This window comes from Chlorocebus sabaeus, chromosome 20, assembly GCF_047675955.1.
Source record: "Chlorocebus sabaeus isolate Y175 chromosome 20, mChlSab1.0.hap1, whole genome shotgun sequence".
NCBI lineage: Eukaryota > Metazoa > Chordata > Mammalia > Primates > Cercopithecidae > Chlorocebus > Chlorocebus sabaeus.
This window is the reverse complement of record NC_132923.1, coordinates 7750711-8039068: the sequence shown is the minus strand read 5'-3', so window position 1 is coordinate 8039068 and position 288358 is coordinate 7750711. Positions and strand designations below refer to the sequence as shown.

Sequence of the window (288358 nt, the reverse complement as noted above, 5' to 3'; positions counted from 1 at the left end):
ATCCATCCCTCCCCTCCTTTTCAGATAAGGAGACAGGAGGAGTAGGAGGAGGCAGGGCCTCTCCATGCCAGCCTCTGTGGTCCTTTCCCAAACCCATCAGCGCAATCCTTGAACCTTCTCCCAGGTAGGGGCAGGAGGAGCCACATGAGAGAGGGAGAAGGACTGTGTTTACCTTTAGAGTTTTGTTTTGTTTTTTTCCTTCTGAGTTTGCTGTTGGTGCAGGAGTAAGGGAAAGGCCCAAGGTATCCAAGCCTGGGGAAGGGCAGGCCAGCCAGCACCTCTGCCTTCTCAGGGACAAGAGTAGTCCTTTACCACACTCACTCACTCTGTCTGTCCCCTCTGCTACTCTACAGCATTAGAGACTGTGGGGCCAGGACCCCAAGTCTCCTTTCCTTCTGGGTGGGGAGTTCTGGGGTTGTTGGTGTGTGGGAGAAGTTTTATAATTGCTTCCAAACAGCTGGGTTTAAATATAAAATAGACACACTCATTTTTGGCTCTTGGTTTGTGTGTGGGAACAAAGTGAGTGGGAAGGAATTTCTGGGTGCAGAAGGAAGCAGCCGGGGATTTGACCAAGCAAGGTATCAGGTGGGCATGAGAGGAGCCAGGACAGTGGTCTACAAGCCCAGCACAGAGGTTGTGAAGACAGTGACAAAATCAGCTGCCCAGCCCTCCCTTCTCCCCAGCATCCATCCCACCCAGTTTTCTCCAAAGCGTGGACTATCATGTCACTGTTAGTCACGATGAAAGGGTAGCCTGCCCTGGCACGAGATGCCCAGATTATCATGAGGGCCACATATGAGAATGGGAGACTGTGGACAAGATTTCCCTGTCTCCCTTCTCCCCGATCCCAAGGGATGAGATGTCTGGGGTTATGGAATTAACCAGCCAAACTGGGATTAAAGGCTCAAGGCATCTTAGGGCCTGCTGAGTGGATTGGATGCAGGGAATGTACAGTTGGTGCTGTCGGGTGGCCAGTGCATAATTGGACACAGACTTTCAGGACCTGTGTGAAATGGAGATGGGGAAGGGGCAACCTCGAATGGGGCTAGATGGCAGATATAGTCTCAGATAGGCCTCAGGTAGGGAGGTTCAGGAATAGAGAAGAGAGGACTTAAAGGTGAGGCTTTGGAGGGGTGTGGGCTGGAGGACGTAGACTGGGGAGGAAGGGATGGGATACAGGGGTAGGCTGGGCCAGAGGAGGGAGGGGCGTCTCAGGATATGCTCAGCACCCGCATGATGTTGGTGTACCCGGAGCCAGGTCGCCAGCCTGTCACCACAATCACCAGGTCTCCAACACGGAGGAAGCCACGGAGCTTTCCTTGGGGAGGGAAAGAAAACAAGACATCGGACAGGCGTGGTGGCTCACACCTGTAATCCTGCACTTTGGGAAGCCAAGGTGGGCAGATAACCTGAGGTCAGGAGTTCGAGACAGCTTGGCCAACATGGTGAAACCTTGTCTCTACTAAAAATATAAAAATTAGCTGGGTGTGGTGGCGTGTGCCTGTAATCCCAGTTACCCAGGAGGCTGAGGCAGGAGAATCACTTGAACCCAGCACCCAGGAGGTAGAGGTTGCAGTGAGCCGAGCCGAGATCGCGCCACTGCACTCCAGCCTGGGCGACAGAGCAAGACTCCATCTCAAAAAAAAAAAAAAAAAAAAAAAAAAGGAAGAAGAAGAGAAGAAAGAAAGAAAATCAGTCATTGAAAATTAGTCATTGAGGCCGGGCGCGGTGGCTCAAGCCTGTAATCCCAGCACTTTGGGAGGCCGAGGCGGGCGGATCACAAGGTCAGGAGATCGAGACCATCCTGGCTAACACAGTGAAACCCCGTCTCTACTAAAAAAAAAATACAAAAAACTAGCCGGGCGTGGTGGCGGGCGCCTGTAGTCCCAGCTACTCGGGAGGCTGAGGCAGGAGAATGGCGTGAACCCGGGGGGCAGAGCTTGCAGTGAGCCGATATCGCGCCACTGCACTCCAGCCTGGGGCACAGAGCAACACTCCGTCTCAAAAAAAAAAAAAAAAAAAAAAAGAAAATTAGTCATTGAGGGACCAGGCCAGTCCTGTAACGAGAACCAGCCACCACCATCCACCATGTCAAGGCCACCCTGTAGGGAATGAGGCAGTGAAGTATGTCCCATAGGTGGCACGCAGGGAATATCACCACTGCAGTATATTAAAGGCACAAGATAGGCCGGCACGGTGGCTGACGCCTGTGATCCCAGCACTTTGGGAGGCCGAGGCAGGCAGATCATGAGGTCAGGGGATCGAGACCATCCTGGCCAACATGGTGAAACCCCGTCTCTACTAAAAATACAAAAATTAGCCGGACGTGGTGGCACGTGCCTGTAGTGCCAGCTACTCAGGAGGCTGAGGCAGGAGAATCACTTGAACCTGGGAGGCGGAGGTTGCAGTGAGCCGAGATCGTGCCACTGTACTCCAGCCTGGCGACAGAGCGAGACTCCATCTCAAAAAAACAAAGAACAAACAAAACTCCTAGCAGGAGTATCCGTGCTAGGACAGAGTGTGTTGCTAAGTAGTACAGCTGTCTGCCTGTGTGGCTATGCTGATGGAAGAGGTGTTTGTGATATGCCAGACTGATATCTCAGTCTTAGTGACTCTCACAGGGAAAACCTGGAACCACAGGAGAGACGCAAGGCCCTTTGAGTGGATATGGGAAGCTGGGTTGGAGGACTCCTGATATGAATGGTAGGAGTCGGCGGGGAAGGTCTAGGTAGCTCACCACTTTCAATGCCAAATTGCACCCGGCGATCTACGTCATCTGCCCAGATGGCTTCTGGAGGTTCACGGTAAAGCAAGGGGAAGACTCCTCGGCATAAGTGGACCTGGCGGGCAGCTTGGGCAGAGCGGGTGACAGCAATGACTGCTGCCCGAGGTCGGTACTGAGACAGAAGCTGGGCTGAGCTGGAGAAGGCAGAGAAGGTCAGCCCAGAACAGCGAGGGTGTGGTGAACCAGGAAAGGAGAGTCTGGGTTCTGGTTCCAGGTGTCACTAACAAGCTGTGTGACCCTGAGTAAGTCATCATACTTCTCTGGGCCTTGGTGTTCTCACCTGTAAAATGAGTGTAAGAATGCCTGCCTCCCAGGCTGGGCACAGTGGCTCATGCCTGTAATCCCAGCACTTTGGGAGGCCAAGGTGGGAGAATTGTTTGAGCCCAGGAGTTGAAGACCAGCCTAGGCAACATAGTGAGACCCTATCTCTGTTTAAAAAAAAAAAAAAAAAAAGAATGCCTGCCCTCCCTACCACACAAGAAAGATATGAGATAATATGGATGTATCGAATGAGATAATAAGGAGAAATCTCTTCAAAAAATATAAAAACTGGCCAGGCACAGTGGCTCATGCCTATGATCCCGGCAGTTTGGGAGGCCAAGGAGGGTGGATCACCTGAGGTCAAGAGTTTGAGACCAGCCTGGCCAATATGGCAAAACCCTGTCTCTACTAAAAACACAAAAAATTAGCCGGGCATGGTGGCAGGCGCCTGTAATTCCAGCTACTCGGGAGGCTGAGGCAGGAGAGTCACTTGAACCTGGGAGGTGGAGGTTGTGGTGAGCCGAGATTGCACCATTGTATTCCAGCCTGAGCAACAGAGCGAGACGCTGTTCTCAAAAGAAAAAACAACAACAACAACAAAGTATAAAACCCTTTTGAGAATGTGCATTATGTGCTTAATTTACTGTATAGATATTAGGTACTATGTAGTACTTAATACCTCCTGTTAATCCTCGCAACCCCACGAAGAACAAATCATTACCTTGTCCTGTTCGTGAGGAAAGACAGCAGGCTAATAGAGCTACATTTCAGAGTAAAGACTTACACTCAGACCTACTGGGCCCTTCTGCAATACCTCAGCATTTGTAGGCTCTGTGGGCCGAATGGACTTGCCTCTGAGCCCCAGGAGCCCAAATGGCCTTGAAGCCAATGTGCCCAGTGATGCTGCTATCCCCTTCCAGCCCTAGAAGCTCACTGGCGTTCTGTGTCTCCTGGCCTCCAGCTGTCATTGCTGCCTCTCCTCTTGTCTCAGGTGGACACTCTTCACTCCTGGTGACCAGACTAAACCCAGGCCTGGGGCCCATCCCAGCCTACCCCTGACCCAAATCTCCATCTGGGCATCCCCCTCACCGGCCAGTTGTGGTCAGTACGATGATGGCAGCAGCACAGCACTTGAAGGCAGCCTCCACGGCGCCAATGGCGATGACCTCAGTGGGATCACGGCTCAGTGGCGCTGCCCGACGTAGCTCCTCAAACAGCTGCCGGTGGTACACTGCAGCCTCTGCCTCCCGGGCAATCTGCAGGTGCCAGAATGTCAGGCTGGGAAGGGGCACTGGGGTATGGAAGGGATTTGGTTCCCTGGCCCATTTGCTTTTCATTCTGAGCTCCTACCGCATGCTGCATCTTCACGGCTTCCACAGGGAAGTTGCCTTTGGCAGTCTCCCCTGACAGCATGATGCAGTCGGCCCCATCTAGCACAGCATTGGCCACATCGCTTGTCTCTGCCCTCGTTGGCCGGGGCTTGGTAATCATGCTCTCCAGCATCTGAGGGACAGCATGGACATCAAAGATGTAGGAGTCACACCGTGACTTGAGGCCCTGCCCAAGCTACTCTCTGACACCCACGTTCTCAGAGGGTCCTGAAATCCAGGGTCACAGTCACAACCCCTGAAAATAGGGGTCAAAGTATATCTAACTTTATCATTTGAGGATCAAACACTTGTCAGCAAAATGTGCTATAAACCTACAGTGTGGGCTGGGCACGGTGGCTCACGCCTGTAATCCCAGCACTTTGGGAGGCCGAGGTGGGTAGATCACCTGAGGTGAGGAGTTCGAGACTAGTCTGGACAACATGGTGAAACCCTGCCTCTACTAAAAATACAAAAAGTAGCCTGGTGTGGTGGTGGTAACTGTAATCCCAGCTACTTGGGAGGCTGAGGCAGGAGAATTGCTTGAACCCAGGAGGTGGAGGTTGCAGTGAGGGAAGATTGTGCCACTGCACTCCAGCCTGGATGACAGAGACAAAACAAAACAAAACAAACCCTTACAGTATGGGTATTCATCCACAGTTGTCCCTAAAACCCACAAAGTGCCAAACCTCAAGGGCTCACTCCAGACCTGTGTGGCACAGACAACAGGCTTGCCCGCCAAGTTGCAGCGCCCAATCATCATCTTCTGAGCCAGGAAAACCTTCTCTGCTGGAATCTCGATGCCTAGGTCCCCCCGTGCCACCATAATGCCGTCGCTCACCTCCAGGATTTCATCAAACCTGAGAAGTTGGGAGAATCAGGGCCGAGGCAGAAAGCCAGGAGATGCCAGGCAGAGGCAGGCGGAAGAAGAAAGGTGATGGGGAATAGCGACAGGGCCGAAGGGGAACAGAGCCCGAGCCTCACCTCTTCACGCCTTCGTGGTTCTCAATTTTGCTGATGATCTTGATGTCCTGTCCTTCTGGCCCCAGAGCAGCCCTGACAGCAGCCACATCGCTGGCTTTCCGCACAAAGGAGGCAAACACGATGTCCACTCCATGCTCCACCCCGAAGCGCAGGTCCCGGACGTCCTGCTCGGACAGCCCGGGCAAGTCCACCTGGGCCCCCGGCAAGTTCACGCCCTTACGGCTGCCCAGGACGCCACCGTTCTCCACTTGCGTCACCAGTCCCTCTGGGCCTGAGGACATGGAGAGAGCCAGCTGCGGTCAGGGGTGAGGACCGGGCACAGTTACAGCAGAGAGGACACTGGGCTTGGACCCCCAAGAGGTCAGGAACCACGCCCTCCTCGTCTCTCCGCCCTTATTCTGGGCTCTGCCCAGAAGAGGCACAGATGGACATCCGTGGAAGAAACGACCCACCCGTAGTCCAGCCCAAACCCAGGGTGAGCGCGGAGTCTGCATGCTGGGGACTCCTGGGACAGGCTGGCAAAGACGCGTGGCCAGGGGAAGGTGTGGTCGGTCTGAGGGCTGATGGGGGAGCCAAGGAGAAGGGAATGTGCCCAGCGCACGGATGTGGTCAGGGCGGGAGGCGCGTCCGCACCGATTTTCTGGACCACTAGGGAGATGAGCCCGTCGTCAATGTAGATGCGGCCCCCCACCGGCACGACCCCGACAATATTGGGGTAGTCCACCCACACGGTGTTCGCGTTCCCCCGCGTCCGAAACGCGGGGTCCACAGTCACCAGCACCTGGGAGCCCTTCACCAGCTCCACTTCCGACTCCGGACCCTAGGGGCGGAGCCAGAGGAGACGTGAGTTCTGCGCCCCGGAGTCCGGGACCCGCCCCTGCCCACGCCTGGACCCAGTCCAACTGGCGTCGCCTTTCCCGCCCCGGCCCGGCGAGTCCCAGCCCCACTGCTCACCCCCTGCAGGATCCCAGTGCGGATCTCCGGTCCCTTGGTGTCCAGGGCGATGGCCACGGGCCGGTAGCTGAGCGGGGAAGCTGCAAAGCTCTCCACCGCCTCCCGGACGTTGGCGATGGACTCAGCGTGGTACTGGGGGAGGGAGCGGAGCGAGGGTTTCAGGGGAAGGTGGCCAGGACCTCGAGGCATCCTCCTGCCCCACCCACCGCCCGGCGGCCCGTCCTGCACCTCGTGGGAGCCGTGGGAGAAATTGAGTCGCGCAATGTTCATCCCGGCCTTGATCATCTCCTTGAGGCGCTCCACGGAGCGAGATGCCGGCCCTAGAACCAGAAATTCGCGTTCAGACGACATTCCCCCAGAACATGAGAGGCAACCAAACCCAACCCATTACCACTCTCAGAAGGCCCCGCGCCACAAGAGTCCTGCTACCTGACCTTTATTCCCTGATGCAACCCCTGCTCACAGATCACAGACTCCGCTTCCCTCTCCAGCAAACATCTGTCCCCTTGGGGAGACGGCACTGTGGAAGTAGGAGGGGAGTGCCCTCCGCCAGGCCTGAGGTCACTGTGTGGGCATGTGATGTATGTAAGTGCTGCTTGCCCGGCTACCCTAGGGTATGGGGTGTAGGGCAGGGGCTGGGAGCCAGGTGAGGGCGTTTGGGTGCGGGGTTTTAGAGCTAGGAGGCCTCATGGACTGAGGAGAGCTGAGTTGAATCCCACGCCAGCACTGCTATGGGGCAGCTGCTAGCTGAGAGCAGGTTGGCTCATTCTTCGGTCCCTATCTGTCTTCCCACTTGTGCACTAGATCTCCTCCTTCTCACCTGCTCAAGGACATAGATTCAGCCATTCTGTGGTCCTCTGTGACATCCATGTTTTCCTTTCTTTTTCTTTTCTTTTTTTTTCTTTTTTTTTTTTTTTTCTTTTTGAGACAGAGGGAGTTTTGCTCTTGTCACCCGGGCTGGAGTGCAGTGGCAGCATCTCTGCTCAATACAACCTCTGCCTCCCCGGTTCAAGCAATTAGCCTGCCTCAGCCTCCTGAGTAGCTGGGATTACAGGTGTGCACCACCACACCCGGCTAATTCTTTTGTATTTTCAGTAGAGAAGAGGTTTCACCCTGTTGGCCAGGCTGGTCTTGAACTCCTGACCTCAGGTGATCCACCCACCTTGGCCTCCCGAAGTGCTGGGATTACAGGTGTGAGCCACCTCGCCCAGCCATGTTTTCCTTTTTTACTGGATCATCCCCATCAGCATGTAAACCTACTGTTATTTCTTTCATCATTTAAAAAAAATTCTAGGCCGGCACAGTGGCTCAAGCCTGTAATCCCAGCACTTTGGGAGGCTGAGATGGGCGGATCAGGAGGTCAGGAGATCGAGACCATCCTGGCTAACACTGTGAAACCCCATCTCTACTAAAAATTACTACTCGGGAGGCTGAGGCAGGAGAATGGTGTGAACCCAGGAGGCGGAGCTTGCAGTGAGCTGAGATCCAGCCACTGCACTCCAGGCTGAGCACATAGCGAGACTCTGTGTCAAAAAAAAATGATCTTAATCCCCTGGTTTCCCCTCAGTCCCAGTTTTTGCTCTCTCTTGCAGCAAAACTCATTGCAAGAGTTATCTGTACTTGCTGCCTCCAGTTCCCCTCCCCCATTCTCCCTTGACTCCACCCCACTCAGGCACTGGCCTCCATCTCTCCACTGCATCTGTTCTTGTCAAGGTCACCAAGAACCTCTGTGTTGTTGCTCAGTGTAATGCTCAATGCTCAGTCCTCCTCTATTGGCCCATCAGCAGCCTGGACACACATCCCTCTTTGACACACTGTCTTCACCTGACCTCCAGGACCACACCCTCTCTTGGTTGACTCCTACCTCACTAGCTACTCCTTCCCAGTCTCCTTTCCTTGTTCCTCCCCTTAACGTTAGATACCCTGTTCTCTTCTCTGTCATTTCACCTACACTCCTTTGGTGATCTCAACTAGTCTCATGGCTTGAGATACCATCTATATGTAGCCAACTCCCACGTGTCTCTCCAATCCAGACCTTTCTCCCAAACCCAGAGTTGTGTACCTGACTGCCCCCTCTCTATCACACTTGGATGGCTAATATGCATCTCAGACTCAACATGTCCCAAGTGAACTTCTGCTCTCTCCCGAACCCCTTCCACCACAGTCTTTCCTGCTCAGTGGATAATGCATTGTTGCAGTTCCTCATGGCAAAAACCTCAGAGTCACCTGTCACCTTTGACTCCTTTCTTTCTTGCCCTTACTCCCTACCCCATATCCAATCAATCAGCAAATCCTGTCAGCTCTACCTGCAAAATACATTCAGAATCTGACCACTTCTCACCACCTCACTGCCACCAACTGGTCTGAGACAGAAATACTGCAGGGCACCCTCCCCCCGACCCTCCATCTATTTTCAGTACAGTAGCAGGGGAGGGGAGGTTCTATTAAAATGTAAATAAGAGCTTGTCATTCCCCTGCTCAAAACCCTGCAGTAGTTTATCATTTCACTCGGAGGAAAACGCAACTCAAATTCTAAAAATGGCCTACAAAGCCCCACCTGATCTTCCTCTCCCCGCAGTCTCTTCACATCTGCAGCTCTTCCCCCTTAATGGTTTTTAGCTCTTCTTTTTATTTTATTTTATTTTATTTATTTTTGTTTTTGAGATGGAGTCTCGCTCTGCTGTCCAGGCTGGAGTGCAGTGGCCGGATCTCAGCTCGCTGCAAGCTCCGCCTCCCGGGTTTACGCCATTCTCCTACCTCAGCCTCCCAGTAGCTGGGACTACAGGTGCCCGCCACCTTGTCCGGCTAGTTTTTCGTATTTTTTAGTAGAGATGGGGTTTCACCGTGTTAGCCAGGATGGTCTCGATCTCCTGACCTCGTGATCCGCCCGTCTCGGCCTCCCAAAGTGCTGGGATTACAGGCTTGAGCCACCGCGCCTGGCCGGTTTTTAGCTCTTCTAACCTCCTTGACTTAGGCCTTGGCACTGACTGGTCCTTCTTCCTGGAATTCTCCTCCCGGATCTTTGCATGGCTAATTCTCTCATCTCCTTCAAGTCTTCCCTTAGGTCTCATTTTCTCAATAATGGGTACCTGACCTCCCTATTTAGGGCTGCAACTTGCCTTCACCCTTGTACCCCTGATGCCCTTACCATACTTGATGTCTTTCCCCATAGCATTTATAACTTTCACTTTTTCTTTCTTTTCTTTTCTTTTTTTTTTTAAGACAGAATTTTGCTCTGTCACTAGGCTGGAGGACAGTGGCAGGATCTCTGCTCACTGCAATCTCCGCCTTCTGGTTCAAGCAATTCTCCTGCCTCAGCTTTCTGAGTAGCTGGGACTACAGGCATGCACCACCACGCACAGCTAATTTTTGTATTTTTAGTAGAGATGGGGTTTCACCATGTTGGACAGGATGGTCTCAATCTCTTGGCCTCGTGATCCGTCTGCCTCCGCCTCCCAAAGTGCTGGGATTACAGGCATGAACCACCGCGCCTGGCCATTTTTTTTTTCTTTTTTTTTAAGACAGAATTTTGCTCTTGTTGCCCAAACTGGAGTTCAATGGCATGATCTCGGCTCACTGCAACCTCCGCCTCCCAGGTTCAAGCGATTCCCCTGCCTCAGCCTCTCGAGTAGCTGGGATTACAGACACATGCCACCATCCCTGGCTAATTTTTTGTATTTTTAGTAGAAACAGGGTTTCACCATGTTAGCCAGGCTGGTCTCGAACTCCTGACCTCAGGTAATCCACCTGCCTCAGCCTCCCAAAGTGCTGGGATTATAGGCATGAGCCACTGCGCCCGGCCAACTTTCTTTCTTTCTTTCTTTCTTTCTTTCTTTCTTTCTTTCTTTCTTTCTTTCTTTCTTTCTTTCTTTCTTTCTTTCTTTCTCTTTCTTTCTTTCTTTCCTTTCTTTCTTTCCTTCCTTTCCTTCCTTCCTTCCTTCCTTCCTTCCTTCCTTCCTTCCTTCCTTCCTTCCTTCCTTTCTTTCTTTCTTTCTTTCTTTCTTTCTTTCTTTCTTTCTTTCTTTCTTTCTTTCTTTCTTTCTTTCTCTCTTTCTCTCTTTCTCTCTCTCTCTCTCTCTCTCTTTCTTTCCTTCTTTCCTTCTTTCTTTCTTTCCTTCCTTCCTTCCTTCCTTCTTTCTTTCTTTTCTTTCTGTTTTTTGACAGGGTCTCGTCTGTCACCTAGGCTGGAGTACAGTGGCTTGATCATGACTTACTGCAGTCTTGACCTCCTGGACTTAAGTGATCCTCCCACCTCAGCCTCCTGAGTAGCTGTAACTACAGGCGTGCACCACCACACCCAACTAATTTTTGTATTTTTTGTAGAGATGGGTTTTGCCATGTTGCCCAGACTGGTCTCAAACTCCTGGGCTCAAGCGATCTGCCAACCTTGGCCTCCTAAAGTGCTGGGATTACAGGCATGAGCCACTGAGCCCAGCCCACTTTTATTTATTTATTTATTTATTTATTTTTGAGATGGAGTTTTTCTCTTGTTGCCCAGGCTGGAGTGCAATGGTGCGATCTCGGCTCACCACAACCTCCCCCTCCTGGGTTCAAGCGATTCTCCTGCCTTAGCCTCCTGAGTAGCTGGGATTGCAGGCATGCGCCGCCATGCCTGGTTACTTTGTATTTTTAGTAGAGATAGGGTTTCTCCATATTGGTCAGGCTGGTCTCAAACTCCTGACCTCAGGTGATCTGCCCGCCTTGGCCTCCCAAAGTGCTGGGATTACAGGCATGAGCCACTGCGCTCGGCCTCACTTTCTAATGGAATAAATAATTTACTTATTTGAAATAATTTATTGTGCTTACTGTTTATTGCCACACCAGCTAGACTGTCAGCTCCCCCAGGGTAGGGATTTTTGTCTGTTTTTTTCACTGATCTACTCCCAGGGCCCAAAATCTTATCTACTATATGCTCAACAAATTTTCGTTGAATGAATGACTGTGTCAAACATGGAGAAGTCTCAAAGGAGACAAGAGAGGAAGAAGCACCTCAAGAAACACCAGTAGGCTCTGTGAGGCTGCAGGGGATGGGTGTGTTTACCGATGGTGGCAATGATGCTGGTACTGCGAGCAGCCACGGGCTCGGAGTCAATGTCCAGTAGGCAGAGGTGCTCCAGGAAGGTGTCTGCCATAGCAGCTGGAAGCTGCTGCTGCTGGAAGAAGGCAGTGCCCAGCTCCTGGGTCAGTTGGGCCACACTAGCCCGCCGAAGATACCCCGCTGGCCCTGTGGTAGAAGGGGACACAGGGACTGCATGTCACCTGCCCTTCCTCCCCATGCCGTCATCTCTCAGCATACCCTCTATTCCTTCCCTTCTTATGAGCTGGGCATCATGCATATATTATCTTATTACGTCACAAGGATCCTATAAAGCAGGTACTGTTAAATGTTCTATAATTATCCAATTTTATGGATAAAGAAACAGATACTGAGAATCAATGGTCCAAGATCATACAGCTTTTAAGTATGGAGCAGCTAGGATTCAAATCTAGGTCTGACTAACTCTAGCCCAAGTTCTTGATCACTCAGTTATACTGACCCCGCACAACCCAGGACCCCCCAACCTGCAACTACTGATACCTCTCAACCCCACCACCCCTTGATGTCTAGTCCCCAGCAGCCTGTCCCTATTCAGGCCCAGAATCACCCAGTTCCTGCTCCGAAGGTCTCTGTTTTCTCCCTTCTAACCCCTGGCTACTGGCTGGCTTCCCCACCCCATCCTCTGAGTCTCCCAGACCTCTCAAAGCTGCTACAGACCCAGAGGTCCCTGTAGCTTGACCCAGCCCAGTTCAGAGGAGCACCCCCATTCCAGCCGCACCTTCCATGCCACTGCACACCTCTCTGGGTCTCCCTCTTTGTGGGTCTGCTCCACACTGTTGGGTTGTCAGAGGCATGAGACCCAGCTGGGCTGGGGATCAGTTCTGCAGACTGGTTAAAGTGTCACCAGTGTCTCCTATTCCACTGGAAGCCCTGTATGCCAGGGGCCAGAGTCCAGGAACCACGGGAGTACCCCGTGGCTTACATGTTGCGGCTCTGGCCTGCCTATAGGGCCTGGAAAAGGCCCATGCCAGGGTCCATAATTTAACACAAGGGAGGTTCTGAAGAACGTATGTGTCTCTCCAAAACCCACCTAGCCAGTGGCTGATATGGATCATTTATACCCTCCACCCTGGCTCCTAGTTTCCACCCTCATTTTCCTCCTATGTTCCATGGCTTCTGCTTCCCCTTCTTACCTCCTGGAGCCCCAATCAGGATGGACTTCGCTAAGTCTCTTTGGGACTTAGAGACCCATGACCAGCGCTGCAGGGATGGTATGTTCTCCTGGATCGACATACTTTCAGTGTGGGCCTGGGGCTGCGGGGCCGTGGAATGAGAGGGGGAGGATGACAAAACTGCCGGTCTTATCTAAGGGAGCCAGAGAAGAGAAAAGGGGCACACCCAGTAGGCCACTCTGTCCCCACAGAGTCCCTGCCCCAGAACTGCCTGCTGTCTGCCCTCATCTCCTGGCATTTCCTTTCATCCATTGTTCCTGATAAATTTGCAATCCATTCATACTATCTGGTCATCCACGTGAATAGATATATATTTTCTGGTCATTCGTATGGCCCCCTTTTCTTTGTACTTTACTGAAGTTAGCCCTAGTGAATCCAGGGAGCAGGGGCTATGGGGGGGGCGGGGGAGCTGGAGCCTGAAGAAAGGCAAAAGGGATCACTGTGATAGTATGGTGGGGGGAGGGACACCCAGTTCTGCCCACTTTTTTTTCTCTGTCTCAACCAAGAAATGCAGAATGCCTTCATCACTCTGTAACCTGGCCAGCTGCATGTTTTTGCCTACAGGTTTGAACCCAAGATGGTACGTTGAACATTCCCAGACACTGATAAACTTGATTAGGTTGTTGCTGGAAACACTGAAAGATTGACTATTTTACTAAACTTATAGACACCTACCCCCAGGGAAATTTTCTCTCCTCCCTTCCTTCCTTCTTTTTTTTTTTTTGACAGAGTCTTACTCTGTCCCCCAGGCTGGAGTGCAGTGGCGCAATCTCAGCTCACCGCAACCTCTGCCTCCTGGGTTCAAGTGATTCTCCTTTCTCAGTCTCCTGAGTAGCTGGGATTACAGGCACGTGCCACCACACCCGGCTAATTTTTGTATTTTTAGTAGAGACTTGGGATTTCACCATGTTGGTCAGGCTGGTCTCGAACTCTTGACCTTGAGATCCACCCGCCTTGGCCTCCCAAAGTGCTGGGATTACAGGTGTGAGAAACTGCACCTGACCTAATTTTTGTATTTTTTTTTGTAAAGACGGAGTTTCACCATGTTGGCCAGGCTGGTCTCCAACTCCTGGCCTCAAGTATCCACCAGCCTCAGCCTCTCAAACTGCTGGGATTACAGGTGTGAGCCACCATGCCCAGCCTATCTTTCTTCTTCTTTTTTTTTTTTTTTTTTTAAAGGGTCTTACTCTGTCACCCTGGCTGGAGTGCACTGGTGTGATCATGGCTCACTGTAGCCTTGACCTCCTGGGCTCAAACGATCCTCCCGCCTCAGCCTCCCAAGTAGCCGGTACTACAGGTATGCACCACCATGCCTGGCAACTTTTTAAATTTGTATTTATTACAAATATTTTTTTCCTTTCTTTCCACAGGTGTTGACTTTTTATTTTTGTAGGAACTGGTGTCACTCTGTTGCCCAGGTTGGTCTTGAACACCTATGCTCAAGTGGTCCTCATGCCTTGGTCTCCCAAAGTGCCAGGATTACAAGTGTGAGCCATAGTACTGGCCTCAAATTTCTTAAACACTCCTATAACCACCATATCCTGAACCCCTCCTTGAGAACATACCTGGGTAGAACACCCATTGTCCACAGCAAGGATGTGCAGCAGCTGTTCTGTAGGTAAGTTCCCTTAATGTCTGCTTTGGCCTGATTGCCCTGGCATTTAGCACTTCACTCACTGGAATCCCAATCAGCCTCATCTTGGGATGGTTTGGGGAATCCTTTGCGAGAGCTGCCCTGATGCCAGCTGTGGGTTCAGCTGATACTAACTGGTGGGATTCTCTGGAAGGGCTTTGATGGCATCATCATCATCGTAGCATTCATTAGTTACCATTTGCCCATTCCCCACTGTCCAATCTTTATCGAGCACGTACTCTATATCAGGCCCTAAGGACACACTGGTGAGCAAAACAGACAGGGCCTTTGCCCTCTGTGAGATTTACAGTATAGCGGGGAGACAGACTATGAACAAGTAGCAGAGAAATAAATATGGAACTACAAACCTTGCAAGTGCTACTAAGTAATCGATCAGGGTGCTGGAACACAGAAGGCAGTGGGAGAAGAGAGAGGGTGTATTTTATTTTATTTATTTATTTTGGAAGCAGAGTTTTGCCCTTGTCACCTAGGCTGGAGTGCAGTGGCACGATCTCAGCTCACTGCAACCTCTGCCTCTGGGGTTCAAGCGATTCTTATGCCTCAGCTTCCCGAGTAGCTGGGATTACAGGTGTGCATCACCACGCTCGGCCTCGAGGATGTATTTTAGACAAGATGAGATGGTTGAGGAAGTCTTCTTTGAAGTGATTATTTTGCAGCTAAAATTTGAAGGATGAGGAGGAACCAGTGGGGACAAATGGAGGAAGGGGTTTTCCACGGGGGGGGGGGGTAGAAATAATATATGCCAAGGCTCTGAGGAAGAAAAAGCTTGGCGCCAAGGAGACAAAGAGCTGCAGTGAGGTTGCGTGCCTGGAGTGCAGGGTCGTGGCCCATGGTGAAGGTAGGGGACCTGAGCAGGATCTTGTGATGTGGTGGGTTTACCCAGGGGATGGACATGATCCAACTGATGGTTTAGGTCCCTTCTGTTGCTGGGTAAAGAATAGATGGTAGCCAGGTGTGGTGGCTCATGCCTGTAATCCCAGCACTTTGGGATGCCAAGGCAGGTGGATCACCTGAGATCAGGAGTTTGAGACCAGCCTGGCTAACATGGTGAAACCCTGTCTCTACTAAAAATACAAAAAATTAGCCGGGTGTGGTGGTGCGCACCTGTAATCCCAGCTACTCAGGAGGCTGAGGCAGGGGAATCACTTGAATCCGGGAGGCGGAGGTTTCAGTGAGCCAAGATCACGCCATTACACTCCAGCCTGCACAACAAGAGCGAAACTCCGTCTCAAAAAAAAAAAAAAAAAAAAAAGAATAAATGGTAGGTACAGGTAGACCTACTACGGGCTTAGAAAGAATCTTGGTGGTAGGTGATCTAGCATGTTGGCAGTGAAGATGAAGAGAGGGGGGTGGCTTGGAGATGCATTTTGGAGAAGAGCCAGCAAAGTGGAACAGCAAAACAGCCATGGAGAGGGTGGCTTCTAGCATCAAGGAGTCTGGCTTGAGCAGTTGGGTAGATGGTAGTGCCACTAACTGAGACTACAGAAGAAATAGGTTTGAAGTAGGGGGAAATTCAAGCTTTCTGTTTTGACAGGCTAAATTTGAGAAGCCAGTTAATCACCAAAATCCATAGACAGTTGGAGCTGTTCATCGAGCACACTTCCTGTGTACTGGAACAGCGTCCGTGCCTCATGGACACTGTCCCCTTTTATCATTGTGACAACCTAGAAAGAAGGTAGGATCAACAGGCTGTTTTACAGATGAGGGAATTGGGCCATAGCAAGGTTCCTTCTCCACTCTGCTGTGGGGCCAGGAGGCTGAAGGCTTTGCAGAGTGGCATCTGTAGGGTTTGGAGAGTGGCATCCATAGGAGATGAGACAGAGAGGGTGAGGTTGAGCATTTACCTCCGCAGCTGCCCCCTGTGAGGATTCTAGGGACCATTCTCTCCCTATGCCTTGGACCCTTACAGGAGTAACGAAGCCCACTGTTATTAGATCTGGGGTAATGCACTATCCCTTGTGGTTTACCGACACCCTGCCCATTCCTTTGTATAACCCTGTTATGAAACACCTTCAAATTATTCAATTTGAGAGAATTCTTTATTTCCTGAAGAAATCCTACCCGATACACTTGTCTGATACTAAAAGTCTTGTCAGGAGTGTAGCTGGGATTCAGGCCCAGAGAGTTACAACTCCAGAGCCCGAGTTGTAACCACTAAGCCCCATGCCTGCCCCTTGGGACTGTTTCAGTGGATGGGAAGGGGAGAAGTCTGTGACTCTGGAGTTGGAAAAGAGACAGATAGTAGGGAGGACTTCCTAGGGGAAATGAGCATGGGGTCTCATCTCTCTGTATATAGAAGACAGAACAAATAAAGAGGGACAAAATCTGAAGCCAGAGAGAATGTGGTAGACTTCAGGGACTGGGGATTCAGGCCTTGTGCTTGTGGTGTTGGGAGAGACGCAGGACTTTGGGCCTTTAAGGATGGTCTGGCATTATTTTGTTTTTGATACAGGGCCTTCCTCTGTAGCCCAGGCTGGAATGCAGTATCATGATCTCTGCTCACCGCCGCCTCGATCTCCTGGACTCAGGTGATCCTCCTATCTCAACATCCCAAGTAGTTGGGACTACAGGTGTGCACCACAGTGCCTACTATTTTTTTTTTTTTTTTTTTTTGTATTTTCTGTAGAGATGGAGTTTCACCATGTTGCCCAGGCTGGTGCAGAACTCCTGGGCTCAAGTGTTCTGCCCACCTTTGCCTCCCAAAATACTGGGATTACAGGCATGAGCCACCACGCCCAGCTGTGGTCTGGCAATATTGAACTGACATCAGAACCGGCTGGGAGGATAGGAATCCCAGAGATCCCAGTCCCAAGGGATTAGCAGGAGGTGGGGGGCAGTTCTCCAAAGGAGCCCGTGTCCTGTCCAGCTAAGGGACAGACACTTTGACCTAAAATCAGGCCAGAGTTTCCTCAGCAATATATAATCTCGCCCATTTTTATGCAAATGATAGCAATGGTACCATACATAACACTCTGTACTGTTTTTCTTTACCATTTAGTAATAGATCTTAGACTCCTTGCATATTGAAGCCATAAAAGGGAGGCCTCAATTTTGCTCACAATTTTATTTATTTATTTACTTATTTATTATTTTGAGGCAGAGTCTCACTCTTTCACCAAGGCTAGAGTGCAGTGGCGCCATCTCAGCTCACTGTAGCCTCCATCTCCTGGGTTCAAGTGATTCTCCTGCCTCAGCCTCTTGAGTAGCTGGGATTACAGGCATGTGCCACCACACCTGGCTAATTTTTGTATTTTTAGTAGAAATGGGTTTTGCCATGTTGGCCAGCCTGGTCTCGAACTCCTGACCTCAGGTGATATGCCCACCTCGGCCTCCCAAAGTGCTGGGATTGCAGGCATGAGCCACCATGTCCAGCCCTGCTCACAATATATAATGGACTCCCTGAAATCTATTTGTTGTTCCCTTCCTCTGCTTATAGAGGGTTCTCCCACAGATGAACGTACGTACGCCTTGCTCATTGCTTCCTTCTGGTCCATTTTCAGATATCACCCTGCCAGTGAGGCCTTCTCTGCTCATTCTAGTTAATACTGCAATCTTCCCTATGCTTTGCCCTTCATCCCTGCTCTGCTTTGATAGATTTTACAATCATTAAATGTGTTCCCACCCCCAAGCTGGAGTGTCAGTTCTGTGAGGGCTGAGATTTTTGTCCTTGTTCTCTGCTATATTCCTAGAGCCTAGTAGGTGTTCAATAAATTTTTGTTTTTTATATATATATATATGTTGTTTTTGAGACAGTCTGGCGGTGTCGCCTAGGCTTGAGTGCAATGGTGCGATCTTGGCTCACTGTAACCTCCGCCTCCCGGGTTCAAGCGATTCTCCTGCCTCAGCCTCCTGAGTAGCTGGCACTACAGGTGTTCCACCACCATGACCAGCTAATTTTTTGTATTTTTAGTAGAGACCGGGTTTTACTGTGTTAGCCAGGATGGTCTCCATCTCCTGACCTTGTGATCTGTCTGGCTTCAGCCTCCCAAAGTGCTAGGATTACAGGAGTGAGCCATCGCGCCTAGCCTATTTTTTTTTTTTTTTTTTTTTTGAGATGGAGTCTCAGTCTGTCACCCAGGCTGAAGTGCAATGGCCTGATCTTGGCTCACTGCAGCCTCTCCCTTCCAGGTTCAAGGGATTCTCCTGTCTCAGCCTCCTGAGTAGCTGGGATTATAGGCACCCGCCACCACCCCCGGCTAATTTTTGTATTTTTAGTATAGACAGGGTTTCACCATGTTGGCCAGGTTGGTCTCGAACTCATGACCTCAGGTGATCTGCCCACTTCGGCCTCCCAAAGTGCTGAGATTACAGGTGCGAGCCACCACACCCAGCCTAACTTTTCTTACTATTATTACTTTTTGAGACAGAGTCTCACTCCTGCTGTCCAGGCTGGAGTGCAGTGGCATGATCACAGCTCACTGCAGCCTCAACCTCCTGGGCTTAAGCAATCCTCCCACCTCAGCCTCCTGGGTAGCTGGGATTACAGGCATGCACCACCATACCTGGCTAATTTTTTGTATTTTTAGTACAGATGGGGTTTTGCCATATTCCTCAGGCTGGTCTTGAACTGGGCTCAAGTGATCCTTCTGCCTCAGCTTCCCAAAGGGCTAGGATTATAGGTGTGAGCCACTGTACCTGGCCAAATACATAATTTTTGAAGGATGAATGAATGATAATGGGGGCCAGCCCTTGGCTTGAATCAACAAGGTCCAGTTCCAGCTTCTCTTCTGGGTTACAGACCCTCATATTCAATTACCCACCTCTAACCACCACTCTGTGACTGAGGCCACACTCAGTTCAGCGTTCCTCCCCGTTCCTCCCTCTATCATAGCTAAGTAAACGTTGTTTCACTTCCTTGCTCCCACCCCATCCTGCTCTACCTCCTTGACTCTCTGCACCCTAAAGAAAGTGGGAGCACAGTGGCTCATACCTATAATCCTAGTGACTCCAGAGGCTGAGGCAAGAGGATCACTTGAGGCCAGGAGTTCCAGACCAACCTGGGCAATGTAGCAAGACCCCATCTCTACTAGGTGTGGTAGTGCACACCTGTAGTCCCAGTTATCTAGGAGGCTGGGGTGGGATGATAGCTTAAGCCCAGAAGTTTGAAGCTGCAGTGTGCTATGATGGCACCACTGCACTCCAGCCTGGGTGATGGAACAAAACTCTCTGGAAAAAAAAAAAAGAAAGAAAGAAAGAAAGAAAGAAACTGAGAGCTCCTCACTCCCTACATCTAACATAAATCAAAACAACAACAACAACAAAAAGTGTCCGGGCACAATGGCTCATGACTGTAATCCCAGCACTTTTGGAGGCTGAGGTGGGAGGATCACTTGAGTTCAGGAGTTCAAGACCAGACTGGGCAGCATAGTGAGACACCATCTCTACAAAAAATAAGAAGTTGGCTGGGTGCGGTGGCTTATGCCTGTAATTGCAGCACTTTGGGAGGCCGAGGCGGGCGGATCACGAGGTCAGGAGATCGAGACCATCCTTGCTAGCACAGTGAAACCCTGTCTCTACTAAAAAATACAAAAAATTAGCTGGGCATGGTGGCAGGCGCCTGTAGTCCCAGCTACTCAGGAGGTTGAGGCAGGAGAATAGTGTGAACCCGGGAGGCAAAGCTTGCAGTGAGCTGAGATTGCGCCTCTGCACTCCAGCCTGGGCAACAGAGTGAGACTCAGTCTCAAAAATAATAACAATAAAATAAAAAATAAAATAAAATAAAATAAAATAAAATAAAATAAAAAGTTAGCCAGGTGTGGTGGCACATGCCTGTAGTCCCAGCTACTCAAGAGGCCGAGGTGTGAGGATTGCTTGAGCCCAGGAGGTCAAGGCTACAGTGAGCTATAATCATGCCATTGCACTCCATACTGGGTGAGAGAATGAGACCCTGTCTCAAAGGGGAAGAAAAGAAAGAAAGAAAAAGAAAAAAATTGAACCAGAAGAGGAGGTCATGAGAATCTCTGATTTATAGCCAGTCAGTTAGATGCACAGATGACTATCGGGACTTGCGATTTTTTTTTTTTTGTTTTTGAGATGGAGTCTCGCTCTGTTGTCCAGGCTGGAGTGTGGTGGTGTGATCTCAGCTCACTGCAACTTCCACCTCCTGGGTTCAAGCGATTCTCCTGCCTCAGTGTCCTGAGTAGCTGGGATTACAGATGCCCGCCATCAGGCCTGGCTAATTTTTGTATTTTCAATGAAGACGGCGCTTCACTATGTTAACCAGGCTGGTCTCGAACTCCTGACCTTGTGATCCACCTGCCTTGGATTCCCACAGTGCTGGTCAGGTGTGAGCCACCACACCCGGCTAAAGGACTTGCGATTTATCTGAAGTGGGTAGGGGAAGTTCTCTCAGGACTGAGCCCTTAACCTATGTGGTCTGTGATAGCTCCAAGTAAATAGTGTCAAAATTGAATTAAGGCTGGGCATGGTGGCTAAGCTGACTTAAAAATTAGCTAGGTGTGGTAGTGCACATCTGTAGTCTCAGCACCCTAGGAGGCCGAGGTGGGCGGATCATTTGAGGTCAGGAGTTTGAGACCAGCCTTAATCCCAGCACTTTGGGAGGCTGAGAGGGGTGGATCAGCTGAGGTCAGGAGTTCAAGACCAGCCTGGCCAACATGGCGAAACCCCCTCTCTACTAAAAATACAAAAATTAGCCGGGCGAGGTGGCAGGCAGCTGTAATCCCGGCTACTCAGGAGGCTGAGGCAGGGAGAATTGCTTGAACCTGGGAGGCAGAAGTTGCAGTGAGCCGAGATTGCACCACTACACTCCAGCCTGGGCAATGGCAACAGAGAGAGATTCTGTTTCAAAAAAAAAAAGTCCAGGCACGGTGGCTTACGCCTGTAATCCCAGCACTTTGGGAGGCCGAGGCGGGCAGATCACCTGAGGTCGGGAGTTTAAGACCAGCCTGACCAACATGGGGAAAACCCATCTCTACTAAAAAAAAAAAAAATTACAAAATTACCTGGGTGTGGTGGTGCAAGCCTGTAATCCCAGCTACTTGGGAGGCTGAGGCAGGAGAATCTCTTGACTGGGAGGCGGAGAGAGAGGCTGCAGTAAACACCTGGGGTTACAGGTGTTAGCCATCGTGACCTGCTGTAATTTTTCATGTAATGACACTTTGCTGGACCTCCCTCTAATTCCTTTCTGGGTATGCACAATGATTTTTAATTTTTAAAATTATGGTAAAATTTACATAATTAAAAAATATGGTATGGTAAAATATACATAAGTAAATTATTATTATTATTATTATTTTTGAGATGGAGTCTTGCTCTGTCGTCCAGACTGGAGTGCAATGGTGCGATCTTGGCTCATTGCAACCTCTGCCTCCCGGGTTCAAGTGATTCTCCTGCCTCAGACTCCTGAGTAGTTGGGATTACAGGCACCCATCACCATGCCTGACCTTTTTTGTAGTTTTAGTAGAGACGGGGTTTTGCCATGTTGGTCATGCTGGATTCGAACTCCTGACCTCAGGTGATCTGCCCACCTCGGCCTCCCAAAGTGCTGGAATTACAGGTGTGAGCCACTGCGCCCAGCAAAAGACAAATTTTTTTGAGAAAGGTCACTCTCTGTTGCCCAGGTTGGAGTGCAGTGGCACAATCATAGCTTCTGGGCACAACCCCAAATTTCTGGGCTCAAGTGATCCTGTCCCCTCAGCCTCCCAAAATGCTAAGCTTACAGGCGTGAGCCACTGTGCCTGTCCTGTAAGTGAAATTGACCACTTTAACCATTTACTGTACAGCTAAGTGGCGTTAAGTACATTCACATTGCTGTGCAGCCATTATCACCACCCATCTACAGAATTTTTTTCAACTTCTCAGATGAAACTCTGTACTCATGAAACAATAACTCATTCCCTCTCCCATTAGCCCCAGGAAACCACCATTCTACTTTCTGTTACTATGAATTTGATTATTTTAGGTACCTTATAAGGTACTGAGGCAGGAAAACAGGGTCTGGAGGCAGGGAACATAAGGCTGATTCACACTTCAGCTATGACAGGAAATATCCTCTCCATAGAGCCTAGGCCAAGTAAATGACTTTGTAACTTTACTTCATCCTCTCCATTTACACAGGGCATACTCTAAGTAGAGGGTATTTAAACTCCCTAAAATTCTGCAATGGGGCCTTTGAGCACCTATGCTCGGGCCTTCTCCCACACTGTGAAGTGTTCTTTCATTTTCAATAAATTCCTTCATTCCTTCTTTCCTTTATTTGTGTGTTTTGTCCAGTTTTTTTTTTTTTTTTTTTTTTTTGAGACGGAGTCTCACTCTGTTGTGCAGGTTGGAGTGCAGCAGAGTGACCTCAGTTCACCACAACCTCCACCTCCTGAGTTCAAGTGATTCTCCTGCCTCAGCTTCCCGAGTGGCTGGGACTACCGGTGTGCACCACCATGCTGGGCTAATTTTGGATTTTTTAGTAGAGACGGGGTTTCACTATGTTGGCCAGGCTGGTCTTGAACTCCTGACCTCGTGATCTGCCCGCCTTGGCCTCCCAAAGCGCTGGGATTACAGGCGTGAGCCACTGTGCCCCAATTCTTTGTTCAAGATGCCAAGAACCTGGACACCCTCCACGGGTGACAGTACCTCATATACACGGACTCATACAGTATCTGTCCTTTTGAGTCTGGCTTATTTCACTTAGCATAATTGTCAGAGGCGTGTGAACGAGAGCAACTCCATCTTGAACAGGGACTGGGTAAAAGAATGCTGAGACCTACTGGGCTGCATTTCCAGTTGGTTTAGGCATTCTAAGTCACAGGATGAGATAGGAAATTGGCTTAAGATACAAGTCATAAAGACCTTGCTGTTAAAACAGATTGCATTAAAGAAACTGGCCAAAACCCACCAAAACCAAGATGGTAACTAGAGAGACCTCTGGTCATCTCCAAGGCTACACTCCTACCACATGCTGTGTCGACATCAGGGTTCTATATGGTCTACAAAGCGGAAGCATGAATAATCCACCCCTTGTTTAGCTTATAATCAATAATCAATACATTTATTTTATAATAATCACAATCATATTTATAATTATAAATTATTATAAATATACATTTAACAATATACAATTATTAATATACATTTATAATTATTATAAATCAATAATCAATAAATAACTGGCCGGGCCTGGTGGCTCACTCTTGTAATCCCAGCGCTTTCAGAGGTCGAGGTGGCTGGATCACCTGAGGTCAGGAGTTCAAGACCAGCCTGGCCAACCTGGAGAAACTCCCTCTCTACTAAAACCACAAAAATTAGCTGGGTGTAGTGGCAGGTACCTGTAATCCAGGAGAATCTCTTGAACCCAGGAAGCGGAGGTTGCCTAGCTGGAATTACAGGCGCGCACCAGCACACCTGGGTAATTTTTGTATTTTTAGTAGAGAAGGGGTTTTGCCATGTTGGCCAGGCTGGTCTCAGATTCCTGACCTCAGGTGATCCGCCCGGCTCAGCCTCCCAAAGTGCTGGGATTACAGGTGTGAGCCCATGAGCCACTGTGCCAGGCCAAGACTCATCTTTTCTTTTTTTTTTTTTTTTGATACGGAGTCTTGCTCTGTGCCCCCAGCTAGAGTGTAGCCAGCTAGAGTGCAGTGATGCGCTCGATCTCGGCTCACTGCAACCTCCGCCTCCCTCACTGCAACAATCGTTGAAGCGATTCTCCTGCCTCAGCCCTCCTGAGTAGCTGGGATCACAGGCGCGCGCCATCTGACTAAATTTTCTTTTTCTTTTTTTCTTTTTTTTTTTTGTATATTTAGGAGAGACGCGGTTTCACCACATTGGTCAGGCTGGTCTCGAACTCCTGACCTCATGATCCACCCTCCTTGGCCTCCCAAAGTGCGGGGATTACAGGCGTGAGCCACCGTGCCCGGCCCAAGACTCATTTTTCTTAAGCCCTTAAAGCACTTTACACACATTACCTCGTGGTATTACTACCCTCATTCAACAAATGAGGTAAGCTAGTCTCAAGGAAGTTCACTAAGGATCAGAGATGTTAAATGATTTGCCTAAAGTTAGAGAACTAATAAGTGAGAAAGCTAGTTGTGTTGCGTTTTACTAACGTGCCAATCAGCTGCCCAGGATGACAACGAAAACTAAAGTTGAGTAAGAGGCAGCCAGAGCCACAGCGGGGGCGTTCCCAGCCTGGCTCGCTTCCAGCACTGATGCCTCCAGCCTAGACCTCTAGGCTTCAGCCCTTCCATTGGTCGTCCGTCACCGTGCGCCATGCTCACACGAGGGCCAGCAGCCAATCAGCGCGGCTCGTCTCCGCCCAGCCAGGCCACGCAGGATCGCGTTATCGGTCCCTCCCGCGGGCACTCTGGGAGTTGTAGTCTAATTATACGTTTCCGCCCATAGCGTGGGGAGAGCGGGAACTACTCGACCCAGAGAGCCGAGCATTGAGCAGATTCTACTTTCAGGAGTACCCGCCAACTAGCGGAACTGAGCAGGAATCCGCATCTGGGAACAGGTGAGAGAGTATGTGTGCTGGGCCTTGGAGGAAGGGGGCCGATACCGGGCCTTACTTCTGTAACGATACTGTGAGGTATCAGAAGGCCAGCCTGTTGTGTCCGTTTTGAAGGTCGGTGGGCTAGACTGGCTGGTCTTCTGGGGGTGCGGAGACTTCCAAACTCTGCCCTTGTGTTTTTCTGGAACCGCCAATATGCCCGGACCCCGGTTTACTCCTTTGCTGCGAGCCCTTCTGTCCCGTCCAGAGTTGCTGCGAGCCTGTCTGCTCAGTCCTAGCGATTCCCGTGAGGCTTGGGACGCTCGGTTCCAGCACCCCGGACAATATGGACGCAGCACCCATGGGTTCTCGCCCCAGTGCTTCTCCCCTCCTTGGGGCGTAACTCAGACCCTGGGCACCCCTCTCCATTGCCCAGGGGAGACCTGGGTCCTAGATTTGACTTTGCCTCTACTATCTTCCTACCTCCTAGAGCCTCAGTTTGGCTTGTGTAAAATAGGATGACTTAAGGGTCCTTTCAGCCCCTAGTCCTGTACTCTGTACCACCTCCTTACCCAGCCTTGTGCACGCCGTCTTGAAGGCACTGAGTTCTAGCCTGTTTATTATAAGTGGCGATTTGTTGGCTCTCTGTCACCCAGCCATACTTTTTGTTTCCTGCATATCCTTCTTGTTATTGTCCCCAAGCACATTCCACAAGAGGGAGGGGCACTCTGGGCTAAGGCTGGGATGGGAGTTATCTGGGTAGCTGCCACCATGCCTCTGCCTTTGGTGCTTGCTCCTGCAGGGAGTGCTTGGCGCCCCCTCCCTATGCCACTCCCAGGATGCCCCTGTCCCGCTGGTTGAGATCTGTGGGGGTCTTCCTGCTGCCAGCCCCCTACTGGGCACCCCGGGAGAGGTGGCTGGGTTCCCTACGGCGGCCCTCCCTGGTGCACGGGTACCCAGTCCTGGCCTGGCACAGTGCCCGCTGCTGGTGCCAAGCGTGGACAGAGGAACCTCGGTGAGTGTGGTTGGGGTGAGGGGCCTTGGGGAGGGGAGCAGCTGATCAGGTTTCTGACTTGTTTTTCCTTCTACTCAGAGCCCTTTGCTCCTCCCTCAGAATGAACGGAGACCAGAAATCAGATGTTTATGCTCAAGAAAAGCAAGATTTTGTTCAGCACTTCTCCCAGATCGTTAGGGTGCTGACTGAGGACGAGATGGGGCACCCAGAGACAGGAGATGCTATTGCCCGGCTCAAGGAGGTGAGGGATTCATGACTTGGGGGAGTGAGCCTTTGGTTCTGTTGCTCTGTATATGTGGGATTCACCTGTGGCTTATGAGGGACTTTTGACAGATGTGAGAGAAAGCTTTTTTTTTTTTCTCTCCCCGAGACAGAGCCTTGCTCTGTCACCCAGGCTGGAGTGCAATGGTGCGATCTCGGCTTACTGCAACCTCCACCTCCCAGGTTCAAGCGATTCTCCTGCCTCAGCCTTCCGACTGGCTGGGATTATAGGCATATGCCACCACGCCCAGCAAATTTCTGTATTTTTAGTAGACATGGGGTTTCACCGTGTTGGTCAGGCTGGTCTTGAACTCCTGACCTCAGGCGATCCACCCACCTCGGCCTTTGATCCCAAAGTGCTAGGATTACAGGCGTAAGCCACCGCGCCTGGCCGAGAAAGCATTTACCTGAGGGACTCGAGTCTGCTCTGGAGAGGTTGGGGCCTGGGCAAGTATACTTACTCAGTCCGTAAACCTGACTTTTGGCTCTGATGGAAGGTGGGTCATCCAAACTGCTTTGCATAGGGGTGGAGGCCTTGAACCTGGCAAGTCTTAGATTTTGTGTCCTGAAATCAGAAGCTGATACCTTGGCAGAGACCTGGGAGGAAGACAGTCTGATATTGTCCTATCTCCCTGGGGCCTGAGAAAGTTGTATCATTAGAAACCCTTATTCTAGGACATGAACTATTGCTGTGATACTTGCCAATTTTTTTCCTGTTGATTCTGGAGTATCTATTAAAATTCTTCGTATAAATGCTGTCTATCTCATATATCTGAGGGGAATCAAGGGAAAGGGGGCTTTGCCTATACTGGGATGGGGATTAAAAGAGAGTCTTGGCCCAGCATGGTGGCTCATGCCTGTAATCCCAGGACTTTGGGAGGCTGAGGCGGGGAGGGGGGTGGGATCATGAGGTCAGGAGTTCGAGACCAGCCTGGTCAACATGGTGAAACCCCATCTCTACTAAAAACACAAAAATTAGCCCCGCGTAGTGGCGCGCACATGTAGTCCCAGCTACTAGGGAGGGTGAGACAGGAGAATCGCTTGAACCTGGGAGGAAGAGGATGCAGTGAGCCGCGATTGCGCCACTATACTCCAGCCTGAGTGACATAGCGAGGTGAAGTCTTCCCTGTTAGTTAGGTCTGATTGAAAGCAGGGCAGCAGAAGGTAAAGTGAGACGCAAGAGGGGACACCACTGGAGGAGTGGGAGATGGATCCCATAGCTTGGGTCCCCTGTAAGCTGTCTTTTGGCCGACTTTGGAGAGGCTTTGTCTTTTTTTTTTTTTTTTTTTTTGAGACGGAGTCTCGCTCTGTCTCCCAGGCTGGAGTGCAGTGGCCGGATCTCAGTTCACTGCAAGCTCCGCCTCCCGGATTTACGCCATTCTCCTGCCTCAGCCTCCCGAGTAGCTGGGACTACAGGCCCCTGCCACCTCGCCCGGCTAGTTTTTTGTATTTTTTAGTAGAGACGGGGTTTCACCATGTTAGCCAGGATGGTCTCGATCTCCTGACCTCGTGATCCGCCCGTCTCGGCCTCCCAAAGTGCTGGGATTACAGGCTTGAGCCACCGTGCCTGGTGAGGCTTTGTCTTTTTTTTTTTTTTTTTTTTTTTTTTGAGACGGAGTCTCGCTCTGCCGCCCAGGCTGGAGTGCAGTGGCCGGATCTCAGTTCACTGCAAGCTCCGCCTCCCGGGTTCACGCCATTCTCCTGCCTCAGCCTCCCAAGTAGCTGGGACTACAGGCGCCCGCCACCTCGCCCGGCTAGTTTTTTGTATTTTTTTAGTAGGAGACGGGGTTTCACCGGGTTAGCCAGGATGGTCTCGATCTCCTGACCTCGTGATCTGCCCGTCTCGGCCTCCCAAAGTGCTGGGATTACAGGCTTGAGCCACCGCGCCCGGCCGAGGCTTTGTCTTAATATAGTGAAGGAGGCTTTTCATTTGCGGGAGGGTTGAACTCTGGGTAGGCAGAGGTGGTTGGAAAACTAGGGATGGGTTGGGAAGGGGAAGTCTAGGAGAGGTGGGGATGGGGAAGGAACCTGGGGAGGGAACTGAACAAGCCAGTCATCCCTATAGCGTGTACTGAGTTTTCCATGGGTTCAAGCCCTGTTTGGGCTTGGGAGCAGCATTTAATCTGCACTATGGAGGTTTTCAATTTATTGGGAGGCCGAGGCGGGTGGATGACTTCAGGTCAGTAGTTCGAAACAAGCCTGGCCAACATGGTGAAACCCTGTCTCTACTAAAAATACAAAAACTAGATGGGCATGGTGGTGGGCACCTGTAATCCCAGCTACTCGAGAGGCTGAGGCAGGAGAATTGCATGAACCCGGGAGACGGAGGTTGCAGTGAGCCAAGATCGTGCCACTGCACTCCAGCCTAGGCAACAGAGTGAGACTTCATCTCAAAAAAAAAAAAAAAATAGCCGGGCGCGGTGGCTCAAGCCTGTAATCCCAGCACTTTGGGAGGCCGAGACGGGTGGATCACGAGGTCAGGGGATCGAGACCATCCTGGCTAACATGGTGAAACCCCGTCTCTACTAAAAAATACAAAAAACTAGCCGGGTGAGGTGGCGGGCGCCTGTAGACCCAGCTACTTGGGAGGCTGAGGCAGGAGAATGACGTGAACCCGGGAGGCGGAGCTTGCAGTGAGCTGAGATCCGGCCACTGCACTCCAGCCTGGGCAACAGAGTGAGACTCCGTCTCAAAAAAAAAATAAATAAAATAAATAAATAAATAAATAAATAAATTTACTAGGATAGACCATGCAGAAAGAACGTACCTGGGCACTGGGACCTCTTCTAGCTTTGCTCCAGAAATTTGGAAAAGGAGTAAAGACAGTAGCAATTCCAGAGGCTCCTTGAAGAGGAGTTGGGGAGGATAAAGTTAGGGGGTGGTTGGAAATGGGAGAGAGCAAGGAGAAAACTCACAGTAGCTTCTGTATGTACCCTGACACCCTGTCCCTCTTCCCTTGCCCTCCAGGTCCTGGAGTACAATGCCATTGGAGGCAAGTATCACCGGGGTTTGACAGTGGTAGTAGCGTTCCGGGAGCTGGTGGAGCCAAGGAAACAGGATGCTGATAGTCTCCAGCGGGCCTGGACTGTGGGCTGGTGTGTGGAACTGGTGAGAGGGATAGGGGAAGGGAGTGGAAGTTTCCTGCAGTGGTGGTTACTTGGGTGGGAAAGGGAGGGATGAGCCTGAAACTTATTTCTGGGTTGTGTTTGTGTTTCTTTGTCTCTAGTGTTCTATGGCCAAATTTAGAGTGAATCACTCCAAGGGTTAACTAATGTGGGGAGCCTGTTTTGGCATTAGGTATGAAGATGGCTGTAGATAGTTGTAGACAGTGTGGACTGGGGCCTTGAGACTGGGCAGGGAGGTGTCAGCTCTTTCCTTTGAGCAGAGGATGGCCATAAAAGTGACAGAGGAGGCTGGGCATGGTGGCTCACGCCTGCAATCCCAGCACTTTGGAAGGCCCAGTGAGGCGGATCACCTGAGTTCCGGAAATCCCAGCACTTTGGGAGGCCGAGGGGGGCGGATCACCTGAGTTCCGGAGTTTGAGACCAGCCTGACCAACATGGAGAAACCCCATCTCTACTAAAAATACAAAGTTAGCTGGATATGGTGGCGCATGCCTGTAATCCTAGCTATTTGGGAGACTGAGGCAGGAGAATCGCTTGAACCTGGGAGGCGGAGGTTGCGGTGAGCTGAGATTGCACCATTGCACTCCAACCTGGGCAACAACAGCGAAACTCCGTCTCAAAAAAAAAGAAAAAGTGACAGACGTCTTCCAACGGCTATTCAGAAGCAGAGATTGAAAACTGGCAGCTCACTGATAGTTTTTTGAAAATGTTTTACAATTAAGTCCCCTAAATTTAACAAAGAGATTTCATACTAAAACCTAGATTTCTAGCATGGCTTGGGAAATTGTAAGATTTAGGTCCATGTTTCCGCATAGCAACAATTGGCTGAAGCTGAGTGGATGTAACTTCCCCAAGACGGCATGTGTTCTCCTGTGTGCTTTCTCTGGTTGGCTCCAATCCCCACATCCCCTTGTCTTCTATACCAGTTCATCTTGGTCTTGAAGGTGTCTATTTGCTGGCATGGCCTAAAGCTTTCATTAGTGGTAGGGGGACTGGGTTCTGGGAGGGGTGCCATGCCCGAGGAGGGCGGCAGTGAGCCCAAAAGGGAAGAGCATACAGAACTTGGTGAGTGATGATGCTGCTGAGTTCCTGGCCTGAGAGGAGCAGCTGGCTCAAGGGAAGACGTGCTGATCACAGTCAGCATGGGTATGTTCTTGGTATGGGTGGAGCAGGTGGATCTGCCTGTCCTGTGGGCGGTGGAAATTCCAGTCTGGAACTTATCAGGGAGATAAATGGGTCTGGGGAATCGAGATTTGCTTCTAAGGAGGTAATAGGCCCATGGCATCCAGGGAGAGGCCCCAAGATGACAGGGATGCTGAGGGGCTGAGGGATTCAAAATATGGAGATGACAGGCAAGGGCGGAAGGGAAGGAGGATGAGGGCAGAGCAGAGGAGCCAAGCTATGGGGGCCAAGGGAAGCAAGACCTCGAGGGGCCAGTGGTTGACTGGTAGAATCAGTTCCTTTTTTTTTTTTTTTTTTTTTTGAGACGGAGTCTCGCTCTGTCGCCCAGGCTGGAGTGCAGTGGCCGGATCTCTGCTCACTGCAAGCTCCGCCTCCCGGGTTCACACCATTCTCCTGCCTCAGCCTCCCGAGTAGCTGGGACTACAGGCGCCCGCCACCTCGCCCGGCTAGTTTTTTGTATTTTTTTAGTAGAGACGGGGTTTCACTGGGTTAGCCAGGATGGTCTCGATCTCCTGACCTCGTGATCCGCCCGCCTCGGCCTCCCAAAGTGCTGGGATTACAGGCTTGAGCCACCGCGCCCGGCCAGAATCAGTTCCTTATTTTTTTGAGATGGAATCTCGCTCTGTTGCCTAGGCTGGAGTGCAGTGGCACCATCTCGGCTCACTGCAACCTCCGCCTCCCAGGTTCAAGCAATTCTCCTGCCTCAGTCTGCTAAGTAGCTGGGATTACAGATGCCTGCCACCATGCCTGGCTAATTTTTGTATTTGTAGTAGAGACGGGTTTCACCATATTGGTCAGGCTGGTCTGGAACTCCTGACCATCTGCCTCGCCCTCCCGAAGTGCTGGGATTACAGGTGTTACAGGTGTGAGCCACTGTGCCTGGCCTAGAATCAGTTCTTAACCCTGGCAGCACCCTAGGTTCACCTGTAAGTTTAAAAAAATTTTTTTTTTCTAAGACGGAGTGTTGCTCTGTTTCCCGGGCTGGAGTGCAGTGGTGCAAACTCAGCTCACTGCAGCCTCCACCTCCCGGGTTCACGCCATTCTCCTGCCTCAGCCTCCTGAGTAGCTGGGACTACATGTGCCGCCACCGTGCCTGGCTAATTTTTTTGTATTTTTTTAGTAGAGATGGGATTTCACTGTGTTAGCCAGGATGGTCTCGATCTCCTGACTTCGTGATCCACCTGCCTCGGCCTCCCAAAGTGCTGGGATTACAAGTGCGAGCCACCGCACCCGGCGTTTTTTAAATTTTTAAATTTTTTTTTTTTTATTCAGAGTCTCACTTTGTTACCCAGGCTGGAGTGCAGTGGCATGATCTTGGCTCACTGGAATCTCTGCCTCCGGAGCAAAAGCCACCCTCCCACCACCTCAACCTCCCAAGTAGCTGAGACTACAGGAGCGAGCCTCTACCTGGCTAATTATTATTTTTTTTATAGAGCCTAGGTTTCGCCATGTTGCTGAGGCTGGTCTTGAACTTGTGGCATCAAGTGATCCGCTCATCTCGGCCTCCTAAAGTGTTGGGATTACAGGCTTGAGCCACTGCGCCCGGCCCTAAATTTTTTTTTTTAGAGACAGAGTCTCACTCTGTTGCTCAGGTTGGAGTGCAGTACTACAGTCATGGCGTACTGTAGCCTCGACCTCCTGGGCTGAAGCCATCCTTCCACCTCAGCCTCTCAAGTAGCTGAGACTGCAGGTGCCCGCCACCATGCCCGGCTTTTTAAATAGTTTTTTTTGTAGAGATGGAGTCTCACTGTGTTGCCCAGGCTGGTCTTGAACTCCTGGGCTCAAGTGATCTGCCTGCCTCGGCCTCCCAAAGTACTGGGATAACGGGTGTGAGCCACTGTGCCTGGCCTGGGTTTTTTTTTTTTTAATTTTCCCTAATAAATAGAAAGTGCTGGTGGGGTTAAGAATCAGTGCTAGGAGGCAGAGGAAATGTGGGGAGGCCATGGAATTAATTCTCTTGGAGATCATCATGGTTGAGTGGTGGTGGCCAAAATGAGATTGTCCTTGCAGTCACCCTTGGGAGAGGCCATGAATGGGTGACTTCAGGGAAACCATGCTACTGCAAATAAACACAGAGTCAATTAAACATGTGCCTTTGATGTGGAAAGCTCAGGACCTCCACACTACTCTTCTGGGGTTAGGTCAGAGGTAAAGGTGCAGATGGATACCTCCTTCCCTGAGGACTCTGCCTATAACAGTAGCAGTGATTGTTGCAACGGTCCTTTCCCCACGGCCCATGCTGGGTTCCGGCAGGCGGTGTTGCATGCTTCCTTTGCAATGTGGATCGACTACAGCACACAGGATTAGGATGGGATGAAGTCTTAAAAACCATGTCTTCTAGGCCAAGTGTAGTGGCTCATGCCTGTAATCCCAGCACTTTGGGAGGCTGAGGCAGGTGGATCACCTGAGGTCGGGAGTTTGAGACCAGCCTGACCAACATAGAGGAACCCCATCTCTACTAAAAATACAAAATTAGGCCAGGCACGGTGGCTCATGCCTGTAATCCCAGCACTTTGGGAGGCAGATCACTTGAGGTCAGGAGTTCAAGACCAACCTGGCCAACGTGGCAAAACCCCATCTCTACTGAATGAAAATACAAAAATTAGCCAGGCTAGCAGTTGGTGGTGGTGGGCGCCTGTAGTCCCAGTACTTGGGAGGCTGAGGCAGGAAAATCACTTGAATCTGGGAGGCGGAGCTTGCAGTGAGCCCACATGGTGCCACCGCACTCCAGCCTGGGCGACAGAGTGAGACGCTATCTCAAAAAAAAAAAAAAAAAGAAAAGAAAAGAAAAGCTATTTAAGGAACCAAAACATATAGTATGACTGACTGCAGGAAGTATCACAGGGAATGTTAGAGTGTTTTATTCTTTAATTTCTTTGTCAGACAAGTGTTTAGGAGACTCTCACTCCAGGCCTGGTGCTGTACTAGGCTCTGCAAATGCTAAGAGGGAGAAGTTACTGTCCCTGCTTCCAAGGAGTTCATGGTCTAGTGGGAAACCCGACACGTTCAGGTACCTTCAGATGGGCACTCAGAAGAGTAAGCCGTTAGTTAAAATTAATGTTTAAAAATGTTTAAAGATGTCTAAGACTCATAGGTCAAAGTCAGATTTCAGTTCCACCTGATTAACCTGTACGGCTAAGGAGCTCCTTTAGGTAAGGCTGTGTTCCTAGTCACCGGGGTGTTCAAACACAGTGCTGGGGGCAATGTGGGAATAGCCTTCTTTTATTTAGGAAGTAATGTAAAGTCAATTGCACGAATAAATCTTACTTTAAGCATTCATTGAGGTGTTTGGCAAGAATAGAGTACGGTATATGAAGGTGTTTCCTAATCTCCCTGATACCAGGCCTAATCTAGGGCTCATTAGAGATGTCAAAGATCTGTTCTAGTTTCTTACCTAAAACAAGAGTGTTTTAGTTCCATTTTATAGGCGAGGAGTCTGAGCCAAACAGGTTATATCACTTTCCAAGTGTCCATAGCACAGAAGTCTTCTGCCTCCCCATCCTGACTTTCCCAGCTCATAGGGACTATCAAAAGCAGCAGCTGTGGCCGGGTGTGGTGCCTCATGCCTGTAATCCCAGTACTTTGGGAGGCTGAGGCAGGAGGATCATTTGAACCCAGGAGTTCAAAACCAGCCTGAGCAACATAGTAGGACCCTGTCTCTACAAAAAAATAAATTGAAGAAAAAAAAAAAAAAAAAAGTCAGGCATGTGGTGTGTGCCTGTGGTCTCAGGTACTCAGGAAGCTGAAGTGGGAGGATCACTTGAGCCTGGGAGGTAGAGGCTACAGTGAGCTGTGATTGCACCACTGCACTGGATAATGGTGATACTCTGTCCCCTACCAAAAAAAAAAGCAAAACTATATACAGATATAGATATAAAGTAGCAGCTCTGTTGCTGATAGAAGGAACAGTAATGAGCCCTGCAGGTCTTATTCCACTCTTCCTAGCTGCAAGCTTTCTTCCTGGTGACAGATGACATCATGGATTCATCCCTCACCCGCCGTGGACAGATCTGCTGGTATCAGAAGGTAATGGTGGGCAGGAAAGTAGCAGTGGGTATGGGGACAGGCCACAGGGAGGTGGTATGTGTGGCCTGGTTGAGGTGTTGGGATGATGGCTCTTAGTATGAACCGAGACTAGAGATTGATTGCTTGTTTTTCCTCTGTCATGATAGCCGGGTGTGGGTTTGGATGCCATCAATGATGCTATCCTCCTGGAAGCATGTATCTACCGCCTGCTGAAGCTCTATTGCCGGGAGCAGCCCTATTACCTGAACCTGATCGAGCTCTTCCTGCAGGTATGCTGCAGACAGGGCCTGATGCCCAGAGGGTGCCCATGGTAGCCTTGGCCTTTATAGGACATGCTCATCTAGCTGGTTTCAGGGTACAGGATTGCAGGGTGCCTGGAAGGGAAAGAAAGCGAGGAAGGGAGTTGGGAAGCGGGGTGGTGGTAGTGGCAAGAAGGGGCTTCTCTGTCCCTGTGTAATTGGAAGAAAGGGTGATAAAGGACTGTGTATATGATTATAGGCCTTGAGTTTTGGGGTTTTCTCCCCTTCTGTTGCCTTTCTGATTCTGCCCAGTTGTCAGCTGATATGGGATGTTGGGCTCAGGATACCAGGGTTTTGTATATCTTGAGAAAGCCTGGCTCATGGGCCGTCTTTGTCTTCCTTAGAGTTCCTATCAGACTGAGATTGGGCAGACCCTGGACCTCATCACAGCCCCCCAGGGCAATGTGGATCTTGGCAGATTCACTGAAAAGAGGTGAGTGACAGTGCGAACCATGTCTGGACAGCGAGGTAGGGCTCAGGATGCGCGTTGCCCTCCTGAGGAGTTTCTCTTCTCCCCCTACTCAGGTATAAATCTATTGTCAAGTACAAGACAGCTTTCTACTCCTTCTACCTTCCTATAGCTGCAGCCATGTACATGGTGAGTGAGCCTCCTCACCCCTCTCCTCTGCTAATGGGGGCTTTTGGACAGGAAGGCATAGAGCAGAAAACGTGAACACTGCTACCCCTGGTGAAAGGCTGTGTGACCTTGAGCAAGTCAGTCTCGCTGAGTCTCTTCCTCAACTGAGGATAAAATTCCTACTTCACAGGACTGTAAAGATTAAGCAAAGCAAGGGATATGAAAGTGCTTAGCACTTAATAGGGGAACAGTATTTCCTGCATCTGAGTATGGATAGGAGTGTGGAGGAGATCAACCAGGTTGAGAGGGAAAAGAATGGGTTAAAGACAGTCAATGGGATTAACTGTCTACCCTGACCTTGCTTCTCTACATTTCCTTTTCATCTTGAAAGAAGTTGGAGGTGGCAAAAATATTAGGAAGATGGATCAGAATGACTCGGGGACTGACATTTGTGAGGGAAGACAGGCTGTGCACCTCTAGAATGGATTCATCTCTGACTCCCTGAAAGTCCTAGCCAAAAATAAGTGGGATTGAGGTTGGACCATCAATCAGGACTGTCTAGGTCAGGGAAGCCAAGATATCTGAAGAGAGAGGAGAGATTTGGGGCTGCAGTAGGGCAAGACCCCATGGGAGGAAGCAGCCAGGAAGATGCAGGCACCTCTGGGGTTTGGCTTATTAACCCACCTTTCCGTATAGGCAGGAATTGATGGTGAGAAGGAGCATGCCAATGCCAAGAAGATCCTGCTGGAGATGGGAGAGTTCTTTCAGATTCAGGTAGGAAGGGAGGAGGCAGTAGCAGAGAACAGGCACCAGCTTCACTCCTCCTCTGCTTAGGAACCTCATCCTTCCTCCTTTGCTGCCCTCCCCCTCCCCGCCCAGGATGACTACCTTGACCTCTTTGGGGACCCCAGTGTGACCGGCAAAGTTGGCACTGACATCCAGGACAACAAATGCAGCTGGCTGGTGGTTCAGTGTCTGCAACGGGCCACTCCGGAACAGTACCAGATCCTGAAGGTGCCTGAGAGAGGGTGGTGGGTCCCTGAGCTGGTGGAAAGGGATAGAGTAGTGGTTCTCAATTGGAGGCAGTTTTTCTCCCGAGGGGACATTTGGCAATGTCAGCAGACATTTTTTGTCATCGTCATCACAACTGTGTGTGTGCATGTGGTACAGACATCTAGTTGGCAGGAGCCAAAGATGTTGCCAAACATGTAGCACACAGAACAGCTCCCCCAGACAGGATTATCTGGTCCCAAATTTCAATAGTGCCAAGGTTGAGAAACCCTGGAGTAGAGGACGCCTGGTCTGAGGCAATATGTAGGGAATATTTGGGATAGGGAAGGGAAGCTTGGGATCCTGGCTACCTAGAAACACTTGAAAATTGGAGGGAGGAAAGGAGTGGGTGGCTTTGGAGATGTTCTGAAATATGAGAATGAGGGGAGTGGAGGGGTCCTGGAGGCTCTGGGGAAGGCCAAGCCCGTTTTCCTGTCTTCCAACCCCTTTTAGGAAAATTACGGGCAGAAGGAGGCTGAGAAAGTGGCCCGGGTGAAGGCACTATATGAGGAGCTGGATCTGCAGGCTGTGTTCTTGCAATATGAGGAGGACAGTTACAGCCACATTATGGCTCTCATTGAACAGTATGCAGCGCCCCTGCCCCCAGCCATCTTTCTGGGGCTTGCGCGCAAAATCTACAAGCGGAAAAAGTGACCTAGAGATTGCAAGGGCGGGGAGAGGAGGCTCTCAATAAATAATTGTGTAACCTTTTTGTGGTTCTGTTCTTGCTCGGCGCAGCCAGAGTCTGGCTCTTTCCAGAATGTGCGGGGTGGGGTGCTGGGAGGACTCGCTGCACAGAAGCAGGACCCAGGGGCCTTGGCATCAGGGCCAAAAGCTTGGGATACATCAAACCCGCTAGGTGGGTGACACCAGACGCTAAGCGCTGGGGGCGGGTCTGAGCTACGCCACGCCCATGCGCGAAGGGGTGCAGATGCGCTGCGCAGAGTGGGTTGTGCTAGTGCCCCTCCCCTCCCGCTCTGTGCCCCGCCGGGCGGGGACCGTGGGAGCCGAGGACAAGCCCAAGGCCGGAGTGGTTCCAGGAGGACCCTGGTGAGGAGGGCTTGGCCCATGGGTGTAGACGGATGGACCAGGGCACGAGGGGCGGGGCAGGACAAGGGAGCAGGAGAAATGAATAGAGAAGGGGTGCGGTGGTGACTGAACGATGGAGACGAATGCGGAGAGAATGGACATACCGCTGTTCCGAGGGGCGAGGGCGCAGGCTGGAGCCCGGCGGAGGCAGCCAGCAGATGCGGAGTTGACAAGCTGACGGCTGCTCCATCCTTTTCCTCTCCAGCTCCCACCCCTTTCCTGCATTCACCAGGCAAACTCTGCATATCGCCCCACCCCCATCCCCCGCCTCCTTTCAGGGCATCTGGGTGGGTCTCCCTGGGTCCCTTCCTCTGGGAGTAAGGGGTAGGCAGGAGGGCAGGGCCAGATTGCGGCAGCAGGGACCCGGAGGTCCATTCTGGGCCCGGACCTCTTCCGGGCCCCCGCCCCCCTTCGAAAATCCAGAGCGCAGCCGCGTTCTCTGACCCTCCCGGCTCCATTCCCGGAGCGTTACATTCGACTCCACCTGCAAACACTGCAGTGGAAACTAATGGCCAGTCGATTGCGATTTGCATCTCATTGAAATATCTTCCAAAGCAGCCAGAGCCTTCAGGCCTGCTGCTGCCGTCAGTCACCTCGGTGTCCTTCCCGCAGCTCCTGTCCTCACTGGCTGGGCTTCGCCACCCCTGTCTTCTAGGTCTGCACCTGTGGTTGCCAGGTAGGTGGATGTGAGAGACCCTACCCTCCTGGTTCTCTAGAAGCCATCCCATCGCCGCTGGCACCATGCTGTCTCCTCAGAGAGCTTTACTCTGCAACCTCAATCACATCCATCTCCAGCACGTCTCCCTGGGCCTGCACTTGTCCCGCCGTCCTGAGCTACGGGAAGGGCCCTTGAGCACATCCCCTCCCCCAGGAGACACTGGGGGCAAGGAGAGCAGGGGCCCCTGCAGTGGCACCCTGGTGGACGCCAATTCCAACAGCCCAGCTGTGCCCTGCCGGTGCTGCCAGGAGCACGGTCCGGGCCTAGAAAACCGGCAGGACCCCTCACAGGAGGAAGAGGGGGCTGCCTCTCCCTCAGACCCAGGCTGCTCTTCCTCGCTCAGCTCCTGCTCAGATCTTAGCCCCGATGAATCCCCCGTCTCAGTCTACTTGCGGGACCTCCCTGGTGATGAGGATGCCCACCCTCAGCCCAGTATCATCCCCCTGGAGCAGGGTTCCCCACTGGCTTCAGCAGGCCCTGGCACCTGCTCACCGGACAGCTTCTGCTGCTCTCCTGATTCCTGCTCTGGAGCTTCTTCTTCACCGGATCCTGGCCTGGACTCGAACTGCAACGCCCTGACCACCTGCCAGGACCTCCCTTCCCCAGGCTTGGAGGAAGAGGATGAGAGCGCGGAGCAGGATCTCCCTACCTCTGAGCTCTTAGAGGCGGATGATGGGAAAATCGACGCTGGGAAAACGGAGCCCAGTTGGAAGATTAACCCAATTTGGAAAATTGACACAGAGAAAACTAAAGCTGAATGGAAAACCACGGAAAACAATAACACTAGTTGGAAAAACAACGGGAATGTTAACTCTAGCTGGAAAAATGAACCTGAAAAATTCGACTCTGGTTGGAAAACCAGCACAAGAATAACTGATTCTGGCTCGAAAACAGATGCAGGGAAAATTGATGGAGGATGGAGAAGTGACGTCAGCGAGGAGCCGGTGCCCCACCGGACAATCACGTCCTTCCACGAGCTGGCCCAGAAGCGCAAGCGGGGCCCAGGGCTGCCCCTCATCCCGCAGGCCAAGAAAGATCGCAGTGACTGGCTCATAGTCTTCTCGCCCGACACCGAGCTGCCCCCCTCGGGGTCGCTGGGCGGCTCCTCGGCACCTCCTCGGGAAGTCACCACCTTCAAGGAACTCCGGTCCCGAAGCCGGGCCCCACCCCCGCCAGTCCCGCCTCGAGACCCCCCAGCTGGCTGGGCTTTGGTCCCGCCCCGGCCCCCACCCCCCGCCTGTCCCTCCCCGAAGGAAGAAGAACCGACCTGGACTGCAGCCCATAGCGGAGGGGCAGTCCGAGGAGGGCCGGGCTGTCAGCCCAGCGGCTGGCGAGGAGGCCCCAGCCGCGAAGGAGCCGGGAGAGCCGGGCGCGCAGGCCGGCCTGGAGGGTAAGAGGTCGCAAGAAGCGGGAGGAGGGCTGGGCTTCGGCCGCTCACGCCTCCTAGCCTTCCAACCCGGCCCCCTGTCTTCCCTCCATTCTGTGTCACCCATCCTCCCCGCCCCTTCTACCAGGGAGCGCTCCGGGAAAGGGAAACTGGGTGGGTCATTGGGTTACGGGACTAACTCTTTGCTCCCTCTTCTTCCCGCCCCTCCTTGCCTGGCTGCCCATCCCGCTGCCCTCCTTCCCTCTGCGCCTGGCCCCGCCAATCCCGCCTGCAGCCGGTCCCCTCCTGCTCCCTCGGCCCCTGGTTTTCCGGTTCTCGGCCGACGGGCGCCCCCTGTTGGAGGGTGGGGGCGCAGGCGCAGCTGGGTCTCTGCTCCTGGCTCCTCTGGCCGGGTGGCCTGGCGCCGGGCTGCGGCTGCTGGGGGCGCCGAGCCCCCCAGAGGAGCAGCTGCTGCCCGTCCGCCTGTCCCCAGTGGGAGCCTATTCGCCTCCGACTCGGGGAGCCTTGCCCTGCCTGGCCAGCCCCGAGCTGGCACTGCTGCTGTCCCCGCTCTTTCCCAGAAGTAGCACCTTCCCCGCCGCGGCTCCCCCACCCCGCCAGGTACCCGCCCCCCCGCTGCCACCGCAACCTCGTCCGCCGAAGGCCCCTCGCTGGACCAGGAGCCCATCGCCTCCGCCCAGGCTACGTAAGACGGACCCGGGCAAGCCCCGCGGGCCACGCCTCAGGCGGGCCGCCCCGCCCGCTCCAAGGCCCCTCCCACTATCGCCCGGCCCCGTTTTCGCTTTTTTTCTGGGGTTGCCCAGCTTGGTCCCGCCCTTCAGTTTCGGCCGACTCCAAGCAAGTTCGTCGGTTTTGGGGAATCTGGCCCCGTTCCTAGTGCTGGAGAGGGGAAGTTGTTGCCTTTCCTGCTCCGTGGCCCGGTCCCCTCTTCCTCCAGATCCGCCTGGGCATAATGGACACGGGTTTACCCAGCCTCCATGCCAAGCCTAGGGGGTCCCAGCGAGTCTCTTGTTAGGGACTTTGGGTCACACCCTCCGTGGAATTCCTTGGCCTGTGCATCTCGGGCCTGTCCCCCCATCTGGAGGGTGAAGCTCCCGGGAGCTCATTGGCACTAGAAGTTCTGGCCACGCCCTCTCTGCGAGTCCAGTCCCATGCGGGATGAAGAGGGCACCCTCCACCTAGAGATTGCTGCGGGACCCGGGTTTCCCCTTTCCGGCGCCTTCCAGCCTCCCAATCCTCGGGTCTCACCTCCCTCCGTCTCCTCCCTTTCCCCTCTGTCTTTCCATTGGTCCGCGCCGCCCACGTGCTCCCCGGGGCTCCGCAGGCTGGACTGGGCCCCGGGCGGTGCGCAGGGCTGCACCTCCCTCCCGGAGCCCTGTCCTCTCCCGCCCTACAGGCCCTAGCGGGGCAGGCGGGAGGTGAGCGCTGCCGTCTCGCTCCCGGATTTCCGGGATCCTGGAGGTGGGGGCTGTGCCCTGAGGGAGGGCACTGGGAACCGGGATGGGGCTGGGGGACAGCGAGTGCCGGGAAGTGTGTGGGATTTCACTCCGGGGCTCGGGTCGAGCTACCCCGTGCTCCAGGCGGCCCTGCGCCTCCTCTCCCCAAGACCCTTCGGGGAGACCCGCCGGAGACAACTTGTGTGGAAGCCCGGAGTCCTTGGAATAACCCTTGGTAAGTGTCACAGCGCCCTTCTTCCCTTACGCCAGTCCGTAGTTCGTGGTCCTTCGCCGGTGTCTCCGGAGCCCAGCGGCTGTGGATGGCAGAAGCCCAGAGTGGGACTGGTCAGCTGCAGGAGCAGAAGAAAGGTAGGGCACCCTGACTCCCGACCCCGCGCTTCCGAATAAACTGCCCCTCGCCCCCGGCCCTGCTCTCTCAGGCTGTCCGAAGGCAGTCTCTCCACGCCCCTCGGGCAAGCCTGGGTAGGGGCGCGGCCTCCTAGCGTCTTCCCTTTCCCTCCCCTCCCAGGTCTCCTGATAGCCGTCAGCGCCTCCGTGGATAAAATCATCTCGCATTTCGGGGCCGCCCGGAACTTGGTGCAGAAGGTGAAGGTGGCTGGAGGGAGGGTGTTGGGATGAGGAGAGTAATGGAGCGGGAGAGGACAGGGCTCCGGGAGGGAGGTGCAGCGGTGGGTGCGGGAACGGTTGGCTGGTGGTGGCTGGAGGGATCTCTGGACCCATCCGCATCGCGCCGCCTCCAGGCCCAGTTGGGTGATAGCCGGCTGAGCCCGGATGTGGGGCACCTGGTGCTGACCACCCTCTGCCCGGCCCTCCACACCCTGGTGGCGGACGGGCTGAAGCCTTTCCGGAAGGACCTCATCACCGGGCAGCGCAGGAGCAGCCCCTGGAGCGTGGTGGAGGCGTCAGTGAAGCCAGGTGAGCCAGGAGGGCGTGGGACCCGGCAGTGCGCAGGGCTGGGCCGGGCTTGGCTGACTGCACCCCACGTTCTCAGGCTCCAGCACCTGCTCCCTTGGAACCCTGTATAGCCAGGTCAGCCGTCTAGCCCCGCTGAGCAGCAGCCGTAGCCGCTTCCATGCCTTTATCCTGGGCCTTCTCAAGTGAGTTGCCTTCTTCCCAGTGCCCTTCCCACGACCTGGGACTGCAAGAGCATCATGGGTGGGACACAGTAGTAGTACCTCATGTCCCCAGAGAAGGACCCCCATCCTTCCAATCTCATCTCCCATCCTCCACCCAGAAAGGACTGGAGTCCTCCACCTCCCTGAACTTCCATTCCCTCTTTTCTCCCCCAGCACCAAGCAGTTGGAGCTGTGGTTTTCCAGTCTCCAGGAAGATGCAGGTCAGAGGTTCAGATGGGAGAGGATGGGGCTGATGGGCTGGGAGGATGGGAAGGAAAGGGTTCTCTCCTGCTGGTTCCCACTGGTGCCAGAATGCCATTAATCCAGATCTCCGATCTTATTACTCTTCTAATTAAAACTTTCTAAGGAGGCCCATCGCCCATAGGATGAAAGACCCAAAGCCTTGGCTGTCTGGCCTCTGCCCTCTTCCCCTGCCTTGGAGGCCAGGGCTTTCCCTGGTCTTGCCAACAGTCTTCTCGCCTGGCCCTTCCTGCTCCAGGGCCCTGCTTATGTTGCCCCTCCTGCTTCCTCATGAACTGTCATTCATCCTTTGAGACCTTCCCCAGTGAGGCCTTACCTCTACCCTCAGACTAGGCCAACCCCCACACCATTTTGTATGTGCTTCTATGGCTCTCCTGTCCTCCTCCTCTGTAGCCTTTACACTGTCACTCAGTTACTTGTCACCACTTGCTGTGTGTGTCCTCCTATTTGGGCTAGGTTCCACGCAGGCAGGGATGTCAGACCTATAGCTCACCACACCCTTCCTCCTCTCTGCCTCAGTGCCCAGCAGAGTGAGGCCTGGCAGGATGTGTGCTGACTGGTGGGCTGCTCTGGGGGGTCCTCTGGGACTAGGTCCCGGGCAGAAGCTGATGTTGGCCTGCTCTTTTCCAGGCCTGCTCTCTCTCCTGTACCTGCCAACAGGATTCTTCTCCCTGGCCCATGGTGGCTGTCCCTCCCTGTCCACAGAGCTGCTGCTCCTGCTGCAGCCTTTGTCGGTGCTCACCTTCCACCTGGACCTGCTCTTTGAGCACCACCACCACCTGCCCCTGGGCCCGCCTCAGGCGCCTGCCCCTCCAGGCCCGCCTCCGGCTCTGCAGCAGACTATGCAAGCCATGTTGCACTTGGGGGGCCGGCTGGCCCAGAGCCTTCGGGGGACTTCCAAGGAAGCTGCTCCAGACCCCTCAGACTCTCCAAACCTTCCCACACCAGGGAGCTGGTGGGAGCAGCTGACCCAGGCCTCCCGGGTCTATGCCTCTGGGGGTACTGAGGGCTTTCCTCTTTCCCGATGGGCACCGGGGCATCATGGGACTGCAGCTGAAGAAGGTGCACAGGAAAGACCCCTGCCCACAGATGAAATGGCACCAGGCAGGGGCCTCTGGTTGGGAAGACTATTTGGAGTGCCTGGGGGCCCCACAGAAAATGAGAATGGAGCCCTAAAGTCCAGGTAATGGGGTACCTTGTCCTTTCTATGACCTTCTGACTCTCAGATCTCCCAGTGGCCTCATTTAAAACTCGATAGTGATGATCCTTTAGGGCAGAGGTTGGCAGTCTGTTTTTCTACAGCCATGAGCTAAAAATGGTTACATTTTAATGGTTATATTAAGTGCCTATATAATGATCTCAGTTTTCCCTCTTGGTCCTAGGTCCGAAAATATAGTTATCCCCAGGTACATGTGGGGAATTGGTTCTAGGACCCTCACATACACTAAAATATGACATACTCAAGTCCTATGTTGATGTATAGGAAAAGACAGCCCTCAGTATATGTGGGTATTATATCCTGAGAATACAGTATTTTCTGTTCAGTTGGAAAAAACCTGCATATAGGTGAACTTGCGCATTTCAAACCTGCTTTGTTCAAGGGTCAACTGTATTTACTATCTGGTCCTTTAGAAAAATGAAAAACAGCCTGGGCAACATGGTGAAACCCTGTCCCTATAGAAAAATACAAAAATTAGCTGGGCATGGTGGCACACACCTGGCGGTAGTCCCAGCTGCTCTAGGAGGCTGAGGTGGGAGGACAGCTTGAGCCTAGGAGGTCGAGGCTGCAGTGAGCTGTAATCACACTGCTGCATTCCAGCCTGGGTGACAAAGCGAGACCCTGTCTCCTCTCCAAACAAACAAACAAAATTGCGAATCCCTGCTCCAGGCCTCAATAACTGGTGGCTCTTTAATGGCTTGAGATGTTCTCTAGTGGCCCTTTCGTTCTGAGCCTCTCTAGACCCTGCTGGGTCCATAGGTTCCTTGTGATTTGTGGTGTTGTGGACTTTTGTTGTCATTTCCCTCATCAGCCTGAAAATGCCTTTATCTAATAATTAACACTCTGCCCTCAGCAGTGACTAACCCCTGACCTCTTTTGAACCACAGTGAGGCCCCTTAGCCTCTCCCTCCCTCCAAACCCCAGGGTTCTTTGGGTTTTCTGGAGGTGGGTTGAGCTGTGACCCTATGTCCCTTCTTTTAGGAGACCATCTAGCTGGCTGCCCCCGACAGTGAGTGTGTTGGCTCTTGTGAAGCGGGGGGCACCTCCGGAGACACCTTCTCCTCAGGAGCTTGAGGCCTCAGCACCCAGCATGGTGCAAACCCATAGGTAAGGAGGACTGGGGAGGATGCACTAGTATGTAACCATGTATGCTATCACAGCATGGATGGGAGGTAGTGTAAAAAAACCTGGGCTTTAAAATAAGACCATGCTTAGTGTGCATTGCAGCTTTTCTATTTATTATCGACGTGTCACTCATTTGTCTGAGCCCTGGATTTTTTTTTTTTTTTTTTTTTTTTTTGAGACAGAGTCTTGCTCTGTCGCTCAGGCTGGAGTGCCCGGGCATGATCTTGGCTCACTGCAACCTCCCCATCCTGGGTTCTCCTGTCTCAGCCTACCGAGTAGCTGGGATTACAGGTGCCCGCCACCACACCCAGCTTTGTGTTTTTTTTTTTTTTTGAGATGGAGTCTAGCTCTGTTGCCAAGCTGGAGTACAGTGGGGCAATCTGGGCTCACTGCAATCTCTGCCTCTTGGGTTCAAGTGATTCTCCTGCTAAGCCTCCTGAGTAGCTGGGATTACAGGCACGTGCCGCCACACCCAGCTAATTTTTGTATTTTTAGTAGATAAGGGGGTTTCACCATGTTGGCCAGAATGGTCTCGATCTCCTGACCTTGTGATCCGCCTGCCTTGGCCTCCCAAAGTGCTGGGATTACAGGCATGAGCCACTGTGCCTGGCCAATTTTTGCATTTTTAGTAGAGACAGGGTTTCACCATGTTGCCCAGGCTGGTCTAGAACTCCTGACCTCAGGAGATCCGCCCGCCTCAGCCTCCCAAAGTACTGGGATTAGAGGCGTGAGCCACTGTGCCCGGCCAGGATTCTTTCTATAAAAAGAGGATACGATGCAATACCTTTTTTATAGTTATAGAGGCTAAACATAATTTTTTATTTTTGAGACAGTCTCACTCTCGCCCAGGCTGGAGTGTAGTGACACGATTTCGGCTCACTGCAACCTCGCCTCCTGGGCTCAAGGGATTCTCCTGCCTCAGCCTCCAGAGTAGCTGGGCTTATAGGCGCCTGCCACCATGCCTGGCTAATTTTTGTAACTCTAGTAGAGACAGGGTTTCGCCGTGTTGTCCAGGCTGGTCTTACACTCCTGGCCTCAAGTGATCTGCCCGCCTTGGCCTCCCAAAGTGCTGGGATTACAGGTGGGAGCCACCACAGCTGGTCACTAAACATTTTATAAAAGCATTTGGCGGCTGGGCGCGGTGGATCGCCTGAAGTCGGGAATTCAAGACCAGCCTGGACAACACGGCAAAACCCTGTCTTTACTAAAAATACAAAAATTAGCCAGGCGTGGTGGTGGTGGGCACCTGTAGTCCCAGCTACTCGGGAGGCTGAGGCAGGAGAATTGCTTGAACCCAGGAGGTGTAGGCTGCCGAGATCACAGCACTGCACTCCAGCCTGGGGAACACAGAGAGACTCTGTCTCAAAAAATAAAAAAATAAATAAAAAGAGTAGATGGAGTAGTAGGAGATCCAAACACCAAACAGGTTTTGGTGATGGATTGGATGTATGGAGTGAGATGCCCAGGTTTTTACCAGGAGCAAATGTGGGTAGAAAGTGGTGCTGTTTACCACTGTAGGCGACATAAGGAGGGACTGGTTTTGAGGGTGAGTCATTTCGTTTGCCTATGTTGAATTGGAAGCATCAGAGAGAAGTGCAAATAGTGTCAAATAAGCAGCTAGAGTGGGTTTGGCACTCAGGAGAAGGCTGGGGCCCCAGATAGAACCACCATGTTGATGATTGGTTCTCAAGTCCCTTCCAGAGCCCAGTCAATGTTCACTGAGCCAAACGAACAAGGGCACTCTGGAGGTGACACCTGGGGACAGCTGGGCACCCCTACCTCACTTCATCCCAGTATCTTCCTCTGGCTCCCCTCAGGGCAGTTCGGGCTCTCTGTGATCATACCGCTGCAAGACCTGACCAGTTGAGCTTCCGGCGTGGGGAAGTGCTGCGTGTCATCACCACAGTGGATGAGGACTGGCTCCGCTGTGGGCGGGATGGCGTGGAGGGTCTGGTGCCTGTGGGGTATACCTCCCTTGTTCTGTAGCCCTGGGACCCTTTCCTGTGTATGTGTCTCCTTCCTGTCACCTGGGAATGGAATGGCCAGTGAACACCATCCCAGAAGCATTTTCCCTGTCTGCAAAATGACATTTCTTCCCACATTTCTGCTAATGTTTAAAATAAACTTTCCTTCTTCCCTCCTATACTCACCTGTAAGGTGAAATCTGCTCTTCTTCCAAATATATAAAAAGGGAATTGCCCTCCAGGAAATCTTCCTTTCCTTTTTCCCATCTGTATAAGGGAATGTCTTCCTTCCTATCTATCTGCAAAATGAAAATCTAGACCTCCTTCTTCATCCATAAGTGGACTGTGCCAGTACAATACATGCCTCAGCCCCCAAGCCTAGAAGGACCTCTAGTCTCCTTCCTGTGTATGGAATCTTCCTCACTCCACCCCTCCCACGTTGTCTGTATTGATAATGTACTCATGCTGTACTAGGTGCTGAAGCCTGGACACCCCTGGTGGGTGGGCCTGTGGTGATGATTTGCATCCTTCCTCCTTTGTCCCAATAAAGTATGGGAGTTGAATGTGTGTCTTTCACTGTGGGTTTCAGGACATAGGCTATGGGGGAGGAGAAAAAGGACCTCCTATGGGAGGCATAAGGCAGATGTTTCTTTTCGTTCTTAATGCTCCCTGAAGAATAGAGAAGTAGTCCCTCACTGGTTCCTGAATCTCACAAGTGCTTCTCTACTGTATGACTTTCTCTGTTTAGCTAGACTGATAGGATAGGAGCCTGCATAAATATGGGGGAGGAGAGGACTTAGCCCTTGAAATTGTACTTCATATCTGAGGTGAAGGGAAGGATTAAAGATTTGCACCGGGCACAGTGGCTCACACCTGTAATCCTAGCACTTTGGGAGGCTGAGGCAAACAGATCACTTGAGCTCAGGAGTTCGAAACCAGCCTTGGCAACATGGCAAAACCCCATCTCTACAAAAAATTAGCCAGGTGTGGTGACACATGCCTGTGGTCCCAGCTAGTTGGAGGGCTGAGGCAGGAGGATCCTTTGAGCTGTGGAGGTCGAAGCTGCAGTGAGCCGAGATTGTGCCACTGCATTCCAGCCTGGGTGACAAAGTGAGAACCTGTTTCAAAACAACAACAAAGAGTTGTAAGAAATGTCACCATTTGTTCTACTAGCTGGGCGCGGTGCTCACACCTATAATCCCAGCACTTTGGGAAGCCAAGGTGGGCAGATGACGAGGTCAGGAGATAAAGACCATCCTGGCTAACACAGTGAAACCCCATCTCTACTAAAAATACAAAAAAGTTAGCGGGGCATGGTAGCAGGCACCTGTAGTTCCAGCTACATGGGAGGCTGAGGCAGGAGAATGGTGTGAACCCAGGAGGCGGAGCTTGCAGTAAAGCCGAGATCACGCCACTGCACTCTATCTCAAAAAAAAAAAGAAATGTCACCATTTTTTCTACTTAGTATCTATCACTCTGATGATATAATTCCAAGTAACCCAGGCACCTGACAACAACAAAAAGTTCCAAGTAAAAGAGAGGCCAGGTGTGGTGACTCATGTCTGTAATCCCAGCACTTTGGGAGGCTGATGTGGGAGGACTGCTTGCGGTCAGGCAGTATAGCAAGACAGTCTATTAAAAAAAAACAAACCTGGGAGTGGTGGCATGCACCTGTAGTCCCAGCTACTTTGGGAAGCTGAGGTGGGAGGATCACTTGAACCTAGGAGTTCAAGGCTGCAGTGAGTTTTTTTTTTTTTTTTTTTTGAGGCGGAGTCTTCACTCTGTTGCCCAGGCTGGAGTGCAGTGGCACCATCTTGGCTCACTGCAAGCTCCGCCTCCCGGGTTCACGCCATTCTCCTGCCTCAGCCTCCCGAGTAGCTGGGACTACAGGCGCCTGCCACCGCGCCCAGCTAATTTTTTGTATTTTAGTAGAGACGGGGTTTCACCGTGTTAGCCAGGATGGTCTCGATCTCCAGACCTCGTGATCTGCCCGCCTTGGCCTCCCAAAGTGCAGGGATTACAGGCGTGAGCCACCGTGCCCGGCCGGCTGCAGTGAGTTTTGATTGCACCATAGCACTCCACTACATTCCAGCCTGTAAGACAGAGAAAGGGCATCCCTCTCAAAAAACAAACAAACAAACAAAAATATATATATGATCTAGAACAGAACAATTGCAATAGATCCAAAGGTCAAAAATTAAAGAAAAGCGTCTGGGCGCGGTGCCTCATGCCTGTAATCGCAGCACTTTGGGAGGCCGAGGTGGATGGATCACCTGAGATCAGGAGTTTGAGACCAGCCTGACCGACATGGAGAAACCCCATCTCTACGAAAAATACAAAATTAGCCGGGCATGGTGGCACATGCCTGTAATCCCAGCTATCTGGGGGCTGAGGCAGGAGAATTGCTTGAACCTGGGAGGCAGAGGTGGTGGTGAGCCGAGATCGCGCCATTGCACTCCAGCCTGGGCAGTAAGGGCAAAACTCTGTCTCAAAAAAAAAAAAAAAGAAAGAAAAAATTAAAGATAATCTCAAAAAAAAGTAACAGTAACATATTGTTTTTGCAGTCATGAAGAAACCATTATGTAACAGTAGGGCCCTCTGATCTAGTCTTGAACCTCAAGTCCTTATAGGAGTAGAGATTGAACTGTTGGAGTAAGCTGTCTTGCTACTTCTGAGCAACTGTATTCTAGCTGAACTCCCAGCCTAAATGTTTGACTTACGTTTGGGACAAAGTTTTGGTAGGCTTTTCAGTTATCTGCAGGAATGAGTTTATCTTCCTTAATGAGAAGGGTCACTTTGCTACTTACGACACTTTTCTTTTTTTTTTTTTTTTTTTTTTTTGAGACGGAGTCTCGCTCTGTCGCCCAGGCTGGAGTGCAGTGGCTGGATCTCAGCTCACTGCAAGCTCCGCCTCCCGGGTTCACACCATTCTCCTGCCTCAGCCTCCCGAGTAGCTGGGACTACAGTCGCCCGCCACCTCGCCCGGCTAGTTTTTTATGTATTTTTAGTAGAGACGGGGTTTCACCGTGTTCGCCAGGATGGTCTCGATCTCCTGACCTTGTGATCCGCCCGTCTCGGCCTCCCAAAGTGCTGGGATTACAGGCTTGAGCCACCGCGCCCAGCCGATTTGTGGAGGAGTACACAGACTTGGGTGTTCTGGCTCCAACCCTAGTTACTGGGTGACCTTTGGCAAGTTACTTAACCTTCCTGAGCTTCAGTTTTCACTCTTAGAAAATAGGAATAACTTCAGAGGGTTATTATGCAGATCAACTATGTGATCTTGGGCAAGTTACCTAAATTGTCTTTGGCTTCAATTTCCTCATAAAATTGGGATTTGGTACCCACCACAAAGAGCTTGAGGATTAATAAATATATGAAAACTGCTTATGATAGAAATGGTCTAACACACAGTGGCCTAAAAAAACGTAGCCTAAAGTTATATATTGCCGGCCTCAGTGGTTGTTGCTGAGAATTAATGAGATGATGATGCATGTGTGTACAAAGGATGGAGATGTAGAATAGCATGGCATGGTTTTTTGTTTTTGTTTTTTGAGACCTTAGGTGATCCGCCTGCATGGCATGTTTAAGAAATAGCTGGGGCCAGGTGTGGTGGCTCAGGCCTGTAATCCCAGCACTCTGGGAGGCAGAGGTGGGCAGATCACTTGCGGTCAGGAGTTCGAGACCAGCCTGGCCAATATGATGAAACTCCTGTCTCTACTAAAATACAAAAAAAATTAGCTGGGCATGGTGGTTGGTGCCTACAATCCCAGCTACTTGGGAGGCTGAGGCAGGAGAATCCCTTGAACCCAGGAGGCAGAGGTTGCAGTGAGCCAAGGCTGTACCACTGGCCTCCTGCCTGGGTGAGAGCGAGACTCCATCTCAAAAAAAAAAAAAAAAAAAAAAAGAAAAGAAAAGAAACAGGTGGGCAGCCGTGGTGGCTCATGCCTGTAGTCCCAGAACTTTGGGAGGCTGAGGTGACTGGATCACTTGAGCCCAAGAATTTGAGACTAGCCTGGGCAACACAGGGAGACCCCCGTCTCTACAAAAAATAAAAACATTAGTCAGGTGTGGTGGTGTGCCCCTGTAGTCCTAGCAACTCAGGAGGCTGAGTTGGGAGGATTGCTTGAGCCCAGGAGGTTGAGGTTGCAGTGAGCTGTAATGCATCACTGCACTCTGGACAGGGCAACACAGTGAGACCTTGTCTCAAAAACAAAACAAAACAAACCCCAAAAAACCCAACAAAACAGCTGGACTAGCTTGGCCAATATGGTGAAACCCTGTCTGTACAAAAAGTACAAGAATTAGCCAGGCATGGTGGTGCATGCCTGTAGTTCCAGCTACTTGGGAGGCTGAGACAGAAGGCTCATTTGAATCTGGGATGTGGAGGTTGCAGTGAGCTGAGATTGTGCCACTGCATTCCAGCTTGGGTAACAGGGAGACTCTGTCTCAAAAACAAAAAACAATAAAGCAACTGGACATTTGGTGTGTGTTGTTATTGCGCTGACTGATTAGGCTGGGTCCAGACTAGAAAGATCCTAGTACTGACTTTATCCAGTAGTCAACAGCAGTGAGTGTGCTCATGTGCAGCCTAGTATGTTTATGATGTTGTTTCAGAAAGATCCCCTTGGAAACAGGATGAAGTTGTTCTTGGAAGATAAATGGGGGATAAGAAGGAGAAAAAAATAACAAGCTCATCAGTCCACAGTTAGGAAAAGTTTTTTCCATTTAATACTAGACTTTCAAGGATTGAGATGCAAGCTTTGTATGCAATTACATCCAATGTTAAAATTGGTAATACATAATTTACAAAGATTAACATCAAAACAATCATCTATTTAGATATGCTTTTGTAAAAAGGAAATATATTAGCAGCATTTATATTTTCCGCAATCACACAGCCTACAGACATGCAGACTAACTCTGTATCTATTTGCAGTGATGTAGTGCTTTGCCCCGCATTTCAAACACCAAAACCCGCCTGGCAGCTGGGGGGTTCTTTTTATTTCGTTATTATAAAATAACTGAAAAATAAAAAAAGGCATTAATTTCTACACCAGTAAGAAAAAACAAGTTTTTGCACTTACCTAACATTTGATTGTCTAAAAAACATTTCAGTTTTTTTTTTAGTCTTTCAACAAAAGAAAGATAAAATGACAGAGCGTAGTGTCTTTTGCTTCTGTTCTCGCATTTTACAAAGTTTTTTTTCTTTTTCATCTTTTTTAAAATTTTAGTGTTTAACACTATAAAGGAAACATTGAATTTTAATCTCTTTCTTGTCATTTTCTCGCTTTTGACTAAAAGGAGACCCCCAAAGTGCCCCTAGTCCCACCTCCCTCCCACCCACTCCCTGCAATGAAAAACAAAAGAAACCACTCAAACGGGCTTGGACATGCGATTTTTCCAGCTCCACATGTGAGTATCTTATACCCAGGTCTCTTAGTAATGTACAGTGCTTCTCTACAGTAAGAAAATACTCCAAACTATTTTCTTAATTCTCTTTTTTCTTTAATAAAATATTTATTTTCCTTTTTTTCTCTGCTCAAGGGGATCATTGGCATCCCCTATCTCTTTTGTTTTTTCCTCAAGAATGACACAGAAAGGGGAAAAAGAAAAAAATATTCAATGGAATGGAAGGTGGTCAATGTGTCTACCTAAACGAGTCAGAGCATCGTCACCATAAGGGGAAATGTACAATTAGGACAGCATTGGTCCAATATTAGAAAAAAGTAATGGGGACATGTTTACTATTGTATTGCTTACCAATCACGCAGCAGGTGTGTGCGTGTGTGTGTATATATACACACACATATACACACACACATACACACATATACACACACACACATACAACTTGGCACATTTAAAAACCATCTTTTCTCTTATAAGAACATCTAAAACATATATGCATATGTATGTCTGAAAAGACAACAAAGCTTTTTAAATTTTATTTTTAAAGAGACAGTATAGTCTGGTAACTTCTGGTCAAGAGAGTAGGAAGGAAGAAGACACCCTGGATATACCTCCTGATGTCATTCAGGAGGGTGAGGGAAGATGGGACTAGGGGTGAAGAGAAATACACTGTCTCTTTAAGAAAGGGACATTGAAAACTGTACAATTAAGAAAACAAGAGTAGTGTTTTCAATTGATAATCTATACTCACAACAAATACTCTGATAGGTGAATACTGCTGAACAGTTTATGTAGTGACTTTTGTTGCTGGGGTGGGTTTAGAGTTCTTTTTATGTAGGTTTTTAAATGATTTTATTTTGAACTGAATCTCCATTTGCACAGCACAGCAGACACACAAGAACTACAGCGCATTAAAAACAGCATGTGTGCTGGCGGGGGCCTGGCTTTCTCATTAGAAAAAAATACGTCCGACAGGTTATGAAGGGTAAAACAAAAATAATTGCAAGAACTACCGTGCCCTTCTGACCCCATGGGGGCCTTCCCTATCCCATGATTCCATTTTGGGGAGTAGAGGTAGGGAGGGGGCAGCAGTTACAAGTGCTTTGAGCTGTCAACTCACATTTTACTTTGACCTGGTTGGGCAAGAAAGGAGAGAGAAACTTCCCTAGTCGGGTATGTGGGAAGAAGCCCCAGCTACTGTTTCTGTTTAAGGTCTCTGGGGTAGCTCTTGGAGCCAACAGAGAATAGACGGGGTAGGAATAGGGATCCTGGCCCTATCCCTTTGGATTTTGAGTTATACCTGGGTATAGGAAGTAGCTTCTTAGCAATGTCTGTGGGATCTGAGGATGACAGAAAAACCTAAGCTGTGGGGAGGGGCAAATGCTGTAAAGTACCAGTAGGTTCTGGTCATCAGTGTGGTTCTCCCTCCTCTCTACATTATTAACCCTTAAGGTGAAGCAATGGAGAGGAAAATTAATTAACCTGAACTGTCTTGGACAGAACCCCTTCCTCTCCCTCTCCACTAGCTCCAAGGCTTAGTAAGTACCTAATGTCAACAACATGGCCCCATTCCCCTTGCCTGGACAGACCCTTCCCACCCCGGTCTGTACCCAGAGAGCAGAAGGCAGGACTGATTAGCTAATCAGTCCACTGGATCCCAGATGCTTGAGGTTCTCATTCTTTGAGGGTCACTTTCGAAAGCTGTTTTCTGGGATAAACAAAGTACGCCTTCGCAGTTTCCTGCCTGATCCTTCCTCCAGCAAGTAGGTCACATCAATGGCTGAAAACAGAACCAAGAAGGCTCATCAAAATACCACTCTCCTACTCCTTATTCCAGATTTGAACTCTAAGGAGAGCACAGGAACTCAATGATTCCCTTTCTGACCTATAAGCAATTTAGACCATCCTCCAGCCCTACATGAAAAACGTGGTTCTTTAGAGGAGATCATCTCACCTTCCAGTTTCACTCCCAAGATATAACTAAAAGCAAGCCTATGAAAGAACTATACCATTTTCTTAGAATATTTTGGATGCTGAACCAGTAATTACAATTTTTTTTCTATTCCCTCTCATTTCACATTTATCTTAAACCCTAGATATGAACCTGATTATTCTTACCATTTTTTCCAGGGATTTTTTCAAGGAGATTGAGCAAGATCTGGTTGAGTCGTTCCCGTTGGTTATGCCGTCGTTCCTCAGGGGTACAGGTTGATTGGGGTTCTTGACTACTTTCCTCTGTTTTTTTTTCACCCTCACTGACGTTAGCGGTGGCCCCCTCCCGTTCTGGCTCCTCTAGGCTGGGTATCTCACTGGCTGTTTGCTCTTGACGGGCTAGTACCTCTTCAATCAAGGGTAGAGCATCATCCTCCTGGCCCAAGTCTTTTAGGGGTGGCTTTGAGCGCTCAGACTTCCAGGATGATCTGCCAGAAGGATATTTGAATTTAGTGCAAGACACATGAGGAGGAAAAGGGGATGAAGGGAAGGAGATCTCAGGATGGCTTGAGATCCTGGAGTCCAGCAGTTAGAGCTTGAGGTAAGAAACTTGACTCTCATTTTCGCTTTATTATTATTTGAACAAATCACTACCTTTACCTGAAATTTTTTTTTTTTTTTTTTTTTTTTTTTTGAGACGGAGTCTCGCTCTGGCCAGATCTCAGCTCACTGCAAGCTCCGCCTCCCGGGTTTACGTCATTCTCCTGCCTCAGCCTCCCGAGTAGCTGGGACTACAGGCACCCAATACCTCGCCCGGCTAGTTTTTTGTATTTTTAGTAGAGACAGGGTTTCACCATGTTAGCCAGGATGGTCTCGATCTCCTGACCTCATGATCCGCCCGTCTCGGCCTCCCAAAGTGCTGGGATTACAGGCTTGAGCCACCGCGCCTGGCCACCTTTACCTGAAATTTAATTTTATTTGTAAAATTCAACTTTTATTATTTCTCTTAGGAATATGCACAAATGATATAGGAATCCATAAAATATACAAGGGCTAATAAAATTGCTTAGCTGGATCTAAATGACTGCTTCATGACTAGAAAAGTATGGCACAACCCTGTGATGCCAATAATCCAACTACAATAATAAATATTTAAATGGAGTTTTAAATTTTCCTGCTTCCCTTTTTCACCTCAATAGTCTAATATTTTCTCCCTTATGGTAAGCTATTGGTGTAGGTAAAGCAGTTGTTATGCCCCCATTGAACAGATGAGGAGACTGAAGAAAAAGCCTTCTGTCATCTTTCTTTAGGAATAATCCTCATGTACAAAATAAGCAAAAATGAAAACTATGAACCCATAGTTCATACCTCAGTGAAAACTGTACTCGCTACATCTGTTCCTTGATAGAGGCACCAAGAGCTGATATACCTTGAGGTAATGGGGAAAGCTTACAGACATCTAAAAGAAACTTTTCTGAGTCTGGAGTTCTGTTTCAAATCTCTGCACATCTCTCTGTTGCTCCAACTAAGGCTCCATAATGGGACCACATCTACTGAAGTTTAGTTCTTCCATAGCGCTGGCGCTACCCTGGGCTATTCTGCAGAGAATACTCAGTCCTAGAAGTGGAGCTGAGTGGGTAGTTGTTTGTTTTCTTGCTCCATTCAAGCTCTTGGTCAATCCCTTAGGATCCTCATATCCCCCCATAGGACTTACCGTCCTCCATTCCTCTTGTAGTTGTCTGGGACGTAATGAGGCTGCAGATAAGAAAAGGAAGAGGTAAGCATATTGTAGAAGCTGGGAAAGCTAGCTCTCCTCTGGGGCCACTCAGGATAAGGAACATAGTAGGGCAGTAGACAACTTGGGTGACTTTAAGATGAGAAATCTAGTACTTCTATTAATATGCAGGCCACAATGATTATCAGCATTTTGTGCTCCCAGGATGTCAATGGGAGGGATAAGTGCACGATTTTCTCTACTCCATTTCACCTTTTAAATACAGTCATATGTTACTTAACAATGGGGATATGTTCTGAGAAATATGTCGTCAGGTGATTTGATTGTTATGTAAACATCATAAAGTGTCCTTACACAAACCTAGATAGTATAGCCTACTATACACCTAAGCTATTTAGTATAGCCTATTGCTCCTAGGCTACGAGCCTATATATACAGCACAGTACTATACTAAATACTATAGGTAGTTGTAATACAATGTTAAGTATTGTGTACCTAAACACAGAAAAGGTAATACACTGCAGTATGTTACAACAGCTATGACATCACTAGATGACAGGACAGAATTCTTCAGCTCCATTATAATCTTATGGGATCACCGTTGCATATGCAGTCCAATGTTGACTGAAACACGTTGCACATGACTGTAGTTAAGGTTGGGGTTTCAAAGCTAATCAGTAAGCTACTGATTGAGCAAGCAAGACCAAATAAGTCTTGATGTGAGGAAAGACCTGGTGGTGGGCAGAGAATGCAAAAGACGGTTTGGAAAATTAAAAAAAAAAAAATAGGGAAAACAGGAATGTATTGCTTTGTTTTCTGGTTATTTCTTTTTCTTTCCTTTTTTCTTTTTTTTTTTTGAGATGGAGTCTTGCCCTGTCGCCAGGCTGGAGTGAGTGCAATGGCGTAATCTTGGCTCACTGCAATCTCTGCCTCTGGGTTCAAGCAACTCTTCTGCCTCAGTCTCCCGAGTAACTGGGATTACAGGCGTGCACCACCATGCCTGCCTAATTTTTGTATTTTTAGTAGAGATGAGGTTTCACCATGTCAGCCAGGCTGGTCTCAATCTCCTGACTTTGTGATCCACCTGCCTTGGCCTCCCAAAGTTCTGGGATTACAGGCGTGAGCCACCGTGCCCGGCTCTGGTTAGATTATTTCTAGGGATTCCAGGGTGACAGCTATGAATTTTGACAGGCCCACTAAAAGAAGACTCAAAATGAGGAGCTCAGCCAGGGTTTTATTAAAGCAAACAGATGAATGGATGATCAAAATCTTTATGGAATGATGAATGACAAAACGTATAACTGGCACACAGTTCTCAACAATTTGAAAGAAAAAATATACAGGAAAAAGTCTGAAAATGAAAATGTTAAAAATGGTTATTTTCTGGATAGTGGAGTATATACATAACTTTTTTCCTCTTAATGCTTCTATACTTAATTTTTTTTTTTTTTGAGACAGGGTCTCTGTCACTCAGACTGGAGTGCAGTGGCACAATCGGCTCACTGTAACCTCAAACTCCTGGGCTCAAGTGATCCTCCTGCCTTGGCCTCCCAAAGTGCTGAGATTACACACGAGTCACCATGATGTTTACACAATAAACACCACTACCACAAATTTTGTTTTGTTATTGTTTTGTTTTGAGATGGAGTCTCGCTCTGCCACCCAAGTTGGAGTGCAACAGCATGATCTCTGCTCACTGCAACCTCCGCCTTCCAGGTTCAAGCGATTCTCCTGCCTCAGCCTCCTGAATAGCTGGGATTACAGGCACACGCCACCACACCTGGCTAATTTTTGTATTTTTAGTAGAGACAGGGTTTCACCATGTTCACAAATTTTATATAATGATCATGTCTTCCATTTTTAATGCGGGCATAAAAAGAAAAAGCACTGAATTATTTTCTGTGAAGGTTCTTCTTTTATAGGTGTGTTCTCAATGAGAGGAAAAAAAGGCGTTTTTCAGGGTTCTTGTTTCTTAAAATTATGGGTGTGAAAGACAAAACAAAACAAAAACCTACAGATGTGGGACTCGCCAGCAAAGATTAAACAGACGAAAGAGAAAAGAGGAAAGGTATAACACTATAATCAACAATTTTCTGAGATACAGTCTATGTGAGGAAATGTACTTATGCTGTTCAAATGTCCCAAATAGAGACAGAGATTTTCAGAGCTTGGGATGGAATTTGGATGAAGAAGCAGAGAGCTACATGAAGATTTTCGCTTAGTGAATTTCATGCATGAACCAGATTGTCCTAACATGTAGGTGTTAAGAAAGGAAGGAGACTCACCGAGAAATCTTTTTTGGGAGTGAGCTTCTTGGGGAAGTGATCAAAAGCATAGGGTTTGGTGCAGACAGGATAGCGGTTCCGGTGGATCTTGTAAAACAGGTGTGCTGACTTGTCAAGCCGATAATCACAGATGTACACATCTTGCTCCTTCACTCCTTTGGGTCTCCCTATGGGTCCAACCAGTGTTAAGAAATCCTATTTCCCCATTTCTCCCCCTGAGCTGCCCAAAGACCCCATACACACCAATGGGAGAGCAGCTAGATCCTTAAAACCCTACATGGTAGCTAAAGAGGTAGGACAACTAAGCATTTGGTAGTTGTTGGACAAAGAGTTCTCAGACACTAGTGTCAACAAAAGATAAAGTAAATATACAGCAGAATGGATGGAAATAAACCAAAAATGTAAACTGAGTACCGCAGGGATGTGTGAGGGAGTATTTTGAGGGAAAAACAGAGCAGGTTATGGGGGAGTTAGAAGAAAAGAATAGAGGTATAAATTTGAGGGAAGCACATTTGTAAATGAACGCTTTTTAACTGAGACAAGGAGGACTCATCAACATCACAGAACTGCAAGCAGTCTGTCAATTTTGGAATGGAAAACATATTCTTTTAGACTATTTTGCTATGATTCTGAGAGAACAGTCTAGGCAACTGAACTCTGCTAATAATGACAAATAACATATATTGAGCTTTTACTCTAAACCATAAACTAGGCTGAGTGCTTTTGTAGATTATTTTATATAATCTTTTAAGAACTCTTTAAAATAGATAATAATCCTTATTTTCAATGGGAAATTGATACTTAGATTAAGTAAATTCCCCAAGGGAACATAGATAAAATGTGGTGGAGCTGGAATTTGAAATTAGAACACAGTATTAAGAAAATTAACTAAATTTAATAAAAAAGAATAAACATTTATTGAGTACAAACACCAGGTGAAAGAAAGGAAAAATATAGTATAGCTCTCTGAAGTTTCATAGCTAACCTTGGAGAATCTTTCATCATATACAGACAACAAGAATGGGGTAGGCAATGAACAGGAAACATGAGGTCATTGAGGTCATTTTTTTTTTTTAGGCAGGGTCTCATTCTGTTGCACAGGTTGGAGTGCAGTGGTGCAATCCTGGCTCAACCTCTGCCTCCCAGGCTTAGCAATTCTCGCAGAAGCTGGGACTACAGGCCCACACCGCCATGCCTGGCTATAGAGGCAGTTTTGCCATGTTGGCCAGGCTGGTCTCAAACTCCTGGGTTTAAGCAATCTGCCTGCCTCAGCCTCCCACACTGCTGGGATTACTGGCATGAGCCACTGTACTTGGCCGAGGTCATTTTTTAACTAGCCCAGACCACTTACCTTTACAATACGTATAAAGGTCCAACACACAGCAGGTCCCCACTACAGCCTCCAAAGGAATGATCTCATACAGTGGCACCCGAAATAGTTCATTATGATAGAACCGACGGGATGGAGAGTGGTGTGTTTCGTGGGGACGGAAATAATGATGACCAAAGGCAAACCGTTCCTCTCTAAAAAAGGAAAAGTGAGAAGGGAGAGGTTTAACTGATTAGCAAGATCCTAGTGAACATTCAGCTCCGCTGGTACAGCATGGCTGGAAGAAAAGGACAGGACCTCAGCACATACTTTTCATTCTTCCAAAGCTTCTCAATGCGAAAGATGTCAAGTTTATCTCGGTTAATGTGAGATAACAGTCGATAGGACTGACGGACCGGGTGGCCATCAGGGGTGCGCCGACTATCCCTCATCAGATACACACAATCACCTAGGAAGACCCAGAACACAGAAGAAACATAAAATGATTCTTGTATGAATTCTGTTAGGCATCTGTTTATTTGACTCAGGATCTACATAGAACTCATAATCCGAAACAGTATAAATACAGAGAGCTAAAAGCAGCAGTGTTAAGTGATGATAATCAATTCTAGACTACGACAATAATATAAGGTAGGCATTCTATTTCTTGAGCTTCCTATGTGTTTTTCGAGTCTTAAAATTAGCTTTATAACATGTCTATCATTTCAAATTAGTATTATTTGATGGAGAGGTGAGGCATGTAAGCACAAGGACTGCAGATATAAAAACTTACATTTTATTGCTATTCAAGGCCGTATGGAGACAATGACTATGAAGGAGACAGCAGAGACTTCCTACTATTCAGAAAGGTCACCTCTGACAAGTAGGGTTAGCTCCTGTAATACATACCCTGACGAAGCAGCAAGTCATCTCGGAGCAAACAGATGAAGTAGACACAGCCAGGTTGGGCATAGTGGGGCCGAGGGATCATGGGAACCTCCTGATAGGAGCAGAAAGCCAATGTATAAGGGCTGGAATTACTACATTCAGCCTACTTATTTCTCTTCAGGAGAGAAAAAGAACTAAAACCTAGAATTCTCAATCAATCAAAACTTACTGTTTAGTCATTTCAATATATCACAGATATACAAAAAAGATGAAAGCAACTACAGTTGTTAAACCTGGAAAAGCGAAGGTAGAGGACAAAAGTGATAGGCTAAGTATCTCAATCTATGTTTTATGAAGCACTAATTGTGTAGTTGCTCTATGTAATCTAGCGGCCATATGAAAATGTGTTAAGGGAGACTAATTATTGCAATGATTGGGTTATACTACTGGTATTTAATGCCCAGGGTCCAAGGAAGCCAAACATTCTGAAATGAATCCATCACAATATGAACTATGCACCTAAACATGACAACAGCAACACTATTAAGAAATACTGCCTAAATCTCTTCTTTTTAAAAATTGACTTGCCCAAAATCACACATATAAAGATAGCAGAGCCAAGCCAAGAACCCACTTAATGACTTAGGCAAGCCACCCACCCTCTCTCCTATGAAGTGAGCCTAACACTAACGTTTGCTGATTCTGAGTCCAGTGCTCTTCTCACTTAAACCACTGTCTAACATAAATGACGTTAAGAATACCAAGTTCTGGATTCTGTAAGCTATTCCTTTCATGGACATCTGATAGTGTTTATAAAAACCTCAGTTTTGTTTCTGTTTTTTTTTTTTTTGAAACGGAGTCTTGCTCTGTCGCCAGGTTGGGGTACAGTGGTGCAATCTTGGCTCACTGCAACTTCTGCCTCCAGATTCAAGTGATCCTCCTGCTTCAGCCCCCCGAGTAGCTGGGACTACAGGCACGCAATACCACACCCAGCTAATTTTTGTATTTTTAGTAGAGATGGGGTTTCACCATGTTGGCCAGGATGGTCTTTTTTTTTTTTTGAGACTGAGTCTCACTCTGTCACCCAGGCTAGAGTGCAGTGGCATGATCTTGGCTCACTGCAACCTCTGCCGCCCAGGTTCAAGTGATTCTCCTGCCTCAGACTCCCAAATAGCTCAAATAGCTGGGATTACAGGCACCTGCCACTGCACCCGGCTAATTTTTTTTGTAGTTTTAGTAGAGACGGGGTTTCAAGACAGGGTCTTGAACTCCTGACCTCATGATCCACTGGCGTCGGCCTCTCAAAGTGCTGGGATTGCAGCCATGAGCCACTGCGCCTGGCCGAGGATGGTCTTGATCTCTTGACCTTGTGATCTGCCCGCCTCGGCCTCCCAAAATGCTGGGATTATAGGCCTGAGCCATCACGCCCAGCCTTTTTCTTTTTCTTTTTTGAGACAGAGTCTTGCTCTGTTGCCTAGGCTAGAGCACAGTGGTGTGATCTCAGCTCACTGCAACCTCCACCTCCCAAGTTCAAGTGATTCTTCTGCCTCAGACTCCTGAGTAGCTGGGATTACAGGCACACACCGCCACTGTGCCCAGCTAAGTTTTGAATTTTTAGTAGAGATGGGGTTTCACCATCTTGGCCAAGCTAGTCTCGAACTCCTGACCTCATGATCCACCCCGCCCGGCCTGTATTTTTTTTTTTTTTTTAAGAGATGGAGTCTTGCTCTGTTGTCCAGGCTGGAGTGCACTGGCGTGATCTCGACTCACTGCAACACCTGCCTCCAGGTTTCTAGTAATTCTTTTGCCTCAGTCGCCCAAGTACCTGAGACTACAGGCGCATGCCACCATGCCTGGCTAATTTTTTTTTTGTATTTTAGTAGAGACAGGGTTTCACTGTGTTGCCCAGGCTGGTCTCGAACTCCTGAGCTCAGGCAATCCATCCACCTTAGCCTCCCAATGTGCTAGGACTACAGGCATGAGTGACTGTGCCCGGCCAAAAACCTTAGTTTTATCTAGTGCCATTCCTTCCACAGATTTCTAAGTATTTTATTTTCCCTTTGATCATACTCCTGAAATAGGGAAGAACAGAATTATGACCCTTATTGTAAAGTTTAAGAAGCCAAGGCCCAGAGAGGTTGAACAACTTATTAAAGGAAATTCTGCAAAGCAGGAGCAGGACGGGTAAGATACCATGTGCTACCTCTCCTACTTATAGATCAGAGTTTTATGAGGGGCAGCTTACCCTGTCCACAGGCCTTGGGTCACACTGCTCACAAAGGTAGTGCTCCACATCTGAGTTCACTCCCATACAATCACAGTGCTGCCATACCTGCAGAAAAACATACAGTTTGGGGGAACATGGAGGCTATGACTTACTGAGAGTGTCCTGGGAGCCCAGAATAAAAAATTAGCAATAGGTCAGGGTAAAGTAAAAGAGGAACTAAGTGATAACTGGGTGAATGAGATATTGGAGATAAATGATAAAATAGGAGGAAAACAGAATAATGACTTTTCTGAGCAAAAGTATACAGATTGACTCATAATCTGTAGATCCGGGCAAATAAAATGGGGAGATGGAGAGAGAATAGGAAAACAAATGAATAGACTACTAAACTATTACTAAGTAATTTAAGTAAATGCTATGGCTATTCTGAAAGGCTTTACAGCTACAAAATGTTTTTATTTACCCCTGTCTAACTTTATCCTCCCAACAATCCTACGTGTTACTTACAGCCACTTTACACATAAAGTTATATGTTCACATATATTAGTGGGGATACTAGGGCTCAAATTCAGGCTTTGACTCCTTCATCAGGAGCCCTACCTGTATTAACATATTTCACTCTCTCAGAGGATTCATACTAATATGAATTCACTAATTCACTAATGATTCAAAAGGCAAAGCACTATATAAACTACCGTCATTCTCCTTGATCCAGATTATGTGAGAAGTGTACAGTGAAAAGTGGGCAGAAAAAAGGAAAGAGCCAGGCGTGGTGGCTCACGCCTGTAATCCCAACACTTTGGGAGGCCGAGGTGGGCAGATCACTTGAGCTCAGGAGTTCGAGACCAGCCTGGGCAACATGGTGAAACCCCATTTCTATAAAAAAAAATTAGCTGGGCATGGTGGCGCATGCCTGTAATCCTAGCTACTCGAGAGGCTGAGGTGGGAGGACTGCTTGAGCCTGGGAGGCAGAGGTGCAGTGAGCTGAGATCGTGCCACTGCACTCCAGTGTGGGCGACACAGCAAGATCCTATCTTATAAACAAAACAAAAAAACAAGAAGAGAGGAGAGAAGGAAAGAAAAAGAAGGGAAGGATAAAGTGAAAGAAAGAGAGATAAGAGGAGAAAGGCAATATGGTAAACATAGAAACCTAACAGAAACCAAGGCTAAGTTACAGTTCATAAAAAGCCTTTCAAGCCAATCCAAAAGAGGCATGGGCTTCTTCTTTGAATATGGTCACCATGCTCATCAGGACCAAGCTTCTGCTTCATTTCCTGACCCTCACCATGCACTTGTCACACTGGATCATGAGACCTTCATCCTTGTAGAGGCCACAGATACAGCGAATAACATCGTCGTCCTTCTCATGCCCATTCTCCTTTTCAGAGACTGAGGTCTCACTGCTGTCTGCCTCACTTGCTGTCTCTCCCACAATCTCATCGATTTGGGCTGATGCCTCATGCCGGGCATTGTAATAGGCCTTTCGAAGACGGCAAACATCTCTCCCAATTGGGGATTTACGCCCATAGTACTTCTGAAGAAAGCAAATAAAGAAATCATGTTTGGTCCTCTCAATTTGGCTTAACGATTTACCTGAAGAGGTAGCATGACTTTCTTTACCCTCCCATTTTGGTTAACAGATTTTCAATAGTATCAAATATACTGCCAGACAGTTGGTAACAACTTAAACTGAACTAAAATAAATTCAAGTTAGAATCTGCAAGTTATTTTTTCATTTGCTCAATTGACCTGTCATTCAATTCTGTCACGGGCCTTCTTGTCCACAAGATCAAATACACAGAGATCATGAAATATGAATTAATGTCACAAGCATAATGTAGTGTAGAAGTTCAACATACACCTTTGTCTTGTGGATATCTGTGACAGATCTACAGGTGTTGAATCTATGTGGAAGGTGGGTTTCAGTAGGAAGAATGTTACAATTTGAGATTGCTCTAATTCTTCTCTCGCTTGTCTATTTTTCTTTCTCATTTCGTCTTTCAACTTCAATTATTCCTTTATCTAGTAGGTGCTTTGGTCTTCCAAACACCTCTCCAAGGTATGTCAAAATTACTGAATAATCTCCTCTCTTCTATGCACCATACAGTAGTCCATCCTGTCCTTTAAATCAGTTCAAGGCCACTTTCTCTCCAATGAGCTTCAGCTATTCCATAATCTATCACTGTGATACTCCTCAATTCCACCCTCAAGATGTATTACTGGCCAGGCGCCGTGGCTCACGCCTGTAATCCCAACACTCTGGAAGGCCAAGGTGGGCAGATCACCTGAGGTCAGGAGTTCAAGACCAGCCTGGCCAACGTGCTGAAACCCTGTCTCTACTAAAAATACAAAATTAGCCAGGCGTGGTGGCAGGCGCCTGTAATCCCAGCTACTCAGGAGGCTGAAGCAGGAGAATTGCTTGAACCCAGGAGGCAGGCGGAGGTTGCAGTGAGCCGAGATCATGCCATTGCACTCCAGCCTGGGTGACAGAGCAAGACTCTGTCTCATTAAAAAAAAAAAAAAATATATATATATATATATACACACACACACACACACATACATACATACACACACACATATATATATAAAACATTTACCTACACATATTTCTGAATATTTCACATGTACTTATTTTGAGGAAAGAAACTACAGATATTAGTTAAATGTATTAAAATATATAATGCAGTCATAAAGGTTTAATACTAAATTAGTTTTTTACAAAAATTTTTTTTTGAGGGGGAATGATTTAACCTTCCATTCTAGTCATATCAATGTCTTCATATATAGCCTTCTATAATATTTAGTATACTGTAACACATACCCCAAGGGTACTCAATAAAAATGACTGGCTTTTCCAACCAGAAATATGGCTGATAGAGGAGGATAAAAATCTTAAACTTCTATACGAATTCTCTTCAGAACAAACTTGTGAAATCTGTTTGAAGTCAGTGAAAAATACCTCAGCATTCCGAAAGACTTTGAGCATGTCAGCATCAAAAGCTTCCACTGTCTTATAGTAACCAATGAGGATCTGCTTCTCTATGGTGATAAGATCTAGGGGATCAGAGATCTTCTCATAATAATCAGCATTCCTGCAACACAAAGCCAGGGTGTCAATCTGGCACACTTAGCACTTTTTAAAAACTCAGATGATTCCCACAAATGTGAACCTACTTTTTCTTTGGGGGAAGGTTCAAAAGTGGAGCTGCCAGTGCTTGCCGGGAAGAATCTGCAAAAGAATGTGAGGTTTAGTAGAAAGACTCTACCATACAAGGGAGGCAAGCATCTCCTAACTGGAAGAGGAGAATCCCTCAAATTAAAAGTGAGAGAAAAATCCAAGTCTTTTTTTTTTTTTTTTTTTGAGACAGAGTCTCACTCTTGTCGCCCAGGCTGGAGTGCAGTGGCGTGATCTTGGCTCACTGCAACCTCTACCTCCTGGGTTTAAGCGATTCTTCTGTCTCAGCCTCCCGAGTAGCTAGGAGTACAGGTGTGTACCCCGACGCCCGGCTAATTTTTTTTTTTTTTTTTTTTGAGACAGAGTCTTGCTCTGTCGCCCAGGCTGGAGTGCAGTGGCACCATCTGGGCTCACTGAAAGCTCCGCCTCCTGGGTTCACACCATTCTCCTGCTTCAGCCTCCCAAGTAGCTGGGACTACAGGCGCCCGCTACTGCACCTGGCTAATTTTTTGTATTTTTAGTAGAGATGGGGTTTCACCATGTTAGCCAGGATGGTCTTGATCTCCTGACCTCATGATCTGCCCACCTTGGCCTCCCAAAGTGCAGGGATTACAGGTGTGAGCCACCACGCCCGGCCAATTTTTGTATTTTTAAAAGAGACAGGGTTTCACCATGTTGGCCAGGCTAGTCTTGAACTCCTGACCCTCAGGTGATCCACTTGCCTCGGCCTCCCAAAGTGCTGGGATTACAGGCGTGAGCCAATGCACCTGACCAAAAATCCAAGTCTTTTTAAGGCCTGTGAAAAATCCACTTTTTCAGATATGTAGGTAAAGGCAGGGAGCAAATGATAGTTCTAAGATTGCCTAGGATATGAAAGATATAGTTGTATCTGCTTGAAAGGTAGCACGATGTTAGTTGGGTAATGAGAAGAACTTCCTATGAAAAATGAGAGATGGGAACTTATTGAGAGTAATTTGCTTAGGGCAAATTACTACTCAATAAATCTTACAATAGCAAAAAGAACATCTTATCTGAAAAGTGTTTTCTAGTTCTCATTAACTGTCCTTAATTAATAGTAATTTGTTTGGCTGGGGATGGGCGCGGTGGCTCACATCTGTAATCTCAGCACTTTGAGAGGTCAAGGCGGGCGGATCATGAGGTCAGGAGATCAAGACCATCCTGGCTAACATGGGGAAACTCCGTCTCTACTAAATAAAAAAATTAGCTGGGCGTGGTGGCAGGCGCCTGTAGTCCCAGCTACTCGGGAAGCTGAGGCAGGAGAGTCACTTGAACCTGGGAGGTGGAGGTTGCAGTGAACAGAGATCACGCCACTGCACTCCAGCCTGGGCAACAGAGCGGGACTCTGTCTTTAAAAAAAAAAAAAAAAAGAAAAAGAAAAAGAAAAAGAAAAAACGCCGGGCGCACTGGCACACGCCTATAATCCCAGCACTTTGGGAGGCCGAGGTGGGCAGATCACAAGGTCAAGAGATTGAGACCATCCTGGCCAACATGGTGAAACCCTGTCTCTAGTAAAAATATTAAAAAAAAAAAAAAAAAAAAATTAGCTGGTCGTGGTGGCACACGCCTGCAATCCCAGCTACTTGGGAGGCTGAGGCAGGAGAACTGCTTGAACCCAGGAGGCAGAAGTTGCAGTGAGCCAAGATTGCACCACTGCACTCCAGCCTGGGCAACAGAATGAGACTCTGTCTCAAAAAAAAAAATTTGGCGGGGTGCAGTGGCTCACGCCTGTAATCCCAGCACTTTTAGCAGCTGAGGTGGGCAGATAACTTGAGGTCAGGAGGTCGAAAACGACTTGGCTAACATGTTGAAACCCCATCTCACTACCAAAAATACAAAAATTAGCCAGGCATGGTGGCGCACACCTGAAGTCCCAGCTACTCAGGAGGCTGAGGTGGGAAAATCATCTGAACCCATGAGGTGGAGGATGCGGTCAGCCAAGATTGCACCACTGAACTCCAACCTGGGTGACAGACTGAGACCCTGTCTAACACAATAAAAATAAAGGCCGGGCATGGTGGGTCACATCTCTAATCCCAGCATTTTGGGAGGCCGAGATGGGTGGATCACGAGGTCAGGAGTTCAAGACCAGCCTGGTCAACATGGTGAAACCCTGTCTCTACTAAAAAATACAAAACTTCACCGGGTGTGGTGGTGTGCACCTGTAGTCCCAGCTGCTCAGAAGGCTGAGGCAGGAGAATCGCTGGAACCCGGGAAGCAGAGGTTGCAGTGAGCCGAGATCATGCCACTGCACTCCAGCCTGGGCAACAGAGCGAGACTTCGTCTCAAAAAAAAACAATAAAATAAAATAAAATAAAATAATAATAAATACAAAAAGTACTGGCTGGGCACGGTGGCTCACGCTTGTAATCCCAGCACTTTGGGAGGCCGAGGTGGGCAGATCATGAGATCAGGAGATTGAGACCATCCTGGCCAACACAGTGAAACCCCGTCTCTACTAAAAATACAAAAAAATTAGCCGGGTGTGGTGGCAGGTGCCTGTAGTCCCAGCTACTCAGGAGGCTAAGGCAGGAGAATGGCGTGAACCCGGGAGGCGGAGCTTGCAGTGAGCCCAGATCGCGCCACTGCACTTCAGCCTGAGCAACAGAGTGAGACTCGGTCTTAAAAAAAAAAAAAAAAAAAAAATTACTATTACTCTGTTGGGTATGGATCCAATTAAATTCCAGATACTGAATAATTTAGTACTGTACTGTGAATATTTTCTGTAACTGATTTTTCCTGTAACAGTTACTCTGTATTATGAAAATGGAATTTATGGTGAGGGGCCACTTCTCATTTGCTACCATACTCCATACTTAATTTCTGGCAATTTCACTAGAGAGTAAAAAAGGCTGTGTTTCATGCTCATAATGCAGTGACATGGTAGATATACTTACTGCAGTTTCATGTTCGGTCAGATGAGCCTACTTGAGAATGCAGGACAGACATGGTGGCTCATGCCTATAAGCCCAGAACTTTGGTAGGTCGAGGCAGAAGGAGCGCTTGAGGCCAGGAGTTCAAGACCAGCCTGGGCAACACAGCGAGACCTCCATCTCAAAAAAAAAAAAAAAAAAAAAAAGAGAACGCAGAGAGTATGATTTAATTTGGGAATGTAAATGGAATAGGTGCCTCAAAATTCAAAACTTTACATCTTACATCTTAGGGCAGTTTGGTCCCCATTTTCCTCTTTATATCCTTAGGTTAACGAAACTGCAAAAAGCCACTATAAAATCAAAGAGAATCAGGGGACAGAAAAAGAAATTAAAAAGAAAAGAAATGCCCACGAGCTGTGGCTTACACCTGTAATCCCAGCACTTTGGGAGGCCTAGACAGAAGGATCACTTAAGCCCAGGAGTCTGAGACTAGCCTGGGCAATACAGCAAGACCCTATCTCTATTTATTAAAAAATAAAAAGAAAAAAGAAAAAAGAACGAATTTGAAGGTGGTTATAGTCACCTTTATAAGAGATGATACCATCACAAATTTCTTTGAAGATCTGGGCTAGGCGGGCTGCCCGAGCCACTTCAATATTTTCCTCTGCAGCTGCCAACCGTCTTGTTCGAACAGATCGAGCTGTCTGCAGGGCAGAGAACTGGGTCATGAAGACATCTGGAAGAATAAAGTGAAAATTAAGTTTCAGGAAACAAGGAGCTCTACATGACTTTCTCTTTCCCAATGGATTGCCGCCATTTGCTCTATTTTCCCCTGAAGTGATTAAGTAGATTAGTGGGCACAGAGTTCTTTCTATCTTCTGTAATGAGAAATCAGGAAACACTGGAATTTACTGGAGACAAAATGCTGCAAGAGGGACCTTAACTTAGTGCTCAAATGCAATACAGTACAGTAGTTGTAAGTCTGGGCTTCAAAATCAATCTATCAGCATCTGAATTCTGGCATCACTGCTTATCAGCTGTGTGATCTTGGGCAAGTTATTTAACCCATGTGTCAGCTTCTCAAACATAAAATGGGAATAATGGTAGTACTTCCCTCATGAGGAAATAATGCAGGTTAAATGACATAATGCCTTTAATGTGTTTAGCTCAGTACCTGACATGTAAGTACTCTGTAAATGATACCTGTTATTATCAGAAGAAGCAAACTAGTTAGGATATAAGTTCAAAGAATTTATGCCAATCAAATCATCGACAGGATGTAAGATTCTGGACAAATTTTTATATCTAGTTAGCATTCAGCATATCCCTCACACATCACACAGAATTCCTTCTATCTTTTCAGGGGAAGAAGGAAAGGATTAAAAAAAAGAGCATGATCTTTTGAACACTCTGTTTTCAGTTAGAAAGGATGCTTGGACATGCTAGTTCCTCTGCTTTCAGTCTCTTCTGGATAATATCTGAACTCAGGAGTGCTGTTATATTATTCATGCATGAAGGTTAGAAAAAGGAAACCTGGTGGTTTGTGAGTACAGTGCTAATCTGAATGTGAGAAAAAAAGGTCTTCAAACTGATAATGACCTGTCCCCCACTGAATCTGAATGTGAGAAATGAGCCGTCCCCAGCTGAATCTGAATGTGAGATAAAAAGGTCTTCAAACTGATAATGACTTGTCCACCCACTGATAATTACCCGTCCCCCACCCCAATTTCCCCAGTGGATTTAGTATCACTATTTACTCTGTCTCCAAGTTATTTTCAAGGTAGGAAGTAACAAAGAGGGCCCACTATCTATCTGATACCTAATGACTATTTCAGACTATAGGTCACGTTTGAAAGGCTGTAGGAGGAGGTTTCTTTCTATTCCCTGAAGAGAGGAAAGTTGAAGAACTGGGGTGGACAGATTACTACTGACTGATGAGTATATATTTGGATCATAACTTTTTTGTTCCAATACTAAAAGGAGTTGTTAAATAGATTATCTGCTGGAAAGCAACTAAAATAAATTAACAGAAATGTTTCAGCGGGGTGTGGTGGCTTACGCCTGTAATCCCAGCACTTTGGGAGGCTGAGGCAGGTGAATCACCTGAGGTCAGGAGTTTGGAGACCAGCCTGGCCAACATGGTGAAAGCCCCTCTCTACTAAAAATACAAAAATTAGCCAAGCATGGTGGCAGGCACCTGTAATCCCAGCTACTCGGGAGGCTGAGGCAGCATAATTGCTTGAACCCAGGAGGAAGAGGTTGCAGTGAGCTGAGATCGTGCCATTGCACTCCAGTCTGGGCAACAAGAGTGAAACTCTGTCTCAAAAAATAAAGAAAGAAAAATGTTTCAAATGCCTTACCAGACTTGATATTCCCATCATCTCGGCAGATCCCATTCCAACGGGTATATAATGATGCTGAGTGAATATTATCACTGGTGTGCTTTACTTCCTCCTGTTTTTGATGAATCTTCTCCCAGTTTCGGACCAAGAATACATGATGCTTTAATACAAAGTTCCTGCAAGGAAGGAAAAAAAATCTTCCTTTATTCATTAATTAAATAAGCATTTATTACATGTCTACTCTGTGGAAGTCATTGTTAGATGATATAGGTGAACTGAACTGTTGTAAAGATAATTATATGGGCAAAGCATTATTCAATTTTGTATCTTGACTTTTTTTACATTACGTAAAACATGTAATATTTACATACATCTGGCAAGCAACAATTAAAGGCTGCAAAAATGCTGGCAAGTGAAACAGCCTGACCAGAAGGCAGAGATTTATTTGTACAAATTCTAAATATAGTTGTCAAGATGAAGTAGGGTCTTAGGATCAGCTATAACAAGGAGAACTGGACTGGCAAATAAAGGCAAAGATATGTAACATGGATAGGCACTGGGCAAACTATGTTAGGTGCAGTGCTGCCATATGGTTCCCTAAACTTACTATTTTTTTTTGAGTTGAAGTCTCCCTCTGTCACACAGGCTGGAGTGCAGTGGCGTGATCTTGGCTCACTGCAACCTCCGCTTCCTGGGTTCAAGCAATTCTCTTGTCTCATCTCCTGAGTAGCTGGGGTTATAGGCGCCTGCCACCACGCCCAGATAATTATTGTATTTTTAGTAGAGACAGGATTTCCCTATGTTGGCCAGGCTGGCCTTGAACTCCTGACATCAGGTGATCCGCCCACCTTGGCCTCCCAAAGTGCTGGGATTACAGTGGTGGCATGAGCCACTGTGCCTGGCCCTGGTTTCTTAAACTTAAATGAGTTATGTGTATCTTGACTGATCCTATACAATTTTGATGATTCCATTATTCAATTTCCACAACAGGACATATGTAAATAGATGTGATCTTGGATAAATCTCAAGGTATGTGTCTCACTTCTCACTTAAATGGAGATCAGACTAATTTTCTAGTTCCTGCACATTGGAATCCCCTGGGAGACTTTATAAAGTCTGATAAACTACTGATACAAACTACTGATACCTGGGTTCCACCTCTGCAAATTCAGATTTAAGTGGTCTAGGGTGTGGCCTGGGCCTTGGGAGTTTTTCAAAGCTGCCTATGTTAATAGGCAGCCAAAGTAGGAACCACTGGACTGGTTTTTCCGAAATTTAAAATTTCTATGACTCAAAGGGAAATAGAATGAAAGGGGCTAAAATTACACAATGGTTATAAATAAGGATAAACTTTCAACAAATAGGACATACTCACTTGTTTGCTTCCAAAAGGGACAATTCTTATCTGAATACAGGGAACAGCAGAAATTACCACCAAAGATCCTTTCTATTGCTCTGTTAACACGTCAACAAAGCAGGTATTCTGTTTATTTTTTTATTTTTTATTTTTTTGAGACGGAGTTTCGCTCATGTTGCCCAGGCTAGAGCATAATGGCGCGATCTCAGTTCACTGCAACCTCCGCCTCCTGGGTTCAAGCAATTCTCCTGACTTAGCCTCCTGAGTAGCTGAGATTACAGGCATGCACCACCATGCCTGGCTAATTTTTAGTAGAGACGGGGTTTCTCCATGTTGGTCAGGCTGGTCTCAAACTCCCAAACTCAGGTGATCCGCCTGCCTTGGCCTCCCAAAGTGGTGGGATTATAGGCATGAGCCACTGTGCCCAGCCAAAGCAGGTATTCTTCATTTTTTCTCTACCACGAATTCCTTTGACAGTCTGATGAAGCCTATGGGACGATTCTTTGAACAATTATTTTTAAATTACTTCAAAAAATTTAAATTATTTAAAAATTTTGGGCCAGGCATGGTGGCTCATGCCTGTAATCCTAGGACTTTGGGAGGCCGAGGTAGGTGGATCAACTGAAGTCAGGAGTTCGAGGCCAGCCTGGCCAATATGGTGAAACCCCATTTCTATTAAAAGTACAAAAACTAGCTGGGTGTGGTGGAGTGCACCTGTAATCCCAGCTACTCAGGAGGCTAAGGCAGGAGAATCGCTTGAACCCTGGAGTTGGAGGGTGCAGTGAGCCGAGATCATGCCATTGCACTGCAAAGGCACATTGCAGAGCAAGACTCTGTCTAAAAAGAAAAAAAAAAAAAAAAAGCAAGGCCTTTCCATGTTGCCCAAGATGGTCTTGAATTCCTGGGCTTAAGTAATTTTCCTGCCTCAGCCTCCTGAGTAGAGGGGTCTACAGGGATATGTGGAAACGTTATTTCATTTAGAAATTAGGGAACATAAGATGGTCTGGTGTGTTGGCTCATATCTGTAATCCCCGTGCCTTGGGAGGTCAGTGCGGGAGGATAGCTTGAGCCCAGGAGTTTAGGACCAACCTGGGCAACACAGTGAGATCTTGTCTCTACAAAAAATTAAAAATAAAAAAAAAATTAGCCAGGTGTGGTGGCAGGTGCCTGCAGCCCCAGCTACTTGGAAGGATGAGGCGGGGGGATCACCTAAGCCCAGGAATTGGAGGCTGCAGTAAACTATGATTGCAGTGAGCCAGGCCTCTGCATTCCAGCCTGGGCGACAGTGTGAGAACTCCGCACTACAAAAAAAAAAAAAAAAAAAAAAAAAAAAAAAAAAAAAAAGGAAATTAGGTGAGATAAGAATGTATTTCCTCGGTCAGGCGCGGTGGCTCATGCCTGAAATCGCAGCACTTTGGGAGGCCAAGGCAGGTGGATCACAAGGTCAGATCGAGACCATCCTGGCTAACACAGTGAAACCCCATCAAAAAAAAAAAAAAATTAGCCAGACGTGATGGCAGCTGCCTGTAGTCCCAGCTACTCAGGAGCCTGAGGTAGGAGAATGGCATGAACCCGAGAGGTGGAGCCTGCAGTGAGCCAAGATTGCACCACTGCACTCCAGCCTGGGCAACACAGCGAGACTCCGTCTCAAAAAAAAGAATGTATTTCCTCCATCCAAGTTCACAGATCCCCTGAACCCTTTGGCTTAAGACAAAAGAAAGTGGATCAACAATATAGAAGTTTCATAATTTTTTACACAGATAAGCAATCATATAACTTAAAGGGAACATGGATAAGAGTATTTCCTTTTTACCTTTCACGATTGGACATGGGCTTCATCTGTAATTGGGGGGTCAATCTAGTTGGGGTATTGATATTTTCATTGGGTTCCTCAGAGAGATGGCCTCTCTGAAAAAGAGATGGATCAGATTAGAGATTTAAAAAAATATCAGTCAGAAATAATCTCCAAGAATATTAAAACCACTCTTAAGATGCCACCCTCTGGTAATTCCCTTATTCCAGCAATTGCCTCTAAGCATCTCATAAACAGCTTTTGGGGAAAGTCATTAGATAATTATTCACCCGTTTCTTCAGCTTGTGCTTAGACTTTCTCTTCTCTTTTGACCGTCCAGATTTTTTGTGTGTGGCCATGGGCTGGCTGTTTTTGCTGCTGCTGAGTCCATTCACACGCTGACTCTTGCCTCCGATGATTCCTCGACATTTCTCAAATCCACACTTACAAAGTTGCTTTGAAGAGAGAGAATAATTTTTTTATTTTTATTTTTTTGAGACACGGTCTTTCCTGTCATTCAGGCTGAAGTACAGTAGTACGATCATGGCTCACTGCAGTCTCAACCTCCTGGGCTCAACTGATCCTCCTATCTCAGTCTCCCCAGTAGCTGACATTACAGGTGCATGCCACTATGCCAGGCTAATTTTTGTATTCTGTGTAGAGACAGGGTTTCGCCATGTTGAGCAGGTTGGTCTCGAACTCCAGGGCTCAAGCAGCTCTCCCACCTTGGCCTCCCAAAGTGCTGGGATTATAGGTGTGAGCCACTGTGACCAACTTTTATTTTTAGCTTGCAGTTTCATTTACCAGCTTAAAAAGGATGTCTGAGCATTTGGACACACATTAAGTATAAATCAAGAAATCTGCATATATGGGAAAACAACTGATTGAGAGTATAAATAGAAATGGGTTTCCACTGGAATAGAAAGGATGGATTAAATTTTAGGAAAACTTCTTCCCCAGAAAAGTTAACAACTGAGTGGAGACCAAAAACAACAGGGCAATCTCTTTCTTCAAAGTAATTGGGCACTATGTATCCGAGACAGGTGGTGTACAGAGTGAAAAACTGTCCTCTCCTATATACTTCTTTAAAACAAATTTTTAAAACGGCCAGGTGTGGTGGCTCACACCTGTAATCCCAGCACTTTGGGAGGCCAAGGTGGGTGGATCACGAGGTCAGGAGATCGAGACTATTCTGGCTAACACAGTGAAATCCCACCTCTACTAAAAAAATACAAAAAATTAGCCGGGCATGGCGGCAGGTGCCTATAGTCTCAGCTATTTTTGGGAGGCTGAGGCAGGAGAATGGAGTGAACCTGGGAGGCAGAGCTTGCAGCAAGCCGAGATCACACCGCTGCACTCCAGCCTGGGCGACAGAGTAAGACTGTCTCAAAAAAAAATTAATTAAAAAAAAACCAAACATGAAATGCTTCAGTAATCTGTTTGTCATCGTTGCATAGGGGCCATGCTAATCTTCTTCATATCTTTCCAATTTTAGTATATATGCTGTCAAAGCAAGCACTTAATTAAAAAATTTGGCTGGGCATGGTGGCTCAGGTCTGTAATCCCAGCACTGTGGGAGCCTGAGGTGGGAGAATTGCTTGAGTCCAGGAGTTTGTGACCAGCCTGGACAAAAGAAGGAGACACCATCTCTACAAAAAATTAAAAAAAAAAAAAAATTAGTAAGGCACAGTGGTGCACGCCTGTGGTCCCAGGTACTCAGAAGGGTATGGTGGGAAGACTGCTTAAGCCCAGGAGATAAAGCCTGTGGTGAGCCATGATCACATCACTGCATTCTAGTGTGGGCCACAGAACAAGATCCTGTCTTCATAACAAAAAATTTTAACCATTTTAGAGAAGGGGTCCCGTTCTGTGGCCCAGGTTGGCCTTGAACTCCTAGGCTCAAGTGATCCTCCTGCCTCAGCCTCTCGAGTATCTGGGACTATAGGTAAGTATGCACTACTGTGCCCAGGCTCCCATGTAATTCTTCTCTTCCTTTATTCTTTTCTTTTTTTTTTTGAGCTGGAATCTCACTCTGTCACCCAGGCTGGAGTGCATTGGCACGATCTCTGCAACCTCCGCCTCCTGGGTTCAAGCGATTCTTCTGCCTCAGCCTCATGAGTAGCTGGGACTACAAGTGTGCACCACCATGCCCAGCTGATTTTTGTATTTTTAGTAGAGACGGGGTTTCACCATATTGGTCAGGCTGATCTCAAACTCCCGACCTCATGATTTGCCTGCCTTGGCCACCCAAAGTGCTGGGATTACAGGTGTGAGCCACCACATCCAACCTCTTTTTCTTTTTTTGTGTTTGAGACAGGGTCTTGCTCTGTTTGACAGGCTGCAGTGCATTGGTGTGGTCCTGGCTCACTGCAACCTCCACCTTCTGGGCTCAAGCAATCTTCCCACCTTAGCCTCCCAAGTAGCTGGGACCACAGGCATGTGTGACCACACTTGGCTAGTTTTTGTATTTTTTTGGTAGGGACAGGGTTTCACCATGTTACCCATGCTGGTCTTGAACTCCTAGACTACAAGCAATCCGCTTGCCTCAGCCTTGCAAAGTGCTGGGATTACAGGAGTGAGTCATTGCGCCTGACCTCCCATATACTTTTTTTTTTTGAGACACAGTTAGTCTGGCTTTGTCACCCAGGCCAGAGTGCAGTGGTGCAGTCTCGGCTCAATGTAATGCAACCTCCGCCTCCAGGGTTGAAGCAATTCTCCTGCCTTAGCCTCCAAGAAACTGGGATTACAGGTGCATCCCACCATGTCCAGCTAATCTTTGTATTTTTGATAGATGGGGTTTTGTCATGTTGGCCAGGCTGGTCTTAAAATTCTGAGCTCAAGTGATCTGCCCACATCAGTCTCACAAAGTGCTGGGATTAAAGGTATGAACCAGTGTCCAGCCTCTCACATACTTCTTAATGGCTCCAAGTCAATCATGTTTACTAAAAGCTCATGTTATTACAGCATTGTAAGGGATAAAGTTCAATCTCCCTCTAGGATTTATTATTCTTACCTGTTTTTCCACATTGAAGGAATGAAAGTTATAATCATAAGTGAGTTCAGTCCCAGCTGGCATATCTTTAAGAGCATAGAGTCCAATCCGGTATACTCCATTAACAGACCTGTAAAGAGAGAAAACAGAGTTATAAAGGCTGGATTTTTTTTTTTTTTTGAGACGGAGCGCCCCTCTGTTGCCCAGGCTGGAGTGCAGTGGTGTGATCTCAGTTCACTGCAAGCTCTGCTTCCCCGGGTCAAGTGATTTTGCTGCCTCAGCCTCCTGAGTAGCTGGGATTACAGGCGTAAGCCACCACACCTGGCTAATTTTCGTATTTTTAGTAGAGACGGGGTTTCACCATGTTGGCCAGGCTGGTCTTGAACTCCTGACCTCAGGTGATCTGCCCGCCTCGGCCTCCCAAAGTGCTAGGATTACAGGCATGAGCCACCACGCCCGGCCTCCACTTTCAATCTCTTTTCTATCCTTGGCAGCCTGTATAATACTGCCAGAGTAAGAATTCTAAATAATTTTTCTTGAAGACATGGTCTGTGTTGTCAATTAGGCTTTAAGTTTTCCTGCTTGATATTCAGAGTCCTTCTAAATTATGGCTCACCTGTAATCCCAGCACTTTGGGAGGTTGAGGTGGGAGGATCACCTGAGGCCAAGAGTTCGAGACCAGACCAGGCGCGGTAGCTCACGCCTGTAATCCTAGTACTTTGGGAGGCCTAGGCAGGTGGGTCACCTGAGGTCAGGAGTTTGAGACCAGTGCGGCCGACATGGCAAAACTGTCTCTACTAAAAGTATAAAAATTAGCCAGGCAAGGCCACACGCGGTGGCTCATACCTGTAATCCCAGCATTTTGGGAGGCTGAGGGCAGATCACAAGGTCAGGAGTTCAAGACCAGCCTGGCCAACACAGTGAAACCCCGTCTCTACTAAAAATACAAAAATTGGCCGGGTGCAGTGGCTCAAGCCTGTAATCCCAGCACTTGGGAGGCCGAGGCAGGCGGATCACAAGGTCAGGAGATCGAGACCATCCTGGCTAACATGGTGAAACCCCGTCTCTACTAAAAATACAAAAAAAATGGCCAGGCATGGTGGCGGGCGCCTGTAGTCCCAGCTACTCGGGAGGCTGAGGCAGGAGAATGGCGTGAACTCAGGGGGTGGAGCCTGCAGTGAGCCGAGATGGTGACACTACACTCTAGCCTGGGCGACAGAGCAAGACTCTGTCTCAAAAAACAAAAACAAAAACAAAAAAACAACAACAACAAAAAACACAAAAATACAAAAATTAAGGCTGGGTGGGGTGGCTCACATCTATAATCCCAGCACTTTGGGAGGCTGAGGCAGGCAGATCATGAGGTCAGGAGTTCGAGACCAGTTTGACCAATATGGTGAAACCCCATCTCTACTAAAAACACGAAAATTAGCCGGGCATGGTGGCGCGCACCCATAATCCCAGCTACTCAGGAGGCTGCGGCAGGAGAATCGTTTGAACCCGGGAGGCGGAGGTTGCAGTGAGTCAAGATTGCACCACCGCACTCCAGCCTGGGCGATAGAGTGAGACTCCATCTCACACACACACACACACACACACACACACACACACACTAGCCAGGCATGGTGGCACGTGCCTGTACTCCCAGCTACTCAGGAGGCTGAGGCAGGAGAATCACTTGAACCCAGGAGGCGGAGGTTGCGGTGAGCCGAGATCCCGTCACTGCACTCTAGCCTGGGCAACAGGGCAGACTCCGTCTCAAGAAAACAAAGAAAGAAACAAAGAAACAAACAAAAACTAGCTGGGCATGGTGGCACATGCCTGTAATCCCAGCTACTTGGGAGGCTGAGGCAGGAGAATGACTTGAATCCCTGAGGTAGAGGTTGCAGTGAGCTGAGATCATGCCACTGCATTCCAGCCTGGGCAACAGAGCGAGACTCAGTCTCAAAAATAAAATTTAAAAAAAAGGCTTTAGTTCACTTATTAAATGAATTAAAATTACTTTTTATGGCTTACCTATACAAATCTTCCAGTTTTACCAATCTCTATCACTTGAGTGCCTCTCTTGTTCTATTATACGTAAGGTAATGATCATTTAGTATTTTAGGTGTCTTTTTGATTTTTGTGTTTTTGTTTTTTCGCTCTGTCTCCAGGCTGGAGTGCAGTGGCACAATCTCGGCTCACTGCAACCTCCAACTCCCGGGTTCAAGCGATTCTCCCACCTCAGCTTCCTGAGTAGCTGGTGGGACTGCGGGTATGTGCCACCACGCCCAGCTAATTTTTTGTATTTTTAGTAGAGACAGGGTTTCACCATATTGGCCAGTATGGTCTCAATCTCCTGAGCTCATGATCCACCCACCTTGGCCTCCCAAAGTGCTGGGATTACAGGCATGAGCCACCGCACTCGGCTGTGTTTTAGGTGTTCAGGAGTTTGTGACTCACCTGGGCAACATAGTGAGACCTTATCTCAATATATTAAAAAAAAAAGAATATAGTCATCATCATTATGGCTAACATTTACTATTTTTTATAATATTTTATATTAACTAATTTCATCCTCCTAACAATTATATAAAAATATGTACTATTATTAGTTATTATAGCCCTCATACTACAAATAAGAAAACTGAGTCACATAGAGTTTGAAACTTGCCCAAAGTTACACAGTTAATAACTTGAGGAATCAAGTTTCAAATTAAGACATTCTGGCTTCAAAATCTTAACTACCATGCCATACTCATAACAAGTTATATCATTAATTCTAAAAGCAATCCTATAGAAAAAAAAACCAATCTTACCAGATAGGCATTATGATATCTATTTTATATATGAAGTATATATGCCTCAGGGTTTGTTTATGGTTATATAGCAATTAAGTGGCATTCAAACCCAGGGGATTAAAACCCAGGCTGTTTGACTCCTTAGTTCTTGTCTCCTTACCAGTGTGGAATACATTAAGGGTTAGATACTGCCCTATTATATGTAACCTTGTCTAAAATTTTTAGTTTTTAGTATTTTTCTTTCCTGAATTCAGAAAGCACTTTTAAAAAAAATTTAATTTTATTTATTTATTTTTTGAGATGGAGTTTTGCTCTTGTTGCCCAGGCTGGAGTGCAATGGCACGAACTCGGCTCACTGCAACCTCTGCCTCCTGGGTTCAAGCCATTCTCCTGCCTCAGCCTCCCAAGTAGCTGGGATTACAGGCACATGCCACTATGCCTGGCTAATTTTGTAATTTTAGTAGAGACAGGGTTTCTCCATGTTGGTCAGGGTCGTCTCGAACTCCTGACCTCTAGTGATCCGCCTGCCTTGGCTTCCCAAAATGCTGGGATTATAGGCGTGAGCCACTGCATCTGGCTAATTTTTATTTTTAAACAGGATCTCTCTCTCATACAGGCTGGAGTACAGTGGCGCAATCTCAGCTTACTGCAACCTCTGCCTCCCTGGCTCAAGCGATCCTCCCACCTCAGCTTCCTGAGTAGCTGGTGGGACTACAGGCATGTGCCACCATGTCCAGCTAATTTTTGTAATTTTAGTAAAGACAGGGTTTCGCCATCTTGCCCGGGCTGGTCTCAAACTCCTGAGCTCAGGTGATCTGCCTGCCTTGGCCTCCCAAAGTGCTGCGATTACAGGCATGACCCACTGAGTCCAGCTGCAGAAAGCATTTGAAATGTATACCAGGAGTTGGCAAACTCTGGTCCACAGGCCACTGCTCCCATCTTTGTAAATAAAGTTTTATAGGTACAAAGCCAACAAGCTTGCTGACTACTGATATATACTGTAACTTTTCTTTTGAGACAGTGTTGATCTGTCACCTATCCTCACGCCTGTAATCCCAGCACTTTGGGAGGCCTAGGCGGGCAGATCACTTGAGGCCAGGAGTTCAAGACCAGCCTGGACAACATGGCAAAACACTGTCTCTACTAAAAATATAAAAATTAGCCAGGTGTAGGGACGCATGCCTTTAGTTACAGCTACTCAGGAGGCTGAGGCACGAGAATCGCTTGAACCCAGGAGGTGGAAGTTGTGGTGAGCCAAAATGGCACCACTGCACTCCAGCCTGGGTGACAGAGCAAGATTCTGCCTCAAAAAAACAAAAACAGAAAACCAAAAAAAAGTATCTTCTGGCCAGGTGTGGTGGCTCATACCTGTAATCCCAGCACTTTGGGAGCCTGAGGAATGAGGATTGCTTGAGCCCAGGAGTTTGAGACCAGCCTGGGCAACATGGCAAAACTCCATCTCTATCAAAATATACAAAAATTAGCCGGGCATGGTGGCATGCGCCTATGGTCCCAGCTACTTGGGAAGCCGAGGTTGCAGTGAGTCAAGATCGTCCCACTGTACTTCAACCCTGGTGACAGAGTGAGACCCTGTCTCCAAAAAAAGGAGGGAAAAGATATCTTCTAGTTGATGTTCTTGCATAAGTCTGGCATAAACACTCATTTCCGTTGGGGACATACTTAGGACTAGAGTTGCTGGTTTACTGGATATGTTTAGCTTTGGTAGGTTGTGCCATTTTTTGAAAGTGTGTATACCAATTTACACTTCTACCAGCAAATCTAAGAGCATTTATGCTGCTCTACCCTTGCCAATACTGTCAGTCTTTAATTTTTGACATTTTGGAGGGTATGTAGTGGTTTTCCAATTTAGTTTAATATTTCCCCTAATAACTGTATCTAACATATTAAGTGCTTTTGTATATTTATTGACCACTTTTATATTCTTTTTAAAGTACCTATTCTTTTACCTATTTTAAAAACTGGATTGTCAGGTCCAGCTTGGTGGCTCACGCTTGTAATCCCAACACTTTGGAAGGCTGAATTGGGCTGATTTATTGAGTCTAGGAGTTCAAGACCAGCCTGGCCAACATGGCACAACCCTGTCTCTATAAAAAATACAAAAAAATTAGCCAGGCATGGTGGTGGATGCCTGTAGTCTCAGCTACTCAGGAGGCTGAGGCAGGTGAATGGCTTGAACCTGGGAGGAGGAGGCTGCAGTGAGCCAAGATCATACTACTGTACTCCAGCTCTGTCTTAAAAAAAAAGGGCTGCTCTGCGCCTATGGAGTAGCCGTTATTTTATTCCTTTACTTTCTTAATAAACTTGCTTTCATTTTATTCTATGGACCCATCTTTAATTCTTTCTTGTGTGAGATCCAAGAACCCTCCCTTGGAGTCTGGATCAGAACCCCTTTCCAGCATCTTTCTGGCGACCACAAAGGGATGATACTTAGGGGACCCATGACCCAAAGGAAATAGACTGCAACAATGATTGGCTGACTTTTGAGTCAAGCAAACTTTTGAGTTATTGACAGCTTTGTGGTTTTTTTTTGAGATGGAGTTTTGCTCTTGTTGCTCAAGCTGGAGTGCAGTGACACAATCTCAGCTCACCGCAACCTCTACCTCCTGGGTTCAAGCGATTCTCCTGCCTTAGCCTCCTGAATAGCTAGGACTACAGGTGTACGCCACTATGCCTAGCTGATTTTTTAATGTATTTTTAGTAGAGATGGGGTTTCACCATTTTGGCCAGGCTAGTCTCGAACTCCTGACCTCAGGTGATCCACCTGCCTCAGCCTCCCAACGTGCTGGGATTATAGGCATAAGCCACCATGCCCGGCATACTGACAGCTCTTAACAATTGAGTAAAACTCCTGTGAACAAAATTTGAAGCATGTTTGTTTCTCTCTACCTGATTTCTCCAAAATCTGGAAACCAGTTGACACAATTGGAGAAACTGGTTATTTTACCAAGGCTTTGATTGGAATGGAGTGCTTTATATTAAGGAACCAAACTTGGCTGAGAGAGCCAATAAAAGCCCCTTGGGAAAACTGGCGTCATACTTTTTCCACACAGTCCCTGTACAGGGTTCCTGACCTGTGATATCACCTTTTGTCAGAACTATGAATGGCCCTTACTCATACTGATGTTTTATGACTGAGCTCTTCTCTACGACTTGGATACAAGAGACCCTAATAGGCAGGAATACCATCACCCTTATTCAACCTGAAGAAACTGCTAAAGATGGATCTTTATCCCTGTTTACCCCTGAGGATTAAGGGTTCTCTTATAAAAGGGAGGGGGGAAATGTCAGAAGCATTTAAACCAGAGCGACTCCATCTTGTATAGAGGTTGGGTAAAATTAGACTGAGATCTGCTGGGTTGCATTCCCAGTAGGTTAAGCATCCTTAGTTACAGGATAAGACAGGAGGTTGGCCAAAATACAGGTCATAAAGGCCTTGCTGACAAAACAGGTTGCAGTAAAGAAGCCGGCCAAAACCCACCAAAACCAAGATGGCAAAGAGAGTGACGTCTGGTCATTCTCACTACTACACTCCCATTAGTGCCATGACAGTTTACAAACACTATAGCAACGTCAGGAAGTGACCCTATATGGTCTAAAAATTGAAGGAACCCTTAGGTCTGGGAACTGTCCACCACTTTCCCAGAAAACTCATGTATACTCCACCCTAAGCATATAAAGAACCATAAAGATGGGCAACCAGCAGCCCTTGGGGCTGCTCTGTTTATGGAATAGCCTTTCTTTTCTTTTATTCCTTTACTTTCTTAATAAACTTCCTTTCACTTAAAAACAAATTTACCAACACTCAACCCTTGAACATTGCGTATTTTTCCATTAATTTAGGACATCTTTATTTTTTCCCAACATCTGACAGCTTCTAGTATAGAGATCCTACAAACTTTCATAAGATTTATTCTTAGGGACTAGTTACAATAGCTTTTATGAAGCTATTGTAAATTGTATTGGTTTTTATTTATTTATTTTGACACGGAATCTTGCTGTGTCGCACAGGCTGGAGTGCAGTGGGGTGATCTTGGCTCACTGTAACCTCTGACTCCTGGGTTGAAGCAATTCTCCTGCTTCAGCCTCCAATAGCTGGGACTACAGGCGTGTGCCACCACAACCAGCTAACTTTTGTATTTTTAGTAGAGACAGGGTTTCAGTCATCATGTTGGCTAGGGTGGTCTCGAACTCCTGACCTCGTGATCTGCTCTCCTCGGCCTCCCAAAGTGCTGGGATTATAGGCATAAGCCACTGCACCTGGCCTTGTAATAGTTTTTAAATTTCACTTTCTACTTGGTTGTTGCTAATATATTAAAATGTACTCAATACATTAATTTTTATATACTGACCATCTTTCCATTAATCTTACTAAATTCACTTATATCTGTAGAAATTTCCATGTGTATAATAATGTCATCTGTGAATAACGGTAGTTAAATTTTTTTCATTTCTAATCTTTATACTTTTTTCCTTTTCTTATTGTATTGGTTAGAATCTTCAAATGTAAATGTGACAGTGGATATCCTTATTTATGTACAATGGTAGCTAAAGATTTTTAAAAAATGGATGCCCTTTAGCAGATTTGTTAGTTCCTTTTTATTCCTAGTTTGCTGAGTTTTAATTATGAATGAGCACTGAATACTGTTTAATGCTTTTTCTACTTCTATTGAGACAGTATGTCTTTAGTCTGTTCATGTGATAAAATTACATTGGTTTACACTGATTTTTGAATGTTAAACCAAACATTTTTTATTTTATTCCTGGAATAAACCCCACATGGCCATGATGTATTAACCTTTGTATTTATTGTTAAATTTTATTTGTTGATATTTTATTTAGGATTTTTGTGTCTATGTTCATGGAAGACATTGGCCTATATTTTTTCTTTCTGTTAACATCCTGGTTAGGCTTTAGAAGAAGGTAACACTAGTTTTATAGAAGCAAAGAGTTTATAAGTGGTACTGCCATTATTTCTTCTTGTCTTCATTTTCTTTAATAGACATAGGGTCTCTGTCACCCAGGCTGGAGTGCAGTTGCATCATCACAGAAAACTACAGCCTCGAACTTCTGGGCTCAGGCGATCCTCTCACCTCAGTCTCCCAAGTAACACCATCACACCCAGCTAATATTTAAATTTTATCTTAAAATTTTTGTTGAGACAGGTCTCACCATCTTGCCCAGGCTGGTCTTGAACTCCTGGGCTCAAGCAATCCTCCCACCTCTACCTCCCTAAGTGCTGGGATTGCAGGTGTGAGCCACCGCGCCTAGCCTATTTGTTCTTTAAGTATGTGGAAGAATTATCAGTGAAGACATCCGGCTCTCCAGGTTCTTTTGTTAGATATTTTTAGTTATATTTTCAATTTTGGGGGTACATGTGCAGATTTTCTATTTTGTCTTATGTCATGTTTGGAAAGGTATGTTTTTCTTTTTCTTTTTCTTTTGAGACTGAGTCTTGCTCTGTCGCCCAGGCTGGAGTGCAGTGGCGCGATCTTAGCTCACTGCAACCTCTGCCTCGCGGGTTCAAGCGATTCTCTGCCACAGCCTCCTGAGTAGCTGGGATTACAAGCGTCCACCACCACGCCCGGCTAATTTTTGTATTTTTGGTAGAGATGGGGTTTCACCATCTTGGCCAGGCTAGTCTTGAACTCCTGATCTCGTGTTCCACCCACCTCGGTTTCCCAAAGTGCTGGGATTAGAGGAGTGAGCCACCATGCCCGGCCAGAATGTTTTTCAAAGAATTTGTTCATTTCATCTAACTTTTCATATATAAAGTTGTTCACAGTAATTGATAAACTGTGGCAAATTCACACAAAGGAGTATTAACTACACATTAAAAAGCAACAAACCACTAATGCATTCAACATGGATGAACTGCAAAAACATGTTTTTAACATGAAAGAGGCCAGACACAAAATAATATATTCACATGAAGTTCTGGAATAGGTAAAACTCATCTGTGGCAAAGGAAATCAGATCAGCACTTGCCTTGGGGGATTGGGAGATCGACTTAAAAGGTAACTTTCTGAAATGATAAAGTGTGTCATATTTTCATAGGGGTGTGGGTTATATGGGTGTATACATTTGAAAAAATTAATGGAAATGTACACTTAAGATCTAGGTATTTCTCTGTATATGAATTATAATTTTTAAAAACTTAACAAAAAAACCCCAAAGTTGTTCACAGTATCCTCATATAATATTTTTAAAATTATTTTTTAGGTGTGATTTTTTTGCTTCTCAATTAGATGCTAATCTGTTTGAGGAGAAGGGACCTCCAGATTCACTTATTTTTATTTCTCTTTGTGAGAAATGCACCAGGTATGTAATAAGCATGCAGTAGAGTGGCTGAATGAACTGATACGAGAAGATCCATGTAACACAGTGCCTAGCACATAAGAACTCAATAAATACTAGGTATTATTAATATTATTATTTTTTCGAGATGGAGTCTTGCTCTGTCACCCAGGTTGGAGTACACTGGTGTGATCTCAGCTCACTGCAACCTCAGCCTTCCGAGTTCAAGCAGTTCTCCTGCCTCAGCCTCCCAAGTAGCTGGGATTACAGGTGCACGCTACCATGCCTGGCTAAGTTTTGTATTTTTAGTAGAGATGGGTTTCATCATGTTGGTCAGGCTGGTCTCAAACTCTTGACCTCGTGATCCGCCCACCTTGGCCTCCCAAAGTGCTGGGATTACAGGCGTGAGCCAACGCACCCGACCCATTATTATTTTTTGTTTCTGATTTTTTCTTGCTGTTTTGTCCAGACTGGCCTCAAACTCCTGGGCTCAAGTGCTCCTCTCACCTCAACCTCTCAAATAGCTGAGACTACAGGCGCGTACCACCACCCTGGTTATCATTATTATCATTATTACATTTTTCTAGGACATAAATCCTGAAACTACTTGCATGACAAACAACAAACAAAAACACCAAACAAGCAAAACAAACAAACATAAAAACAAAACACAAATAAAAACAAAAATATCTGTCTGGGAGTGAGAAGTTAGGGTGAAATGAAGCTTACTCTGCCCATGGGATCTGGGGTAATGGGGAATAGCCTGAGCTGCTTTGTGTAAGCTGACTGACACTGTGGAAAGATCAATCCCTTGCTGCATTCAATGCCTATTCTGTTGGATTCTTGGCTTCACCTTTTCCTGCTTCCTTACCATTTCTGCATTTCACAATTTGGGTCACAGCTGTGGTTGATGAATCGGGCCTCATTTCCCATGCGGTAACTGTCAATCACCATCCCACTATCCAGGTTCAGGCAGTAGTGGTCACTGTGATTATGATACTGCTCAATCATCCTGTTCCTAAAGAGAAGATAAATGTTTGAAAGGCAATTAAAGAGTAGCTGAAAGTAAATTTTGAATCTTCCATTCTCCATTCTAATCTTATACCTTTGCATTTTATTAGAATACCATCATTTACCACTGTACCTGAATTCCTGTTCGCTGACAACCTCCCCCAGGTATTCAATGATGAACTGCCCAGCTTTTAGGGGCTCTTTGGTTCTGATTCCCCAACCTTTTTCCTCAGCTCGAAATCGTTCTAGACATTGCACCCATTCATGCCTCTGTATCCTCTGGTTACAGCATTGCTCGCCACATGGGCAAGTGTTGGGGGAACACTCAGCAAAGATCATTCTAGAAAAAAAAGGAATATATACATCAATTTACATGATACATACCTTGATGCATCCATTTTTAAAGTTTACAAACATTTAAAAATGAATACATGAAATCAATTTTTATTTAATAAAAGTACCCAAATCACTAAGATTAAAATAATAAATGTCAAAAATTAATAATATTCAGAATTTCCAAGTCAGGTTACAAATCCTGAATGCTTCTTGTAAATGATTAAGCTAACTGTCCACTCAGCATCCTGGGTAAACATTGTCATATTTATCTGTTCAAAGAATAAGGCCAGGCACGGTGGCTCATTCCTGTAATCCCAGCACTTTGGGAGGCTGAGGTGGGTGGATTACCTGAGGTCAGGAGTTCAAGACTAGCCTGGCCAACATGGTGAAACCCTGTCTCTACTAAAAATACAAAAATTAGCTGGGTGTGGTGGTGTGTGCCTGTAATTCCAGCTACTTGGGAGGCTGAGGCAGGAGAGTCCCTTGAACCTGGGAGGTGGAGGTTGCAGTGAGCAGAGATCGCACCACGGCACTCTAGCCTGGGTGACAGAGTGAGATTCCATCTCAAAATAAATAAATAAATAAATAAATAACTGTGATCCAAAGAAGAATCAGTAATTTGATGATGATTTCACTGCACTCTTATTTTGAAGCACTCATGCCCATTTACTGATTTTAAAAAAATTGTGGTAAAATACCTAATTTACTTTTCTTTCTTTTTTTTTTTTTTGAGATGGAATCAGGCTCTGTTGCCCAGGCTGGAGTGTACTAGCACAATCTCGGCTCACTGCAAACTCCACTTTTCAGGTTCAAGTGATTCTCCTGCCTCAGCCTCCCGAGTAGCTGGGATTACAGATGTGCGTCACTGCGCCCAGCTATTTTTTGCATTTTCAGTAGAGACAGGATTTTACCATGTCGGCCAGGCCGGTCTCAAACTCCTGACCTCAGGTGATCCACCCGCCTCGGCATCCCAAAGTGCTGGGATTACAGGCTTGTGAACCACTGCACCCGGTCCCTAATTTACTCTTATTTATTATTTTTGAGACGGAGTCTCACTCCATTGCCCAGGCTGGAGTGCAGTGGCATGATCTCGGCTCACCGCAATCTCTGTCTTCCAGGTTCAAGCAATTCTACTGCCTTAGGCTCCCGGGTATCTGGGATTATAGGCGCATACCACCACACCCGGGTAATTTTTGTATTTTTAGTAGAGATGGGGTTTCACCATGTTGGCCGGGCTGGTCTCGAACTCCTGACCTGAAATGATCCACCCACCTCAGCTTCCCAAAGTGCTGGGATTACTGGCGTGAGCCACTGCACCTGGCCAGTTTTGTTTTGTTTTTTAAAATTTATTTTTATTTTTATTTTTTTTGAGGCAAAGTCTCGCTCTGTCACCCAGGCTTGAGTGCAGTGACGCGATCTCGTTCACTGCAACCTCTGCCTCCTGGATTCAAGGGATTCTCCTGCCTCAGCCTCCCAAGTAGCTGGGATTACAGTCATGCACCACTACGCCCAGCTAATTTTTGTATTTGTAGTAGAGACGAGGTTTTGTCATGTTGGCCAGGCTGGTCTCGAACTCCTGGCCTCAAGTGATCCACCCACCTCAGCCTCTCAAAGTTCTGGGATTACAGGCATAAGCCATTGTGCCCAGCCTTTTGTTTTAATTAAAGAGGGGAAGTCTCCCTCTGTCACCCAGACTGGGGTACAGTGGCCTGATCACAGCTTACTGTAGCCTCAAACTACTTGGCTCAAGGGATCCATCCTGCCTCGGCCTCCTGAGTAGGTGGGATTATAGGCATGAACTATCACACCCGGCCTTAACCATTTTTAAGAGTACAGTTCAGTGACATTAGGTATATTTGCTGCTGTTGTATTACAGGAATTTTGTATTACGTTAATTGAAATGACATTTCCAGGCTATATGACTAGCTGAACTCATAATAGTTAGTGAATTAACAAGTTAAAAATTCTAGCCGGGTGCAGTGGCTCATGCCTGTAATCCCAGCACTTTGGGGGGGCAGAGGCAGGAGGATCACGTGAGGTCAGGAGTTCGAGAGCAGCCTGGCCAACGTGGCAAAACCTCATCTCTACTAAAAATACAAAAATTAGCCGGGCATGATGGTGTGTGCCTCACTGCAATGTCCGCCATACAAGTTCAAGAGATGCTCCTGTCTCAGCCTCCCGAGTAGCTGGGACTATAGGCACATGCCACCATGCCCAGCTAACGTTTTATATTTTTGGTAAAGATGGGGCTTTTCCATTTTGCCCAGGATGGTCACAAACTCCTGGACTCAAGTGATCTGCCCACCTTGGCCTTCCAAAATGCTGGATTACAGGCATAAGCCAACATGCCTGGCCTTAAGCATGATTAAAACAAGGAATGATCAAGAAAATAATCATCAAAATATCATGTTATGTTTAAAATCATGATTTTAAAGGCCGGGCACGGTGGCTCATGCCTGTAATCCCAGCACTTTGGGGGGCAGAGGTGGGAGGATCACGTGAGGTCAGGAGTTTGAGACTAGCCTGGCCAACACAGCGAAACCTCGTCTCTACTAAAAATACAAAAATTAGCCAGGTGTGGTGGCAACTGTAATCCCAGCTACTCGGGAAGCTGAGGTAGGAGAATCGCTTGAACCTGGGAGGCAGAGGCTGCAGTGAGCTGAGATGGTGCCACTGCACTCCAGCCTGGGTGACAGAGCGAGACTCTGTGTCTCAAGAAAAAAGAAAAAAAAATTAAGTTTTGTAAAGAAAATATGTAACAGTTTATACCTTAAAGTACTTTCAGAGTGATCTGACTTATTCTTCACAAAAATACCACCACGATTCTAAAGGGCACACGGCACACAGTGTCAAATCATATAAATAGGAAGCAGAGAAAGTATCGAGTGGATTATTCTTCAATTTAAGATAATCAGCTTCAGCTGTAAAGAAGGCAGTGCTGTAACATCAAATTCAACCACCTTTAACTATTCCTTTTGCTGACTTCTTTGGTACATGAATATTATTGAACACCCCTCTTGAAACGTCTTCCTTTTTTGGCTTTCTTTATTTTTTATGATACTGGATTTCCCACCTTGCCAATAACAATTCCTGTCTTTTCTGGTAGAAATCCATTTTTCCTCTACCATATTCCTTTTCTCTAGAGAGCTCATCTATAATCATGGCTTCAAATGTAACCTCTAATTCATAATATTCCACACCTATATTTTCTTTTTTTTTTTTTTGACACAGGGTCTCACTCTGTCACCCAGCCTGGAGTACAGTGGCGTGATCACAGCTTACTGTAGTCAGGCTCAAGCGATCCTCCTACCTCAGCCTCCCAAGTAGCTGGGACTGCAGGCGTGTACCACCATGACTGCTAACTTTTGTATGTTTTGTAGAGATGGGGTTTTGCCATGTTGCCCAGGCTGTTCTCAAACTCCTGACCTCAAATGATCTGCCCACCTCAGCCTCCCAAACTGTTGGGATTACAGACGTGAGTCACTGTGCTTCGCTGGCACCAAGTATTTTCATAATACCTAATAACACATACTATAAACTGCATACGGATTAAAAAAAAAAAAAAAACCCTGAAGTATAAATAAAAGAGTGCTCAGATAAGAGAGATTTAAATTTTAAAAGATTTCTTCCAGGGAATAATCATTCAGAGGTTACTGAAAATTTGTCTAGAGTTCAAGGCATTGAAATATATTCCCCATTTGTTTTGATAACCAGAACAGTCCTTAAATTATATAAAAGCAAAACATGTTTCTATTTGTTGTGTCTGGAAACCAAACTAAATTTACCAAAATCTGAAATTAGATGCTGTAAACTACAATGTGAGGTATTTGATTTAGTACAATTTGCCATTATCTTTAGCCAGATAATGGCCTTGAAAAATGAGAGTTGGCCGGACGCAGTGGCTCACGCTTGTAATCCCAGCATTTTGGGAGGCCGAGGGGAGAGGATCCCCCAAGGTTAAGAGGTCGAGACCAGCCTGGCCAACATGGCGAAACCCTGTCTCTACTAAAAATACAAAAATTATTAGCTGGGTGTGGTGGCAGGTGCCTGTAATCCCGGCTACTCAGAAGGATGAGGCAGGAGAATCGCTTGAACCTGGGAGGCAGAGGCTGCAGTGAGCTGAGACCATGCCACTGCACTCCAGCCTGGGCAACAGGAGCGAAACTTCGTCTCAAAAAAAGAAAAAAAAGAAAAATGAGAGAGTTGCACCCCAGCCAGCTACTAAACGTAGGTCTAGGTTGTCCCTCATATAGTGAGATTTAAGGGTCCAGGAGTTCAGGACAGGCCTGGGCTAAGTATCGAGATCCCGTCTCTATGTTAAAAATAAATAAATAAATTAGCCAGGCGTGGTGACATGCGCCTTTAGTCTCAGTTACTCAGGAGGCTAACAGGGGAGGATTGCTTGAGTCCAGGAGGTCGAGGTTGTAGTGAGCTGTGATGGCGACACTGCACTCCAGCCTGAGCAACAGAGTGATACCCTGTGTCATAAATAAATAAAAATACTGAGCTTTTGGACCACACTGTTTAATAAAAGTGTGCATTTAAAATATTTGTGAGTAAAGAAAATCAGTATGCAAAACACTATGTGAAACTGTATGTACATAAAATGACAAAGTGAATTTACAGTGATGCAGGTAAGGTAGAATTTCCCAACTGGCATGCTGAAGCAGGAAGAACTAAAACATTAATTTCCTTCAGACCACATGCACAGTTGACTAGAGAAGAAGGAAACTATCTTTAGCCATGAGAACTATCCAGAACAGGAAATGATGTAAAATTCACTGATTCTTTTTTATTTTGCTGCAAATGTGCATTGTCACTAAAACAACGAATTCTATATCCACTCCTTTGTCTATCAGACATTTCCATTTTGAAATTTCAGTGCCATTTAAAATTATATAGTCTCTTGGCTAGGTGTAGTGGCTCATGCCTGTAGTCCCAGCTACTTGGGAGGCTGAGGTAGGAGAATCACTTGAACCTGGGAGGTAGAGGTTGCAGTGCGCTGAGATTGCGCCACCGCACTCCAGCCTGGCGACAGAACATGACTCCGTCTCAAAAAAATAAATTAAAAAAATACAAAAATTAGCCAGGCATGGTGGTGGGCACCTGTAATCTCAGCTACTCAGGAGGCTGAGGCAGGAGAATCGCTTGAACCTGGGAGGCAGAGGTTGCAGTGAGCCAAGATCGCGCCACTGCACTCCAGCCTGGGTAACAGAGCTAGACTCCATCTCAGAAAAAAAAAAAAAAAAAAAAATTACATAGACTCAAATCAAAGTCATAATTCATAATTCTTTTTTTTTTTTTTTGGGGGAGATGGAGTTTCCTTCTTGTTGCCCAGGCTAGAGTGCAATGGCACGACCTTGGCTCACCGCAACCTTTGCCTCCCAGGTTCAAGCAATTTTCCTGCCTCAGCCTCCCCAGTGGCTGGGATTATAGGCAGGAGCCACCACGCCTGGCTAATTTTGTATTTTTAGTAGAGATGGGGTTTCTCCATGTTGGTGAGGCTGGTCTCGAACTCCTGACCTCAGGTGATCCACCCACCTCAGCCTCCCAAAGTGCTTGGATTACAGGCATGAGCCACCATGCCAGCCAAATTCATAATTCTTACCTCTAATTCAGTTAGATTCCATACTTCATCGTCAGAGAGAGGAAGAACCTAGGAAGGTACCTAGGACTGTGCTTAATGTTTTATGAGCTGGGCACGGTATCACATGCCTATAGTTCCAGCTACTCAGGAGGCTGAGGTGGGAGGACTACTTGAGCCCAGGAGTTTGAATCCAGCCTGGGCAACACAGTGAGACCCTATCTTTAAAAAAAAAAAAAAAAAAAAAAGGCCAGGCGCAGTGGCTCAAGTCTGTAATCCCAGCACTTTGGGAGGCCGAGGCGGGTGGATCACGAGGTCAGGAGATCGAGATCATCCTGGCTAACACGGTGAAACCCCGTCTCTACTAAAAAATACAAAAAACTAGCTGGTCGAGGTGGCAGGCGCCTGTAGTCCCCGACACTCAGGAGGCTGAGGCAGGAGAATGGCGTAAACCCGGGAGGCGGAGCTTGCAGTGAGCTGAGATCTGGCCACTGCACTCCAGCCTGGGCGACAAAGCAAGACTCCATCTCAAAAAAAAAAAAAAAAATACCCCCAAGCCAAAACTTCACAAACATTGTTTATGAACAGTCTCATATAATTCCCATGAACCCTCCATAGAGAAGGTAAGGTATTACTTTTATTAGATGCGTTAAATAACTTTCCTCAGGTCTCATAAATAGTAAAAGGACTGGCCGGGCGCAGTGGCTCACGCCTGTAATCCTAGCACTTTGGAAAGCCGAGGTGGGCAGATCACCAGTTCAGATTGAGACCATCCTGGCTAATACGGTGAAACCCCGTCTCTACTAAAAATACAAAAAAATTAGTCAGGTGTGTTGGCGGGAGCCTGTAGTCCCGGCTATTAGGGAGGCTAAGGCAGGAGAACGGCGTGAACCTGGGAGGCAGAGCTTGCAGTGAATTAAGATCGCGCCACTGCACTCCAGCCTGGGCAACAGTGCGTGACTCCATCTCAAAAAAAAAAAAAAAGTAAAAGGATTTAAACCAACCAAGGCGCACACAAGACTAAATCTCATTCATTTTCTGTTTCTGTATTCTGCCCACCCACTATAGTTTATGTATCTTTATGCAACTTCTTGAAGAAAAATGAAAGAGCCTATTTAACTGTACCCTCCAAAGGAAGTGTTGTATGTATACCTTAAAGCCTATGCTTTAGAGAAATCAAAGCATGACAGTACCTATTGAGGCAGTCATCAACACAGCCCTTCCTGGTGTCATCATCTGGCTTCTTACAGTTACAGGTGGTAGCTTCGTAACCAGAAAGGGGTTTGACATCAACGTAGACATCTTGAAAAGAAAGCAAAGAATAGTTTGTGAACATAAAGGATAATTTTTCAAGTCCTAGGCTCAGAAGGACATTGATGTACAAAGGCAGAAAAAATAGCTCCCAAGTTACTCACTTGAACGAATTTTCTTATACAGTGGGACATCTGGCTTTTTGTATAGCTAGAAGAAAAGAAGAAAAATCTTGATATAGCATTTAATTTCAAATGCCAGATGGCAGCATCAATCACTAAAAATACAGGAAATTTTCTATGTGCTCTGCTCATCTGGAAATATTTACAAGACATTTTGGGTGGGATACATCTTAGGGAAACTCTTGGTGTGATCTCTTTTTACTCTGGAATAAAAGGTGAGTGAAAAAGATTCAACAGAAGCAGCACTAAATAGTTTATAGAAGTGGAATTACATGTTTCTTTGGCATGTTGTTGGACAGACTTAAATGAAAATCACACTGGAGACGAAAGCTACTCATCTGGACAAATTAAGATTCTATTTGCTTCTGTCAAAAGAAAGGAAAACAACATGCATAGGGCTTATTTAGATGTCTGGGCGGGTACATGAAATTAAAAAGATGAGTACCCTGGCTTTTCAGGTTGAGAATTGTAGCAAAACATTTCCAATTTTAATTAAAGCAATTAATTTAGTGAATAAAGGAGAGAGGGCAGGCAGGCAAAATGGAGCTCTCACATTATAATCAAGAAGACATTAGAAAGAAAAAAAAAAAAAAGAATGCATTAGAAGAGAGGCAATCTTCCAGCATTTTGCCATAAGGGACCGTACAAAACAAACAGCAACTTGCACTAAGCTAGACTGTTTATTAATATATTGGAATAATCCCACCATCATTTTCTAGTCAGTATGTTCAAAGCATTCTCTCCTTCATTGCTAAAAACTGAGACAAATACCTAACATATTAATACTCTCCGAATTCAAGAGAGGCCATTGGAGAAGAGAATGAAGAGGGGAATGTCAATTTTGGCTTTCCAAAATTAACTTTTGGTGGCATTTTGACAGAACTCAGGAAATCTATTCATCTCAATTGCGTGACTATTTCTATTTCCCAATGGTCGTTCATAATATGGGACCTGGGTGCTATAAGCTAATACAGAAATCACTGGGGGAAACTTTTCAATTTGGGAAGCAAGAGAAAAAAACCAGCACCTTCCTATTTTTAGTTACCAATATATTTAAAGATCTTTCAAAAGTGCAAGAGTGTTAAACATTTCCCTGCTTCCTTTGGTAGAAGAATCTCTTTTGCATGTGAAAAATAAATTTCAAACTGATAAGAAGGAGCCAACAAAAATAAAGTCTGAAATTTCTTAGTGCTACTGGCAATACATCTAAATTCTCCTGAGACTTGCATCAGATAGAATTCTTACAGAACAAAATATTGGCTACCAAAATAAAAGTCCAGAATAACAACAGAAGGTTGCCTGGGAAAGCAGCAACCCACTGCTATTTTGTAGTAAGAGTAAAGGCAAAAAGGTCACATTAAATATGGATGCAAATTCATTTTTCTTAGTTCTAACCTTCACAGGGACACTTCTGAAAATCTCCTAAGACGAAAACATAACAAGGAGAAAGAAAAACAGCATTTCCCCTCCCCCTTTACCATTTAAGAATGAAACCTGATAAAACAGGCTCTCTGTACCTGATTGTGTTTCCACTGCCAAAGGATATCATAAGGAAGCTGGAAGTCAATTCTCTTTTGTCTTAGATACTTTCCTGAAACAAAAAACACTATCAATTTCAGTACCTATTCTGATATTTGCTTATACAAAAGGGTCAAACAGCTACAAGAACTCATATGTACTGACTAAAAAAATAAAGATTTAATTATTTAAGGATTTTTCCACCACTAATTTTTAATTTTAGCTATTCTTTCCCACTATACTTCACATGATATAGGCTAAAGATATATTTTAAGTATAATAGTCTACATAAAACAACAAATATAGCAAAACTACAACCAATAACACACAGGTCATTATGAAGCTTATTAAATATTTTATTATTATTAAAAATTATTAAGGGTAGAACATCTGGCACCTGCTCTCCATTATTACGCATAACCTAAGGTTGATTACAAAAAGGAGAAATTCTTGTTTAAATAACTTGAGAAGTTTTCCAGGCAAATTTATGATCTTTTAACATTTTTTCCTACCTATTGAAATAGTACTTAGTAATTTTGTTCGATTTTTTTGTTTTTGTTTCATATAAAATTATTCAGCCTTAAAAAAGAATGAAATTCTTTTTTCTTCTTTTTTTTTTTTTTTTTTTTTTTTTTTTTTTTGAGACGGAGTCTGGCTCTGTCGCCCAGGCTGGAGTGCAGTGGCTGGATCTCAGCTCACTGCAAGCTCCGCCTCCTGGGTTTACGCCATTCTCCTGCCTCAGCCTCCCGAGTAGCTGGGACTACAGGCGCCGCCACCACGCCCGGCTAGTTTTTTGTATTTTTTTAGTAGAGACGGGGTTTCACCATGTTAGCCAGGATGGTCTCGATCTCCTGACCTCGTGATCCGCCCGTCTCGGCCTCCCAAAGTGCTGGGATTACAGGCTTGAGCCACCGCGCCCGGCCTTTTTCTTCTTTTTTGAGAGGAGGTTTTGCTATTGCTGCCCAGGCTGGAGTGCAATGGCACGATCTCGGCTCACTGCAACCTCTGCCGCTTGGGTTTAAGCGATTCTCCTGCCTCAGCTTCCTGAGTAGCTGGGATTATAGGCATGCGCCACTACGACCAGCTAATTTTGTAATTTTTTTTTTTTTTTTTTTTAAGTAGAGACAGGGTCTCTCCATGTTGGTCAGGCTGGTCTTGAACTCCCAACCTAAGGTGGTCTGCCTGCCTCGTCCTCTCAAAGTGCTGGGATTACAGGCATGAGCCACCACACCTGACCAAAAGAATGAAATTCTTATACATATAGTCATGTGCTGTTTTAGTCAACAATGGACTGCATATATGATGGTGGTCCCAGAAGGTAATAAGGGAGCTGAAAAATTCCTCCTAGCTGTTGTAACTTTGCAGTACAAAGTGTTAATCATATGTTTGTGGTGATGCTGCTGTAAACAAACCTATCGCACTACCAGTTGAATACAAGCATAGCAGACATAATTAGGTATAATACATAATCCTTGATAAAATGGCTTTGTTACTGGTTTATGTAAATAATATACTATACTTTTCATCATTAGAGTATACTCCTGTTTATTAAAAAACAGCCTTGGCTGGGCACGCTGGCTCATGCCTATAATCCCAGCACTTTGGGAGGCTGAGGCGGGTGGATTACTAGGTCAGGCGTTGGAGACAAGGCTGGCCAACACAGTGAAACCCTGTCTGTATTAAAAATACAAAAAATTGACCAGGCATGGTGGCTCACACCTGTAATCCCAGCACTTTGGGAGGCCGAGGCAGGTGGATCACGAGGTCAGGAGATTGAGACCATCCTGGCTAACATGGTGAAACCCCGTCTCTACTAAAAACACAAAAAAATTAGCCGGGCGTGGTGGCAGGCGCCTGTAGTCCAGCTACTCGGGAGGCTGAGGCAGGAGAATGGCGTGAACCCGGGAGGCAGAGCTTGCAGTGAGCCAAGATCACACCACTGCACTCCAGCCTGGGTGACAGAGCGAGACTCTGTCTCCAAAAAAAAAAACAAACAAACAAAAAAAAAAACAAAAAATTAGCTGGGCTTGGTGGTTGGCGCCTGTAATCCCAGCTACTCGGCAGGTTGAGGCAGGAGAACTGCTTGAACCTGAGAGGCAGAGGTTGCAGTGAGCCAAGATTGCACCACTGCACTCCAGCCCGGGCGATAGTGCGAGACTCCGTCTCAAAAAAAAACCCAAAAAAACCAAAAATCAAACAAACGAAAAACCACCCTTGGCTGGGCGCAACAGTTCATGCCTGTAATCCCAACACTTTGGAAGGTTGAGGCAGACAGATCACTTGCAGTCAGGAGTTCAAGACCAGCCTGGCCAACATGGTGAAACCCCAACTCTACTAAAAATACAAAAATTAGCTGGGTGTGGTGGCACATGCCTGTAATCCCAGCTACTTGGGAGGCTGAAGTAAGAGAATCGCTTGAACCCGGGAGGTAGAGGTGGAGGTGGAGGTTGCAGTGTGCCAAGGTCATGTACTGCACTCCAGCCTAGGCAACAGAGCGAGACATGGTCTCAAAAACAAAACAAAACAAAACAAAACCAGCCTTGCCAGGAGTGGTGGCCCACATCTGTAATCCCAGGACTACGGGAGGCCAAGGCAGGTGGATCACTTGAGGTCAGGAGTTCGAGAACAGCCTGGCCAACATGGTGAAAGCCCATCTCTGCTAAAAACACAAAAATTAGCTGGGTGTGGTGGTGTACATCTGTAGTCCCAGCTACTTGGGAGGCTGAAGCAGGAGAATCGCTCAAACTGGGAGGCAGAGGCTGCAGTAAGCCCAGATCGTGCCATTACACTCCAGTGGGCAACAGCACAGACTCTGTCTCAAAAGACCAAACCAGGCTGGGCGTGGTGGCTCACACCTGTAATCCCAGCACTTTGGGAGGCCAAGGCAGGCAGATCACGAGGTCAGGAGATCAAGACCATCCTGGCTAACATGGTGAAACCCTGTCTCTACTAAAAATACAAAAAATTAGCCAGGTGTGGTGGCGGGCGCCTGTAGTCCCAGGTATTCGGGAGGTTGAGGCAGGAGAATGGCATGAACCCGGGAGGCGGTGCTTACAGTGAGCTGAGATCACGCTACTACACTCCCGTCTGGGCGACAGAGCGAGACTCTGTCTTTAAAAAAAAAAAAAAAAAAAAAAAAAAAAAAAGAAACATAACAAAAGCAGTCTCAGGCAGATCCTTCAGGAGATACTCCAGAAGACATTATTACCATATCAGATGACAGCTCCATGAGTGTTACTGCCCCTGAAGACCTTTCAGTAGAACAAGACATAGAGGGAGAAAACAGTGATATTGATGATCCTGCCCCTGGGTAGGCCTAGGCTAATGTGGGTTTGTGTCTTAGATTTCTCTTTTTTCTTTTTTTTATTTTGAGACAGGGTCTCACTCTGTCACTCAGGCTGGAGTACAATAGCAGGATCATGGCTCACTGCTGCCTCGACCTCCCAGACTAAAGCGATCCTCTCACTTCTGCCTGCCAAGTTGCTGGCAATACAGGCACATGCCACCATGCCGGGCTAATTTTTTATTTTTTGTAGACAGGGTCTTCCCATGTTGCCCAGGCTGGTCTCAAACTCCTGGACTCAAGTGATCTGCCCGCTCTGGCCTCCCAAAGTGCTGGGATTACGGCATGAGCCACCATGCCCGGCCCTGTTTTCCCTTTTAACTAAAAAAGTTTAAAAAGAAGAAAAAATGTTAAAAATAAAGCTTATAAAATAAGGACATAAATTTTTTTTGTACAGCTGTATAATGTGTTCATGTTTAAAGCTAAGTTATTATGAAGCAAAATGTTAAAAAAAATAAAAAGTTTATAAAGTAAAAAAGCTACAGAAAGCTAAGATTAATTTACTATTGAGGAAAAAAAAAATTAATGTAGCCTAAGTGTGCAGTGTTTATAAAATCTACAGTATACAGTGATGTCCTAGGCCTTCACATTCACTCTCCACTCAATCACTGACCCTCCACTCAATCACAGTCCTGTAAGCTCCATTCAGGTAAGTGCCCCATAGTGGGCGGCCATTTTTATCCTTTATATTATATTTTTACTGTACCTTTTCTACATTTAGATATGTAAATACCACTGTGTCACAACTGACTACTGTATTCAGTACAGTAACATGATGTACAGGTTTGTAGCTTAGGAGCAAGAGGCTATACCATACAGCCTGGTTAGGCTATACTATTTAAGTTTATGTAAGTACATTCTATGTTTACATAATTATAAAATTGCCTAACAATGCATTTCTCAGAACGTATTCCTATGGTTAAGCAACACATGATAATACTGGTACTACAATACGGATGAAACTTAGACATTATACCAAGTGAATTAAGGCAGACACAAAATAACAGGTATTATATACAATCCCATTTTCAAAGAAATAGACAGTGATTACCAGAGGCTGAGGGGAAGAGAGAATGGAGAGTTACAGTTTAATGGGTACAGAGTTATGGTAAGGGATGATGAAAAAGTTCTGGGGATGGATAGCAGTCATGGTCATACAACAATGTGAATGTACTTAAAGACACTGAACTGTCACTTAATTGACACTTAATTTACTGGAAGTTAAACAAATGTAGTACATAAAAAACCACAGTCTATTTTAAAAGAGTAAATTGGATAGTCTGTGAATTGTGTCTTAATAAAGTAGTTAAAACAATACAGCAGTGTTAAAACTTTTTGCTTCAATGATTAAACACAACTTAGAAAAAACTCAAGAGGAGAAGGAAAGCCTATTGTATATATCCATGTTTTTGCTTACCATATTCTTCCTTCCTAATGTTCCAAAGTGTCTTTTTAAAAAACTGTTTCCGTTCTGTTCACAGAACTTCCTTTACTCATAGGGTACATCTGTTGGCAACAAACTCTCTTAATTTTCCTTAATCTAAGAATGCCTTCATTTCTTCTTAATTCCTGACAGATACTTTCATTGGTTAGAAAATTTGGAGCTGACAATTCTTTGCTTTCAGGATGTGAAAAACGTTGTGTCACTTCCATTTGGCCTCCATAGATTCAGATGAGAAATCTACATTTGAATTGTTTTATCCCTATAGGTAACGGTAATTTCTCTGTCATTACTTTAAAACTGGTGTTTCTTTTTGTTTTGTTTTTTATTTTTTCTGAGACTCGCTCTCCTGAGTAGTTGTGATGACAGGCATGTGCCACCATGTGTGGCAAATTTTTTTTGTATGTTTTGTAGAGACAGGGTTTCACCATGTTGCCCAGGGTGGTCTCAAACTTCTGAGCTCAGGCAATCAGCCTCCCAAAGTATTTGGTATTACAGGTGCAACCTATCTCGCCCAGCCTAAAATTGTTTTGTTAGTGTTCTGAAATGTGATTATCTGTCTCGGCATATATTTGTTTGAATTTATCCTGTTTGGAGTCTGCTAACCTTCTGGCATACAGAGATTTCTCTCTCTTGCCAAATTTGGTAAGTTTCCAGTCGTTATTTACTAAGGTGCTTTTCATCTATGCCCTTTTTTTTCTCTCCATGACTCTGATAACACACATTTGCTTTTTTTGTCATATTCTCACAAGCCCCTCAGTCTTTTTTTTTAAGTCTATTTTCTATGTTTACACTGAGTAATATGTATTATTCTATCTTATAGTTCATAGATTATTTTCTCTGTCCCATTCATTCTGCTGTTAAGTCTATCTCTGCACGTTTTTTTTTTTTTTTTTTTCTGGTTCAATTTCTCTCATAAAGTCTCTGAACTTTTTATTTCAATTACTGAATCAGTTATAAAAATTCTAATTTAAAAAAATTATTGGCCAGGTGCAGTGGCTCACTCCTGTAATCCCACCATTTTGGGAGGCAAGGCAGGCGGATCACTTGAAGTCAGGAGTTCGAGACCAGTCTGGCCAACATGGTGAAATCCCGTCTCTATTAAAAATACAAAAATTAGGCCGGGCGCGGTGGCTCAAGCCTGTAATCCCAGCACTTTGGGAGGCCGAGACGGGCGGATCACGAGGTCAGGAGATCGAGACCATCCTGGCTAACACGGTGAAACCCCGTCTCTACTAAAAAATACAAAAAAAACTAGCCGGGTGAGATGGTGGGCGCCTGTAGTCCCAGCTACTCGGGAGGCTGAGGCAGGAGAATGGCGTAAACCCGGGAGGCGGAGCTTGCAGTGAGCTGAGATCCGGCCACTGCACTCCAGCCTGGGCGACAGAGCAAGACTCTGTCTCAAAAAAAAAAAAAAAAATACAAAAATTAGCCGGGTGTGGTGGCACATGCTTGTAACCCCAGCTACTCAGGAAGCTGAGGCAGGAGAATCACTTGAACTTTGGAGGCGGAGGCTACAGTGGGCCGAGATTAAGCCACTGCATTCCAGACTGGGCAACAAGCAAGACCCTGTCTCAAAAAATTAAAATAAGTAAATAAAATAAAATAAAATATGAAAAATTATCTTCTTCTATTTCTTGATTTGTTTCAAGTATGTTCACAATTGCCCGCTAAGGCATTTTTATCAAGATTGCTTTAAAAATTTGCCAGATAATTCTAACGTCTTGGTGTGGACATACACTGTCTTCCCAAAGTGCTGGGATTTCAGGCATGAGCCACCATGCTTGTCAAATAACATGTGATTTTAAATTCAAAGCTAAACACTTTTGCAGTAGGGGCTCTAGATTTTATGAAATTTGTATTTTAGCTGGCTTTTTCTGAAACTGCTCCAGCAGAAAAGGGATAAAGCTGCCTCATTACTGCCAGCTGTAAGTAAATTCCAAGTTGCTTACTAGGTCTCCACTGAAACCTGAGTGTTGGGGGATGGGGAAGCTCCCCATTACTGCTAGGGAACGGTTAGAATTCCAATTCCCCAAGGGGTCTCCACTGACATTGTGGTGGGGTAGTTATGTTATTGCTAGGTGTTGGTAAAAGTGACTCGGCTACACCTCCTCTGACACCATGGCAGTGGAGGGAGAGACATATGATTGTTGGCCACGTATATGTCTTTCGAGAAGTGTCTGTTCATGTCCTTTGCCCACCTTTTTTTTTGGAGATGGAGTCTTGCTCTGTCACCCAGGCTGGAGTGCAGTGGTGTAATCTCAGCTCACTGCAACCTCTGCCTCCTGACTTTAAGTGATTCTCCTGCCTCAGCCTCCCGTGTAGCTGGGATTACAGAAGCCCACAACCACGCCCAGCTAATTTTTTTGTATTTCAAGTAGAGATGGGGTTTCACCATGTTGGCCAATGGTCTCAAACTCCTGACCTCAGGTGATCTGCCTGCCTTGGCCTCCCAAAGTGCTGGGTTTACAGATGTGAGCCACTATGCCTGGCCAAGAGTCTTTAAAACATTTTTATTATTATTATTGTTTTTTTGAGATGGAGTCTTACTCTATTGCCCAGGCTGGAGTGGAGTGGCACGATCTTGGCTCACTGCAGCCTCTGCCACCTGGAGTTCAAGCAATTCTCCTGTCTCAGCCTCCTGAATAGCTGGGATTACAGGCATACACCACCATGCCCAGCTAATTTTTGTATTTTTTTTTTTAGTAGAGATGGGGTTTCACCATGTTGGCCAGGCTGGTCTCAAACTCCTGACAAGTGATCTGTCTGCCTTGGCCTCCCAAAGTGCTGGGATTACAGATGTGAGCCACTGCACCTGGCCAAGTGTCTTTAAAAAAATTTTATTATTATTATTGTTTCATTGAGACGGACTCACTCTGTTGCTCAGGCTGGAGTGGAGTGGCACTATCTTGGCTCACTGCAATCTCTGCTGCCCGGAGTTCAAGCATTCTCCTGTCTCAGCCTCCCAAATAGCTGGGATTGCAGGCACGTACCACCAAGCCCAGCTAATTTTTGTATTTTTTTTTAGTAGAGACGGGGTTTCACCATGTTGGCCGAACTGGTCTCAAACTCTTGACCTCAAGTGATCTGCCTGCCTTGGTCTCCCAAAGTGCTGGGATTACAGGCGTAAGCCACTGCGCCCAGCCTTGCCCACTTCTTAATGGGGTTTTTTCTTGTATATTTAAGTTCCTTATAGATGCTGGATATTAGATCTTTGTCAGATGCAGTTTGCAAAAATTTTCTCCCAATCTATAGGTTGTTTGTTTACTCTGTTCATAGTTTATTTTGCTGTGCAGAAGTTCTTTGATTCTATGTCCATTTTTGCTTGTGTTGCAATTGCTTTTGGCATCGTCATGAAGTCTTTGCCCATGCCTTTGCACCACACCAAGCCTAATTATTGTATATTATTCCAAAATAAACCCTTTACTTGGATATATATATTTATATTATCTGAATATATGTTTATTTAAGGCTTTAAAAAAGAGGCTAGGCGTGGTGGCTCATGCCTGTAATTCTAGCACTTTGGAAGGCCGAGGTGGGTGGATCACTTGAGGTTAGGAGTCCGAGACCAGCCTAGCCAACATGGTGAAACACTGTCTCTACTAAAAATATAAAAATTAGCTGGGAGCGGTGGTGCATGCCTGCAGTCTCAGATACTCAGGAGGCTGAGGTGCAAGAATTGCTTGAACCCAGGAGGAGGAGAATGCAGAGAGCCAAGATTGCACTACTGCACTCCAGCCTGGGCAACAGAGCGAGACTCCATCTCAAAAGAAAACAAAAACAAAAACAAAACACACATCTGTGTGCAGGTTTTTCTTTTCAATAGACATGTTTTCAGATTATTCGAGAAAATACCAAGGAGCATGACTGCCACATCAAATGTTCAGAGTATACAATTGATATTTTAATACTGATGATTTTCCAGTAATCTTGCTACTACTACCAGTAGCTTTTTTTTTTTTTTGGTGTGATCTCTTTGGATTTTTTTTTTTATATAAACAATCATGTCACCTATAAACAGAAACAGTTTCATTTCTTGCTTCCTGATCATTATGATGACTCTTACTCATCTTCTTGACTTAATACACTGCCTAGAACATCCATACAATGCTGAGTCAAGAGTGGACAACTCTTCTTTCCAATCTTAGGAGGAAGCATTCAACATTTCACCATTAAGAATGATATCAGGCCGGGTGTGGTGGCTTACCAGTATCCAAAATAAAAAAAGCTGATCTCACTATAAGTCCTAGACTCATTAAGAGACTAATAAGGGGATGTTATAAATAATGTTATACCAATATCTTTAATAATTTAGATAAAATGGACAAGTTCCTTTAGAAATACAACGTATCAAAACCGAGTCAAGATGAACATCTGAATAGTCTATATCTTTCAAATAAATTGAGTACCTTACCATATTATTCACATAAAAAATTTCAGTTCTAAATGGCTTCCCTAGTGAAGCCTGGTATATATTTGAGAAAGAAGTAATACCAGTCCTCCAGAAAACAGAGGAGAAAACTAATTTTCCAACTAATTTAATGAGACTAGTCTACGCCTAATACAAAACCTGACAAAGACTTTAAGAGAAAAAAAAAAAAAACAACTATAGAACAAAATTCATTCTAAAGACTTCTGCAGAAAGCTCTCAGACCTAAAAAGGAATTTTCTTATCTTATTAAAGACATCTGCAGTAATTTTTCCCCCCTTTTTCTTTTTCTTTCTTTCTTTTTTATTTTTGAGATGGAGTCTTGCTCTGTCACCCAGGCTGGAGTGCAGTGGCGTGATCTCGGCTCACTGCAAGCTCCACCTACCGGGTTCACACCATTCTCCTGCCTCAGCCTCTTGAGTAGCTGGGACTACAGGCGCCCGCCACCACGCCCGGCTAATTTTTTTTTTTGTACTTTTAGTAGAGATGGGGTTTCACCGTGTTAGCCAGGATGGTCTCAATCTCCTGACCTGCTGATCCGCCCGCCTCCGCCTCCCAAAGTGCTGGGATTATAGGCATGAGCCACTGCACCTGGACACATTTTTTCTTTTTTTGAGATGGAGTCTTGCTCTGTTGCCCAGTCTGGAGTACAGTGGCACAATCTCTGCTCACTGTAACTTCTGCCTCCTGGGCTCAAGCGATTATCCTGCCTCAGCCTCTTGAGTAGCTGGGAATACAAGTGCATGCCACTACACCCAGCTAATTTTTGTATTTTTGGCAGAGGCGGAGTTTTGCCATGTTGGCCAGGCTGATCTCGAACTCCTGACCTCAGGTGATCCACCTGCTTCCCAAAGTGCTGGCATTACAGGTGTGAACCATCACACCTGGCTGACAGTTTATATTCATATACTTTCAAGTTCAACTGACACTTCTCCCATCTTCAATCTGTTATTAAATCTATATTTTGTGTTTTAAAATTTCAGACATATATGTTTTAGTTCTGGGACTTTCATTTGGCTATTGTTCATTTTAAAATTTTTATGTTTCCATTTTTAAGATTTATCTGCTTATTCATAATAAGCATATTTTCCTTTACATCCTTGAACACAGTTATAACAGTGACTTTAAAATCCTTGTCTGCTATTTTCAGCATCTGGATGACCTTGGAAATTGTCAGTGTTGACTGCCTTCTCTCTTAATATGAGTTATATTTTCATGTTTATTAACGTCCAGTAATTTTGGATTGAATTATGGACATTATAAGTAATACATTGCAGAGATTCTCAATTGTGTTATTATCCTATGAAAAGAACTGGTTTCGGCCAGGTGCAGTGGCTCATGCCTGTAATTCCAGCACTTTGGGAGGCTGAGGTGGGCAAATTGCTTGAACTCAGGAGTTTGAGCAACATGGTGAAACCCCATCTTTATCAAAACTACAAAAAAATTAGCCAGGTGTGGTGGTGCATGCCTGTGGTCCCAGCTATTTGGGAGGCTGAAGTGGAAGAATCACTTGAGCCTAGGAGGCAGAGGCTGCAGTGAACCAAGATTGCACTACTGCACTTGAGCCTCAGCAGCACAATGAGACTCCCATCTCAAAAAAACAGAAAAAAAATAAAAAATAAGAAAGAAAAGAAAAGAAGTTTTTCTTTGCATTAGAGCAAGCAGTTACTGTGGGTGAACCAAAATCTGTAACACTGTCTTTCATGGGGTAGGCAGTAGCTGAAATCCCTACTTAGTATCTTTAGTCTTAGCAACTTTACTGAATTCTGGCTATACATACATAATTTAGGGGTCAGTTACCTAGATATGTGGCTTGAGTTTATATGCAAAATTTGCAGTTTCCCCTATTAGCATTTTATCCTTCACTTTCCTGCTGCCGTAGCTGTCCTGAAACATGGCCCTTAAATAATCAGTAAGATTCAAGGTTTCTAAGTGCTTACTTGTACTGCTAACTGGGACCTGGCCACAGACAAAGAGCTATACAAGTGGGAAATGCAACCAGTGTGCTTCTCCTCTTCTAATTATTGATTTTTCTTCAGTTTGTGCCTGCTTTTGATTGCTCTCCAGTGACTTAGGATTACTATGTTTTAAATTTGTCCAGTTGATGAATTTTTTTTCTTATTTATTTTTTTGAGAGTCTTGCTCTGTTGCCCAGGCTGGAGTGGAGTGGCATGATCTTGGCTCTCTGCAACCTCTGCCTCCCAGGTTCAAGTGATTCTTGTGCCTCAGCCTCTTGAGGAGCCAGTACTACAGGCATGCACCATTACGTCCAGCTAAGTTTTGTATTTTTAGTGAAGATGGGGTTTTACCATGTTGGCCAGGCTAGTCTTGAATTCCTGACCTCAGGTGATCCATCAGCCTCGGCCTCCCAAAGTGCTGGGATTACAGGTGGATAATTGTTATTCCCGGGAGAGTGAGCCTGATATAATCTACTCTTTCAATAACAAAAGTAGAATTCCTAGTCTTTTTTTTTTTTTCTTTTCTTGTTTTTTTTTTTTTTTTTTTTGGAGATGGAGTCTCACTCTTGTCACCCATGCTGGAGTGCAATGGCGTGATCTTGAACTCCTGGATTCAAGTGATCCACCCACCTCAGCCTCCCAAAGTGCTGGGATTACAAGTGTGAGCCACTGCGCCCAGCCTAGTTCTTATTTTCAAAGCCTATTTATCATAAGCAGATTTTAAATTTGCTGAGAGCCTGCTTCCACTGCTATGATCTCATTAGTAAATACAAAAGACTCTTTCAAAAGAGCTTTGGCACTAATTCTAGAGAATAAGGAACTTACTCTTACCTTCATTAAGTAAGCACACGTAAAGTTTATGTAGCTGCGAATTAAACCTTGTAACTTCATGTTGTAGTTAAATCTGTCTACAGCCACCCAACACAGAATAATTCAAGCAAACTAATCTTTACTGAAGAACTTGTTTATGTCTGCTGATGAAAAAACTCTGCTGGTACTGAACTCTCTCAGGGAGAAAAGGGGATTAGCTAATCAGAATATAAACAAGAGCTCCACAGTCAAGAGGGTCAAGAGAATCATAGTTGAAAAAAACACTACAAGACATAGAATCAACATCAAGTATACAATTAAGGTGCTCCTGGTTTCATACTATGTGTTTAATGAACCCCTTTAAAGCAATTTTGTTTAAACAAACCGAATATGTGAAGAAAACCTATCATCTACATTCAATATTTTATCCTAATTTCTTCTTTTCTTTTTTTTTTGAGACAGAGTCTCACTCTGTTGTCCGGGCAGGAGTGCAGTGGCGCGATCTCCGCTCACTGCAAGCTCCGCCTCCCGGGTTCACGCCATCCTCCTGCCTCAGTCTCCCAAGTAGCTGGGACTACAGGCGCCCGCCACCATGGCCAGCTAATTTTTTGTACTTTTTAGTAGAGATGGGGTTTCACTGTGTTAACCAGGATGGTCTCGATCTCTGACCTTGTGATCTGCCTGCCTAGGCCTCCCAAAGTGTTGGGATTACAGGCGTAAGCCACCGCGCCCAGCCTTCTCCTTTTCTTTCATTTGTATGGCAAATATTTGATAAACTTCTATTATGTACCAGGTACTGGGAAATCCAGGGAGAGTAAGAAGGACAATGATCCTGTACTACCGGAGATTATAATCTAATGGAGGAGACAGATAAATAAATAAATATTGTAATTACAGATATAGAGAGTGATGTTACCTACAACAAAGAGAGGTGAAGCCTCTTTTGGTGAGACAATCAGGAAAATTATTTTAAAGAAAATGGTATTGAAGCTGATACTGACATTAAGATCATCCTTAAAAGAGTAGCAGAAACCAACCATGGGAAGACTCTGAAAAAGAGCTTCTCAGGCAATGGGAATAACAAGCATAACGACCCTCCGGTGGGAAAAAGCTTGCTATGTTCTAGAAACTGAAAGAAGGCCAGTATGATACAATATAGTGAATAAGATTGAGATGGGAATGAATAAATGGAGAGAGATGGGGTAATCAGGAACCAGATCATTCAAGTCAAAAAATTTGCTTTTTAATCTGATGGTAAGCCATGCAAAGGTTTTAAGTATGATCTGGGTTAGGTTAAAAAACAATTTCTGTTTTTACTGAGTAGAGGCTGGGCCACATGGAAACACAACTGGAAATAGATCTGTTAGATGGCCATTGCAGCAGCCTGAAGAAAAGATACTACTGTCACAGACTTGAGAGATAGCAATGGGATTTGGAGAGAAGTCGGATATATTTCAGGTATAGAAACACAACAGAACTTGGAGATGAACTGGATAAGGGACAGAAAAAAAATGGGAGGAACTTAGAATGACTTCTTGGTACCTTTTACTTATCTGATAAGCTCAATAATAGGGTCCTAGAAGGTACTACAATCCAAATGCTAAACAAAGCCTTGACATTTTTGCCAAGAATGAACAGTAGAATAAATATCACTCCATTTTCAAGCAGATAAATACTCAGTAAAAACAGTGGAGCCTCTTTCTCTGATCATATGTGTGTATAAATCATCTGTTTTTGAACGTGGAAAGTATTTGACACTGAACGGCTAACTACTTGGTTTTTCCTAGATGACATAACTAGGGAAACAAAAAGTAGAGACATAGTGTTATTTATTTAATTTTTTTTAGAGATAGGATTTCTCTCTGTCAACTCAGGCTAGAGTGCAGTGCCAGGATCACGACTCACCATAGCCTTAACCTCCTAGGCTTGGGTGATCCTCTCACCTCAGCCTCCAGAGTGGCTGGGACTACAGACCTGTGCCACCACACCCAGCTAACTTTCTTATTTTTTGTAGAGACAGAGTGTCACCAAGTTGCCCAGGCCATCAACTCCTGGGCTCAAGCAATCCACCTGCCTTGGCCTCCCAAAGTGCTAGGATTATAGACATGAGCCACCATGCCCGGCCCAGTGTTATTTATTAAGGCTCCAGTGAACAAGATTTATGCCACTGTGAACCCCTGACTATCAAACAGTGTACAAAATTCTTCAGAGTAGGGCCGGGCGTGGTGGCTCAAGCCTGTAATCCCAGCACTTTGGGAGGCCGAGACGGGCGGATCACGAGGTCAGGAGATCGAGACCATCCTGGCTAACACGGTGAAACCCCGTCTCTACTAAAAAATACAAAAAACTAGCCGGGCGTGGTGGCGGCGCCTGTAGTCCCAGCTACTCGGGAGGCTGAGGCAGGAGAATGGCCTAAACCCGGGAGGCGGAGCTTGCAGTGAGCTGAGATCCGGCCACTGCACTCCAGCCTGGGCGACAGAGCGAGACTCTGTCTCAAAAAAAAAAAAAAAATTCTTCAGAGTAAGTTTAAGTAAAATGGTAAAGAAAAGCTTGATCCCACTGGAGAAACAGAAATAATAACAAGATTAAAAAGACATTTCCCTCAAACCCAGGAAATACTGTTTCTTCTCAGCAATATATTGTGTGGACTTAGTACTTACCAACATGAATGGGCGCTGGGAATAATCCATATTCATGCTCTCCTGGAGTATACTCCAGCTTCTCTTTCTTTAATTGGATCAATCGACTCTTTGGGCTGTGATTAAAAAAAGAACGGGAAACAGTCAGAGGCAAAGAAATTTCTTCCTGTAGTCAAATACAGATAACAGATCATTCTACGAGGAGAGGGTACCAAGTACATTGAAAAATTTTTTAAAAAAATCTTTACTTCTGAAATTGTCTTTAAGAAAGAGGCTCTTGGCTGGGCATGGGGGTTCATGTCTGTAATCCCAACACTTTGGGAAGCTGAGGTGGGAGGACTGCCTGAGCCCAGGAATTTGAGACTGGCCTGGGTAACAAGTGAGACCCTGTCTCTATTTTTTAAAAAAAGAAAGAAAAGAAAGAGGCTCTTTTATTTTCTCCAACAGTTTTGGAGAAGGAACACAAATTTTAGATCTGATTACAATGACTGCCTTATATTTGGTTACTTTATATCAATACTGTGAAGTAGGTAAGTGGAAAGATGCTGTATAAGACTGAGTGACTTGCCTTGATTTTAGTAGTTGGGAAGGAGATTTAAGCTTCAAAACCTCAGTTTCTTGCTCAACATCTACTCACTATATTGTTCTCTTGCTTTTATTCCACCATGTCTCTCTAGCCTTGTGTCTTCTACTCACATTATTGGTTTGTTTCCTAAAGTTTAAAATGAGATCTCAAGAGATTTCATAAAATATATAAAGGGGAAAAAAAGAAGGAAAACAAAAAACAAAAATGAGAAAAAAGGGCCTTAGAAGAGCCTTATTTAATCATGACTATATTTTAGCTTAAAGCTCCACTTAATTCTTTTTTTTTTTTCCCAGATGGAGTTTCGCTCTTGTCACCTAGGCTGGAGTGCAATGACATGATCTCAGCTCACTGCAACCTCCGTCTCCCAGGTTTAAGCAGTTCTCCTGCCTTAGCTTCCCAAGTAGCAGGGATTACAGGCATGTGTCACCACGCCTGGCTAATTTTTGTATTTTTAGTAGAGATGCGGTTTCACCCTGTTGGTCAGGCTGGTCTTGAACTCCTGACCTCAGGTGATCCATCTGCCTCGGCCTCCCAAAGTGCTAGGATTACAGGCGTGAGCCACTGTGCCCAGCCTGAAGTTCCAGTGAATAAGGCAAAGCTGATATATTTCTTTCCTCTAATAAAATTATAACACACTGACTTTTGCTGGGCATGGTGGCTCACGCTTGTAATCCCGGCACTATGGGAGGCCGAGGTGGATGGATTATGAAGTCAGGAGTTTGAGACCGCCCTGGCCAACACAGTAAAACCCCGTCTCTACTAAAAATACAAAAACTAGCTGGGCGTGGTGGCAGGTGCCTGTAATCCCAGCTACTTGGGAGACTAAGGCAGGAGAATCGCTTGAACCCGGGAGGCGGAGGTTGCAGTGAGATTGTGCCACTGTATTCCAGCCTAGGCGACAGAGCTAGACACCGTCTCAAAAAAAAAAAAAAAAAAAAAAAAAAAACCTGGGTGTGGTAGTGCATGCCTTTGGTCCCAGCTACTTGGGAGGCTGAAGTGAAAGGATCACTTGAGCCCGGGGTGGGGCAGAGGCTACAGTAAGCCCAGATAGCACACTGCACTCCAGCCTGAGTGACAGAGCCAGACCCTGTCAGGGGAAAAAAAAAAAAGCAAGCATGGTAACAAAAGGCAATGCATGATCATGGATTATATCCTGAATCAACGTAAGAAAGATTGCCAGCCAGACACGGTGGCTCATGCCTGTAATCCCAGCAGTTTGGGAGGCCAAGGCGGGTGGATTACCTGAGGTCAGGAGTTCAAGACCAGCCTGGCCAACATGGAGAAATCCCATCTCTACTAAAAATACAAAAATTACCTGGGTGTGGTGGCGCACACTTGTAATCCCAGCTACTCAAGAGGCTGAGGCTGGAGAATTGCTTGAATCCCGGAGGCTGAGGTTGCAGTGAGCCGAGATTGCGCCATTGTACTATAGCCTAGGCAACAAGAGCAAAACTCTGTCTCAGGAAAAAAAAAAAAAAAAGAAAGACTGCCATCATAAAAGACATTATGAAGACAATCTTTATTTATTTATTTTTTTCTTGAGACACAGTCTCACTCTGTTGCCCAGGTTGGAGTGCAGTGGCATGATCTTGGTTCACTGCAACTCTGCCTCCCAGGTTCAAATAATTCTTGTGCCTCAGCCTCCCGAGTAGCCGGGATTACAGGTGCCAACTACTGGGATTACACCATGCCTGGCTAGTTTTTGTATTTTTAGTAGAGACAGGATTTTATCACGTTGGCCAGGCTGGTCTCGAACTCCTGACCTCAGGTGATCCGCCTGCCTCAGCTCCCAAAGTATTGGGATTACAGGCGTGAGCCACGGCACCTGGCCAGTTTATCTTGATAATTCATAAAAACAGGTAATAAACATGATGTGCTTTAGGAAAATAGTAAATGATTTTTAATTTACTCTCATAAATGTATTATGATTAATATTTAAACAAGTATAAAATTATTTAGTACCAAATAACTAGAGGAAAAATAGGATCAAAATCATACTGACAGGGAAAGAAAAACTGTCTTGGATTTAAAACAAAGTTCCAGTAAAAACAATACATTTATAAAGACTGCTATGATCTGAGTCTATTAATATGAATCTAGGACTATAACATAGATGCACTTAAACACAGCATAACTGACACAAATGCAGATATATGTAAAAGCACTTTATAAACAGCAAAGGAGAATACAAACATAACTTAATAGATGTAATAAATGTTGCTCATAGAAACTGTTCTGGATAGAAATATAAAGTCATTTGTCATTTGATAGTGATACATTGTGACCAATGCTGTGCGAACATCATAGAATACACTTACACAAACCTAGACGGCACAGCTTATAGGTCCTAGGCTACACACCTGTTCAGCATGTAACTGTACTGAATACTGCAGGCAGTTGTAACACAATGGTAAGTATTTGTGTATCTAAACATTTCTAAACATAGGAAAGACAGAGTAAAAATATGGTGGTAAACGATAAAAAAGGGTACACGTTATAGTACAGAGTACTTACCATGAATGGACCTTGCAGGACTGGAAGGTGCTCTGGGTGAGTCAGTGAGTGTGTGGTGAATGAATGTGAAAGCCTAGGAAATTACTGTACATTGTACAAAAACATGCACAAAAAAGCCAAAATGCTAGGAAAGCTATGACATCGCTAGGTGATAGGAATTTTTCTTTCTTTGCTTTTTTGAGACAGGGTCTCATTCGGTCTCCCAGGGTAGAGTGCAGTGGCAAGATCTCAGCTCACTGCAGCTGCAGCCTCAACCTCCCAGACTCAAGTGAACCTCTTGCCTCAGCCTCCTTGCCCTCTGAGTAGCTGGAACTACAGGTGCATGCTACCACGAAGGGATAGGATTTTTTTTTTTTTTTTTTTGTAGACACAGTGTTTCACCATGTTGCCCAGGCTGGTCTTCAACTCCTGGGCTCAAGCGACTTGCCTGCCTCGGCCTCCCAAAGTGCTAGGATTACAGGTGTGAGCCACTGTGCCTAGCCTATAAACTTTTCAGGACAAAATTTGGCACTTAATCCATTTTGAAATGTCTATCTTGGGTAAATATGAAATTGATGAACCAAAACAATTTCCTCATATTTGTTACCACATGAGAGGGCAGATGCATTTAAATCTCTTTAAGGAGATTTTAAGTCACAAATATTTTAGTAACTATACGTAGAAAATGCTGCTGGGTCCTACAAGGCATCCAAGTTGAACGAAGGGTGGCCCTAGCCATAAGAAGCTTACAATTTGGTGGAAAAACAAGTACGTATGCAGATACCTAGATTACCTATCAGAATGTGATAAAACTTTGAGGCTGGAAGCAGTGGCTCACGTATGTAATCCCAGCACTTTGGGAAGTTGAGGCAGGCAGATTACCTGAGGTCGGGAGTTAGAGACCAGACTGGCCAACATGGCTAAACCGTATCTCTACTAAAAATACAAAAATTAGCCAGGCGTGGAGGCACCTGTAATTCCAGCTACTTGGGAGGCTGAGGCATGAGAATTGCTTGAACACAGGAGACAGACGTTGCAGTGAGCCGAGATTGCACCACTGCACTCTAGCCTGGGTGATAAAGTGAGGTTGTCCCACCCCAACCCCCCGACCCAAAAAAAAAGTGATAAAACTCATGACACTGCTTACTAGGAGAAGATACTAAGTTCTACAAAAGGAGAAAGAAAAGTAATTGTAATTAGGAAAGAATTAAGAAAACTTATTTGAAAAGATAAATGGGATTTTGACAAGGAAAAGTGAAGTAGGGAAGGTAGTTCATACTACACAGAGCAGACATCTAGGATAAACCCCAGGAGGAAAGTGTACGATGGAGGAAGTAAAGAAAATGATCAGATGTGGCTAACGGAACAAGTATTTGAGGACTATGGACTGGACAAATAACTAGAAAAATAGGTTATACAAGATGAGGGTGGGACTTAAATATTATGCAAAGATTCTGCAGGAAGTAACAAGGTTTCAAAGGAATCTGGGCAGGGAATAATGATCCCAATGAGGACATATGCTGGGCATGGTGGCTCACACCTGTAATCCCAACACTTTGGGAGGCTGAGGTGGGCAAATCACGAGGTCAGGAGATCGAGACCATCCTGGTTAACATGGTGAAACCCCGTTTCTACTAAAAATACAAAAAATTAGCCGGGCGTGGTGGCATGCACCTCTAGTCCCAATTACTTGGGAGGCTGAGGCGGGAGAATCACTTGAATCTGGGAGGCAGAGGTTGTGGTGAGCTGAGATCGCACCACTGCAATCCAGCCTGGGCGATAGAGTAAGACTCTGTCTCAAAAAAAAAAAAAAACCAAAAAACAAAAAAAAGAGGACATATTACTTCTAAAGAGGAAGCGTCTTAGAGGAGTAATTCGTCTAAGGTTACAATATAGTGACTGTGGAGTAAGACATTAAATAGTATTTTGAATGCTTACTTCATGTATGGAAAGCATTTTACCACTGATAACTGAGTACCAGGCACTATTTATCATTGCCATTTTAAAGCTGAGGACACTGAGGATCAAGGGTTGCCCAAATCAATAACTTGCCCAAATTCATATAACTAGTAACTGATGAAGCTAGGATTTGATAAATTCTATAGCCACAAATGACAATTCTATTCTACATTCCACTGGCAGTTAAACTTTTTTGAAAATACTATTTTCATAAATTACCTTTCTAAAGATGTTAACATTTCTCTCAAAACAATCTATCAACCAATGTACAGTCTACTTTCTGGAACAGATTTATTTTGCTAATTTTACTTAAACATAAATTTACATATTTCAGCATAATCAACTATTTACATGGAGAGACAGTCCAGACCCATACAAAAGATATATTAAGATCATACCAGCGTTTGTTGGGTGTGTTGGCTCACGCCTGTAATCCCAGCGCTTTGGGAGGCTGAGTCAGGCAGATCACTCGAGGCAAGGAGTTCGAGACCAGCCTTGGCCAAGAAGGTGAAACCCCGTCTTTACTAAAAATACAAAAATTAGCAGGGCGTAGTGGTGTATGCCTCTAATCCTAGCTGCCCATGAGGCTGAGGCATGAGAATCGTTTGAACCGGGAAGGAGGAGGTTGCAGTGAGCTGAGATCGTGCCACTGCACGCCAGCCTGGGTGACAGAGTGAGACTGTCTCAAAAAAAAAAAAAAAAAAATTGTTAAAAAAGATTATCAGCCGGGCGCGGTGGCTCAAGCCTGTAATCCCAGCACTTTGGGAGGCCGAGACGGGCGGATCACGAGGTCAGGAGATCAAGACCATCCTGGCTAACACAGTGAAACCCTGTCTCTACTAAAAAATACAAAAAAACTAGCCGGGCGAGGTGGCGGGCGCCTGTAGTCCCAGCTACTCGGGAGGCTGAGGCAGGAGAATGGCGGGAACCCGGGGGGCGGAGCTTGCAGTGAGCTGAGATCCGGTCACTGCACTCCAGCCTGGGCAACAGAGCAAGACTCCGTCTCAAAAAAAAAAAAAAAAAAAAAAAAAAAAGATTATCAGTGGCCGGGTGTGGTGGCTCACGCCTGTAATCCTAGCACTTTGGGAGGCTGAGGTGGGCGGATGACTTGAGGTCAGGAGTTCAAAACCAGCCCGGCCAACATGGTGAAACCATGTCTCTATTAAAAATACGAAAATTCAGAGTCTCAAAGAAGCAGACTCTCTCTGTTGAAGACTTGAAGAAACAAGCCACCAACCATGAATTACACAACTGCAAAGAAATGAGTTTTACCTATATCCATGTGAGTCTGGAAAACAGCGCCAGCCTCAGATGGTACCTTGATTCTAGCCTTACGAAACACAGAACAGAGGACCTGACTAAGCCAGAACTAAACTACAATTCTAGGGAATCTGTGAGATAATAAATGGATGATATTTAAGCTGCTAAATTTGTGATAATTTCTTCAACAGCAATATAAAATTAATACACATGTGTGCATGTACATTTTTTTCATTCCATGGTACTGAAAGGGGCTAGAAGCATGGCATCATAGCAATAACAAATACCCTAGTAGCAAAAAGCACATGAAAAATTCAGATTTTGACTTCTAAATAATAATTCTCACTAAAAGAAACCAAAGCTCTTTGAGGGAAATAGTTGATTCCAGATGCAGGCCAAAGAAAGAACAAGTAAAGTCTGATAAACAATAGCAGAAAAGTAAACCAAAACAAAAAACTAGATCCTCACTATGCCAAACAGCAGAAAGCAGGGAAGTGCTCAAAGATGAGTAATCTGAAGACACGTATAAAGGAAACAGGGGCCAGTTTAAAGGGGCTCCTGTGGTAAAATCAGAGAATTTTGAGTAGTTTCCTATAAAATGCTAATAGATTATAATATATTCAATTTTATGCCAAGCATGATAGCTTATGCCTCCGAGCACTTTGGGAGGCTGGGGCAGAAGGACTTCTTGAGCCCAGGAGTTGGAGTCAAGCCTGGGCAACATAGGGAGACCCTGTCTCTGGAGAAAAACAAACAAACAAAACCACCCAAACAAAAAATTCATGTGTCTATACGGTATTCAAACAAAACAAAACAAAACAAGAGAGTTTATGCAGAAAAAAAAAGAGAAGCTCATCTTCACTAGAAAATGTCAGCTAAAAAATCAAGAAATAATGGAATTATAAAATTTTCTGTTTTTTCTCTTTCTTCTTTTTTTTTTTTTTTTGAGACGGAGTCTTGCTCTGTTGCCCACGCTGGAGTTTAGTGGCGCAATCTCAGCTCACTACAACCTCTGCTTCCTGGGTTCAAGTGATTCTCCTGCCTCAGCCTCCCAAAAAGCTGGGACTACAGGTGCATGCCACCAGGCCTGGCTAATTTTTGCATTTTTGGTAGAGATGGGGTTTCACCACGTCGGCCAGGGTGGTCTTGAACTCCTGACCTCAGTCGATCTGCCTCTCAAAGTTCTGGGATTACAGGGGTGAGCAACACACCCGGCAAAAATTGTTATTTTTCAACCATCAATGTAATTACTAACTTAGAAAAAAAAATTAATGGATGATTAAATGTTAGATTAAAAAAACTGATAGAGAACAAGCCATAGCCTTAAATATCAACCCATGATTTATGTACCAATTACAATGGAAAAAAATGTATCTTTACAATGAAAAGATTTGGTGGATACCACCTTAACTAAATAATCAAACATGGCACCATCAACTCTGGGACAGTAAGTGGGATGCAAAAAGAAGTATAAAGTATCACATATATAATATTCCTGCTATGATTTTTAAATTTTAGTTTTATTTATTTTTATTTTTGTAGAGACTGGAACTCACTATGTTGCCCCGGCTGCTCTTGAACCCCAGGCCTCAAGTGATCCTCCAGCCTCAGCCTCCCAAAATGTTGAGATTACAGGCATAAGCCATCTCTCCCAGACCTCTGCCAAGACTTTTTGAAACCTAAATCTAATCACGAAGATAGGATCAAAGAAATCTAAAATGAAGGGCATTCTAAAAGACAACAAAAGCCTGAGGTTTTTTTGTTTTTGTTTTTGTTTTTTTTTTTTAAGACAGAGTCTCTGTCGCCCAGGCTGGAATGCAGTGGCGCTCTCTCGGCTCACTGCAAGCTCCACCTACCGGGTTCACGCCATTCTCCTGCCTCAGCCTCCCGAGTAGCTGGGACTATAGTCGCCTGCCATCACACCCGGCTTATTTTTTGTATTTTTAGTAGAGACGGAGTTTCACCATGTTAGCCAGCATGGTCTCGATCTCCTCAACTCATGATCTGCCCACCTTGGCCTCCCATAGTGCTGGGATTACAGGCATGAGCCACCACGCCTGGCCAAGCCTGAGCTCTTAAAAACTGGTCGATCTTGGCCAGGCATGGTGGCTCAGACCTGTAATCCCAGCACTTTGGGAAGCTGGGGCGGGCGGATCACTTGAGGTCAGGAGTTTGAGACCAGCCTGGTCAATATGGTGAAACCCCGTCTGTACTAAAAATACAAAAATTAGCCAAGCATGGTGGTGGGCACCTGTAATCTCAGCTACTTGGGAGGCTGAGACAGGAGAATTGCTTCAACTCCATCATAAAACAACAACAAAAAAAGTTTATATTATTTTCTCTTTCTTTTTTTTGAGACAGGGTTTCAAAAAAATGCTTTGTCACTTAGGCTGGAATGCAGTGGCACGAACACAATTCACTGCAGCCTCGGACCCCTGGGCTCAAGTGATCTGCTCACTTCAGTCTCACAAGTAGCTGGGACTACAGGTGTGCACCATCACTCCTGGTGTATTTTTATTTTATTTATTTATTTATTTATGAGGCGGAGGTTTGCTCTGTCACCCAGGCTGGACTGCAATGGCGCAATCTCGGCTCACTGCAACCTCTGCCTCCGGGGTTCAAAGGATTCTTCTGCCTCAGCCTCCCAAGTAGCTGGGATTACAGGTGCCTGCCACCATGCCCAGCTAATTTTTGTATTTTTAGCAGAGACAGGGTTTTGTTATGTTGGTCTGACTGGTCTTGAACTCGTGACCTCAAGTAGTCCACCTGCCTTGGCCTCCCAAAGTGTTAGGATTACAGGCGTGAGCCACTGCGCCTGGCCTGAATTCTTAAGTTTTTAGTAGAGACAAGGTCTCACTATGTTGCCCAGGTTGGTCTTGACCTCCTGGGCTCAAGCAATCCTCCAGCTCCAGCCTCCCAAAGTGCTGGGATTACAGGCATGAGCAATTGCACCTGGCCCACTTCATTTTTATTCTATTGTATGATATTACAATAGTAGATACACGTCAGTATACATTTGCCAAAACCCATAGAATGTATACCACCAAGAGTGAACCCTAAAGTAACTACAGACTTTGGGTAATAATGGTATGTCAATGTAGGTACATGGATCATAACACATGTATCACAACGGTATGGTGCAATAGTGGGCAGGTTGTGTGTATGAAGAACAGGGTGTATATGAAAACTCTATCCTTTCCACTCAATTTTGCTGTGAAACTGAAACTGCTCTAAACATAAGTTTATTACTAAAACTACTAACAACAAAATAGCCAGCCCACAATAATATCCTGTCTTGACATCTTTCAAGAATGCATACATATACTAAACTGAACAATGTTCTTAAAAATGCTTAAAGAATAAACCGTTTTCTTCCTACTTATTTCTGTGAGAGGAAGAGCTAGTTCTAACATAAATAAAGTGATATTTCAGTCCATTTTCAGATCAAATATTTTGTATGACCAGAGACACAAATCAGTGATATAAGAAATCAAATTACATCAAAAGATCATAATCTTCTATTTTTAAATCTTTAATCCAGAAAAAGCACAAAAGTAAAAAACAGAAGTGTGGTGTTATGACATATATAAATATAAATATATATATATATTGGTTTTCATCCATGGTTCCTGGCTCTTAACTCCCATAGTGCCTGTTATAATGCTGGGACACTTTAAGTCTCGGGAGCGGGCCTCAGGAGATAGAATCTCTCTCTGACCTTCTCCTGTCTTCCTTTCACCTACCTAAGGCAGGACTCTAATCTGATTGTGGGCCAAGAAAACGCTCATTCCAGAGAGGGTCCTGCCCCATACCCTACAGAAAGGAATGTGACACAGAGAGGTCAAGAAGTCTAGACAGGACATGCTGGGTTTACATCCTGTACATTTTGTCCAATCACATTTCTACATGGCTGTCAATGACGCCTATGAAGCCTTCATAAAAAATCAAAAAGAGGCCAGATGCAGTGGCTCACGCCTGTAATCCCAACACTTTGGGAGGCCGAGAAAGCTGGATCACCTGAGGTCAGGAGTTTGAGACCAGCCTGGCCAAATCCCATCTTTACTAAAAATATAACGATGAGGCAGAGTGTGGTGGCTCACACTTGAAATCCTAGCACTTTGGGAGGCCGAGGTGGGTGAACTGCCTGAGTTCAGGAGTTCGCGACTAGACGGTTAATAGGTTAATATGGTTGTAGAGAAAAGAAAGAAAGATCAGACTGTTACTGTATCTAGTAGAAAGGGAAGACATAAGAAATTCCATTTTGACCTGTACCTTGAAAAATTGCTTTGCTGAGATGCTGTTAATTTGTAACTTTGCCCCAGCCACTTTGCTCCAACCTTGTGCTTACAGAAACATGTGTTGTATGGAATCAAGGTTTAAGGGCTCTAGGGCCGTGCCTTGTTAACAAAAGGTTTACAAGCAGTATGCTTGGTAAAAGTCATCGCCATTCTCTAGTCTCAATAAACCAGGGGCACAATGCACTGCAAAAAGCCGCAGGGACCTCTGCCTTGGAAAGCCGGGTATTGTCCAAGGTTTCTCCCCATGTGCTAGTCTGAAATATGGCCTCGTGGGATGAGAAAGACCTGACCATCCCCCAGCCCGACACCTGTAAAGCGTCTGTGCTGAGGTGGATTAGTAAAAGAGGAAAGCCTCTTGCAGTTGAGATAGAGGAAGGCCACTGTCTCCTGCCTGCCCCTGGGAACTGAATGTCTTGGTATAAAACCTGATTGCACATTTGTTCAATTCTGAGATAGGACAAAAACTGCCCTATGGCGGGAGGCGAGACATGTTGGCAGCAATGCTGCCTCGTTATTCATTACTCCACTGAGATGTTTGGGCAGAGAGAGACATAAATCTGGCCTATGTGCACATCCAGGCATAGTACCTCCCCTTGAACTTAATTATGACATAGATTCTTTTGCTCACATGTTTTCTTGCTGACCTTCTCCTTATTATCACCCTGCTCTCCTACCACATTCCTCTTGCTGAGATAATGAATATAATAATCAATAAAAACTGAGGGCACTCACAGACCAGTGCCGGTGCAGGTCCTTGGTATGCTGAGTGCCAGTCTCCTGGGCCCACTGTTGTTTCTCCATACTTTGTCTCTGTGTTTTCTTTCTTTTCTCAGTCTCTCACCCCACCTGACAAGATATACCCACAGGTGTGGAGGGGCAGGCCACCCCTTCACACGGTGAAACCCTGTCTCTACTAAAATACAAAAAATTAGCCAGGCAAGGCGGCGTGTGCCTGTAGTCCCAGCTATTCAGGAGGCTGAGGCAGGAGAATTGCTTGAACCTGAGAGGCAGAGGTTGCAGTGACCCGAGATGGTGCCACTGCACTCCAGCCTGGGCGACAGAGCACGACTCCGTCTTAAAAAAAAGAAAAATTAGCTGGGCATGCTGACAGGTGCGTGTAATCCCAGTTACTCCAGAGGCTGAGGCAGGAGAATCACTTGAACCTGGGAGGCAGAGGCTGCAGTGAGCCAAGATCGTACCATTGCACTCCAGCCTGGTTAACAAGAGCGAAACTCCATCTCAAAAAAACAAACAAACAAAAACACAAAAAACAAAATTCAAAAAGAAAGGTTCAGAGAGTTTCTGGATAGCTGAATATGAGGAGGTTCCTGGAGGGGGTGCGCCTAAGGAGGGAATGAAAGCTCCATGCTCCTTCCCCAATGTATGTCTTCATCTATATCTTCTGCAATATCTTTTATAACAAACCAGTAAATGGAAGTACATGTTTCCTTGAGTTTTGTGAGCCATTCCAGCAAATTAGTCAAACCCAACTTGAAGCTGGTTGGTCAGAAGTTCTGGAGAGCCAGAGTTGTGACTGGTCTAAGGGAGGGTGGCAGTCTTGGGAACTGAGCACCCAACCTATAGGATCTGACACTATATCCAGGAAAACAGTGCAGAATTGAATTGAAGGACACCCACTGGTGCCTATTGCTTGGCGTATGGGAAAACCCTCATATCTTTGGTTACAGAAGTCTTCTGTGTTTTGTTTTCTTTTTTTAATTTTATTTAAAAAAATGTTTTTTTAAAACCAGCAGTTTGCTCTTACAGACTTCTTTGTTGATGGTTATTGTGATGTGACAGCAGAGGAAAAACACAGTCTGAGAGGTTTTCCCTAAGCAAGAAATAAAACGAGTTTTATTTAGCAGAAAAGTTGATAATTATATTTCTGCTCTATTTAGCAGACTCTGTTCCAAAATTATGACTGAATTAGATGTGTCCCAAAGTGTATTTCCACTTTCTCATTTCTGCTGACAGAATGTTGATTTTTTTTTTTCCTTAACAGCTATTATCACCTAGAGTAATGACCATTATTTCCACAACCTGTCTTATGGCTAAAGTGTGGCTATGCAATTTAAATTGTAGCCTAAAAATTTATATAAATGTGAGTTTGAAGTTTTCTTACAAAGAAGGAGCATGGGCTGGGCACGGTGGCTCACACCTGTAATCCCAGCACTCTGGGAGGCCAAGGAGGGCGGATCACCTAAGGTCAGGAATTCAAGACCAGTCTGGCCAAAATGGTGAAACCCTGTCTCTACTAAAAATACAAAAAATTAGCTGGGCTTGGTGGCGGGCGCCTGTAGTCCCAGCTACTCGGGAGGTTGAGGCAGGAGAATCGCGTGAACCCGGAAGACAGAGGGTGCAGTGAGCCGAGATCCCACCATTGCACTCCAGCCTGGGCAACAAAAGTGAAACTCTATCTCAAAAAACAAACAAACAAACTAGAAAACAAAAAACAAAGAAGGAGCATGCTTTTTCTCCTCTTTTCTGTCTGTAACAAACATAGCATGGCTGGACTCTAGTAGCTATCATGGAACATGAAGCAATCTTAGGAATGCATAATTAGTACTGAGATAGAAGGAAAAAAATGGAGCCTCGGTCCCTGAAGACATTGTGAAGGTACTTCACAACTTCTCTTAAATTAAAAAAATAGTTAAGTGCCTATCTTTTTAAAGTCTTGGTTATTTGAGATGATTTATTATTATAATTAGCTAAACTTAAGCTTCATTAGTAAAACGTTTTCATGACCTAAGAAGCACATACAGAGTATAAAAATTTTGTGATACCTACCTCAGTGACAAATCAATAAAAATCTTTTAAATGCAAAATAAAGTGGCATGGTTTACATGTCAATTACTTTACCACCAGCAAATGAGATGTATCTCTAAAATCTAAGGTTTCCTCTTTCAATCTTATTCGTCTTTTTGTCTAAATTCAGATATTCATGACTTTTTGATAGAAACTGAGAGAGATTTTGCCACTATTCATTCCATTTATTTCCCACCCTGCTACTGGAGTTATCTTAAATAAACCTATGCCTTTCACATCCATCCCCCCAGACTAATTTTTGATTTCCTATAGCAAAATAGCATAAAATTTTTTTTTTTTGAAAAGGAGTTTCGCTCTTGTTGCCCAGGCTGGAGTGCAATGGTATGATCTCGGCTCACCACAACCTCTGCCTCCCGGGTTCAAGCGATTCTCCTGCCTCGGCCTCCCAAGTAGCTGGGATTACAGGCATGTGCCACCACACCTGGCTAATTTTGTATTTTTAGTAGAAATGGGGTTTCTCCATGTTGGTCAGGCTGGTCTCAAACTCCCAGCCTCAGGTGATCCACCCACCTCGGCCTCCCAAAGTGCTGGAATTACAGGCATGAGCCACTGCTCCCACCCAAAACAAAATATCTTAAAGTTAACCAAACATCTCAAAGTCCATGGTTATATGTTCCTTATCATATAATGCTTATTTACCATAGGGCCACTACATTTCAGAACCCTAAACTTTCCAAGTTGTTTTGATATATGGAAACTCTGTATCCTAGGATGTGCCTTTTTACACGCTGTTCTGACTAGAATATCCTTCTCCATCTGGTAAACTACTACCAAACCTCTAAATCCTAACTCAACCAGAAAATATTTCTTAATTGATGATAATTTGCTATCCCTTTGATGCTTTAAAAATTCTGAGTGCTTATTAAGTTGTAATCTGCCAAGATAATACGAAGTTCTTAAAAGCAAGGCAAATATTTTATTCACCTGACAAAATTCATGGAACACAGCGTCCAATCAATAAAAAATAAAGTCACCAATATAAAAAATGAAGTCACCAATATCATTTTAGTTAGAGCCATTTTTTGCTTAAGTTAATAAGAAAAGCATCCTTGGGGCTGGGCGCTGTGGCTCATGCCTGTAATCCCAAGCACTTTGGGAGGCTGAGGCGGGTGGATCACGAGGTCAGGAGACCTAGACCATCCTGGCTAACATGGTGAAACCCCGTCTGTATTAAAAATATAAAAAATTAGCTGGGCGTGGTGGCAGGGCCTGGAGTCCCAGCTACTCAGGAGGCTCAGGCAGGAGAATGGTATGAACCCTGGAGGCAGAGTTGGCAGTGAGCCGAGATCGCGCCACTGCACTCCAGCCTGGGTGACAGAGCGAGACTCCGTCTCAAAAAAAAAAAAAAGGAAACGCGTCATTAGAATCTCAATCTAGTAAGGCAGAGAGAAGATAATGATCAGAAAGACAATTAGTCTCATACAACATAAGACAGTACACTGAACACTGATATTTGTGTATATTACTTTTGTATGGACTTCCCCCCCACATCAGAAAGGGTAATGTATTGACCTTAACAGAAAGTTTGAGGGAGGTGTACCTCACACGAGTGCAAAAACACAATCATCATGCTTATTAAATACAAACGAATCTATATTGGTTTTTGATAGTCAAATTATTTTTTTCAAACGTGGAAGAAAAAGGGATGTTAGCTAATAGGTACTACTACTTACTCTGTAGTTTTGTAAACGTCAGAATACAGCCCTGCTTTCTGATACTTCTTCTTTGGGGGACGTGGGGGCTTCTTTTCCCTTGGGATGAGAGAAAGCACAGGCTGCAAGGTACTTTCAGGTTCAGGAGGTTTAGCTGGGGTTTCAGGAGGACTGGGAATCTCAACTGGTGCTTCATTAAAGCTAGAAAGAGAAGTTTAAAGATAATTTTATTGTGAAAAAAATGTTTTCCTACAAATAATTGTCTACTTAAAAAAAATCACAGCAATTAAAAAAAGAGATACAGGGACTTCCTTATCTGGCCATGTTTAAGTAACTGGTACGATACTTCACCTGACAAGAAGTAATAGAAATATGGTAATCTACTAGACACTTAGAGAAAACTTTATTTTATTTTAGTTTTTGAGTCAGAGTCTTGCTCTGTCACCCAGGCTAGGGTGCAGGGGCACAATCTTGGCTCATTGCCTCCTGAGTTCAAGTGATTTCTTCTGCCTCAGCCTCCCAAGTAGCTGGGATTACAGGGGCACGCCACTACGCCCAGCTAAGTTTTGTATTTTTAGCAGAGACAGGGTTTCGCCATGTTGGCCAGGCTGGTCTTTAACTCCTGACCTCAAGTGATACGCCCGCCTCGGCCTTCCAAGTGCTGGGATTATAGGCGTGAGCCACTGTGCCTTGCATGAGAAAAATTTAAAAGACGATTATTATCAGATACTGGACAACAGTGAGTGCAGCACTGTGATCCCTGAGAAATCTGAAAAAAATGCGGTGAGTTACACAACCACCTTGCCTTTCTTTTCTGTTTTTCTTTTTGTTTTTTGAGATGGAGTCTCACTCTGTTGCCCAGGTTTGAGTGCAGTGGCACAATCTCGTCTCACTGCAACTTCTGCCTCCTGGGTTCCAGAGATTCTCCTGCCTCAACCTCCTGAGTAGCTGGGACTACAGGCACCTGTCACCACATCTGGATGATTTTTGTATTTTTAGTAGAGACAGGGTTTCATCATGTTGGACAGGCTGGTCTCAAACTCCTAACATCAGGTAATCCGCCCACCCAAAGTGCTGGGATTACAGGCATGAGCCACTGTGCCCAGCCCCATCTTGCCTTTCTTTTCTTTTCCTTCCTTTTCCCTTTCCCTTCCTTTTCCCTTTCCCTTTTCTCTCTCTCTCTCTCTCTTTTATTTTTGTGAGATGGAGTCTTGCTCTGTTTCCCAGGCTGGAGTGCAGTGGTGTGATCTCGGTTCACTGCAACCTCTGCCGCTGGGCTCAAGTGATTCTCCTACCTCAGCTTCCTGAGTAGCTGGGATTAGAAGCACGTGCCACCACACCCAGCTTATTGTTTTTTTTGTATTTTTAGTAGAGATGGGGTTTCACCATGCTGCCCAGGATGGTCTTGAACTCCTGATCTCAGGTGATCTGCCCACCTCAGCTTCCCAAAGTGTTGGAATTACAGGCGTGAGCTATCACACTCAGCCCCCGCCCTGCCTTTCTAAGAATGACTGCGATACAGAAGTAGAAACCAAGCAGAGAATGGCCAAACTGATATATCCCTTGAAAAGGGATATATCAGAGTACAGAGGGACTGAGATAGCTGGAATCTGTGGAACTGAGTATCAGAATGGAAAAAGCTACAGAGAATTATAACTCTAGAAATCTAACTATGGGTGTCTCTTTCAGTATACTGCTAAACACTACATTGTGCATGTGAAGGGTAAAATTCCATATGGCTGAACAAAGAACTACCAGAAAACTGTAACCTGAGCAATTCACACAACTCACACATGATGGCAGATACTCAGATTCCATTAGGCAAAGTAGAAAGACATTGTTCAAGAATAGGGGACATTAAACAGTAAGCTTAGAGAGTAATGTTATCCACTGTTAGAGGGCTTAATTATCCTGACATAAAGACCAGCCTTAGCTAAGTTTAAAAACAATATTCATGATAATCCAAACTGATCCATAAGTAACTTAACTGCCTACCAAAATAAAATTGAATATTTGTAAAGGAAACCAACAAAAACCAGACATGCAATAATGCGACATCACAATGTCTTGCATCCAATAATAAATTCCTACATATGTCAAAATGAAGGAAAATGTGAACCAGAGAAAAATCATTCAGTAGAAACAGCAATAGAAATAGAAATCACAAAGACAGAAAAGAAAATAACTTTGAGGTACTACTCTACAAGCATAAATCAGGAATTTAGAAGAAAATACAAAGATAATGAGGAGAGGAATGGAAGACTTAACAACAACAACAAAAGGAATATTGAGAATTGATAAATACCAAATCTGAAATGAAAAACTGGAGAGTACTTAACAGCAAATAAGGCACTGGAGATCAGTGAACTTGAAGACAGCAATAGAAACAACACAAACTGACACACAGAGATTAAAGGAAAGAATAAATTAGTAGAGAATATAATACTAACAGAATCTTAGAATCTCAGGAAAGGAGAAAAATTACTACTAAAAACAACTGAACACTTGGAAAACAACAAAAACCAGATATACAATGATGTAACGTTCACAACATAAAAAATTCACAATGAAAAAAATTGAGAATTATGGCTAAAAAGTTTCCCAACTTGATAAAAAGTATAACCTCAGAGTTAGAAGAAACTAAGCAAACCACAGGCAGGATGTAACAAATAAGGTACAGTATATCATAATAAACTTGCTAAAAACTACTGATGAAGAAAACAAAAGAAGCTAAAGAGGCCAGGTGCAGTCCAGCATTTTGGGAGGCCGAGGCGGGCGGATCACAAGGTCAGGAGATCGTGACCATCCTGGCTGATATGGTGAAACCCCATCTCTACTAAAAATACAAAAAAAAAAAAAATTAGCCAGGCATGGTGGCGGGCACCTGCAGTCCCAGCTATTCGGGAGGCTGAGGCAGGAAAATGGTGTGAACCCGGGAGGCAGAGCTTGCAGTGAGCTGAGATCGTGCCACTGCACTCCAGCCTGGGAGGCCAAAAACAAACAAAAAGAACAGCTGAAGAAAAAACACATCTTATAAAAAGGGGCAGAGCACAGTGGCTCAAGCGTGTAAACCCAGCACTTTGTGTGTCTGATGCAGAAGTATTGCTTGAGCCCAGGAATTCAAGACCAGCCTGGGCAACATAGCAAGACCTGTTTCTTAAAAAAAAAAAAAAAAAGTTTAGATATCATATCCAAAACAATGCAAACCAGAAGACAATGTAATGACATCTAAGAGTGCTAAAAGGAGAGGAAAAGGGGAAGCTTATCAAAATAGAAATCTAAATCAAACAAAAACATTAAAAAAAATAAAAGATGTGCTTGATTCAGTAGGACATACACTAAAATTGGAACAATACAGAGATTAGCATGGCCCTGGTGCAAGAATGACATGCAAACTTGTGAAGTGTTCCACATTTTTAAACAAAGCATTTTACTTAAAAAATAATACAGGTGATTCTTGTTCCAGACAAAAATGGAACAGACGTATATCTACCTCTCATTTTACTAAGTACAACTAAAAGCTCTGGAAATTATCTATAATATAAACATAAGCAAACGTACTGGCAATGACCAGGCAGGACGTTTCCCAGATACTTGATTTGCCTCATATGTACAGATTAAATTGAATAAAGTTTCCCTATTATTAAGGACAAGGCAAATAATTTCATCATATATGTTCAGTATCATAACAGAGGTCCTAGCCAGCGCAACAAGGCCAGAAAAAGAAAACAACATTGAAAAGGAAGAATTACAAACTATCTCTACTCACACATTATTTGACTGTCTATATAAAAACACCCAAAGACTCTACAAAAGAGAAAGTACTACAATTAGTGAATTACACAACAATGTTGAGGAATCCAAGGTCAAATTCAACCGTATTTCTATGTTCTATCAATGAGAAAATTGAAATCAAAATTAAACAATGCTACTTACAACGATAGAAAAGTAGCCAGGCAGGGTGGCTCACTCCTATAATCCCAACACTGTGGGAGGATGAGGCGGGCAGATCACCTAAGGTCAGGAGTTTGAGACCAACCTGGTGAACATGGTGAAACCCTGTCTCTCCTTAAAATACAAAAATAAGCTGGGTATGGTGGCATGCACCTGTAGTCCCAGCTCCTCAGGAAGCTGAGGCAGGAGAATCGCTTGAACCCAGGAGGTGGAGGTTGCATTGAGCCAAGATGGCAGCGCTGCACTCCAGCCTGGGCAACAGAGTGAGACTCCATCTCAAAAACAAACAAACAAAAAAAAAAACAAGAAAAGCATTAAATGCTTAGATACATATCAAACAAAATAATACAGAACTATAATTTCTTTATAAATTTTTAAATATAAGTATAAATTTAAAAGAAAACCAAAATGTAAATCTAACCAAATACATGCAGTACATAAGAGTATAAACAAAACAATGAATTAAAAAAAAAAAAAGGCCAGGCACGGTGGCTCATGCCTGTAATCCCAGCACTTTGGGAGGCCGAGGCAGGTGAATTACTTGAGGTCAGGAGTTCGAGGCCAGCCTGGCCAACATGGTGAAACCCCATCTCTAAAATATAAAAATTAGCCGGGCATGCTGCCGGGCACCTGTAACCTCAGCTACTCAGGAGGCTGAGGCAGGAGAATCACTTGAGCCCAGGAGGTGGAGGTTGCAGTGAGTCAAGATCGCTCTACTGCACTTCAGCCTGGGTGACAGAGCAAGGTTCCATCTCAAAAAAAAAGAAAAGAAAAGAAAAGAAAAAATCAAAAATCAAAGATAATCTAAAATAAATGGAGTGATATGCCATGTCCATGGATGTCCATGGAATGAAACACTGAATGTCATTAAGATGGCAATTTCTAGGCCAAGTGCGGTGACTCATGCCTGTAATTTGAGCACTTTGGGAGGCCGAGGCGGGAGGATCACAAGGTCAGGAGATAGAGACCATCCTGGCTAACATGGTGAAACCCCGTCTCTACTGAAATACAAAAAATTAGCTGGGCGTGGTAGCAGGCACCTGTAGTCCCAGCTACTCAGGAAGCTGAGGCAGGAGAATGGCGTGAACCTGGGAGGCGGAGCTTGCAGTGAGCCGAGATTGAGCCACTGCACTCTAGCCTGAGAAACAGCGAGATTCCATCTCAAAAAAAAAAAAAAAAAAAAAAAGATGGCAATTTCTGTCCAGGCTTGGCAGCTTTCACCTGTAATACCAGCACTTGGGGAGGCTGAGGCAGGAGGATCACTTGAGCTCAGAGGTTGGAGACCAACCTAGGCAACACAGACCCAATCTTTGCAAAAAAATTTAAAAAACTAGCCACGTGTGGTGGCTTACACTTGTAGTCCCAGCTACTAAAGAGACTAAAGTGGGAAGATTGCTCAAACCCAGGAGGTCAAGGATGACAGTAAACCATTGCACTCTAGCCTGGGCAACAGAGGAAGACTCTGTGTCTTAAAAAAAAAAAATTGGTGATTGCAATTTTCCCCCAAACTGATCTAACACAATCTCAAGTACCAACAGAGTTGTTTTTTTTTTTTTTTTTTTTTTGAGAAAATGCCAAAATAATTCACGAATTGCCATGGAAAGACAAAAACTAAGGCCAGGCGTGGTGAATCATGCCTGTAATCTCCAACACCTTGGGAGGCCGAGGCGGGCGGATCATGAGGTCAGGAGATCGAGACCATACTGGCTAACACAGTGAAACCCCGTCTCTACTAAAAATAGAAAAAATAGCCGGGCGTGGTGGTGGGCGCCTGTAGTCCCAGCTACTCGGGAGGTTGAGGCAGGAGAATGGCATGAACCCAGGAGGTGGAGCTTGCAGTGAGCCGAGTTCGTGCCCCTGCACTCCGGCCTGGGCGACAGAGCAAGACTCTGTCCGTCTCAAAAAAAACAAAAGAAACCAAAAAAAACACTAAAAAAAAATTGGAGGATTTATCTAATTTCAACAGTTACTGTAAATGTATGGTAATCAGGACAATGTGACACTAGCTACACAAAAGAAATGTAGAACAACAGAATAGAGTACAGAAACAGACACACATATGACTAACTTTTTTTGAAAAATTGTGCTAAAATGCACATACTAAAACATTTACCTTTTAAACCATTTTTAAGTGTTCTAGATAGTTCAGTGACATGAAAATACATTCACATTGTTGTACGACTATCACCAGTATCCATCCTTCTCCACATCTTTTTCATCCTCCCAGACAGAATAACTGACCCTATTAAAGAAAAACTCTATTCCACCCTCCCCCCAACCCCTAATAACCAATATTCTACTTTCTGTCTGTATGAATTTGTCTATTCCAGGTTCTCAAACTAGTGGAATCATAAAATACATGTCCATTTGTGTCTGACTTACTTCACTTTTATTTTTTCTTTTTTGACTCAGAGTCTCATTCCATCCACCAGGCTGGAGGGCAGTGGCACGATCTCGGCTCGCTGCAACCTCTATCTCCTGGGTTTAAGCGATTCTCCTGCCTCAGCCTCCTGAGTAGCTGGGATTACAGGGGCACACCACCACGCCCAGCTAATATATATATATTTTTTGAGACGGCATCTTGCTCTCGTCACCCAGGTTGGAGTGCAATGACATGATCTTGTCTCACTGAAACCTTCAGGCCACCAATGTCTGCTAATATTTGTATTTTTAGTAGAGATGGGGTTTCACCATGTTGGCCAGGCTGCTCTTGAACTCCTGACCTCAGATGATTCACACGTCTCCGCCTCCCAAAGTGCTGGGATTACAGGCGTGAGCCACTGCATCTGGCTGCTAATGATTTTCTTAACAGCGTCTGGGAACTTGTCTACTGCCTCTTGGTTGGCAGAAGCAGCTTCTCCTTTTATCTTGACTTTTTCTTTTTCTTTTTTTTGAGACGGAGTTTCATTCTGCCACTGAGGCTGGAGTGCAGTGGTGTGGTCTCGGCTCACTGCAGCCTCCGCCTCCTGGGTTCCAGCGATTTCTCCTGCCTCAGCCTCCTGAATAGCTGGGACTACAGGTACCTGCTACCACGCCTGGCTAATGTTTTGTGTTTTTAATACAGAAGGGTTTCACCATGTTGACCAGGCTGGTCTTGAACTCATGACTTCAAGTGATTGCCTGCCCCGGCCTCCCAAAATGCTGAGATTACAGGCATGAGCCACTTAGCTGGCTTTTTTTTTTTTTTTTTTTTTTTGAGATGGAGTCTTGCTCCGTCACCCAGGCTAAAGTGCAGTGGTGCGATCTCGGCTCACTGCAAGCTCTGCCTCCCAGGCTCAAGCAACTCTCCCTGCCTCAGCCTTCCAAGTAGCTGGGATTACAGGCACCTATCACCATGCTCGGCTAATTTTTGCATTTTTAGTAGAGAGAGCATTTCGCCAGGCTGGCTGGGCTGGTCTTGAACTCCTGACCTCAGGTGATCTACCAGCCTCGGCATCCCAAAGTGATGGGATTACAGGTGTGATCCACCACGCCCAGATAGGTATGTCTTTTTAAGGCAATCCTGCACCCACATAAAAACCGCATTTTCGGCCAGGCATGGTGGCTTACACCTGTTATCCCAGCACTTTAGGAAGCCGGGGCGGGCAGATCACGAGGTCAGGAGATTGGGACCATCCTGACCAACATGGCGAAATGCATGTCTACTGAAATGCAAAAAATGAGCTGGGCGTGGTGGTAGTTCCAGCTAGGGGAGGCTGACGTAGGGGAATTGCTTAAACCCGGGAGGCAGAGGTTGCAGTGAGCCAAGATGGTGCCACTGCACTCCAGCCTGGCGACAGAGCAAGACTGTCTAAAAAACAAACAAACAAACAAACAAAAAACCCCTGCATTTTCAATATGAGATAAAAAGATATCCTGGAAAGAGTACAAAGTTTTCGCACCTGCTGGCACAGCTGTGGTGATGGCTTTGTGAAACTCCTTTTCTTTTTTCAAGTCCTTATGCTAGATTCATTTATTTTTCTTCTTTTCTTTTGAGATGGAGTCTCACTCTGTCGCTCAGGCTGTAAGGCAATGGCATGATCTCGGCTCACTGCAACCTCCACCTCCCGGGTTCAAGCAATTCTCCTGCCTCAGCCTCTGGAGTAGCTAGGATTACAGGTGCCTGCCATCACACCTGATTTTTTGTATTTTTAGTAGAGACGGGGTTTCTCCATGTTGGCCAGGCTGGTCTCTAACTCCTGACCCCATGATCTGCCCACCTCTGCCTCCCAAAGTGCTGGGATTATAGGTGGGAGCCACTGTGCCTCGCCCATTTATCTTGAAATGGTGGGCAATCACAGCTGCAGACCTCAATCTATGGTACATATCAAGCAGTTCAACTTTTTGTTTTCTTGTAATGCCAGGACTTTTCTCTCGTTCTTGGAAGCACTTCTAACATTACTAATCCCATTTCATATAGGTCTCATAGGGTCATTCAAGGTTTATGGAAGCATAGTAAAAACAATGAGAACGCAAGAACTTCAAGAGATCACTTTGTACTGTGATTTCTTGGAGGGATTCCAAGTAAACTGCTCACTTGAAGATGATTAGTGTCATATGGCTTTGAAGTGGATTCTGGCAACACTTGAGTTCTTCATTGCAATAACAAGAGGTGGCTATGAAATTATTATAGCAGTACAGTATGTATTACAGTTTTTTTTTGTTTTTTTTTTTTTGATACGGAGTTTCACTCGTTGCCCAGGCTGGAGTGCAATGCTGTGATCTTGGCTCACTGCGACCTCCGCCTCCTGGATTCAAGTGATTCTCCTGCCTCAGCCTCCCAAATAGCTGGGATTACAGGCATGCGCCACCATGCCCGGCTAATTTTGTATTTTTAGTAGAGACGGGGTTTCTCCATGTTGGTCAGGTTGGTCTCCAACTCCTGACCTCAGGTGATCTGCCTGCCTCAGCCTCCGAAAGTGCTGGGATTACAGACATGAGTTACCATGCCTGGCCTATTACAGTTAATTTTATGATTAATGCTGTATGTCTTTGTTTACATTTCTCATAACTGAGAATGGCATCATGTATGGTTTGTGTTTGTAAATTCTGATTAATTTTAACTTTTTTTTTTTTTTTTTGAGACGGAGTCTTGCTGTGTTGCCCAGGCTGGAGTGCAGTGGCCGGATCGCAGCTGACTGCAAGCTCCACCTCCCGGGTTCACGCCATTCTCCTGCCTCAGCCTCCCAAGTAGCTGGGACTATAGGCGCCCGCCACCTCGCCCAGCGATTTTTTTTTGTATTTTTTAGTAGAGACGGGGTTTCACCGTGTTAGCCAGGATGGTCGTCTCGATCTCCTGACCTCGTGATCCACCTGTCTCGGCCTCCCAAAGTGCTGGGATTACAGGCTTGAGCCACCGCGCCCGGCCAATTTTAACTTTATTTGAGACAGTCTTGCTTTTTTGCCCAGGCTGGAGTGCAATGGCATGATGCTGGCTCACTGCAACCTTCGCCACCCAGGGTTCAAATGATTCTGCCTCAGCCTCACAAGTAGCTGGGAGGACAGACACCCACCACCTTGCCTGGCTAGTTTTTTTTTTTTTTTTTTTTGAGACACAGCCTCACTCTGTGGCCAGGCTGGAGTGCAGTGGAGCAACATCGGCTCACTGCAATCTCCACCTCCTGGGTTCAAGTTATTCTCCTGCCTCAGCTGCCTGAGTAGCTGTGATTAAAGGTGTGTGCCACCATGCCCGGGGTGTCACCATGTTGGCCAGGCTGGTCTCGAACTCCTGACCTCAAGTGATTCACCTACCTTGGCCTCCCAAAAGTGCTGGGATTACAGGTGTGGGCCACCACGCCCAGCCTAGGTTGGTTGGTTTGTTTGTTTTGAGACAGAGTCTTGCTCTGTCGCCCACAATGGAGTGCAGTGGTGCGATCTTGGATCACTGCAGTTTCCCCCTCCTAGGTTCAAGTGATTTTCCTGCCTCAGCCTCCCGGGTAGTTGGGATTACAGGCACTCACCATCATGCAGGGCTACTTTTTTTTTTTTTTTGAGGTGGAGTCTTGCTCTGTTGCCCAGGCTAAAGTGCAATGGTGCGATCTCAGGTCCCTGCAACCTTTGCCTCCTGGGTTCAAGTGACTCTCCTGCCTCAGCCTCCTGAGTAGTTGGGATTATAGGCATGTGCCACCATGCTTGACTAATTTTTTCTATTTTTAGTAGAGACAAGGTTTCACCATGTTGGTCAGGCTGGTCTTGAACTCCTGACCTCATGATCTGCCTACCTCGGCCTCTCAAAGTGCTGGGATTACAGGTGTGAACCACTGCGCCCGGCCATGCAGGGCTAATTTTTTTATTTTTAGTAGAGACAAAGTTCCACCATGTTGGCCAGGCTGGTCTCGAACCCCTGACCTCAGGTGATCCACCCACCTCAGCCTCCCAAAGTACTAGGATGCACCCGGCCTAATTTTTTTTTTTTTTTTTTGAGATAGAGTCTCACTCTTTCACCCGATCCCCAGGGAATTTCAAGTTATTGGGCATAATTTATTGAACAGTTCTTCTTTATTGATATGCCTCTGTTACCCAGCAAGCTTCCATATATGTGTAGGTCTGTTTCTTTTATCTATTCAGTTCCACACAACCTTAATACTCCATAGCTTGAAATTAAGTCTTGGGAGAAATCCTTTATTTTATTCAGTAATTACATTTCCCGGTATATACCCTGATAAAGTTTTTTTTTGAGACAGAGTCTCGCTCTGTCACCCAGGTTGGAGTGGTCTGATCTCAGCTCACTGCAACCTCCAGCTCCAAGGTTCAAGCAATTCTCCTGCCTCAGCCTCATGAGTAGCTGGGATTACAGGCATGCATCACCACACCTGGCTAATTTTTCTTTTCTTTTTTTTTTTTTTTTTTGAGACACAGTCCCACTCTTGTCGCCCAGGCTGGAGTGCAGTGGCTGGATCCCGGCTCACTGCAACCTCCGCCTCCTGGGTTCAAGCAATTCTCCTGCCTCAGGCTCCTGAGTAGTTAGGACTATAGGCATCTGCCACCTAGCTAATTTTTGCACTTTTTAGTAGAGATGGAGTTTCGCCATGTTGGCCAGGCTGGTCTCAAACTCCTGACCTCAGGTGATCTGCCCACCTCGACCTCCCAAAATGCTGTGATTACAAGCGTGAGCCATCGTGCCTGGCCAATTTTTCTATTTTTAGTATAGATGGGTTTTCACTATGTTGGCCAGGCTGGTCTTAAACTCCTGACCTCAAGTGATCCACCCACCTCGGCCCCCCAAATTGCTGGGATTACAGGCATGAGCCACTGCGCCCGGCTCCTGATACAGTTTGGATGTGCGTCCTGCCTACCTCTCATGCTGGAATGTAATCACCAATATTGGTGTTGAAACCTGGTGGGAAGTGACTGGACCATGGGATGGCAGTGGTTTTCTCTTAAGTGGTTTAGCACCATCCCCTTGATGCTATCATTGCCATAATGAGTGAGTTCTGTTGAGATTTGGTGCTTTAAAATGTGTATGGCACTTGGTCCTTCTTCTTGCTCTTGCTCTGGTTCTGTAACCTATATACTCCCCATGATTGAAAGTTTCCTGCAGCCTCCCCAGAAGCCTAGGAGATGCCAGCATCATGCCTACTATACAGCCTGCAGGACCATGAACCAATTAAACCTCTTTTCTTTATACATTACCCAGTCTCAGGTATTTATAGCAATGTGAGAACAAATTAATATAATGCCTTAAGTCCAGGCATAGTGGCTCACGCCTGTAATCCCAGCACTTTGGGAGGCCAAGGCGGGTGGATCACCTGAGGTCAGGAGTTCAAGACCAGATTGACCAACATGGTGAAACCCTGTCTCTACTAAAAACACAAAAAAATTAGCTGGGCGTAGTGGTGGGTGCCTCTAGCTACTCGGGAGACTGAGGCAGGAGAATTGCTTAAACCCAGGAGGTGGAGGTTGCGGTGAGCTGAGATCATGCCACTGCACTCTAGCTTGGGTGACAAGACTGAAACTCTGTCTCCAAAAAATAAATAAATAAATAAATAAATGAATAAATATATATATATATATATATGTTGGGAACAGGTGCCCCAAAATCTGGCCATAAACGAAACCTCTGCTGCACTGTGACATGTTCATGATGGCCATGACGTCCATGCTGGAAGGTTGTGGGTTTACCGGAATGAGGGCAAGGAACACCTGGCCCACCCAGGGCGGAAAACCGCTTAAAGGTCTTCTTAAACCACAAACAATAGCATGAGCGATCTATGCCTTAAGGACATGCACCTGTTGCAGATAACGAGCCAAACCCATCCCTTTATTTCAGTGGATCCCTTTGTTTCCCATAAGGGATACTTTTAGTTAATCTAATATCTATAGAAACAAAGCTCATGACTGGCTTGCTGTTAATAAATATGTGGGTAAATCTCTGTTCGGGGCTCTCAGCTCTGAAGGCTGTGAGACCCCTGATTTCCCACTTCACACCTCTATATTTCTGTGTGTGTGTCTTTCATTCCTCTAGTGCCGCTGGGTTAAGGGTCTCCCCGACCGAGCTGATCTCGACATATATATATATACACATACACACACAAAATGCTTTAATTAGTTTCCATATCCATCAGTGGACATTAGAGGAATATTAAAAGCGGTTTTTTTGGGCAATAATCTCAAGTTGAAAATAATCCAAGAGTAAAATGGAAGAACTGTATTACACACGAACAATGAATTACAACACATTAAAACTACAGCAGGATGCAATAACATACATAATTTAACATGAATATGTTGAGTAAAAAAAGGTGAGACACCATAGCATATGTCCTCTATAATTAATTTTTTTTTTTTTTTTTTTTTGAGACAGGGTCTCACTCTGTCACCCTGGCTGGAATGCAGTGATGTGATCTTGGCTCACTGCAATCTCTACTTTCTGGGCTCAACTGATCCTCCCACTTGGCATCCTGAGTAGCTAGGACTACAGGTGTGTGCTACCACAACTGGCTAACTTTTTGTATTTTCAGTAAAGATGAGGTTTTGCCACGTTGCCTAGGCTAGTCTCAAACTCCTGGGTTCAAGTGATCCACACGCTCGGCTTCCAAAAGTGCTGAAATTACAGGCATGAGTCATGGCACCCAACCTGTATAATTAGATTTCCATGAAATTCAGGAAGAATAAGCTGTATTGTTTAGACCTGCACACATAAATGGTATTTTAAAAGGTAAATATGTAGTTACCTTAAAAGTCAGGAGACTGGTTATAGCTTCTGGCAAGAAAAGGAGTTTATGAACAGGGAAAGTATATGGTCAACTCTTGAATATTTACATGGGTATTACCTTTACAGAAAATTTACTTAGCTTATGTTATGTATTCTCTTGTTTGTCTCTTATTGGTTTTGTTTGCTTTTCGAGACAGGGTCTCACTTTGTCACCCAGGCTGGAGCGTGGTGGCACGATTATGGCTCACTGCAGCCTCGACCTCCTGGACAAGCTCAAGCAATCCCTCACACCTCAGCCTCTGTAGTAGCTGGGACTACAGGCACATATCAGCACATGCAGCTGATTTTTAAAGCTTTTTTTTTTTTTGAGACAGTCTTGGAGTGCAGTGGCGTGATCTCAGCTTACTGCAACCTCCGCCTGCCAGGTTCAAGCAATTCTCCTCCCTCAGCCTCCCGAGTAGCTGGGATTACATGCATGCGCCACCACACTCGGCTGATTTTTAAGTTTTTTGTAGAGATGGAGTTTCCCTATATTGCCCAGGGTGGTCTTGAACCCCTGGGCTCCAGCAATACCCCTGCCTCTGCCTCCCAAAGTGCTGGGACTATGGTTGTGACTCACCTCACCTGGCCTGTTTATGTAGTATTCTCTTTAGGTGTATCCTCTTCCGTTTGCAGTCCATATTCTCTTTAATGAGATGGGAATAATATTTTTCTTGAAAGTGTGGTAGAAGTTAAAGTTGGGTCTGATGCTGTCCTTCGGGCAAGACTTTAAATAATAGATTCAATTTATGCAATAGGAGTGCTTAGGTAATTTCTTTTGAGTATGTTTTGTTAAAATTATATTTTTCTAGGAACATGTCTGTTTCAACAGAGTTTTCCCATTTGATGGGCTTAAAGTTCTTACAGTAGTAAAATTTTAATCTCTTATATACACTTTATTTCCTTTTAAATCCCTAATTATTCCCTTTCTCATCCTATTGATCGGCTTTACCAGAAGTTTGTCTATTTTATTAGTTTTCAAAGAACTTTTGTCTTAAAGTGACACTTACTGTTACACATTTGCCTTATTTTATTAATTTAAGGTATATGTTTTATATTCTTCCAATACCATTTTCAGGCTCATTCACTTGTTCTCTTAATTTCCTATTTTCATAACATTATTTTTAGAGATAGGGTTTTGCCATTGCCCAAGCTGGTCTCAAACTCCTGGGTTCAACCAATCCTCCAGCCTCCACCTCCAGAGTAGTTGAGACTATTGGTGTGGCCAGCAAGCTCTTATTTTCTCAGCCAGGCGTGGTGGCTCATGCCTGTAATCCCAGCACTTCGCAAGGCCAAGGTGGGTGGACTTGAGGTCAGGAGTTCAAGACCAGCCTGGCCAATATGTTGAAACTCCATCTTTACTAAAAATACAAAAATTAGCCGGGCATGGTGGTAGGCATCTGTAATCCCAGCTACTCCAGAGGTGGAGGCAGGAGAATCACTCGAAGCCAGGAGGTGGAGGGTGCAGTGAGCCAAGCCATTGCACTCCAGCCTGGGCGACAGAGACGCAATCTCAACAACAACAACAACAAAAATACATATATATATATAAAATATTTATATATGTTATACATTATAAGATATATTTTTAGAGACAAAGTCTCACTATAGTATATATGTATTTTTAGAGATAAGGTCTCTAAAATAATAATAATATATATATTTTTAGAGGCAAGGTCACACTCTGTCACTGAGGCTGGAGTGCAGTGGAGGAACACTGCTCATTGCAGCCTCAACCTCTTGAGTGCAAGTGATCCTCCCACCTCAGGCTCCCAAGTAGCTAGAACCATAGACACGAGCCACCACACTCAATTAATTTTTAAATTTTTTGTAGAGACGGGCCAGGTGCAGTGGCTCACACCTGTAATCTTAGCACTTTGGGAGGTCAAGTCGAGAGGATCACTTGAGTGCAGGAGTTCGAAACCAGCCTGGGCAATATAGTGAGACCCTGTATCTACAAAAAACACAAAAATTAGCCAGGTCTGGTGGCGCCCGCCTGTAGTCCCAGCCACTAGTGGGGAGGGATGGGGGTGGAGACACTTGAGCCTGGGAGGCGGAGGTTGTAGTGAACTGAGATTGTGCCACTGTATTCCAGCCTGGGTGACAGAGCAAGACCCTGCCTAATAAATAAATAAATAAATAGTTTTTTTGTAGAGACAGGGTAGCTACAACCAGTCACGTTGCTCAGGCTGTCTTGAACTCCTGGACTCAAGTGATCCTCCTGCCTCAGCCTCCCAAAGGGCTGGGATTACAGGTGTGAGCCACCACACCTGGCCTGATTTTATTTTTTACAGGAATAATTTATACGTGTTTTAAAAATACACCTTTTTCTTTTTAAAACCAGGATTTGAACCTAGGTTTTCTGAGCCTAGAAGCCCACCTCATAATCATTAAACGATTCCTGTGCATTCTGGTTTAATATTAATCAACAAATAGTGACCAAAATCTTTAATACACCAAACAAGGTTCTTGGCACAATCTGATCCCTACAACCTCTATCTGTATCCCATGCTACTCTACTCCATGTTTTGACCACAAAAGCTTTCTTTCGCTTGCCTGAAACTATCATGCCTTTTCAGACTTAAAGTGTTTGCTCTCTCCTCACTCCTTTAAATAACAGATGGAGCCTATTCTTCACATTTTTTAGTATAGTCCTTACTTGTTCTGGGAAACTAAGTGAGTTATTTCTATCATATACAGTACTCTTATAACTCTAAGTAACTCATCATAATAGCACTTGGATGGTTAAGATCCATGAAGGTAGGAAAAGTTTCTAGATTTACCCACCACTGAATCAATTCTAAGTACATGAAACATAATAATCTTGCAACAAATACTAATTGAAAAAATAAATGAATACATATTATATAACAAGTACTAGTGTAAGCTCCAGTTAGAACAAGTTGAAAAACTGTTGCTGTCTCTGGGAATTCAATGTGTCATGTCCTTCCCTACACAATCTCTTGAGGGCATAAATTTTATCTTTCTCTTTATAATCTCTTCAAATCTCCAAATACAATCTTGTGAAAAAGTATGTGTTTAATTTTGCTGACCATGATACTAGAATTTGCTGGAATGGAAAGGCTAACCTAAACAAAAGCCTTTTTTGTTGTTATTGTTGAGACGAAGTCTCACTGTCATCCAGGCTGGAGTTCAGTGGTACAATCCAGGCTCACTGCAACCTCCACTTCTCTGGCTCAAGTGATCCTCCCACCTCAGCCTCCCAAAGTAGCTGGGACCACAGGCATGCATGCCACCACGCCCAGCTAATTTATTGTATTTTTTTGGTCAAGATGGGGTTTCACCATGTTACCCAGGCTGATGAAAGCCTTTTCTTGAAGCACATTTTAAAGACGACCCTTCATCACGTAAATGGTCAAGATGTCTCAGACTACAGTAAAGGCAGGAATCATCCTCCTTGTCAGTGTCTTAAAGCTTCAATAATTAAATGGTTATGACAGAGATACCAAAATAGCCTGATAGAAAAGAATATAAAAATATTTGAAAAGACCCTAAGATCTAACAATATATAAGAATTTAGGATGGCCCGGCACTGTGGCTCATGCCTGTAATCCCAGCACCTTGGGGGGCCGAGGCGGGAGGATCATCAGGTCAGGCGTTTGAGACCAGCCTGACCAATATGGTAAAACCCTGTCTCTCCTAAAAATACAAAAAAATTAGCCGGGTGTGGTGGTATGCTCCTGTAATCCCAGCTACTCAGGAGGCTGAGGCAGGAGAATCGCTTGAACCTGGGAGGCAGAGGTTGCAGTGAGCCAAGATTGTGCCACTGTATTCCAGCCTGGGCGACAGAGTAAGACTCCGTTGCAAAAAAAAAGAAATTTAATGCTGGGTGTGATGAGTCATGCCTGTAATTCCAGCACTTTGGGAGGCCAAGGCAGGCCGATCACTTGAGGTCAGGAGTTCGAGACCAGCCTGGCCACCATGAGGAAACCTCGTCTCTACTAAAAACACAAAAATTAGTTGGGCATGGTGGCTCATGCTTGTAATCCCAGCTACTTGGGTGGCGGAGGCATGAGAATCACTTGAACCCAGGAGGTAGAGGTTGTAGTGAGCTGAGACTGTGCCACTGCATTCCAGCCTGGGTGACTCCATCTCAAAAACAACAACAGCAACAACAACAAAAACTTAGTATATGATAAATGTATCATTCCAAATAAGTTGGGAATGGCTAAACTAATGAATAGTATTGAAAGAAAATTAAACCTCTAACTCATAACTAATACTCAGTATTACATAAGCGACATAAAGAGCTAAATATAAAAAAGCAAGATCTAGTCAATCACAACAGCGTAATTACATAAATTATAATATATTCCTACCATAGTATAACGTAATTCTGTATGTTCTGATGACAAGCTGTCAGCATTAAAGAATACACAATGTACTGTTAATAGCATTATCCATGGAGAGAAAAATGGGATAAGAGGAAGGGAGAGCACGTGAAAAGAGACTTTTACTTTTAAATCAGTAAGCTACTAGTTTCATTAAATTATTTATTACCAGTGTGTATTGCTCCTGTAATTAAAAAATATATTCTCTAGAAAAAAGCAATTATTTTTATATAGGTGGATGGAAAAAAAAAAAAACCTCTCTATCCAGGATTCACCAGGACAGATGATAGAGAATATGAGCAAGAGTGAACATGCCACATTAAGAAAAGTCATTTATAAATGATGAACATTGAATTGGTTCATTAAAAAATATTAAATATGGGCCAGGTGTGGTGGTTCACGTCTGTAATCCCAGCACTTTGGGAGGCTGAGACGGGTGGATCACCCGAGGTCAGGAGTTCAAGGCTAACCTGGCCAATATGGTGAAACCTCATCTCTACTAAAAATACAAAAATTAGCCAGGCATGGTGGCGCGTGCCTGTAATCCCAGCTATTCAAAAGGTTGAAGCAGGAGAATTACTTGAACCCGGGAGGTGGAGGTTGCAGTGAGTGGGAATTATGCCATTGCATTCCAGGCTGGGTGACAGAGTGAAAATTCGTCTCGAAAAATAAATAAATAAATAAATAAAAATAAAAATGGTTTATTGCCTGTGCCTTTGTTATTACATCTAAGAAATCACGGCCAAATTCCATGCTGTGAAGCTTTTGCCCTATATTTTCTCCTAAGAGTTTACAGTTTTATTTTTATTTATTTATTTTGAAACAAAGTTTCACTCTTGTTGCCCAGGCTGGAGTGTGATGGCGCAATCTCGGCTCACTGCAACCTCTACCTCCCCAGTTCAAGGGGTTCTCCTGCCTCAGCCTCCTGAGTAGCTGGGATTACAGGCATGTGCCACCACACCCAGCTAATTTTGTATTTTTAATAGAGAAGGGGTTTCTCCATGTTGATCAGGGTGGTCTTGAACTCCTGACCCTCAGGTGATCCGCCCGCCTCAGCCTCCCAAATGCTGGGATTATAGACGTGAGCCACTGTGCCCAGCCTTTTTGTTTTTTGTTTTTTTTTTTGAGAAGGAGTCTTGCTCTGTCGCCCAGGCTGGAGTGCAGTGGTGCAATCTTGGCTCACCACAACCTCCGCCTCCTGGGTTCAAGCAATTCTCCTGCCTTGCCCTCCCAAGTAGCTGGGATTATATGCGCACACCATCACGCCTGGCTAATTTTTTTCTTTTTAGTAGAGACATGTTTCACTATGTTGGTTAGGCTGGTCTCCAACTCCTGACCTCGTGATCCACCCGTCTTGGCCTCCCAAAGTGCTGGGATTACAGGAGTGAGCCACCACGCCTGGCCAAGAGTTTATAGTTTTAGATTTTACATTTATATCTTTGATCCATTTTGAGTTAAATTTTGAATATGGTTTACAGTAAGACTACAACTTCATTCTTTTGCATGCAGACATCCAGTTTTCCCAGCATGATTTGTTAAAAAGTCTGTCCTTTCCCCCACTCAATGGTTTTGGCACCTTTGTCAAAAATCATCTGACCATGTATGCAAGGTTTTATTTCTGGGCTCTCTATATGTCTCTCTTTATGCTACTATCATACGGTTTTGATTACCACAGCTTTATAGATAAAACAGACAATTGGACTTCATAGATATCAGAAAATTTTGTATGTCAAAAGACAGCATAAACAAAGTAAAAAGGCAATCCACAGAATGGGAGAAAATATTTGCTTATAAGCCTGATAAGACACTAATATCCAGAATATATTGAGAACTGCTAAAACTCAACACCACCAAAAAACCCAATCAAAAATTGAAAAAGCGATTGAGTAGACATTTCTCTAAAGATACACAAATGGCCAATAAGCATATGAAAATATGTTTGCCAGGCCAGGCGCGGTGGCTCACGCCTGTAATCCCAGCACTTTGGGAGGCCGAGACGGGCAGATCACGAGGTCAGGAGATCGAGACCATCCTGGCTAACACAGTGAAACCCCGTCTCTACTAAAAATACAAAAATCAGCCGGGCGTGGTGGCGGGTGCCTGTAGTCCCAGCTACTCGGGAGGCTGAGGCAGGAGAATGACGTGAACCCGGGAGGCGGAGCTTGCAGTGAGCTGAGATCCGGCCACTGCACCGCAGCCTGGGCAACAGAGCAAGACTCGTCTCAAAAAAAAAAAAAAAAAAAGAAAGAAAAGAAAATATGCTTGTCACTAATCATTAGGGAACAGCAAATTAAAACTACAATGAGATACCCATTTCATACTCATTTGGATGGCTGCTATAAAAAAAAATTGAAAATAGCAAGTGTTGGTGAGGATGTAAAGTAACTGAAATCTTTGTGCATGTAAAATTACATAGCCCTTGTGGAAAACAGTATGACAGTTCCTTAAAAAATTAAAAATAGAAATGTCATATGATCCAGCAGTTCCACTTCTGAGAATATACCCAAGGTTAAAGCAGGGTCTGAAAGAGGTATTTGTATACCCACTGTCATAGCAGTGTTACAGCATGGAAACACCCCAGGTATCCATCAATGGATGAATGGATAAGCAAAATGTGATATGCACATAAAATGATCACAGAGCTCACACGTCTCTATATTGGATAAAATATACAATCTTTCTGGGCCTTGATTTCCTTTGTCTGTAAAGTGAGTGGGTTCAGAGCATTTGCCCTTTGCTTCTTTTCTGTTTGTTTTTGAGACAGGGTCTCACTCCGCGCCCAGGCTGGAGTGCAGTGGTGCAATTTTGGCTCACTGCAGTCTCCTGGATTCAAGCAATTCTCCCTTCTCAGCCTCCTGAGTAGCTGGGATTACAGGCATGCACTGCCACATCTAGCTAAATTTTATATTTTTAGTAGAGACAGGGTTTATCATGTCAGCCAGGCTGGTCTTGAACTCCTCACCTCAAGTGATCCATCCACCTCAGCCTCTCAAAGCGCTGGGATTACAGGTGTGAGCCACTGCACCTAGCCTTTTTGGTTCTTAATTATAACTTGTAAAAGCAATATATAAGAACAATTTTTGAAAAGAAATGGTCTCATATAGTAAAAAGTGAAAGGTTATAAGATGAAATTAGTAATTCAGCTATAGAGTTACATTATAGTTGTTCCAAGCTAGTTTCCTCTACTCAGATAATATGTTAAATGAGGAATTACCTTTTATTATTCTCTTGCTCTTCTTCCTCTGGTAATGGCTTCTGCTTTTTTCTGGTCTGTTCCTCCAATAGCCAACCTTTTCTCTTCAACCCCTTTTTATGTTCTGGGTTCAGGTTTACACTCTGAACAACAGCCTCAATTACATCTGTAACTGTATCAGGACTGAGGTGCAATGCTGCTCCTTCCTCGCCTCTGTTCAATTCTGGGTTGACAAATTGAGCAGCCTGGAATGCTTGCATTGATACGACAGCCTGAAGGGGACATTTTCGAGGTCGACCTGGCCTACGTTTCACAAAGTTATTCCCTGTCCTGGCCTGCCTTTGAAGTTTTTTGGCTTTTAAAATTTTATTGACATGGTCTAGGTTTTTCTTTGTGGCCAAGATTTTGTTGTAATTGCACATTTTCCGAGCTTGGCGTTGCATAGCTTCCACTACACTTCTCTTGATATGATGGGGGGAACAGCTGCTTGTCAACTTTTCAGAGAGGAGTGAGATGCTATTATTGCAAGAGTCACTTGCAACTGCAGGCACTAAAAGGCTGTCTGGTTTTCCCAGGGTTCGGTCCTTGCTGTGGCTACGGCCTGGACTGGAAGAAGGTGGTGCAGAGGCAGTTGCAATCACAGCATCAATCCTTTTCTCCATGGGCTCTTGGTCCTCATTTTGTACCATCCGCTGCAGCAGACTATCCACAGAGTCATCCCCAGAAGCAACTAATCTTGGACTTCGAGAGGGAACTCCGTTTACTGAAAGAGACAATAAATCACACATAGGCAAAATTGGACACAGCTAGCTATTTAAGTAAGTTTTTACACAGGTAAAAGGGAGTACTGCTCTATTTTCCGTAGCAAGATTATACATCATAGGTAAATTGATGGTTTACTTTCCTGAAAAAGGTTATTACAACAAGATAAAACCAAAATTGGCCTATATTTCTCTAATAATATGTAAATTAAAAAAGAACAACTCTCACTTTGAAGTAAGGAGTAGAAAGAAAAAACATTTAATTCTTCAAAAATGAAGGTCAAAAATAAAAAATAAATTTAAAAATATTAAGGAACAGTTAAGCTAAGGGACTTAAAAGTTAAATGTTGGATAAAGGTTGGGCATGGTGGCTCATGTCTGTAATCCCAGTATTCTGGGAAGCCAAGGCAGGAGGAATTCCTGAACTAAGGAATTTGAGATCAACCTAGGGAACATAGCAAGAAGCTATCTCTGAAAACAATAGAAAAAAATTAGCCAGGCATGCTGGCTCACACCTATAATTCCAGCTATTTATGAGGCTAAGTTGGGAAGATTGCTTGAGCCTGGGAGATCGAGGCTGTAGTGAGTCACTGCACTCTAATCTGGATGACAGAGCGAGACTCTGTCTCAAAAAATACTAATAATTTAAAAATCAGTTCAAAATAAGTCACTTCCCATGCTGCCTAGTTTACTACTATTATTCATGGGTCACACTTCTCCAAAGTTAATTAATGGATTTCTTATCTATATGACTTCTAAATGTGATAACTATACTAGACAATCCTTTATTAGCCTCAGGCATTCTAGATCCCAGTATCATCAGACAATGAACTTTTTCTCAAATTACCAATAACTTTCTTCAAATAATATCCAATAGCCTTGTCTAAATTTTTAAGACTTTTTTTAAAATTTTACCATCAACTCTGGCCTATAGACCCTTGTCTCAATTTGATATTTAAACATTTTCAGACCAGGAATGGTGGCTCACACCTGTACTCTCAGCATTTTGGGAGGCTGAGGTGGAAGGATTACTTGAAGCCAGGAGTTCGAGACTAGCCTAGGCAACGTACTGAGACCCTGTCTCAACAAAAAATAAAAATTAGACCAGTGTGGTTTCCTGTACCCGTAGTCCTATCTACTCAGGAGGCTGAAGCGGGTGGATTGCTTGAGCCAAGGAGTTTGAGGCTGCAGTGAGCTATGATCACGCCACTGCATTCTAGCCTGGATGATAGAGCAAAACCCTGTCTCTAGAAAAACAATAAAATTTTTAAAAAGTAAAAAATTTCAGACCCTCAGCTAAATTTGATATCACAATTCTTTAAAATCCTGCCTATGCTATTTCTATAATATACTTTGATTAACTTTCAATTACTTGCAACTCCATTAAATTTAACTGTGGAGGTCCTCAATACAGAGTACTTGTTATTTACCTTTTATACTTACTTTCCCACTGGGAACATGTTTATTCTCATAGTCTCAATTATCATCAGTATGTAAGTGACTTCTAAATATTCATACCAATCTTCAGTTTTATCTGAAAATTACCAAAACAAAAAATGACCCCTTCCTTTTCTCCAACCTTTAAATGCTACAGCTTTTAAAAACTCTCCAGTCTATGCTTTTTTCCTGTCTCACTCTCTATTCTCTCTTTAGCAATTCTTTTAACTATCATCTATATTGATGACTAGAGTTTCTATTTTCTGAATAGACCTTTCTTCTGTCTACTTTTGCATGTTTCACAGGTTTCTCAAACTCATATTCACATCTCATTTCATTTTCGCTCCCTTCAACCTTGCTCCTCCCTCCAGATTCCCAACATCAGTTAATGATACCATAAAGCTAACTATTCAACGTTATGTATACTGACCATCAATCATGTGGCAGGACGTTGGTTATCCAAGCTCAGGCCACATCATTTATTCTTGCTCCTTCACCCTCCCCACAAATCATAAAATTCTGTCTTCTGTTAGTTTAAACTCTTAAACCTGTCCACTTTCCTTTCTTCTACTGCAGCCACCAAGACTAAGATAATGTTATCTCCCTGCCGTGAAGCAATAGCATAATTCCTTGTGGGGCTATTAAAGTATGTCCATTAATCACTTGATGCTTTCCCTCTCAAGTTGTAGTCTAGTCCCTCTCTGCTGTCACTGAGCACTTGCCTTAGCAAACAAATTCAGTGGAAGAATGTGATGATTTCCAATGTTAGGTTACACAAGGTCTCTCTCTCTCTCTCTCTACCCCCACCCTCTGACCCCACCCCAGCCTCACCACAAGCCCTTGGACTCAAACTTCCAAACCGTAAGGAAGCCCAAGCAATGAGTTGACATACTGGCCAAAAGATCCTGCTGAGGTCATAGCCAACAACCAGTATCAACCACTAGATATTGGAACAAAGAATCCTTTTTTTTTTTTTTTTTTTTTTGAGACGGAGTCTCGCTCTGTCACCCAGGCTGGCGTGCAGTGACGAACTCGGCTCATTGCAAGCTCCGCCTCCCGGCTTCACGCCATTCTCCTGCCTCAGACTCCCGAGTAGCTGGGACTACAGGCGTCCACCATCACGCCCTGCTAACTTTTTTTTGTATTTTTTAGTAGAGATGGGGTTTCACTGTGTTAGCCAGAATGGTCTCCATCTCCTGACCTCATGATTCGCCCGCTTCGGCCTCTGAAAGTGCTGGGATTACAGGCGTAAGTCACTGCGCCCGGCCTTTTTTTTGAGACAGGGTCTCACTATGTTAACCAGGTTGGAGCCTAGTGGCACAATCTCAGCTCACTGCAACCACCACCTCCCAGGCTCAATTGAACCTCCCACCTCAGCCTGTCTGTAGCTGGGACTACAGACATGCACCACCATGCCCGGCTACTTTTTTGTATTTTTTGTGGACATAGAGTTTTGCCATGTTGCCTGGGCTGGTCTCAAACTCCCGAGCTCAAATGATCCAACCACCTCAGCTTCCCAAAGTGTTGGGATTACAGCCACCTGCCTGGCAAAATAAGGAATTCTTTGAGATGACTTTAGCTCACCACCATGCAGTTACAACCAAATGAAGGGAATCCTGAGAAACTGGGAGATGACAGCTGACTATTATTGTTTCATGCCAGTAAGTTCAAGGTGCTTTGTTATGCAGCAACAGACAACTGAAACATTGTTCTTCCTGCTGCTATTTTCATCATCCTCCAACTCATTCTTTAGATAGCAGCTTGAGTGATCTTTAAAAAAAACACAAAGGCGGGCGCGGTGGCTCAAGCCTGTAATCCCAGCACTTTGGGAGGCCGAGACGGGCGGATCACGAGGTCAGGAGATCGAGACCATCCTGGCTGACATGGTGAAACCCCGTCTCTACTAAAAAATACAAAAAACTAGCAAGCTCCACCTCCCGGGTTTACGCCATTCTCCTGCCTCAGCCTCCCGAGTAGCTGAGACTACAGGCACCCGCCACCTCGCCCAGCTAGTTTTTTGTATTTTTTTGTAGAGATGGGGTTTCACTGTGTTAGCCAGGATGGTCTCGATCTCCTGACCTCGCGATCCGCCCATCTTGGCCTCCCAAAGTGCCGGGATTACAGGCTTGAGCCACCGCACCCAGCCTATTTTCAAAATTAACTTCATTGTGGTAAAGTACCACATAACGTTCAATGCATGTTTTTTATACATGCATTTTTGAGTTTTGAAAAATTTACCATGTAGCCATCATGATAACCAATATATAGAACATTTCTGTCTCCCTAAAAAGTTATTGTGTGTCCTTTCCAAGAAAATAAATTGCCTGTCATCCACAGCCTCAGAGAAGAAACAACTGATCTGCTTCCTATTATATATTAAGTTTGCTTTTCTAGAAGGTCATATAAATGGAAAGATAGAATATGTATTTTATTGTACAGCTTCATTCACACAGCATAAATCTGAGAATCATTCACATTGCCGCATTTCTTTTTACTGTTCCTTTTTACTATTCACATATTTCTTTTTACAACTGAATTAAATGAATATACCATAATTTCTTTACACATTCACCTAGAAATCTGCATTGTTTCCAGTTTATAGCCATAAAGAAAAAATATCCTATGAACATGTGTGCACATAACATTTTGTTTAAACATATTTTCATTTCTCTTGGGTCAATACCTAAGACTAGAATTACTAAATCTTTTTTTTTTTTTTTTTTTTTTTGAGATGGAGTCTCGCTCTGTCACTCAGGCTGGAGTGCAGTGGCGTGATCTTGGCTCACTGCAAACTCTGCCTTCCGGGTTCAAGTGATTCTCCTGCCTCAGCCTCCTAAGTATCTGGGACTACAGGCACCCGCCACCATGCCTGGCTAATTTTTGTATTTTTAGTAGAGACGGGATTTCACCATGTTGGCCAGGCTGGTCTCGAATTCCTGACCTCAAATGATTCGCCTGCCTTGGCCTCCCAAAGTCCTGGGATTACATGTGCAAGCCACTGCACCTGCCTAGAATTACTAAATCAAGTAAATGTATGTTCAAGAAATTTTTCCAAAGTGATTGTTCTATTTTATCATCCCATCATCAATGACTGAGTTAAAGATCCTATACATCCTTACTAAGACTTGGTATTATCCAGTCTTTTAATCATTCTAGTGGGCGTGTTCTCATTTATAAATTTAATTTGGATTTCCCTGATGTTGAGCATATTTTCATGAGCTTATTGGCAATTCATATGCATTCTTTGGAGAAAATTCTATTCAGATATTTTGCCAATTATGTTAATTGGGGTCTTTCACTTTGTGGCTTACATTTTCATTTTCTTAAATAATATTTTCTGTTTGTTTGTTTTCTGAGATGGAGTCTCGCTCTGTCACTCAGGCTGGAGTACAGTGGTGTGATCTTGGCTCACTGCAACCTCTGCCTCTCGGGGTTCACAGGATTCCTGTGCCTTAACCTCCTGAGGAGCTGAGATTACAGGTGCCTGCCACCATGCCTGGCTAATTTTTGTATTTTTAGCAGACATGGGGTTTCACCATGTTGGCCAGGGTGGTTTTGAACTCCTGACCTGACCTCAAGTGATCCACCTGCCTCAGCCTTCTGAAGTGCTGGGATGACAGACATGAGCCACTACAACCAGCCTTGTTTGTTTGTTCTTTAAAGGGACAGAGTTTGGCTCTGTTGTCCAAGCTGGAGTGCAGCAGCAGAATCACAGCTCACTGCAGCATCAACCTCCTAGGCTCAAGGGATTCTCACATGTCAGCCTCCCACGTAGCTGGGACTACAGGCATGAGACAGGACACCTGGATAATTTTTCTACTTCTTTTTTTTTTTTTAGAGACAGGGTCTCACTATGTTGTCCAGGCTGGTTTCTAACTCCTGGGCTCAAGTGATTACCTGGAGACATCCTCCCTAAGTGTTTTTGTTTGTTTGTTCGTTCGTTTTCATAGAGACGGAGTATTGCTTCAATGATCCTCTGGCTTCAGCCTCCCAAAGTGTTGGGATTACAGGCATGAGCCACCAGGCATAAGTCTAGCCTTAAATAATGTTTTTTGAAGAACAAAAGTCTTAAAGTTTGATAAAGTCAAATTTTTTAAAATGGTCCTTGCTTTCTATTTAGGAAATCTTTGACCACCTCTCAAGGTCTTAAAGATTTTTTTCTATTCTTCTAAAAGTTTTATTATTTCCAAAATTTCATAGGGGTGTATGATCTTTTTTGATTTAAATTTTTCATGTGGTATGAAACAAGGTCAGTGATCTTTTTATTCCATAAGGATATCTAGTAGTTACGGCACCATTTGTTGAAAAGACTATCCTTGTCCCATTGAAATAGTCACATTTGTCAAAAATCAACTGAAAGTTAAGGGAGTTTCACTCTTGTTGCCCAGGCTGGAGTGCAATGGCGTGACTGCTGCTGACTGCAACCTCCACCTCCCGGGTTCAAGCAATTCTCCTGCCTCAGCCTCCCGAGTAGTTGGGATTATACACATTCATGCTTGGCTAATTTTGTATTTTTAGTAGAGACAGGGTTTCGCCATGTTGACCAGGCTGGTTTTGAACTCCTGACCTCAGGTGATCTGCCCACTTCGGCATCCCAAAGTGCTGAGATTACAGGCGTAAGCCACTACACCCAGTCTAAATTTCATTTTTTAATAATTAAAAAAAAAAATAAGAGATGGGGTGTCTATGTTGCCCAGGCTGGTCTTTAACTTCTGGGCTCAAGTGATCCTCCTGCATGGCCTCCCAAAGTGCTGCAATTATAAGTGTGAGCCACCACACCTGGCCTCTATATAAATTTTAGAATCAGTCTGCCAGTTTATATTAAAATCCTGTTGCAACTGCATTGAGTCCACTGACTATAGAGTGACCTGGAGAAAGGTGACATCTCAACAATAATGAGTCTTTCAAAAATGTCTCTGACATCTCTCTCCTATTCTTCAATTTTTCTCAAAAAGACTTTGTATTTTTTTATTTTAATTTTTTGTGATTTAATTTTAATTTAAATTTGTGTGAGTACATAGATATGTGTGTGTGTGCGTGTATTTTTTTTTCTTTTTTCTTTTTTTTTCCCCCCAAGGGACAGGGTCTCACTATGTTACCCACACTGGTCTGAATCTCCTGGCCCCAAATGATCTTTCTGCCTCAGTACTCCATGTTGCCAGGACTACAGGTATGAGCCACTGGGCCTACACTGTACTTTTTTTTTTTTTTTTTGTATTTTTACTAGAGACAAGGTTTCACCGTTTGGCCAGGCTGGTCTCGAACTCCTGACCTCAAATGATCCGTCTGCCTCGGCCTCCCAAACTGCTGGGATTACTGTGAGCCACTGCGCCCGGCCACTGTACTTTTTATTATACAGATCCCGTACATGTTTTTCTAAATTTATCATTAAGACTTTAATGGCTTTTAATACAACTGTAAATAGTATTATTTATATTTCAATTAATTAATTTTCTTTTTTGAGACAAGGTCTTGCTTTCACCCAGGCTGGAGTGCAGTGGCATGATCTCGGTTCACTGCAACCTCCACTTCCCAGGTTCAAGCAATTCTCATGTCTCAGCCTCTCAAAGTAGCTGAGAGTACAAGCATGCGCCACCATGCCCGGCTAATTTTTGTCATTTTTGTAGAGATGGGGTTTTGCCATGTCGCCTAGACTGGTCTGGAACTTCTGGGCTCAAGCGATCCACACACTTCTGTCTCCCAAAGTGTTGGTATTACAGGTGTGAGCCACCACACCTGGCTACATTTCAGTTTCTAATTGTTCACTGTATATAGAAATACGATGATTTTTATATGTTGAGCTTAAACACACAGAAATTGTATTGTTAAACTCATTTATTAAGTTCCAGCAACTTTTAAACAAATTCCTTGGGAATTTTCTGCAAGTCGTATTATCTCTGAGTAAGATACTAAGACTTCCCTACAACGCTGAATAGAAGTAGTGGACATCTATAACTTTTCCCCAATCTTAGGGAGGAAGCATTCAGTCTTTCACCATTAAGTATTAGGTTAGCTGTAGGTTTTTCTGTAAACACTCTGTAATGGATTGAGCAAATTCTATTCTAGTTTCTAAGAGCTTTTTTTAAAAATCATGAATGGATGTCAAATTTTGTCAAATATGTTCCCTTAATCTACTTAGACAACTAGGTGATTTTTCTCATGTACTGTTTTTCTTAAAAAATATTAATTAATTGATTGATTTAAGACTGGGTTATGAGACTGGCTAATTTTTGTATTTTTGGTAAAGACAGGGTTTCACCGTGTTGCCAAGGCTGGTCTCGAACTCCTGGGCTCAGGCAATTCGCCTGCCTCAGACTCCCAAAGTGACAGGATTACAGGAGTGAGCCACCACGCTCAGCCTTGTTACTGCTTGTCTTTTGGGCATAAACCATTTTACCTGGGGTGAGATGATATCTCGTTGTAGTTTTGATTCGCATTCCTCTGATAATCAATGATGTTGAGTACCTTTGCTTGTTGCCATTTGTAGCATCTTCTTTTAAGAAATACCTCTTCAGTCTTTCGCCCATTTTTCGAACGGATTATTAGACTTTTACCTATAGAGTGGTTTGAATTCATATATTCTGGTTATGAATACTTTGTTAGATGCGTAGTTTGCAAATATTTTCTCCCATTCTGTGGGTTGTCTCTTCAGTTGATTGATTGTATACTTTGCTGTGCAGAAGCTTTTTTACTTGATTTGATCACATTTATCTATATTTGTTTGGCTGCCTGTGCCTGTGGGGTATTGCTCATAAATTTTTGTCCAGACCAATATCCGGGAGAATTTTCCCAACGTTCTCTTATAGTAGTTTCATAGTTTTGAGATCTTAGATTTAAGCCTTTCATCCATTTTAATTTCAGTTTTTGTATGTGCTGAGAGATAGGGGTCTAGTTTTTCTTTTGCATATGAATATCAAGTATTCCCAGCACTATTTATTGAAGAGATTTTATGCTCTTGGGACCTTTGTCAAAAATAAGTTCACTGTAGGTGTGTGAATTTGTTTCTGGGCTCTCTCTCTTGTTCCACTGGTCTATGTGTCTATTTTAATGCTAGTACCATACTGTTTTGGTTATTATAGCTCTGTAGTATAACTGAAGTCAGGTAAAGTGATTTCTCCCTTTCAGCTTAGAAATAACTTTGGCTATTCTGGGCTATTTTTTATTTTTCTTTTTGTCTTGTTGTTGTTGTTATTGTTTTGAGATGGGTCTTGCCAAGGTGCTCAGACTGGCCTCAAACTCCTTGGCTTAAGCAGTCCTTTCCCTGCCTCAGTCACCCAAGTAGCTAAGACTTCAGGCATAGGGGTGCCACACCACCCAACTTTCACTTTCTTCTTTTTTGAGACGGAGATTTGCTCTATCGCCCAGGCTGGGGTGCAATGGTGCAATCTCAGCTCACTGCAACCTCTGCCTCCCAGTTTAAGCAATTCTCCTGCCTCAGACTCCGAAGTAGCTGGGATTACAGGTGTGTGTGACCATGCCCAGCTAATTTTTGTATTTTTTTAGTAGAGACGGGGTTTCACCATGTTGGTGAGGCTGGTCTCGAACTCCTGACCTTGTGATCTGCCCACCTTGGCCACTGAAAGTGCTGGGATTACAGGCGTGAGCAACTGCGCCCAGCCCACTTTCTTCTTTCTAATGCGGGTTTTACTTGCTCTTCTTTTTCCAGCTTCTTAAAGGTGAAAACTTGGGCCACTGACTTAGATAGATCTTTGGTGTTTAATAATCTCAGCTATAAATATTCTTAGATTATCCCACAAATTTCTATGTGTTTTCATTTTTATTCATTTCAAAGTATTTTCTAATTTGATTTTTGGGAATTCATCTTTTACTTATGAATTATTTAGAAGTGCATTATTTAATTTCCACATACTTAGAGAATTTCGTAACTTGTGTTACTGAATTCTAATTTAATTCTATTGTAGTCTGAAAATATATTCTGCATGAGTTTAATCTTTTAAAACGTATCAAGACATTTGATTACCCAGAATAGGATGGCATCTTGGTATAATTCCACATGCACTTCAAAAGAATATGAGGAAAATGTGTGTTTTGTTTTTGTTTTTGTTTTTGTTTTTTGAGACAGAGTCTCGCTCTGTCGCCCAGGCTGGAGTGCAGTGGTGCGATCTCGGCTTACTGCAAGTTCCGCCTCCCGGGTTCACACCATTCTCCTGCCTCAGCCTTCTGAGTAGCTGGGACTACAGGCGGCCACCACCACGCCCCAGCTAAATTTTCTATTTTTAGTAGAGATGGGGTTTCACCGTCTCTACTGCTATTCCCAATTTGTTCAACTGCTGTTCCCAATTTGTTCTTTATGAGACTCTATCCCATGTATATTAGCCCTCTTGATATTGTACCAGAGGTCACTAAAGTTTCATTCATTTTTTTAGTCAATTTTTTATTCCACTCTGTACTTCATTTTGGATAACTTTTATTTGTATTTCTCCAAGTCTAGTAATCTTTTCTTCTGTAGGATCTAATCTGCTGTTACATCATTTAGTGAAATTTTCATTTCAGATATTGCATTTTTCATCTGTAGAAGTTGCATTTGATTTTTTTAAAGAGATGAAGTCTCCATATGTTGTCCAGGTTGCAGAACAGTGGCTGTTCACAGGTGCAGTTATATTATACTACATCCTTGAACTCCTAGCCTCAAACTATCCTCTTTCCTCAGCTTCCAGAGTAACTGGGACTACACGCACACACCACCATGCCTGGCGGATTTTTTAATATCTTTCGTTTCTATCCTATGTTCACATTTTCCTTTAAATTATCAAAAACAGTTCATTTAGTATCAATTATACCCCATGTTATTTCTGTGGCAGTTTCCACTGATTTTTCTTCTGCTGAGTCATATTTTCTTGCTTCTTGGCAAGCCTATTAATTTTTTATAGGATGCTAGATAGTTTAATGTTACATTGTTTGGATTTTGTTGTCCCTTTAAAAAATGTTGAAGTCAAAAAAACTGGAACATTTGTACACTGTTGATGGGAATGTAAAATGGTACACTATTGTGGAAAACAGTAGGGCAATCCATCAAAAAATTAAAAATAGAATTACCATATAATCCAGGAATTCCATTTCTGGGTATATACCAAAAAGAACTGAAAGCAGGGTCTGGAAGAGGTATCTGTTCACCAGTGCTCATAGCAGTATTATTCACAAATGGCCAAAAGTTGGTAGCAACCCAAGTAACCATTTATAAACCAATAACAATAAACAAAATGTGGTAAAAGATACAAAGGAATATTATTCAGCCTTAAAAGGGAAGGCAATTCTGACACATGCTAAAAAATGGATAAACCCTGGCTGGGCACGGTGGCTCACGCCTGTAATCCCAGCACTTTGGGAGGCCAAGGCGGGCAGATCACCTGAGGTCAGGGGTTCGAGACCAGCCTGACAAACATGGAGAAACCCAGTCTCTACTGAAAATACAAAATTAGCTGGGTGTAGTGGTGCATGCCTGTAATCCCAGCTACTCGGGAGGCTAAAGTGGGAGAATCCCATGAACCCAGGAGGTGGAGGTTGCAGTGAGCCGAGATCTCTCCATTGCACTGCAGTCTGGGCAACAAGAGCGAAACTCCATCTCAAAAATAAATAAATAAATAAATCCTGAGGACCTTATGCTAAGTTAAGCAAGCCAGTCATAAAAAAACAAACACCGTATGGTTCCACTTTAGTGGGTGATCGACAGAGACTGAAGGGACAGGGGAATATGAAGTTCTTATTTAATGGATATAGTTTCAGTTTTGCAAGATGAAAAAATTATGGAGATTGGTTGCACAATAATGTAAATGTACTTAACACTAGTGAACTAACTGTACACTTAGAAATGGGGAGTCTAGGCCAGGCGCGGTGGCTCATGCCTATAATCCTAGCACTTTGGGAGGCCAAAGCTGGCAGATCACCTGAGGTCAGGAGTTCAAGACCAGCCTGGCCAGCATGGCAAAACCCTGTCTCTACTAAAAATACAAAAATTAGCTGGCATGGTGGCGGAAACCTGTAATCCCAGTTACTTGGAGGCTGAGGCAGGAGAATCACTTGAACTTGGGGGACAGAGGTTGCAGTGAAACGAGATCATGCCACTGCACTCCAGCCTGGGAAACAGGAGCAAAACTCTGTCTGAAAAAAAAAAACAACGGGGAGTCTAGCTCTGTCTCCTAGGCTGGAGTGCACTGGTGTGATAGCTCACTGCAGCCTCCGCCTCCCAAGTTCATACGATTCTCCTGCCTCAGACTTCTGAGTAGCTGGGACTACATGCATGTGTCACCATGGCTGGTTAATTTTTATATTTTTAGTAGAGATGTGGTTTCACCGTGTTGGCCAGACTGGTCTTGAACTCCTGACCTCACAAGATCTGCTCGCCTCGGCCTCCCAAAGTGCTGGAATCACAGGCGTGAGCCATCGCACACGGCTTTAGAAATGGTTAAGACAGTAAATTTTTTTACTCTGTCACCCAGGCTAGAATGCAGTGGCATGATCTTGGCTCACTGCAACCTCCACCTCCTGGGTTCAAGTGATTCTCATGGTTCAATCTCCCAAGTAGCGGGGATTACAAGCGCCCACCATCACGCCTGGCTAATTTTTGTACTTTTAGTAGAGACAGGGCTTTGCCATGTTGGCCAGGCTGGTCTCGAACTCCTGACCTCAGGTGATCTGCCCGCCTCGGCCGCCGAAAGTGCTGGGATTACAGGTGTGACCGACAGTGCCCTGCTGGTAAATTTTATATTATCTGTATTTTGCCACAATTAAAACAAAATTTTGTTTTTTCACAATTAAAATGTTTCTAAATGTTGAACTTTGTTTTAAAAATCAGTTACTTGTTGAACAGTTTGACAGTTTGATTCCTCGAACCCTGTTTTAAATCATTACTAGGGTCTAGTGTAATCTTCATTCCAGAGATACTTTAGTCCTGCTAAGGTGTAACCTTTTTTTTTTTTTTTCTTTTTGAAACAGGGTCTTGCTCTGTTGCCCAGGCTGGAGTGCAGTGGTGCGATCTTGGGTTCACAACCTCTGACTCCTGGGTTCAAGCAATTCTCCTGCCTCAGCCTCCCAAGTAGCTGGGACTACAGGCATGCGTGACCATGTCTGACTAATTTTTATGTGTTTTTAGTAGAGATGGGGTTTTGGCATGTTGGCCAGGTTGCCCTCAAACTCCTGGTCTCAAGTGATCTACTCGCCTTGGTCTCCCAATGTGCAGGGATAACAGGCGTGAGCCACCATGTCTGGTCAAGATGTAATCTTTATGGGGGCCTTCACAATTGTCCCCAAGGACCCTACAGTTGGTAGTCAGAGTTCAAATGTCTCATGCCACATGTAAACCTTAGGAATTTTTCATATACAACTCCCTAGTTTTTCTTAGGGCATTTTTTTGGAGTTTCACTCTATGCGAGGAGGGCCTAGTACTCAGCAAAGATTTAAGACAACTCATCACATGTGGCTAAACAGACCAGGCAGGGTGGCTCACGCCTGTAATCCCAGCACTTTGGGGGGCCGAGGCAGGCAGATCATCTGTGGTTAGGAGTTCAAGAACAGCCTGGCTAACATGGCAAAACCCTGTCCCTACTAAAAATAAAAAATTAGCCAGGCATGGTAGCTCACACCTATAGTACCAACTTCTGTGGAGGTTGAGTCAGGAGAATCACTTGAACCCAGGAGGCGGAGGCTGCATTAAGCCATGATCATGCCACTGCACTCCAGCCTGGGTGACACAGCAAGGCTCCGTCCCATAAAAAAGAAAAAATGTGGCTAAACGCCTTTGCAATCTTTTTTTTTATGTTTTACCACTATACCCTGTCTCCCTTGTATATGACCTAATTCTCATTCCATACCCTCATAATAATGGCAGAAGGGCCAACAGTAGCAACAGTAACAACAGAAGTTACCATTTACGGCTGGGTGCAATGGCTCACGCCTCTAATCCCAGCACCTTGGGAGGCCAAGGCAGGTAGATCACCTGAGGTCAGGAGTTCAAGACGAGCCTGGCCAACATAGTGAAACCCCATCTTTACTAAAAATATAAGAATTAGCTGATGTTGTGGTGCACGTCTGCAGTCCCAGCTACTCGGGAGGCTGAGGTAGGAGAAACACTTGAACCTGGAAGGTGGAGGCTGCAGTGAGCCGAGACTGCACCATTGCACTCCAGTCTGGGCAACAGAGAGACTGTGTGTCAAAAAACAAAAAAAAGGCCGGGCACCGTGGCTCATGCCTGTAATTCCAGCACTTTAGGAGGCTGAGGCGGGCAGATCACAAGGTCAGGAGATGGAGACCATCCTGGCTAACACAATGAAACCCCATCTCTACTAAAAATACAAAAAGAAATTAGTGTGGTGTGGTGGCAGGCACCTGTAGTCCCAGCTACTCGGGAGGCTAAGGCAGGAGAATGGCGTGAACCCAGGAGGTGGAGCTTGCAGTGAGCTAAGATGGCACCACTGCACTCCAGCCTGAGCAACAGAGTGAGACTCCATCTCAAAAAAAAAAAAAAAAAGAAGTTACCATTTACTCAAAAACTAATTCAGTGATAAAAATTTCCTATCCATTTACTCTAATTCCCACTAGTCTGCAAGATAAATAGAAGTAGCCTCATGTTACAGATAAGAAAGCAATGGGTTTAATGGTTTACGTAACTTCCATAAGGTTACACAATATTGCTAAATGTGAATCAACTACATCTAAGTCAAAGTACATAGTTTTCCTATTATATCAAAATGCCTTCTCCTCTTCTCCCACTTACCTCTTTAGTCATGGCATATATATGATGTCTTTTAAGCCTCAATACAAAGTTTATGGAAGCATTTTCTGATTAACTTTCTATCATTTCAGCATTCAGTTATGTGCAGACTACTACTATACAGGCCAGGAGTGGCAGCTCACGCCTGTAATCCCAGCACTTTCGGAGGCCGAGGTGGGCAAATCACTTGAGGTCAGGAGTCTGAGACCAGCCTGGCCAACACGGTGAAACCCCATCTCTACTAAAAATACAAAAATTAGGCGGGCATGTGGTGGCACGTCCCTTTAATCCCAGCTACAAGAGAGGCTGAGGCAGGAGAATCGTATGAACTCGGGAGGTGGAGGTTGCAGTGAGCCGAGATCGCGACACTGCACTCCAGCCTGGGTGACAAGAGCAAGACTCTGTCAAAAAAATAAAAATAAAAATAAATAAATAAATAAATAAATTTCTGTAAAATCACTAGCATATTTTATGGTTGCTCTCAAGATAAACTGATCTTAACATAAGTTCCTTGGTATTAGGGAATGTCTCTTATAGTCTTTTGGCTTAATACAGTAGTTGAATTTGGTAGCCTGAATATAGTAGTTGCTCAATAACAAAATTATAAAAGAACTAACTCTCTCATCAACGTAACAGTATTTGTAAACCAGCTATAAAAAGATTAAATGATTCTGTGAAACACTATTGAAAGGCTTTACATTCTCTAGAATGTGAAAATTACCATGGATTTGGGTCCTAATTATAAAAATCTTCAGTTACATTAAATACCTGAGAAATGAGCAGACAAACATAAATATCTTAAAAGCTACAAATACTAAAAAAAGACCTCTCTAACAGAGATATAAACTTTAACAGAGTACTTGCAAATACTCATTTCAGAAATGAAAAGCTATCCTCATATTACGTCGTAAAGACCTAATAAGATATTAAAAATCTCCAGAAAAGGCTTAGATTTTACTCATCAATAATAATTTTGTTACTATGGGCTCCTGATATGCATAATAACAACTACAGCTTTCAGTAAAATCATATACTGTTAGTATATTACCGCTTTGGATTTATCTCAAAAACAGGGAATTCAGTTCAAGGATGGGCCTTGAGGCATCTTATCCAAAATGCAAATTGCTTTTTGTTTCTACAGTTATTTACATACCTCGGTTTACTAAACAGATGGTTTCTGGAGGTATGGTGTTCCTTTGACTATACCTAGAAGGTTAGGATATGATTCCGGTTTACTTCTTTGCCTTTAAAAACTGCAAAATAAAGGCTGTCATTCCCTGTGTTGCTACAATACATGAGAACGCTAGGTCAACCAAAATTGTGAATATAGTGATTTTGAAAGCTCAGGTTTATATTTAACGGCGATTCTCTACAGTATTTGTATTTGGTTCTGCAATGCAACCGGGAAGACTACCAACCTATGACAAATTTTATTTTAACTTTTTTCTGGGTCTGACAAGCAATATAAATCTGTAGGAGAGGCAGAGAATTAGTAAGAGCTTGTGGTCAGGAACTCCTTCATTTTCTTGCTCCTTCCAAAGCCAAAACTAAAACAAGAAACTATCCTTTTCTGTGATAGGTTTATATTTTATTTTCTCATACACTGTTAAGTGTCACCTTTTGGGGGTTCCAACTTTATGCATGGAAATCTGATGTGGTCTTCTGTTCTACTAGAGTCCTAGGCTCTGTCTTTTGTCTCTTGCAGCTGGATATGTTCCAATTACCAAACTCCCAGCCACCAGGGATCAAGCAGATGTCAAGCAGCTCTAACGCTCTTTATCTCTGTTGAATTGAACTTTCTGAAGTTTCTGGTTTCCTATTTAGTTACTTCAAAGTTCAGTCATCCTGTAAGAAATGTTGTCAATGCATTTTTAGGTTTTAGATAACAAGGTGTTTGTTTGCTCTGCACACCTAATCTCCCACATTGCTGGAAATAAAGAGCACTAATTTATTTCAATGCTACCTGAATTTTAAGTCTCCTTTCCCTCTTTCAAGCTCCAAACTTTCACATTCTCAGACTATTTTTTCTTATCTTCTCAATCATTTGACACTTTCTGATCGAACTCTTTTTGACCTCTTTGTGACATCTAATGTTGACTAATCTGTTCCACTCTGAAGTCTTGTTCAGGCTTCTCTGACATATATGGTTTGATGTTTCGTATTTAAGTCTCCTTCACTAAACATCTTTTCTTCCACTTCCTTCTGAAATGCTCAAGTTTCTTAGGTCTCCGTCCCCGTCACCTCACTTAACATGTTCTCCCTGGGTGATCTCTTTCACTGCCAAATTCAAGTTCATATATATATTGTTAGATATCTACCACAGATGTCTCTCTCTCAGTATAAACCACTGCTTCTAACAGCCTATTCAATATCTCTACCTAAATAGGCTAAAGACAGTCCACATTTAATATATCCAAATCTGAAGCCATTATCTACTCTGCCTGCATGCATCTGTCACACTCCATTCTTCATATTGTAACGTTGTAGCATTTTTTAAACATATACATATGATAGACTATATTATTACTTACAAATATTTGCTATCCAGCCCCTACTGCCAAAAGGATTTTACTTTCTAGTCCCATTGACACAAGACTTAACCACATGACTTGCTTTGGCACTGAAACTGAGAAGTAACATTTAATGTAGAAATTTTAATAGTCAGTTAGTGCTGTACTATTGCCCTTTCCCCTCCACCAGAAGACAAGCAACATTCCAGGTACAGGTTCTCTGTTGGCTGGGGTCCTAGAGGGAGGGCAACATGGAGTGGACTCTTGATGGTCACACAGCATGAACAAAAAATAAGCCTTTGTTGTTTTAAGCCACTGAGATTTGGGGATCATTTTTTTTAACACTGTAACACCTATCCTATTCTTACTGATAGAGCATATCAAATAATTTATCTTCCTTGTTAGAAATTGTTCAGTAGTTCCCAATTGCATATACAATGAAGTTCCAACTCCTTTGAATGAAAAAAAATACCATATATGATATAGTCCCCATTATTACTTTTACAATCTCCTTTTCCAACCACCATCATCACTACTTATGTACATTGGTCATATCCAACAGTGGGTTATTCTTCAAAAACACTACGCTATTTCACGGTTTTCTAACTTTCTTCGAAAGTGCTGTTGTTACTGTGCTAAATACATTATTACCCTTTACATTGTCCCACTTGCCTACTTAAGTAAATTCAATATATAGTAGTGTGTGTGTGACTTATTCAGTGATATCTTTAGTCATTTCAAGTGGTTAGTGCTTGAATTTCTCTGTGTCATAGCATTTTGTACACTGTTCTGTTACAGAATTTAATACATTGTTTTTTCATTGAATATGTCTGAATTATTGAAGGCAGTAACTTAATCTTATTCGTGTTTGTATTCCCAGTGCTCACTATTCACAGCAACCCTCAACAGAAATCTAATTCAATGAACAGAATAGTCTCATTGCAAAAGAAACATTGTAAATTTAGATATTCTTTCTTTTGTTTACAAAAGTAAAATATTTTGGTGATTTTCAACACTGATATGTCCCTTATCAAAATCTCATTCACTTGTTCAGGGGTTGATGAACTTTTTTTGTAAAAGGTCAGAGAGTAAATATTTTAGGCTTTTGAGGACATATATAATGTCTGCCTCATATTCTTCTTCATCTTTTCCCCATAAGCCTTTAAAAACCTAAAAATAATTCTTAGCTTGAGGGCTACACAAAAACAGGCCTTGGACTGCATTTGGCCCATAGGCTGTGTTTCCTTACCCTGGTCTAGGTAAACGTAAGAGAAATTAAGTCACTTCTTGTTAGACTGTAAAAGTCTCTCCATGGCAGTATAAAAACAAAGCACCAAGAGAGACATAACTGTCACTGCTGCCAAGCGGACAACTGGACTAACAAAGAGCTTCTAAAGATAATAATCAACTAAATTAAATAAATACCATACTGATACAATTTGAAAGGCCTTCTACTTCTTCAAAGACCTAGAGATAGAAAGGGAGGAGATAATGTCACTTCCTTGTTTAAGTTTCCACAACTTCCAACTGTGTTTAAGACTCTACATCACTAGTTTACTACGTTTCCAGCCTCATATTAAAAAACCATCTTTGGCTGGGTGCGGTGGCTCATGCCTGTAATCCCAGCACTTTGGGAGGCCGAGGCAGATAGATCACCTGAGGTCAGGAGTTCGAGAGCAGCCTGGCCAACATGGTGAATTTTAGTCTCTACTAAAAATACAAAAAAATTAGCTGGGCATGGTGGTGGGCACCTGTAATCCCAGCTGCTCAGGAGGCTCAGGCAAGAGAATCACTTGAACTCAGGAGTCAGTGGTTGCAGTGAGCCGAGATTACACCACTGTACTCCAGCCTGGGCAACAGAGGCGGACTCATCTCAAAACCAAATAACCAACCTTCTTTAGTCTGACCACACTGGCTTTTTGATTTATTTTCCTGAACACTCTAAATTCTCTTTAATATATTTCTCACTATCTGGAATTAATCTATCACTCTCCATCTCTCCCAGTAAAATTAATAAATTTTAAAAAATCATTCCTTACTCTTTCACCATCAGGAAAAGGCAGAAGACAGGTATAAATCATCCTTTTTTTTTTTTTTTTTTTTTTTTGGTAAACACACAAACTATCCATAAAAAGAAAACTGGAAGCATACCCTAAATTGCCGTACAAATTATACAAATATGTTATATGTATTAACGGGTTGTAAATATATAAATATTAGCAATTAAGAAGTTTAAAAATAACTATTAATAGAGGCTCTCAATTATTTTACATATCCCTAGAAATTTGTGAATGCTACTTTGAAAATCACTAGTTTACTAAACAATTTTTTTTTTTTTTCAGACAGAGTCTCACTCTATCACCCAGGCTGGAGTGCAGTGGAGTGAGCTCCGCTCACTGCAACCTCTGCCTCCCAGGTTCAAGAGATTCTCCTGCCTCAGCCTCTCAAGTAGCTGGGATTACAGGCACATGCCACCATGCCTGGCTAATTTTTGTATTTTTAGTACAGATGGGGTTTCACCATGTTGAACAGGGTGGTCTCGAACTCCTGATTTCAGGTGATCCACCCACCTCAGCCTCTCAAAGGGATGGGATTACAGGCATGAGCCACTGCGCCCAGCCTTAAGCAATTTTATATACATCTAAATCTTTATTAAATAGCTATAATCCACATTCCCCTATTATTCCCAACACATACTTTTACTTTAATTTACTTTAATTCAACTTTGTAAAGGGGAAGATGACTACATTGTTTCAATGTACATTACTGATTCTCACATATGAAGTCTACTGTTTCAACTCCTTTGAATGAAAAAAAAATACCATATATGATTCAGTTCCCATTATTTTTTCTACAATATTATAACTCCTTATTCACAAATAACAAATGAGAAACTATCTTGAAAATCTGGTAAAACAAATAGCACTAGCCTGTTGAAGAAGTACTCTCAGATGAAGACCTTTTCCGGGTAGGGCTACAATTTGTGCTCTCTGATGGCCGCTGGGAGGGTTTATCAGAGGTTGGCTGGGAGCCTGGAGAAAAAGAAAAAGATAGAAATCATAGGAAAATCCAAGTCTAAAAATAATGCGAAACCATCTTTTGTTAGAACTTGTTACAGTTTAGTTGCTGCCACTGTCATTCCCTGTAATAATATGACTTGTAACCTGACATTAGCAGGAAAATAAGCAGAGGACAAACCACACTATATGTTATTGTCAGAAGTTCACAGGTCCTATATACATAATTTCTCCTGTTACATTAACAGAGGAAAAATTAATTTTAATGGAAGAATAAACAATATATGATTTAGCTTTCATGTGTTACTAGCACAAAACATTATTTAAAATATTAATAAAAATTACTAACAATATTTTAACCAAATCTGTTCTGGATTATTAAAATTCATCATATAAACTGACAAAATTTACAATGTAATTTATCAAACAGTTGATGTGAAGGCCCAGCGCGGTTGCTCACGCCTGTAATCCCAGTACTTTGGGAGGCTGAGGCGGGCGGATCACAAGGTCAAGAGTTTGACACCAGCCTGGCCAACATGGTGAAACCCTGCCTCTACTAAGAATACAAAAACCAGCCAAGCATGGCGGCACATGCCTGTAATCTCAGCTACTCAGGGAGGCTGAGACAGGAGAATCGCTTCGACCTGGGAGGCAGAGGTTGCAGTGAGCTGAGATCGCCCCATTAGCCTGGGCAACAGAGCAAGACTCTGTCTAAAAAAAAAAAGTTGATGTGAGAAAAGCAGGTCCAACCTGAGCACTTCATTTAAGAGAATCAGAGGTCCTCTTAAATGTAAAGGATCAAGCCAGGCGCGGTGGCTCATGCCTGTAATCCCAGCACTTTGGAAGGCCAAGGTGGGTGGATCACCTGAGGTCAGGAGTTCAAGAACAGCCTGGCCAACATGGTGAAACTCTGTCTCTACAAAAATACAAAAATTAGCCAGGCATGATGGCGGGTGCCTGTAATCCCAGCTACTTGGGAGGCTGAGGTGGGAAAATTGCTTGAACCCAGGAGGTGGAGGTTGCAGTGAGCCGAGATCGCCCTATTGCACTCTAGCCTGGGCGACACAGCAAGACTCCATTTCAAAAAAAAAAGAAAAAGAAAAAATAAAGAAGTAAAAGGCTCAAACCTTAAACCCACACATCCTATCCAATTCACAGAAATTATTTTCAGATTCTATGTTTTTCCTCCTTTTGCAAATTCTAGAACACTGATAATTTATCCATGAAATAGTCTCTTTTACGGATCCTTGGCTATATACATAAAAGCTTATGAAGACAAAGAAACTCAATTTCCTTTCAAAAACTTTCATACTTTTAGCAAAACTCCAAATCTATACAGCATAATACATCACCTGCTCAAAAGAAAAATATGTTCTTGATGTAAGATTACTTTCCTGAATAAAATATACTTGATTCTTATATTGGATTCCTTATAATCTAAAATGCCAGCTATTAAGAGTTGATAATGAATGTCTACCTCATGTTTGTCAAAAAACTAGTAATCTGAAATGTTTATTTATGGGAAAAAATTATAAATAAAAAAACTTACATGTAACTGGAGCCACAAGAGGTACAAGAAATCAAAAAGCTGAAGATTTTCAAGATCTGCCTCTAAACGAAAGTTAACTCCTAAAAGAAGATTTGATTAATTCTCTGAAGGACAACTTAGGGTCAGAAGAACTGAACAGAGCTAAGTTGCTGTTTCCTTTTCTCTAAGAGAAATAGAACATGAGCCTTGTTTTAATTAAGTAGCATCTTAAATCACATTGCTGTAAATAGTCTTTTAGCAGGATATGGGAAACACTGCTCAGGTGAGATGTAAGACTATATGCTGTTATTCAAGAGTAACAGGTTACATTTTTTTTAGAAAATTGATGTGATAGTACATTCTACTTCTGAAACACAATGATGACTGATGTAGACCTATTCAAGAAGCAAGATTGTTTATTGCTGAACCTTAACAACACATATGAGAGAGATTTTTAAATCCAACAGTATAATAAATCACCCTCGAGTGTGGTTGAGAGATTTCCACTAAATAACTGAATATCACAATGAAACATCTAATAAATAAAAAGCCCAGGCATCAGTGAAGACATAACTTTAAGTATTAATACTGAAAACTTCATATACGGACAGATACGTATTTCCTACCCAACACACAGTCAAGACAGAAGATAATAGCGGTCAAGAAGCCTAAGATAATAGCCAACTTTATCACCATTCCTGATCGTGGATTAAGTACTAAGAAAAGAGGGGTTTGAAGGCACTTTTTTTCTTTTTGGGAGATGGACTCCCTCTGTCTACCAGGCTGGAGAGCAGTGGTACAATCTTGGCTCACTGAAACCTCTGCCTCCTGGGTTCAAGTGTTTCTCCTGCCTCAGCCTTCTGAGTAGCTGGGATCATGGGCATGGGCCACCATGCCCGGGTAATTTTTGTATTTTTAGTAGAGACGGGGTTCCATCATGTTGGCCAGGCTGGTGTCGAACTCCTTACCTCAAGTGATCTGCCCGCCTCAGCCTCCCGAAGTGCTGGGATTATAGGCACGAGCCCCTGCACCCAGCCCTAAGAGCACTTTTTATATAAAGTCTTTTCTCTCAGTCATAAACTAACATTTATTAAGTGAGTATAATTTATATGCTTGGTACTATACTAGAACTAGATATTGTGAAGGTAGGGGGAAGAAGTCTACAAACGGTGTAATGGTCTCTGCCCTCAAGGAGCTTATTAATCATCGTGTATATCATCATGAATTACATTTTAGGTGACACTTGTGCCATCCATTCTTGAGTTCCATCTTCAGTTCTTAGGCTATTTAGTAATGTTTCCTAAATTTCTTGGTCATCTTCAAGAAAGTCTTGATGAAGGCTTCAACTGTACCTTTGATCATCAGGCTATCCTGAGAATCACCCTGCCTGGCCTCACCAACCTCAGGGTAAAAAGAGGGTACAGGCACATTCTTCAAAGCTCCTTCTTATGGTGGCATCTGGAGTTTCAGAGGAGGCAGTGGGAGATGGGATGGGGGTCAGATCCATGGAGATCATTATTGGCAGCATTGTACAGCAATTCCTGAGAAACTGAAACAATTGAGAGAGAGATGGCTTATTTAGCTCACTTAGCTTCCGAGCCATTTTTCATTTCCTGAAAGCAATGGAAGCCAGCAGCCTATTCTTAGGACTTAACGGAAGATTTGAGTAAAATTTAATTCAGGAAGGTTCTCATTTTTTATTTTTAAAAGTTTGAATTCCCTGTTCATACAGAGCAGAGCTATTCTTAACAATATTCCATATTTTAAAAGAATAAAGCTGTATTCTTGAGATACAGATCTCTAATGCTTGGTAATCATCAGCTCTAGCATCTCATTTCATTTAAAAGCAGTGTTCACAGAGGCAGTGATAAGATGAGGATAACTGAAAAAACATTACTTGATGATATAAAGCAACCAAGTTTAAGACTGGAAAGTGATGCTATCACTTATGTACAAGAAATAGCAACCAGTTAAAGATGCTCAAAGTATGGTAAAATTGGCCTAACGGTAGGAATCATATGAAATCTGCAAACATTATCTGTAACACTGCCAGGAATATACTGTTTTATAAATGCCAATTTGCAGTTGGGCTTCCAGGAAGAACCAGATAATGCCCAGAGAACTACTATGTCCACTTCAACAGAGACCAATATACATTTATGTGTCCAAACCCAAAATATAATGCAGAGCAGAGTTGAGTGTGATATGGTGTTCAGTACATGGACTATGGAGTAAAGCATCCTGGATTTGATTCCTGGCTCTGCTACAAATTAACCAAAGAGAATCTACAAAAGTAAATGTGCCTGGACTTTGGTTTAATAAAGCTAAGTTACAGCATTGCTGTCAGTCCCAAAATGAGACAATGTAATCAAAAAATAATTTTATAAAATTCAAAATGTTTTATAAATATTAGTGACTATTACCTATTAATTGACTCCTAGGTTTATCATGGAATTTTTAGACAGGCAGGTGCAGGAGCTCATGCCTGTAATCCCAGCACATTCCTAGGCCAAGGTAGCCAGGTTGCTTGAGTTCAGGAGTTCAAGACTAGCCTGGGCAATATGGCGAAACTAGTCTCTACAAAAAAATATAAAAATTAGCTGGGCATGGTGGCGCATACCTGTAGTCCCAGTTACTTGAGAGGCTGAGGTGGGAAGATTGCTTGAGCCCAGGAGGTAGAGGCTTCAGCGAGCTGTGATCACACCACTGTACTCCATCCTGGGCGACAGTGAGACCCTTGCCTCAATAATAATAGTAATAGTAGAAAGAAGAGCACTGAGTTATATCCAGTAGGGAGCTAGAACTAACCTATAACATCAAGCATTTACCTTAAACATAGAGTGAATCCAATTAAGAAGTACTACTCATATAGGTACCTCCAGGGCTGGTAGGTACTTGCAGGGTAGAAAAAAGTTACTCTGAGTAAATCTTCTAATTCACTGACTCTTCGCCATAACTTTTGCAGAGGATGCCCAAGAGATGAGTCAGAACCAGAAGATGTCTGGCTTTCTGCTCAGTTTTTTCCCAAGGGAGAAAGTAGTTTTCTGCTTCCCCTACTTAGCTCTTTCCCTTGCTGTCTCCATCATGTGACAAATGTTTGCTCATGTCTCAAGAGTGGCCATTTTAGATCTGCCTGGAAGGATGTGTGGAGGCTCCCCATTCCACAAAGCACAAGGTTTATATGAATTCCAATTCAAGAAAATCTGACACTTCCTCAAAGCATACACATAGAGAACACAATTGTAGATATCAAAGAGTTCTCATCATTTTTCATTTCAAAATACTATAAAGCAGAATAAGTACTTCAGAAGTGAATAAAGACTACAAATAGGAATTCCTCAATTCACAATATTACTGGGTAGACCACCACTGTGTGTCTCATCACGCAGATGATGACAACTTCAGAAATATGTTTAGAAATTCTACACACATAAATGCAGGAAGTAGAAATTACAGGTAAGCTGCAAAACAAAAACAAAAACAAGGACCTAAATAAAATTGGATTTCAGAATAAATATAAGTAGATTATTAAGGGAAATACTTTTTCTTCAGCTGGAAATAAAGGCCCTCATGTAAACAAGGCAGACTACTACTTAGGAGGAAGACAGAAAAAGAGAATACCATACATCGGAATAATACAGAGAAAATTAAGAATTAAAACCAACTTGCAAATGTGAAGGAACATTGGAAGTGGTTTTAATTATAGACTCTCTGGATTTTATTTGGCCAGTATTTGATGAACTTTTGAAGATAAAGACAGGATTTACAGAAACATTTTTGTCAATTTAAACAAGAGGGGAAAGGTAGTACTTTTGCAGCAAAACCGTAAGATGAAATCAGGGACACAAACTTGAAAGTTGAAAAAGGGAAAAAAAGAACGTAACTGGATCATAAAGAAATAAGATTATGAAAATCTTTATAATAAACACAAAATGAGCAGAAACCAAGAACCTGTTTTCAAATTGATTTGCCACAAAAAACCTTGATTGACATTTCCAGTGGAGGAACTAAAACAAATCAAAGATATATAAAAAATGCTACTTTTACAGATGCCTGAGTGTGAAGACAGAGTAAAACAGGCAAAGAGAGCAGAATATGTAAAATTCTCACTGATTAACAGTGTCTGCAGTGGTGGAAGCATCCCAAAGAAATCATGAGAATAAAGATTCAACTAACTACTCATTGAAGCCCTGAACATCCTGGCCTAGAAAAACAAGGAATTTCCCCGGTGTCAAACACAAATTAGCAAAAAAAAAATACAGTGAATTAAATCAATAGTTGGTTGGACAAAACATATGTTTCTTTAGCCTAAGTTCACTATTAAAGCTTTTATAACTTAATATAGTATGAATTTTAGTCACTCTGTTTGCAGATCAACACTAAAGACACAAGTAACTAAGAAATCATTTGTATGAGTGGAATGTTTGATGTTTGCAATGTTAGAAGTATCTTTGGGTGAATTATGGAAAAATAGATTAAGTATGCTAGTTTGGAAGAATGCTACGCAGTAGTCAGTTCTAAGATATTATCAATTTTAAAATAATTTTAAAAGTTTCTAACATTGAAATTGTTCCTTCCCACCAAAATTAAAACGTTATAAAAGTTTAGTTTTAAAAAAGATTCCTCCTCTTTCATTATTTGTAAGTCAAAGCTACTTGGGAATGTGTGTTAAACAATGACTGAACCAAAACTGGTTGTAATAAAAATGGTTATCATAGTAAAGGAACATGAACATAAAACACCAAACTATTTGAAAACTTCTGATCAAGTTTTTTTTTGGTTCCCAGATTCAAGTTATGAATCCTTTGGTACGGTTCACAGTTGATAGCCGCCCTTGGAACCTTCTTGTGAACGAGCTGAATGCTAAGGTAAAAGCTGGGTCCACAATAAAAACAGCTGTTTTCAATTGTGGGAAATACAGAAAGCAATACATTTTATCTGATGCACCAACTAAATGCACTACAAGAGAGTACGACTCAAGAGCCTGTTCTGGCAATTTTTAAGCTAAAAAGTCTGTGTTTTGGCCAGGTGTTGTGGTTCACGCCTGTAATCCCAGCACTTTGGGAGACCGAGGCAGGCGGATCACAAGGTCAGGAGATTGAGATCATCCTGGCTAACACGGTGAAACCCTGTCTCTACTAAAAATACAAAAAATTAGCCGGGCGTGGTGGCAGGCACCTGTAGTCCCAGCTACTTGGGAAGTTGAGGCAGGAGAATGGCATTAACATGGGAGGCGGAGCTTGCAGTGAGCCAAGATAGCACCACTGCACTCCAGCCTGGGCGACAGCATGAGACTCTGTCTCAAAAAAAAAAAAAAAAATCTATGTTTTTCTCTAGGCTATTTTTCATAATGCCCAAATGACATCATTCACTGAAATGGAATTACTCTGGAAATTCCCATAACTGCACTAACCACACCACAATCAATTTTCTGCTTTCATCTCTATATGTTCACATTTCATTTATAGGCATATCTTATTTTCTATCGTGTTTTAAATCTTTTTAAAATTGATACATAATAGTTGTACATATTTATGGGATACATGTGACACTTTGTCACATGCATAGAATGTGTAAGAATCAAGTCAAGAGTATTTTGGGTATCCATCACCCCGCGTAACTATGATTTCTATGTGTCAGGAACATTTCAAGTCCTCTCTTCTAGCTATTTTTGAAATACACAATATAGTGCTGTCACTTATAGTCACCCCACCCTGCTACTGAACATTTGAACTCATTCCTTCTGTTGCATATGTGTGTCTTATCAACAGCACTAGAGAAATTGTTTGAAGTCAGTATATTCTCATCAAAGCCTATACCCTTCAGTTAAAGAGAACAAAACTCAGTATTCTTTGCTTCAATCTCTATGCTTGTACAGTGAATATAGTTTTTCCAAAAAAAAAAAAAAAAAAAAAAGGGTTTAATCCTTATTCTTGGAGGACAAAATATTCATCACTGAACGCACCAAAGAATGTATGTAATTTATATGTAGTAAATCATTTACAATAACATCCCATTGTCTGCTTATGCTATGACTTCTAAGCTATAAATCCTAAATGAAAATACTCCATTCTACTGCTCTGCCAATTTCAGAATCCAGGTTTGTAAGTTCTATCATGTGTAGCCAGCCATAAGTCACATATGCTGAAAAACAGGGATGAAATAACTGACATTCCAGGTCAGAAACTCTTGCTCATGAGACCTATTTCATGTCTACCTAACATACATACATAAATTAAATAGAATCACTATTAGGATTGGGAGAAACCAGGAAACCTGGCCTTACTTAAGTGTATAATTTTACTGTAATTTCACCTGCATCAAGCTGATTTTACAGCTGTTAGTCTGTACAGTACAGAATAGTATATAAGTTAGAAAAATAAGCTAACTACCACAGGCACATAATTTATAAAAGTGATTAGAACTGTTATTCATCTTAAGGCTTCATAAGATTTAATTTTACAGTGAATATACTTGTTTACTTTAAGAATGCTCAAAGTGATAAGTCAGTTTGATTCCCCATTTTTGAAACAAAGAGAGAAAGGTTAAATGCCTTGGTCCAAGCTACACATGCCAGTGTCCCTAATTCGGTTTCATTTATTTTTCTTGAAATTTATATCAACATGATTTATCAAATATGCCTGGTTTACCCCCAATCAACACTTATGATGAATCCACTCAATACAAATAGTAAATAACCTTTATTTCTTATTTCATCAATTATCAGTTTGAGATACGTTTTACTTAACAATTTGTATTCTGCTTTATTAAAAAACCTCATCATTCTGGAATAAATTTAGATTTACAAAAGTTACAAAGATAGTACAGAGAATACTCACGTCCTTTACCCAACATCCCCCAATGTTAACATCTTACATAACTATAGTACATTTATCACAACCAAGAAATTAACATTGGAATAATACTATTAACAAAATTCCAGACTTTGTTTAGATTTCGCCAATTTTTTTCCACTCGTGTCCTTTTTTTCACTGTCAATCTGGGATATCACATTGTATTAAGTTGTCATGTCTCCTTAGTCTTCTCTTCTCTCTGTAAAAGCTTCTGAGACTTTCCTTGTTTTTTCAGGTCCTTGATACTTTTTAGTACTGGTCAGGTATTTGTAGAATGCCCTTTATTATTATTATTATTATTATTATTATTATTATTATTTTCTGGTTAGACTTAACACAGTCTATCAGTGAGTACATGATATCACCATGCCTTATCATTGGTGAAGTTAACCTTGAACTTGGTTAAGGTGCTGTCTGCCATGCCTCTTCACTGTAAAGTTACTGCTTTTCCCTCTTCACACTTTGGTGTTCTTTAAAAGTCAGCAGTCCAGCACACATTCAAGAAGAGGGAAATTAAGTTCTACCTCCTGAAAGTGGCGATCTACATTAATTATTTGGAATTTTTCTGTAAGGAAGATTTGCTGCTTTACTGCCAAGTATTTATTTAGTCAATCATTTATTTATATCAACATGGATTCACAGATATTGACTTTATTTTTTAGGTTATAATCCAATACTCTCATATTTATTTTGTTGCTCAAACTGTCCCAGCTTGGACCACTGGGAGACATTTCAGGATAATAATTTCCTGAAGGTGATCAACAATATTGTAATACCTATTATACAGTAGGTAGTTTTTGGAGCATTTTAACATGATACCAAATGTAAAATGAATCTATCTTCAATTTATATATGGAAAAAAATCAACTGAAGACTGAGAAGATCAATTAAAAATCATATGTAGTTATGCATTTCTTAATCCTTTATACTTCAAAAAGCAGCCTGACATCACAGATTGAGAGAATGTAATTACATCTTCAGTGGAATGCTACAGAATAACAGAATGTCATTGTAAGGAAAAAGCAAATAATAAACCAGTTAGAAGTGCTACACAAGAAAACATTGAGAAAAAAACAATAAAATGTAAAAGTGTGAGAATTTTAATTGTCTGTATTTCCTAACTTCCATTCCTCAGCCTCCAGAAATCTAACATTTGCCACTATACAAATGGCTCTCAGATACAAGACAGACTAACTGCCAAAGCCAATCATCTACTTTCAGTACTTACCTAACCAGTCTCCCATAACACTTGATACTCTTTTTTAAAATTATTATTATTTTGTTTTTTTGAAACAGAGTTTCGCTCTTGTTGCCCAGGCTGGAGTGCAATGGTGTGATCTCGGCTCACCGCAACCTCCACCTCCCAGGTTCAAGCAATTCTCCTGCCTCAGTCTGCTGAATAGCTGGGATTATAGGTGCGTGCCGCCACACCCAGCTAATATTTGTATTTTTAGTAGAGATGGAGTTTCTTCAAGTTGGTAAGGCTGGCCTTGAACTCTCAACCTCAGGTGATCTGTTTGCCTCAGCCTCCCAAAGTTCTGGGATTACAGGTGTGAGCCACCACGCCCAGTCACTTGACACTCTTGACTATAAACTCACTTAAGAAACCCACTGAATTCACCATAAATATTGTCATTCCTTCTCATAGCCTTAATAATCACGTATCTAAAATTATCTTCAGGTTTGACCTCTCTTTTGAGAAATACACTGGATTCACCATAAATAAATATTGTCATTCCTTCTTATAGCCTTAATAATCATGTATCTATAATTATCTTCAGGTTTGACCTCTCCTTTGAGGTACAAATCCATCTGTCCTACAAAACAGGCTTGAAATTCAAATGTATTACCTATTTCCAACCTTATCCTTTTGCATACCTCATTTCACTTAATCATATCATCTCTACCTTGGCTCAGAGCCTCATAATAAGAGCCTCACAATATTTTGTGGGAGCTGTTTCCAAACTGATCTACCTGATCTCCTTTCACTAATCCGTCTATCACTTTGCTGTCAATGTAATCTCAACAAATTATTCCCCATGTTAAAACCCTTAACTTCTCATACCTTATAAAGTAAACTCTACACTCTTGGGAGTCTCCTATAAACAAGGGCTTTATGATCTGCCTATCTTTCCAGTCCCATCTCTTGGGTACCATATCAAACCACTGATACTTAATTAAGCACAGTAACACATCCCCATGCCCTTGAAAAGCTGTTATCTATTGCAGGAAAACAGCTGTCACACCTTATTCTTCGCTGCTAAATTCAAAACTCCTTCCTCCTTCCCAAGCCCTTTTGAGTCCCTCACTTCTCTGCTCCCCAAAATGCGTTGTAAATATTTCAATATTAAGAACGGTCAAGCTGTGCGCAATGGCTCACACCTGTAATTCCAGCACTTTGGGAAGCCGAGGCGGGTGGATCACCTTAGGTCAGGAGTTCGACATCAGCCTGGCCAACATGGTGAAACCCTGTCTCTACTAAACATACAAAAATTAGCCGGGCGTGGTGGCACACGCCTGTAATCCCAACTACTCAGGAGGCCGAGGCAGGAGAATTGCTTGAGCCTGGGAGGCGGAGGTTGCAGTGCACCTCCGGCGGATTGTGCCACTGCACTCCAGCCTGGCCGACAGAGACTGTCTTAAAAAACAAACAAAAAAACAAAAAAACTGTCAATAACTATTTGTATACATGTCTAAACTATAAATCGACTTTAAGGCAGAAATTATCTTTATTTTTATTTTTTTGAGACAGAGACTCACTCTGTTGCCCAGGCTGGCCGGAGTGCAATGGTATGATCTCGGATCATTACAACCTCCACCTCCCAGGTTCAAGTGATTCTTGTGCCTCAGTCTCCCGAGTAGCTGGGACTACAGGCATGTGCCACCATGCCTGGCTAATTTCTGTATTTTTAGTAGAGGCAGGGTTTTACCATGTTGGCCAGGCTGATCTCGAACTCCTGACCTCAAGGGGCCCACCCACCTCAGCCTCCCAAAGTGCTAGAATTACAGCATGTTCCTTCTCCTGGCACACAATAACTGTTTGCTAAAAGAACAGCTACCCTCATAAGGGAATAGTTAAGAACAAAAATCAAATACATAAAATGCTCCTAAACAAAACCAGTTCTGACTTTCAAAGGGATCAAAACAAAAGATAGCTGAGCCTGAATTAATTTTTTTTTTTTGAGATGGAGTCCTGCTCTGTCGCCCAGGCTGGAGTGCAGTGGTGCGATCTCGGCTCACTGCAAGCTCTGCCTCCTAGGTTCACGCCATTCTCCTGCCTCAGCCTCCCGAGTAGCTGGGACTACAGGTGACCGCCACCATGCCCGGCTAATTTTTTGTATTTTTAGTAGAGATGGGGTTTCACCGTGTTAGCCAGGATGGCCTCGATCTCCTGACCCCGTGATCCGCCCGCCTCGGCCTCCCAAAGTGCTGGGATTACAGGCGTGAGCCACCGTGCCTGGCCAATATTTTTATTTAGTATTTTGCTTAACTAAAAATTTTTCCTCAACTGGTTTTTGTTAAGACAGCTAAACCTATTTTCACATCTACCTGAAAAAGTATATTAAGTTTCTATGAGAAAATCAAGTCACATCTCCATGTACTTATCAAGAGTAACTGCAAAGAAAATGGAGAGATTCCAAGACAGAGAGTATTTAACAAAAGAATTTAGACTTATGATAAAATAAAGAATATAGCTGATCTTCGTCCCTGGTTCCTGGCACAGAGCTTCAAAAACCCTTGTAATTATCCAAGCGATAGGAATGTCTTTGTTATGCCAGTGAGATGACTTACTGTGAAGCCTGAGGTAACTTCAAAACGGGGGCTGGTGACCAGAAAGACCAAACCACATAATTAAAGATCTGAAACTTTGGGTCACCCCAACCTCAAGGGAGTGGAGAACCGAAGACTGAGTTAAAAAACATGGCCAATGATGTAACCAATCAGGCCTTCCTAACGGAGCCCCAATAAAAACTCTGGACACTGGGGTTCAGTGGAGCTCCCAGGTTGGTGAGCGCAGTGATGTGCTGGGAGGGTAATGTGCCCAGATTCCACAAGCGGAAGGGCATGGAGGTCTGCAGACCCTTCTTGCACCAAACACTGCTCTATGTATCTCTTCAACTAGTTGTTCTTGATCTGTATCCTTTGTAACAAAACTGTAATCACATTATAGTGTTTTCACAAGTTCTGAGTCCTTTTAACAAGTTACCAAAATTGAAGGGGTTGCAGGAAGTTGCAAGTTTTCAGCAGGCCAGGCAGAAGTATGGATATCTTGGGAACACCACAATTTGTGACTGGCATCTGCAGTCTCATGATGAGCTTTGCTCTTAACTTGAGGTCTTCACTAGCTTCAGGTAATTTGTATTCAGAATGGAACTAAATTGTACAACATCCAACTGGTGATAGAGAACTAGTGTCAGAGCAGTGACTTCAGAGAGTTCTTAGTGGTTTCTGCATGTTATTTTATAAAGAGGAAGAAAAGCCAGGTGTAGTGGCTCACGCCTGTAATCCCAGTACTTTGGGAGGCTGAGACAGGTGGTTCTCTTCAGGTCAGGAGTTTGAGACTAGCCTGGCCAATATAGTGAAACTCCAACTCTACAAAAAAATTCAAAAACTAGCCAAGTGTGGTGGTGCACTTCTGCAATCCCAGCTACTTGGAGGCTGAGGCCAGAACAGCTGGAACCCAGAAGGCGGGTTTTGCAGTGAGCCTAGATTACGCCACTGAACAGAGAGAGACTCCATCTCAAAATAAATAATTAAATAAAGAAGGAAATTTTTAAAAAGACAAGTTCTTACTTAACACAGATACTTTTGCATATATTAGACTTCCCTGCTATCTTTCTCATTCCCCAAGAACCCTTAAACCAGGTTCACATCCATCATTTTCACCCCAACTCCTGTAACTGTCCTCTTGGGTAATTTCAATGTTCATGTAGATGATACATTCAACATCCTAACCTGTCATCTCATACCACCTTCACCTCAATTTACTTATCCTTTATAATCTCCTTCTCATGACTCTGAAATTAGGGATCTCAAATCCAAATGTTCCCTCTTTAAATAGCTGAAGAGGGCCAGATACAACACACAACAGAAAACAGTGAGGACTGTGGTGAACAAAAGAACACAAGCAGCAATGAAAAGGGGCCTGTCAATACTGAGCCCCCAGCCATCACTATTATCCGGAAAATGTGGACTAATTGTTGCCAGATGTTCTGATTTTTCTGAGAAGCAGAATTCCACATTTTTATGTAAAATTTCTAGATGTTTTAATATGAGCAATTTTTTTAAAAGTGTAGAGATCATCACAAAGAATCACATGTGGGCCAAAAGCTGACAGTTTTTTAATCACTACCTTAAATACTGCAGTTCCTCGGAGCTACCCAAGGCTGTGTGTTTTTCACTCCCTATTCTCTCCCAAGGAAAATATCATTACTCTCATGATTATACATATAAAAATTCATAAAGGTATACAATATGTTTTGTTATTGTATGTGTTTCTGCATAGTTAAATAGCTCTTGTATCATTGATAAATACAAGAATGATACCACAATATGGAAGTTGAATTGGTTAATACATCACTTTTAAAGCACATAAATATATTGCAGGACAAAACTAGCAGCTGACTGAAGAGTACACTAACACAAACTAAATGAAGAAAGCCAAAAGCAATGTAGTTCTGTTCAAAATGTATATTCATCTACATTCTTCCTCTTGGTTCCTACTGTCAACAGACTTTTCTGCAAGTGTTTTTATTGTGCGGCTTCTCTCAATGTTTGTACAAAAGAAACAAACAGGTGCAATACACTGGAACCAGCTATCTCTGGCATTGCTACATTTATCTACCAATGACATCCTTCTGTGCCTACAGTTCAGCAGCTTCAACCCTTCTTTATATCCCCTTCTATCAAGCTACCTTCATCTTCTCCTGGAACATTAATGCCTATATTTATTGTAGTATTTCTTTTTTTTTTTTTTTTTTTTTTTGAGACAGAGTATCACTCTGCCAGCCCAGGCTGGAGTGAAGTAGCACCATCACAGCTTACTGTAGCCTTGAACTCCCGGGCTCAAGCGATCATCTTGCCACAGCTTCCTGAGTAGCTAGGACTACAGGTGCATGCCATCATGCCCAGCTAATTAAAAAAAAAAATTCTGTAGAGATGGGAGGCTCCCTATGTTGCCCAGGCTGGTCTTGAACTCCTGGGCTCAAGTGATACTCCAACCTCAGCCTCTCAAAGTGTTGAGATTACAGGCATTAGCCACCATTCCCAGCCTCTTTATTTATTTAAAGACATTTAGTCTTAACTATATACACACACACACATACATATATATATATATTTTTTTTTTTTTTTTTTGAGATGGAGTCTCACACTGTCATCCAGGCTGGAGTGCAATGGCATAATTTTGGCTCACTGCAACCTCTACCTTCCGGGTTCAAGTGATTCTCCTGCTTCAGCTTCCCGAGTAGCTGAGACAATAGGCGCATACCAGCACTGCTGGCTAATTTTTTAATTTTAGTAGAGATAGGTTTCACCATGTTGGCCAGGCTGGTCTTGAACTCCTGACCTCAAGTGATCTGCCTGCCTCGGTCTCCCAAAGGGCTGTGATTACAGGCATGAGCTACCGTGCCTGCTTTAGTATGTCTTTTTAGCTGCTCTTTTAGAAAATTATTATTTTTCTTGGTGCTCTGGTTATAAAGTTGCGCAGGTTTTTGAGAGTCTGTTCCTAACTTTTATTTCATTCAGAAGCCGTTTTTAGTGAATGATATTGCCAAACACAATTTTTCTTTTTTCTTTTTCTTTCTGAGTTGGAGTCTCGCTCTGTCGCCCAGGCTGGAGTACAGTGGCGCCATCTCGGCTCACTGCAACCTCCACCTCCCGGATTCACGCCATTCTCCTGCCTCAGCCTCCTGAGTAGCTGGGACTACAGGTGCCCACCACCACAACCAGCTAACTTTTTTGTATCTTTAGTAGAGACGGGGTTTTGCCATGTTTGCCAGGATGGTCTCGATCTCCTGACCTTGTGATCCACCTGCCTCAGTCTCCCAAAGTGTTGGGATTACAGGTGTGAGCCACTACACCTGGTTGCCAAACACAATTTTTCAAATACTCACAGGAAATGCTCTTATCTCCAGGCCAAGTTTCGCTACTAAGCCAGAGAACTAGATATCCAATGACCTTCTCAAATTCTCCACTTCAATGTTCAGACACCTCAAACTATATGTATTAAAAAGGGGCTGAGAGTGGTGGCTCAGGCCTATAATCCCAACACTTTGGGAGGCCAAGATAGGAGGGTCCCTTTGAGCCCAGGAGTTCCAGATCAGCCTGGGCGACATGGCGAAACCCCATCTCTACAAAAAATACAAAGAAATTAGCCTGGCATTGGTGGCTTGCACCTGTAGTCCCAGCTACTCAGGAGGCTGAGGCTGGAAAATGGCTTGGGCCCAGGAAGCAGAGGTTGCAGTGAACTGAGATCATGCTGGGTGACAGTGACAGCCTGTTTCAAAAAGAAATGAAAAGAAAAAAAAAAACTTGTTTTCTCCTCTAAATCTGCTCCTCCTATAGTTTTCTCTCTCTTAGTGTATGTTACCTCCAGTCTCCCATATGTTCAGACATAAGCCTGCCACTAACCTAATCTAAGCACCATCATGTTATCTAGACTACTACAATTGTCTATTAACCAGTTTCCTTCAAATTACTTTTATCCTTTCCATCCAGAGTTCATGCAGGAGGCAAAATGATCATTTTAAAATGCAAACCTAAAATCAATACTCCTTCGTTTTTTTTTGTTTTTTTTTTTTGAGACAGAGTCTCGCTCAGTCGCCCAGGCTGGAGTGCAGTGGCGCGATTTCGTCTTTTGCTCTTAATATAAAATCCAAAATTCTTAACAAATTGTTTGGCCTCTTCTTTTGCCACATTTCTCACTACTCTCTCTGTATTTCCTCCCTCACCACGATGAAGCTTTGTTCAGTTTATCCAATATTGAAACTCCTTCCCAACTGAGAATCTTAAAATGTGTTCTTCACTGTGGCTTTTTTTTTTTTTTTTTTTTTTTTTTTTGAGACAGAGTCTCACTCTGTTGCAGTGGCGTGATCTGGGCTCACTGCAACCTCCGCCTCCCGGGTTCAAGCAATTCTCCTGCCTCAGCCTCCCAAATAGCTGGGACTACAGGCATGTGCCACCACGCCCAGCTGATTTTTGTATTTTTAGTAAAGATGGGGTTTCACCAGTTGGCCAGCTGGCCTCAAACTCCTGACCTCAAGTGATCTGGCCACCTCAGCCTCCCAAAGTTCTGAGATTACAGGTGTGAGCCAGTGCACCTGGACTTCGCTGCAGCTTCTCATCCTTTAAGTCTCAACTTTTTATCCTCAGTCATAACTAGTAACTATCTAATTAGACCCCCCTTTGCCAGCCCTTTAATGTGTATCAAAACACTCTATGGTATTAACTTTATAGCATTTTTCTCAAATATGCCATTATTTATTTGTTTATCACTCTACAGTTTGTCTTCCTTCACTAAGCTGAAAATTATGAGGTCAGATATCAGGCGTTTACTATTTTATATGCCAGTGACTAGAATAGCCCTGTATGTTTTAGGAATTCAATAAATGAGTAAGTAAATGAATGAATAATGAACGAGTGAGTCTGTTTACCCAGTTAAATGCTGCACATCTGCCAGGTCTCAGTTTAGGATCACTTTCTCAGGAAAGACTTCTCTGGGTTAGGCTCCCCATTTCATGCTCTACTCTCTCCCTTTTACAGTCCTTACCACAATTTTAACAACATGTAACGTGATTTTTTGTTTATTATCTACCTCCTCTACTATAATCTCCATGACTCAATGAACCTGTGTGCCTCATTCTCTATTATATAACAAGGGCCCACAAAGTAGAATGCCTGGTAAATACCTGATATTTAATAACTAATTACTGATTAAATAAACTATTTGTTGAATGGACCTAAGCATAAGACTTTTTCTCTCTTTACATTGTTAAAAGCTGGCCAGGTGTGGCCTGTAATTCCAACACTTTCGGAGGCTGAGATGGGTGGATCATGAGGTCAGGAGTTAAAGACCATCCTATCTAACATGGTGAAACCCTGTCTCTACTAGAAATACAAAAAATTAGGCGGGTGTGGTGGCATGCACTTGTAGTTCCAGCTACTCGGGAGGCTGAGGCAGGAGAATCACTTGAACCCGGAAGGCGGAGGTTGCAGTGAGCCGAGGTTGCACCATTGCACTCCGGCCTGGGCAACAGAGCGAGACTCTGTCTCAAAATAAATAAAAAAAATAAATAAACATTGTTAAAAGCTAAGGAACACTCAGATTCTCCACTTTTAATTTTTCAAAAGTTCATGAATAATGAAAATCAGGCACAAAAAATCTTTGTATTTGAGGGGTTTATCTTTTCCCTAACGCACAAGTTTTTTTATTTTTTAAAGACGGAGTCTCGCTCTGTCACCCAGGCTGAAGTGCAGTGGTGCTATCTCGGCTCACTCCAAGCTCCACCTCCCGGGTTCACGCCATTCTCCTGCCTCAGCCTCTCGAGTAGCTGGGACTATAGGCACCCGCCACCACTCTTGGCTAATTTTTTTTGTACTTTAAGTAGCGATGGGTTTCATCATGTTAACCAGGATGGTCTTGATCTCCTGACCTCATGATCCACCCGCCTCAGCCTCCCAAAGCGCTGGGATTATAGGTGTGAGCCACCGCACCCAGCCTAATGTACAAGTTTTAAATCTTTTAGGTAAATAATAATAGTAACTAACATTTGCATGCTTACTATGTGATTACTTTTCATACACCCCTACAAATCCCATTATATAGGAGGTTTAGAGAATATACTGAGGTTTAGAGAATTTGGAAAATCGGTTATTTTTCTAGATTACCACTAAAAAAGATACACAAACATATATACCCATAATTTTACTTACAACATCAGAAGGTTTATGGACTTCCTAGAGTTATTTTACAAACTCTTAGGCTTAAGATCTCTCACAAAGAACTTCTAAGCTTTTATTCAAATGGCAAATGCTTACTCTTTGTTTTCTATCTTCTCGATTCTTTAAAGGTGTATAATTAAGACAGAAAAAGATGTACAATTCTTTCTAGATGTACAAATGCATTATCTAGATTTTTCTTTTTTCTAATTGAAGCAGCTTTTATGAAGACATCAAAAGGTATCTGCAAAATGAAGTCTGTCTGAATATTCAGTTAAATTTTACAATGCTGAAAATGTCCAATGTTTGAATTTTTATTATGAGACATATAGTACTAATAATATATTCTTTCTGTAACAAAGATGCATTTATAACTACTGGATTAATACACATTAAAAATCCTTCCAGCATTACCTTTTACCTCTTGGGATGGGGGGAGGGCAGGGGTGGTGGGAAATCCTGCATACTACTAACAGATCTATGAGCCATTTGTCTGTATAAAACTTGTGTAATAGCCTGTCTACATAAAAAAGATGAATCATTTTTCCTGGTTTCCAAAAGTTATATTTTTCTTTTTTTCCTTTTTGACAATAATACCTCTTTCTAAAACAAAAAAATAATTTAGATATTCCTTATCTTCTCAAATCTAAGGAAAATGAGTACTGAGATTTCAAAATACACTTATAAAAAACAAAAAAAGACATATATATTAAAAGTTCATCTACATTTATCAGGCACCTGTAGAAAATAACCTATTTCTCTAACAAATAACAGGTAACAAAATAACCCTCTTACCTGCCGAAGTCTGTACTGCCCTTTCGTTAGAAGGCAGTGACTCCTTTCTGTGAGACCGATTTAGTGAAGTGTCCTGTGCAGAAAAGAGTCCAGGGCTGTCAGTTAATTTCTTCCGGCCACTGGAGTTAGGGTTTGAAACTCTGCAGCTGCCTATTGCACTTGTGAAAAGGTTTGTATGTTCATCACTGCTGGCTGGCTCAGAGTTGGGAGTGAATCCTCCAAGGGATAAACTTGGAGAACTTTCTGAACAGTCAATCTGTAAAGGTGTCTGCAATCCCAAAGCCAATGGACTAGATTCTGAAGGCTCTCGGTGGACCCACTGTTCCTCTCTGTTTATTAAGCTTTTTGAAGGAGAGAGATGAGGGCAGGACATGTGACAACGGTGCTTTTCCTTATGCTTATATCGCTCTCCAACAGTATCCTTTCCAAATCTATAGCGCTTTAAAGACTCCAGGACAGATCGGGAAGCGCCAGTGTCCATAGAAACCTGGGGTTGTTCAGAAGAACGGTGTTCTCTGTGTTTGTGACGGTGCCTGTGTTTGTGCTCAACCATCCAACCATAGGCCATCTCAGGAGGAACACTGGGGTAGGTACTCATTGAAAGGAGGGGAGTCCTGCTGGTTGTAAGAAAGGCCTCCTGTCGAAGTAGCTTATGCTTTTTCTTATGGTATTTGGCGGGATTGAGAAGTAAATGACCAGCGTGCATATAGGAAGGAGGTGGAAGTGGCGTGGTGAAAGAAGGTGATGGAGGAGGTGGATAAAGAGTGGGAGGATACCTTCCATAGTAACCTAGTCCTATGGGAGCAGCTGTAAGGGGTGAAGGAGAATAAGGCATACCATAAGATGGATAGAATCCAGTACTAGAAAGAGGAAAACTAAGGCTGTGCATAAAAGGCATTTCAGCCATTGCCTCCCTCATCTTAGGGGGTCTCCCTCTTTTCTTTTTTAAGTCAGGTTTTCGAATGTAGTGCAAAGGGTCTAGCGGGAAAGAAGGATGTGTATAGAAACTATTAAAGTTGATTCGAAAGATAGTTGGCAGAAGATCTCGGGGGATAAAATGATGACTTCGATGGGTGATCCGAATTTCACTTAGGCGACTTATTAGTTCCTCCAGCTCTGCAATAAAGTCTGGATCCTGTCTATTTCGAAGCTGGGGATATTTCTTTTTCCGTTTTCGTTTCTGCCTTTTCATCTTGTCATAGCTGAGGTAATCATGATTTCTGCGCTTACATTTGTGTTTATGTTTTTCTTTAAGACTGCTTAGCACTGTAGAGGTTTCAGGGGGAATCAGAGAAACATGCTCAAAAGAATGCCTCCTCTTTTTTTGCCCACAAAATTTCTCTGCCCTGTCTGATGTGCTGTTATTATCTGTTCCAATTCCACTATCACTGGGAATGGTCTCATCACTATGAGACTCACTAATTGGGGAAGGAGTAGCTTCTTTCAGAGATGTGAGTTCACTCAAGTGCGAAGGAGAATTTGGCAACAAAGTAGGAGGAGATAACCGCCTCCTCCCCTTTGAGGCCTTCTTCATTGCAAGAGTCTGAATCATACTGCCCTGTCTGGAGTGTAAATGCAAATATGGCACTGAACTGGGTTCAACAAAACCTGCATCACTACTTACAGGGCTCTGACCTCCACTAGTGCCAGAAGACTGAGAGCAAATAGGTGATGGAAGAATCTCAGAACTACTAGCAGATGAAGGCAGTAATGGGGGAAGAATCTGTCCTAATGCTGACCCAGTTGCCTGCTGAGCTGTTTGCTCAAGAACAGCAAGGCTAGTAGGACTACCAGAAAGAATACCATTTAAGACAGTTTTTGGTTTGCGACCTCTTCTCTTTCCTATATAAATGGTTCCTTTCTTGCTGACATTTATCTGTTGGCCCAATTTAGAGCCAAATGTGGCAGCAAGACTTGATACCGTATTATGGAGTTTGGATTGCACTTTCCCTTTATTACTTGATTCTACAGAACTTGAAAGAATCTGATTCAACAGTTTCTTTCTCTTTAAAGTCTTCATTTTATTTATTTTGCGGATAATTGTTTTCATTAACTGTCCATTGTTTCTCTTGGTAATTTTTTTATCTGGTTCCATCTCAAGGTCACTCATACTACAGACACTTGGCCTATGACTGTCATCTAGGTCATCTGGATCCTGAAGTTGATCCTCGCTCTCAAAGAAATCACTGCTACTTCTATGGTTGTCACTTTCAGATTCTAGCTTGCTTGGACTTTCAGTGGCAACAAATGGAGCCACTGACAGTACAGGTGGCTTCATCTTGACTGGTGACCTCATTTGCCTCTTAGGCCTGCCTCTCTTTTTTGGAAAAGGAGATACAGACAGACTTTGTTTGAAGGAAGGGATTTCAATTTCTGGCTGTAAAATTGGGGGTTCTTGTTCTTCTTTAGACTGTAAAGAAAAAACTTTAGAAGCAGGGATTTTTAAAGTCCTTTTAGGTGGCCCTTCCAGTTGAGGCATCTCCTTAGATTTAGGCCTTCCTCTTTTGGGCTTATAAATATCAGACAAAAGGTCACTAGAGACACACATACTGGAGGATAGTTTGTGAGTAGCAAAAGACTTATGAGATGGTTTTTCACTATCAGCTAAGAGAGCAAGAGATGGAGCTGTGGATTTGCTCAACTTTGGCAATCGGCGTTTAAGGAAGTCATGATCTACAAATGAAGGGGGTCCAATGTTTTTCATAAACTTGGCTGGCTCAGAATTACTATTTGATAGTGAGCTACATGAAACGTTTTTAAAAAGCTCTGATCTTTCTAATTCTAGCCCTTTTGGAGACCGGCATGTGCTTCTTGCCACCACTTTAGTCCACCGAGGTTTTCTTCCTTTTCTTTTTTTTAATGGTTTGGACTGCAAACTAGTACTTAGGCTTTCAGCAACTTGGCAGTGTTTGTCTGATGCAGATACTGCACCCAGTTTTAAAAAAGGCTTATTACTAAATAAACTAGTGAAGTTAACAACTGAAGGAGTAATAGTATGAATGCTGGATTCAGAAGTCAAACTTGGCTTTTTTCCAAGGGAAGAGCTGATTCTTGGAATATCTATATGGGTAGTTTTTGAATCATTTACCTCTTTATCAATCCCTTTACATTCAATACTAATGCTATGACCCACTGACCTATGACCAACATTCAAGTGGGTACTTTCAGAAGTAAACTGGTTCTTTCCAACAGATTCAGAAATTTCTTCAATTAGTTCTGTAGTAGAACTTAACAGTAATGGATTAGGAGCCAACTGTGAGGAAGTTTCAGGGGGACTTCTGGTTAAAGGAATAACAGATACAGTAGGTGATGGGGAAGGGAGATTGCTTTCTCCTACTGCACTGAAAGGGGATTTAGCCGTAGATACATCAGAAGCACCTCCCATTTGAAAGTCTGGAGAAGTGCAATATACAGGAGGCTGCTTTTCATGCTTTGAGGTTTCATAAGATCCCCTCTCATTGGATGAGAAACTGTCTTGCTGAATGGATGTTCCTTCATTAAACATTTCTTTCTCCAAATTAATGGTTTCTTTTCGTACTGAGAACTTTTCCAATATGCTTTCTTTAGTCTGCCGTATAACATTCTTTTCAAAAGTTTTGCTGGTGGCACTGTCTTTCAGGGATTCAGAAAGTTCCTGACTGTCCTGATTATTGATGTTTGTACTACAAGAAGCCTTAAGTGGTTCCTGAGTGGGGAGCAGTGCTTCAGCTTTAAGGTTTATGGCATCTTTACTGATCAGACCTGCCAAAGGACAACTCACTAGTTTCTTTCCAATGTCCTTATTAACCAATCCCATTGCTGAACTTGCTACAATCTTCTTTGCACAGTCCTTGGCCACTAGGCCAACAGTAGAACCCAATTTCTTTCCCAAATCTTTATTAACCAGTCCAACCACAGTGCCAAGTCCTAACTTCTTGCCAGACTCTTTATTCACTAAACCTGGAACAATACCAATTCCTAGCTTCTTTCCTGAATCTTTGCTTAGCAATCCTACTGTAGTGATAGTTCCTGGCTTTTTGCCTAAGTCTTTATTAATGAATACCGCTGTAGTGCCAGTTCCCAGTTTTTTCACAGAGTCCTTATTGACCAATCCTACTGCTGCATTAAACACTGGCTTTTTCCCAGGATCTTTAGTTACCAATCCAACTGCTGTGCTGATAGTTGGCTTTTTTATTAAGTCCTTATGTATTATTCCAGCTACAGAGCCAACACCTGCTTTTCTGATCAAATCCTTGCTAACCAATCCTGCTGTAGTGCCAGTTCCTAACTTCTTCGGTTTTGTCTTGGAAGACTTGGAAGGAGGACAGGTAGCAATCAGTTGTGCCAACTTTTCTGTTACACTAGTTCCTCCATTAAGTAATGCTCTGTCCTTTAAATCAGGATCCCGGCTACCAACAAGAGTAGATGGTGTTGCGTTAATATAATCTGCCATTTCTGAGTGTACTGGAGATAGCTTCTTAGACAAAGGATTGTTTTCTCCCTGTGAATGAAGATGGATGACTTCTTCAGACTGGCATTCAATGGCTGCAACATCATCTGCTTTCTTGTACAACTTTGAAGGGTCCTAAAATTTGAACAAGAAAAAAGTTAAAGAGGGAGTAAACCTTATACCACTTCAGCTTAGCTTAACAATCCAACAAACTAATGGATCACATATTAGATATACAATAGGCAACAGAGGCTTTTAAAAAAAAACTAATATTATACCAGTGTCACAGTATGCTAGCTCATCTGCTGCTATACGAGAGGCTATAATGGTATATTATCTTTGTTGACTTTCAACACAATAAAACTACATATTAGTGGGTCTTCAGAAATATCCCTGATATTTTTGACATTTTTAAAATGGCAAATCAATAGTCTATTTTCATCTTACTTTTGACTGGGTAAATATAAATGAAGCATATGAAGGTACCATTTTTGAAAAGAAAATTATTTTTAGCTACAGTATCTCATGGTCTTCATCTAAAATAATAGTTTACTGCCTACCTCCTTCATTGACTTAAATGATTCTAAACCTATAGAAGACAATCCCTAACCTACTTCTACTCTTTTATAACTCATTCTCAATTATGGTCTTGAGTGAGCAGTAGAGTTCTCTCTTAATGTGGAATAGGAAAGACAATTTAAACATTCATATTTTCTTCAGAATGTGTTTTTATATAAAATCTTACAGTGGGAAGCAACATTTAAGTCATTTACTGTAAACTGCTGTCTAATTCATGAATCCTCACTATATATACTCTAGAAATAAATTCACTACTTCACACAATAGTCTGTTTCACTTCTGGATAACCACTGAAGAGTTCTTCCTAACTATACAATACTCATGAAAGAACTGAATAAATATAAAGTTATACTGTGTTTGTGGATAGGAAGACATAAAGATAATTTTCCCTAAGCAAATTTATAAATTTAATGCAATCCCAATAAAAATACCAACAGATTTCTTTGGCATTCAGAAAAACGGATTATAATGTTCAATGGGGAAAACAGATATGAAAGAATAGCTAGAAAAACCTAAAATGTAGAAAAGCCAGGGAATAACCATACCAAATATTATTTTTTAAAGCCCCAATCATTGAAACAGTATAGAAGTGACAAATGAAAAGACAAACCAATGAAACAGCATAGAAAACATAAAACCAAATTCAAGCATGTATGAAAATGTACTGCATGGAAAATGCTACAATCTAGTTATAAACTAGAAAAATTCCATATGCATTTAACTACATCCTTTAACCCAGAAATCCTACTTTAAGGGTCTATCCAAGATACACTCTTAAAAATATAATGTCTGCACAAGGGTCCAAAATGCACCACTATTTTAATATTTTAAAAACCCTAAAAAATGCAAACAATTATCTACAGGAAACTGGCTGAATAAATTAAGGTACATCTGTACAATGGAATACTGAGAAACTGTCAACAAAAACAAAAGTAGGAGGAGTAGGAGGAGATATCAATACAGTGCTACGGAGTGATTTCCAGGATATATTATTAAATGGAAAAAAGCAAGGTTGAGAACAATGGTTATAATATGCTATGCCTTATACATATAATATACCTTCTGTATAAGAAAGTGGGAATGAAGAATATGTATATGCATATTGATTATATTTTAAAATGGAATGAACCAAAGATTAGCGAAAATAGTGACTTATGGGAAAGTAAACAGGGATAGAAGCTAGACCTCTATGCATCTAACTTTATGGTTTTTAGTTTGGAAGTGTTTTACATAGTTACGAAACAAAGTTATATATAATAAAGGAGAACATCCCAAATCTCTAAATATTAAAAACAACAGGCCGGGCGAGGTGGCTCACGCCTGTAATCCCAGCACTTTGGGAGGCTGAGGTGGGCAGATCACCTGAGGTCAGGAGTTTAAGACTAGCCTGGCCAACATGGTGAAACCCCACCTCTACTAAAAATACAAAAATTAGCCCAGGGTGGTGGCATATGCCTGTTAGCTACTCGAGAGGCTGAGGCAGGAGAATCCCTTGAACCTGGGAGGCAGAGGTTGCAGTGAGCAGAGATTGCACCACTGCACTCCAGCCTGGGCGAAAGAGCATGACTCTGTCTCAAAAACAAACAAACAAAAAAAAAATTCATCTATTCAATATATAGAAAATTAGTTATATAAGTATATGAAAAGTAATTATTTTGAATTACTATAAAACACAATATTGAGAATCTACATCCTAAAATCTCAAAACATTACCCAAAAAACAAACAAGCAAAAAACCCAGCCAGGCACAGTGGCTCACACTTGTAATCTCACCACTTGGGAGGCTGAGGTGGGCAGATCACCTGAGGTCAGGAGTTTGAGACCAGCCTGGCCAACATGGTGAAATCCCATCTTTACTAAAACTACAAATATTAGCTGGATGTGGTGGCGGGCACCTGTAATCCCAGCTACTTGGGAGGCTAAAGTATGAGAATTGTTGAACCTGGGAAGGGGAAGTTGCAGTGAGCCAAGATCGCGCCATTGCACTTTAGCCTAGTGACAAAGCAATTGCACTTTAGCCTAGTGACAAAGCAAAGCTCCGTCTCAAAACAAAACAAAACAAAACAAAACAAAACAAAACAAAACGCCAGGTGCAGTGGCTCATGCCTATAATCCCAGCACTTTGTGAGGCCAAAACAGGTGGATCACCTGAGGTCAGGAGTTTGAGAGCAGCCTAACATGGTGAAACCCCGTCTCTACTAAAAATACAAAAATTAGCTGGGCATAGGGGCACATGCCTGTAGTCCCAGCTACTCAGCAGGCTGAGGCAGGAGAATCACTTGAACCTGGGAGGGGGAGGTGGCAGTGAGCCAAGATAGCACCACTGCACTCCAGCCTGGGCAAAAGAGCGAGATTCCATCTCAAAAAAAAAAAAAACAAAAACACCAAAACCAAAAACCAAAGAACCTCTACCTCTCTCTCTCCGTTTTTTTTTTTTAGAGATGGGGTCTTGCTCTGTCACTCAGGCTGGAGTGCAATGGCGCAGTCATAGCTCACTGCAGCCGTGAACTTCTGGGCTTACGCCATCCTCCCCAGCCTCAGCCTTCTGCGTAGTTGGGCTGAAAGGCACAAGCCATCTTGCCCAGCAAAAGGAAGTGGTAAATTGCCCTCAGTGAGCATATTACTGGTAATACACAGAGTATAGTAATTTTGAATTTAAATAGATAGATGACTAACAGATACATACATATAATAAGTAACCATGTTAATATCACTAGGAACCAAAATGCTGGAAGAAAAAAACATACAGCTATAAAATCAAAGAAGTAAAAGGCTGTAAGATAGAATTAAAAATATATGAAGTCTATCTACCTCTCTATCCAATAAAATGCCTACAAACATCGGCAACCATGAACACCTCAAGACCGTGGTCTCTAAATACCGTTTCCCATTAAAATGAACCAGGGCTCCTGCAGAAATGACTGTTTCCAAATATTAGACAAGAAATGTAAAAGATGATCCTAGTGACAGGTATATAACTCTAGTATCTTCACTTTGAACTAGTCACTATGTTTTTGTATTAAATTTTCCATAATGAAATGTGTTTATTGAATTAAAAAAAGTTCTTCCTAAGAGTAAAGTGAAATATATTTTTCTGCAACTTTCACTTACTGGTCCAAGCCTCACTTTCTAAAAATCAGAGTAAATCTAATTCCTCTTCTTCCCAATGGTTGTCAGACATTTGAACTCAACCAAAATATTTAACTTCCTGACTCAACAGTTTCACTTCTTTCTGATCATTTTCTGATTCAAGTGTTTAAGTTTGTAAATACCCCTCTTTACATGTGGCACCTAAAAATGAACACAATACATCCAGTACTTGACTGACTCAGAATAAAGGGAACTATCTCTTCTTTTGGACTGGACCTTGTAATTTTGCCCAAGGGCAAACTGGCTTTGATAGTCTCATATACTCAGACTTATGTTAACTTGAAATTAAATAAACCAGGCTGGGCACGGTGGCTCAAGCCTGCAATCCCACCACTTTGGGAGGCCGAGACGGGCGGATCACAAGGTCATGGGATCGAGACTATCCTGGCTAACATGGTGAAACCCCGTCTCTACTAAAAAATACAAAACAACTAGCCGGGCGAGGTGGCAGGTGCCTGTAGTCCCAGCTACTCAGCGGGCTGAGGCAGGAGAATGGCGTAAACCCGGGAGGCGGAGCTTACAGTGAGCGGAGACCCAGCCACTGCACTCCAGCCTGGGCGACAGAGCGAGACTCCATCTCAAAAAAAAAAAACCAGAAATTAAATAAACCCTACACACTTTCTTCACGTTATATTAAAGAATCCCAGGGAGGTGGGGAAGGTTAATAGGTACAGAAAATAAAAAAAAATAAAAAATAGAAAGAATGAATAAATAAGACCTACTAATAATTGATAGCACAACAGTGTGACTATAGTCAATAATCATTTAATTGTACATTTAAAAATAACTAAAAGAGTGTAACTAGATTGTGTGCAACACAAAGCATAAATGCTTGAGGGGATGAATACCTCATTCTCTATGATGTGATTATTACGCACTGCATGCCTATATCAAAACATCTCATGTATCCCACAAATACACTATGTATCCACAAAAATTAAAAATGAAACAAAAAACAATTCCCATTCATTACTTTTATAGTTACTTTTAAAAACAAATATTAAGTTTGTTTTAATTTTTAAACAGATTTATGCCTGAAAATGACACTTCCAATTTTAAAAGTTATCCTTAAAAATGTGAACTATGATTACACGCAATACCATGTATCACATGCAGTTAAAAAAAACAAACTCTGGCTGGGTGCAGTGGCTCATGCCTGTAATCCCAGCACTTTGGGAGGCTGATGTGGGCAGATCACCTGAAGTCAGGACTTTGAGACCAGCCTGACCAACAGGGAGAAACCACGTCTGTACTGAAAATACAAAGTTAGCTGGGTATGGTAGCACATGCCTGTAATCCCAGCTACTTGGAAGGCTCAGGCAGGATAATCGCTTGAACCCGGGAGGCGGAGGTTGCTGTGAGCTGGTATCATGCCACTGCACGCCAACCAGGGCAACAAGAATGAAACTCTGCCTCAAAAGCAAGCAAACAAAAAGCCTCACAAACAACACTGAATTAATAGACCCAGAAAAACAAAGTACATACTCTGACTTCATTTATATAAAGACCACAAAGAGGAAAAATTTATTATGATATTAAAAGTCAAAAAACTTGTTACTCCTGGTAAGGACAGTAATGAGAAAGAAGTCCAACGGGTTCTTACTGGGTGCTAGCAATGTCACACTACTTTTTTATTTTTTTTTAAGACAGGGTCTTACTCTGTGGTCCAGGGTGGAGTGCAATGACCTGATAATAACCTTCAAATTCTAAGCTTAAGTGATCCTCCCACCTCAGCCTCCCAAGTCTAGGACTGCAAGCACAAGCCACCACACCATGCCTGGCTAATTTTTTTTTTTTTTTTTTTTGGTAGAAATGAGGTCTTGCTTTGTCGTCCAGGCTAATCTCGAAGTCCTCGAGGCTCTAATCTCGAGGCCCAAGTGATTTTTTCCTCAGCTTCCCAAAGTGCTGGGACTACAGAGTTGAGCCACCACACCTGGCAAACACATTTCTTAAACTGAATGCTTGGTTCTCTGATATGGCTGAGTTCATGAAAATTTGCTGAGCTGTTACCTTTATGATAGGTATTTTTCTATATGTATGTTATACTTCAATAGGAAGTTATTTTTTAAATTCTGTCTAAAAGTAAAGTAGAAACATGTTCAGCTTCCTTAATTGGCTAATGAATGTGTTCAACCCTGGTTTATCACTTTTTTTTTTTCAAAATGGAGTCTTGCTCTATCGCCCAGGCAGGAGCGCAGTGGCGCCATCTCGGCTCACTGCAACCTGCGCCTCCTGGGTTCAAGCAATTCTCTGCCTCAGCTTCACGAGTAGCTGGGATTACAGGAGCCCGCCACCATGCCCGGCTAATTTTTGTGTTTTTAGTAAAGATGTGGTTTCACCATCTTGGCCAAGCTGGTCTTGAACTCCTGACCTCATGATCCACCTGTCTTGGCCTCCCAAAGTGCTGGGATTACAGGCGTGTGTGAGCCACTGTGCCTGGCCTGGTTTTTCACTTTTACCAGAAATAAATATCTGAGAGAAATTAAAAGCAGTTTAAAACAGAGTTCATATCCCACAGTAAATTGTCTATTACTAAATAAGGCACACAGATAATCTGATGTTGATTTCAAAAATCTTTTCTTCCAAATTCTGATACTATACAAAATAAATGAATGAGACAACATTAAGATTTTGAGATCAGGTGTGGTGGCTTATGCCTGTAATCCCAGAACTTTGGTATGAAGAGGTGGGCAGATCACGAGGTCAAAAGATTGAGACCATCCTGGCCAACATGGTGAAACTCCGCCTCTACTAAAAATACAAAAAAAAAAAAAAAAAAAACAATTAGCAGGCATGGTGGCGCATGCCTGTAGTCCCAGCTACTCAAGAGGCTGAGGCAGGAGAATCGCTTGAACCCAGGAGGCAGAGGCTGCAGTGAGACGAGATCCATGACACTGCACTCCAGTCTGGGCAACACAGCGAGACTCTGTCACCAAAAAAAAAAAAAAATCTTGAAAACTGTATTTGGTACTGATATTATCCTCTTACATTTGAAAGAACCCTTTAAAATGACTGATAAGAGGTATCACTTTAAGAGAATATATTACCAATTAGGCACCGAAAAAGATGCTGTATTAAAACATGACATTAAGCATGTAATTTTTTCCAACAGGAAAATAGCTTTATTCCAAATATAAAATATTCTCATTTAAAAAAAAAGAACCAAAGTATAAACAATATCTTTCATGAATAAAGACTTTACGTTTCAGATATTTTACTGTATACATCAAAATAAACAAGTGTACATTCTTTTCTACAAATGGAGCCAACAATGCTTGCTGTTTTGTAGCCCATTTGCTTTAAATGATATGACACCTTTATGTGTAAATAAATGAAAAGTTAGATGTTAAATTCAACAGTTTCACAATAGTTCATAATTCATAAAATTCACCTACTGGCTGTACTTAGATTCTGGCTTTTTGTTACTATAAATAATATGGTAGGCTGGGCGCGGTGGCTCACGCCTGTAATCCCAGCATTTTGGGAGGCCAAGGCGGACAGATCATCGGGTCAGGAGTTCGAGACCAGGCTGATCAACATGGTGAAACACCCTCTCTACTAAAAATACAGAAAAATTAGCTGGGTGTGGTAGTGCACGCCTGTAATCCCAGCTACTCAGGAGGCTAAAGCAGGACAATTGCTTGAACTCGGGAGGCAAAGGTTGCAGTGAGGCGAGATTGAGCCACTATACTCCAGCCGGGGAGACAGACCAAGGCTCCGTCTCAAGAACAAAAAAACAAAGCCTGGGCGCGGTGGCTCACACCTGTAATCCCAGCACTTTGGGAGGCCGAGGCGGGCGGATCACGAGGTCAGGAGATCGAGACCATCCCGGCTAAAACAGTGAAACCCCATCTCTACTAACAATACAAAAAATTAGCCAGGCGTGGTGGCGGGCTCCTGTAGTCCCAGCTACTAGGGAGGCTGAGGCAGGAGAATGGTGTGAACCCAGGAGGCGGAGCTTGCAGTGAGCCAAGATGGCGCCACCACACTTCAGCCTGGGCAACAGAGCGAGACTCCCTCTCAAAAAAAAGAAAAATAAGTCTTTCTTGCATGTAGTTGTCTAGTGTGTATAACTAATGCATACACCCTTTGGCTCTGTAATTTCACCTTTAAAAATTTACCTAAAGGAAGTAATTGAACAAGTATGCAAAGAAAAATGCAATTGGACATTTACCACATTATTATTATTTTTATTTATTTTTCATTTTATTTTATTTTATTTATTTTTTGAGAAGGAGTCTCCCTCTGTCGCCCAGGCTGGAGTGCAGTGGCGCGATCTCGGCTCACTGCAAGCTCCGCCTCCTGGGTTCACACCATTCTTCTGCCTCAGCCTCCTGAGTAGCAGGATTACAGGCGCCCGCCACCACACTCGTCTAATTTTTTGTATTTTTAGTACAGACGGGGTTTCATCATGTTTGCCAGGATGGTCTCCATCTCCTGACTTTGTGATCCACCCGCCACAGTCTCCCAAAATGCTGGGATTACAGGCGTGAGCCACCACTCCCGGCCAAGAAAGACATTCTATTCCCATTCAGTATTTAAGATGTCACAACCTTAAATAAAGACTTCCGGCCAGGCGCAGTGGCTCAAGCCTGTAATCCCAGCACTTTGGGAGGCCGAGACGGGCGGATCACGAGGTCAGGAGATCGAGACCATCCTGGCTAACACGGTGAAACCCCGTCTCTACTAAAAAAAAGTACAAAAACACTAGCCAGGCGAGGTGGCAGGCGCCTGTAGTCCCAGTTACTCGGGAGGCTGAGGCAGGAGAATGGCATGAACCCGGGAGGCAGAGCTTGCAATAAGCCAAGATCGCGCCACTGCACTCCAGCCTACACGACAGAGCTAGACTCCGTCTCAAAAAAAAAAAAAAAAAGGACTTCCCGGGTTGGGCGCGGTGGCTCACACCTGTAATCCTAACACTTTGGAAGGCCAAGGCAGGTGGATCATTTGAGGTCAGGAGTTCCAGACCAGCTTGGCCAACATGGTGAAACCCCATCTCTACTAAAAATACAAAAAAATTAGCTGGAAGTGGCAGCACATGCCTGTAATCCCAGCTTCTGGGGGAGGCTGAGGCAGGAGAATTGCTTGAACCCAGGAGACGGAGGTTGCAGTGAGCAGAGATTGTGCCAGTCTGGGCGACACAGCCAGACTACATCTCACACACACACACACACACACACGCACACACACCCCTTCTAGGCGACACAGTCAGACCACACACACACACACACACACACACACACACACCTTTCTGGCCAGGCGTGGTGGTCTGCACCTATAGTCCCAACACTTTGGGAGGCTTAGGCAGGAGGATTACTTGAACCCAAGAGTTTGAGACTACCCTGGGCAACATAGGGAGATCCCCTTCTCTTCAAAAAATAAATCTAAAAAATTAGTATAGTGGTGCATGCCTGTATTTTCCGGTACATGGGAAGGTGAAGTGGAGAATGGCTTGAGCCAGGAGGTCAAGGCTGCAGTGAGCCATGATCACACCACTGCACTCTAACCTGGGAGACAGGCTAAGATCCTGATTTTTTAATTGCATTTCTGTTTACATTTGACTTATCTATTATTCTAAATGTCTTTTCACATGATTTTGCTGGCCATCTGTATTTCTCCTGCAGTGAAAAGCTGTTCAAGATCCTGGTCCATATATTTTTCTCAATTGTGGAGGTCATTTCTAATTTAGATGGGCCCTTAATATCTTATAAATAATACTCCTTTGTTTCTCACACGTTGCACATTTTTCCCAATTTACCAGCTGTCTTTCACCTACTATTCTTCTTGAAGTTAAAACCTTAAACAAAAGTTTTTAAATTTTTTTATTAAAAAGTGAAAGGCCCAGGCTGGTTTCAAACACCTGGCCTCAAGCAATCTCCTGCTTCAGCCTCCCAAAGTGCTAGGATTACAGGTATGAGCCACTATGTCTCACCAAAATCTTTTATGTATTCAAATACTTATGAAATACTGTACTAATTACCTCATATATTCCTTACAACCACCATATAGTGCAATTACTATAATTATCCTCATTTGAAAGATTAAAGAACGGTTTAGATACTGGCTAACTTGCTCAAGGTCACTTAACCAGTAAATGATTAAGAAATAATTTAAACATAGTCTAATTTCATAACTAAAGTTCTTAACCACTGTATTAAATAAAATAATCTCTTTAACTTTATAGGTTTTTTTTTTTTCTCTCTCATTTTTTTTGAGACTGAGTTTAGCTCTATCACCCAGGCTGGAGTGCAGCGGCTCAATCTCAGTTCACCGCAACCTTCGTCTCCTGGGTTCAAGCAATTCTTGTGCCTCAGCCTCCCGAGTAGCTGAGTTTACAGGGACCTGCCACCACGCCTGGCTAGTTTTTGTATTTTTAGTAGAGATGGGGTTTCACCGTGTTGGCCAGGCTGGTCTTGAACTCTGGACCTCAAGCGATCCACTCACCTCAGCTTCTCAAAGTGCTGGGATTACAGGCGTGCGTCACTGCGCCCAGCTCTCTTTTTTTCATTCATGAAAAAATATATTTCAGCCTAAGGTGGAATATAGTTTTGTTTACTTTTTTTTTTTTTAAATGGAGTTTCGTTCTTGTTGCCCAGGCTGGAGTGCAATGGCAAGATCTTGGTTCACTATAACCTCTGCCTCCCAGGTTGAAGCGATTCTCCTGCCTCAGCCTCACGAGTCGCTGAGATTACAGGCATGTGCCACCATGCCTGGCTAATTCTGTATTTTTAGTAGAGACGGAGTTTCTCTATATTGGTCAGGCTGGTCTCGAACTCCTGACCTCAGCCACCAGCCTTGGCCTCCCAAAGCGCTGGGATTACAGGCGTGAGCCACCATGCCCAGTCTTGTTTTCTTATACTTGGAAATATCATGTCCTCCTAAAGACGACAATCTTCACTACATTTTCAACTAATTATTTTTTGGTTTCTTTTCGTTTTTACTTTACTTGCCATATTAAATTCTAAAAATATAATCTGGGGGTAGGGGAAGAAGCCTTTATTCCAAAAGGTTTGCACATTGTTCTATGAACATTACTCATTTCATGCCCATTGATTATTTATAATTGTAACGTAGTAACATTACATATTCTTTTTTTTTTTTGAAACGGAGTCTCGCTCTGTCACCCCCGCTGGAGTGCAGTGGCGCGATCCTGGCTCACTGCAAGTTCCGCCGCCTCCCGGGTTCAAGTCATTCTCCTGCCTCAGCCTCCCTAGAAGCTGGGACTACAGGCGCCCGCCACCACGCCCGGCTAATTTTTTTGTATTTTTAGTAGAGACGGGGTTTCACCGTGTTAGCCAGGATGGTCTTGATCTCTTGACCTCGTGATCCGCCCGCCTCAGCCTCCCAAAGTGCTGGGATTACAGGCTTGAGCCACCGCGCCCGGCCATATTCTTATTCATATTTGGATCTTACTCTAAGTTATTAAGGTTTTGTTTCATTCATATTTATGCTTATTCTTGTGCCACTAATATATAGATACTAAAACTTCATAATAACGTTTGAATACTTGAAAAGAATTAGTGTTTTTTTTCTTGTATTCCTAAAGAAATTCCCCATTTTATTTACATTACTGAGATTTAATTCACATGCCATAGAATTCACTTTTTTTTTTTTTTTGAGATGGAGTCTGGCTGTGTCACCCAGGCTGGAGTGCAGTGGCCGGATCTCAGCTCACTGCAAGCTCCGCCTCCCAGGTTTACGCCCTTCTCCTGCCTCAGCCTCCCAAGTAGCTGGGACTACAGGCACCCGCCACCTCGCGTGGCTAGTTTTTTGTATTTTTTAGTAGAGACGGGGTTTCACCGTGTTAGCCAAGATGGTCTCGATTTCCTGACCTAGTGATCTGCCCGTCTCAGCCTCCCAAAGTGCTGGGATTACAGGCTTGAGCCACCGCGCCCGGCCCCTTCACCTTGTTTTTGTTTGAGACAAGGCCTGGTTCTGTTGCCCAGGCTAGAATGCAGTGTCAATCTCAGCTTACCACAACTTTTATCCCCCCAGGTTCTAGTCAACATCCCACCTCAGCCTTTCAAGTAGCTGGGATCACAGGAATGCAACACCATGCCTGGCTCATTTTTTCTAGAGATTAGACTCTCACTTTCTTGTCCAGGCTGGTCTCGAACTCCTGAGCTCAAGCGATCTGCCTACCTCAGCCTCCCAAAGTGTTGGAATTACAGGCATGTGCCATTGCACTCAGTCAAATTCACCCTTTTAAAGTGGACAATTCAGTGTTTGTTTGTTTGTTTTAACTATAGCTACAGAATTGTGCAAATATCACCACTACTTCACTACTTTAATAACATTTTCATGGGGCTGTTTTTCCATATGTATACTTCCTCATAAACTTGAGATATGACTGAAGTTTTTAAAAAACCTCACATGGCTTTAACTTTGTATCTTAATATAGAAAAACATATCCTGACATTAACTTTAGCTCTACAATAACAAAGTAAATGTATTTAGTCAAGCTTTTCGTGTTTCTGGGTATTTATCTATATAAGTCCTAAACATGTGCTGTTAAATGTATTTCTAAGTATTTCATAGATTCTCCTGCTTCTTTCATTAATTCTTTTTGCTGTTATAGAATACTTTCTAACTATAACTGATAGTATTCAAGAACACTTGATTTTATTTTATAATATTAAGTTCTTGCTTCATCAAGAATTCATGTTTTCAGGCCAGGTATGGTGGCTCACGCCTGTAATCCCAACACTTTGGGAGGCCGAGGCAGGAGGATCACGTGAGGTTGGGAGTTCAAGACCAGCCTGGCCAACATGGTGAAACCCATCTCTACTAAAAATACAAAATAATAATAATAATAATTAGCTGGGCGTGGCATTGTGTGCCTGCAATCCCAGCCACGTGGCAGGCTGAGGCAGAATAGCTTGAACCAGGGAGGTGGAGATTGCAATGAGCTGAGATCATGCCACAGCACCCCAGCCTGGGGGATAGAGCAGGACTCCAACTCCCCAAAAAAAAAAAGAAAAGAAAAAAAAAACCATTTTTTTTTTCCAGCAAGTATTTACTAAGTACCTACTATTGAGCACTGAGGATAGCAGCAGTTTTAAAAAACAGCCAAAGACACCTTCCTCCATGGAGATGTCACTGTAATGCATGAGCAAAGTAGAGAAAATAAGTAAAATATTTGGTGTATCAGATGATAAAATACACTATGGAGAAAATTAGAGCATGGAAGAATTGAAAAGACCAGGGATGGAAAGAATTTACAATGTTAAGACAGGCTGTCAGGAAGGTTCTGATTGAAAAGTCATTTGTGCAAAAATCAAAAGGAGGTGAAAGACAAAGATGGATCCATGCAGGTATGTGGGGGAAAAACAGGAACCAAGAAAGCAAAGGCCTTGGGCCAGGAGCTTGTCTTTTTAAAGAACAATAAATAATCCAGGTTTGCAGTACTAGAGTAAGCAAGAGAAGAATAATGTGGCAGGTGGTAGGAAAAGGGACATTTTTCAGTCCAAGAAAGAGGAAGCCACTGGAAGATTTTATGAAGAAGAGGTATATGACCTGACCATTCATTCAACAATATTTATTGGTACCTACTCATTGTGGATATGTCAAGGAAAAGACAGACAACAATCCCCATTCTCATACAACTTATATTGCAGAGAGAAGGACAGTAAAAGAAAAACACAAAAAACTTTTAAAGATTATTATTTGTTAGAAGATGGCAAGGGTTATGGGATAAACACCAAGTGAATACTAGGAGATGGCTTACAAAATTAATTAGGCAATTAGGTTATGTTTCAATGATCAGCTAACATTTTAGTAACGACAGAAGTGAGGAAATTATTAACAGGAGCATAAAGAATGCCAGAGTGGCAGGATTTGACCAACTGACTCGGGAAAATAATAGGTGTTCAGAGGCTGGGCGTAGTGGCTCACGTCTGTAATCCCAGCACTTTGGGAGGCTGAGGTGGGCAGACCACGAGGTCAGGAGTTTGAGACCAGTCTGACCAACATGGTGAAACCCCATCTCTACTAAAAATACAAAAATTAGCCGGGTGTGGTGGTGCATGCCTGTAATCCCAGCTATTCAGGAGGCTGGGGCAAAAGAATCGCTTGAACCCGGGAGGCAGAGGTTGCAGTGAGCCGAGATCACGCCACTGCACTCCAGTCTGGGCAACAGAGTGAGACTAGGTCTCAAAAAAAAAAAAAAAAGTAGAGAGGGGTACACATCACAGAGACTGTTGTAAACTGTTTTTAAACGCTTGAGATTTTACTCTGAATGAAATGGGGAAGCACGGTGGGGGGTTCAGTAGAAGAGCAATATGATCTCAAATCTCCAAATGGTCCCTTTAGCTAGTTTCAAGAGTAGAAGCTCAGAGCCTTACTGGCAAGCTACATACTTATTTTGACAAGACTTAGACTTGAGGGTAGTGACTCAGATGAAGGTAGAAACAGTGGAAGTGATGACAGATAACAAAGACTGTGTTATATTTTTACTGCACAAAAATACAGTAAAAGAGGAAGACTGAAAATGATGATCAGGAGTTTAGTTTGAGACATGTTAAAATTGAAATACTAAACATCAAAGTAGAGAAGTAGAAGAAGACAGATTCAGATTTGGAAGTCAACAGCATATTGACATTTAAAAGCTTGAGACTGGACATAACCAAGTGAGGGTGAATGTTAACCGAACAGTAAACTAAAGACTGATAATACCAAGGTATTGTAACATTAAAGATCAGAAAGATTGAGAAGCCAGAAAATAAGAAGGAAAAAAAAAGAGAGAAAGAGAGAAAGAGAATGAATGTGTGGTATCTTGGAACCCTAACGAAGCACATATTTCCAGAAGCGACAAATGCTGCTGACAAGTAGAAATGAGAACACACATTTGTTTGTTGGATCATTGGTGATCATGCAACAGCAGTTACTTTATTATGGAGCAAAAACTTGATTGAAATGGGTTTGAAAGAATGGAAAGAGAAATCTAAAAGGTAAGTAAAGAATAGCAAGGGAAACAGTCAAGTCGGGTGACACCTAGATGATGAAGTAGAATCAAAGTACAGTGTGTGTTACCTAACAATGGGGATAAATTCTAAGAAATGTCTCTAAGAAACATGATTTTTGTCATTGTATGATCATAGCGTGTAATTACACAAATCTAGATGATATAGCCTGCCACACACCTAAGCTATGTGGAATAGCCTATTGCTCCTAGGCCACTAACCTGTACAGCATGGTACTGTACTGAATACCATAGGTCACTGCAAAAAAAAAAAATAGGATTTTTATATATAAACATAGAAAAGGTACAGTAAAAATATGGTATAATAGATGAAAATCTCCTTATAGAAGATACAAGTACACCTGTATAGGGTACTTACCATGAATGGAGCTTGCAAGACTGTACGACACTCTGGGAAAGTCAGTGAATGCTCAGTGAATGTGAAGGGCTAGGACATTACTGTACACTACTGTTGACTTTATAAACACCGAACACTTAAGCTACACTAAATTTTTAAAAATTTCCCTTCATCAATAATAAATTCATCTGGCTGGGCACAGCAGCTCACGCCTGTAATCCCAGCACTTTGGGAGGCTGAGGCCAGGGGATCACTTGAGGTCAGGAGTTTGAGACCAGCCTGGTAAACATGGCGAAACACCATTTCTACTAAAAATACAAAAATTAGCTGGACATGGTGGCGGGAGCCTGTAATCTCAGCTACTCGGGAGGGTAAGGCAAGAGAATTACTTGAACCCAGGAGGTGGAGCCTGCAGTGAGCCGAGATCATGCCACTGCACTCCAGCCTGGGAGACAGAGGAGACTCTGTCTCAATAAAAAATAAATAAATAAACAAAATAAAACAAATTAACCTTAGCTTACTTTTTTACTTTATTACCTTTTAAATTTTTTTACTTTTTGACGCTTTTGTAGTAACAGCTTAAAATGCAAACATACAGCTGTACAAAATCTTTTTTGTATCTTTGCAATTATTTATTTAAAGATTTTAAAATTTATTTTTACCTTTTCAACTTTCTTGTTAAAAACTAAAACACAAATATTAGCTTAAGTCTACACAGGGTCAGGATCATCAAGACATCATTAGGTGACAGGAATTTTTCAGCTCCATTATACTTTTATGGGACCACCACAATGTGATCTGTCTTTGATCCAAACATGATTATGCAGCACACCACTGTACTTTCTTCTGAATGTGAGAAATGACATCTTTGTCTTCTCAAATATAGCCATAAAAAGAAAAAAGGCATGCACTCATGAAGTTTAATATATATGGATGTATGTATATGTGCATATGGAAAGATAAATCTACTACAGAACTACCCAGTTCTAATGGAATTGACTGAATAATTTCATCTTTCATCCTCTGATTTGAAATGCTACACTTCCCATGTACTAAATCCTCACATACACATGAGTCTACTACTAGTTTTTCTTTCCTTCTTCCTTTGTCTTTCTGAGACAGGGTCTTGCTCTGTCACACAGGCTGGAGTTCAGTGGCAAGAACGTGGCTCATTGCAGCCTTGACCTCCTGGGCTCAAGCAATCCTTCCACCTCAGCCTCCTGAGTAGCTGGGACCACAAGCATGTGCAATCATGCTTGGCTAATTTTTTTTTTTTTAATTTTTAAAAAATTATGTTGCCCAGGCTGGTCTCGAACTCCTGGGCTCGGGCAATTCTCCTGTCACAGCCTCCCAAAGTACTGAGATTACAGGTAGGAGTCACCGCACCCAGCCAATTACTAGACTTTCTATTCGGCGTCAGTGATTTTCCGTCTGCCCGTGCACCACCACCACAATATTCTAACCCTTTTAATTTTTGTTTTATTATCTAATAAGCCTGATTTCTAGTTATTGTTCTTTTCAGAAAAGTTCTGGCTACTTTTGCTTATTTTTCCATATAAACCTTGCAAGTAACTTATCTAGTGCCAATTTGATTTGTTCAAAATTTTGATTCTTAAATTTGCAGATACCCAGAAGTAGTAAAAGCAGGAACTGGAACAGGTATTTGAAAATCCATGTTCATGGCAGCATTAGTTAGTTACAACAGCCAAAAGCAGGCTGCTTCACAGTCCATCAACGGATGAACAAATGAAACGTGGTATATACGATTGACTCTTGAACAACAAAAGTTTGAACTGTGCAGGTCATAGCATATGGAGATTTTCTTCCACCTCTGCTACCCCTCAGACAGCAAGACCAACCCCTACTCTTCCTCCTTGGACTATTCAAACTGAAGACGATGAGGATGACAACCTTATCAACTTCCACTTAATGAACAGTGTAAATACACAATTTTCTATTCTCTAACTTAAAGAATATAATAAATAATACATATATAAAATATATGTTAACAGGCTATGTTATCGTTAAGGCTTCTGGTCAACAGTAGACTATAAGGAGTTAAGTTCTGGGGGAGTCAAAAGTTATACTTGGATTTTCAACTGTGTGTGAAGTTGGTGCCCATAACTTCAGCATTGTTGAAGGGTCAGCTGCACACACAATGGAATATTATTCAGCCATAAAAGAAGAAAATCTTTTTTTTTTTTAATTTTTATTTTTTAGATGGAGTCTCACTGTGTCGCCCAGGCTGGAGTGCAGTGGCGTGATCTTGGCTCACTGCGAACTCTACCTCCCGGGTTCATGCCATTCTCCTGCCTCAGCCTCCTGAGTAGCTGGGACTACAGGCGCCCACCACCACGCCCGGCTGATTTTTTTTTGTATTTTTAGTAGAGACGGGGTTTCACCATGTTAGCCAGGATGGTCTTGATCTCCTGACCTCGGGATCTGCCTGCCTCAGCCTCCCAAAGTGCTGGAGTTACAGGCATGAGTCACCCTGCCCAGCCAAAAGAAGAAAATTCTAAGGAATGCTAAAACATGAATAAACTTTTAAAGATATTATGCTAAGTGAAATAAGCCAGTCACCAGGGGACAAATATTGCATGATTCCACTTACATATGAGGTAACCAGAACAGTCAAATTCATAAAGACAGAAAACAGAATAGTGGCTGCAAGGGGCTTCTGGGAGGGGTTAACAAGGGAGTCACTGTTTAACAGAAACAAAATTTCAGTTGAAGATTTTTTTAAATTGTAGAGAAGAACCGATGGTGAGGGCTGCAAAACAACGTAAATGTACTTAATGTTGCCTCAGCCTCCTGAGAAGATGGGACTACGGGCACACGCCACCATGCATGGATAGTATTTTTTGGGGGTTTTTTTGTTTGTTCGTTTTTTTGTTTTTTTGTTTTTTGAGGCAGAGTTCTGCTTTTGTTGCCCAGGCTGGAGTGCAATGGTTTGATCTCGGCTCACTGCAACCTCTGCCTCCCGGGTTTAAGCAATTCTCCTCCCTCAGCCTCTCAAGTAGCTGGGATTACAGGTGTGTGCCACCACACCCGGTTAATTATGTAGTTTTAGTAGAGATGGGGTTTCTCCATGTTGGTCAGGCTGGTCTTGAACTCCCGAACTCAGGTAATCCCCCCGCCTCAGCCTCCCAAAGTGCTGAGATTACAGGCATTAGCCACTGTGCCCAGTCAGCCTGGCTAGTTTTTTAAAATGTTTTGTAGAAACAGCGTCTCTCTATGTTGCCCAGGCTGGTCTTGAACTCCTTGGCATCACCCACTGTGCCTGACCCAGAAAACACTTTCAAGAAAAGTACAACACTTTCAGTTTGTGGCATATAATCAAAAGAGAACCAAAACATCTGAGAACAGGAGTAAAAATAAAATGCTAAACAGAAATATTAAATAAAATTAAACATATAGGTCAAGAATATATTTTAATAGAAAGTCACCAAATATTTTCTTTTCAAAAGCAGACCACAATGGGCTTTTCTTAAATTATAAAACCATTAGATGCTGAACTTGAATTTTATATTCCACACTGAAGCCCAAATTCTATCCTCATTATATTGCCTTCATAGGATCAAGAGTAAGCCACAACATGTTACTAGTATAAGTTTAATGTTTTTTAAAAAGTATAAAATAATGGCAATACTAATACAGATATCATCATATGATGTAAACTTCACCAGCCAAGAAGTTCTTCTCGCTATATATAATTTAAGGAATAGACATATGGTGCCAATTTGTCCCAGTGGCAGAGGACAAAAAGTCTTCAGGGTCTTTTTAACACCTCTTTTATTCCGAACATGAAAAACCTCTGCAATAGCACATATCTGACTTCATCTATAGTCTTTCTCACAGGATTTCTCCCTATCCCTATCTAACTAGTTATGAAAGAGGTACAATTTTGAACTATGTACTCAGTGATTTTGACTCACAAAGTGAGGTTAGACAGGAAACTTTTCTTTCATCATTAAAAGAAAAGTTTTTATCTTGTCTTTCTAATAATGAACTTTGATAAAAGTTCCAGGTTTTGTCATTTTATCATATAGGACCTTTAATTCTGATGTCTCTCAAAAAGCTTTCATTCATTTCCATACAGCTGTATCTCAAAATTAATTAGTAATGTGTAACTATCGAGCAGCCGTATGTGAGGATCTCTGGAGTGATTTACAATCATTAAAATGAAATCAAAGATATGAGCAGACAGCCATAAAAAGCAGTATATGAATTAGTGAGTCAAAGTAATGATATTTAAGCTTAATTCTCTGGGACTAAAGAAGATATGCCTTCTAACAATTTGGTTCAATAATGATTTTTTTTCCATTAGCAAGATCAATAATGAAATGAGAAACATTCACAGTCACCATTATGTACACCATTAAAACAAACCACAATACAGACTCCAGCAGATATCCTAGATATGAAAGTGAACTCTTCAATCAGCCAAATGCAGTACTGATTAGAGAAGTTCCTACTACATAATGAAATCAAGAATTGAGGATGAACCTGATTAAACTAATTATGGTAGTTTTAATCTTCCTGGTACATTTATAGCAGAGGCTGCAGAGCCCAATGGCAGGGATTTGCTCTGTCCTTCCATTTAAGGGAGCTCATGCTTCCATATTAGAAGTTATTTTGGGAAAAGAGTGACACCCTGTTTATCTCCAAGGCTTTAGGACAGATCACAGCCCCTTAGCTGTCTATTTTGTGTATGTAAAGGGGGAAAAAAGGTTTTACTGAAAGGTAAAGATTCAGGGTATTTTGCATAATTGCTGCTGCCATGAAGAAGCTGGGCTCTGTGCCAACTGTTGTTCTCTTCTCTACCATAAAAATACCTCTAGCTTCAGCAGCTTTTAAAGTAAACCATCAAGATGAAGGTAAGACAACAGAATCCATCATAGCAAGACTTAGAGATACCTACATACAATCAGGTCTTCTTGCTTGAATAGCATTTGTCAACAAGAACATGGAAGTGAAAACGTAGTAGTCAAATAATGTAGACATGCATTCTGGACCTTTTCACAAATAGGCATAAGAAAAAAAAAAAAGCACTCAGAAATGGCACCCAGCCCATAGGGCACAGGTAAGATGACAGACTGTGCCGATCTTCTCCTATTAACAAGTCTCAAATTATCTGGTAAGAGCTAAGGAGCCTAGATTAGGCGTGGTATCTCACCTGTAATCCCAGCATTTTTGGGAGGCTGAGGCAAGCAAATCACTTGAGGCCAGGAGTTTGATACCAACCTGGTCAACATGGGAAACCTTGTCTCTGCTAAAAATACAAAATTAGCCGAACATGGTGGCACATGCCTGTAATCTCAGCTACTCAGGAGACTGAGGCATGAGAATCACTTGAACCTGGGAGGGTAGAGGTTGCAATGAGCTGAGATTGCACCACAGCACCCCAGCCTGAGTGACAGAATGAGACTCTGTCTCTAAATAAATAAATAAAAAGAAACAATTAAAAAAAAAAAAAAAAAAAGAGCTAAGGAGCCTAAACACAAAGAATTGGTTTAAAAAATAAAAACGAAACAAAAGGCAGTTGGATAAACAATACTCTATAGTACTAATAATAAAATTGTTTGACTTGGGCTCATATGGTACCACCTATTAGAGGTAAGTCATTAAGATGTGTTAAACTCTTTCAAAAGGTGTTTGACATCTAAAAATATTTCTTTCTTCCTTATTTTTTAAATCAGAAATGGGGTCTCATTACGTTGCCAAGGCTGGATTTGAACTCCTGGCCTCAAGCAATCCTCCTGCCTCAGTCTTCTGAGTAACCGGGATTACAAACCTGAGTCACCATGCCCAACTTCAAAATGTTTTCTTAAACTAAGACTACTTTCAGATGTTTTTAATTATTTATTATATATTGTCTCACTCTGTCGCCAAGACTGGAGTGCAGTGGCATGATCTCAGCTCACTGCAACCTCCACCTCTTGAGTTCAAGCGATTCTCCTGCTTCTGCCTTCCAAGTAGCTGGGACTACAGGTGCATGCCACCACGCCCAGCTAATTTTTGTATTTTTAGTAGAGACAGGGTTTCGTCATGTTGGCCAGGCTGGTTTCGAACTAGTGGCCTCAAGTGATCTACCATGCCCAGCTGACTTTCAGATGTTTTTAAATGGAGATACCATAGACAGGTTCACTTATCACTATGTGCCATAATAAAATACTTAAGGCCAGGCATGGTGGCTCATGCCTGTAATCCCAGCACTTTGGAAAGCCCAAGCAGGTGATCACTTGAGGCCAGGAGTTCAAGACTAGCCTGGCCAACATGGGGAAACCCCATCTCTACTTAAAATACAAAAATTAGCTGGGCGTGGTGACAGGCGCCTGTAATCCCAGCTAGTTGGGAGGCTCAGGCGGAAGAATTGCTTTAACTGGGGAGACAGAGGTTGCAGTGAGCCGCGATTGCGCCACTGCACTCCAGTTTGGATGACAGAGCAAGACTCTGTCTCAAAAAGTAAATTAAAAATTAAAATAAAAAATAAAAATAAAATAAAATACTTAAAGGGAAGATTTTGTTTGACCTTTTATAAAATAAATGGGTTTTTCTTTTCTTTTTTTTTGAGACAGTTTTGCTCTGTCACAAGGCTGGAATGCAGTAGCACAATCTCAGCTCACTGAAATCTCCACCTCCCGGTTTCAAGTGATTATCATGCTTCATCCTCCCGAGTAGCTGGGACTACAGGTGCGTGCCACCATGCCTGGCTAATTTTTATATTTTTAGTAGAGACCGGGTTTTACCATGTTGATCAGGCTGGTCTTGAACTCCTGACCGCGGGTGATCTGCCCGCCTTGGCATCCGCAAATTCTTAAAAATAGCAATCTACAGATTGTTTAATTTATTCAATTTCTGAGACAGACTTTTGTTCTGTTGCCAGGCTGGAGTGCAGTGGCGCAATCTCGGCTCACTGCAACCTCCACCTCTTGGGTTCAAGCGATTCTCCTGCCTCAGCCTCCCGAGTAGCTGGAACTACAGGCACATGCCACCATGCCCAGCTAACTTTTGTATTTTTAGTAGAGACAGGGTTTCACCATGTTGCGAGGATGGTCTCGATCTACTGACCTCGTGATCTGCCCGCCTCGGCCTCCCAAAGTGCTGGGATTACAGGTATGAGCCACTGCATCTGGCCTAGAGATTGTTTTAAATAGGCATGAAAGCTTTACTATATATTTTTAGCAAATGAGAGAAGAGGAAATATTTGAGTAATACAGTTATGACTTTTTTTTTTGAGACGGAGTCTCACACTATCACCTGGGCTGGAGTGCAATGGCACAATCTCGGCTCACTACAGCCTCCGCCTCCCGGGTTCAAGTGATTCTCCTGCCTCAGCTTTCCGAGTAGCTGGGATTACAGGCACACGCCACCACGCCCAGCTGATTTTTTGTATTTTTAGTAGAAATGGGGTTTCACCATGTTGGCCAGGATAGTCTCAATCTCTTGACTTCATGATTCGCCTGTCTTGGCCTCCCAAAGTGCTGGGATTTCAGGCATGAGCCACCGTGCCCGGCCAACAGTATATTTAAAAGCAACATCTTAGGAATAAGGAAATAAATCCTCATAATCTCAAGCTATATTTTAAGCATTGTATTTTTGGTAATGATGATGGCATTTGTTTTATGCTTACAGATCTTGTCTTCAGTCTTACTGAACTGTTTTTAAAGCATTTTCTGTGTTGCTCATAAAAAGCAAAAACTTGAAAGATCCCCCTGACACTCAAGGAGCCAAAGAAATACAGAAATCAATTAATAATTATTATACAATGTACTATATGTTAAAAACAGAAAAAATATGCAATGGAAACACAGAGGATAGAGTAACTAACTTTCTGGAAAGGTTCAGGGAACATTTCACAGAATTGGGGGATGTCTAAGCTGAGTCTTTCCATTCCCTCATCCTCCTTCCTTTCTCTATTGCACAGTGAAACTTTTTTATCCTTTTTGTTTTTTATTTAAAAATTTAGTAATTAAATTTGATAATTAAATTAAGATAAATTATCTTAAATTTAAGATAAATGAAAATTTATCTTAATTTAATTTTTCTCATTTATCTTAGGTAATTTTAGTTATCAAGGTTGAGACAAATATAATTTTTAAGAGTTACCAACTATGCATACCAACTATGCTTAGGAGAATTTCCACATTTCATAATTCCTAACCTTCATAATTGCCCTAACCATTATAATCAACAAACAGCTTAGAAAGAAAGATTACCAAACTCCCCTGCCTTGGATTATTATTTTCGGCATCTGCTTTTGATCTCATCAGCTATATTCTGGAGCCCCCAGCCCATAAAATCAAAGACTAGGCAAGGAACTACACAATAATCACACTTAGTAATCTTGCTAAGAAATGAAAAAGTGAGGCTGAGAAGTAGGTGCCATTTTGTTTCACTGTTTTTACTGTGAGAGTTACTATCAAATCCTACAGAAAGATGTTAGGATCATTTTTGTGCCTTCATATATATTCTCAGATGTTAGTAATTCAATGTAGCTTCACTAAATATAGCTAAAATATTCTAGTGTATGTATCTACCATCTGTGCATTTTTGTCAAAAATGCCTTTGTGTACCTCCTAAACTCTGACTTCCTAATATAGAACTTTTTATTGCAAGCTTGTGTACTTGACTTTGATACGTTTTCCAAAAATAAAAGTAAAACATACATAGTAAATTAGGACTTGGCTGTTAAAAAATAGCCTAGTTCAGTACCTGTTTTGTTTCAAAAGTGAGTTCTGGTTACAATTTCACCTTAATAGTATGTATCATTTCTGACATCTTTGTTGACATTATCTTCTTTTGATAATCAGTGTTCTCTCAATTTAGGTCATAGTTTAGAGATACTAAAGCATTAGTATACCATAATCCAGATTATAGAAAGATCTGTATTTACATTAAGCGGTTCCAGGGAAGCCACAGTTAATACATAAACTACCACCCTCTTTCCTGGTAGGTCCTTACCCAATCATATATTCCACTCCATCTCTCTGTCACCCAGGCTGGAGTGCAGTGGCATGAACACAACTTACTGCAGCCTCGACCTCCTGTGCTCAAGTGATCCTCCTGCCTCAGCATCCTGAGTAGCTGGGACAACAGGTGTAAGCCACCTGGTCTTGAACTCCTGAGCTCAAGTGACCCACCCACCCTGGCCTCCCTAAGCACTAGGATTACAGGTGTGAGACACCAGGTCCAGCCCATAACTCTTGACATAAGGCATTTGCTGGTGCAAAATGACATTCATTTGTAAAGAAAAGGTAAAGGTTATTAAGTAGGCCCTGGATGACACCCTCTTATTTTTCTACTGTTTAGTTTGGGATATGGAAAGGTAGGTATTAGACATAAAACATTATTTTCCCTTTCTTTTTGGAAGATAATTCTTACTTGCTAGATTTTTAAGTGGTTAGTTTAAAAAATATACACACATACAGAGAATCTTTTAACAGATCAGCAACACCCAAGAGTCAAGCTGAGCTTTGCCAGTTGTATCCTGAATATGTGTTACTTCCCTTCCTAATAGTGGCAACTATTAAAAATACACCCTTAAACCTGATCTCTAATGCCACCTGCTGTTGCAGTTCTGTAAGAAGAAGCTCTACGAATCTGCCCCAATATTATATAGCTTTGACTTTCACTTCCTCATGTAGCCCTCATGAAGATTACAGGCTGGCTCAGGCCTGTAATCCCAGCACTTTGGGAGGCCGAGGCAGGCGGATCATCTAAGGTCAGGAGTTCGAGACCAGCCTGACCAACGTGGTGAAATCCCGTCTCTACTAAAAATACAAAATTTAGCCAGGCATGTTGGTGCACAACTGTAATCCCAGCTACTCGGGAGGCTGAGGCAGGAGAATCGCTTGAATCCGGGAGGCAGAGGTTACAGTGAGCTAACACCACTGTACTCCAGCCTGGGCAATAAGAGGGAAACTCCGTCTCAAAAAAACAAAAGATTTACAATTACAGCTATAAATTACAGGGCCCCCACTTACCACAAGCAAACCTAAATTTCTGAAATAGAAAAATAGTCCAAAAAAGCAATTTTATCTTTTAATTTTTCCTCTAAGAGGAATACTACTACAAAGTAGGACCACAAACTTAAAAAAAAAAAAAAAAAAAAAGTAAAGAAAAATCCTAACAAAAAATAAGTATGGTCACTCAATTCTTTTTGTTTTTTTCCACCACGCCCGGCCTCATTATTTATATGTTCTTAGTATTTATCTACAGTAAAGAACTGTCAAATTCTTGTTTTACAGCACAACTGAGAAAAATCTGTGAGACATCCTAAGTATGCATTTTCCCTTTATTATTTACTTTGTCCCAAAAGCCTTTCTCTTTCCAGCAAATTCTAACGAAGTGGTCAACACCTAATTTTAAGCATGAGCCCTTCTTTGCATATTCTCTTGCTCACCACCTTCTCCAGTGATTCTGTGATTCACATATACACTCTTGTCTGCATGTATTTCTATCATGGCAGTTATCATGTTATAGCATAATTATTTTTTTACAGTACATGGAAAAACAAATCAAAGAATGTTGTGACTCTACACTAGAGACTATGGGCAAAGTTAAATGATATAAAACTTTAACCTCCTTTGTTAAAGTATAAATCAAAATATTAGCCCTTTTGAACAGTTATTGTAAGTGTAAAAGGCACATTAAAGACACAAATTTAAGATGAAAATGTTTATTAAGATAAAAATGTTTAAAATTATTACTAGTGGTTGCAAAACTCTGTGTACACTTAACGTACTGAATATACTAAAAACACTGAACTGTACATTTTAAAAGGATGAATTTTATGGTATTTGAATTATATCTCAATTAAAAATATGTATGTTTTATAGAAAACTGGGCTAACTTAAAATAGGGTATAATTTAAAGGAACTATTATTATATCTAGAAAACTTAACACACTATTTTTTCTTTTAATTATACTTTCTTTAAGTTCTAGGGTACATGTGCACAACGTGCAGGTTTGTTACATATGTATACATGTGCCATGTTTATGTGCTGCACCCGTTAACTCGTCATTTACATTAGGTATATCTCCTAATGCTATCCCTCCCCACTCCTCCCACCCCATGACAGGCCCCAGTGTGTGATGTTCCCCACCCTGTGTCCAAGTGTTCTCATTGTTCAATTCCCACCTATGAGTGAGAACATGCAGTGTTTGGTTTTCTGTCCTTGCAATAGTTTGCTCAGAATGATGGTTTCCAGCTTCATCCATGTCCCTACAAAGGACACGAACTCATCCCTTTTTTTATGGCTGCATAGCATTCCATGGTGTATATGTTAACACACTATTATTATCTAACAAATACAAAGGAAAAAAATCCAAAACCTAGGGTAATGTCAAACCAGTTTTTTTTCCAACAACTCCATTTCAAAATAATTGGAACTTGTTTGCAGCTCTTTAAAAACTGGCAGGCAAATAATCTCTACTGAGCAAGAACTGAGGCACTATTATTACCCATTTTTCTTATTTAAGAAACAACATTAGGCTGGGCACAGTGGCTCACGCCTGTAATCCTAGCACTTTGGGAGGCTGAGGTGGGTGGATCACCTGAGGTTAGCAGTTCGAGATTAGCCTGGCCAACATGGCAAAACCCCGTCTCTACTAAAAATACAAAAATTAGCCAGGCATGGTGGCGTGTGCCTGTAGTACCAGCTACCTGGGAGGCTGAGGTGGGAGAACTGCTTGAACCTGGGAGGTGGAGGTTGCAGTGAGGACAAGATTATGCCACTGAACTCCAGCCTGGACAATGGAGTGAGACTCCATCTCAAAAAAAAAAAAAAAAGAAAAAAAGAAAAAGAAAAGAAAAAGAAACAACATTAATCTACCAGTTATAGAGCATTATAAAATTTAAAATTCCAGGACAGGCTTTAAGTCTAACACTTGGATGCATGTGTGCATGTGGGTTTTAATAATTCTCAGCCGGGCATGGTGGCTCACACCTGTAATCCTAGCACTTTGAGAGGCTGAGGCAGGAGGATCGTTTGAGCCTAGGAGTTCAAGACCAGCCTGGCCAACATAGCCAGACTGTTTCTATAAAAAAGAAAAATATTTAACTTTATTACATTTTATTTAAAAAGTAATAATAATTCTTCAAAAAAATCACTTAGGCCAGGCGCGGTGGCTCAGGCCTCTAATCCCAGCACTTTGGGAGGCTGAGGCAGGCAGATCACCTGAGGTCAGGAGTTTGAAACCAGCCTGACCAACATGGAGACACCCTGTCTTTATTAAAAACACAGAATTAGCCAGGCATGGTGGTGCATGTCTGTAATCCCAGCTACTAGGGAGGCTGAGGCAGGAGAATCGTTTGAACCCAGGAGGTGGAGGTTGCAGTGCGCTGAGATCGCACCATGGCATTCCAGCCTGGACAACAAGAGCGAAACTCTGTCTCACAAAAAAAAAAAAAAAAAAAAAAAACTCCCTTCACTGAAATTCAAAATTACTTCTTCAATGAACTGCTTCTTAAATCTATTAAGATGGCATAGAATTTTCTTTTCTAAACAGAAAACCATTTTTGGACTGGAAATTATAATTATGGCTATGAATTTTACTTATAATTCATTGTGTTCATGAAATCCACTCATTTAGACTAAAGTAACATCAAATAAACTATCCAATGACAAAAATGTTAGTCAACAAAGCACCAAATTTCAATGCTATTTGACTAATACGTAATCCGGTCATCATAATTGTGAGACACGGTATATTGATATGACCAAATGCAGTGGCTCACGCCTGTAATCCTGGCGTGTTGGGAGGACAAGGAAGGAGGATTGATTCAGCACAGGAGTTCGAGACCAGCCTGGGCAACACAACAAGACACTGTCTCTACAAAAATAAAATAAAATTAGCCAAGTGTGGTGGCACACACCTGTGGTCCCAGTGATTCTGGAAGCTGAGATGGTAAGATTACTTAAGCCCATGGGGGCCAAGACTGCTGTGAACCATGATCATGCCACTGCACAGCCTTGGGCAACAGACTGTCTCTTTAAAAGAAGACCCTGTCTCTTAAAAAAGGTATGTATCTACCATCTGTGCATTTTTCTCAAACTGCCTTTGTATACCTCCTAAACTCTGACTTCCTAACATAGCAGAACCTTTTATTGCAAGCTTGTATACTTGACATTTTTTTCTTTTTTTGGCTAAGTATACTAAATGAACTACAATCACACGTTATATAACTCTGAAAATGGAATTTTCTTTAAATGCTGGAAAGAAATGTACCATTGCTCCATCTCCTTTTAAGTTACTGTGTGATAAATACAAGTAAATATTGTGACTTCCATCTCTACTTTCACTTTCTAAAATACTGCTGTAGAAAAATGAATGTACCATTCTGACAGCTTATGAAATGGCAGACACCACATGTAACTGCATCAAAGCCAAACATAAATTTTTAGAGAAAAATTACAAGAAAGTTTTTCTTTCCACTTGGGAGGAAAAAAGAAAACAAGAAAACCTACCATAAAATTAATAATGAGTCCAAGCATGGTGGCTCATGCCTGTAATCCTAGCACTTTGGAGGTCAAGGCAGGCAGATCACTTGAGGCCAGGAATTCGAGACCAGCCTAGCCAACATGGCGAAACCCCATCTCTACTACAAATACAAAAATTAGCCAGACATGATGGCATTCACCTGCAATCCCAGCTACTCAGGAGGCTGAGGCACAAGAATCACTTGAACCCCAGAAGGTGGAGATTGCAGTGAGCCAAATTGCACCACTGCACTCCAGCCTGTATGACAGAGCAAGACTCTCTCAAAAATAAAAATAAAATAATAAACATTATTTCTTATAAAACAATCAGGGGATGTCTACTTCTAGCAATATGCCAGGCTAAATACTGTGAAGAGTCTTCTATTACAACAAAATAACTCAAACCAGCATAAAATACGTTTCTTACACTGCTGCCTCATAGGAGTAAGAAAAAGCTCCAAGAGGACCAAAAGAAAAGAAAAAAAAGGGCTGACCTAAATAGGCACGAAAACACAGTGGGTAAGTCCATCAAGTCACGCGCTAGTGGCAAAATGGAGACCCCAGGAAAGGTGTCAGTAACGTACCCTAACTCCTGGAAAAGTAAAGTCAAAGCCTCTCAAAGTAGTCATCATCAAATTAGGCTCCAAATTCAACCACAGATAAAGATGAACAATATACAAACTTTATAATCAGTCAAATTCTAGAAAAATTCTAGAAAATTATTTTCACTGAAATTACATTAATTTATAAATTATAAATTAATAATAAATTTATAAATAGGCAAAAGTACAGGGAGCACACTAAAATATAAGTTAAGAGAATGGATTAGTCCTACCTATAAAACAAAATTCTTAAAACTGTACCATAGTGGCCAGGTGCCATGGCTCACACCTGTAATCCTAATGATTTGCCAGGCTGGTACAGGAGGATCGCTTGATCCCCAGGAGCTCAAGGTTACAGTAAGCTATGATCACACCACTGCACCACAGCCTGGTTAAAAAAGACAAGACTCAGACTCTTAAAAATAAACAAACAAAAAATGTAAATAAACAGAAACATCATTGATACTAAATGGAAAACCAGACTAGAACCAAGTACATAAAGAAATTCAGTGTATGACAAAGCAGCCTTTCAAATAAGAGAAGTAAAGATGGACTTCTTAATAATAGTGTTGGGGCCAGGCTCAGTGGCTCACGCCTGCAATCCCCAGCACTTTGGGACGCCAAAGCAGAGGGATCACCTGAGGTCAGGAGTTCGAGACCAGCCTGACCAACATAAGGAAAGCCTGTCTCTACTAAAAATACAAAACTTAGCTGGGCGTGATGCCGCGTGTCTCTAATCCCAGCTACTTAGGAGGCTGAGACAGGAGAATTGCTTGAACCCAGGAGGCAGAGGTTGCAGTGAGCCCAGATTGTGCCACTGCACTCCAGCCTGGGCGACAGAGCGAGACTCCATCTCAAATAATAAGTGTTGGGACAACCATGTAGCCATTTGTAAAGAGACAAATTTGGAACCATAACTCATAAACCATAACAAACTCCAAATGGATCAAGGATTTATATGTTAAAAAACAAAATACTACAAAGATCTGCAAAACAACATAAGGAAATCTTTCATAAACTTCGAAAGAAGGAGGTCTTTCTAATGATACATCAAAAATCCAGAAGCCTTAAGATTTACAAATTACATCAGGTAAAAAGCTAAATATTTCTGTATGGCAAAATAACATAACCAAAGTCTAAAGACAAATAACAAACTGGAAAAAGAAAATTATAGGCTGGGTGCAGCTGCTCACGCCTATAATCCCAGCACTTGGGGAGGCCAAGGCAGGTGGATCACAAGGTCAGGAGTTCGAGACCAGCCTGACCAACTTGGAGAAACCCCGTCTCTACTAAAAATACAAAAATTACCCAGGCGTCGTGGTGCACACCTGTAATCCCAACTACTCAAGAGGCTGAGGCAAGATAATCATTTGAACCCAGGAGGTGGAGGTTGCAGTGAGCCGAGATCGCACCACTGCACTCAGGCCTGGGCCACAGAGCAAGACTGTCTCAAAAAAAAAAAAAAAAAAAAAAAAAAATTACATGTCACATTTCCAAGGGCTAAAGAAGTTCTCATAGCCCTGTTATGGAAAAATCTTTAAAATATACTATTTAATAGAAAAAAGATACACAGCAGTATGTACAGTGTGCTACTATTTACATTTTAAAATGGGGAAAGAACATGTATGTAGGGGATGCATACTGGCTTATAAGTGCAAATATATTTCTGGAAGATACCAAAGACAGCAAAGTTGGAGTTACTCTTCTGGAAGTTTCTTTGTACCAACCCTGATTCCCAATAATTTATTCTTTTTTTTTTGAGACGGAGTCTTGCTCTATCACCTAGGCTAGAGTGCAGTGGCGCGATCTTGGCTCACTGCAAGTTCTGCCTCCTGGGTTCACGCCACCCTCCTACCTCAGCCTCCCGAGTGACAGGGACTACAGGTGCCTGCCACCACGCCCGGCTAATTTTTTGTATTTTTAGTAGAGACGGGGTTTCACCGGGTTCGCCAGGATGGTCTCGATCTCCTCTTGTGATCTGCCCGCCTTGGCCTCCCAAAGTGCTGGGATTACAGACGTGAGCCACCACGCCCGGGCAACAATTTATTCTTTTTTTTTTTTTTTTTTTTTTTTTTTTGACGGGGTCTCGCTCAGTCACCCAGGCTGGAGTGCAGTGGCCGGATCTCAGCTCACTGCAAGCTCCGCCTCCCGGGTTTACGCCATTCTCCTGCCTCAGCCTCCCGAGTAGCTGGGACTACAGGCGCCCGACACCTCGCCCAGCTAGTTTTTTGTATTTTTTAGTAGAGACGGGGTTTCACCGGGTTCGCCAGGATGGTCTCGATCTCCTGACCTTGTGATCCGCCCGTCTCGGCCTCCCAAAGTGCTGGGATTACAGGCTTGAGCCACCGCGCCCGGCCAACAATTTATTCTTAATGTGATATGATTCTTCAAGCGAAGGTGAACCTGAAAACACATTTTTTTTTTTTTTTTTTTGCAGACAGGATCTCGCTGTCACCCAGACTGCCCAGCTAAAATTAAGTCTTATTTTTTACCTAAAATAGGCTGATGGAAGCCACAGTAAACATATACAGAACAAAAATTTTCACTGAAAGTAAACTGATTAATTAACTTTTATATAGCAAAATATTACCCAGAAAAATGACACCTGAACAAACCTAGAAATTGACAGTTGAAAATCATATTAACCTAAAAATTCTCAACTTTTGAACCTCAAATATAAGAGTCTGACATTTTAAAATAAATTAAAAATTTCCAAATAATAAAAGTATGAAATATGAGGTAACATACTATGCATTAACCATCCATGATATATGATACATAAATCATCAAGCAGAATAACCATTTCTTAAAGAAAATAAAGAAGACTTGAATATACTGAAAATGTCTTTAGGTTTCCCTTTGTTAGAAGTAACACCACAGTTAAGAACTCACTGGAACCAAAGTTTATACAAAGAAACATTAGAAGAATAATCTAAACGTGGCATTCTCTTTTTGAGTCTAATTCATTAGCCATCTTCACTACACTGAAACTACAAAATTCCCATAGGGATTATTGCAGTTTGATATACTTACAATGTTTTCTAGATTCTCTCAGGAGAGTCTGAGGTTTTATTCCCTTTCTGGAGACTTTCCAAACTTCAATCCACTGTCATTTATTTCCTAACAAGGTATTAAAATTAAGAGTAGGACACAAACAAATCAAGATTCACGAACAAGACTGTTTCTTTCTTTTTTGTGAGTTTGTTTTTGAGACAGAGTCTTGCTATGTCGCTAGGCTAGAGTACAGTGGTGCAATCTCGGCTCACTGCAACCTCCGCCTCCCGGGTTGAAGCAATTCTCCTGCCTCAGCCTCCCGAGTCACTGGGATGACAGGCATGCGCCACCACACCCAGTTAATTTCTATATTTTTAGTAGAAATGGGGTTTCACCATGTTGGCCAGGATAGTCTCGATCTCTTCACCTTGCGATCCACCCACCTCGGCCTTCCAAAGTGCTGGGATTACAGGGGTGAGCCACTGCGGCCGGCAAGATTGTTTCTTTTTTTTCTTTTTGAAATGGAGTTTCACTCTTGTTGCCCAGGCTGGAGTGCAATGGCGCGATCTCAGCTCACCGCAACCTCTGCCTCCGGGGTTCAAGTGATTCTCCTGTCTCAGCTTCCCAAGTAGCTGGGATTACAGGCATGCACCACCACGGCTGGCTAATTTTTTTTGTATTTTTAGTAGAGATGGGATTTCTCCATGTTGGTCAGGCTGGTCTCGAACTCCCAACCTCAGGTGATCCACCAGCCTGGGCCTCCCAAAGTGCTGGGATTACAGGCGTGAGCCACTATGCCCAGCCAAGATTATTTCTTATTCTCTTTTTCCCTATGGTCACTAAAGGAGAAAATACTATCCTTTATCACAATCTCAATAGCAGTTCCCCTTCAGGGCTGCTTCTTTTGGAGCACTGAAGATAAAGTAGAAAGGCAAAAGACCGGCCAGGCGCGGTGGCTCACACCTGTAATCCCAGCACTTTGGGAGGCCGAGGCGGGTGGATCATGAGTTCAGGAATTCAAGACCAGCCTGACCAACATGGTGAAACCTCATCTCTACTACAAATACAAAAATTAGCCAGGCGCGGTGGCAGGTGCCCGTAATGTCAGCTACTGAAGAGGCTGAGACAGAAGAATCGCTTGAACCTGAGCAGCAGAGGTTGCAGTGAGATCACACCACTGCATTCAAGCCTGGGTGACAGAGTGAGATTCTGTCAAGAAAGGAAGGAAGGAAGGGAGGAGGCAAAGGATCTTAGACTTTTTTTTTGAGATGGAGTCTTGCTCTGTCACTCAGGATGGAGTACAGTGGTGTGATCTCGGCTCACTGCAACCTCCATCTCTTGGGTTCAAGAGCTTCTCCTGCTTCAGTCTCCTGAGTAGCTGGGGGTATAGGTGATCACCACCACACTCAGCTGATTTTTGTATTTTTAGTAGAGACGGGGTTTCACCATGTTGGTCAGGCTGGTCTCAAACTCCTGACCTCAAGTGATCCACCTGCCTCAGTCTCCCAAAGTGCTGCGATTAGTCTGATGTTTTTTAAAAAATACACGTATCAAGCCGGGCACAGTGGCTCACTGGCATGGTGGCTGACACCTGTAATCCCAGCACTTTGGGAGGCTGAGATAGGAGGATCACCTGAGCCCAGGATTTCAAGACCAGCCCAGGCAACAAAAGGAGCAACATTTCTACAAAAAATAAAAATATTAGAAGTGTGGTGGCACACACCTGTAGCTGCAACTTCTTGGGAGGCTGAGGTGGTAGGATTGCTTGAGCCCAGGAGGTCAAGGTCAAGGCTACAGTGAGTCTAATCACATCACTGCACTCCAACCTAGGCAATAGCAAGATGCTGTCTGAAACAAACAAAACTCTAGATATATAATTACAAATTATAAATATAGTGAGTAATTCCTACACGTTAGGATGGCTATAATTTTTTTAAAACACAGAATAACTGTTACCGAGGATGTGGAAGAACCAGAACACTTGTGAGTTCCTGGTGGGAATGTAAAATTGTCCAGCCCCTGTGGAAAACAGTATGGTAATTATTTCAAAAAATTAAACATAGAATTACAATGTCCCAGAGTCAGGCGTGGTGGCTCACATCTGTAATCCCAGCTCGTTGGGAGGCTGAGGTGGACAGACTGCTTTAGTCCAGGAGTTCAAGATCAGCCTGGGCAACATGGTGAAACCTCCGCATCTACTAAAAACACAAAATATGAGCCAAGAGTGGTTGTGCATGCCTGTAGCCAGGCTACTCAAGAGGTTGAGGTGGGAGAATCATCTGAGCCCAGGAGGTTAAGGCTGCAGTGAGCTGTGATTACCCCACTGCACTCCAGCCAGGGCAACAGGAGTGAGACCCTGTATCAGGAAAAAAAAAAAAAAATTACAATGTCCGGCCTGGGTGACAGAGCGACACTCAATCTCTTACCAAAAAAACTGTAGTATGACCCAAAAATTCGACTTCCACATATATACCCAAAAGACGTGAAAGCAGGGACGCAGATATTTCTACACACATGTTCAGCATTAGTCACAATTGTTAAAAGCTGGAAGCAATACCAGTGTCCATCCATAGATGGACTAGATTAATTTATCTAGTAAAATACTACCCAGTAACAGCTGAACAAATTTAGAAATTAACAGTTGACAATCATATTAACCAAAAAATTCACAAACAGCTTCTGAATCTGACATATCCATAGAATGAACAAAATTTGTTATATACATACACTGGAGTATCATTCAGCCTTAAACACAAAAGCAACTCTGACATACTCCAAAATGGACAAACCTTGAGGACATTATGCTAAGGGAAATAAGGCAGTTACCTAAGGACAAATATTGTATGACTCTACTTATATGAGGTAATTTCAGTAGTCAAATTCAGAGACACAAAGTAGAATACCAGTTTCACTAGGGGCCACAGGAGGGGGAATGAAGAGTTAATTCAGAGTCAGCTGGAAAATATCAAAAAGATCCGGAGCTGGTGGGTGGGGATGGTTGCACAAAAAGTGCATCTACCTAATGCCACAAAATTATATACTTACAAATGGTTAAAATGGAAAAGTTCACGTTATATGCAGCCTACCACAGTTTATATATATGCATATACATACATAAACACACATTTTTTTAAAACTATATATGTAATTGTTATACATTATAAATATAACAGGTAATACTGGTGTAAAAGTAACCAGTTTTTGCATTGTTGAAATTTGCCACTTGATATTGGAATACGTTCTTAAATGTGGTTATGTTATATATCATTTTAATGCACATTTCTCACTTTATTTTTTTTGCTAATGACTTCTTATTTGCTGTTTATTTTGTATTTATTTTAGACTATGGAAATGTTAGACTAAAAGCAAATTTAAGTGATTTTCTTATTTGAGTTTAAAATGGGTCATAAAGCAGTAGAGACAACTTGCAACATCAACAACACTTTTGGCCCAGGAACTGCTAACGAATGTACAGCACAGCAGTGGTTCAGCAAGTTTTGCAAAGGAGATGAGAGCCTTGAAGATAAGCAGCACAGTGGCTGGCTGTCAGAAATTGACAATAACTGAGAGCAATCATCAAAGCTTATCCTTTTAAAACTACATGAGAAGTTGCCGAGGAACTCAACTTCAACCATTCTAAGGTCATTTGGCATTTTACACACCAACAAGGAAAAATTTCTCAAGATGGTGATGTGCGACAAAAAGTGGATTTTATATGACAACTGGCAACAACCAGATCAGTGGTTGGACCCAGAAGAAGCTCCAGAGCACTTTTCAAGGCCAAACTTGCACCAAAAAAGATCATGGTCACTGTTTGGCGATCTGCTGCCAGTCTGATCCACTACACCTTTCTGAATCCCAGCGAAACCATTTCATCTGAGATGTATGCTCAGCAAATTGATGAGATGTACCAAAAACTGCAACACCTGCCACCAGCACTGATCAACAAAAAGAGCCCAGTTCTTCTCCAGGACAACGCCTGACTGCATGTCACACAATCAGTGCTTCAAAAGTTGAACGAATTGGACTACTAAGTTTTGCCTCAACTGCCATATTCAACTGACCTCTTGTCAACCAACTACCACTTCTTCAAGCATCTCAACAACTTTTTGCAGGGAAACCGCTTCCACAACCAGCAGGATACATAAAATGCTTCCCAAGAGTTTGTTGAATCCAGAAGCACAGATTTTTATGCTACAGGATTAAACAAACTGATTCTTGTTGGCACAAATGTTTATTGTAAAGGTTCCTATTTTGATTAATAAAGATGTGTTTGAGCCTAGTTATAATGATTCAAAATTCATGGTCAATGGCTGGAAACAGGGACTCACTCCTATAATCCCAGCACTTTGGAAGGCTGAGGCAGGCGAATCACCTGAGGTCAGGAGTTCGAGACCAGCCTGCCAACATGTTGAAACCCCATCTCTACTAAAAATACAAAAATTAGCCAGGTATGGTGGCAAGCACCTGTAATCCCAGCTACTCAGGAGGCTGAGGCAGAACTGCCTTAACCCAGGAGGTGGAGGCTGCAGTGAGCCGAGATCAAGCCACTGCACTCCACTCCAGCCTGGGCGACAAAAGGAGACTCTATCTTAAAAAAAAAAGAAAAAAAAAATTCATAGTCCAAAACCGCAATTACTTTTGCACCAACCTATATATACACACACATATATATCAATATAACTCGGACATTAGCCTACATACTATACTAGCATGGATTATGGACAGAAAACGTCATCCTTTGAGGTAGCCTGATGGCACTTTATCATCATCCTTTGCTCTTGTTTCTTACACTGCCTTCTATCGTTCTGTTTTCCTCTTCTTTTATTGTCTTCCTGCTATAGTACCAGTGACTACTACTTTCAGTTTACTAGTTAAGCTCTACTGGTAAGGACCACTAAAGAGGTTGCTTGACCCCATTCAAAATACTGTATGTAATCTATTCAGGAATGGCTATTGGGAGTTTATAATTTTAAAAATATGAAAAAAATTATATATAATATTTTAGTAGACAAAAAACACTATTTTCAGTAGCTAACTCACTGAACAGAAAATAACTCACTCTCATTTCACAGTAAGTAAACATAGTGTTTCCCAAATCTGCTGGAACGTAAGAAATACCTGAGGCATATATTAAAATACTGAATTATCTCTGTTGGCAGATGACACAGTTTTATATGTAGAAAACCCTAAAGCATCAACAAATTGTTCAAGCTAATAAATGAATTCAGCAAAGTTGCAGGATACAAAACCCACATGCCAAAATCAGTTGTGGCCAACACAGTGGCTCACACTTGTAATCCCAACACTTTGGGAGGCCAAGGAAGGAGGATCACTTGAGGTCAGAAGTTCAAGACCAGCTTGGGCAAAATAGCAAGACCCCCATCTCTACAAAGATAATTTTTTTTTATTTATTAAAATAAATAAAAGAGAGGCCGGGAGCAGTGGCTCACGCCTGTAATCCCAGCACTTTGGGAGGCTGAGGCGGGCGGATCACAAGGTCAGGAGATCGAGACCACGGTGAAACCCCATCTCTACTAAAAATACAAAAAATTAGCCGGGTGCGGTGGCGGGTGTCTGTAGTCCCAGCTACTCAGGAGGCTGAGGCAGGAGAATGGCATGAACCCAGGAGGCAGAGCTTGCAGTGAGCCGAGATCGTGCCACTGCACTCCAGCCTGGGCAATAGAGCGAGACTCCATCTCAAAAAATAAATAAATAAATAAATAAAAATAAATAAATAAAAGAAGGCTAAGGCAGGAAGATTGCTTGAGTCCAGGAGTTTGCGGATACAATGAGCTATGCCACTGCCCCTCCAACATGGGCAGCAGAGCAAGACTCTGTCTCTAAAAAAAAAAAAAAAAATTAAAAATAGTAATTTAAAAAATTAGTTGCATTTCTATATATTTACAATGAGTAATCTGAAAAGTAAATTTAAAACACTGCTGGTTGCAACAGCATCAAAAAATAAAATACACAGGAATAAATTTAAGGAGCTGAAAGGCTTGAACACTACAAATTTTATAAAATATTGCTGAAAGAAATTAAGAAAATCTTAAACAAAAGACATCTCACATTCCTGGATTTCAAGACTTCATATTAAGATGACAACACTACCTAAAGTGATCTGCAGACTCAATGTAATTTCTATCAAAATCCCAACACTGTTGTTTAAAGAAACAGAAAACCCCATCCTAAAATCCGTATGGAATCTCAAGGAACCCCAAATAGCCAAAACAATGTTGAAAAAGAACAAAGTTGGAAGACTCACACTTTCTGACTTCAACTTACTACAGGCCAGCCATGGTGGCTCATGCCTATAATCCCATCACTTTGGGAGGCCAAGGCAGGAGGATCACTTGAGCCCAGGAGTTTGAGGCTGCAGTGAGTAGCCTATCCTGGATGACAGAGCAAGACCCTGTCTCTTTAAAAACAAACAGGAAGGGTATAGTGGCTCACACCTGTAATCCCAGCATTATGGGAGGCCGAAGCAGGCAGACCGTTTGAGCTCAGGAGTTTGAGACCAGTCTGGCCAACATGCTGAAACTCTGTCTCTACTAAAAATACAAAAATTAGCTGGGCATGGTAGTGGGCACCTGTAATCTCAGCTACTCGGGAGGCTGAGGCAGGAGGCAGGAGAATCACTTGAACCCAGGAGGCAGAGGCTGCAGCCTCAAGCTGAGATCATGCCAGTATACTCCAGCCTGGGCGACAGAGTAAGACTCCATCTAAAATGAACAAATAAAGAACTTACTACAAAGCTACAGTAACGAAAACAGTGTGGTACTTACAGAAAGACAGACATATGGACCAATGGAATGTAAAGGAAAAAAGTCCTGAAATAAACTCTCACATATATGGCCAATAATTTCTTTAACAAAGGTGCCAAAACCATTCAATGAAGAAAAGATACTCTCTTCAAGAAATGATGCTGAGAAAACTGAATATCACGTAAAGGAATGAAGCTAGACCCTTACTTTAAACCATATACAACAAAACTTAAACTCAAAATGGGTCACAGATCTAAACATAAGAGCTAAAACGATAAAACTCTTAGGAAAACATAAGGGGAAGACTTTCACAACATTGGATTTGGCAGTGATTTCTAGGATATGACACTAAAAACACAGGCAATAAAGGAAAAAATAAATTGGACCCGTTTTCACCAAAATTGAAAACTTTTTTTTGCATCAGACAGAGGACACAAAAGGAAATGAAAAGACTATCCACAGAATGAAAGAAAATATTTTTAAAATCCTATATACAGATTATATAAAGAACCTGGACAATTCAACAACAAAACACAATTCAAAAGTAGTCAAATAATTTGAACAAACATTTCTTCAAAGAAGATACACAAATGGCCAATAAGTACATGAAAACCTGTTCAACATCATTAGTCATTAAGTAAATGCAGGTTGGGCATAGTGGCTCACGCCTGTAACCCCAGCATTTTGGGAGGCCGAGGTGGGCGGATCACGAGGTCAGGAGATCGAGACCATCCCGGCTAACAAGGTGAAACTCCGTCTCTACTAAAACTACAAAAAAAATTAGCCGGGTGTGGTGGTGGGTGCCTGTAGTCCCAGCTACTCGGGAGGCTAAGGCAGAAGAATGGCACGAACCCAGGAGGCGGAGCTTGCAGTGAGCAGAGATCGCACCACTGCACTCCTGCCTGGAGGACAGAGCGAGACTCTCTCTCAAAAAAATAAAAAATAAAATAAAATGCTAATTAAAAATCACAATGTGCTACAGCTTGAGCACAGGGCGGTGGTGGGGTGGGTGGGAGGAAGGAAAGAGAGGGAAGGGAAGGAAGATAAGGAAAGGAAGGAAGGGGAGGGAAGGGGGGGACAAGCAGGGAGAGGTAGAGGGGAAGGGAGAGGAAGGAAGGGAGGGATGGAGGGAGGGAGGGAATAAAAATTAAGACAACCTTATGAGGACTCAGAGAAATCAAAAACTCATGCATTGCTGATGGGATATGAAACAGTATAGCCACTGAAAAAGTGTACAGTTCCTGAAAGAGCTAAATAAATAATTACCATATGACCCAGTAATTCTATTCCCAAGTAAATACACGAAAATACAAAGCAGGAACTTGAACAGATAACTGTATGGCAACATTCACTGTAGCATTATCCACAATAGCCAAAGAGTGGATGTGAACCAAGATTCCATCAAGAGATGAATGGATAAAAAATAAAGTGGTGGCCAGGTGTGGTGGTTCACGCCTGTCATCCCAGCACTTTGGGAAGCAGAGGTGGGCGGATCACCTGAGGACAGGAGTTTGAGACCAGCCTGACCAACATGAAGAAATCCCATCTCTACTAAAAAACACAAAAGTCAGCCGGGGACGGTGGCACACACCTGTAATCCCAGCTACTCAAGAGGCTGAGGCAGGAGAATTGCTTGAACCCTGGACGCAGAGGTTGCCGTGAGCCAAGATCACGCCATTGCACTCCAGCCTGGGCAACAAGAGCGAAACTCCACCTCAAAACATAAATAAATAAATAAATAAATAAATAAATAAATAAATAATAAAGTGGTATATCCACACAATGGATTATTCTGCCATGAAAAGGAATAAAGTTTTGGCACATGCTACAACATGGTTGCACCTTAAGGACATTCTGGTAAATGAAATAAGCCAGACACAAAATAACAAATATTGTATGATTACACCTATATGAGTTAGCTAGAATAGGCAAATTTACAGTTACAGTTGCTAAAAGTACATTAGAATTTTTGGGGGGGTGAGTTGGAGTTTTGCTCTTGTTGCCCAGGCTGGAGGGCAGTGGCACAACCTGAGCTCGCTGCAACCTCTGCCTCCTAGATTTGAGCGATTCTCCTGCCTCAGCCTCCCAAGGGCTAGGATTACAGGCTCCTGCCATCATGGCCAGCTAATTTTTTGTATTTTTAGTAGAGACGAGTTTTCATCATGTTGGCCAGGCTGGTCTCAAACTCCTGACCTCAGGTGATCCACCTGCCTCAGCCTCCTAAAATGCTGGGATTACAGGCGTGAGCCACCATGCCCGGCAAGTACATTAGATATTACCAGTCACTGTAGACAGAAGAAATGGAAGATAATGTTTAATGGTTACGGAGTTTTAATTTGGGATAATGAAAAAGGTTTAGAAATAAATGATTTTGGCTGGGCGCAGTGACTCACACCTGTAATCCCAGTACTTTGGGAGGCTGAGGTGGGTGGATCACCTGACGTCAGGAGTTCGAGACCAGCCTGGCCAACATGGTGAAACCTCGTCTCTACAAAAAATACAAAAATTAGCTGGGTGCGGTGGTGGGCACCTGTAAGCCCACTTACTCAGGAGGCTGAGGCAGGAGAATCGCTTGAACCCAGGAGGTGGAGGTTGTGGTGTACCGAGATCGCACCACTGCACTCCAGTCTGGGCGACAGAGTGAGACTCCATCTCGAAAAAAAAAAAAGAAAGAAAGAAATGATTTTACATAAATTTTTAAAAGCGAATAAGGAAATATCCTAAAAATCACTGAATTTAAATGGCTGAACTGTATGGTATGTGAATCATATCTCAATAAAGATTTCTCTTTTTTTGGTCAGACACAGTGGCTTACACCTGTAATTCCAGCACTTTGGAGTTCTGCCTTTAAAAATTGCATGAACAGGCCGCGCATGGGAGCTGACGCCAGTAATCCCAGCACTTTGGGAGGCCAAGGTGGACGGATCACCTGAGGTCAGGAGTTTGAGACCAGCCTGGCCAACATGGTGAAACTCCATCTCTACTAAAAACACAAAATTAGCCAGGTGTGGTGGTGGGCACCTGTAATCCCAGGTACTTGGGAGGCTGAGGCAGGAGAACTGCTTGAACCCAGAAGGCAGAGATTGCTGTGAGCCGAGATCACACCATTGCACTCCAGCCTGGGCGACAAGAGCAAAACTTAATCTCAAAAAATTAATAAATAAATAAAATTTTAAAATAATTTTAGAAGTACAAATACGTACATGGTTATGCTATTAACTTACATCTTTGACAAGCCTGAGGGCTTATTTTAAGGCTCACAAACACAAACTATGTGGAAATAACATAGAAAGATTAAAATCAAACTCCCGGAAATACATATATGATAAAAATTAACAGGGAAATGAAAATATTGTCAATAACCATATATTGTTAGGAATTTTACTTACTCGTTTTGAAGGACAGTGTTCATTCTTTTCATCCGTCATCTTTCCGCTTTTAAGTGCTTTCCTTGGGTGCTTGATAGTTGTTTTTATGGCAGGTCGACATACATAGTTCTCCAAGTTCTTTGGAGGTTTTTTAGTTCTCTTAGCCTGGAGGCCAATTTTCAATTTTAAATTTCCCTCTGAAAAGTTTGTTTCTTTCACTGAAAACTGTTGCTGTGCATCAGTCAAACCATCATCTTTCCCAGCTTCAATGTTTCTTTCTCGATTCCGTTTGCGAAGGTCCTCTTCCTCCTTTGTGTTTTTTTCTAGCTCTACTTCTCTCTTACTGACCAATGTGCCAGTACTGATGGCAGAAGGACTCTTTCTTGTAAAACCTTCGGAATCAGAACCCAATCCTAACATAGCAGTATTTCTAGGGTCCATCACAAGCGTATGTTATTGCCAAGGAATCTTATGAAAATTTTACAGAACTGTGTTCCATAAAAAACAGGGATCTCCAAAACTTGAAACCAGCATCATTCTCTGCAGAACAGACCATAACAAAAATTTATCAGAAAAGAGGCAATTGTTGATTAATATAAGTAATGGGTATAGGGCAAGACAACAAGGAGGTCAACAACTACCCAAAAAAAAAAAAAAATCACAGTTAAATAAAAATGTTAATTCAAAATAGATTTAAATCTATTTAGTTATAAATACATTTAAAATTCAGAATAAGTTTATCATTCTACAGATATCATAAACAAGCTATAGTGATATGGTGCAAATGCAAATTTAAGAATCACCAAGAAGCTTCTGCAATTTACAGTCAAGCAAACATTGCCTAAAATAAAATAACTTCATATATTTTCACACTCAACAGTTTTAAAAGAATATATTCCCTACACTTCTGCTGAGGTACACTTTTGTTTCCTACAGTTTCATTGAAGGTAAAAAAAAATCATCTTTTTTTGATACTCCATTGACTATGATGTAATTATTACATTGTATGCCTGCATCAACATATCTCATTCACCCCATAAATATTTAAACATGCTATGTACCTATAAAAATTCTTTTTAAATTATCTCTTAGGCTGGTTTCAGTATTCCAAACTTTTAGAAGAGATTATCAGGCTTTTTGAGGTTAGGACTTTCTGATGCAGGAACTTATGCAGAAATTATCTTTGTTGCTAGCATACAATTCAACTCTGAATTCATTCACCTGTCCGTTCAAAAAATATTTCCAAACACCTATCATATGCCAGGCATCGTGCTACACCCTGAAAATACAGTATTTAACAAATTGAACCCAGTTCCTAAATTTTAAGGTTTATACTCTAGAAAGAAGAGCAAACACTAAGCAAACATTTATACAAATAATCACTTTTGTTATAAGAACTTTAAAAATCAGAAATTTATTTTTACAAGTTTTCCTAATAGCAAATACTCAGTAGGCATGTGTCAATTTCCCAAATATACAAAACGTTTTAAAAGTAGCGTGCCAATTTATTATTTTACAATAGGTGATACACCTAATCTGAGAATCTCCACAAGGCACCCCCATTTTAAATATAAAGATCCTCAGGAAACCAGATTACCATATAATCATTAGGGAGACTAGTGAATTTTTTCTTATTTTTGAGACGGAGTCTCGCTCTGTCACCCAGGCTGTAGTGCAGTGGTGCGATCTCGGCTCATTGCAACCTGCATCTCCTGGGTTCAAGAGATTCTCCTGCCTCAGCTTCCCGAGTATCTGACATTACAGGTACAAGCCACCACACCCACCCGGCTAATTTTTGTATTTTTAGTATAGACAGGGTTTCGCCAGGTTGGCCAGGCTGGTCTTGAACGCCTGACCTCAGGTGATCTGCCTGCCTTGGCCTCCCAAAGTGCTGGAATTACAGGTGTGAGCCACCACGCCCAGCCAGAGACTAGTGAATATATTAATAAAACCAAAACAAAACAAGTCAGTATTCTTGAAGACTGACAGACTAGTCTTCACGTCAAACATATGTCTGACTCAAGATCTAGAACTAGTATCTGGAAAACGGAGAACATCTTATCCCTTAGAAAGTTCCATTTGTGAACTAGAATATTTTAAACCATGTGCCCTGAGACTTTTCATTCCAACAAGACAGTAAGATTCTTGGCCGGGCATGGTAGTTCACACCTATAATCCCGGGACTTTCAGGGGCTGAGGCGGGTGGACTCTTTGAGCCCAGGAGTTTGAGACCAGACTGGTATGGCAAAACCCTGTCTCTAAAAAAGCACAAAAATTAGCAGGGTGTGGTGGCACACACCTGTAGTCCCAGCTACTCAGGAGACTGAGGTGGGAGGATCACTTGAGCCTTGAAGGTTGAGGCTGCAGTGAGCTGTGATCAAGCCACAGCACTCCAACCTGGGCAACAGGGCAAGACCCTGTCTCAAGGGAAAAAGTAAATAGTTGTCTTAAGACTTCTACAAGGAGTATAAGTGAAATACCTCGCCCAATGACTGGCACATAGTGAGGGCTCAATAAAAGGTACCAGCCGGGTGTGGTGTCTCATGTCTGTAATCCCAGCACTTTGGGGGCCTGAGACAGGTGGATCACTTGAGGTCATGACTTCAAGACTAGCCTGGTCAACATGTCGAAACCCATCTCTATTAAAAATACAAAAATCAGGTGGGTGTGGTGGCAGGTGCCTATAATTCCAGCTACTCAGGAGGCTGAGGCATGACAATCACTTGAACTGGCGGAGGTTGCAGTGAGCCAGGATCATGCCATTGCATTCCAGGCAGGGTGACAGAGCAAAAAAAAAAAAAAAAAAGGTACCAATAATTTAGTAGGAGGAGCAGCAGCAGCAGTGTTTGTAAGTATTGATCAAATATTAGCCGACTGGGTAACTCCTTAGCTTGTTATTGCTCCATTCAACCATATAAACAGCTGGAAAACTAATCTTCCAATCATTTCACTCTGATGATTCTTTTTTTTTTTGAGATGGAGTCTTGCTCTGTCACCCGGGCTGGAGTGCAGTGGCCGATCTCAGCTCACTGCAAGCTCCGCCTCCCGGGTTTACGCCATTCTCCTGCCTCAGCCTCCCGAGTAGCGGGGACTACAGGCGCCCGCCACCTCGCCCGGCTAATTTTTTGTGTTTTTAGTAGAGACGGGGTTTCACTGTGTTAGCCAGGATGGTCTCGATCTCCTGACCTCGTGATCCGCCCGTCTCGGCCTCCCAAAGTGCTGGGATTACAGGCTTGAGCCACCACGCCCGGCCCACTCTGATGATTCTTGTCTACCATTCCATATAAACATTTCACAGTGGCATTCAAGGCTTTTAATAATCTCACTCTCCTCCAACTATTCAAACTTGTTTATCTTTACTTCCCAACACACACCCACTATCGTTTAGTCAATTCAGTTTTCTTTACTGTCCCTAACCAAATCATGTTCATTTCTGCTTATGTGTCATATAAACATACAGACTCTCCCTTTAAACGTACAAAGTAGGCCGGGCGCGGTGGCTCACGCCTGTAATTCCAGCACTTTGGGAGGCCGAGGAGGGCGGATCACGAGGTCAGGAGATCAAGACCATCCTGGCTAACACAGTGAAACCCCATCTCTAAAAAAAAAAAAAATACAAAAGTTAGCCGGGCGTGGTGGCAGGTGCCTGTAGTCCCAGCTACTTGGGAGGCTGAGGCAGGAGAATGGCGTGAACCCAGGAGGCAGAGCTTGCTGTGAGCCGAGATCACGCCACTGCACTCCAGCCTGGGCAACAGAGCGAAACTCCGTCTCAAAAAAGAGAAAAAGTACAAAGTTAGCTGTGCACAGTGGCTTGCCCCTACAATCCCAGCACTTTGGGAGACTAAAGTGGGAGGATCACTTTAGCCCAGGAGTTCAAAGCCAGCATGGACAACATAGTGTAGAGACTCGTCTCTACAAAAAAAATTAAAAATTAGCCAGATGTATGGTGTCATGAGCCTATAATCCCAGCTACTTAAGAGGCTGAGGTGGGAAGATGGCTTGAGCCCAGGAAGTTGAGGTTACACTGAGCTGTGATTGCATCACTACACTCTAGCTTGGGCAACAGAGCAAGACCCTGTCTCAAAAAAATAAATACATAATTAGGGAAGGGAGACAAAATAAATAATAAAATGCTGTGTATAAAAAGTAACTAAAATAACCCAAATGTTTTTTAAACATAAAATTTTTTAAAATTTTCTTTAATATATTTATAAAAATAAATTTTTAAAAAATAAATAATAAATAATGTTAAAAGTTCAAATCCTGGCTGGAAATGGTGGCTCACGCCTGTATTACTGGTACTTTGGAAGGATAAGGCAGGAGGATCACTTGAACTTTAGAGTTTGAGACCAGTCTAACACACACAGCAAGACCCTCTCTCTACAAAAAATAAAAAATTAGCCCAGCATGGTGGTGTACACCTATAGTCCCAGCTACTCAGGAGGATGAGGCAAGAAGATGGCTGGAGCCTAAGAGATCAAGGCTGCAGTGAGCCATGTTCATGCCACTGGACTCCAGCCTGGGCAACAGAGCGAGACCCTCTCTCGAAAAGTAAATTTAAAAAAAAAAAACTATAAAAAAAAATAAAAAGTACAAAGTCCTTTCTTCTCCATGATGGGCTCACAATCCTGAAGTCCAAAAAACTTTGAAATCCAAGTTTTTTCAAAACCTAGTGATAAAACTTGACATGGATCTATTTTAGTCTTAATTACCATAATTTCCATGAATAATGATAAGTTACAATGAAGAAGTATTAACGGGCTTTAGTGAGTAAGGGATGCTACTACTCCCAAACACCACAGTGCCAGTTCACCCAATCTACATTTCTAAAAGTCAAAAAAAAAAAGAAAAAGAAAAAGAAGAAAAAAGAAAAACATGTGTAACACTTGCAGGGAATTTTTTTAAAAAGAAAAAAAAACTTACAGCACCAACGTTTTGGATAATGGATTCTAGACCTATGTTCTCAGACCTATATTTAAGCTGACACTGACCTGATCCATCGCTGAATATTTATGATCCATATAAGATCACAATTAGGGCAATTTTTTTTCTTGTTCTATATTTGTCAGCTATACCCCCTCAACAGATTAAGTCCTCCCACCCTCCATCCCACCCCCTCAGATACCAAAATCTGACGATGCTCAAGTCACTTATATAAAATGGTGTGGTATTTGCATATAGCCTATACACATTCTCCGGTATACTTGAAACCATCTCTGGATTACTTATAATACCTAATATAATGTAAATGATATATAAAGTTATTACACTGTATTTTTAAATTTTGTATTATTTTTTATTATTGTACTGTTATTTTTAATTTTTTTCTAATATTTTTCATCCGCAGTTGGTTGAATCCGCAGGTGCGGAATCACGGATAGGGAAGACCAACTGTATAATTAAAATATAAGCTTCATGAGGGTAGGAACCTCTTCTGGCTTGCTCACCACTGTATCCCCAGCACCTGAAACAATGAATAGCACAAATTTTAGTACCCAATAAATAGGTGAATAAATCAATGAGTGAGTTTTAAGGTCCCTGTAGCTTCTAATACAATGATTGGCATGTAGCAGATATCTCTTTTCCCTGTTTTACATAACTTTACCTTGTGTTACAATGAGAAAACTATACACACATTTTTTCTTAGTATGTTGATTATATTACATATAGGTGGTTTTCTGTAAATTTACTAAAATATCCTAATTTCAGCACTGACATACTTCCAAATCATATTTTATACATCTTCTGTCTCTGTACCATCAAAGCTAGTCTAAGAAAAACAGTAACACTCAATGATCTCACTTTATATTCCTGACCACTAACTTTGAGTAAGCCCTTGGTGCTGCCAATACACTTCCCCTTCCCTAATCCATTCACTCTACCTCTCTCCTAGAAAACTATTTCATCCCATCTCCCCTTTCTTCATCCTCACTAACTTTGTCTCCTATCTGATCACAGCAGTAGTCAGATAGGAAGCAGTAACAAACAGAAGAAAACTGCCACAAGTGCCCACCACATATCTACCTACACTCCTCTGTCTGTTCCTACAGATTCTGCCTGTCCTTCCTATCACAATATATAAACGATCTCTGCTTTCAATCTCTTCATTTAGGCAACTATCTCCTTTCTCTCTCACATCATCCATTTCTCACATTTCCTCTAAATAATGCCAATAAGCCTGAAAACAAAAAACATACTATAATCTCTCTCATGGAAGAAAATTCCTCTCAGCAGAGCACGATGGCTCACGCCTGTAATCCCAGCACTTGGGAGGCCAAGGTGGGCAGACCTCACTTGAGGTCAGGTATTCAAGACCAGCCTGGCCAACATGGTGAAACCCCATCTCTACCAAAAATATAAGAAATTAGCCAGGTGTGGTGGCACGTGCCTGTAATCCCAGCTACTCAGGAGGCTAAGGCAGGAGAATCACTTGAACCCGGGAGGCAGAGGTTGCAGTGAGCCAAGATGGTGCCACTGCACTCCAGCCTGGGTGACAGAGCGAGACTCCCGTCTCAAAAAAAAAGAAGAAAAAAAAAATTCCTCGACTCCACATCCTCCACCATCTTCCCATTTCTCTGTTCCTCTTCACAACAAACTTGTTAGAATTCTCTATATTGTCTATTCTCCCTGACCTCCAATCCTTGCTTTTTTCTTCTCTTGAACATACTGATCATACTTTCACTGCCACCCCTCCATAGAAACTGCTAGTTAAGGTCACCAATGACTTCCACATTGCTAAGAAGAATGATCAATTCTCAGTCCTCTCATCTTACCTGACCTATCAACAGAATTTGGCACAGCTAAACAGCTCCCTTGCTACTTCACTTGACTTATGCGATATCTTTTTCTTTCTTTTTTTGAGTCAAGGTCTCTCTCTCTCATCCTGGCCGGAGGGCAGGGGCACAATCATAGCTCACCGCAGCCTCAAAATCCTGGGCTCAAGTGATTCTCCTGCCTCAGAACCCAGGGAGCTATTCCAAGTAGCTAGAAATACAGGCATGTGCCACGAAGCCCAATTTTTTTTCACTGTTTTAGAGACAGGGTCTCACTAGGTTGCCCAGGCTAGTCTTCAAGTCCTGGCCTCAAGCGATCCTCTGACCTCAGACTCCTGAGTAACTGGGATGACAGGCATACGCCACCGTGCCCAGCTCTAGGACTCCTGTCTTGATTGTTCTTCCTCACTGGCTAGTAACCTTCAGTCTCCTTTGCAGGTTCTTTCCTTCCTCCATGACCTTTAAATACTGGAGTGATGCAGGGGGTGCCTGGACCTCTTCCTTTTTCTGTCTACACTCAGTTCCTACATGACCAGATCCAGTCTTATGGCTTTAAATTTCATCTAACATTGATGATTCATAAATTTCTACCTTCAGATAGAGACTAGTTGAGACCTCTTTCTGGAACTTTAGATTCACATATCTAAATGCTTACTTGACACACTGACTGGACCATGTAATAGATAGGCACTTAACATGTTTAAAATCAATTCATCTTTGCCCACTGCCCCAAATCTATTCTTCCTACAGGTTTCATTTCAATATATGGTAATTCCAACCAGAAATATTTAGGCCAAAAATCTCTAACCATTCTTAATTGCTTTTTCTCTCAAACCCCTCATGTTCATTTGGTCAGCTAAGGGTGTCAGCTTTACCGTCAAAATGTATGCAGAATCTAACCAGTTCTCATTACTTTGACAGCTATCAGATCCAAGTGATGATAAATATATGAATGGATTATTGCGATATGCATTTTTTTTTTTTTTTTTAAAGAAAGAGGTTTATTTAAAGGAATTGCTCACACGATTATGGAAGCTGGCCAGTCCCAAAATCTGCAGAGTGGGTCAGTGGCAAGCTGGAGACCCAGGAAGACCCCACGTTTTCATTCAAGTCTAAAGGCCATCTGGTGGCAGACTTGCCTCTTACTGAGGAGAGGTCAATCTTTTGTTCTATTAACGCCTTCAGTTGAGTGGATGAAATTCCTCCCCAACATTATGGAGGGTGATCTGCTTAACTCAAAGTCCATCGATTTATTGATTTTTTAATATATTTAACTTTTATTCTAAGTTCAGGGGTACATGTGCAGGTTTGTTACGTAGGTAAACTTGCGTCATGGGGGTTTATTTCATCACTCAGGTATTAAGCCTAGTACCCATTAGTTATTTTTCCTGATCTTCTCCCTCTTTCCACCCTCCACCCTCCAATAAGCCCCTGTGTGTGTTGTTCCCTTCTGTGTCCATGCGTTGTCATCATTTAGCTCCCATTTATATGTGAGAACATACAGTATTTTTCTGTTCCTGCATTAGTTTGCCAAAGATAATGGCCTCCACTCCATCCACGATCCTGCAAAGTACGTGATCTCTTTTTTTTTATGACTCCATAGTATTTCATGATGTATATGTACTACATTTTCTTTATCCAGTCTACCACTGGCGGGCATTTAGGTTGATCCCACGTCTTTGCTATTGTGAACAGTGCTGCAATGAAGATATGTGTGCATGTGTCTTTATGATCTATATTCCTCTGGGTATATACCCAGTAATAGGACTGCTAAGTCAAATGGTATTTCCATTTTTAAGTCTTTGAGGATGACCACACTGTCTTCCACAATGGCTTAACTAATTTACATTCCCACCACCAGTATATAAGCACTCCTTTTCCTCTGCAACCTTGCCAGCTTTTTTTTTTTTTTTTTTTTACTTTTTAATAGTAGTCATTCTGACTAAAGTGAGATGGTATCTCACTGTGGTTTTGATTTGCATTTCTTGAATGATCAGTGATGTTGAGCTTTTTTTCATGATTGCTGGCTGCATATATGTCTTCTTTTGAGAAGTATCTGTTCATATCCTTTACCTACTTTTTAATCGGTTTCTCTCGTAGATTTGCTTAAGTTCCTTACAGACGCTGTTATTAGAGCTTTGTCAGATGCACAGCTTGCAAAATGCAACATGCTTCTAACTGGTTCCTTGCTTCAACCCTCATATCTCTTCCAGTCTTCTCAATTCAGTAGCAGGGTGATCCCTTCAAAGCCTGAGTCAGATCATATCACTCCTCTGCTCAAAACCCTTTCGTAGGCTTCCTATCTCCCTAAAAGCAGAAGCCAAAATTTTTTCAATGGTCTAAAGATCCAATTTATTTTGTCCTAAAGTTCTCTCTACCTCTGTTCCATCTCCTACCAGTCTCCTCGCTTAGTTCCAAGAAGGAGGTACAAAAGTTTCCCTTCTGGCAGAGGCTGCAGTGAGCCGAGATCGCGCCACTGCACTCCAACCTGGGCAACAGAGCAAAACTGTCTCAAAAAAAACAAAAAAAAATTCCCTTCTGCTTCTCAAACACAACAAAAATACTCTTTACCTTGGGACCTTTGCACTTACCATTCTGCTTGATAGAACACCCTTTCCCCAGATAATTGCGTATCTTGCTCTTTCACTTCCTTCATATCTTTGCCTAAATGTAATTTTATGGAAGAAACATTTCCTAAAAAAACACCTATCCCCCCACCACCCTCTACTCACACTCAGTATCCTATTTTATTCTCATATTCTTCTTACCACCTGGTGTACAATATATTTGCCTACATCTTTCCATTGAAATTTGAACTCTACCAGGAAATAGACTTATCAGTTTGGTTCACTGCTATATCCCAGCATGTGGAACAGTAGCTGGCATATAGTAGGTGTTCAACAAATATTTGTAGAATTCCCTGACTTATGTGAGTTATATTTTACCAGCTTCAAATTGTCCCCATTCTAGGCCAAGCTCAGTGGCTCATGCCTGTAATCCCAACACTTTGGGAGGCCGAGGTAGGTGGATCACTTGAGGTCAGGAGTTTGAGACCAGCCTGGCCAACATGGTGAAACCCCGTCTCTACTAAAAAAAAAAAAAAAAATACAAAAATTAGCTGGGCATGGTGGCATGCTCCTGTAATTTCAGTTACTCAGGAGGCTGAGGCAGGAGAATCATTTGAACGCAGGAGGTGGAGGCTGCAGTGAGCTGAGATTGTGTCACTACACTCCAGCCTGGGTGACGGACCAAGACTCTTTCTGAGGAAGGAAAAAAAAAAATGAAAAAATCAGCTGGGCATGGTGGTGTGTGCCTATCGTCCCAGCTACCCAGGAGGCTGAGGTGGGAGAATCACCTGAGTCTAGGAGGTCGAGGCTGCAGTGAGCCATGGTCACAGCACTGTACTACAGCCTGGGCAATCAAACAATAAGCTGTGTGTGGTGGGACACACCTGTAGACCCAGCTACTCCAGAGGCACTCCAGCCTGGCCAACAGAGTGACACTCTGTCTCAATCAATCAATGAATGTTAAAAAATTAGCTGGGTGTGGTAGGACACACCCGTAGGCCTAGCTACTCTGGAGACTGAGATGAGAGGATCACTTGAGCCCAAGTGTTCGAGACTGGAATGAGCTAGTGTTCGAGACTGGAATGAGCTAGAATCGTGCCACTGCGCTCCAGTCTGGGCAATAAAGAGAGACCCCATCTCAAAAAAACAGATGTACCAAAAACCCACAAAATTTTACAGTGTGGAAAAAAAAAATAAATAATTGCTTTTATATTCATTACCCACGAATGCATACATTTTAAATTTTCTCCTACAATTTTTGTAATGAACGAATTCCATGTCTTAATATGCATAACTGCAAAATTTATATATATAAATGAAGAATTTCAGTATTCCAAAGAATTCTTTTTTTTTTTTTTGAAATGGAGTCTCACTCTGTCACCCAGGCTGGAGTGCAGTGGCGTGATCTCGGCTCGCTGCAACCTCCGCCTCCCGGGTTCAAGCAAATAATTCATTTTTTAATCTGCACTTAATTCCCTTTCAAAACATTAGAGAAAGGTTTGAGAGAAACATGATTCTCATTTTTAAAATGAAAAAAAAAATTTAAAACTTAATCTAAGTGACACATATTATTACATAAATAGCAGAGTACCAATAAACTGAAAAGAGATTTGAAAACATTGATTCCCCCCCCTAAAAATGTATATGAGAAAAATATTAGATTTCCCTAACATGATCAAGGAGAAAAACAAACAGTAGGCTTACAGGCATATTTTGAGAATCATTTAGGTAGTAAAACTGGAAAATCATGATTGGCAAACCCCACATACCAAATTTAAGAGTTTCTAGTCAAGATAAACCCAAATTCTGAAGATATTTCACAACAGATTGCTTTTTATCTGCTGAATGTAAACTCCTTGAAAAACAGTCCCTACAGCAGCTGCCAGAAGGCTGTTTTTTGAACTTTCAAACCAATGTTCTTTGTGAATATCGTTCTTTCAGCTTTTGGAAAAATATCTAAACAACCTAGGTTTTCCATCCAGGGGCAAGGATGCCACGTTGTAATACAATTTATTCTGGTTCCTAGTACAATACATTCAACTTAAAATATATTTCCAAGGAAAAACACAGACCTATGATTGCTAGAATCTCTTCATTCAAACGGGCAAATTCAATATTCATCTCACATGCAATTTTGGGATTTATGTTTTCAAATCTCTGGAACAATGTGGAATAGTCTGGTCCAAATTCAAAGGAAAGTAACACTATACCTACAGCATTAAATACTTTTGCACAAATCATTACAGCATTAAGTAAACTCTAGAAAATTACTAACTATATATTTTTTAAAAAGAAAATTACTGATTATATTAATAGGACATATACATTGTACAAAGTATGACAATCTAACAATATGTTAAAAACTACCTACAAATTTACAAATACATATTCTCTACAAAATGAAGACCTCTATCCACCCCCACACCTGCCATTCTAATCCCACATCCAAGTAACAAACAGTGGATCTGATAAAAATTAACTAATACACTGCTATTAATATAGTGGTCTGGGCTGGGCGTGGTTGCTCACGCCTATAAATCCCAGCACTTTGGGAGGCTGAGGCAAGCGGATCACCTGAGGTCAGGAGTTCAAGACTAGCCTGGCCAACATGGTGAAACTCCATCTCTACTAAAAATACAAAAATTAGCCAGGCGTGGTGGTGGGTACCTGTCATCCCAGCTACTCAGGAGGCTGGGGCAGAAGAATCGCTTGAACCCAGGAGGCAGAGGTTGCAGAGCCAAGCCTGTGGCACTGCACTCCAGCCTAGGCAACAGAGCGAGACTGTGTCTCAAAAAAAAAAAAAAAAAAAAAATATACACACACACACACACACACACACACACACACACACACACAGAGAGAGAGACAGAGAGAGAGAAAGTGTGTGTGTGTATGCGTGTGTTGGAGGTGGGGGGGTCTGGTCTGAGATACAGAACTACTCTGAAAGACAACTATGTTTGGAAATCATTTTATATGCAAATTCCCTGTCTATTTTCAGGGGTAGAAAGGGAATAGCCATGCTTTGATGGAACACTATTCAGCAAAACAATATAAAATCAACCAAAATTTTTTAAGTACTACAAATGAGTCCTCACAGTGAATTTAGCATCAGTGAAAGTAATAAAATACTTAGATGTACAAAGCTCTATGCCAAATGTTTTACATATAGTATCTCATTTAAGGCTCACAATCAGTATGTGGTAGTTACTATTACTATTCCCTTTTTAGAGATGAAAAGACAGGCTAATGTCCAATAAAAGGCAGAGTCAGGTCTGTTTGGCTCCTCTTAACCACTACGCTTTGTTGCCTCCCAAAGATCATCTTTATGCTGGGCGTGGTGGCTCATGCCTATAATCACAGCATTTTGGGAGGCTGAGGCAGGTGGATCACAAGGTCAGGTGTTCAAGACTAGCTTGGCCAATATGATGAAACCCCGTCTCCACTTAAAAAAAAAATACAAAAATTAGCCGGATATGGTGGTGCACACCTGTAGTCCTAGCTAATCGGGAGGCTAAGGCAGAAGAATCGCTTGAACCTGGCAGGTGAAGGTTGCGTGAACCCAGATTGCGCCACCGCACTCCATCCAGCCTGGATGACAGCGCGAGACTCCGTCTCAAAAAAAAAGATCATCTTTAGTCTCAATCTTATTATTTCTCTCTGCTACATTTGGCCTATTTGCTATGTTTGAAACTCTTTGGTTTCTATGATACATTCTACTGGTTCTCCCACCACCTCTCTAACCACTTCATCATTTCCTTTATGGATTCATCATTCTTAATCTATTCCTTCATTCATTCAACAAATGTTTTCTGAGAGCCTCGAAATATGTTTTGAGAATTGTGACACCCACTCTAGATACAGTCATGAGTAATACAAATATGGTCTTTGGTCTCATGAACTTTAAGTGCTTTTTTTCTTTCCTTTAAAATTTTTTATTTATTTTATATATATATATATTTGTTTTTTTTGGTTTTTTTGGGTTTTTTTTGTTTTTTTTTTTTTGTTTGTTTGTTTTTTTTTTGAGAATTCCCAGCTGCTTGAGCCCAGAAGGTCAAGGCTATAGTAAGCCATGGTGGTGCCATTGCACTCCAGGCTGGAAACAGGCCGAGATCCAATATCAAAAAAAAAAAAAAAAAAAAGAATTTGGAATTCAAAAAGAAGGTATTAAAGGGGTCTGAGTAGGACAGTAACAAGATACAAGCTTCCATTTTGAGAAACATCTCCGTTTGCTGTGGAAGGAAGATTATTACAAAGACAGCAAAAGTTGGTTCTGGAATACCAGTCATAACATTAGCATACTAGATTAGGATGGTAACACTGGAAATAGAGAAAAACAGATGGATTTAAGAAACATGTGAGAGGTTTGTCAATATAATGTGAGAGATGAGAGTGGAAAAAACTGAAGACTTGAGCAAATGGTAAATGGTATAGTGGTACCATTTGGAGACTCATTCAACAAATATTTACTGAGTTATATATTAAGAACTGGAGATACAATAGTACAAAATACAGAAAAAAACCCTTGCTTTGTGGGGCTGATATTCTAGAAGTATGCCAGGATGAGACAGAAAGGGAAGCTCAAAGGGTTCAGTAATAAGTACATTAAATGCTAGGTACCTGTGAAACATTTAAGTGGAAAGTCAAAGAGAGAGCTGAAAATATATGTATATGCTATATACAGAAGGAGGCTGTGTAACAACATACAAATGAAAAAGTTAATGGAATTTTACAAGATTTTTAGCTTGGAAGAACAATGAAGAACAATTTCTTTTTAGATAAGTAAACTCATTTAAAATTGCTATGTTACAGATTAAACAATGCTGGCAGATTGTTATCTTAAAACAGGTAAAATCTGGCTGCGTGCAGTGGCTCACACCTGTAACCCCAGCACTTTGGGTGGCCAAGGTAGGCGGATCACCTAAGATCAGGAGCAAGACCAGCCTAGCCAACGTGGTGAAACTCTGTCTCTACTAAAAATACAAAAATTAGCGGGACGTGGTGGCACACGCCTGTAATCCCAACTACTCGGGAGGCTGAGGCAGGAGAATCGCTTGAACCTGGTAGGCAGAGGTTGTGGTAAGCCAAGATCGTGCCATTGCACTCCAGCCTGGGCAACAATAGTAAAACCCCATCTCAAAAAAAAAAAAAGAAAAAAAAAGAAAAACAAGTAAAATCTAACTTGTCTCATGTGAGGAATTTTTTTTTTTTTTTAAGACTGGGTTTTGCTCTGTTGCCAAGGCTGGAATGCAGTGGCATCTTGTTACCTCACTGTGGTCTCGAACTCTGGAGCTCAAATGATTCTCCCACCTCAGCCTCCTGTGCAGCTAACAGGGGGCAAGGCACCATGCCTGCTCATCTGCAAGGAATTTTTGTTTTCCTTTGTGATCTTTATTAAACACGGCTAGAGATTTTTAATTTCTAAACATTACAACATTATTTCTTAAGATTAAAAACCAGTTATAGGATAGGTGTGGTGGTTCACGCCTGTAATCCCAACACTTTGGGAGGCCAAGGCAAGAGGACTGCTTGAACCCAGGAACTTAAGGCCACAGTGAGCTAAGAAAATATCACTGCATTTCAGCCTTGGCAACAGCGCAAGACCCCATCTCTTTTTAAAAAAAAAAAAAAAAAAAAAAAAAAAAAAAGGTCTAAATTAACGACATAAGATTTTATTTAAATATTTATAGCACATTAGGCCAGGCATGGTGGCTCACACCTGTAATCCCAGCACTTGGGAGGCTGTGGCAGGCAGATCACCTGAGGCTGGCTTGGGAGTTCAAGACCACCCTGACCAACAGGGAGAAACGCTGTCTCTACTAAAAATACGAAATCAGCCAGGCGTGGTGGTGCATGCCTGTAATCCCAGCTACTCAGGATGCTGAGGCAGAAGAATCACTTGAACCTGGGAGGTGGAGGTTGCAGTGAGCCGAGATCGTGCCATTGTACTCCAGCCTGGGCAACAAGAACGAAATTCCATCTCAAAAAAAAAAAAAATGCATAGCACCATTTAAATTTGTGCTAGGTTTCATGCTCTTTAAAATTTCCGCAGATAACCATCATATTTCTTAGGATATATCAAACTAGCTAAGTAATCACATACCCAGGAAACGGAGGTTCTAGTCAAGCCAAAAAGTAAGTGTGAAGGTCTTGAAGTGGAAGTATTTTTGTTGTGTTTCAGAAACAGAATGGAGACCTTTACCCAACCCTGCTTCCTGGAACTGAATGAGTATGCAGACTGAAAGGGCATGCAGGACTTATACAGAGGGCCTTGCAGACTTATAAAGACTTTAGCTTTTACTATGAGAAAGGAAGCCATCAAAATGGTTTTAAGAAATGACAAGATCTGACTCAGGCCTTGAAAAGATCATCAGCTACTGAACTGAGAAGACAAATTTTTGGCCTAATAACTTGTTATCATCTTTGACTCCTTCCTTTATTTCAAACCCTACATACGCAGTCTGTCAGCAAAATCTGTCAGCTTTACCTTCAAAACATATACAGTCATCATTTCTCACTACTCAATAGCTCCTATATATGAATATGCTATGTCTGTCAAAAGTAGAACCCAAGCTTTTAATACTTCTACATAATGAGGGAGGCTAATCCAGGAGGACCGCTCAAGCCCAGAAGTTCAAGGTTGCAGCTAGCTATGATTATGCCACTGCACTCCAGCCTGGGTGACAGAGTGAGAACCAGTCTCTAAAAAAAGTTAAAAGAAAAAAGACAGATATTCAACACAAAAAGGCAATTATTTACCAAATGTTATCAAACAAACCCAAAGTCAAAACTCCCTAAAATATGCCTGCAGTGCATTTGCTGCCTAAAGTTTAAAGCTGATAGACTTTAAGATTAAGAGGTAATTTCAAGGGATTAAATATTACAATGATTATATCTGAAAACCAAAAGCTTGGGCATTATTCACTCACTGAAATGAATTTAAAGAAACAAACAAGAAGAGTATTTGGGTATCTTGGGAGTGTTTTTCAAACTCCACTAACATTTATCTACCTTAGTCCTACTACGTGCCATAAGCTATGCTTAAGTAGTTTCACTTATTGTCTCATTTGTTTCATTCTGACAATAATCTTACTAGATTTAACTAATCACATTTTATAGGTGAGCAAACAGGCTTCAAAACATGATTTAACTCTAAGACTGTAAAATTAGTAAACAGAAGAACTTGGATTGAATGCAATCTTCTCACTCCAAATCTACTACAGGATATCCATCTGCAAGAAAAGAACTCAGACCCTTACCTCACATCACACACAAAAATTAACTCAAGTGGATCACAGATTTAAATTCAAAAACGAACTACAAAATTCCTAAAAAAAAAATAGGAGGAAATCTTTGTGACCTTGGGTTAGGCAAAATTTCTTAGATATGACAGCATGATTTATTTTTTTTTTAAAAACCTGGTAAACTGAACTTCATCAAAACTATAAACTTTTGTCCTTCAAAAAGGCAGTACTAAAAAAATGAACACAAGACACAAACTACTACAGGTTACTATGATAGTATACATTCCTGCCACCTCTCTGGAAGCACTCCTGAGTCTTATTTGCTGATCTGATTCGGCCTACCAGACTTCCAGATGCTGGAATTCCTTAGGTTCAGTCAGTCTTTTCCTTCTCTAAAATCTTTTGGTATTTTTTAAATTTTTTAGATTTTTATTTATTTTTTATTTTTATTTTTTGAGATGGGATCTCACTGTCACCCAGGCTGGAGTGCAGCGGCACTCATCCTGACTATTCTCACTCCCTTATTCTCAACCTTCAAACTAACACCAAAACTTCTGAATGTCATTACATATATGATTACATACAGTTCCTCTCCAATTCTCCCACTGACTTGCCCAAATAAAACCAACAATTCTCACCCAGAGTATAGCAGCAGCCCTCTGACTTCTTTGTATATCTTGCTTTCCTCCAGCCCAAGTTACATCCAGAAAGGTGTTTTATTTTACATATATATATTGCTGTTGTTTGAGAAAAAGTCTTGCTCTGTCACCCAGGCTGGAGAGCAGTGGCACAATCAGTTCACCACAGTCCCAACCTCCTGGGCCAAAGCAGCCTTAGACTCCTGAGTAGCTGGGACTACAGGCACACACCAACCATGCCCAGCCAATTTTTTATTTTTGTAGAGACAGCGCCTTGCCATGTTGCCCAGGCTGGTCTCAAACTCCTGGGCTCAAACGATCTTCCTGCCTCGGCCTCCTGACTGCAGGAGTGAGCCACTAGAGATTGTTTTTCTCAAGGCCCAGTGGCTCACGCCTGTAATCCCAGCACATTGAGGCCAAGGCAGGAAGATCACTTGAGCCCAGGATTTTGAGACCAGCCTGGGAAACATAGCAAGACCTCAGTCCCTTGGGGAGACATTTCCTATTCCCCTAGACTTGGGAGGCTGAGGCAGGAGGATCACTTGTGCCTGGCAGATCATCCTGCTAAATGCATATCCATACTCCAAGTCTCTTAATGCGCATTATACTAATAAGTTATTTAATACCCGTATCTTCCACTAGACCATGCACTCCATCAGAATAAAAATTGTTTGCTGTATTCACTGCTACATCCTTAGCAAAGCACCTAGAGGCTGCAGCAGGAGAATTGCTTGAACCCAGGAGGCAGAGGTTGCAGTGAGCCAACATCGCACCACTGCCCTCCAGCCTGTGCGACAGAGTGAGACTCAGTGTCAAAAGATAAATAAAAGATTTCAGTATGACAAGGAGATGATTTATTTGATATCTGTTGCTGTATGTTGACATAACTGGATATCCATTGGCAGAAAACAAAGTTCCACCCATTCTTTACATCATAAACAAAAATAAGGCTGGCATGGTGGCTCACGCCTATAATCCCAGCACTTTGGGAGGCTGAGGTGGGAGGGTGACCTGAGGCCAGGAGTTCAAGACAAGCCTGGGCAACACAGTGAGACCCTATCTCTACAAAAAAATTTAAAAATTAGCTGAGCCTGGTGGTACGCACCTGTAGTCCCAGTTATTTGGCAGGGGCTAAGGTATGAGAATCAACTGAGCCTGGGAGGTTGAGGCTGAGGCGCCACTGCACTCCAGCCTAGGCGACAGAACAAGACCTTATCTCAAAAAAACAAAACACAACAAAATAAATAAGCAATTTCCTCATGGATTTATTTTTTATTTGTATTTATTTGAGACAGGGTCTTGATGTCACCCAGGCTGGAGTGCAGTTGTCTGAACATGGCTTACTGTACCCTCAAGCTCCTGGGCTCAAGCAAGGGGTTTCTCACTATTTTTTTTTTTTTTTTTTTTTTGAGACGGAGTCTGGCTCTGTCGCCCAGGCTGGAGTGCAGTGGCCGGATCTCAGCTCACTGCAAGCTCCGCCTCCTGGGTTTACGCCATTCTCCTGCCTCAGCCTCCCGAGTAGCTGGGACTACAGGCGCCGCCACCACGCCCGGCTAGTTTTTTGTATTTTTTTTAGTAGAGACGGGGTTTCACCATGTTAGCCAGGATGGTCTCGATCTCCTGACCTCGTGATCCGCCCGTCTCGGCCTCCCAAAGTGCTGGGATTACAGGCTTGAGCCACCGCGCCCGGCCGGGTTTCTCACTATGTTACAGGCTTGTCTCAAACTCCTGGCTAACACGGTGAAACCCTGTCTCTACTAAAAAAATACAAAAAACTAGCCGGGCGAGGTGGCGGGCGCCTGTAGTCCCAGTTACTTGGGCGGCTGAGGCAGGAGAATGGCGTAAACCTGGGAGGCGGAGCTTGCAGTGAGCTGAGATCCGGCCACTGCACTCCAGCCTGGGTGACAGAGCGACACTCCATCTCAAAAAAAAAAAAAAAAAAAAGCAAGCATGATCTCATATTTGGAAAGAGTAGGAAAAAAACCTATATACAGAAAAAATTATGAATGATTACATACCAAATTGATAGTGCTAGTCTTTTAAGGGAGAAAGGTTTGGAAAGAAAAAAATTATATATATACATATATATTCCTATTACAGAATTTGCATTAGTTTTACAATGAAACAAAAATCCATTAAAAACTTATTTTTTAGTGAGGCGCGGTGGCTCAAGCCTGTAATCCCAGCACTTTGGGAGGCCGAGACAGGCGGATCACAAGGTCAAGAGATCGAGACCATCCTGGTTAACACGGTGAAACCCCGTCTCTACTAAAAAATACAAAAAAAACTAGCCAGGCGAGGTGGCGGGCACCTGTAGTCCCAGCTACTCGGGAGGCTGAGGCAGGAGAATGGCGGGAACCCAGGAGGCGGAGCTTGCAGTGAGCTGAGATCCGGCCACTGCATTCCAGCCTGGGTGACAGAGCCAGACTCCATCTCAAAAAAAAAAAAAAAACAAACAAAACTTATTTTTTAAAAAAGATCTGAGGCCAGGTGCAGTAGCTCATGCCTGTAACCCCAGCACTTTGGGAGGCCGAGGCAGGTGGATTACTTAAGGTCAGGAGTTTGAGACGACCCTGGCCAACATGGTGAAACCCCATCTCCATTAAAAATATAAAAAATAGGCTGGATGCAGTGGCTCATGACTGTAATCCCAGCATTTTGAGAGGCCAAGGCAGGCAGATCACTGGATGTCAGGAGTTCGAGATCAGCCTGGCCAATGTGGTGAAATCCCATCTCTACTAAAAATAAAAACTAGCCAGGCGTGGTGGCATGTGCCTGTAATTCCAGCTACTCAGGAGCTGAGGCAGGAGAATCGCTTGAGCCTGGGAGACGGAGGCTGCAGTGAGCTGAGATGCCACCACTGCACTGCAGCTTGGGCGATAAAACGAGATTCCATGACAAAAAAAAAAAAAATTAGCCAAGTGTAGTGGGGCACATCTGTGGTCCCAGATACTTGGTAGGCTGAGGAAGGAGAATCGCTTGAACTCAAGAGGCAGAGGTTGCAGTGAGCCAGTATCACGCCACTGCACTGCAGCCTGGGCAACAAAGCGAGACTCTGTTTCAAACAAACAAAAAAAAAAATTATTGCATTACCATAATCGTAAAGGGGAAAGGGAGGTGAACAGGTGACAGTGAGTAAAGATTTGCTTACATCATCATCTAACAACTAGCATTCCTTATATGAGTTTATTTCTTTTTTTTTTTTTTTGAGATGGAGTCTCGCTCTGCCGCCCAGGCTGGAGTGCAGTGGCCGGATCTCAGCTCACTGTAAGCTCCGCCTCCCGGGTTCACGCCATTCTCCTGCCTCAGCCTCCCGAGTAGCTGGGACTACAGGCGCCCGCCACCTCACCCGGCTAGTTTTTTGTATTTTTAGTAGAGACGGGGTTTCACCGTGTTAGCCAGGATGGTCTCGATCTCCTGACCTCGTGATCCACCCGTCTCAGCCTCCCAAAGTGCTGGGATTACAGGCGTGAGCCACTGCGCCCGGCTAGTTCCATTTTTAAGAGCACTCTGGGCTGCGCATGGTGGCTCACACCTATAATCCCAGCACTTTGGGAGGCTGAGGCAGGAGGATCACGACATCAAGAGATCTATACCAGACTGGCCAACATGGTGAAACCCATCTCTACTAAAAATACAAAAATTAGCTGGGCATGGTGGCACACACCTGTAGTCCCAGCTACTCGGGAGGCTGAGGCAGGAGAATCACTTGAACTTGGAAGGCAGAGGTTGCAGTGAGCCTCTGCAAAAAAACAAACAAACAAAAACAAACAAAAAACCCTCTGGTAAAGAACAGGTAAACAATCCAACTGTCATTCCATAATTTTCATAATTAAGATACTTATGTAACAAAGAACACTGGCCTACAATCCAAAGTGCCAGTGAACCCCTTACGTTCACATTTTATGTGCATATATACACTTTCTGGGAAAGACTACAAAGGTTTCATCACATTCTTTTTTTTTTTTTTTTTGAGACAGAGTCTTGCTGTGTCACCAGGCTAGAGTGTAGTGGCGGGGTATCAGCTCATTGCAACCTCTGCCTCCCAAGTTCAAGCAATTCTCCTGCCTCAACCTCCCAAGTAGCTGGGACTACAGGCGTGTGCTACCATGCCCAGCTAGTTTTTGTATTTTTAGGAGAGACAGGGTTTTACCATGTTGGCCAGGATGGTTTAGATCTCTTGACCTCATGATCTGCCTGCCTTGGCCTCCTAAAGTGCTGGGATTATGTTCCATCATATTCTTAATGAGGCCCATGACTACTTACCACCACTACCATTAAAAAAGAAAAAAAGTTAAAATTCTCTGAAGACACATGCACATGTGTTTCTGTTTACTGCAGCACTATTTACAACAGCGAAGACATGGAACCAACTCCACACACCCATCAATGATAGACTGGATAAAGAAAATATGGCCTGTAATACCAGTACTTTGGGAGGCCGAGACAGGTGGATCACGAGGTCAGGAGATCAAGACCATCCTGGCTAACACGGTGAAACCCCATCTCTACTAAAAAATACAAAAAACTAGCCGGGTGAGGTGGCGGGCGCCTGTAGTCCCAGCTACTCGGGAGGCTGAGGCAGGAGAATGGTGTGAACCCGGGAGGTGGAGCTTGCGGTGAGCTGAGATCCGGCCACTGCACTCCAGCCTGGGCGACAGAGCGAGACTCCGTCTCAAAAAAAAAAAAAAAAAAAAAAAAAGAAAATATGGCACATATACACCATAGAATACTATGAAGCCATAAAAAGGAATGAGATCGGCTGGGTGCGGTACACTTTGGGAGGCTGAGATGGGCGGATCACCTGAGGTCAGGAGTTCGAGACCAGCCTGGCCAACATGTAGAAACCCTATCTCTACTAAAAACACAAAATTTGCCAGGCGTGGTAGCACATGACCATAATCCCAGCTACTCGGGAAGCTGAGGCAGGAGAATCGCTTGAACCCGAGAAGCAGAGGTTGGCTGAGCTGAGATCATGACGTTGCACCCCAGCCTGGGCAACAAGAGCGAAACTCAGTCTCACCAAAAAAAAAAAAAAAAAGGCCAGGCGCAGTGGCTCATGCCTGTAATCCTATTACTTTGGGAGGCTGAGGCAGGTGGATCACGAGGTCAGTATATCGAGACTATCCTGGCTAACACGGTGAAACCCAGCCTCTACTAAAAATACAAAACAATTAGCCAGGCATGGTGGCAGGTGCCTGTAGTCCCAGCCAGTCAGGAGGCTGAGGCAGGAGAATGGCAAACCTGGAAGGTGGAGCTTGCAGTGAGCCGAGATCGCACCACTGCACTCCAGCCTGGGTGACAGAGCGAGATTCGGTCTCAAAACAAACAAACAAACAAAAAGGAATGAGATCATGTCCTTTGCAGGGACATGGATGAAGCTGGCAGCAAACTAACACAGGAGCAGAAAACCAAACACCGCATGTTCTCACTCGTAAGTGGGAGTTGAACAATGAGAACACATGAACACAGGGAGGGGAACATACCGGGGCCAGTCAGGGGTTTGGGGGGCAAGGGGAGGGAGAACATTAGGACAAGTAACTAAAGCATGTGGAGCTTAAAACCTAGATGATGAGCCAGGTGCAGTGGCTCACGCCTGTAATTACAGCACTCTGGGAGGCCAAGGTGGGTGGATCACATGAGGTCAGGAGTTCAATACCAGACTGACCAACACGGTGAAACCCTGTCTCTACTAAAAATACAAAAATTAGCTGGGTGTGTTGGTGCATGCCTGTACTCCTAGCTTACTCGGGAGGCTGAGGCAGGAGAATCGCTTGAACCCGGGAGGTGGGGGTTGCAGTGAGCCAAGAATGCACCACTGTACCCCAGCCTAGGCGACAGAGCCAGACTCCGTATCAAAAAAAAAAAAAGGAGACAGATAAAAAACAGACATTCGTTCACCAACCATTTTACATTTGTCTCTACATCTTGACTAGTTAGTACTTACAAGAGTTTCTTAGCCAAGAAGGTATTAGTCCTAAAATTATCAAAAGATTCTCTTTTAGTCCTGGTATTCTAGATACATTTCTCCCAGTATCAAAAATATTTATCCAGCAACTCAGTCTAAGAACTTCATCTTTTCTCTATCTACACTCACTCTCTGGGTAATTTCATCAAGTTCTTTGGCTCTAAATAGCATCACTACACTACACTGCTCAGTTCCTAAGTTTATATTTGCCCTGACCTCAAGACTCGTACACCCAACTGCCTATTCAATATTTTAACTTTAAACAGTAGAAATCTCAAAGCCTGTACGGTCAGCCATTTGTATCCGTGAGTTTCACATCCAAGGATTCAACCAACCACGGATCAAAAATATTCCAGGGGCAGGAGTGGGAGAAAAGGATAATTGTGTCTGTACTGAACGTATATACTTTTTTACGTCATTAGTCTCTAAGCAACACAGTATATTTATATAGCATTTACATTGTATTAGGTATTACAATTAATCTAGAGATGATTTAGAGTATACAAACAGGGAGGTCGAGATGAACCAGGACAATAAAGCATGATTCTATCTCTACAAAAACCAAAAACATTAGCCGAATATGGTGTCGTGAGCCTGTAATCCCACCGACGCGGGAAGCTGTATTAGGAAAATAGCTTTACCTGAGGAGTTTGAGGTTGCAGTGAGCTATGACCATGCTACTGCACTCTAGCCTGGATGACACAGAGACCCTGTCTCAAAAAAAAAAAAAAACTTTCTGGCCAGACGCAGTGGCTCACGCCTGTAATCCCAACACTTTGGGAGTAGAAGGCAAGTGGATCACCTGAGGTCAGGAGTTCAAGATCAGCCTGGGCAACATAGTGAAACCCCATCTCTACTAAAAATACAAAAATTAGCCAGACGTGGTGGCACACGCCTGTAATCCCCGCTACTTGGGAGGCTGAGGTACGAGAATCACTTGAACCCAGAAAGCGAAGGTTGCAGTGAGCCCAGACCATGCCATTGCAACTCCAGCCTGGGTGACAGAGCAAGACTCAGTCTCAAAAAAAAAAAAAAATTTTTTTGTAAGTATACAAGAGGATACACATAGGTTATATCCAAGTAGTATACCACTTTATATAAGGGACTGGTGCATCCACAGATTTTGGTATCCTCAGGGGAACCAATCTCTCACAGATACCAAGGGATGACTGTATATCCACACCAAATTCCTAATTTCTGTACTCCTTACAATTTGCTTTTCCCACAGTGTTCCTCATCAAACAAAAAAGCATCCAACTGCTCAGGCCATCACTGAAGTCATCCTTGACTCCTCTTTTACTCTGATCCCACATCCAAGCCATCAGCAAGTTATTATCTCCACTACCTTCAAAATACACCTCAAATCCACCTACCAGTACACTCAACACCACAATCAGCTATTGTCTCAACTATCATGATAGCCTCTTTTTTTTTTTTTTTTTGAGACAGAGTCTCGCTCGTGCCCGGGCTGGAGTGCTGTGGCGCAATCTCGGCTCACTGCAATCTCCGTCTCCCGAGTTCAAGCAGTTCTCCTGCCTCAGCCTCCTGAGTAGCTGGGATTACAGGCGTGTGCCACCACGTCCAGCTAATTTTTGTTTTTTACACCATGTTGGTCAGGCTGGTCTCAAAACTCCTGACCTTGTGATCCACCCACCTCGGCCTCCCAAAGTGCTGGGATTAGAGATGTGAGACACCATGCCCAGCCCATGATAGCCTTTTAACTGGTCAACCTGGTTGCATCATTTGTCTTTCAAAGTGTATATATCAGATCAAGATATTTCCCTGCTTCCAATCAAGCTTAAAATACAAAACTAGATACCTATCAAGTCTTTAAGTCCCTATGTTATCTGGTCCCTGGCTACCTCTTCTATCTCCTATCATTATTCCCCTCTTTATTTACTGTTTTAGCCCTTTTCTATTCCTTGAACACACCAACAGGTACTCCTGTCTCAGGACTTCTGCTCATGCCCCAGAGGGTTGCATTGGGTCCTTCATATAATTCAGGTATCTCCTCAAATATTAGTGCCTCAGAGGACTTCCCTAACTACCCAACATCCCTTACCTTGTTTGTACTTCCTTTACCATATCTATCATCAAAATGCTATGACATATTTCCCATTTATTTAATCTACTGTCTCTTACTCAAAAGGAAGCACTATGAAAGCAACAACTTTTATCTGTTTCATTCACTGTTGTATACTCTGGGTTTAACACAGTACTTGACATAAAGATCCAGATGAGATCTCATCTTGTTGCCCAGGCGAGAGTGCAGTGGTGCAATCACGGCTGACTGCAACCTCGACCTTCGGGGCTCAAGAGATCCTACTGCTTCAGCCTCCCAAGTAGCTGGGACTATAGGTATGTATCACAATGCCTGGCTAATTTTTTAAGTTTTTCTGGAGAGACATGGTCTCACTACGTTGCCCAGGTGGTCTTAGAACTCCTGGGCTCAAGCAATCCCCCCCACCTCGGCCTCCCAAAGTCCTGGGATTACAAGGGAGAGACACCATGCCCAGCCTTTATTTATTTGACTCTTTTGTTTTGTTTTTCAATTTTTTCCTGTAACATTTTATTTGATTCTTAACAGAAGACTTAATCCACTGATATCTCAAAGGACTAACTACCCAATGGAATGCCTGGAAAAAACATAGGCACGCAGTATCTTTTCCTCAGGAGGAAGAAATTTTTGTCACAGAACTGATTTGCTTTAGCAGAAAAATAATCATACACCAGGAATTTCTTCAGGAATCTTGAATCTGTCTTAAGACTCTTGCAGCCGGCCGGGCGCGGTGGCTCATGCCTGTAATCCCAGCACTTTGGGAGGCCAAGGCAGGTGGATCATGAGGTCAGGAGATCGAAATCATCCTGGCTAACACTGTGAAACCCCGTCTCTACTAAAAATTAAAAAAATTAGCTGAGTGTGGTGGCGGGCACCTGTAGTCCCAGCTACTCGGGAGGCTAAGGCAGGAGAATGGCGTGAACTCGGGAGGCGGAGCTTGCAGTGAGCTGAGAGCACCACTGCACTCCAGCCTGGGCGACAGAGCAACACTCTGTCTCAAAAAAACAAAACAAAACAAACAAACAAACAAAAAATCTTGCAGCCAGGAGTAGTGGCTCACGCCTGTAATCCCAGCACTTTGGGAGGCTGAGACAGGTGGATCACAAGGTCAGGAGTTTGAGATCGGCCTGGCCAACATGGTGAAACCCCATCTCTACTAAAGATTAAAAAAAAAAAAAAAAAATTAGCCGGGCGTGGTGGTGGGCGCCTGTAATCCCAGTGACTTGGGAGGCTGAAGAAGGAGAATCATTTGAACCCGGGAGGCAGAAGTTGCAGTGAGCCGAGATCACGCCATTGCACTCCAGCCTGGGCGAAAGGGTGAGACTCCGTCTCAAAACAAAAAAAAAGAAAAAGAGAAAGAATCTTGCTTGAACAACATGTAATATTCTGGTTAACAGTGTATCAGTACTAAAAGATCTTATATTGAAAAATGAAAATGCCCAAATTATTAAGTCCTAAGATAGCAAAGCAGGGATCTTGTTTTGTCCATCACTGTATCCCAGTACCTAGAATAGTGCCTGGCACATAGTAAGCACTAAATAATATATGGAGGCTGGGCACAGTGGCTCATGCCTGTAATCTTTGGGAGGCCGAAGCAGGAGGATTACCTGAGGTCAGGAGTTCAAGACCAGCCTGGCCAACATGGTGAAACCCTGTCTACTAAAAATACAGAAATTAGCCCAGCATGGTGACACACACCTGTAATCCCAGCTACTTGGGAGGCTTAGGCAGGAGAATTGTTTGAGCCCAGGAGAAGGAGGCTGCAGTGAGCCGAGATCGTGAAACTGCACTCCAGCCTGGCCGACAAGAGCAAGACTCTGTCTCAAAAAAAAAAAAAAAAAGAAAAGAAAAGAAAAGAAAAAGAGGTATTGAAGAAGTATTGATAGAAACTACAACAGGGTGGCAGCATGCGCCGGTGGTCCCAGCTACTCAGGAGGCTGAAACGGGAGAATGGCATGAACCCAGAAGGCAGAGCTTGCAGTGAGCCGAGATCACGCCACTGCACTCCAGCATGGACAACAGAACAAGACCCTGACTCAAAAAAAAAGCCAAAAGCCAAACACAAAAACCTAGGCTGAAATGAAGTGGGAAAATACAAAATCAGAATTCACATGTGAGAAAAGATAAACAGTACGCTAAAAATTGAAAATGGAAAAAATATGTATACAAATAAGGACATTGCTTATATACACTACGAAAGTGTATTTTACATATTCTTACCTATGGGGGAGGTAATTTGCTTTGCTATATTCTTTTTTGGAAATAAAGAAAAGAAATAACTAAAATAATAAGATATGCTTTATTTGCTTGCTGCATGGCACACATTGTGCTAAGCACATTATACATATTATCTCGTAGAATCCTCCAACTCTATGCTATAAATATTATCATTACTATATCACCATATTTTACAGTCAAAGAGACCAAAGACTGTAAGTATTTTGCTCAAGATTACAGTCAATAAGTTAGCAAAACTCAGATCTGAGCCTAATCAATCTGATTTCAGAGTCCATGATCTTAATCACTAGTTGGGATTTTCAACAAATTGAGGGGAAATATACCAACATAGAGGCTGAGAGATTCATTCATTATTAAGACAACTAATTATACATTTTTAGATCTGGCCAGATACTTATTATAATCAAGGCCTGATTAACTAGAATGCTGAGTGGGTTACATTCTAGTAAAAATTTTCCGAGAAACTAAAATATAACCAAATATTTTATTGATGTTAATCTTTTGTCTAAGAAAAGTATGTGAACATATTTCCATCTTCATTTGATAGAAGAGCTCTAATTACAAAGGCCAACCTTATATAGCACTGAAGACACAGGAAATCATAAGAGAACGGGTTGAAAATTTACCAATCCAAATTACAGTGCACTCATCCTGCTGTGTCATGTTTTCATATGTTTCTAGATGATCTCCCTCTACCTAGAATGCCCTCTCTAAGTCTGAATGTCTCACACTTATCCTTTAAAACCTGGCTCTTCCCACTTGTAGGAAATCACCCTAACCTTCCCTTTCTCACCACAGATTTAATAACTTCTCCACCTTGGACAAAAATATTACATAGTATGCATCATAGTATGTTTGTTAACATAGGCATATGTATTACATAGTTTTACTGTAATGTGTTTGTTAATATGTTCCTCCTATTAGAATTTTTTTTTCTTTTGATAGGAAATCTCGCTCTATCACCCAGGCAGGAGTGCAGTGGCAAGATCTCGGCTCACTGCAACCTCTGCCACCCAGGTTCAAGCAATTCTACTGCCACAGCCTCCTGAGTAGCTGGGACTACAGGCGTGTGCCACCACGCCTGGCTAATCTTTATATTTTTAGTAGAGATGGCATTTCACCATGTTGGCCAAGCTGGTCTCGAACTCCTGACCTCGTGATCTGCCCACCTCAGCCTCCCCAAGTGTGAGCCACTGCACCCGGCCCGAGGTTTTTTTTTTTTTTCTTTTTTTTTTTTTTAAGACGGAGTCTCGCTTTGTTACCCAGGATGGAATGCAATGGCGTGATCTTGGCTCACTGCAAAACGTCTCCCGGGTTCATGCCATTCTCCCGCCTCAGCCTCCCAACTAGCTGGGACTACAGGTGCCCACCACCGCGCCCAGATAATTTTTTTGTATTTTTTAGTAGAGACGGGGTTTCACCATGTTAGCCAGGATGGTCTCCATCTCCTGACCTTGTGATCCGCCCACCCTGGCCTCCCAAAGTGCTGGGATTACAGGCGTGAGCCACCACATCCGGCAAATTTTTTTTTCTTTAGAGACAGGGTCTCACTGTCACACAGGCTGGAGTACAGTGGTGCGATTACAGTTTACTGCAGCCTCAATCTCCCAGGCTCAAATGGTTCTCTCACCTCAGCCTCCCAAGTAGCTGGGACCACACTTGGCAAAAAATTTTTTTTTTAATTTATGTATTTATTTTTTGTTTTGGAGACGGAATTTCACTCTTGTTGCCCAGGCTAGAGTGCAATGGCACAATCTCGGCTCACTGAAACCTCTGCCTCTTGAGTTCAAGCAATTCTCCTGCCTCAGCCTTCCGAGCAGCTGGGATTAAAGGCATGTGCCCCCATGCCCAGCTAATTCTGTATTTTTAGTAGAGACAGGATTTCTCCATGTTGGTCAGGCTGGTCTCAAACTCCCAACTTCAGGTGATCCACCTGTCTTGGCCTCCCAAAGCGCTGGGATTACAGGTGTGAGCCACCAAGCCCAGCCTGAACTTTTTATTTTTTTAGTAACCAGGTCTCCCTATGTTGCCTAGGCTGGTCTTAAACTCCTGGGCTCAAGCAATCCTCCTGCCTTGGCCTCCCACAGAGCTAGGATTACATCTGAGATTTAAAAAAAAAAAAAAAAAAAAAAACACTGTATGTCTTTTCCCTACATCTAAGCACAAAAATGGGTATAGTGGAAGCACTGGAAAAATGTTTGTTAGTGGAAGGAGGAATGAATGAATACAAAACAAACAAATGAATGGCTTGTTAAAGTAAATTAAACTCAGCCAGGTGCAGTAGCTCACACCTAAAATCGCAGCACTTTGGGAGGCTGAGGCGGGCGGATCACCTGAAGGTCAAGAGTTAGAGATCAGCCTGGCCAACATGGTGAAATCCCATCTCTACTAAAAATACAAAAATTAGCCAGGCGGGGTGGCATGCACCAGTAGTCCAAGCTACACAAGAGGCTGTGAAACAGGGGAATCACTTGAACCCAGGAGGCAGAGGTTGTAGTGAGCTGAGATCACGCCACTACACTTCAGCTTTGGGGACACAGTGAGACACCGTCTCAAAAAAAAAAAAAAAAAAAAGGAATTAGAGTCTGACCTACAGTTATTTGACTTTCTTCCTCTTAAATACACAGGCCAGTGCAGTGGCTCACGCCTCTAATGCCAGCAGTTTGGGAGGCCAATGCGGGCGGATCACTTGAGGTCAAGAGTTCAAGATCAGCCTAGTCAACATGGTGAAACCCCATCTCTACTAAAAATACAAAAGTTCATTGGGCACGGTGGCTTGCACCTGTAGTCCCAGCTACTCAGGAGGCTGAGGCAGGAGAATCACTTGAACCCAGGAGGCAGAGGTTGCAGTGAGCCGAGATAGTGCCACTGCACTCCAGGTCTGGGTGACAGAGCGAGACTCTATCTCAAAAAAAAACAAAAACTTAAACAAATAAAATTAACTTAAATCTCTAACTCATTGTGGTTTAAAAAATGACTGCTCTTTTTCCTTTGATCTTTTTCATCTAAACTTTAACTTCCAAACATGTGCTGTCATTTAGTTAGATGAAATATCTACTTATGTGATATATGTATCCTCCAGTCTTCGAAGACCTTTATACTGTAATAATGTTTACCCAGTAATCATTAAACATGATTGATTCATGACCCCCACCCCCAAAATTTTCTCAAATGACAGCATTATCAGTGTCTTCTTTCAAAGACAATTTTTTAAATTCTCTCCATTCAACTCTCCTAAGTTTTTATCAGCAAATATTTAAACTCTGGAGTTTTTAATTTCAGAGTGCTGAATTTAAGAAACTTTGAGGAATGTGTCCTCCACTTTTTTTTTTTTTTTTTTTTTTTTGAGACGGAGTCTCACTCTGTCGCCCAGGCTGGAGTGCAGTGGCCGGATCTCGGCTCACTACAAGCTCCGCCTCCCGGGTTTACGCCATTCTCCTGCCTCAGCCTCCCGAGTAGGTGGGACTACAGGTGCCCGCCACCTCCCCCGGCTAATTTTTTGTATTTTTTAGTAGAGACAGGGTTTCACCGTGTTAGCCAGGATGGTCTCGATCTCCTGACCTCGTGATCCGCCCGTCTCGGCCTCCCAAAGTGCTGGGATTACAGGCTTGAGCCACCGCGCCCGGCCGTCCTCCACTTTTAAAAAAATGTTATTTATACCAAGAAACCATGATATAGCTACCTTATAATCGAATACACTGTCTTCCTACAGTCTTAGGGCAAATAAAACTGAATGAGAAGAGTCAGATATGTTATCAAGTGTGGAAAACAGATTGAACAAAATGTATAATCAGAAGATTAAGTCAAAGATTCATGACTTATTTACTGTGGGACTATAAGATATAACAAAAATGATGAAACTTTCACTACTGATGAAACTCACATGCATCTGAGTTATAACTATCAATCTTTTGCGGTAGGAAAGAATATATTTCTAAATTCTACTGTATTAGCAATCACTTAAAATCGTTACAGTCTCATTCACCTTCATAACTTAATTGTAAATGTACTTCCTTTTTCTACAATGTTTGTACTCACCGTGATAACCACACTGTGACATGGTTCACATTTCAGTATGCAACATATGCAATGGTATGGACTTTCAAATGTCCACAGAGAATGCCTACAATTAGAATTTCAAAGTTTAAAACAACGTGCATTTCATTCTCTTCAATAGCAAGTTGATATTATCCCAATTTCAGCTACTGTTCAACATCACCAGGGCCATTTGATTTCTCTGTGATGACTGGATCCCACTGGAAAACCTAGGGACTAAGGCCAGGCACGATGGCTCATGCCTGTAATCCCAGCACTTTGGGAGGCCAAGGCGAGTGGGTCACCAGGTAAGGAGTTCGAGACCACCCTGGCCAACACAGTGAAATCCCGACTCTACTAAAAATACAAAAACTAGCCGTGGTGGCGCACGCCTGTAGAAGAGAGACTGAAGCAGAAGAATCACTTGAACCCAGGAGGTGGAAGTTGCAGTGAGCCAAGATCATACCACTGTACTTCAGCCTGGGCAACAGAGCGAGACTCTGTCTCAAAAAAAAAAAAAAAAAAAAATGAAAATCTGGGAACTAAAAAGTAGAAAACATTTTTTAGCATCTTATTGCTATGACTAAAAAATTGTTAAGAAACCCTTTATTTCTCTCTTGTACATTTGAAAAAAGCTGATAAGCTATTCTGAATAACATAGGAACTGTTCTAAATGTTCAACGCAAACATCGAAAGCAATGATGTGAACTATTTACCTCATTTCTTCTTAACTGGCAAAGGGAACTCCCTATTGATAAGTAATATGAATTAGAAGTAGATGGTGTGAGTAGTTTAGTTCCAACTATGATCAGATACTTTAAAAGTTAATATAAACCTAACTACGAAGAAGTAATTCCTCACTTAACAATGAAAAGAATGTAAACACTTAAGTATTTATGGATGAAATTACATAATAACTGGAAGATTTGCTTTAACATAAGCAAGAAGGGAAGCAGGGACGGGGCTAGTAGATGTGGAAACAGTGTGGTAACTGTGTTGATAACTGTTGAAGCTGGATGTTGAGTACATGAAGGCTCATTATGCTATTCTCTTTATTTATATATATGTTTGCAATTTGCCACATTAAAGAAATAAAAAGCTGACCGGCCACAAAATGTGGCTCACATTTCTCAGCACTTTTGGAGGCCAAGGTGGGAGGACCACATGAGCCCAAGAGTTCAAGACCATCCTGGGCAATATAGTAAGACTTCACCTGTAAATAAAATTTAAAAATTAACCAGATGTGGTGGCACACACCTGTGGTCCCAAACACTGGAGTGGCTAAAGCAGGAAGATCATCTGAGCCTGGGAATTCCAGTATAGTCTGGGCAACACAGCCAGACCTCAGCTCTAAAATCAGCTCTAAAAAAATATATATTATATATATATATATATATTTTTTTAAAGACAGAGTCTCACTCTGTCGCCCAGACTGGAGTGCAGTGGCGCGATCTCAGCTCACTGCAACCTCTGCTTCCCAGGTTCAACTGATTCTTCTGCCTCAGCCTCCCGAGTAGCTGGGACTACAGGCACAAGTCACCCATGCCTAATTTCTTACATTTTTAGTAGACACGTGGTTTCACCATGTTAGCCAGGATGGTCTCGAACTCCTGACCTCATGATCCGCCCACCTCGGCCTTCCAAAGTGCTGGGATTACAGGTGTGAGCCATGCGCCCGGCCAAAACATTTTTAAATGAACAAAATTGCCCAGGTGTGGTGGCTCATGCCTGTAATTCCAGCAATTTGGGAGTTTGAAGAGGGAGGACTGCTGAAGTTCGAGACCAGTGGGGGCAACACAGTGAGACTCCATATCTACAAAAAAATTAAAAATTAGCCAGGTGTAGTGGCATGTGCCTATAATCCCAGTTACTTGGGACAACGGAAGGACTGCCTGAGCCCAAGAGGTTGAGCACATAGTAAGTTATGCTCGTACCACGGGGACTCTAGCTCGGGTGACACAGTAAGACCCTGTTTCAAAAAAAATCTTTTTTAGTTAGATGGAAAAAAGTATACAACCTTGGTATCAACTTGTGTCTGAGGGCAAATGACTAAAGACTATGAAAAGCAAATATAATACTACAATGAAAATTTCATAGATTTCCAAACATGAAAACTTAGATATTAGTGAAGAAAATACAACTCTGAAATAGCAATAAGATTATTGGTTAAATTTCTGTCATCACTAGAAGTCTTTTTTTTTTTTTTTTTTGAGACAGTCTCGCTCTGTCACCCAGGTTGGAGTGCAATGGAACAATCTTCGCTCACTGCAAGCTCTGCCTCCCGGGTTCACATCATTCTCCTGCCTCAGCCTCCTGAGAAGCTGGGACTACAGGCACCCACCACCACGCCCGGCTAATTTTTTTTTTTTTTTTTTTTTGTATTTTTAGTAGAGACGAGGTTTGTGTTAGCCAAGATGGTCTCAATCTCCTGACCTCGTGATCCACCCACCTCAGCCTCCCAAAGTGCTGGGATTATAGGCGTAAGCCACCACGCTCGGCCTAGAAGTCATTATTTTAAAATTAATTTTGATAAATATCACATTCTGCCAATTACAGGCCTGATGAGGCAGGCACTAAAAAGGCGATTTGTAAAACATGAAAGACTGTTATCAACTATGATGACAAGTAATAAGAAAATCTAGCCTCTTCATATGAAAAAATATAAATGAAAAAACACTACTAAAACTAATTTTAAGGAAAATGATAACAGAGACTAGCAGCAACAAAACAAAAATGAACTAGTTGCATTTCCACCTCTTGTGGCACCCAGGTTTAAAATACTACATACTGCTGAAAAGTCTGGCCTAAGCAGATCTCACAACAGATTATAGTGATGCTGTATACCACCTTTAAAAGACTCAGATCAATACACATAACTTAAATAGCAATACAAAGTTATTTTAAATGGAGAACACCACCACCACAATCTCACACACGGTAAGACTTCTCCACTGTGTGCTTCCACGTTATCTTGGGCAGAAATGAAGGTGGCCAATTCAATATTAATAAAGCATGGAGGAAGACTCAGAATAAAAGCTTAAGTGGAATTCCTAATACTGTAAAGACAAAGTACCTAGCAAGTTGTTAAGAAGTGATGTGCCAGGCGCGGTGGTTCACACCTGTAATCCCAAGCACTTTGGGAGGCCGAGGTGGGTGGATTACTAGAGGTCAGGAGTTTGAGACCAGCCTGACCAACACGGCAAAAACCCCATCTCTACTAAAAATACAAAAAAAAACATAGCCGGGCGTGGTGGCACACGCCTGTAATCCCAGCTATTGGGGAGGCTGAGGCAGGAGAATCACTTGAACCCAGGAAGCGGAGGTTACAGCGAGCTGAGATCACGCTGTTGCACTCTAGCCCGGGAGACAAGAGCGAAACTCCATCTCAAAAAATAAAAATAAAAAAAGTGATGTGCTGTATTCCATTTCAGAATACAACTCAAGAGTAGAACATGAAAATCCTTTTCCTTTTTTTAAAGAGACAGTGTTTCGCACTATTGCCCAGGCTGGAGTGCAGTAGCACCACCATGGCTCACAGCAGCTTCCAACTCCTGGGTCAAGTAATTCCCCTGTCTCAGCCTTCAGAGTACCTAGGACTACAGGTGTTCATGCTAATTTTTTAACTTTCTGTAGAAATGGGGTATTCCTGTGTTGCCCAGGCTGGTATCAAATGCCTGGGCACAAGAGATCCTCCTGGCTCAGCCTCCCAAAGCACTGGGATTATAGGGATGAGCCACTATGCCAGGCCCCCGGCCCCCTTTTTCTTTTTTCTTTTTTTTTTTTTTTTTTGGAGACAGAGTCACTCTGTCGACTCACTGCAACCTCCACCTCAGGGATTCAAGAGATCCTCCTGCCTCGGCATCCCAACTAGCTGGGACTAACGGCACATGCCATCACACCTGGCTAATTTTTGTACTTTTAGTAGAGACAGGGTTTTGCCATGTTAGCCAGGCTGGTCTCGAACTCCTGACCTCAGGTGATCCATCCTCTTCAGCATCCCAAAGTATTACAGGTGAGAGCCACCATGCCCAGAGACATAAAAACCTTTTTACATAAACGTACTGTAGAAATACATCCAAAAACAAGGTAAGGGATATAAATGACATTTGCCTTCTTTTCAAACCAATAGTTCCTTTATACAAAAACACTAGATGAGGCCAGGCGCAGTGCCTCACCCCTTTAATCCCTGCACTTTTGGAGGCCGAGGCGGGTGAATCACCTGAGGTCAGGAGTTCCAGACCAGCCTGACCAACATGGAGAAACCCTATCTCTACTTAAAATACAAAATTAGCAGGGCGTGGTGGCACATGCCTGTAATCCCAGCTACTCGGGAGGCTGAGGTAAGAGAGTCACTTGAACCTAGGAGGCAGAGGTTGCAGTGAGCTGAGAGAGCACCATTGCACTCCAGCCTGTCAACAAGAACAAAACTCCATCTCAAAAAAAAAAAAAAACACCAGATGACACAAAATGTATTTTTTTAAAGTACAAAGTTGTATACAGAGTGTAAACACTTAATGCTTATTCAAAGAGTAAGTAGTGGCAAAAATTCTTTGCAACTGGGTAACAAAATTTCAACTTCTAGGAATGCTTCCCTCTTCTATGTCGTTTTGAGAGCCGCCACCATCAAACACTTCACAGACTCAAATGAATTAGCATCTCTTCAAGCACAGAGACCACATATTATTCATTTCTGTGTCTCCTGCATAGGGCTAACTCAGTGTTTGTTATAACTAAGCTAAACTCCAAGACAGGAGCTTCAAATCACCTCAGGCCCAACCCAAAACTGAAAAAAGACAAACCCACTTCTCAGAGTTTAGGAACAAAAATATACTGACAAAGAACAAAGCCACAGATACTTTGTGCTACATTAGCTTCCCTTATCACCAAATTCAGAGTTGGTTACTAACACTGCAGAAATACATTTGTGACGATAAAAAGAATACATAAAAAACATAGATCCTAAAGCTCTCCTGTCAACATGTTCAAATACTATCATAGACTCCTTCACCTTAAACGCATACTAACATCCACACACCTGAACAAAGAAAATGAAAGGCTTTCAAATGAGACCTAAATATAAATTGGCTCTATTTCATTACACTTTAAGTTCCTAAAATCATACGTATAAATCATGTGATTGTGCTTATGCTCATCTTCTAACTTGAGGGCCCAGTGTCTTTCATCAGAGTCTCAGAAGGATAAATGACCCCCAAAAACTTTTAAGAACCACTAATCTAGCCTATCAAGAAACATCCCATTTTCCAGAATAATACAGTTAAGCTGGCTTAGTTCATGCACTCTTCCCTCATATTCACAGAGGGGATTCTTACTATATGAAATCAATCTTTCAAAGAATTCCTTCAGCCCAGCCAAGAAGTTCCAACATTCACAGGTACATATATTAACAATCACCAGAACCCAAAAACAGTTCTCTGATTTTAATTCCACACTGCTTCACTCAACTTAATATCTACCACTGTCAAAACAACTCCCCTCAGGTTGTACCCAGGCTATTTACAGAGATTATCTGTAAATAATCTTCACCCCAAGGCATGGACGATTTATTGAACAGGCAGTCAACAAATACTTGTTGAATGAATGAAAAAGGATCCTTCCTCCCACGGATTTCAAGTTAAGCTGTCAGCACCCATGCAGCTGCTCTGGTAGAGGTTAAGCTGTGGAAGCCTTCTCTCCCTCACACATACAACCTCAAGTGTCAGAAATGCTCTGCTTCCCCCATAAACAAAATAATATAGCCATGGATATGCATTTCATACAGGTCAGACCGGGCAAGGACATCTACTTTCCACATACATATCTGACACAATCGGTCTCCTCTAAATACAATCCAACCAGTCATATGTGCTCCTATCTTTCCAACATACTCAGATTTGCCGACAAAGACTTCCTGAGGCACCATGGTATGCTGAATATACTGCTGCAGTAGTAGTGAAAATATGGGAGGTACAGTCTCAACTTTGTCACCAATTTAATATGCGGCCTTGGAGAAGTTCTCTCCTTATGCCTATAACTATTTTGTAAAATGGAAGAAAGCATCCTACCATTTTCACAGAGATTTAGTATCACAAAGAAACTGAAAGCGCTTTCTTATTGTATTTGTAAACTATTACTATAAACCCGCGACAACGAATAAGGTCACCCATTCTTTACAGCTTTGTAGCAATGATTCTGTTAAAGATATTTTGGGCCTTCACATTTATACAACTCACTCTAACCAAAGGCACAAACTATTAAGACCACAACTGGATATGCCAAGTTTTTCCCCGCCATGACCTCACAGACACATGCTGTATAGAACACTACCACTGCCACTCTTTCTCAGCAAGTAACTAGGGGCTCCCAATCCCTAAAATACACACACACATCAACCTGCAAGGAACCTCCCAACATTTATTCAAGAAATAAGCTAACTTACAAGGGGAACTCCATTACACTTACACAAATACAGGCAAACTCTTCCGGGAACACTTTCCATCCTCGCATACACACACCAACACAGCCGCTACACATCAACAGACCATCTGTCTTCTAGACCAAAAACACCTCTTTCCATGTACAAACTAATCAGTGACATTTATTAAACTTACAACACTGAGATCATCCTGCCGTTCCTACATACCGTTCAACGCGGCAGGGACACCACAGACCTTGTCACACAGGTAAACTCCCCTCTCAGGATCGTGTCCTCGACCACTCTTATCCCTTAATTAAACACACACAAACTGGACTATGGGGGAGGCTCCGATCATGCCTACAAACACAAACTAATCTGTCAGGGGCACAGACGACTCCGCCTCCACTCGCTTACTTTCCAGCCCCCTCCGGGAGTCCGCCTGTCAGGGACACCCCTTCACCCCGCCTGGAGGGACTTCCCGGTAGGCTCAGGATCCCCCTCCCTGCTCTCCCCTCCCCCATCTTCACCACTGCTCTCCCGGAGGTCCAGGTCCGGGAGATGACAGTGGTTCCCAGGAAGCCCAGGATTCAATCGCTGAGAGAGTGCTTAGGCCCGAAGGCCTGCCCAAATCGTTCTACTCACCGTGTCGGAGGCCGAGGCCGAGAGCGACGAGAGTGCAGGGAAGTGGGGAAGAGGGGGTGGCCGCCAGGCTCCTCCGCTTCCCTGGGTCCACGGCGGATCCCTCCCGCTTGTCAGGAGGCGGCCAGCGGGTAAGCTGACTGGCGGAAATGCGAGAGAGGAGAAGGGAAAGGTGGAGGCTAAAGGGGGCAAACTGAGGGGAGGCGGGTCCCGCAACCGAGACTGGGATCGTCTCCCCTCCGCAAAGCGAACCCAAAATGGCGGCGGGAGCGGCGGCGGCGGCGGCAGCAGAGTGGCGGCGGTGGCGGCGGCTGCTCCTCCAGAGGGAGGGAGCGAAGGGCGCCTAGCGCCCCCCCAACCTCCCACTCCTCCCTCCTCGCGTTCTTCCCCACCGTCCCCCGCTCCGCCCGACTCCGGCCGCGTAGCGCGCACGCCCGCCCGCAAGCGTACGAGTGTCTATGGGCTAGTCGCTGGCTGCTCCCACCAACCACCACCTTCGGCCGCCCAGCGCGCCAGCCAGCCCGTACGCGCTCACCCACGGGAACCTCCTCGCCCAGTCCCCCACTCCCCCTCAGGCCCTGTCAAGCCGGCTCCGGCGCAGGCCCTCACGCGTACCTTAAGCGGCGCGAGCCCAAGCCTCCTCCTCCTCCTCCTCCTCCACCTCCTCTTCTCTCCTCCCCCCTTCCCCGCCCCCACGGCCACCAGCCGCCGCCGCCGCCGCCGCCGCCACCGCCACCGCCGCCAGCCCCCCCAACCCTCCACCCCTCGCGCGTGCGCCTCCCACAATCCCCCCCGCGGGACTGTTCCATTCCTGTCGGCTGCAAGGGCAGGAAAGGAAGGGACGGGCAGAGCGGGTCGGGGCTTGACGTTTGACTGGAATTGCGAGAGTGGCGGCCCGAGCCCCACGACAACCTACCTCCCTAGGCTCGTTGCCGCGGCGCTGCGGCTCGCCTCCCCCTGCTCCTCCTCCTGCTCGAGACCGCGGAGAGCTGATCGAGGGCTGCCTAGCGCCCCTCTGCCGGCCGGTGGTTGGAGGCCGCGGCGGCTGCGCGTTGAGTCGTTTCCTGCCGGATGACCTGAGCCTACTTCGCAGTCGCAGGACGAGTGCTTTGGAGCCGGTCCCAGGCGGTGTGTCCCGGTCTCCTAGCCAGGAGAACTGGTCCTCGACTCACGGTGAGGGAATGGACCGACACGGGGGTTGTACCGCTGAGGAAAAGGAGCGGGACTCCGGACCTCCAGGAGGTAGGGAATGAGGCCAGTAGGACCGGCGCACCTCCGGGGGGATTCCTTCCGGACGCTGAGTTGCCAGCCTGAGACCTGAGGAAGATCGGCATGATGGTCTGCTTTTTGTTGTTGTTAACCCGCCTCGGATTTCTCGAAGTTCACACCACCGTCCATATGCGATGATGTTTGTTTGCCCTTGACGCACTTAACTCATGGATGGTACTTCTTCAGCCTCGTTAGGCAGGCTGATGATAGAGGATGAAGAAACCATGTGTTTCTCATTCAGTTCTGGACTCAGTCTCCGTTTTCTTCCTTCAGCAAGTTATTTTTCTTAGTTTCTTATCAAAAAGTGTACATAAAAATTAGGCAATTCCAAACATGCCTCCAGGGTTGATGTGTGAAATAATAATATATTAAAATGGAATTAGATCCTAGGCATAGGGCAAGTGCAGAATATTGCCGTGTTGTCATTTACAGTTGTTGATATCGATAAGGTTTGTGGGTGTAATTGGTAGTGTTCTGTCCCTCCAAGTCGTTAATAAAACAAAGCAAACATAGACCTGTTAGGTTTCTGTGGCTACTGAATATTTGTTTCTCAAAACACTTGACTGATATTTGGTAATTGAATGCAGCAGAAATACAGACGATTAAAGTCCACAAATAATTCCGAAGTTTACTTGATCTAGTAGTTTTTACCTTTACCCAAAGGGTAAAGCAGAATAAATTACCGGAAGGATCTACTTGGATTTCCCTTTCTTTCACATTTGTGGACTCCTGGGGATACAGGAAATAATTCAAAAATGACTGTTCAAAAGCCCATGCAAGGCCAGGCGCGGTGGCTAACGCTTGTAATCCCAGCGCTTTGGGAGGCCGGGGTGGGCGGACGACCTGAGGTCAGGAATTCGAGACCAGCCTGCCCAACATGGCGAAATCCCCTCTCTACTAAAAATACAAAAATTAGCCAGGCATGGTGGCAGGCGCCTGTAATCCCAGCTACTCAGGAGGCTGAGGCAGGAGAATCGCTTGAACCCGGGAAGCGGAGGTTGCACTAAGCCGAGATTGTGCCATTGCACTCCAGCCTAAGCAACAAGAGCGAAACTCCCTCTGAGGAAAAAAAAAAGCCTTTGCAACCTCCAAAATTCAAGTAGACAGTCTCAAATTTCCGCTTTAGGATATGTGGATTAAGTGTTGTTTACTTGTTTTGTTTATTTAAGGTAAAGAGGAAAGCAGCCTTAATTACCTCTTTGTATGTTTTCTTAACCAAGTCCTACACTTTCATGGAGCCCACTTGTTTACCAATCTTTTGTTAGTTGCATACGTACAAGTGTCTTATGCTACCAACAACTTTTTTTATTTGAGAGCAGGGACTATGTCTACTACTTAATTTACATAAAGCATCACAGGCTAGTGCAAAGCAAGTCACAGAAATATTGAAATGAGGCTGGGCATGGTGGCTCACGCCTGTAATCCCAGCACTTTGGGAGGCCAAGGTGGGTGGATCACGAGGTCACAAGTTCAAGACCAGCCTGGCCAACATAGTGAAACCCTGTCTACTAAAATTACAAAAAATTAGCCGGGTGTGGTGGCGGGCACCTGTAATCCCAGCTACTCGGGAGGCTGAGGCAGGAGAATCGCTTGAACCCGGGAAGTGGAAGTTGCAGTGAGTGGAGATTGCACCACTGCATTCCAACCTGGGCAACAATGCAAGACTGTCTTAAAAAGAAAAAAAAAAAAAATCCAAAAAAAATTAGGTGGGCATGGTGGAGCACCTGTAGTCCCAGCTACTTGGTAGGCTGAGGCAGTAGAGTCGCTTGAACCTAGGAGGGAGAGGTTGCAGTGAGTCAAGATCACGTCTTTGCAGTCCAGCCTGGGCGACAAGAGCGAAACTCCGTCTCAAAAAGAAAAGAAAAGAAATATTGAAATGAATGTTAGATACTTAAAATACCAAAAGAGAAAGGCAATTAGCATTTGTGGACTACCATGCCAGGGGAATGCGTATTCCTGTTTAATCCTTACTATAAACAACACTTTGAGATAGATAATCTTACCCTCATTTTACAGAAGAGAATCCTGAGGCCCAGAGAAGTCCAGTAACAATCTTTAGTTTGCCTGTCTCTTAAAAACATTACTTTTTTCACTACACCACATTTTCTTCAAAGTAAAATTTCTCATCAGCAGCATAATTGCTGTGCTTCAAAGAAAAAAAAAATGCCTTTAATGGAATTTCACTACACCAGTGTATAGGGAGAGTTACTTACATATGGTCTCTGTGTTAAAGTAACTTTCAGTAACTATAATGATCAATGAATTATCAGCTACATATAAGCAAATGAGATAGGATTCTGTTTTTTCATATATGCCCCAGAGCCAACTAGAGACTAAAATATATTAAGTGCTCAATGAAATGACCTCACTGAATGAACAAACCCTGAATTATTTGAACCAATGAAGTTAGAATAATGGTTTCCCCAAGGATATCCACTTCTTAATCCCTGAAACCTATAAATATATGTTACATGACAAGGGAAAAATCAGGATGCAGAGGGAATTAAGGTTGCTAATCAGCTGACATTAAACTAAGGAAATTATCCAGGAAAGAGCGCTCTGCAATGGCCCTCTTCAGTTTTACTTCTGTAGCTGCCCATGCTTGTGCTCTTTTTCAGACAGTAGCTGAAAAGCATGTAAGCTGCTAGCACCATAGAAATCGGTCGAAGCTCCCTTTCTTCAAATTGGATACTTGTCGTAATACCTGTAGTAACCTCTTTGAATGCTCCAACAGTGCCTTCTTGTGTGTGATCACACATTAATATTTAGTTTGGCAGTTCCGCTAGTTTGACATCCAGGAGTTTCTTCTCCCTCACTGGTACAGCCAACTCCATCTTGGGGTCCTGGTCTGATACAAACTTTTAAAATGAGGTTTCAGGCTGGGCACAGTGGCTCATGCCTATAATCCCAACACTTTGGGCAATTAAGGCAGGAGGATTACTTGAGGCCAGGAGTTCAAGACCAGCCTGGTCAACATAGCAAGACGCCATCTCTACAAAAACTAAGAAAAATTAGCCAGGCCATGGTGGCATATCCAGGAGTTTGAGGCTACCATGAGCCATGATCACACACCACTGCACTCCAGCCTGGGCGAGCGAGCGAAACCCTGTCTCTAAAATGTAAAACAAAATAAAGTTAATTTTTTTTTTTAACTCTTGAGACAGAGTTTTGCTCTTGTTACCCAGGCTGGAGTGCAGTGGCGTGGCTCACCGCACCCTCTGCCTCCCGGGTTCAAGCAATTCTCCCGCCTCAGCCTTCTGAGTAGTTGGGACTACAGGCGTGTGTTACCATGCCCATCTAATTTGACTAATTTTTGTATTTTTAATAGAGATAGGGTTTCGCTACGTTGGCCAGGCTGGTCTCGAACTGCTGGCCTTAGGTGATCCACCTGCCTCAGCCTCCCAAATTCCTGGGGTTATAGACATGAGCCACCGTGCCTGGCCAAGAGTCTTTAAAAATATTGGCTAGGTGTGGTGGCTCATGCCTGTAACCCCACACTTTGGTAGGCCAAGGCAGGTGGATCACCTGAGGCCAGGAGTTTGAGACCAGTCTGGCCAACATGATGAAACCCCGTATCAACTAAAAATACAAAAAAATTAGCTGGGCGTGGTGGCGGGCGCATGTAATCCCACCTTACTTTGGAAGGCTGGGGCAGGAGCATCACTTGAATGCAGGAGTTGGAGGTTGCAGTGAGCTGAGATTGCGCCATTGTACTCCAGCCTGGGCAATAAGAATGTCTAAAAAATAAAACCCTGTCTAAAAAATAAAATAAAATAAAATAATTTATCTTTTATTTTATTTTATTATTATTATTATTTGAGATGGAGTCTCACTATTGCCCAGGCTGGAGTGTAGTGCCACGATCTGGGCTCACTGCGACCTCCGTCTCTTGGGTACAAGCGATTCTCCTGCCTCATCCTCCCAAGTAGCTGGGATTACAGGTGCCTGCCACCACGCCTGGCTAATCTTTGTATTTTTAGTAGAGATGGAGTCTCACTGTGTTGGCCAGGCTAGTCTTGAACTCCTGACATCCTCAAATGATCCACCCCGCCTTGGCCTCCCAAAATGCTGGGATAACAGGCGTGCGCTACTGCCCCTGGCCTTTGTGTGTGTGTGTGTGTGTGTGTGTGAGGAAGTCTCACTCTGTTACCCAGGCTAGAATGCAGTGGCGCAATCTTGGCTCACTGCAACCTGCACCTCCTGGGTTCAAGTGATTCTCCTCCTGCCTCAGCCTCCTGAGTAGCTGAGATTCCAGGCACCCACCACCATGCCTAGCTAAGTTTTGTGTTTTAGTAGAGCCGGGGTTTCAGCATGTTGGTCAGGCTGGTGTTGAACTCCTGACCTCAAATGTTCCACCCGCCTCGGCCTCCCAAGGGTTTTTTGTTTGTTTATATTTTTTTATTTACTTATTTATTTATTTTGAGACAGAGTCTCGCTCTGTTGCCCAGGCTGCAATGCAGTGGCGCATTCTCGGCTCACTGCAAGCTCTGCTTCCCGGGTTCAAGCCATTCTCCTGCCCCAGCCTTCTGAGTAGCTGGGACTACAGGTGCCTGCCATCACGTTTGGCTAATTTTTTGTATTTTTAGTGGAGACGGGATTTCACTGTGTTAGCCAGGATGGTCTCCATCTCCCGACCTCGTGATTTGCCCGTCTCTGCCTCCCAAAGGCTGGGATTACAGGCGTGAGCCACCGTGCCCGGCCTTTTTTTTTTCTTTTTTTTTTTGAGACAGATTCTCGCACTGTCACCCAGGCTGGAGTGCAATGGCGCAATCTCGGCTCACTGCAACCTCCCCCTCCTGGGTTCAGGCAATTCTACTGCCTCAGCCTCCTGAGTAGCTGGGATTACAGGTGCCCACCACCATGCCTAAGTTTTTTTATTTTTAGTAGAGCAAGGATTTCACTATGTTGGCCAGGCTGGTCTTGAACTCCTGACCTTATGATCCACCCGCCTTGGTCTCCCAAAGTGCTGGGATTACAGGCGTGATCCACTGTGCCTGGCCAGTTTTTTGTTGTTTGTTTTTTGTTTTTTACGAAAATGGGAACATAAATTCTTTGGATTTGAGATTCTGTTGGATTTTGGAATATTTGTGTTATACCTGCTGTTTGAACATCTCAAATTTGAAAATCTGAAACCTTGGCCGGGCACGGTGGCTCAAGCCTGTAATCCCAGCATTTTGGGAGGCCGAGACGGGCGGATCACAAGGTCAGGAGATCGAGACCATCCTGGCTAACCTGGTGAAACCCCATCTCTACTAAAAAATACAAAAAACTAGCTGGGCGAGGTGGCGGGCGCCTGTAGTCCCAGCTACTCGGGAGGCTGAGGCAGGAGAATGGCGTAAACCCAGGAGGCGGAACTTGCATTGAGCTGAGATCCGGCCACTGCACTCCAGCCTGGGCGACAGAGCAAGACTCCGTCTCAAAAAAAAAAAAAAAAAAAAAGAAAATCAGAAACTTTAAGTGTTAACATGAACACCTTAATAAAGTTTGGACAGTATTTCTTTTATAAACAATATTATTGATATTGCTAACTATTAATGTTAGAAATGAAAGTCGAGAAAGATAATTACCTGCAACGTTAGCACCCAGAAATACCCAATTGTGTTGGTATTTGTTTTCTTTTAAGTTTTCATTTTTATGCGTCTCCACCTCAGAACCATAATCTAAATTTACAGTTAAATTCATAACAATACCTCAGTGGTGTACCATTGAGTCCTAAAATTCTAGAATGTTAATCCCAGTCGTGTGTGTACACTAACATTCCTTTTGTGAAGTCTTTTGAAACCTATCAGATACAGCCTGGAGTCCATTTTGCTGAAGAGTATCTAGAATATCTGCTACCCTAAAAAGCAATCATAGTCCCTTCCATAGTAGTTTAAGTTTTAAATTGTTCACCGTTGAGTAGTGTGATGAAATTTTGCACCACCCTGTCCTGGATGTGAATCAACATAACCATGCCGTGTGTGCTGCCCATCGGTTAGTCATTGACATCATCAGCTTTTGACATCCAACTGTGGACATCGGCATGACTCAGTGATTCAGGATCACCCAAAACAGATGATCCCCCTTCTTAGGCATAGTCAGAAGGTCAATAGTAGCTACATCACAATTCCTAAGTCATTCACTGTATCTAATCTTGTAAGCGTTTTGTCATCTCACATCAACACAAGAAGGGTGAGCACGGTACAATGAGATATTTTGAGAACGAGAGAGACTATATTCACATAACTTTTATATGGTATATTGTTCCGTTTTCTTATTGGTTATTGTTCATTTGTTACTGTGCCAAATTTATAAATTAAACTTGATTATAGGTATATACCTATAGGAAAACTGTGTGTGTGTGTTTGTGTGTGTGTTTATTTATTTAGTGATCAGTACTCTCTATGGTTTCAGGCATCCCCTGGGAATCCTGCAGTGGGATCTCCCGAGGATAAGGGAGGACTACTGTATTTCCTTCCTTCTTGCTTTCTCCATTGCAGAAGAGCTAATGCAGCTTTAAAAGCTGGGGAACTTTAAAAAGTATATATTGCGTCATCACTTGCACTGTTATCAGAATCGTAAACTACGTGCATATTTCTAGCAAAAACACCTATAGGTACAAGACTGAGGTTGGCCAGACATGATGCTCACGTGTAATCCCAGCACTTTATGGGACGCTGAAGTGGGAGAATTGCTTTAGGCCAGGAGCTAAAGACCAGCCTGGGCAACATAGACCCCATCTCTATAAAAAAGTAAAAATTAGCCTTTCATGGTGGTACATGCCTGTAGTCCAGGCTTGTCGAACCTGTGGCACATGGGCCTCATACAACCCAGGACTGCTTTGAATAGGGCCCAACGCAAATTGATAAACTTTCTTAAAACATTATAAGCCTTTTTTTTCTTTGCGATTTCGTTGTTGTTGCTGTTTTAGCTTATAGCTGTTGTTAGTGTTGGTGTGTTTTATGTGTGACTCAAGACAATTCTTTCAACGTGGCCCAGGAAAGCCAAAAGATTGGACACCCCTGCCGTAGTCCAAGCTCCTCAGGAGGCTGAAGGCAGAGGATCGCTTGAGCCCAGGAGTTCAAGACTGCAGTGAGCGATGATACCACTGCACTCAAGCCTTGGAGACTGCAGGGACCCTATCTCAAACCAAACAAAAAAACCTGAGAGCTTGGAGAAGTTAGCACTTTTGAAGTTTCTGATAATCAGTAAATTTCAGAAATGCTTTACTTTTATAGCCCTAATGTTGCTGTAGGAATCCAAACCTGGGGAGATAGATATTTTTTTTTTTTTTTTTTTTTTTTGAGACGGAGTCTGGCTCTGTCACCCAGGCTGGAGTGCAGTGGCCAGATCTCTGCTCACCGCAAGCTCCTCCTCCCGGGTTTACGCCATTCTCCTGCCTCAGCCTCCGGAGTAGCTGGGACTACAGGCGCCCGCCACCTCGCCCAGCTAGTTTTTTGTACTTTTTAGTAGAGACGGGGTTTCACCGTGTTAGCCAGGATGGTCTCGATCTCCTGACCTCATGATCCGCCCGTCTCGGCCTCCCAAGAGATAGATATTATTAAGATGAGAAAATACAGTGTAAGGAATTCTGCTTTTTCTATCTGAAATTATGAAAACAATGAAATTACTCTTTGTGGCTTGGCACGGTGGCTTACACCTGTAATCCCAGCACTTTGGGAGGCCAAGGCGGGCAGATCACTTGAGGTCAGAAGGTCAGCCTGGCCAACATAGTGAAACCTCATCTGTACTAAAAATACAAAAATTAGCCAGGCATGGTGGCAGACGCCTATAATCCCAACTTCTTGGGAGGCTGAGGCAGGAGAATCACTTGAACCCAGGAGGTGGAGGTTCAGTAAGGCGAGATCGCGCCACTGCACTCCAGCCTGGGCGACAGAGTGAGACTCTCTCAAAAAACAAAAAAGAAATAGTCTTTGTGAACCAAACTTTTCCTATGGGACTCGGGATTTAGGACAATCTCAACCTCAACATTGTTGACATTTGGGGATGGATCATTCTTTGTTGTGGGGGACTCTCCTGTGCATTGTAGACTGTTTAGCAACATACCTGGCCTCTACTCACTCGATGCCAGTAGCATCCCCCCCTCCCTCCTTCAGTTGTGACAACCAAAATGCCTCCAACCATTCATTGTCACATGTTAGGGAAGGGGACAAAAGTCCCCCGGTAGAGAACTACTAATTTAGAGAAAGATTACTGATCGTGAGGAACCAGTCTGGGTTTAGTAGAAAAGAAAGTCATGGCAGACTAATACATCCTTCTTGTTAGAATTCCTGAAATGGCTGGGCATGGTGGCTCACGCCTGTAATCCCAACACTTTGGGAGGTTGAGGCTGGTGGGTCACAAGGTCAGGAGTTCAAGACCAGCCTGGCCAAGATGGTGAAACCCCGTCTCTACTAAAAATACAAAACTTAACCGGACATGGTTTCGAGCACCTATAATCCCAAACTACTCGGAAGGCTGAGGCAGAGAATTGCTTGAACCCAGGAGACAGAGAAATTTTTTTTTTTTTTTTTTTTGAGATGGAGCTTTGCTCTTGTTGCCCAGACTGGAGTGCAATAGCATGATCGTGGTTCGCCACAACCTCCGCCTCCCTGGTTCAAGCAATTCTCCCACTTCAGCCTCCTGAGTAACTGGGATTGCAGGCATGTTTCACCACGTCTGGCTAATTTTGTATTTTTAGTAGAGATGGGGTTTCTCCATGTTGGTCAGGCTCGTCTCGAACTCCCGACCTCAAGTGATCGCCCGTCCTGGCCTCCCAAAGTGCTGAGATGACAGGTGTGAGCCACCGCGCCAGCCAAAAAAAAAGAATTCTTAGAATGGTAGATCAAAGTAATTCCGTTATTGGTATGTCCTCATTAAAGTTAGACATTTGATAATCTCACAGAGTGGCTTTTTGGAGAAATGTATACTGAATGTTTAATTGGTTGAATAACCATACCCAAAGGCTACATGTTAGCAAAATGGGTTGAAGTTCCCCTAACCATGGACATCTAGGCAGTGGTTGTCACTGTTGGCTGCACATTGGAATGAGCTGGGAAGCTTTAAAAATATTGATGTCCAGGTCACTATCAGAGGCTGATTTAATTGATCTGAGGCACACTCTGGGTATCAGAATTTTTAAACTATACCCAAGTGGGCCAGACACAGCGGCTCACGTCTATAATCCCAGCACTTTGAGAGGTCAAGGCAGGTGGATCGCTTGAGCCCAAGAGTTTGAAAGCAACCTAAGCAACATAGTGAGATCCTTTCTCTACGAAAAAGATACAAGAATTAGCTGGGCGTGGTGGCACGCGCCTGTAATGCTAGCACCTGAGAGGCCAAAGTAGACAGATCACTTGAGCTCAGGAGTTTGAAACTAGCCTGGACCACATGGTGAAACCCTGTCCCTACCAAAACAAAACAAAACAAAACAAAAAAACCAAATACCAACTGGCCGGGCGCAGTGGCTCACGCCTGTAATCCCAGCACTTTGGAAAGGCGAGACCATCCTGGCCAACATGGTGAAACCCTGTCTCTACTAAAAATACAAAAAGTAACTGGGCCTGGTGGCAGGTGCCTATAATCCCAGCTACTAGGGAGGCTGAGGCAGGAGAATTGCTTGAACCCAGGAGACAGAGCTTACAGTGAGCCGAGATCACGCCATTGCACTCCAGCCTGGGTTACAAAAGCAAAACTCCATCTCACAAAAAAATTAAAATTAAAATTACAAACTGTAGCCAGGCTATGCTAGGTAATCTTATCCTGTTAAATAGTTGTATCAATGACTTGAATGAAATTGATATGGATATATTTTTTCAAATTTATACCTTTTGCAAAAATTTTAAAGGGTAGGTAATATGTTGGTGATTTTAAAAAACAAAAAGATCTTCAGATGTAGAGTCTTCTATTGGATCCTATAACAAAAAGAAGACATTAGGCTGCGTGCAGTGGCTCACGCCTGTAATCCCAACACTTTAGGAGGCAGAGGCAGACATATCGCTTGAGCCCAGGAGTTGAAGACCAGCCTGGACAACATGGTGAAACCCCATCTCAACAAAAAACACAAAAATTAGCCAAGTGTAGTGGCCCATGCCTGTAGTCCAAGCTACTTGGGAGGCTGAAGACCAAGGGTTGAGGTGGAGATTACAGTGAGCCAAGATCACGTCATCACACTGCAGCCTAGGTGACAGAGCAAGACCTTGTCTCAAAAAAAGAAAAAGACGTTAGCAGAAAAACTGAGGAAATCCGAATAAAATCTATAGTTTAGTAAATAGTATTGTTCCAACTTTAATTTCTTAATTTTGATAATTGTACTGTAGTTTTATATATATACACACACAGTATATATATAACATTAAGGAAAGCTGAATGAAGAGTGTAAGAAAGCCCTTTGTACTACCTTTGCAATTCATCTGTAAGTTTACATTTGTTTGTTTGTTTGTTTGTTTGCTTGCTTTCAAATAGGACCTCACTCTGTTGCCCAGGCTGGAGTGCAGTGGTGCAATCCTAGCTCACTGCAACCTCGATCTCCTTGACTCAAGGAATCCTCCTGCCTCAGCCTCCTGAGCAGCTAGAACTACAGGCACAGGCATCCATGTTCAGCTAATTTTTTTGATTATTAGTAGAGATAAGATCTTCCTATGTTGCCCAGACTGGTCCTCCTTTTTTTTTTTTTTTTTTTTTTTTTTTTTTTGAGACGGAGTCGCTCTGTCGCCCAGGCTGGAGTGCAGTGGCCGGATCTCAGCTCACTGCAAGCTCCGCCTCCCGGGTTCATGCCATTCTCCTGCCTCAGCCTCCCGAGTAGCTGGGACTACAGGCGCCCGCCACCTCGCCCGGCTAGTTTTTTTGTAGTTTTAGTAGAGACGGGGTTTCACCGTGTTAGCCAGGATGGTCTCGATCTTCTGACCTCGTGATCCGCCCGTCTCGGCCTCCCAAAGTGCTGGGATTACAGGCTTGAGCCACCGCGCCCGGCCCAGACTGGTCTTCCTAAGTGCTGGGATTATAGGCCTGAGCCACCGTGCCCAGCCTCCACTAATTTTAGAAGTTTTTGTTTTGTTTTTTGTTTTGTTTTGTTTTTTTGAGACGGCGTCTCCTTCTGTCGCCAGGTGGGGGTGCAGTGGCGCGATCTTGGCTGACTGCAACCTCCACCTCCCAGGTTCAAGTGATTATCCTACCTCAACCTCCCAAGTAGCTGGGATTACAGGCACATGCCACCAGTCCCAGCTAATTTTTTTTTTTTTTTTTTTTTTGAGACAGAGTCTCGCTCTGCCGCCCAGGCTGGAGTGCAGTGGCGCGATCTCAGCTCACTGCAAGTTCCGCCTCCCGGGTTCATGCCATTCTCCTGCCTCAACCTCCTGAGTAGCTGGGACTACAGGCGCCCGCCACTACGCCTGGCTAATTTTTTTGTATTTTTAGTAGAGACGGGGTTTCACCATGTTAGCCAGGGTGGTCTCGATCCCCTAACATCATGATCCACCAGCCTCGGCCTCCCAAAGTGCTGGGATTACAGGCGTGAGCCACCGCGCCCGGCTCAGCTAATTTTTGTATTTTTAGTAGAAACGGGATTTCACCATGTTGGCCAGGATGGTCTCGATCCCCTGACCTCGTGGTCTGCCTGCCTCAGCCTCCCAAAGTGCTGGGATTACAGGTGTGAGCCACCATACCCAGCCTAATTTTAGAACTTTTTTATAACCCCTAAAATAATCCTATCAGTAGTCACATTCCATTTCTCCCTCACCTACCCTCTGGCAACCACGAGTCAATTATATAATTAATAAGCAAATTCTGGACATTTCATATAATTGAAATCATACTATATGTGGTCCTTTGCAACTGGCTTCTTTTACTTTGTTATCAGGGTTCATTCACGTCATATCATGCATCAGAACTTTGTTTCTTATTGCCAAATAATATTCCATTATATTGCTGTACCATATTATGTTTATTCATTTATCAGTTGATGAACAGGTGAGTTTTTGCCACTTTTTGACTATTACGAATAATACTGCCATGTACATTTGTGCACAAGTTTTATATACAGATGTTTTCATTTTTCTTCTATACCTGAGAGTGGAAGTGCAGGTCATATGGTAACTCCATGTTTTACCTTTTGAGGAACTGCTGGACTTCTCCAAAGTGGCTTCACTATTTTGAAATTCCAACAGCAACATATAAGAATACCAGTTTGGGGCCAGGCACGGTGGCTCACGCCTGTAATCCCAGCACTTTGGGAGGCCGAGGCGGGCAGATTGCCTGAGCTCACGAGTTCGAGACCAGCCTAGGCAACACAGTGAAACCCCGTCTCTACTAAAGTACAAAAAATTAGCCGGGTGTAGCATCATGCACCTGTAATCCCAGCTACTCGGGAGGCTGAGTCAGGAGAATTGCTTGAACCTGAGAGGCAGAAGTTGCAGTGAGGCAAGATTGTGCCGCTGCACTCCAGCCCGGGTGACAGAGCGAGACTCCGTCTCAAAAAAAAAAAAAAAAAAAAAAAAAAAAAGGACCAGACGCAGTGGCTCACACCTGTAATCCCAGCACTTTGGGAGGCCAAGGCAGGTGGATCACGAGGTCAGGAGTTCAAGACCAGCCTGGCCAACGTGGTGAACCCTCTTCTCTACTCAAAATACAAAATTGCCGGGCGCGGTGGCTCACGCCTGTAATCCCGGCACTTTGGGAGGCTAAGGCAGGCAGATCACGAGATTGGGAGATTGAGACCAACCTGGCTAACACGATGAAACCCTGTCTCTACTAAAAATACAAAAAACTAGCCAGGTGTGATGGCCGGCACCTGTAGTCCCAGCTACTCGGGAGGCTGAGGCAGGAGAATGGAGTGAACCCCGGGAGGCAGAGCTTACAGTGAGCTGAGATCGCACCACTGCACTCCAGCCTGGGCGAAAGAGCAAGACTCTGTCTCAAACAAAAACAAAAAACAAAACAAAACAAAACAAAATTAGCTAGGCATGGTGGCACACACCTGTAATCCCAGCTACTCGGGAGGCTGAGGCAAGAGAATGGCTTGAACCCAGGAGGCAGAGATTGTGATGAGCCACGATCGTACCACTGCACTCCAGCCTGGGTGATAGAGTGGGATTCCATCTCAAAAAGAAAAAGAAAAAAAACAGTTTTCTGCTCGCTTCAGCAGTACATATACTAAAATTGGAACCATACGGAGATTAGCATGGTCCCTGTGCAAGGATGACGCGGAAATTCATGAAGTGGCCCATACTTTCACTGGATAAAGAAAATGTGATACATATACACCATGGAATATTATGCAACCATAAAAAGGAATGAGATCATGTCTTTTGGAGTGACATGCAGAAAACTAGAAGCCATTATCCTCAGCAAACTAACACAGAAACAAAACCAAACACCGTATGTTCTCACTTATAAGTGGGAGCTGAACAATGAGAAAACATGGACACAGGGAGGGGAACAACACACACTGGGGCCTGTCATTGGGGGGTGTCAGGGGAAGGAGAGCATTAGGAAAAATAGCTAATGCATGCTGAGATTAATACCTAGGTGATGGATTGATAGGTGCAGCAAACCACTATGGCACACATTTACCTGTGTAACAAACCTCCACATCCTACACATACCCCAAAACTAAAAATTAAAATTAAATAACCACAGATCATCAATACTTGTACTTTCTCTTTTTTTGAGACTGAGTTCTGTGTCGCCCGGGCTGGAGTGCAGTGGTGCGATCTTGGCTTACTGCAACTTCCGCCTCCCAGATTCAAGCAATTCTCCTGCCTCAGCCTCCCAACTAGCTGGGATTATAGGCGTGTGCCACCATGTCCAGCTAATTTTGTATCTTTAGTAAAGACGGGGTTTTGCCATGTTGACCAGGCTGCTCTCAAATTCCTGACCTCGAGTGATCCACTTGCCTCAGCTTCCCAAAGTGCTGGGATTACAGGTGTGAGCCACCATGCCAGGCTAATACTTGTACTTTCTATGAGTAAAAATAAATGAGTTCTTTGAACCTCAAAACAAAACAAAAAAAAGAGAGAATCTCAGTTTTTCCAGATCCTGTCCAACACATACATTGTCAGTTCTTTTGATTTTAGCCATCCTAGTGGATGTGAAGTGGTATCTTATTGTGGTTTTTATTTGCATTTTCTAGATGACTGATACTGTTGAGCACCTTCTCATATGCTTATTGGCCATTTGTATAACTTTTATACTTTGGAGAAATGCCTACTCAAATCTTTTGCCTTTTTTTTTTTTTAAAATTTGAGGCAGAGTCTCACTCTGTTGCCCCGGCTAGAGTGCAGTGGTGCAATCACGGCTCACTGTAGCCTCAGCCTCCCAGACTCAGGTGATCCTCCCACCTCAGCCTCCTAAATAACTGGGTCCACAGTGGCACACTACCACACCTGGCTGATTTTTTAGATTTTTTGTAGAGAGCAGGTCTTATTATGTTACCCAGGCTGGTCTCAAACTCCGGGCATAAGCGATCCTTCTGCCTCAGCCTCAAAAAAGTGCTGGGATTGCAGGTGTAAGTCACTGCACCTGGCTCTTTTGCCCCTTTTTATTTTATTTATTTATTTATTTAATTGCTTATTTTATTTTATTTATTTATTTATTTTTTTTTTTTTTTTGAGACAGTTCACTCTGTTGCCAGGCTGGAGTGCAATGGCGTGATCTCGGCTCACCGCAACCTCCACCTCCTGGGCTCAAGCGATTCTCCTGCCTCAGCCTGCGGAGTGGCTGGGACTACAGGCATACACCACCATGCCCAGCTAATTTTGTATTTTTAGTAGAGAAGGGTTTTCACTATGTTGGCCAGGCTGGTCTCAAACTCCTCACCTCAGGTGATCCGCCCACCTCGGCCTCCCAAACTGCTGGGATTACAGGTGTGAGCCACCCGCCAGGCCCCACATTTTTAAATTGAGTTGCTTTTTTATTAAGTTGTAGGTGTTCTTTATATATTATGGAGATAAGTTCTATGTGATTTGCAAATATTTTCTCCGATTCTGTGGGTTGTCTTCCACTTACTTGATGGTATCCTTTGAAGTACAAGTGTCTGATTTGGATGAAATTCAGTTATCTATTTTTAGTTTTTTGTTTGTTTTTTTTTGAGGCAGAGTCTTGCTCTGTCACCAGGCTCGCGTGCAGTGGCGCAACCTTGGCTCACTGCAACTTCCGCCTCCTGGGTTCAAGTGATTCTCCTTTCTCAGCCTCCTGAGTAGCTGGGACTACAGGTGCACATCACTATGCCCATCTAATTTTTGTATTTTTAGTAGAGATGGGGTTTCACCATGTTGGCCAGGATGGTCTGGATATCTTGACCTTGTGATCCGCCCACCTCAGCCTCCCAAAGTGCTAGGATTACAGGTGTGAGCCACTGTGCCCAGCCTATTTTTAGTTCTTTTGCTTGTGCTTTTGATGTTGTATCTAAGAAACCATTGCCTAACACACGATAATGAAGATTTACTCCTATATTTTCTTCTGTAGAAAATTAGAGGCTGAGCATGGTGGCACACGCCTGTAATCCCATCACTTTGGAAGGCCAAAGTGGGTGGATCACCTGAGATTAGGAGTTCAAGACCAGCCTGACCAACATGTGAAACCCTGTCTCCAGTAAAAAGACAAAAAATTAATTGGGCGTGGTGGCAGGCGCTTGTAATCCCAGCTACTCGGGAGGCTGAGGCAGGAAAACTGCTTGAACCCGGGAGTGGAGGTTGCAGTGAGCCGCCATCCTGCCATTGCACTCCAGCCTGGGCAACAAGAGCGAAACTCTGTCTCAAAAAAAAAAAAATAGAAAACTCGGCCCCTGCAAGTTTTTGTGTTTTGTTTTTGTTTTTGTTTTTGTTTTGTGATGGAGTCTGGCTCTGTTGCCCAGGCTGGAGTGCAGTGGCGCAATCTCAACTAACTGCAAGCTCTGCCTCTCGGGTTCACGCCATTCTCCCAGCCTCAGCCTCCCGAGTAGCTGGGACTACAGGCACCTGCCACCAAACCCGGCTAATTTTTTGTGTTTTTAGTAGAGACGGGGTTTCACCACGTTAGC

The 288358-nt window shown here is 43.5% G+C and overlaps 6 protein-coding genes, 4 non-coding genes and 2 pseudogenes across 18 annotated transcripts in view; 7 read left to right on the top strand and 5 right to left on the bottom strand.

Annotated features, from left to right (window-relative positions):
* HCN3 (hyperpolarization activated cyclic nucleotide gated potassium channel 3) overlaps positions 1-487 on the top strand; it is a 12111-nt gene extending 11624 nt beyond the window's left edge. For 2 of the 3 annotated variants that reach the window (XM_007976853.3, XM_037997818.2), the window contains one exon: positions 1-487. This exon is cut by the window's left edge and continues 1584 nt beyond it. The gene's annotated coding sequence lies outside the window, so the exon portion shown is untranslated. The other variant, XR_493921.3, reaches the window with a different exon arrangement.
* Positions 488-891: 404 nt separating this feature from the next.
* Positions 892-12682, bottom strand: PKLR (pyruvate kinase L/R). The gene is made up of 10 exons (XM_037997819.2): positions 12583-12682; positions 11393-11575; positions 6352-6671; positions 6031-6217; positions 5398-5668; positions 5123-5273; positions 4397-4549; positions 4136-4302; positions 2738-2919; positions 892-1318 (listed from the first exon to the last, which is right to left on the bottom strand). The coding sequence occupies exons 1-10, from the start codon at positions 12680-12682 to the stop codon at positions 1212-1214; spliced, it is 1821 nt and encodes a 606-aa protein (XP_037853747.2). The 3' UTR covers positions 892-1211.
* Positions 12683-24608: 11926 nt separating this feature from the next.
* Positions 24609-36958, top strand: FDPS (farnesyl diphosphate synthase). Of its 3 annotated transcripts, XM_007976844.3 has the most exons (11): positions 24625-24737; positions 25516-25728; positions 25807-25969; positions 28957-29097; positions 34242-34322; positions 34469-34591; positions 34966-35054; positions 35147-35219; positions 35895-35972; positions 36078-36212; positions 36702-36958. In XM_007976844.3, exons 2-11 carry the CDS (start codon positions 25553-25555, stop codon positions 36900-36902), a joined length of 1260 nt encoding a protein of 419 aa, XP_007975035.1. In that variant the 5' UTR covers positions 24625-24737; positions 25516-25552; the 3' UTR covers positions 36903-36958. The 3 variants fall into 3 exon arrangements, with proteins under 3 accessions (XP_007975039.1, XP_007975038.1, XP_007975035.1); XM_007976848.3 differs by lacking the exon at positions 25516-25728 and having other exon boundaries at positions 24609-24737; positions 25828-25969; XM_007976847.3 differs by lacking the exon at positions 25516-25728 and having other exon boundaries at positions 24611-24737.
* Positions 36026-38648, bottom strand: LOC119624279 (putative uncharacterized protein RUSC1-AS1). Its single transcript, XM_037997817.2, has 2 exons — positions 38548-38648; positions 36026-38000 (listed from the first exon to the last, which is right to left on the bottom strand). The coding sequence occupies exon 2, from the start codon at positions 37868-37870 to the stop codon at positions 36884-36886; it is 987 nt and encodes a 328-aa protein (XP_037853745.2). The 5' UTR covers positions 37871-38000; positions 38548-38648; the 3' UTR covers positions 36026-36883.
* On the top strand, positions 37201-47146 carry RUSC1 (RUN and SH3 domain containing 1). Its single transcript, XM_007976850.3, is given in 11 exon segments — positions 37201-37298; positions 37993-39284; positions 39286-39445; positions 41149-41247; positions 41408-41484; positions 41640-41814; positions 41891-41996; positions 42189-42235; positions 42906-43458; positions 44476-44601; positions 46437-47146. Coding segments are annotated over 10 exon segments (2718 nt in total). The 5' UTR covers positions 37201-37298; positions 37993-38078; the 3' UTR covers positions 46606-47146.
* A 4137-nt stretch (positions 47147-51283) lies between these two features.
* Positions 51284-272030, bottom strand: ASH1L (ASH1 like histone lysine methyltransferase). Of its 5 annotated transcripts, none has more exons than XM_073008291.1 (29): positions 272012-272030; positions 271099-271235; positions 232544-233062; positions 185831-190394; positions 166628-166729; positions 146284-147025; positions 125613-125792; positions 110539-110633; positions 95897-95970; positions 94362-94407; positions 94140-94248; positions 87160-87366; positions 86887-87033; positions 76942-77050; positions 74219-74383; positions 73950-74044; positions 70798-70955; positions 69021-69173; positions 65546-65600; positions 65331-65463; positions 63654-63902; positions 62387-62473; positions 60163-60253; positions 59584-59722; positions 59296-59468; positions 57945-58111; positions 55639-55679; positions 54111-54412; positions 51284-53772 (listed from the first exon to the last, which is right to left on the bottom strand). In XM_073008291.1, the coding sequence occupies exons 3-29, from the start codon at positions 232961-232963 to the stop codon at positions 53681-53683; spliced, it is 8895 nt and encodes a 2964-aa protein (XP_072864392.1). In that variant the 5' UTR covers positions 232964-233062; positions 271099-271235; positions 272012-272030; the 3' UTR covers positions 51284-53680. The 5 variants fall into 5 exon arrangements, with proteins under 5 accessions (XP_072864392.1, XP_007975030.3, XP_037853737.2 ...); XM_007976839.3 differs by lacking the exon at positions 272012-272030 and adding an exon at positions 271711-271763; XM_037997809.2 differs by lacking the exon at positions 272012-272030 and adding an exon at positions 264045-264129 and having other exon boundaries at positions 271099-271688.
* On the bottom strand, positions 75341-75447 carry LOC119624560 (U6 spliceosomal RNA). The gene has a single exon (XR_005240725.2). It is a non-coding gene; the product is annotated as a U6 spliceosomal RNA (small nuclear RNA).
* LOC140709458 (uncharacterized) lies at positions 121123-122733 on the top strand (annotated as a pseudogene).
* Positions 125428-125530, bottom strand: LOC119624661 (small nucleolar RNA U13). Its single transcript, XR_005240813.2, has one exon. It is a non-coding gene; the product is annotated as a small nucleolar RNA U13 (small nucleolar RNA).
* LOC119624559 (U6 spliceosomal RNA) lies at positions 128906-129009 on the top strand. The gene has a single exon (XR_005240724.1). It is a non-coding gene; the product is annotated as a U6 spliceosomal RNA (small nuclear RNA).
* LOC119624278 (uncharacterized) lies at positions 271245-273097 on the top strand (annotated as a pseudogene).
* A 12366-nt stretch (positions 273098-285463) lies between these two features.
* LOC119624569 (U6 spliceosomal RNA) lies at positions 285464-285572 on the top strand. The gene has a single exon (XR_005240733.1). It is a non-coding gene; the product is annotated as a U6 spliceosomal RNA (small nuclear RNA).
* Positions 285573-288358: the final 2786 nt, after the last annotated feature.

Excerpts from the sequence above, each read along its gene's own strand:
- ASH1L (XM_073008291.1), bottom strand. The coding sequence starts at position 232,963 with ATGGACCCTAGAAATACTGCTATGTTAGGATTGGGTTCTGATTCCGAA. Across the intron at positions 125,793-146,283 it reads GAGCAAGAGAATAATAAAAG|CTTTAATGAAGCACCAGTTG; the intron begins GTAATTCCTCAT and ends TTCTCTTTCTAG. Across the intron at positions 87,034-87,159 it reads GTCAGCGAACAGGAATTCAG|GAACAGGATGATTGAGCAGT; the intron begins GTACAGTGGTAA and ends TCTTCTCTTTAG.
- FDPS (XM_007976844.3), top strand. The coding sequence starts at position 25,553 with ATGCCCCTGTCCCGCTGGTTGAGATCTGTGGGGGTCTTCCTGCTGCCA. Across the intron at positions 29,098-34,241 it reads TGGGCTGGTGTGTGGAACTG|CTGCAAGCTTTCTTCCTGGT; the intron begins GTGAGAGGGATA and ends CACTCTTCCTAG. Across the intron at positions 34,592-34,965 it reads TGATCGAGCTCTTCCTGCAG|AGTTCCTATCAGACTGAGAT; the intron begins GTATGCTGCAGA and ends TGTCTTCCTTAG.
- LOC119624279 (XM_037997817.2), bottom strand. The coding sequence starts at position 37,870 with ATGCAAATCGCAATCGACTGGCCATTAGTTTCCACTGCAGTGTTTGCA.
- PKLR (XM_037997819.2), bottom strand. The coding sequence starts at position 12,682 with ATGTCGATCCAGGAGAACATACCATCCCTGCAGCGCTGGTCATGGGTC. Across the intron at positions 5,669-6,030 it reads CCTAGTGGTCCAGAAAATCG|GCCCAGAGGGACTGGTGACG; the intron begins GTGCGGACGCGC and ends CCATGTCCTCAG. Across the intron at positions 5,274-5,397 it reads AACCACGAAGGCGTGAAGAG|GTTTGATGAAATCCTGGAGG; the intron begins GTGAGGCTCGGG and ends CCAACTTCTCAG.